This window comes from Chiloscyllium plagiosum, unplaced genomic scaffold, assembly GCF_037043375.1.
Source record: "Chiloscyllium plagiosum isolate Xiang-an unplaced genomic scaffold, Cpla_swu_hap1 HiC_scaffold_27, whole genome shotgun sequence".
Taxonomy (NCBI): domain Eukaryota; kingdom Metazoa; phylum Chordata; class Chondrichthyes; order Orectolobiformes; family Hemiscylliidae; genus Chiloscyllium; species Chiloscyllium plagiosum.
Window position 1 is genome coordinate 32,958,072 of NW_028270165.1, and position 288,358 is coordinate 33,246,429.

The 288,358-nt window shown below is 50.5% G+C and overlaps 4 protein-coding genes and 2 long non-coding RNA genes across 11 annotated transcripts; 4 read left to right on the top strand and 2 right to left on the bottom strand.

Moving 5' to 3' along the window:
* Positions 1–21,057: 21,057 nt before the first annotated feature.
* On the bottom strand, positions 21,058–65,478 carry LOC122543451 (uncharacterized). Of its 4 annotated transcripts, XM_087974342.1 has the most exons (3): positions 65,341–65,478; positions 27,481–27,688; positions 21,058–23,137 (listed from the first exon to the last, which is right to left on the bottom strand). In XM_087974342.1, exon 3 carries the CDS (start codon positions 22,891–22,893, stop codon positions 21,475–21,477), a length of 1,419 nt encoding a protein of 472 aa, XP_087830468.1. In that variant the 5' UTR covers positions 22,894–23,137; positions 27,481–27,688; positions 65,341–65,478; the 3' UTR covers positions 21,058–21,474. The 4 variants fall into 4 exon arrangements, with proteins under 4 accessions (XP_087830468.1, XP_043538088.1, XP_087830467.1 ...); XM_043682153.2 differs by lacking the exon at positions 27,481–27,688 and having other exon boundaries at positions 65,341–65,473; XM_087974341.1 differs by lacking the exon at positions 65,341–65,478 and having other exon boundaries at positions 27,481–28,500.
* Positions 24,140–26,777, top strand: LOC148143538 (uncharacterized). The gene is made up of 3 exons (XR_015751260.1): positions 24,140–24,521; positions 24,732–24,845; positions 26,508–26,777. It is a non-coding gene; the product is annotated as an uncharacterized LOC148143538 (long non-coding RNA).
* Positions 65,479–83,691: 18,213 nt separating the features above from the next.
* LOC122546533 (uncharacterized) lies at positions 83,692–179,671 on the top strand. Of its 2 annotated transcripts, none has more exons than XM_087974350.1 (2): positions 83,692–84,312; positions 176,370–179,671. In XM_087974350.1, exon 2 carries the CDS (start codon positions 176,674–176,676, stop codon positions 177,346–177,348), a length of 675 nt encoding a protein of 224 aa, XP_087830476.1. In that variant the 5' UTR covers positions 83,692–84,312; positions 176,370–176,673; the 3' UTR covers positions 177,349–179,671. The 2 variants fall into 2 exon arrangements, with proteins under 2 accessions (XP_087830476.1, XP_087830477.1); XM_087974351.1 differs by lacking the exon at positions 83,692–84,312 and adding an exon at positions 145,929–146,074.
* Positions 179,672–200,586: 20,915 nt separating this feature from the next.
* LOC122543452 (uncharacterized) lies at positions 200,587–218,363 on the bottom strand. Of its 2 annotated transcripts, XM_087974344.1 has the most exons (3): positions 218,244–218,363; positions 208,654–209,616; positions 200,587–201,750 (listed from the first exon to the last, which is right to left on the bottom strand). In XM_087974344.1, the coding sequence occupies exons 2-3, from the start codon at positions 209,325–209,327 to the stop codon at positions 200,730–200,732; spliced, it is 1,695 nt and encodes a 564-aa protein (XP_087830470.1). In that variant the 5' UTR covers positions 209,328–209,616; positions 218,244–218,363; the 3' UTR covers positions 200,587–200,729. The 2 variants fall into 2 exon arrangements, with proteins under 2 accessions (XP_087830470.1, XP_043538090.2); XM_043682155.2 differs by lacking the exons at positions 208,654–209,616; positions 218,244–218,363 and adding an exon at positions 202,514–202,989 and having other exon boundaries at positions 200,587–202,023.
* A 482-nt stretch (positions 218,364–218,845) lies between these two features.
* Positions 218,846–252,092, top strand: LOC122543456 (uncharacterized). The gene is made up of 7 exons (XR_015751262.1): positions 218,846–218,894; positions 229,565–229,757; positions 232,549–232,659; positions 232,949–233,115; positions 236,577–236,689; positions 245,313–245,418; positions 249,179–252,092. It is a non-coding gene; the product is annotated as an uncharacterized LOC122543456 (long non-coding RNA).
* A 607-nt stretch (positions 252,093–252,699) lies between these two features.
* On the top strand, positions 252,700–264,046 carry LOC148143539 (uncharacterized). Its single transcript, XM_043682166.2, has 2 exons — positions 252,700–252,849; positions 260,716–264,046. The coding sequence occupies exon 2, from the start codon at positions 261,422–261,424 to the stop codon at positions 262,094–262,096; it is 675 nt and encodes a 224-aa protein (XP_043538101.2). The 5' UTR covers positions 252,700–252,849; positions 260,716–261,421; the 3' UTR covers positions 262,097–264,046.
* The last annotated feature ends 24,312 nt before the right edge of the window (positions 264,047–288,358 follow it).

Here is a 288,358-nt window from a genome sequence, read left to right on the forward strand (position 1 = left end):
CCAAGGCTGGAATCAAATCCGGGTCTCTGGCGCTGTGAGGTAGTAGTGCTAACCGCTGAGCCACCGTGCCGCCCTGGTGAGTTGGGTAATGTGGCTGGGTTGGACAGACTGGGTCTGTTTCCACTGGAGCCTCTAAGGGTGAGGAGTGACTCGATGGAGGTCTGCGAGATCGAGAATGGTCTTGACAAAGTGGGCAATGTTTCCCTCTTGTCGCTCAGTCCAGAACGAGGACGTTTTTTTAAATTAGAGAGTCACCCTTTCGGGACAAAAGGGTGAGAAGGGAAGAGAACTCCCTCCGAGGGGTGTGAATCTTTGCACCTCGCTGCCTCAGGAGGTGGTGGAATTATCGAATACATTTAAAGGCGGAGGAGTACACAGTCTTGTTTTGGAGGGGCGGGGGGGGGGTGAACACAGGTTTATCGGGGGGGAATTGGAACGTGGAATTCGAAACGCAGATAGATCAGCCAGAATCTGATCGGATGGCAGAGCCGAATGGTCTACTGATCCTATTTAGTGTGTCTGTGTGAAACAAAATGGTCAGTGAGACCAGTGTCAGTTTGCTGCTGTAATGCACTGCCAGCCTGTTTCATTGGGTCACGGTCTCATCTGGACCAAGAGATTGTGGAGGGGTGTCCCACTCCAGATTCAGGGGCACAAAGACCCACCAGTGCGGTACTGAAGGAGTATTATATCTCCATAAGTGCCGTCTTTAATGTATGACATTATACCAAGACCCGATCCATCGTTCCGGTGGATGTGATTTACCCCACAGCCATTATTTATAAGAGCAATGCCGTGATCTCCACCACCCTGGTAAATATTTATCCCTCAATCACCAACGTGTGCATCTAATCATTGCTGCTTGTTGTGTCTTGCTGTGTACAAATTGGCCGCTGCATTTCTTGCAGTCTGACAGTGACTTTATTTCAAAAGTACCTCATTGTCGTAACACGCTTGGGGGTGTCCCAAGGTCGTGAAAGGTGCTCTGTCAATTCGAAACCCTCTTATTCGGAGTATTTTAACCACGATGAAAAAGCGCTGACGCTTTCTCCAAGTGGGACCTGTCGGTGTTATGAAATGTGGGTGTAGATTAACAAATCTCATGTCTTTGCTCACTGTATGGGAAGGGGATGTGGAATGGACTGATCTGTGTGTGGAGAAGGGTAATAAATAAGTGTGTGTGTGTGTGTGTGTGAGAGAGAGTGTGTGAGAGAGAGAGAGAGGCAGCCTTGTGGCTGACATCAGAACATTGCACAGATATCCTTGTGGTTATGATTAGAGAGGGCCAGATCACAAACATAATGGACAAATTAAACATAAAACTCTCTACTGCAGCCACAGTCTGTTAAAAGTGTCTTCTCGTCCTTGATCTGAATCCACTGAATTATCTGTGTTCTCTCAATGGGTAATTATCCTCTCTCTGTATTATTAACAGCACTCAGAGCTCTGAATCCACTGTATAATCCCTGTTCTCTGCAGGGGGGAGCTATGCTGTCTCTCATTACAGAGCCCAAAGCTCTGAATCCCCTGTATTATCCCCGTTCCCTGGATGGGTAACTGTCCTCTATTATTGTGTTGCTGTTAATAAAGTCAGTAAAAGACAGTCTGTTGTTACAAGTTTGATTGTCTGGTGTGTGAAACCACAAGATTCAACGCTTAGAGTCAAAAAGACGAAGAATGAAACACATCACGGCCCAACTCGATACTCACAGGAGAGAAGTCTGTTATCTAACACCTCGAGAGGACAGAATAGAGGAAGGTCCCTGATTATTTCCACACTCACTGTAGCTTCTTGGACAGCACCTTCCAAAGTCGAGACCTCTACCTACCTGCAAATATAAGAGGCTTCAGACATACGAGAACGTCACGACTTTCAAACCACGTGCCATCCTGACTTGGAAGGCTATCACTGTGACTTCACTGTGCTGCAACTGCTCAGTAGCCCTGTGTGTGTAACTACACCACATGGTGCGCAGCGGTTCAAATGGGTGACTCGTCTCAACACTGCCCTCTTGAGGGCAATGAGGAAGAGGCAACAAAGACTCACATCTCAGGTGCAAGCAGGTATCCACCAACCGAGCAGGTGTATCTTGTCCTCCAACCAATGAGAGTGCAAGTTGGTTGGGCGGGGAGGGGATGTTTAGGGAGCTGGGCCCTGAGGTCCCTCTGTCTGATAATACCTGCATCAACATGAACCTGATTGGTGTCAAATGCCAGGAGGAAACTGGACCTGCTTGTGGATTGAAACCTGTAGTGGTTATAATGCAGCCAGCCAGGTCGACCTCATACAGTATTAGTCTCCTGACTGGGGCTGTTAATCTGGTCCAAACAGGGAGCCCCGCTGACAGATATAAACAGGCTCAGAGGTTCTGTTCACCCTGAGAGCTGACTCTAAGGGAGCTTGATCAATGTCAAGGTCGGTCCACATGTAAGTAAAGGACAACTTGGTCACGGGACTCTGGCCCCCGTGGAGATGTTTCAAATCCCTGCGGGTCTGGATCAAACACTTGCCAGCAAGTGAAGGGTCCGAAAGCCATATGTCCACGCTGGTGACCGGGTCACCATGAACACTGGAGACGCCAGCCAAAAATGTCAGTGGACAATGATAGGTCAAGCAAATGCACAGAACTGAGAGTTCACCAACTTTGGATCCAAGCAAGTTCGATCAGAATGCAGGTACACTACACTCAAACCCAGCAGCCTCAGGATTGAGGCCATGCCACACCTTGAGTTTCGATTGAGTTTTTTCAGTCAGGCACCTTGGACCAAGGTAAAAACAATGACTGCAGATGCTGGAAACCAGATTCTGGATCAGTGGTGCTGGAAGAGCACAGCAATTCAGGCAGCATCCGAGGACAGGCAAAATCGACGTTTCGGGCAAACATTGATGAAGGGCTTTTGCCCGAAACGTCGATTTTGCCTGTCCTCGGATGCTGCCTGAATTGCTGTGTTCTTCCAGCACCACTGATCCAGCACCTTGGACCAAGGGCCAGTCAGGGTTGGATGAGGTCACAGATCACTTGAAGCAGAGGATTAGACCAAGACCCAACTAGTGAAATAAATAACAAGTCAGACGCTTAGCGAGATCTACCCAAATAGTCCAGCTAAGTTCATTTAAATTGAGTTAATTGTATGCACTTTGATACATGTACAATCGATGCAGAGGACATTTGTGCCCAGTTTTAGGGTCACTCTAGATTTTACACAGCCAGCTTGACAGAGCGTGTCTACATTCTCCAAATATGGAGCTTTAAAATGAGAGTGGTCAGTGATAAGTATCAAGGTCGAAGTATGGTAGTCAGTAAAATCCAGTGCAGAAGCATCAAAACTATTGAACAGAACAGTAAATCAACTGTTGAACATTCTCTCCATGACCTGGAGAACAAAGGCTTGGAAGATGATGTCTTTGTCCAGAATGTTCAGTCGAGGGGAATTGTACCTCGGAAAGAAGATGTGAGCCTTGGAGTGGATGCAGAACAGATTCAACAGTATGGAACCAAACGTGTAATGGGTTCAGTTACGGAGATGGTTTGCATAGTCCTGAATTTAATGGGGGCAGTCTAACCAAAAGGTTGCATGCAACTGGGAGTAGGAGTAAGCCTCTTCTGGGCTCCACCACTCCCTCAGATTATTTGACGGGTTCTGATTGTAGCCAGGACTCCACTTTCCTGCGAACCTCAGAAAACTCTCGACTCCCCCCATGACTTCCACCTTGGTCGAAGGGAGCTTATGATGATCAGGGCAGTTTGTAAGGTAGACTAATGGCTTGGGGCATTGACAACAACTTTACAACTGCAGTCTGGTGGTTGAGAGGTCAAAGCAAAGTCAGAAAGTAGATGATCGGTCAGAATCTGAAATTCTAATTCCCCTCAAAGCTACTGAAGCAAGGGATGACAGAACCAAGTCAAGATGATGATGCAGTGATCGAACGTGATGGTGACATTAGCTCCAGGGATGGCATGCTTCCATCTCTTTGTGTTTCCAGTGTCACGAGCAGATATTTTCCTTTAAGATTCCAATTGAAATAGTAAGTATGAAAATGTCCACAGATGTGGCTTATATTTATTTCCAGAAGGTATTTGATAAGTGTTATCCACAAGAGACTATCAGTTTAAATGAAATTAGATTTAAGGAGAAGCTGGATAAGTTCGGATTATTTTCTTTGGAGCAAAACAGGCTGGGGGGACCTGATCGAGATGTATAAGATTATTAGGGCCACGGACAGGATGAATAGAAAGCAGCTTAATTGAAGGAATGACTATCAAAGAGACATAACTGTGGCACAGTGGCTCGGTGCTTAGCACTCATACCTCACAGCATCAGGGACCCGTGTTTGATGCCACCCTTAGGTGACTGTACATAGATTGCTAGTTCTTCCCATGCCTGTGTGGGTTTCCTCTGGGTGCTCCAGTTTCCTCCCACAGTCCAAAGAAGTGCAGGTTAGGTGGTCTGTGTATGTTAGGTTGTTGAGTGTTGTAGAGGTTAGGTGGATTAGCCGTGGGAAGTGCAGGGTGACAGGGATAGTGTAGGGATCTGGGTCTCGGTGTGATGCTCTTCAGAGGGTGGGTATGAGCTGAATGGCCTGCTATAATTTTAAGGTGAAAGGGAGGAGGTTTAGGGAGGGGTTGAGAAAATTATAATCCCCCGAGGAAGTTGGCAATCTGGAATGCACTGCCTGGGAGGTAGGCTGAGGCAGGAATCTCACAAGCTTTAAAAGGTACCTGACTGAGCACTTGAAATGATATAACATTCAAGGCTATGGGAGTAGTGGTGGAGGGTGGTACTAGTGTAGTTTTGGTAGGACAGACAAGGGGGGGCAAAGGGTCTTTTCTGTGCTCTATGACTCAATGATTCTATGACAGCCATAGAACTGAGAGCACGATATTGGTGTACTGGAGATGTAATTGGACTCATAATGCAAAACACCAGGCTAAAAAGGGCAGGAGCACAGATTCAAATCCCACCATGGCAGATGCTGGAACTCAAATTCAAGAAAAATATGGAATAGAAAAGATAGCCTAACAGTGACCATGCAACCACTGTTTGTTACCATTAAAAACCAATCGGGTTCACTCATGCCCTTTAGCGAAGGAAATCTGCTGTCCCTGCCTGGCCTACACGTGACTCTCAGCAATGAGGTTAACTCTTAACTGTCCTGAGCAATTACAGATAGGCAATTAATGCTGCCCCAGTCAACAAAGAAATTCCGTGACTGAATTGCTAAAAACAAATAGCCAGACTGCATTGATTGTGGTTTAGTGCTGGGGCGAGACTATAGTCAGGGAACTTGACTGGAGTCTGAGAATTTACCAGGTCACATACGGGCCTCTCTCCTCCGAACTGTCAACTCGCTGCTGTGTCAGAGGGCTCAGATAGATCAGTGAGCCTTTGCCCACACAAAGAGCATGTGAAGGGCGTCTTCCCCAGTTGCCCCAGGAACTGAGAAAGCTGAATAAATCCCTGCCCACGCAGGAAACAGGTCAACAGTTTCTCAACAATCTGGACAGTCTGATGTTTGAGCAGAGATAATCATCAATCGGTAACAACGATAGAGAGGACATTGCAGCTGGGAGAGCTCACAGAGATATTGGAGGTTTCTAATGCTTGAAGACGTAACACAGATGATGGGCGTTTACGGGGCTAAAAGACATTAGAGAAAGTTTCCTGCCACTCCCCACATGGCCTCCATTGACACACGCTCCTTGACCCACTCCCCACATGGCCTCCACTGACACACGCTCCCTGACCGACTGCCCACATTTCCTCCACTGATACACGTTCACTGAGCCACTGCCCACATTTCCTCGACTGACACACGCTCCCTGACCCACTGCCCACATTTCCTCCACTGACACACGCTCCCTGACCCACTGCCCACATTTCCTCCATTGACACACACTCCCTGACCTACTGCCCACATGGCCTCCACTGACACACGCTCCCTCACCCAGTACGCACATGGCCTCCACAGAAACACGCTCCCTGACCCACTCCCCACATGGCCTCCACTGACACACATTCCCTGACCCACTCCCCACATGCCCTCCACTGACACACATTCCCTGACCCACTCCCCACATGGCCTCCACTGACACACGCTCCCTGTGCCACTCCCCACATGGCTTCCACTGACACACGCTCCCTGACCCACTGCCCACATTTCCTCCACTGACACACGCTCCCTGACCCACTGCCCACATTTCCTCCACTGACACACGCTTCCTGAACCACTGCCTACGTTTCCTCCATTGACACACGCTCCCTGACCCACTCCCCACATGGCCTCCACTGACACACGCTCCCTGACCCACTCCCCACATGGCCTCCACTGACACAGGCTCCCTGACCCACTGCCCACATGGCCTCCACTGACACGCGCTCTCTGACCCACTGCCCACATTGCCTCCACTGACACACGCTCTCAGACCCACTCCCCACATGCCCTCCACTGACACACGCTCCCTGACCCACTCCCCACATGGCCTCCACTGACACACGCTCACTGACCCACGGCGCACATGCCCTCCACTGACACACGCCCCCTGACCCACTCCCCACATGGCCTCCACTGACACACGCTCACTGACCCACGGCGCACATGCCCTCCACTGACACACGCTCCCTGACCCACTCCCCACATGGCCTCCACTGACACACGCTCACTGACCCACGGCGCACATGCCCTCCACTGACACACGCCCCCTGACCCACTCCCCACATGCCCTCCACTGACACACGCTCCCTGACCCACGGCCCATATAGCCTCCACTGACACGCGCTCACTGACCCACTGCCCACATTTCCTCCACTGACACATGCTCCCTGTGCCACTCCCCACATAGCGTCCACTGACACATGCTCCCTGACCCACTGCCCACATGGCCTCCACTGACACACGCTCCCTGACCCACTGCCCACATGGCCTCCACTGACATACGCTCCCTGACCCACTGCCCACATTTCCTCCACTGACACACACTCCCTGAGCCACTGCCCACATTTCCTCCATTGACACACGCTCCCTGACCCAGTCAACACATTTCCTCTATTGACACATGCTCCCTGACCCACTCCCCACAGTTCCTCCACTGACACACGCTCCCTGACCCACTGCCCACATTTCCTCCATTGACACACGCCCCCTCACCCACTCCCCACATTTCCTCCATTGACACACGCTCCCTGACCCAGTCACCACATTTCCTCCACTGACACACGCTCCCTGACCCACTGCCCACAATTCCTCCACTGACACACGCTCCCTGACCCATGCCCACATTTCCATTATTGACAAACGCTCCCTGACCCACTGCCCACATTTCCTCCATTGACACACGCTCCCTGACCCACTGCCCACATTTCCTCCATTGACACACGCTCCCTGACCCACTGCCCACATTTCCTCCATTGACACACGGTCCCTGACCCACTGCCCACATTTCCGCCACTGACACACGCTCCCTGACCCACTGCCCACATTTCCTCCATTGACACACGCTCCCTGACCCACTGCCCACATTTCCTCCATTGACACACGCTCGCTGATCCACTACCCACATTTCCTCCATTGACACATGCTCGCTGACCCACTGCCCACATTTCCTCCATTGACACACGCTCCCTGACCCACTGCCCACATTTCCTCCATTGACACACGCTCCCTGACCCACTGCCCACATTTCCTCTATTGACACACGCTCCCTGACCCACTGCCCACATGGCCTCCACTGACACACCCTCCCTGACCCATGCCCACATTTCCTCTATTGACACACGCTCCCTGACCCACTGCCCACATTTCCTCTATTGACACACGCTCCCTGACCCACTGCCCACATTTCCTCCACTGACACACGCTCCCTGACCCACTGCCCACATTTCCTCCATTGACACACTCTCCCTGACCCACTGTCCACATGGCCTCCACTGACACACGCTCCCTGACCCACTGCCCACATTTCCTCCATTGACACACGCTCCCTGACCCACCGCCCACATTTCCTCCATTGACACACGCTCTCTGACCCAGTCACCACATTTCCTCTATTGACACACGCTCTCTGACCCACTGCCCACATTTCCTCCATTGACACACGCTCCCTGACCCACTGCCCACATTTCCTCCACTGACACACGCTCCCTGACCCACTGCCCACAATTCCTCCATTGACACACGCTCCCTGACCCACTGCCCACATTTCCTCCATTGACACACGCTCCCTGACCCACTCCCCACATTTCCTCCATTGACGCACGCTCCCTGACCCACTGCCCACATTTCCTCCATTGACGCACGCTCCCTGACCCACTGCCCACATTTCCTCCATTGACACACGCTCGCTGATCCACTGCCCACATTTCCTCCATTGACACACGCTCCCTGACACACCGCCCACATTTCCTCCATTGACACACGCTCCCTGACCCACTGCCCACATGGCCTCCACTGACACACGCTCCCTGACCCACTGCCTACATTTCCTCCATTGACACATGCTCCCTGACCCACTGCCCACATTTCCTCCATTGACACACGCTCCCTGACCCACTGCCCACATTTCCTCCACTGACACACGCTCCCTGACCCACTGCCCACATTTCCTCCACTGACACACGCTCCCTGACCCACTGCCCACATTTCCTCCACTGACACACGCTCCCTGACCCACTGCCCACATTTCCTCCATTGACACATGCTCGCTGTGCCACTCCCCACATTTCCTCCATTGACACACGCTCCCTGACCCACTGCCCACATGGCCTCCACTGACACACGCTCCCTGACCCACTGCCCACATGGCCTCCACTGACACACGCTCCCTGACCCACTGCCCACATGGCCTCCACTGACACACGCTCCCTGACCCACTGCCCACATTTCCTCCATTGACACACGCTCCCTGACCCACTGCCCACATTTCCTCCATTGACACACGCTCCCTGACCCACTGCCCACATTTCCTCCATTGACACACGCTCCCTGACCCACTGCCCACGTTTCCTCCACTGACACACGCTCCCTGACCCACTGCCCACATTTCCTCCACTGACACACGCTCCCTGACCCACTGCCCACATTTCCTCCACTGACACACGCTCCCTGACCCACTGCCCACATTTCCTCCATTGACACATGCTCGCTGTGCCACTCCCCACATTTCCTCCATTGACACACGCTCCCTGACCCACTGCCCACATGGCCTCCACTGACACACGCTCTCTGACCCACTGCCCACATGGCCTCCACTGACACACGCTCCCTGACCCACTGCCCACATGGCCTCCACTGACACACGCTCCCTGACCCACTGCCCACATTTCCTCCATTGACACACGCTCCCTGACCCACTGCCCACATTTCCTCCATTGACACACGCTCCCTGATCCACTGCCCACATTTCCTCCATTGACACACGCTCCCTGGCCCACTGCCCACATTTCCTCCATTGACACACGCTCCCTGACCCACTGCCCACATTTCCTCCACTGACACACGTTCCCTGACCCACTGCCCACATTTCCTCCACTGACACACGCTCCCTGACCCACTGCCCACATTTCCTCCATTGACACATGCTCCCTGTGCCACTCCCCACATTTCCTCTATTGACACACGCTCCCTGACCCACTGCCCACATTTCCTCCACTGACACACGCTCCCTGACCCACTGCCCACATTTCCTCCATTGACACACTCTCCCTGACCCACTGTCCACATGGCCTCCACTGACACACGCTCCCTGACCCACTGCCCACATTTCCTCCATTGACACACGCTCCCTGACCCACCGCCCACATTTCCTCCATTGACACACGCTCTCTGACCCAGTCACCACATTTCCTCTATTGACACACGCTCTCTGACCCACTGCCCACATTTCCTCCATTGACACACGCTCCCTGACCCACTGCCCACATTTCCTCCACTGACACACGCTCCCTGACCCACTGCCCACAATTCCTCCATTGACACACGCTCCCTGACCCACTGCCCACATTTCCTCCATTGACACACGCTCCCTGACCCACTCCCCACATTTCCTCCATTGACGCACGCTCCCTGACCCACTGCCCACATTTCCTCCATTGACCCACGCTCCCTGACCCACTGCCCACATTTCCTCCATTGACACACGCTCGCTGATCCACTGCCCACATTTCCTCCATTGACACACGCTCCCTGACACACCGCCCACATTTCCTCCATTGACACACGCTCCCTGACCCACTGCCCACATGGCCTCCACTGACACACGCTCCCTGACCCACTGCCTACAATTCCTCCATTGACACATGCTCCCTGACCCACTGCCCACATTTCCTCCATTGACACACGCTCCCTGACCCACTGCCCACATTTCCTCCACTGACACACGCTCCCTGACCCACTGCCCACATTTCCTCCACTGACACACGCTCCCTGACCCACTGCTCACATTTCCTCCACTGACACACGCTCCCTGACCCACTGCCCACATTTCCTCCATTGACACATGCTCGCTGTGCCACTCCCCACATTTCCTCCATTGACACACGCTCCCTGACCCACTGCCCACATGGCCTCCACTGACACACGCTCCCTGACCCACTGCCCACATGGCCTCCACTGACACACGCTCCCTGACCCACTGCCCACATGGCCTCCACTGACACACGCTCCCTGACCCACTGCCCACATTTCCTCCATTGACACACGCTCCCTGACCCACTGCCCACATTTCCTCCATTGACACACGCTCCCTGACCCACTGCCCACATTTCCTCCATTGACACACGCTCCCTGACCCACTGCCCACGTTTCCTCCACTGACACACGCTCCCTGACCCACTGCCCACATTTCCTCCACTGACACACGCTCCCTGACCCACTGCCCACATTTCCTCCACTGACACACGCTCCCTGACCCACTGCCCACATTTCCTCCATTGACACATGCTCGCTGTGCCACTCCCCACATTTCCTCCATTGACACACGCTCCCTGACCCACTGCCCACATGGCCTCCACTGACACACGCTCCCTGACCCACTGCCCACATGGCCTCCACTGACACACGCTCCCTGACCCACTGCCCACATGGCCTCCACTGACACACGCTCCCTGACCCACTGCCCACATTTCCTCCATTGACACACGCTCCCTGACCCACTGCCCACATTTCCTCCATTGACACACGCTCCCTGACCCACTGCCCACATTTCCTCCATTGACACACGCTCCCTGACCCACTGCCCACGTTTCCTCCACTGACACACGCTCCCTGACCCACTGCCCACATTTCCTCCACTGACACACGCTCCCTGACCCACTGCCCACATTTCCTCCACTGACACACGCTCCCTGACCCACTGCCCACATTTCCTCCATTGACACATGCTCGCTGTGCCACTCCCCACATTTCCTCCATTGACACACGCTCCCTGACCCACTGCCCACATGGCCTCCACTGACACACGCTCCCTGACCCACTGCCCACATTTCCTCCATTGACACACGCTCCCTGACCCACTGCCTACATGGCCTCCACTGACACACGCTCCCTGACCCACTGCCTACATTTCCTCCATTGACACACGCTCCCTGACCCACTGCCCACATTTCCTCCATTGACACACGCTCCCTGACCCACTGCCCACATTTCCTCCATTGACACACGCTCCCTGACCCACTGCCCACATTTCCTCCACTGACACACGCTCCCTGACCCACTGCCCACATTTCCTCCACTGACACACGCTCCCTGACCCACTGCCCACATTTCCTCCACTGACACACGCTCCCTGACCCACTGCCCACATTTCCTCCATTGACACATGCTCGCTGTGCCACTCCCCATATTTCCTCCATTGACACACACTCCCTGACCCACCGCCCACATGGCCTCCACTGACACACGCTCCCTGACCCACTGCCCACATGGCCTCCACTGACACACGCTCCCTGACCCACTGCCTACATTTCCTCCATTGACACACGCTCCCTGACCCACTGCCCACATTTCCTCCATTGACACACGCTCCCTGACCCACTGCCCACATTTCCTCCATTGACACACGCTCCCTGACCCACTGCCCACATTTCCTCCACTGACACACGCTCCCTGACCCACTGCCCACATTTCCTCCACTGACACACGCTCCCTGACCCACTGCCCACATTTCCTCCACTGACACACGCTCCCTGACCCACTGCCCACATTTCCTCCATTGACACATGCTCGCTGTGCCACTCCCCATATTTCCTCCATTGACACACGCTCCCTGACCCACTGCCCACATGGCCTCCACTGACACACGCTCCCTGACCCACTGCCCACATGGCCTCCACTGACACACGCTCCCTGACCCACTGCCCACATTTCCTCCACTGACACACGCTCCCTGACCCACTGCCCACATTTCCTCCACTGACACACGCTCCCTGACCCACTGCCCACATTTCCTCCACTGACACACGCTCCCTGACCCACTGCCCACATTTCCTCCATTGACACATGCTCGCTGTGCCACTCCCCATATTTCCTCCATTGACACACACTCCCTGACCCACCGCCCACATTTCCTCCATTGACACACGCTCCCTGACCCACTGCCCACATGGCCTCCACTGACACACGCTCCCTGACCCACTGCCTACATTTCCTCCATTGACACACGCTCCCTGACCCACTGCCCACATTTCCTCCATTGACACACGCTCCCTGACCCACTGCCCACATTTCCTCCATTGACACACGCTCCCTGACCCACTGCCCACATTTCCTCCACTGACACACGCTCCCTGACCCACTGCCCACATTTCCTCCACTGACACACGCTCCCTGACCCACTGCCCACATTTCCTCCACTGACACACGCTCCCTGACCCACTGCCCACATTTCCTCCATTGACACATGCTCGCTGTGCCACTCCCCATATTTCCTCCATTGACACACGCTCCCTGACCCACTGCCCACATGGCCTCCACTGACACACGCTCCCTGACCCACTGCCCACATGGCCTCCACTGACACACGCTCCCTGACCCACTGCCCACATGGCCTCCACTGACACACGCTCCCTGACCCACTGCCGACATGGCCTCCACTGACACACGCTCCCTGACCCACTGCCCACATTTCCTCCATTGACACACGCTCCCTGACCCATTGCCCACATTTCCTCCATTGACACACGCTCCCTGACCCACTGCCCACATTTCCTCCGTTGACACACGCTCCCTGACCCACTGCCCACCTTTCCTCCATTGACTCACGCTCCCTGACCCACTGCCCACATTTCCTCCACTGACACATGCTCCCTGACCCACTGCCCACATTTCCTCCACTGACACACGCTCCCTGACCCATTGCCCACATTTCCTCCATTGACACATGCTCCCTGTGCCACTCCCCACATTTCCTCCATTGACACACGCTCCCTGACCCACTGCCCACATGGCCTCCACTGACACACGCTCCCTGACCCACTGCCCACATTTCCTCCATTGACACACGCTCCCTGACCCACTGCCCACATGGCCTCCATTGACACACGCTCCCTGACCCACTGCCCACATTTCCTCCACTGACACACGCTCCCTGACCCACTGCCCACATTTCCTCCATTGACACACGCTCCCTGACCCACTGCCCACATTTCCTCCACTGACACACTCTCCCTGACCCACTGCCCACATTTCCTCCACTGACACACGCTCCCTGACCCACTGCCCACATTTCCTCCATTGACACACGCTCCCTGACCCACTGCCCACATTTCCTCTATTGACACACGCTCCCTGACCCACTGCCCACATTTCCTCTATTGACACACGCTCCCTGACCCACTGCCCACATTTCCTCTATTGACACACGCTCCCTGACCCACTGCCCACATTTCCTACATTGACACACGCTCCCTGACCCACTGCCCACATTTCCTCTATTGACACACGCTCCCTGACCCACTGCCCACATTTCCTCTATTGACACACGCTCCCTGACCCACTGCCCACATTTCCTCTATTGACACACGCTCCCTGACCCACTGCCCACATTTCCTCTATTGACACACGCTCCCTGACCCACTGCCCACATTTCCTCTATTGACACACGCTCCCTGACCCACTGCCCACATTTCCTACATTGACACACACTCCCTGACCGACACAACACAGCCCATCCACCAGGGCGTGTCCCGCTCGTTTGGCGTCTGAGGAGGGGAATTGGAAAACGCTCCTCTTCCATTCAGGTGGATGGATTGCCACTGTCTGGTTAGCACTCAGGACCCTGTCCCCACTCGGCATGTGGAATATGTGCACAAACCCATCCCCCGCCCCCTGTACCGGCGCTGACTCTTACCTGGCTCCACTGCACCTGAGGCCATGAACTGCGCATGCGCGTCGGGCTGCACCCGGCGAATGAACGGTGCGGGGCTGGAGGACCGATTGGGGGGAATGGGAGGGGGGCGTGCGGGTGTTGTCCTCCAAACAGTGGGAGTGAATGAGACGGCGCTGGAGGACCAAACTGGTCCTCCAACCAATGGGAGCGAAAGAGACGGACCTGGGGGACCGAACTAGTGATCCAACCAATGGGAGTGAAAGAGAGGGAGCTGGCGGATGTGCTGGTGCTCCAACCAATAGGAGTGAACGACACGGAGCTGGATGACCTAACTGGTCCTCCAACCAATGGGAGTGAAAGAGAGGGAGCTGGATGACCAAAATGGTCCTCCAACCAATGGGAGTGAAAGAGACGGAGCTGGTTGACCAAAATGGTCCTCCAACCAATGGGAGTGAAAGAGACGGAGCTGGAGGACCAAAATGGTCCTCCAACCAATGGGAGTGAAAGATACGGATCTGGATGACCAAAATGGTCCTCCAACCAATGGGAGTGAAAGGGATGGAGCTGGAGGACCGTGCTGGTCCTCCAACCAATGGGAGTGAAAGAGACAGATCTGGATGATCAAAATGGTCCTCCAACCAATGGGAGTGAAAGAGACGGAGCTGGCGGACCGTGCTGGTGCTCCAACCAATAGGAGTGAACGACACGGAGCTGGATGACCTAACTGGTCCTCCAACCAATGGGAGTGAAAGAGAGGGAGCTGGATGACCAAAATGGTCCTCCAACCAATGGGAGTGAAAGAGACGGAGCTGGTTGACCAAAATGGTCCTCCAACCAATGGGAGTGAAAGAGACGGAGCTGGAGGACCAAAATGGTCCTCCAACCAATGGGAGTGAAAGATACGGATCTGGATGACCAAAATGGTCCTCCAACCAATGGGAGTGAAAGGGATGGAGCTGGAGGACCGTGCTGGTCCTCCAACCAATGGGAGTGAAAGAGACAGATCTGGATGATCAAAATGGTCCTCCAACCAATGGGAGTGAAAGAGACGGAGCTGGCGGACCGTGCTGGTGCTCCAACCAATAGGAGTGAAAGAGACAGAGTTGGAGGACCGAAATGGTCCTCCAACCAATGGGAATCAAAGAGACGGATCTGGAGGACCGAAATGATCCTCCAACCAATGGGAACGAACGTGGAGCGGAGCTAATCCCGGAACTCCTTCATTGTCTGAGAGTCTGCTTCATTGAGAGAAAGTGGAAAGCTGTACTTTTGTGTTTCTGGGTTCATCCAGAGGAAACCGTGTAGGGCTGGAGCAAAAATATCGGAAACATCTGTAACTGAGATACATTATTTTATGTCAGATTGGAGGAATTGTCTGATGGAATAGCACAGTGTTCTGTGTTGCTGGAAAAGCACAGCAGGTTAGGCAGCATCCGAGGAGCAGGAAAATCGATGTTTCGGTACGGAGCCCTTCATCAGAAAGGGCTGATGCAGGGCTCCTGCCCGAAACGTCGATTTTCCAGCTTCTCGGGTGCTGCCTGAATTGCTGTGCTTTTCCAGCAACACACTCTCAACTCTGATCTCCAGCATCTGCAGACCTTACTGTCTCCTCCCTGATAGAATAGCACACTCTTGTGATTGTTTCCCTTGTGGAGAATTACTGAATGAGCACAGTATACTGTAGGTACAAAATCAGCGTCTGTGGAGAGAAAGCAGACAGCGGACCCGAAACGTTCACTCTCTTTTCTGTCCACAAGTGCTGCCTGACCTGCTGCGTTTCTCCAGCAGTTTCTGATTTTGTTTCTAATGTGCAGCATCCACAGTTCTTTTTTTTCCCCAAAGTACTGAAGGTGGCCGCTCATGCCTGTGCTGACTCCCCGAAGGATCAGTTCACTTCAGCCCATTCACCTGTCTTGTCCCCCTAACTCTATGCATTGCTCATTTCAGATAATTATTCAATCCCCTCTTGACTGCTGAGGGGTAATCTTATACAGGTTTATAAAATCCATGAGGGGCATGGATAGGATGAATAGCCAAGGTTTTCTTCCTAGGATAGAAGAGTCTCAAACGAGGTGGCATAGGTTTAAGGTGGGAGGAGAAGGATTTAAAAAGAACCTAAGGGTCACGTTTTTCACACAGAGGGTGGAGGAGGCTGGTGCAATTACAACATTTAAAAGGCATCTGGATGGGTTTATGAATAGTACTGATTTAGAGAGATATGGGCCAAATGCTGACAAATGGGTCCAAGTCAGATTGAGAAGTCTGATCATCATGGACGAGATGGACCAAAGGGCGTTCTGTGCTGTATAACTCTGTGACTCCATTTCATTCACTGTTAACAGATTTCAAATCCTTTCAGCTCACTGCATGAAAAAGAGTTTTTCATCATGTTGCCATTTCTTCTTTTGCCAATTACTCTCAATCTGTTCCAAACTGACTCCAACGCTGGGTGGAAAGATGGTGCCGGAGGATCAGCGATGTTCACATTTGTTGGGTCTGGCAGGACGGTGTGGTTCTGAGCTGGCTCAGAGCTTGAACATAGATGGACTGCTCTTTAAGCTGTATTTTTTCATTTTTTTCTTATTCTCAAACTAACAATATGGTGCTGGATTATGGCAACAAATGGAAGTTTTTCACTGTATTTTATTGTATTTCACTATAAAATATACTTATAAATAAAACCATTCATTCATAATTTTTCTCGACCTTTGTACTAATGGGAACAAAATCTCCCCTATCTGTTCCGTCCAGAACCCCCACCATTAATATTAAATGTATTTTGTTTTATTCGTTTCTGGGACATGGGTGTCATTGGCTGCACAACATATTTAGCCTTCATCAAGCTCAATGTTATTGTTTGTAAATAATGGACACCCAGCACCAAATCTTGTGGCATTCCACTCATTACAGCTTGATAAACCAAAAAAAGCTACTCACTGTATCATGTTAGCCAACTAATTCTTTGCCTACACTAATGTGTTAGCCCCCTGCACTGTGTGCTCTTATGTTGTAGCCTTTCATGTAACAGTTTATCAAATGCCTTTCGCGACTCACCGTACACTTCATCTACAGGTTTAACTTTATCCACTTTATTTGCTATTTCCTCAAGAACTCTAATAAACCCCAATTAGTCAAGTATGATTATGATTTGCTAAGTATTCTGCAATTACCTGCTTAATGATGTTAGAATACCAAACTGACAGTTTTCTGCTTTCTATCTCCCTCTTTTCTTGATAAAACATATTACATTTGTCACTTGCCAATCTGCTGAAATCTCTCCTAAATCTAAGTGATTTTATAACATATAACCAATGCCTCTATTATGTTTGCAGTCACTTGCTTAAAGATCCTAGGATGCAGGCCACCTGGTCCTAAGGTCCCCGCACTGGACTCAAAATGCTAACTCTAATTCTTTCACTACAGGTGCTGCCAGACCTGCTGTGCTCTCCAGCATTTCTTTTGTGTTTGGAGCTGCTCCTGGTGACTTGTCAGCATTTACATCTTTCCCAGCACCTTCCTGGTCATGGTGACTACGTTATGTTCTTCTTTCTCTTTCATTTCTTGACACTCAAGTATCTTTGGACAGTTTTTCAAGCCTGCTGCAGTGAAAACAGAAACAAAATACCTGTTTAAAAAAATGTGCTCTGTGCTTGTTCTATATTATCACGTCGCCAGTCTCACTCTCTAGAGAACCAACACTAGCTTCAGTTCCTATTTTCCTACTTCAATGTTTGCAGAAATGCTTATATTATAGCTAGCCAGCCTTCTCTCATACTCTGCTTACTGCCTCTCTCTGTCCTGTCATTCTTCACTGTCTCTTCGAATCTAACCAGTAATCTGTGCAAATTTGTAAAGTGTTTAACACTAGCATAATTTCCTTAGTTAGTCATTCTCAAAAAGATTATTTCTTCTTCTTACTGGGCTAAACATTTGCTAAGCTATGAAATGTCTCCGAAATGCTGTGCTGCCTTACGAAGCCACAGATGGAACGTTTGTCTTATTGAGAGAGATTGAATAGTTTAGGCCTTTTCTCTCTGGGATTTAGAAGAGTGAGAGGTGATTGAGGTATATAAGAAGCCAATTAGCAAAGTAGATATAAAGATGATGTTTCTCATGTGAGACAATCTGGATACAGGATAGTAGACTTAAAACAGAGCCAAGGAGAAATTACATCCCTCAAATGGTGGTCAATCATTTGCCCAGACTATGATGGATGCTGGGACGCTGAATAAATTTAAGGAGGAGATAGGCAAATTTATAATTTGTAATGATTTTAAGGGTTTTGGAGAGCAGGCAGGAAAGTGGAGTTGAGGCTGAGATGAGATCAACCATCATTGTATCATATGGCAGAGCAGGATGGAGCTGCTGAATTGCCCACTTGAGCTCCTACAAGTGACCTCTAGCCTTTATTACCTTATTTCTACCCAAACAGATTCTACATCTTGTTGTTGTGAAATCAGGCCATCTTTTCCTATTACGCTCAATCTTAATTATGAGAGCTATGTCACCAATTTTTCCTAGCTTTTTGGCTTTTCAAAATGTCTCAAAATGCTTCAATATCCAGGTCGTAGCTTTGGTCACCTTGCAACCATGTTCCCACAATAGCCATCAAGTCATACTCATTTATATCCATCTCTGATAACAGTTGCCTTTTCACTATGAATGCTGAATGCATTGCTCAGAGACAGAAAAGTGGGCAGGACTGAGGACATCTTTATGGGACTGCCTTGCATCTCTTCTGTGGGTTTTCATTTTCTGCATTCAGATGTCCCTGGTGAGAAAGCTTAAGGTCCCCTACAACCACTGAACATCAGAGGCAACACATTTGGGAAAGTTAGTATGACAAACAATGTTTCATTTGCAGTTTTAGTGTTATTCATTTTAGATGGAAATGTGTTGCTGGAGAAGCGCAGCAGGTCAGGCAGCATCTAGGGAACAGGAGAATCGACGTTTCGGGCATTAGCCCTTCTTCAGGAATGAGGAAAGTTTGTCCAGCAGGCTAAGATAAAAGATAGGGAGGAGGGACTTGGGGGAGGGGCGTCGGAAATGTGATAGGTGGAAAAAGGTCAAGGTGAGGGTGATAGGACAGATTGGGGTGGGGGCGGAGAGGTCGGGAAGAAGATTGCAGGTTATGGAGGCGGTGCTGAATTTGATGGATTTGACTGAGACAGGCTGGGGGGAGTGGAAATGAGGAAACTGGTGAAATCCGAGTTCATTTTAGTTTATTGAGGAGTCACCATTCAAAGTGGGGGCACTAATACATATTTCTGTTGAAAAGAAACAAAGAGGCAAATGGGAAAGCTGTGTGAAAACAACTTGAACAACAGTAACTGCAAAAGCCCTGAGATGCTCACACCCAAATGACTGTTCCACTGGACCAAGAGCTGGAATGTTTAATTAGGCTAATGACTCTTCTTTAGGCTAGTCCAGAAACAACGGGCCCAAAGGACTATTCTGCATGTTTCCACGATTTCAATGAGGCTAGTGCCTCAGGCAATCAAGCTGACAATAACAGGATTTATTTAGAATGTTTGGAAGTACACTGTATTCGTACACACTTAGAGTCATAAAGTCACAGAGATGTGCTGCACGTAAATAGATCCTTCGGTCCAACCCGTCCATGCCGACCAGATATCCCAACCCAATGTAGGCCCACTTGCCAGCACCTGGCCCATTTCTCTGCAAAGCCTTCCTATTCATATAACCATCCAGATGCCTTTTAAATGTTGCGATTGTACAAGCCTCCTCTCGCAGCTCATTCCATACACGCATCACTCTCTGCGTGAAAATAGTGCCCCTTAGGTCCCTTTTATATCGTTCCCCTCTCACCCTAAACCTATGCCCTCTAGTTCTGGACTCCCCCACCCCAGGGAAAAGACTATGTCAACTTATCCTATCCATGCCCCTCATGTCTCAAGTCTGTTTCAATTGATCAGAGCTAAAGTGGACTGTTCCGACGAAAAAGCTTCGTCCCGGCTCAAAAGATGGGAGTATTTGGGCTCATCTGTTGCCTGCCATCTGTGGTCATGTTCTTTTTTTAGGGGGTGGGGAAGGAAGAGGGCGGTTGTGAAATTATTTCATCTCGGGCTGGGATTATAAAGACGAGCCTATCCAGTTGACACAGCTATGCAGTCTGCAAGATCATTATTGGGTTTGCACTCATATATTGAATTTGTAATTGTCTGGCACTTTGCCCGTGAATACAAAAGGTTTCAGCAACGTTTCAGTGTCAGAAAAAGAACTACTGACACACACTGGTCAGCTCCACAGAATCTCATTAGGTGAGATTCCAGGTGAAAATGTGTAGAACATGCTATCCCAGGGAGCAGTGCAGAGGTTAACAAAGATGGGTTTGAGGAGGAAGGAGGGAGTGAAATGAATAAGAGGATGTAATGATGGATTGAAGTTGGCGGGGGGAGGGTGGAGGTTTTTTTGCAGCATGAACAGGGAATTTTCAAGGATATTGCCAGGGCTGGAGAGTTTTAATGATGAAGAGAGGTTACATAGACGAGAGTTGTTTTCTTTGGAGTCCAGCAGAATGAGAGGGGACATGACTGAGATATATACAATTATGACAGACCTAGACAGGCAGACGAGAAGAAATTTCTTCACTAGGTGGAGGGATCAATGTCTGGGGTACAGATTTAATGTCAGGAAAAGAAGGTTTAGAGGTGATGATTAGGAGATGCCGGTGTTGGACTGGGGTGGACAAAGTTAAAAATCACACAACACCAGGTTATAGTCCAACAGGTTTAATTGGAAGCACTCTAGCTTTCAGAGCGATGCTCTTGTGATTTTCACCCAGAGGTTGGTAGGAATCTTGAACTCAGTGCCTGTAAAGGGTGGGAGAGGCAGAAACATTTGAAGAACTATTTAGATGTACACTTGCAAAGCCAAGGCAGACAAGACGACGGGCCAAGTGCTGAACAAAAGGATCCAAACAGTTAGGCGCTTGCTTTTGACTGGTGCAGACTCGATAGACTGAAGGGCCTTCTTCTGTACTGGAGACCACTTAGGACTCTAATTCAGTTGGGTCAAACCTCCTCTTTCAATGTTTTATATTTGAACTACTTCATTGATTAACAAGCAAGGATCAAATAAAGGAAATCATCAGCACGGCAGTTTAAGCAGCAGCACACGATTTTGAAAGCCTTCACTTCATTCCAGACATTGGTCTGTGCGCAGTGTGAGATGACTGGTGCTTTAGCAGGTTTCTGGCTCTTTTAAAGCTCTTGCCACAGTCAGAGCACTTGAATGGCGTAGTCATGTGAACACGCCGGTGGCTCTGCAGCGTCGATGACTGAGCGAAGCCTTTCCCACACAGGGTGCAAATGAATGGCCTCTCACCCGAGTGAACCCGCTGGTGTGTCACCAACAGCCACTGCCTTTTAAAGCCCTTCCCACAGTCCGGGCATTTGAATGGTCTTTCGGCGGTGTGAACCCGTTGGTGCATCAGCAGGTTAGACGACCGAGCAAACACCTTCCCGCACTCAGAGCAGCTGAACGGCTTCTCCCCAGTGTGGACCCGCTGGTGTGTCCGCAGGTTGGACGACTGCGTGAATCCCTTCCCGCACACAGAGCAGGTGAATGGCCTCTCCCCGGTGTGAACTCGCTGGTGTATCATCAGAGGGGTTGACTGAGCAAAACCCTTCCCACACTCGGGGCATGTGAACGGGCTTTTGCCTGTGTGACTATGTTGGTGCCTTTTCAAACACTTGAAGGTTCTGAACGTCTCCCCACATTCGGAACACTTAAAGGGTCTCTCATCCAGGTGAACTCGCTGGTGTGTTAGCAGAGCGGATGATCGTGTGAACCCCTTCCCGCACACAGAGCAGATGAATGTCTGTTCTCCGGTGTGCTCACGCTGGTGCCCCTTCAACTTCTGGGAGCTATTAAAGCTCATCCCACAGTCAGAGCATCTAAGAGGTCTCTCTTCACTGTGGATTTGCTTATGTTTCACCAGGTGGGTTAGCCGACTGTAGCCCTTCCCACAAATGGAGCAGATGAACGGCTTCTCCCCAGTGTGAACTCTCTGGTGTGCCAGCAGGTTGAAGGACCGAGCGAATGCTTTCCCACACACGGAGCAAGTGAACGGCCTCAGCCCACTGTGCAGGTGCCGGTGTCGCCGCAGCTCCTGGAAGCTTTTAAAACACTTGCCACAGTCAGAACATTGAAATGGCCTCTCCTCTGTGTGAGCCATCTTATGCCTCATCAGATCCCGGGAGCTTTTAAAGGTCTTCCTGCAGTCGGAACACTGAAATGGTCTTTCCTCTGAGTGAACGAGTTGGTGTGCCTGCAAATGGGACAGATAAGCAAATACCTTTCCACATACGGAGCAGGTGAATGGGCTGCTCTTGGTCGGACTGTGCTGATGAACTCCCAAAGATGGCAGGGAACTGCAGCTCTTCCCATCACTTCCAATTTCACTACGGGCCTCTCCATTGTAACAATCCACATGATTCCCTGAGACGGGGATACAGCTGAAGGACAGTCCATATGCAGAGAGCGTCTTTGCCTGGTCCACAATACGATCACTGCTTTCTCCTTCCATCAGCAAGGTCAACAACAGCATTCAAGATCCTGATGAAGCCAGCCGACCTATCCAAGGTGCAGTACGCTTGACGTGTTGGGAGTGAGTGACTTCCTGCCGTTCCCTGTGACGTGACACTGCCCCCCCACCACCACCTTTGGCCTTCCTCACCAACTTGAACTGAAAAAAAAAAAGGCTTCCGGGTCCAGGATAAAAGCAGAGTAACACTGACGACAATGCAAATCCTGAGACTGAAAAGGGAAATGCTGGATGTGAGCAGTGAAATCTGTGGAGACAGGGAGTGACAAAGAAAGAAAACAAAATAGAATTAAAGATAGAGCAGGAGCGATCCTCACCACGGCGAGTTGGGGGGATCAAGGCTGACCAGACCTCCCAGTCACTGCCTATTTTAATTCCCCTTCCACTCCCTTTCCAACATGACCATCCTTGGCCTCCTCCCTTGCCACAATGAACCAAACTGCAAATCGGAGGAACACCACCTCATATTCTGCCTGGGCAGCCTACAGCCCGGAGGACTCAACATTGAGTTTTCCAATTTCAAATAACCTCCCTCCCTCTCCCCTTACTCCCTACCCAGCCCCTCTCCCTCCCTTCCACTCCTCCCAGCCAGTTACCGGACTAATTCCTCCCATTGACCAACCAGGTCGTACCCTCTACCTGTCTTCACCCATCCCCACTTCACCAGCCTGCCCCCGAGACCCCCTTTGTCTGCCACTTCCCCCATACACCCACCCCCAATCCTGAAGAAGGATTACACCCGAAATGTCGACTTCTCCACCTCCTGATGCTGCCTGGCTTGCTGTGTTCTTCCAGCCTCCTGCTTGTCAAGCTTGGGACAAATGGCTTCTGGCCCTACCCAGAGTGCTCAGCGCGCTAGAAACCGCTCTATATCGGTCAGCGCCCAGCGTTGGCGGCGCCGGCAGAAAGCGAGCTCTGTGACGAGCTGGGCGGCGAAAAATAAAATGAATGCATCCAACCCGGAGCACCCGAGAGATCCTGCGCTAATCCCACACCTTCCATAGTCCACAGAGCCTCCACTCCCCTTCCCGCAGCCGCGACCGGGACAGTAATGGCGACCGCGGCGATGATTGACGAGCGCGGCGACCAATAGGAAAGCTTGGAGGTCTCGGGGCACCATGGGTCCTCCAACCAATAGAGAATGCTGGAGGACCTGGCAGCACTGGGTCCTCCAACCAATGGGAAGTCTTGGAGACAGAAGGCGGGTGTTGTGGGTGTATCAGGGACTGAACAGAGAGGCTTGGAACTCTCAGCATTGACTCTGGATCTTGGCTTCAGGTTAAACATAGGTCAGGAAACGTCCTAGTGATTACCACCCCTACCGTCGTCCATTGGCTGATAAGACAGTACTAGGCAAAAGTGAGGAGTGCAGATGCTGGAAATCAGAGTTTAGATCAGAGTGGTGCTGGAAAAGCACGGCAGGTCAGGCAGCATCCGAGGAGCAGGGAAAGTCGACGTTTTGGGCAAAAGCCCTTCATCAGGAATAAGACAGTGCTGTTCCATGTTGAGCACCTCATGGAGGAAGCACTTTTGGTTGGTGAGGTTGCAGATGTGTGTACTCTGGTGTGGGAGATTTCAATATCCATCAGCAAGAGCAGCTGGACGGCAGTACGAGTGGTTCAATCCTGAAGGTAATTTATTTTGATAGGACTTGAATATAAAAGTAGGCATATACTTCTGAGGCGTGAGATAGATAGATTCTTGATTGCCAAAGGGCTCAAAGGTTAAGGGGAAAAGGCAAGAGAATGGGGATGAGAAACGTATCAGCCATGATTGAATAATGGAGCAGACTCAGTGGGCTGAATGGCCTAACTTATGCTGCTATGTCTTATGGTAAATAGATGCCAGGATGGGTCTGCTGCAGGTGATGAAGAAACCAGCTAAAGAGAAAAGCATCCTTGACCTCTTCCTGACCAATCTGCCTAATGCTGATGCATCTGTACATGACAGTATCGGTAAGAGTGACCACTGCACAGTCATTGTGGAGACAAATTCATTGAGAATGCTGTCCTTCGGGTTACATAGGAACAGGAGGAGGCCATTCAGCCCTTCAAGGCTGTTCCACCATTCGGTGAGATCATAGCTCATCTTCAGCCTGACTCCACATATCTGCCTTAACAGGTATAAAATTAACAGCTAATCCAGAACACACTGCCAGTTGTAGAAGAGAGTTCCAAATCACTACCTTCCCCTGTATGAAGAAATGCTTCCTAAAATCTCTGCTGAACAGTCTGCACCTAATTCTCAGACTATGCTCCCTTGTTCTAGAATCCCCAAATAGCAGAAATAGTTTACCTTTATCTAGTTTGTCTTCTCCTGTTCATTTCTTGAAGACTTCAGTCTGATCATCCTTTAACCTTCTGAGTTCTCAAGAAAAATGGCCAACTTTGTGTAATCTCTCATAACTTAACACCGAAAGTCCAGGTGTCATTCTTGTAACCCTACACTGCAGTCCCTCCAAGGCCAGTATATCCTTCCGAAGGTGAGGTTCCCAGGTATGCTCACAGAACTCCAAGTGGGGCCTAACCTGGGATTTGTATAACAGCAGTATAACATCTGGATCCTTGCCCTCCAGGTATATAGAATAGCATTCCATTCACGTTTTTGATTATTTTCTGCACCTGGTCGTGACATTTTGAATCTATGCACCTGAAGCCCTAAGTCTCCTTGGACAACCACACAATTTAACTTCATACCATATAGAAAGCAGAGTCGAGAGCGTGGGGCTGGAAAAGCAGAGCATGTCAGGCAGCATCTGAGGAACAGGAGACTCGACGTTTCGGCCATAAGCCGTTCATCAGGAATATGATTTCTGATGAAGGGCTTATGCCCAAAATGTGGATTCTCCTGCTCCTTGGATGCTGCCTGACCTGCTCTGCTTATCCAGCACCACACTCTCGACTCTGATCTCCAGCATCTGCAGTCCTCACTTTCTCCATATAGAAAGTACCCTGCTCTATCCTTTGTTTGTCCAAAATGAATAACCTCACACTTGCTTACATTGAACTCCATCTGCCACAGTTTTGCCCATTCAGTTATTCTATTAATATCTCTTTTGAAACTTTATGCTATCATCGATACTGTCTACAATGCCACCCAACTATGTGTCTCCAAATAAATTTGGATATTTGACTTTCTGTACCATTATCCAAGTCATTAATAAATAATGTGAATCATTGATCCTTGAGGAACATCACTGGCCACATCTTCCCAATTTGAGTTCCTACCTATTATCCTTACATTCTGTTACTAGTCACTCACCAATTTCCCAGCCATGTCAGTAATTTGCCCTCAATTCCATGCGCTTCTACCTCAGTTTACAGTCTCTCCTGTGTGACTTTATTAAATGCTTTCTGGAAGTCCACGTAAACAACATCTATTAACATTCCTCTGTCCATTACCATTATCATCTCTTCAAAAAAATGCAATGAGGTTTGCAAGGCACAACCAACCGTCCCACTGAGTAACTGAAAATTTTAAAGGTGTTTGGTTACCTCATCCTTGAATATAGATGTTTCATTTATTTCTAATTTCCAGCATTTGCAGTATTTTGTTTTTATTAACAGAGGAAGTAATAATAGAAATAAAGTAACATTTTCTGTCTGCTTTAACTACAGCAGAACAAAAACACCCCACAGAATTGTAGAAAGCCAAGAATGAAAAAGATGAATGGAAACTGCAACAGACACAATCAGAGAACACATCATGGGTATCCCAGTGAACAAAAGGGAGAAACGTCCCTGTGTGGAATCCCAACATCCTAGGGTCTTAAAAAGAAGCACCTTGAACAGTAGTAGATGCATGTTTTGTAATCTTCCAAAATTCCTCAACATCTAGAAAGATCCCAGCAGAATGGAAAATTGCAAATGGAACATCTCTTTTCCTGAAATGAGAAGGACTGAAATCTCGGAACTAAAGGCCAGTCAACTCAACATTTGTCATTGGGAAGTTCTACAGTCCATTTTTAAATAGGTAGTAACAGGACATTTAGAAAATTGTCCAGTCAAGGAGAGTCGACCTGGTTTAGTGAAAAGAAAATTTAGTTTGACAGCTTTATTAAAATTTTTTGAGGATGTAGCCAACATTTTACAATACTGAGACAGAAAGAAAAACAAGTTGTGAGGAGCATACAAGCAGCCTGGAATGTAATATGGATAGGGGTGAGTGTGCACATATTCAGTTGGCCAAAGGCAATGTAGAAAGATGTGAGGTCGTCTGCTTTGGCATGAAGAATAGATAAGCAGAATGTTATTCAAATGGAGGAGAACTGCAGAATGGATGTGTTGAAAAGCAAGCTGGATGTCCTTGTTGGTGAGTTACAAGACAACATGTAGGTCAAATGGATTTGAAAGAAATCTGAAAGAAAACAGAATGTTGACCTTTATTGCAAGAGAGGATGGAGTATAAAAATTCCATCTTGCTATAGCTGTACAGGTTATTGTTTGTTACATTTGGGGACTGTGTCAGGTTTACATCACATTACCTAAGGAAAGGATATACATTTATTGGATGCAGTTCAGAGAAGGCCCATTCTGGATTGAAGGAGTTATCTTTAAATGGAACATTGAACTGTTTAGTCCTATACTTAACTGGAAAGTAACAGTGATCTCACTGAAACATATATTGTTCCGATGGGTACTGAAAGGCTTGTAAGGGAATCTAGAAAATAAAATTCAGCGTTGTTTGAAAATAAAGGTTCCTTTTAAGAGGCATTTCTTCTTGCTCGTGTTTGGAATTCTTTTCTCCAGCGAGTTGTGGTATCTGGGTCATTGAATACAATCAGGGCGAAGTTAAACAACTGTTGATAACAAGGGAGTTAAAGATTATGATAGACAGGCAGACAAGTGTATTTCATAGAATCGTCAAATCCCTAGTGTGGAAACAGGCCATTTGGCCCAACAAGTCAACAACCCTCCGAAGAGTATCCCACCCAGATCCATTCCCCTACCCTATTGCATGCATTTCCCCTGATTAATGCACCTAACCAACATATCCCTGAACACTGTGGGGCAATCTAGCATGGTCAGTTCACCTAACCTGAACATCCCTGAACACTATGGGGCAATTTAGCACGGCCAATCCACCCTAACCAGTATCTTTGGACTGTGGGAGGAAACCAGAGCACCAGGAGGAAACCCATGCGGACACGGGTAGAATGTGCAAACTCCACACAGACGGTCGTCTGAGGGTAAATCTGAGCACCACACATCAACAGTGGGCAGGGGAGAATCATGAGTACACTTTGTGAGAAACCAGCAGTATAAGGATACATGGAAGAGCTGTTCTTCCATCACCATTTAGGGGAGGCAATGACCAAGTGATATTACTATAACTGTCCACATCATGCGATGGTGGAATTTAAGTTCAATAAGACTCTGGAATTAAGACTTTAAATGATAACTATGAATCCATTGTTCATTGGGAAGAAAAGCCCATCTGGTTCATAAGATATAGGAGCAGACCTAGGCCATTTGGCCCATGGGGTGGCATGGTGGCTCAGTGGTTAGCACTGCTGCTTCACAGCACTAGGGTCCCGGGTTTGATTCCTGCCTCGGGTGACTGTCTGTGTGGAGTTTGCACATCCTCCCTGTGTCTGCGTGGGTTTCCTCCGGGTGCTCCGGTTTCCTCCTACAGTCCAAAGATGTGCAGGTCAGGGTGGATTGGCCATGCTAAATTGCCCATAGTGTCAGGTGCATTAGTCAGAGGGAAATGGGTCTGGGTGGGTTACTCTTCAGAGGGACGGTGTGGACTTGTTGGGCCGAAGGGCCTGTTTCCAAACTGTAGGGAATCTAAAGTAAAGAGTCTGATACGCTCCTCACCCCTATTTTCATGCCTTCTCTCCACATTTCCTCAAACTGTTACCAACTAAAAATCCAACTCCTCTTCAAATTTACTCACTGTCCCAGCATCCACTTTACTGTGGGGTCACGAATCCTACAGATTCACAACCCTTTGGGAGAAGTAGTTTTTCCTTAACTCTCTTTTTAAATTTGCTGTCCCTTATCCTGAGGTTATGACCTTTCGTCTAGAATGCTGCACAAGAGGAAGCAACTGCTCCTCATCCTTTTTTCCCGACACCCTTTTATCATCGTGAATACCTCCATTTGATCTCACCTCATTCTTCTAAATTGCAGAGGCTATAGGCCTAAACTGTTCAATCTCTCTGCAGATGCTCATCTCTAGGCTGGTGAGCCTCCTCCGAATATCGTTTAGGAAGTAAGCTGCCATCCGTTACCTGGTCCATCCTTGCCTACCTGTGACTGCAGACCTACACAACATAGTTGACTCTTAACTGTGTGGAGGTCCAGGTGAATCTGTGGCGGATATGGAAGTTTCCTTTGGAGCCTTGGAGGGAGGTGTGGGCACAAGTCTTGCACCTCCTGCGGTTGCAGGGGAAGGTGCCGGGACTGGAGGTTGGGTTGGTGGGGGGGTGTGGATCTGACGAGGGAGTCACGGAGGGAGTGGTCTTATTGCATCCTCTGCACCCGATGTGGCCTCCTCTATATTGGGGAGATAGGCCGGCTACTTGCGGAACGTTTCAGAGAACACCTCTGGGACACCCGGACCGACCAACCCAACCACCCTGTGGCTCAACATTTCAATTCCCCCTCCCACTCCACCAAGGATATGCAGGTCTTTGGACTCCTCCATCGTCAGACCACAGCGAAACGACGGTTGAAGGAAGAATGCCTCATCTTCCGGCTAGGAACCCTCCAACCACAAGGGATGAACTCGGATTTCACCAGTTTCCTCATTTCCCCTCCCCCCACCTTGTCTCAGTCAAATCCATCAAATTCAGCACCGCCTCCCTAACCTGCAATCTTCTTCCCGACCTCTCCGCCCCCACCCCAATCTGTCCTATCACCCTCACCTTGACCTTTTTCCACCTATCACATTTCCGACGCCCCTCCCCCAAGTCCCTCCTCCCTATCTTTTATCTTGCTGGACAAACTTTCCTCATTCCTGAAGAAGGGCTAATGCCCGAAACGTCGATTCTCCTGTTCCCTAGATGCTGCCTGACCTGCTGCGCTTCTCCAGCAACACATTTCCATACCTTTTATCTTAGCCTGCTGGACAAACTTTCCTCATTCCTGAAGAAGGGCTTATGCCCGAAATGTCGATTCTCCTGTTCCCTGGATGCTGCCTGACCTGCTGCGCTTTTCCAGCAACTCATTTTCAGCTCTGATCTGCAGCATCTGCAGACTTCACTTTCTCCTCAAATAATCCATGCAGTCTGTTCTCAACATATGCATTTCAGTAGCAAGTGTTGAAATGTTTGTTCCAGTCCCACAGAGTTTCCTTTGTTTAAAAGTCACAATCAGAAAGATCCAGTTTTTCCTATAGTTTGAAACGAATGACTCAATCGATTAGACTCTCATGATGAGGAGACGCCGGTGTTGGACAGAGTTAAAAATCACACAACACCAGGTTATGTTGCAACAGATTTATGTGGAAACACTAGCTTTCAGAGCGCTGCTTCTTCATCCTGATGGGCAGGATCATAAGACATAGGATTTATAGCAAAAGATCACAGGGTCTTGCAACTAAAACGATAAACTGTGATCTTTTGCTATAAATTCTGCATCTTACTCCACCAGTTACCTGATGAAGGAGCAATGCTCTGAAAGCTAGTGCTTCCAAATAAACCTGTTGCACCATAACCTGGTGTTGTGATTTTGTTTTAAGATTAGACACAGATATGGGGGTGTGGAGTTCTGGGATCAGCCCCACCCCTCATTCACTCCCATTGGTTGGAGGACCACCCCCCTCCGCTCAGTCCTCCAGCCCCACCCACTCACCTCCTATTGACCCAAAGCCGTCAATCAGCGCCTCCCCAAGCCATGATCTGAGCAGGCTCAGACGACCAGGGGGCAAATGAAGGTAGAGGTTAAAAAATATTTGGAAGAAGCCAGAGGAGGAGGTGAAGAGAGGGACTCGCCAGAGGCACAGAGACAGGAAATATTATCCTGGTGGAGGAATGAGGACAGGTTCAGGGAGAGTCTGTCAACTGGAGCAGAAATTGGGCTTGAGTAAGGGAGCGTCTGCAAATGGAATAGGAATGGGTTCAGAAAGCACCAAGGCGAAAGTGAGGACTGCAGATGTTGGCGATCAGAGTCTCGATTAGAGTGGTGCTGGAAAAGCACAGCAGGTCAGGCAGCATCTGAGGAGCAGGGAAATCGACGTTTCGGGCAAAAGCCCTTCGTCAGAAAGCATCTGTCAGCTGAAGGGAAAACGTGGGCCACTTCTCTGAATGGAGGATAAATAATTGAGCTTTCTTTTCCTGTGAATGAAATATGAACAGATTTCAATGAGACTTTGTTCCCCCACCCCGAGCAACTGCTGCAAAATACTGGGGTAGTTCCCCATTGCTCGTTGCCCGATCGGAAATGATCTGCCAGATAAATGGCCTTATGTTGTGGGTTGATGTGTTTGTCAGGGGGTTGCTAACAAAGTGGTAAAAACAATAACTGCAGATGCTGGAAACCAGATTCTGGTTCAGTGGTGCTGGAAGAGCACAGCAATTCAGGCAGCATCTAACAAAGTGTCGAATGCCTGCCGCAATGGGTAGGGAGCCAGTGTCTGAAACTCAGCACCCAGAACCGTTCTTCTGAATGTCAATACCGTTCTGGCAGCGTTTTGGTTTTTTGTTGTAATTCCATTTTACAGGGTGACCCAAGGGAGATTTGCAATCACCACATTCGAAACAAGCATCTCTTCGAGAACATCACATGATTTATCGAGCGCTGGATGTGGAATGGGAAGATTTGGTCTGCACTGTCCTGAAGAAGGGTTACACCTGAAACGTTGACTTCTCCACCTCCTGATGCTGCCTGGCTTGCTGTGTTCTCCCAGCCTCCTGCCTGCCTGCCTGAGGGAAAGGCACACAGACTCAGATGAACAATCCAGTGAATTGACTGTGGAAAGACCTTTTAACTAGTTACACAGACTGGATGAGTGTGTTGCATGAACTGATTGTGGAGAGAGCTTTAACCGGTCACACAACCTGAAGGGACATTGCATCATTCACAGTGAGAAGAAACCAAATGTGGATTTTTCTGTCTGAGAGTGATGGCTAACAAACTAAACCACAGAGTTGTTACAAGTGCGAGTCATGTCTGCACGCGGATTGCACCCCAGAGAGGCACGTAACGCATGGAGAAACCCTGTAAGTGCTCCGACTGTGGGAAGGAATACAATTACCCATCACAGCTGGAAATTCACCGGCGCAGTCACACTGGGGAGAGGCCGTTCGTCTGCTCACATTGCGGCAAGAAATTCCAGCAGTCACCCACCCTGGCCGAGCACCAGTACACCCACACCGGGGCAAGGCCCTTCCCCAGCCCGGTGTGTGGGAAGCGGTTCACCTCGCCCTCCCACCTCACCACCCACAAGCGGGTGCCCACACCGGCGAGCGACCTGTCGTCTGCTCGGTGGGCAGCAAGGGCTTCACGTCATCCTCCAGCCTGCTGCGGCAGGCCTGCGTGTGTTCGTCCCAGCTCACCGTCCACCGACTCGTCCACTCTGACAAGAGGCCCTTTCGACGTTCAGAATGCCAGAAGGGCTTCAAAAGCACGTGGGTCCTGCTGACGGACCAGCGCAGTCACACTGGGGAGAGGCCGGACAACTGCCCCGCGTGCGGGAAGCGATTTGCTTTCTCGTCCCACCTGATCGCACACCGGCGGGTTCACAAGTGACGCCCCGGGATTGTCGGGGTGGGATGGGACTCATCTTTGCAGATTGTATCAGCATCAGCTGTTTCTATGGGGATGGCTCAACCGGATTGCAATGCAGAGTGACACTAACAGAATGGGTTCAATTCCCGCACCGGCTGAGGTTACCATGTCCTTCTCAACCTCTTCCCCCAATCGGTGATGTGGTAGTCCTCAGGTTAATTTCGCCATTAGTCATCTCTCTCTGATGAGAAAGCAACCCTAAAGTCCTCTGGAACTACGCTGACTTTACTTAAAAGTGTGTAGCCACTTTTAATGTGTGCGTTAATCCAAGACTAGGCGGGAAGGTGGATTTCAGGCATCCTCTTAACCTGCAGGATTCTGACAGAGTTAAACATTCAGAGCAATTTTGTAAAGGTGAAGAGTGTTTCACTTGTTAACAGCAGCAGTCACTTGTTTGTTGCTTTGTTCTATGGCTTGAGAATTCACAATGCTCTTTGTTGATGGACACTCGGTCAAAGGCACTATTCAGTACTGAAAATTAATAACCTCAACAGAACCTCAATGTGTCCTCCACGACTTTTCTGTACCCTAAGTTCGAATAGAACGTGAATCTGCAAACCTGAGTGTTTTAAAAAAAAAAAGGCCACCAAACATATTAAACAAAAGATATACATGTGAACAGTTCATGGCACAGTTTCTTTTTAAAGCTGAAAATGTGTTGCTGGAAAAGCGCAGCAGGTCAGGCAGCATCCAAGGAGCAGGAGAATCGATGTTTCGGGCATGAGCCCTTCTTCAGGAATGAGGACAGTATGCCAAGCAGTTTCCTTTTAAGGCTAGATTAGATTCCCCACAGTGTGGAAAGAACAACCCACCCAGACCCACTCCCCTACATTTACCCCTTTGTCTGGTTTGACGTGGGAAAGCCATAATGACATTGACTCATCCTCAAGTCACAGAATCGATATAAACCATAAATGTTTGCAGTCACAATGAGAGTTGAACTGCTCAGAAGAACAGTTAAAAGGCATCTGGATGGGTAAATGAATAAGGAGGGTTGGGAGGGATATGGGTCGGGTGCTGGCAGGTGGGACGAGATTGGATTGGGATAGCTGCATGGCGTGGACAAGTTGGACTGAAGGGTCTGTTTCCGTGCTGTACATCTCTATGACTCTATGAGTCAATTCAAAGTTACAAACATATCAGCTGTCAAACCAATTGTCCACAAAAGTAATCACACGTCAATAACCTTTAACTCTAGTCCTTGTTGTATTTATTGGAAGATAGTGGCTGAGAAGTCAGTCCAAGACCAGAGCAATTCATTCAAGGGAGAGAGAGGTTCATTTTGAAGGGAAGAGAATTTAGTTAGAGAGGGGACATTGAGAAGAAAAAGTGATGACATAAAATAAACTTTAACTTTTTTGGAGTTCATTGGAAAAGTAACAAAGAATGAACGAAAGTAAAGTAGTAGATGTAATATATGGATTGTTTTTAAATATATTAAGTAAGTACCACTACATGATAGACTCATGATTAAGACATGGGGTCAGATGACAAGCAGGAGAATAGATAGCAAGCTGGCTACACTGGAAAATAGAGTGAGAGTCAGGGCAAAGGATATCAACTTGACTGGCGTAGGGTGGCAAGTGGAGATCATCAGGCATCAGCGCTGGGACTACTGTTGTTTACCATTTACTTTGACAACGTGGAGGTGGAAATCAAAAGTACATCTTCAAAACTGGTAGGCGATACAAAATTGGAGGCTCAGCTAACACTGAGGAAGACAGCCATGTAACATAAGGTGTTAATAAAGTGTATGGGCCAGGTTGCGTAAATTGCAAATTAATTTCAAAACGTTTAAGTGTGAAGTGGTGCATTTTGATGGGAAGACCGAGGAAGCTTGATTTCACTCTTTGGACTTTACCTGGGTAAGGTACCTGTCCAAGGAGTGGCCTATGGTTAACCGAAAAGATTGCTTGTGAGCACAGGGATGGGAAGCTTATAGAGTCATAGAGATGTACAGCACGGAAACAGACCCTTCGGTCCAACCCGTTCAGATATCCCAACCCAATCTAGTCCCAGCGACCAGCACCCGGCCCATATCCTTCCAAACCCTTCCTATTCATATACCCATCCAAATGCCTTTTAGATGTTGCAATTGTACCAGCCTCCACCACATCCTCTGGCTGCTCATTCCATACACGTACCACCCTCTGTGTGAAAAAGTTGCCCCTCAGGTCTCTTTTACATCTTTCCCCTCTCACCCTAAACCTATGCCCTCTAGTCACGAACCCAAGGAAAAGACTTTGTCTATTTACCCTATCCGTGCCCCTCAATTTTATAAACCTCTGTAAGGTCACCCCCTCAGCCTCTGACGCTCCAGGGAAAACAGCCCCAGTCGGTTCAGCCTCTCCCTGTAGCTCAGATCCTCCAACCCTGGCAACATCCTTGTAAATCTTTTCTGAACCCTTTCAAGTTTCACAACATGTTTCCGAGAGGAAGGAGACCAGAATTGCACGCAATATTCCAACAGTGGCCTAACCAATGTCCTGTACAGCCGCAACATGACCTTCCAACTCCTGTACTCAATACTCTGACCAATAAAGGAAAGCATACCAAACGCCACCTTCACTATCCTATCTACCTGTGACTCCACTTTCAAGGAGCTATGAACCTGCACTCCAAGGTCTCTTTGTTCAGCAACACTCCCTAGGACCTTACCATTAAGTGTATACATCCTGCTAAGATTTGCTTTCCCAAAATGCAGCACCTCGCATTTATCTGAAATAAACTCCATCTGCCACTTCTCAGCCCATTGGCCCAGATCCTGTTGTAATCTGAGGTAACCCTCTTCGCTGTCCACTACACCTCCAAGTTTGGTGGCATCTGCAAACTTACTAACTGTACCTCTTATGCTCACATCCAAATCATTTATATAAATGACAAAAAGTAGTGGACAAACTGGAAACATATTCCTGGAGACCTTCTGCAAGGTTGCCAATATAGAGGCCTCAAACGACTGCAAGTCCATGATGTAGATACCCGGTAATGATTTGTTGCAGCAGTCAGGGCAAACAAAAGAGTGGGAAACGCAAAGAGAACTTGTTATTCCCACCACAATTACTACAAGACATGGTCAGTAAGATTGAGCAGAGCTTGACAGAAACTTAAGTACAAGACACTGTTAAGGTACAGGTTTGAGATGGCCCAGGGAATCCCTTGTGGACTCAGACCTTTAAGCCTCTCTCTTGGTTTGTCCCGGAAATTGTACTCTTTGGAAGTCTGGAATAAAAACCTCTTACAGACAGTTTAGTATAATTTTAGTCATCCCCTTTATTCACAAATAGCATCACTGTTACAACATAACACTGACACCTATACGCTAAACTAGCAAGGTGCTAATAACCTCGGAGAGTAGGGTACCGGTCCTCAGTGCCCCAGCAGACTACTCCGATGTACTGATACTAAGTGGCTTCTTTTATACAAAGTTTACAAAAACATTGTATGTTCTTAATTAGACAGTGAAGACAATAATTCGTAAGGAAGAAAAGTTAATTGACAGATCTGTGTGCCCTTGACAGATCACTCCTACAGGCCTTGAGCTATCCATCAGGTGGGAAAAACATACCCAGCTTGCTAGCGAGATAAACTCCTGTCATAAAGAGGTCCAGTCTGAGCTAATTGGAGAGTTCATAAAGTAACCTTGCACAGCTCACATGTCTGATATCAGTGTTTTATGAAATGTTTGCCCTCCTTGCACAGAAACCTTTCAACCATAAAATTGTTCAGAATCTCTTCAATGTTAGGTTCAGAATAATTTGAAGCTGGGAGCAGATTCCTGCTTTTTATCTTAAGCACAGAATCATTCTGTACCTGAGGCTGAAGTGTTACTGCGGGGTTGTATTTAAAATGATTAATTCGTCTTGAATTAAACATGCCTTCCTATCAAGTTTGTGATTCAAATTCAAAGAAGACATAAGATCTGGCTGGCTCGAATTAACAGTGGGGCAGTCTTGGTCTGTAAAAACAGCAAGTTAAAGCCTTATCAACATTACCTTTTACGGAGTTTGCATTTCATAACCAGTAATAGCTACTCAAAATCATCAAAAAGTCTCAAAATGCAATTAAATTCAATCCATAGCAGATAAGCACTAAGAGTTAATTTTCTACGGGATTCAACAGCCTCAGCACTAAAATGGTCTCTCTTTCTCTAGGTACTTTTGAACTCTTAAGTCAGCAAAGATTTTTTTTTTCTCTCTCTCTCTCTCTCTCTCTGTGTCTGCCTCGCTTGCAAGGAGTAATAAGAGTCCATTATAGTGAACATGATCCAACCGGTAATTACAAACAGCTTTTGATAGTACCGAGTTTTGTTTCAGGGTCAGATTCTCAAACACTGGCATTAATTTCACAAGGGAACGGCTGTGAATGTTATCACTTGGTGTCCTGTTCACACAGGTTCACCAATGCTGAGGCAAATGTTCTTCATGGTTTTATAGCATCCATTATCACTTGGTGAGCTCAGGTGTCCCAATCTTTAAGTTCCCCCTCTTTTTCTGAGCCTTCCTGCCAGGCTATTTTCTAGTGCAGTAAATGTGTTCTATAATTCAGCATTACATTTTGGTCTGAATGTTTAGAACATAGAACAATACAGCACCGAACAGGCCCTTCGGCCCACGATGTTGTGCCGAACATTTGTCCTAGCTTAAGCACCCATCCATGTACCTATCCAATTGCCGCTTAAAAGGTCACCAAAGATTCTGACTCTACCACTCCCACAGGCAGCGCATTCCATGCCCCCACCACTCTCTGGGTAAAGAACCCACCCCTGACATCTCCCCTATACCTTCCACCCTTCACCTTAAATTTATGTCCCCTTGTAACACTCTGTTGTACCCGGGGAAAAAGTTTCTGACTGTCTACTCTATCTATTCCCCTGATCATCTTATAAACCTCTATCAAGTCACCCCTCATCCTTCGCCGTTCCAATGAGAGAAGGCCTAGCACTCTCAACCTATCCTCGTACGACCTAGTCTCCATTCCAGGCAACATCCTGGTAAATCTTCTCTGCACCCTCTCCAAAGCTTCCACATCTTTCCTAAAGTGAGGCGACCAGAACTGCACACAGTACTCCAAATGTGGCCGAACCAAAGTCCTGTACAGTTGCAACATCACTTCACGACTCTTGAATTCAATCCCTCTGCTAATGAACGCTAATACACCATAGGCCTTCTTACAAGCTCTATCCACCTGAGTGGCAACTTTCAAAGATCTATGAACATAGACCCCAAGATCCCTCTGCTCCTCCACCTTACTAAGAACCCTACCATTAACCCTGTATTCTGCATTCTTATTTGTCCTTCCAAAATGGACAACCTCATACTTGGCAGGGTTGAACTCCATCTGCCACTCCTCAGCCCAGCTCTGCATCATATCCAAGTCCCTTTGCAGCCGACAAGAGCCCTCCTCACTATCCACAACTCCACCAATCTTCGTATCATATAGTGCTGATTTGGGACACAATTCCTGTTTCTTGTTGTCCTGCCCACTTCCTGATTAGATTGGATTAGATTAGACTCACGACAGTGTGGAAACAGGCCCTTTGGCCCAACCAGTCCACACCGACTCTCCGAAGAGTAACCCACCCAGACCCATTTCCCTCTGACTAATGCACCTCACACTACGGGCAATTTTAGCATGGCCAATCCACCCTGACCTGCACATCTTTGGACTGTGGGAGGAAACCGGAGCACCCGGAGGAAACCCACACAGACACGGGGAGAATGTGCAAACTCCACACAGACAGTTGCCGGAGGCTGGAATCGAACCTGGGATCCCAGTGCTGTGAGGCAGCAGAGCTAACCACTGAGCCACCGTGCCATCCTGCTGAGGTTGCTGTTTCTTTAGTACACTATCTCATCTCAAAGGAAAGCAGAGGTGAAGAGAGAGCGACGGAGGAAGGGATGAATATTAATAGATAAAGCAGTTGCAGAGTGAAACTGGAAGAAATTCGGCTGGAGAGTGTCAGATGTGATTCAGCGGTCGCCACTCTTGGCTCCTGAGTCGGGAACTTGCAACCCATTCAATCAGCCCGAGAACAGGTACAGCACCAGGTCATATACAACCTAAAGCATCTTTTAAACTGAAAGTAAAGCTTCTTTTACTCTATTAAACTGAAGTGAATTAAAATTCCCTCAAGATTGTCACCATCAAATACTCTCTGGACAGGGTCAGCACGGAATTAGACAGAGAGTAGATTTCCCTCTACTCTGTTAAACTAAAAGTGAGGTGAAAAGTTTAAGGGGAATACACACAGCAAATACTTTACACAGAGTGTGATGGGTGTCGGGAACGCCTTGCCAGCAAAGGTGGTAGAGGCAGGCACTGGAGATTCGTTTAATATGCGTCTGGACAGATGCATGAGTAGCTGGGGAGCAAAGGGATACAGATCCTTAGGAATTGGGCGACAGGTTTAGACAGTGGATTTAGATCGGCTCAGGCTTGGAGGGCCGAAGGGCCTGTTCCCGGGCTGCAAATTTTCTTTGTAAACACAAAATAAAGTCAGGTCAACATCATCGGCATCAAACACTCCCAGGACAGGGACAGCACGGGGTTATTTGTAAAGTAAAGCTCCTTCTACACGATCCCCATCAAATGTTCCCATGATAGGCACAGCAGGGGGGGCAGATAAAGAGTAAGTTACCACTTAGAAGGGAAATCAGGAGAAACTTCTTCAGCCAGAGAGTGGTGAGTGTGTGGAATTCATTGCCACAGAAGTCTGTGAAGGCCAGTTCACTGAGTATATTTAAAAGAGATACATAGATTCTTGATTGTCAAGGGGATTAAAGGTCACTGGACAAAACAGAAGAATGGGACTGAAAACATTATCAGCCATGATTGAATGGTGGAGCAGCCTCGACGGGTCATGTCGTCTACTTTCTGCTCCTCTATTTTCAGATCTTAATCTCCTCTACACTGTTACAGTCATACAGTCCCTGGACAGGTACAGCACAGGGTCAGAAACAGAGCAATGCTCCTCTACACTGTTCCCATCATACAGTCCCTGGACAGGTACAGCACAGGGTCAGATACAGAGCAACGCTCCTCTACACTGTTCCCATCATACAGTCCCTGGACAGGTACAGCACAGGGTCAGACACAGAGCAATGCTCCTCTACACTGTTCCCATCATACAGTCCCTGGACAGGTACAGCACAGGGTCAGATACAGAGCAACGCTCCTCTACACTGTTCCCATCATACAGTCCCTGGACAGGTACAGCACAGGGTCAGATACAGAGCAAAGCTCCTCTACAATACTCCCACCATATAGTCCCTGGACAGGTACAGCACAGGGTCAGATACAGAGCAATGCTCCTCTACACGGTTCCCATCATACAGTCCCTGGACAGGTACAGCACAGGGTCAGATACAGAGCAATGCTCCTCTACACGGTTCCCATCATACAGTCCCTGGACAGGTACAGCACACGGTCAGATACACAGCATTGCTCCTCTACACTGTTCCCATCATACGGTCCCTGGACAGGTACAGCGCAGGGCCAGATACAGAGCAATGCTCCTCTACACTGTTCCCATCATACAGTCCCTGGACAGGTACAGCACATGGCCAGATACAGAGCAATGCTCCTCTACACTGTTCTCATCATACAGTCCCTGGACAGGTACAGCACAGGGTCAGATACAGAGCAAAGCTCCTCTACAATACTCCCACCATATAGTCCCTGGACAGGTACAGCACAGGGTCAGATACAGAGCAAAGCTCCTCTACACTGTTCTCATCATACAGTCCCTGGACAGGTACAGCACAGAGTCAGATACAGAGCAATGCTCCTCTACACTGTTCCCACCATATAGTCCCTGGACAGGTACAGCACAGGGTCAGACACAGAGCAAAGCTCCTCTACACTGTTCCCATCATACAGTCCCTGGACAGGTACAGCACAGGGCTCGATATAGAGCAAAGCACCTCTACACTGTTAGTCATACAGTCACTGGACAGGTACAGCACAGGGTCAGACACAGAGCAAAGCTCCTCTATACTGTTCCCATCATACAGTCCCTGGACAGGTACAGCACAGGGTCAGACACAGAGCAAAGCTCCTCTACACTGTTCCCATCATACAGTCCCTGGACAGGTACAGCACAGGGTCAGACACAGAGCAATGCTCCTCTGCACTGTTTCCATCATACAGTCCCTGGACAGGTACAGCACAGGGCCAGATACAGAGCAATGCTCCTCTACACTGTTTCCATCATACAGTCCCTGGACAGACACAGCACAGGGTCAGATACAGAGCAATGCTCCTCTACACTGTTCCCATCATACAGTCCCTGGACAGGTACAGCACAGGGTCAGATACAGAGCAATGCTCCTCTACACTGTTACAGTCATACAGTCACTGGACAGGTACAGCACAGGGTCAGATACAGAGCAATGCTCCTCTACACTGTTCTCATCATACAGTCACTGGACAGGTACAGCACAGGGCCAGATACAGAGCAATGCTCCTCTACACTGTTCCCATCATACAGTCCCTGGACAGGTACAGCACAGGGTCAGACACAGAGCAATGCTCCTCTACACTGTTCCCATCATACAGTCCCTGGACAGGTACAGCACAGGGTCAGACACAGAGCAATGCGCCTCTACACTGTTCCCATCATACAGTCACTGGACAGGTACAGCACAGGGTCAGACACAGAGCAATGCTCCTCTACACTGTTCCCATCATACAGTCCCTGGACAGGTACAGCACAGGGTCAGATACAGAGCAAAGCTCCTCTACACTGTTCCCATCATACAGTCCCTGGACAGGTACAGCACAGGGCCAGACACAGAGCAATGCTCCTCTACACTGTTCCAATCATACAGTCCCTGGACAGGTACAGCACAGGGTCAGATACAGAGCAAAGCTCCTCTACACTGTTCCCATCATACAGTCCCTGGACAGGTACAGCACAGGGCCAGATACAGAGCAAAGCTCCTCTACCCTGTTCCCATCATACAGTCCCTGGACAGGTACAGCACAGGGTCAGATACACAGCAATGCTCCTCTACACTGTTCCCATCATACAGTCCCTGGACAGGTACAGCACATGGTCAGACACAGAGCAATGCTCCTCTACACTGTTCCCATCATACAGTCCCTGGACAGGTACAGCAAAGAGTCAGACACAGAGCAATGCTCCTCTACACTGTTCCCATCATACAGTCCCTGGACAGGTACAGCACAGGGTCAGACACAGAGCAATGCTCCTCCACACTGTCCCCATCATACAGTCCATGGACAGGTACAGCACAGGGTCAGATACAGAGCAAAGCTCCTCTACACTGTTCCCATCATACAGTCCCTGGACAGGTACAGCACAGGGTCAGACACAGAGCAATGCTCCTCTACACTGTTCCCATCATATAGTCCCTGGACAGGTACAGCACAGGGTCAGACACAGAGCAATGCTCCTCTACACTGTTCCCATCATACAGTCCCTGGACAGGTACAGCACAGGGTCAGATACAGAGCAAAGCTCCTCTACACTGTTACAGTCATACAGTCCCTGGACAGGTACAGCACAGGGTCAGACACAGAGCAATGCTCCTCTACACTGTTTCCATCATACAGTCACTGGACAGGTACAGCACAGGGTCAGATACAGAGCAATGCTCCTCTACATTGTTACAGTCATACAGTCCCTGGACAGGTACAGCACAGGGTCAGTCACAGAGCAATGCTCCTCTATACTGTTCCCATCATACAGTCCCTGGACAGGTACAGCACAGGGTCAGATACAGAGCAATGCTCCTCTACACTGTTCCCATCATACAGTCCCTGGACAGGTACAGCACAGGGTCAGATACAGAGCAAAGCTCCTCTACACTGTTACAGTCATACAGTCCCTGGACAGGTACAGCACAGGGTCAGATACAGAGCAATGCTCCTCTACACTGTTCCCATCATACAGTCACTGGACAGGTACAGCACAGGGTCAGACACAGAGCAATGCTCCTCTACACTGTTCCCATCATACAGTCCCTGGACAGGTACAGCACAGGGTCAGACACAGAGCAATGCTCCTCTACACTGTTCCCATCATACAGTCCCTGGACAGGTACAGCACAGGGTCAGATACAGAGCAAAGCTCCTCTACAATACTCCCACCATATAGTCCCTGGACAGGTACAGCACAGGGCTCGATATAGAGGAAAGCACCTCTCCACTGTTAGTCATACAGTCCCTGGACAGGTACAGCACAGGGTCAGATACAGAGCAAAGCTCCTCTACACTGTTCCCATCATACAGTCACTGGACAGACACAGCACAGGGTCAGACACAGAGCAATGCTCCTCTACACTGTTCCCATCATACAGTCAATGGACAGGTACAGCACAGGGACAGATACAGAGCAATGCTCCTCTACACTGTTACAGTCATACAGTCACTGGACAGGTACAGCACAGGGTCAGATACAGAGCAATGCTCCTCTACACTGTCCCCATCATACAGTCACTGGACAGGTAGAGCACAGGGTCAGATACAGAGCAATGCTCCTCTACACTGTTCCCATCATACAGTCCATGGACAGGTACAGCACAGGGTCAGACACAGAGCAATGCTCCTCTACACTGTTCCCATCATACAGTCCCTGGACAGGTACAGCACAGGGTCAGACACAGAGCAATGCTCCTCTGCACTGTTCCCATCATACAGTCACTGGACAGGTACAGCACAGGGTCAGACACAGAGCAATGCTCCTCTACACTGTTCCCATCATACAGTCCCTGGACAGGTACAGCACAGGGTCAGATACAGAGCAAAGCTCCTCTACACTGTTCCCATCATACAGTCCCTGGACAGGTACAGCACAGGGCCAGATACAGAGCAAAGCTCCTCTACACTGTTCCCATCATACAGTCCCTGGACAGGTACAGCACAGGGTCAGATACAGAGCAATGCTCCTCTACACTGTTCCCATCATACAGTCCCTGGACAGGTACAGCACAGGGTCAGATACAGAGCAAAGCTCCTCTACACTGTTCCCATCATACAGTCCCTGGACAGGTACAGCACAGGGTCAGATACAGAGCAATGCTCCTCTACACTGTTCCCATCATACAGTCCCTGGACAGGTACAGCACAGTGTCAGATACAGAGCAAAGCTCCTCTATACTGTTACAGTCATACAGTCCCTGGACAGGTACAGCACAGGGTCAGACACAGAGCAATGCTCCTCTACACTGTTCCCATCATACAGTCCCTGGACAGGTACAGCACAGGGTCAGATACAGAGCAATGCTCCTCTACACTGTTCCCATCATACAGTCCCTGGACAGGTACAGCACAGGGTCAGACACAGAGCAATGCTCCTCTACACTGTTCCCATCATACACTCCCTGGACAGGTACAGCACAGGGTCAGACACAGAGCAATGCTCCTCTACACTGTTTCCATCATACAGTCACTGGACAGGTACAGCACAGGGTCAGATACAGAGCAATGCTCCTCTACATTGTTACAGTCATACAGTCCCTGGACAGGTACAGCACAGGGTCAGTCACAGAGCAATGCTCCTCTATACTGTTCCCATCATACAGTCCCTGGACAGGTACAGCACAGGGTCAGATACAGAGCAATGCTCCTCTACACTGTTCCCATCATACAGTCCCTGGACAGGTACAGCACAGGGTCAGATACAGAGCAAAGCTCCTCTACACTGTTACAGTCATACAGTCCCTGGACAGGTACAGCACAGGGTCAGATACAGAGCAATGCTCCTCTACACTGTTTCCATCATACAGTCACTGGACAGGTGCAGCACAGGGTCAGATACAGAGCAAAGCTCCTCTACACTGTTGCAGTCACACAGTCCCTGGACAGGTACAGCACAGGGTCAGATACAGAGCAATGCTCCTCTACACTGTTCCCATCATACAGTCCCTGGACAGGTACAGCACAGGGTCAGATACAGAGCAAAGCTCCTCTACAATACTCCCACCATATAGTCCCTGGACAGGTACAGCACAGGGCTCGATATAGAGGAAAGCACCTCTCCACTGTTAGTCATACAGTCACTGGACAGGTACAGCACAGGGTCAGATACAGAGCAAAGCTCCTCTACACTGTTCCCATCATACAGTCACTGGACAGACACAGCACAGGGTCAGACACAGAGCAATGCTCCTCTACACTGTTCCCATCATACAGTCAATGGACAGGTACAGCACAGGGTCAGATACACAGCAATGCTCCTCTACACTGTTCCCATCATACAGTCCCTGGACAGGTACAGCACAGGGACAGATACAGAGCAATGCTCCTCTACACTGTTACAGTCATACAGTCACTGGACAGGTACAGCACAGGGTCAGATACAGAGCAATGCTCCTCTACACTGTCCCCATCATACAGTCACTGGACAGGTAGAGCACAGGGTCAGATACAGAGCAATGCTCCTCTACACTGTTCCCATCATACAGTCCATGGACAGGTACAGCACAGGGTCAGACACAGAGCAATGCTCCTCTACACTGTTCCCATCATACAGTCCCTGGACAGGTACAGCACAGGGTCAGACACAGAGCAATGCTCCTCTGCACTGTTCCCATCATACAGTCACTGGACAGGTACAGCACAGGGTCAGACACAGAGCAATGCTCCTCTACACTGTTCCCATCATACAGTCCCTGGACAGGTACAGCACAGGGTCAGATACAGAGCAAAGCTCCTCTACACTGTTCCCATCATACAGTCCCTGGACAGGTACAGCACAGGGCCAGATACAGAGCAAAGCTCCTCTACACTGTTCCCATCATACAGTCCCTGGACAGGTACAGCACAGGGTCAGATACAGAGCAATGCTCCTCTACACTGTTCCCATCATACAGTCCCTGGACAGGTACAGCACAGGGTCAGATACAGAGCAAAGCTCCTCTACACTGTTCCCATCATACAGTCCCTGGACAGGTACAGCACAGGGTCAGATACAGAGCAATGCTCCTCTACACTGTTCCCATCATACAGTCCCTGGACAGGTACAGCACAGTGTCAGATACAGAGCAAAGCTCCTCTACACTGTTCCCATCATACAGTCACTGGACAGGTACAGCACAGGGTCAGATACAGAGCAATGCTCCTCTACACTGTTTCCATCATACAGTCACTGGACAGGTACAGCACAGGGTCAGATACAGAGCAATGCTCCTCTACACTGTTTCCATCAGACAGTCACTGGACAGGTACAGCACCGGGTCAGATACAGAGCAATGCTCCTCTACATTGTTACAGGCATACAGTCCCTGGACAGGTACAGCACAGGGTCAGACACAGAGCAATGCTCCTCTACACTGTTCCCATCATACAGTCCCTGGACAGGTACAGCACAGGGTCAGACACAGAGCAATGCTCCTCTACACTGTTCCCATCATACAGTCCCTGGACAGGTACAGCACAGGGTCAGATACAGAGCAATGCTCCTCTACACTGTTCCCATCATACAGTCCCTGGACAGGTACAGCACAGGGTCAGACACAGAGCAATGCTCCTCTACACTGTTCCCATCATACAGTCACTGGACAGGTACAGCACAGGGTCAGATACAGAGCAATGCTCCTCTACACTGTTTCCATCATACAGTCACTGGACAGGTACAGCACAGGGTCAGATACAGAGCAATGCTCCTCTACACTGTTTCCATCAGACAGTCACTGGACAGGTACAGCACCGGGTCAGATACAGAGCAATGCTCCTCTACATTGTTACAGGCATACAGTCCCTGGACAGGTACAGCACAGGGTCAGACACAGAGCAATGCTCCTCTACACTGTTCCCATCATACAGTCCCTGGACCGGTACAGCACAGGGTCAGATACAGAGCAATGCTCCTCTACACTGTTCCTATCATACAGTCCCTGGACAGGTTCAGCACAGGGTCAGACACAGAGCAATGCTCCTCTACACTGTTTCCACCATGCAGTCACTGGACAGGTACAGCACAGGGTCAGATACAGAGCAATGCTCCTCTACACTGTTTCCATCATACAGTCACTGGACAGGTACAGCACAGGGTCAGACACAGAGCAATGCTCTTCTACACTGTTCACATCATACAGTCCCTGGACAGGTACAGCACAGGTTCAGACACAGAGCAATGCTCCTCTACACTGTTCCCATCATACAGTCCCTGGACAGGTACAGCACAGGGTCAGACACAGAGCAATGCTCCTCTACACTGTTTCCATCATACAGTCACTGGACAGGTACAGCACAGGGTCAGATACAGAGCAATGCTCCTCTACACTGTTCCCATCATACAGGCACTGGACAGGTACAGCACAGGGTCAGATACAGAGCAATGCTCCTCTACACTGTTTCCATCATACAGTCCCTGGACAGGTACAGCACAGGGTCAGATACAGAGCAAAGCTCCTCTACACTGTCCCCATCATACAGTCCCTGGACAGGTACAGCACAGGGTCAGATACAGAGCAAAGCTCCTCTACACTGTTCCCATCATACAGTCCCTGGACAGGTACAGCACAGGGTCAGACACAGAGCAATGCTCCTCTACACTGTTCCCATCATACAGTCACTGGACAGGTACAGCACAGGGTCAGACACAGAGCAATGCTCCTCTACACTGTTCCCATCATACAGTCCCTGGACAGGTACAGCACAGGGTCAGACACGGAGCAATGCTCCTCTACACTGTTTCCATCATACAGTCCCTGGACAGGTACAGCACAGGGTCAGATACAGAGCAATGCTCCTCTACACGGTTACAGTCATACAGTCCCTGGACAGGTACAGCACAGGGTCAGATACAGATCAATGCTCCTCTACACTGTTACAGTCATACAGTCCCTGGACAGGTACAGCACAGGGTCAGATACAGAGCAATGCTCCTCTACACTGTTCCCATCATACAGTCCCTGGACAGGTACAGCACAGGGTCAGATACAGAGCAATGCTCCTCTACACTGTTACAGTCATACAGTCCCTGGACAGGTACAGCACAGGGTCAGATACAGAGCAATGCTCCTCTACACTGTTACAGTCATACAGTCCCTGGACAGGTACAGCACAGGGTCAGATACAGAGCAATGCTCCTCCACACTGTTCCCATCATACAGTCCCTGGACAGGTACAGCACAGGGCCAGATACAGAGCAAAGCTCCTCTACACTGTTCCCATCATACAGTCCCTGGACAGGTACAGCACAGGGTCAGATACAGAGCAATGCTCCTCTGCACTGTTCCCATCATACAGTCCCTGGACAGGTACAGCACAGTGTCAGATACAGAGCAAAGCTCCTCTACACTGTTACAGTCATACAGTCCCTGGACAGGTACAGCACAGGGTCAGACACAGAGCAATGCTCCTCTACACTGTTTCCATCATACAGTCACTGGACAGGTACAGCACAGGGTCAGATACAGAGATATGCTCCTCTACACTGTTACAGTCATACAGTCCCTGGACAGGTACAGCACAGGGTCAGATACAGAGCAATGCTCCTCTACACTGTTCCCATCATACAGTCCCTGGACAGGTACAGCACAGGGTCAGATACAGAGCAATGCTCTTTTACACTGTTTCCATCATACATTCCCTGGACAGGTACAGCACAGGGTCAGATACAGAGCAATGCTCTTTTACACTGTTTCCATCGTACATTCCCTGGACAGGTACAGCACAGGGTCAGATACAGAGCAATGCTCCTCTACACTGTCTCCATCATACAATCACTGGACAGGTACAGCACAGGGTCAGACACAGAGCAAAGCTCCTCTACACTGTTACCGTCATACAGTCACTGGACAGGTACAGCACCGGGTCAGACACAGAGCAATGCTCCTCTACACTGTTCCCATCATACAGTCCCTGGACAGGTACAGCACAGGGTCAGATACAGAGCAATGCTCCTCCACACTGTTTCCATCATACAGTCACTGGACAGGTACAGCACAGGGTCAGACACAGAGCAATGCTCCTCTACACTGTTCCCATCATACAGTCCCTGGACAGGTACAGCACAGGGTCAGATACAGAGCAATGCTCCTCTACACTGTTTCCATCATACAGTCACTGGACAGGTACAGCACAGGGTCAGATACAGAGCAATGCTCCTCTACACTGTTCCCATCATACACTCCCTGGACAGGTACAGCACAGGGTCAGATACAGAGCAATGCTCCTCTACACTGTTTCCATCATACAGTCACTGGACAGGTACAGCACAGGGTCAGACACAGAGCAAATCTCCTCTACACTGTTCCCATCATACACTCCCTGGACAGGTACAGCACAGGGTCAGATACAGAGCAATGCTCCTCTACACTGTTCCCATCATACAGTCACTGGACAGGTACAGCACAGGGTCAGATACAGAGCAATGCTCCTCTACACTGTTCCCATCATACAGTCCCTGGACAGGTACAGCACAGGGTCAGATACAGAGCAAAGCTCCTCTACACTGTTCCCATCGTACAGTCCCTGGACAGGTACAGCACAGGGCCAGATACAGAGCAATGCTCCTCTACACTGTTCCTATCATACAGTCCCTGGACAGGTACAGCACAGGGTCAGACACAGAGCAATGCTCCTCTACACTGTTCCCATCATACAGTCCCTGGACAGGTACAGCACAGCGTCAGACACAGAGCAATGCTCCTCTACACTGTTCCCATCATACAGTCCCTGGACAGGTACAGCACAGGGTCAGACACAGAGCAATGCTCCTCTACACTGTTTCCATCATGCGGTCACTGGACAGGTACAGCACAGGGTCAGATACAGAGCAATGCTCCTCTACACTGTTTCCATCATACAGTCACTGGACAGGTACAGCACAGGGCCAGATACAGAGCAATGCTCCTCTACACTGTTCCCATCATACAGTCCCTGGACAGGTACAGCACAGGGTCAGATACAGAGCAAAGCTCCTCTACACTGTTACAGTCATACAGTCCCTGGACAGGTACAGCACAGGGTCAGACACAGAGCAATGCTCCTCTACACTGTTTCCATCATACAGTCACTGGACAGGTACAGCACAGGGTCAGATACAGAGCAATGCTCCTGTACACTGTTACAGTCATACAGTCCCTGGACAGGTACAGCACAGGGTCAGATACAGAGCAATGCTCCTCTACACTGTTCCCATCATACAGTCCCTGGACAGGTACAGCACAGGGTCAGATACAGAGCAATGCTCCTCTACACTGTTCCCATCATACAGTCCCTGGACAGGTACAGCACAGGGTCAGATACAGAGCAATGCTCCTCAACACTGTTCCCATCATACAGTCCCTGGACAGGTACAGCACAGGGCCAGTTACAGAGCAATGCTCCTCGACACTGTTCCCATCATACAGTCCCTGGACAGGTACAGCACAGGGTCAGATACAGAGCAATGCTCCTCTACACTGTTCCCATCATACAGTCCGTGGACAGGTACAGCACAGGGTCAGACACAGAGCAATGCTCCTCTCCACTGTTTCCATCATACAGTCACTGGACAGGTACAGCACAGGGTCAGATACAGAGCAATGCTCCTCTACACTGTTTCCATCATACAGTCACTGGACAGGTACAGCACAGGGTCAGACACAGAGCAATGCTCCTCTACACTGTTCCCATCATACAGTCCCTGGACAGGTACAGCACAGGGTCAGACACACAGCAATGCTCCTCTACACTGTTCCCATCATACAGTCCCTGGACAGGTACAGCACAGGGTCAGACACAGAGCAATGCTCCTCTACAGTGTTTCCATCATACAGTCCCTGGACAGGTACAGCACAGGGTCAGATACAGAGCAATGCTCCTCTACACTGTTTCCATCATACAGTCCCTGGACAGGTACAGCACAGGGTCAGATACAGAGCAATGCTCCTCTACAGTGTTTCCATCATACAGTCCCTGGACAGGTACAGCACAGGGTCAGACACAGAGCAAAGCTCCTCTACACTGTTCCCATCATACACTCCCTGGACAGGTACAGCACAGGGTCAGATACAGAGCAATGCTCCTCTACACTGTTTCCATCATACAGTCACTGGACAGGTACAGCACAGGGTCAGACACAGAGCAAAGCTCCTCTACACTGTTTCCATCATACAGTCACTGGACAGGTACAGCACAGGGTCAGACACAGAGCAATGCTCCTCTACACTGTTCCCATCATACAGTCCCTGGACAGGTACAGCACAGGGTCAGATACAGAGCAATGCTCCTCTACACTGTTTCCATCATACAGTCCCTGGAAAGGTACAGCACAGGGTCAGATACAGAGCAATGCTCCTCTACACTGTTCCCATCATACAGTCACTGGACAGGTACAGCACAGGGTCAGATACAGAGCAATGCACCTCTACACTGTTCCCATCATACAGTCCCTGGACAGGTACAGCACAGGGCCAGATACAGAGCAATGCTCCTCTACACTGTTCCCATCATACAGTCCCTGGACAGGTACAGCACAGGGTCAGATACAGAGCAAAGCTCCTCTACACTGTTACAGTCATACAGTCCCTGGACAGGTACAGCACAGGGTCAGACACAGAGCAATGCTCCTCTACACTGTTTCCATCATACAGTCACTGGACAGGTACAGCACAGGGTCAGATACAGAGCAATGCTCCTGTACACTGTTACAGTCATACAGTCCCTGGACAGGTACAGCACAGGGTCAGATACAGAGCAATGCTCCTCAACACTGTTCCCATCATACAGTCCCTGGACAGGTACAGCACAGGGCCAGTTACAGAGCAATGCTCCTCGACACTGTTCCCATCATACAGTCCCTGGACAGGTACAGCACAGGGTCAGATACAGAGCAATGCTCCTCTACACTGTTACAGTCATACAGTCCCTGGAAAGGTACAGCACAGGGTCAGACACAGAGCAATGCTCCTCTACACTGTTCCCATCATACAGTCACTGGACAGGTACAGCACAGGGTCAGATACAGAGCAAAGCTCCTCTACACTGTTCCCATCATACAGTCCCTGGACAGGTACAGCACAGGGTCAGACACAGAGCAAAGCTCCTCTATATTGTTATAGTCATACAGTCCCTGGACAGGTACAGCACAGGGTCAGATACAGAGCAATGCTCCTCTACAGTGTTTCCATCATACAGTCCCTGGACAGGTACAGCACAGGGTCAGACACAGAGCAAAGCTCCTCTACACTGTTCCCATCATACACTCCCTGGACAGGTACAGCACAGGGTCAGATACAGAGCAATGCTCCTCTACACTGTTCCCATCATACAGTCCCTGGACAGGTACAGCACATGGCCAGATACAGAGCAATGCTCCTCTACACTGTTCCCATCATACAGTCACTGGACAGGTACAGCACAGGGTCAGATACAGAGCAATGCTCCTCTACACTGTTTCCATCATACAGTCCGTGGACAGGTACAGCACAGGGTCAGACACAGAGCAATGCTCCTCTCCACTGTTTCCATCATACAGTCACTGGACAGGTACAGCACAGGGTCAGATACAGAGCAATGCTCCTCTACACTGTTTCCATCATACAGTCACTGGACAGGTACAGCACAGGGTCAGACACAGAGCAATGCTCCTCTACACTGTTCCCATCATACAGTCCCTGGACAGGTACAGCACAGGGTCAGACACAGAGCAATGCTCCTCTACACTGTTCCCATCATACAGTCCCTGGACAGGTACAGCACAGGGTCAGATACAGAGCAATGCTCCTCTACACTGTTTCCATCATACAGTCCCTGGACAGGTACAGCACAGGGTCAGATATAGAGCAAAGCTCCTCTACACTGTTCCCATCATACACTCCCTGGACAGGTACAGCACAGGGTCAGATACAGAGCAATGCTCCTCTACACTGTTTCCATCATACAGTCACTGGACAGGTACAGCACAGGGTCAGACACAGAGCAAAGCTCCTCTACACTGTTTCCATCATACAGTCACTGGACAGGTACAGCACAGGGTCAGACACAGAGCAATGCTCCTCTACACTGTTCCCATCATACAGTCCCTGGACAGGTACAGCACAGGGTCAGATACAGAGCAATGCTCCTCTACACTGTTCCCATCATACACTCCCTGGACAGGTACAGCACAGGGTCAGACACAGAGCAATGCTCCTCTACACTGTTTCCATCATACAGTCACTGGACAGGTACAGCACAGGGTCAGATACAGAGCAATGCTCCTCTACACTGTTACAGTCATACAGTCCCTGGACAGGTACAGCACAGGGTCAGATACAGAGCAATGCTCCTCTACACTGTTACAGTCATACAGTCCCTGGACAGGTACAGCACAGGGTCAGATACAGAGCAATGCTCCTCTACAGTGTTTCCATCATACAGTCCCTGGACAGGTACAGCACAGGGTCAGACACAGAGCAAAGCTCCTCTACACTGTTCCCATCATACACTCCCTGGACAGGTACAGCACAGGGTCAGATACAGAGCAATGCTCCTCTACACTGTTCCCATCATACAGTCCCTGGACAGGTACAGCACAGGGCCAGATACAGAGCAATGCTCCTCTACACTGTTCCCATCATACAGTCCCTGGACAGGTACAGCACAGGGTCAGACACAGAGCAATGCTCCTCTCCACTGTTTCCATCATACAGTCACTGGACAGGTACAGCACAGGGTCAGATACAGAGCAATGCTCCTCTACACTGTTTCCATCATACAGTCCCTGGACAGGTACAGCACAGGGTCAGACACAGAGCAATGCTCCTCTACACTGTTCCCATCATACAGTCCCTGGACAGGTACAGCACAGGGTCAGATACAGAGCAATGCTCCTCTACACTGTTCCCATCATACAGTCCCTGGACAGGTACAGCACAGGGTCAGATACAGAGCAATGCTCCTCTACACTGTTTCCATCATACAGTCCCTGGACAGGTACAGCACAGGGTCAGATACAGAGCAATGCTCCTCTACAGTGTTTCCATCATACAGTCCCTGGACAGGTACAGCACAGGGTCAGATACAGAGCAATGCTCCTCTACACTGTTCCCATCATACAGTCCCTGGACAGGTACAGCACATGGCCAGATACAGAGCAATGCTCCTCTACACTGTTTCCATCATACAGTCACTGGACAGGTACAGCACAGGGTCAGATACAGAGCAATGCTCCTCTACACTGTTTCCATCATACAGTCCGTGGACAGGTACAGCACAGGGTCAGACACAGAGCAATGCTCCTCTCCACTGTTTCCATCATACAGTCACTGGACAGGTACAGCACAGGGTCAGACACAGAGCAATGCTCCTCTACACTGTTCCCATCATACAGTCCCTGGACAGGTACAGCACAGGGTCAGACACACAGCAATGCTCCTCTACACTGTTCCCATCATACAGTCCCTGGACAGGTACAGCACAGGGTCAGACACAGAGCAATGCTCCTCTACACTGTTCCCATCATACAGTCCCTGGACAGGTACAGCACAGGGTCAGATACAGAGCAATGCTCCTCTACACTGTTTCCATCATACAGTCCCTGGACAGGTACAGCACAGGGTCAGATACAGAGCAATGCTCCTCTACAGTGTTTCCATCATACAGTCCCTGGACAGGTACAGCACAGGGTCAGACACAGAGCAAAGCTCCTCTACACTGTTCCCATCATACACTCCCTGGACAGGTACAGCACAGGGTCAGATACAGAGCAATGCTCCTCTACACTGTTTCCATCATACAGTCACTGGACAGGTACAGCACAGGGTCAGACACAGAGCAAAGCTCCTCTACACTGTTTCCATCATACAGTCACTGGACAGGTACAGCACAGGGTCAGATACAGAGCAATGCTCCTCTACACTGTTCCCATCATACACTCCCTGGACAGGTACAGCACAGGGTCAGACACAGAGCAATGCTCCTCTACACTGTTTCCATCATACAGTCACTGGACAGGTACAGCACAGGGTCAGATACAGAGCAATGCTCCTCTACACTGTTACAGTCATACAGTCCCTGGACAGGTACAGCACAGGGTCAGATACAGAGCAATGCTCCTCTACACTGTTACAGTCATACAGTCCCTGGACAGGTACAGCACAGGGTCAGATACAGAGCAATGCTCCTCTCCACTGTTTCCATCATACAGTCACTGGACAGGTACAGCACAGGGTCAGACACACAGCAATGCTCCTCTACACTGTTCCCATCATACAGTCCCTGGACAGGTACAGCACAGGGTCAGATACAGAGCAATGCTCCTCTACACTGTTTCCATCATACAGTCCCTGGACAGGTACAGCACAGGGTCAGATACAGAGCAATGCTCCTCTACAGTGTTTCCATCATACAGTCCCTGGACAGGTACAGCACAGGGTCAGATACAGAGCAATGCTCCTCTACACTGTTCCCATCATACAGTCCCTGGACAGGTACAGCACATGGCCAGATACAGAGCAATGCTCCTCTACACTGTTTCCATCATACAGTCACTGGACAGGTACAGCACAGGGTCAGATACAGAGCAATGCTCCTCTACACTGTTTCCATCATACAGTCCGTGGACAGGTACAGCACAGGGTCAGACACAGAGCAATGCTCCTCTCCACTGTTTCCATCATACAGTCACTGGACAGGTACAGCACAGGGTCAGACACAGAGCAATGCTCCTCTACACTGTTCCCATCATACAGTCCCTGGACAGGTACAGCACAGGGTCAGACACACAGCAATGCTCCTCTACACTGTTCCCATCATACAGTCCCTGGACAGGTACAGCACAGGGTCAGACACAGAGCAATGCTCCTCTACACTGTTCCCATCATACAGTCCCTGGACAGGTACAGCACAGGGTCAGATACAGAGCAATGCTCCTCTACACTGTTCCCATCATACACTCCCTGGACAGGTACAGCACAGGGTCAGACACAGAGCAATGCTCCTCTACACTGTTTCCATCATACAGTCACTGGACAGGTACAGCACAGGGTCAGATACAGAGCAATGCTCCTCTACACTGTTACAGTCATACAGTCCCTGGACAGGTACAGCACAGGGTCAGATACAGAGCAATGCTCCTCTACACTGTTACAGTCATACAGTCCCTGGACAGGTACAGCACAGGGTCAGATACAGAGCAATGCTCCTCTACACTGTTCCCATCATACAGTCACTGGACAGGTACAGCACGGGGTCAGACACAGAGCAATGCTCCTCTACACTGTTCCCATCATACACTCCCTGGACAGGTACAGCACAGGGTCAGACACAGAGCAATGCTCCTCTACACTGTTTCCATCATACAGTCACTGGACAGGTACAGCACAGGGTCAGATACAGAGCAATGCTCCTCTACACTGTTACAGTCATACAGTCCCTGGACAGGTACAGCACAGGGTCAGATACAGAGCAATGCTCCTCTACACTGTTACAGTCATACAGTCCCTGGACAGGTACAGCACAGGGTCAGACACAGAGCAATGCTCCTCTACACTGTTCCCATCATACAGTCCCTGGACAGGTACAGCACAGGGTCAGACACAGAGCAATGCTCCTCTCCACTGTTTCCATCATACAGTCACTGGACAGGTACAGCACAGGGTCAGATACAGAGCAATGCTCCTCTACACTGTTTCCATCATACAGTCACTGGACAGGTACAGCACAGGGTCAGACACAGAGCAATGCTCCTCTACACTGTTCCCATCATACAGTCCCTGGACAGGTACAGCACAGGGTCAGACACACAGCAATGCTCCTCTACACTGTTCCCATCATACAGTCCCTGGACAGGTACAGCACAGGGTCAGACACAGAGCAATGCTCCTCTACACTGTTCCCATCATACAGTCCCTGGACAGGTACAGCACAGGGTCAGATACAGAGCAATGCTCCTCTACACTGTTTCCATCATACAGTCCCTGGACAGGTACAGCACAGGGTCAGATACAGAGCAATGCTCCTCTACAGTGTTTCCATCATACAGTCCCTGGACAGGTACAGCACAGGGTCAGATACAGAGCAATGCTCCTCTACAGTGTTTCCATCATACAGTCCCTGGACAGGTACAGCACAGGGTCAGACACAGAGCAAAGCTCCTCTACACTGTTCCCATCATACACTCCCTGGACAGGTACAGCACAGGGTCAGACACAGAGCAATGCTCCTCTACACTGTTTCCATCATACAGTCACTGGACAGGTACAGCACAGGGTCAGACACAGAGCAATGCTCCTCTACACTGTTCCCATCATACAGTCCCTGGACAGGTACAGCACAGGGTCAGATACAGAGCAATGCTCCTCTACACTGTTCCCATCATACACTCCCTGGACAGGTACAGCACAGGGTCAGACACAGAGCAATGCTCCTCTACACTGTTTCCATCATACAGTCACTGGACAGGTACAGCACAGGGTCAGATACAGAGCAATGCTCCTCTACACTGTTACAGTCATACAGTCCCTGGACAGGTACAGCACAGGGTCAGATACAGAGCAATGCTCCTCTACACTGTTACAGTCATACAGTCCCTGGACAGGTACAGCACAGGGTCAGATACAGAGCAATGCTCCTCTACACTGTTCCCATCATACAGTCACTGGACAGGTACAGCACAGGGTCAGACACAGAGCAATGCTCCTCTACACTGTTCCCATCATACAGTCCCTGGACAGGTACAGCACAGGGTCAGACACAGAGCAATGCTCCTCTACACTGTTTCCATCATACAGTCCCTGGACAGGTACAGCACAGGGTCAGATACAGAGCAATGCTCCTCTACACTGTTTCCATCATACAGTCACTGGACAGGTACAGCACAGGGTCAGACACAGAGCAATGCTCCTCGACACTGTTCCCATCATACAGTCCCTGGACAGGTACAGCACAGGGTCAGACACAGAGCAATGCTCCTCTACACTGTTCCCATCATACAGTCCCTGGACAGGTACAGCACAGGGTCAGACACAGAGCAATGCTCCTCTACACTGTTTCCATCATACAGTCCCTGGAAAGGTACAGCACAGGGTCAGACACAGAGCAATGCTCCTCTACACTGTTACAGTCATACAGTCCCTGGACAGGTACAGCACAGGGTCAGATACAGAGGAATGCTCCTCTACACTGTTCCCATCATACAGTCCCTGGTCAGGTACAGCACAGGGTCAGATACAGAGCAATGCTCCTCTACACTGTTCCCATCATACAGTCCCTGGACAGGTACAGCACAGGGTCAGACACAGAGCAAAGCTCCTCTACACTGTTATAGTCATACAGTCCCTGGACAGGTACAGCACAGGGTCAGATACAGAGCAATGCTCCTCTTCACTGTTTCCATCATACAGTCACTGGACAGGTACAGCACAGGGTCAGATACAGAGCAATGCTCCTCTACACTGTTTCCATCATACAGTCACTGGACAGGTACAGCACCGGGTCAGACACAGAGCAATGCTCCTCTACACTGTTCCCATCATACAGTCCCTGGACAGGTACGGCACAGGGTCAGATACAGAGCAATGCTCCTCTACACTGTTTCCATCATACAGTCACTGGACAGGTACAGCACAGGGTCAGACACAGAGCAATGCTCCTCTATACTGTTCCCATCATACAGTCACTGGACAGGTACAGCACAGGGTCAGATACAGAGCAATGCTCCTCTACAGTGTTTCCATCATACAGTCCCTGGACAGGTACAGCACAGGGTCAGACACAGAGCAAAGCTCCTCTACACTGTTCCCATCATACACTCCCTGGACAGGTACAGCACAGGGTCAGATACAGAGCAATGCTCCTCTACACTGTTCCCATCATACAGTCCCTGGACAGGTACAGCACAGGGCCAGATACAGAGCAATGCTCCTCTACACTGTTCCCATCATACAGTCCCTGGACAGGTACAGCACAGGGTCAGACACAGAGCAATGCTCCTCTCCACTGTTTCCATCATACCGTCACTGGACAGGTACAGCACAGGGTCAGATACAGAGCAATGCTCCTCTACACTGTTTCCATCATACAGTCACTGGACAGGTACAGCACAGGGTCAGACACAGAGCAATGCTCCTCTACACTGTTCCCATCATACAGTCCCTGGACAGGTACAGCACAGGGTCAGACACAGAGCAATGCTCCTCTACACTGTTCCCATCATACACTCCCTGGACAGGTACAGCACAGGGTCAGATACAGAGCAATGCTCCTCTACACTGTTTCCATCATACAGTCACTGGACAGGTACAGCACAGGGTCAGACACAGAGCAAAGCTCCTCTACACTGTTCCCATCATACAGTCCCTGGACAGGTACAGCACAGGGTCAGATAGAGAGCAATGCTCCTCTACACTGTTACAGTCATACAGTCCCTGGACAGGTACAGCACAGGGTCAGATACAGAGCAATGCTCCTCTACACTGTTACAGTCATACAGTCCCTGGACAGGTACAGCACAGGGTCAGACACAGAGCAATGCTCCTCTACACTGTTCCCATCATACAGTCACTGGACAGGTACAGCACAGGGTCAGACACAGAGCAATGCTCCTCTACACTGTTACAGTCATACAGTCCCTGGACAGGTACAGCACAGGGTCAGATACACAGCAATGCTCCTCTACACTGTTCCCATCATACAGTCCCTGGACAGGTACAGCACAGGGTCAGATACAGAGCAATGCTCCTCTACACTGTTCCCATCATACAGTCCCTGGACAGGTACAGCACAGGGTCAGACACAGAGCAATGCTCCTCTACACTGTTCCCATCATACAGTCCCTGGACAGGTACAGCACAGGGTCAGATACACAGCAATGCTCCTCTACACTGTTCCCATCATACAGTCCCTGGACAGGTACAGCACAGGGTCAGATACAGAGCAATGCTCCTCTACACTGTTCCCATCATACAGTCCCTGGACAGGTACAGCACAGGGTCAGACACAGAGCAATGCTCCTCTACACTGTTCCCATCATACAGTCCTTGGACAGGTACAGCACAGGGTCAGATACAGAGCAATGCTCCTCTACACTGTTCCCATCATACAGTCCCTGGACAGGTACAGCACAGGGTCAGACACAGAGCAATGCTCCTCTACACTGTTCACATCATACAGTCACTGGACAGGTACAGCACAGGGTCAGATTCAGAGCAATGCTCCTCTACACTGTTCCCATCATACAGTCCCTGGACAGGTACAGCTCAGGGTCAGATACAGAGCAATGCTCCTCTACACTGTTCCCAACATACAGTCCCTGGACAGGTACAGCACAGGGTCAGACACAGAGCAATGCTCCTCTACACTGTTCCCATCATACAGTCCCTGGACAGGTACAGCACTGGGTCAGACACAGAGCAATGCTCCTCTACACTGTTCCCATCATACAGTCCCTGGACAGGTACAGCACAGGGTCAGACACAGAGCAATGCTCCTCTACACTGTTTCCATCATACAGTCCCTGGACAGGTACAGGACAGGGTCAGACACAGAGCAAAGCTCCTCTACACTGTTCCCATCATACAGTCACTGGACAGGTACAGCGCAGGGCCAGATACAGAGCAATGCTCCTCTACACTGTTACAGTCATACAGTTCCTGGACAGACACAGCACAGGGTCAGATACACAGCAATGCTCCTCTACGCTGTTCCCATCATACAGTCACTGGACAGGTACAGCACAGGGCCAGATACAGAGCAATGCTCCTCTACACTGTTCCCATCATACAGTCCCTGGACAGGTACAGCACAGGGTCAGACACAGAGCAATGCTCCTCTACACTGTTTCCATCATACATTCCTTGGACAGGTACAGCACAGGGTCAGACACAGAGCAATGCTCCTCTACACTGTTCCCATCATACAGTCCCTGGACAGGTACAGCACAGGGTCAGATACAGAGCAATGCTCCTCTACACTGTTACAGTCATACAGTCCCTGGACAGGTACAGCACAGGGTCAGATACACAGCATTGCTCCTCTACACTGTTCCCATCATACAGTCCCTGGACAGGTACAGCGCAGGGCCAGATACAGAGCAATGCTCCTCTACACTGTTCCCATCATACAGTCCCTGGACAGGTACAGCACAGGGTCAGATACAGAGCAAAGCTCCTCTACAGTGTTCCCATCATACAGTCCCTGGACAGGTACAGCACAGGGTCAGACACAGAGCAATGCTCCTCTACACTGTTACAGTCATACAGTCCCTGGACAGGTACAGCACAGGGTCAGATACACAGCATTGCTCCTCTACACTGTTCCCATCATACAGTCCCTGGACAGGTACAGCGCAGGGCCAGATACAGAGCAATGCTCCTCTACACTGTTCCCATCATACAGTCCCTGGACAGGTACAGCACAGGGTCAGATACAGAGCAAAGCTCCTCTACAGTTTTCCCATCATACAGTCCCTGGACAGGTACAGCACAGGGTCAGATACAGAGCAATGCTCCTCTACACTGTTACAGTCATACAGTCCCTGGACAGGTACAGCACAGGGTCAGACACAGAGCAATGCTCCTCTACACTGTTCCCATCATACAGTCCCTGGACAGGTACAGCACAGGGTCAGATACACAGCAATGCTCCTCTACACTGTTCCCATCATACAGTCCCTAGACAGGTACAGCACAGGGCCAGACACAGAGCAATGCTCCTCTACACTGTTCCCATCATACAGTCACTGGACAGGTACAGCACAGGGTCAGATACAGAGCAATGCTCCTCTACACTGTTACAGTCATACAGTCCCTGGACAGGTACAGCACAGGGTCAGATACACAGCAATGCTCCTCTACACTGTTCCCATCATACAGTCCCTGGACAGGTACAGCACAGGGTCAGATACAGAGCAATGCTCCTCTACACTGTTACAGTCATACAGTCCCTGGACAGGTACAGCACAGGGCCAGATATAGCGCAATGCTCCTCTACACTGTAACAGTCATACAGTCCCTGGACAGGTACAGCACAGGGTCAGATACAGAGCAATGCTCCTCTACACTGTTCCCATCATACAGTCCCTGGACAGGTACAGCACAGGGTCAGATACACAGCAATGCTCCTCTACACTGTTCCCATCATACAGTCACTGGACAGGTACAGCACAGGGTCAGACACAGAGCAATGCTCCTCTACACTGTTCCCATCATACAGTCCCTGGACAGGTACAGCACAGGGTCAGATACAGAGCAATGCTCCTCTGCACTGTTCCCATCATACAGTCCCTGGACAGGTACAGCACAGGGTCAGATACAGAGCAATGCTCCTCTTCACTGTTCCCAGCATACAGTCCCTGGACAGGTACAGCACAGGGTCAGACACAGAGCAATGCTCCTCTACACTGTTCCCATCATACAGTCCCTGGAGAGGTACAGCACAGGGTCAGACACAGAGCAATGCTCCTCTGCACTGTTCCCATCATACAGTCCCTGGACAGGTACAGCACAGGGTCAGATACAGAGCAATGCTCCTCTACACTGTTACAGTCATACAGTCCCTGGACAGGTACAGCACAGGGTCAGATACAGAGCAATGCTCCTCTACACTGTTACAGTCATACAGTCACTGGACAGGTACAGCACAGGGTCAGACACAGAGCAATGCTCCTCTACACTGTTCCCATCATACAGTCCCTGGACAGGTACAGCGCAGGGCCAGATACAGAGCAATGCTCCTCTACACTGTTACAGTCATACAGTCCCTGGACAGGTACAGCACAGGGTCAGATACAGAGCAATGCTCCTCTACACTGTTACAGTCATACAGTCACTGGACAGGTACAGCACAGGGTCAGACACAGAGCAATGCTCCTCTACACTGTTCCCATCATACAGTCCCTGGACAGGTACAGCACAGGGTCAGATACAGAGCAATGCTCCTCTACACTGTTCCCATCATACAGTCCCTGGACAGGTACAGCGCAGGGCCAGATACAGAGCAATGCTCCTCTACACTGTTCCCATCATACAGTCCCTGGACAGGTACAGCACAGGGTCAGATACAGAGCAATGCTCCTCTACACTGTTCCCATCATACAGTCCCTGGACAGGTACAGCACAGGGTCAGATACAGAGCAATGCTCCTCTACACTGTTCCCATCATACAGTCCCTGGACAGGTACAGCGCAGGGCCAGATACAGAGCAATGCTCCTCTACACTGTTACAGTCATACAGTCCCTGGACAGGTACAGCACAGGGTCAGATACAGAGCAATGCTCCTCTACACTGTTACAGTCATACAGTCCCTGGACAGGTACAGCACAGGGTCAGACACACAGTAATGCTCCTCTACACTGTTCCCATCATACAGTCCCTGGACAGGTACAGCACAGGGTCAGACACAGAGCAATGCTCCTCTACACTGTTCCCATCATACAGTCCCTGGACAGGTACAGCACAGGGTCAGATACAGAGCAATGCTCCTCTACACTGTTCCCATCATACAGTCACTGGACAGGTACAGCACAGGGTCAGACACAGAGCAATGCTCCTCTACACTGTTCCCATCATACAGTCCCTGGACAGGTACAGCACAGGGTCAGACACACAGCAATGCTCCTCTACACTGTTCCCATCATACAGTCACTGGACAGGTACAGCACAGGGTCAGACACAGAGCAAATCTCCTCTACACTGTTCCCATCATACAGTCACTGGACAGGTACAGCACAGGGTCAGATACAGAGCAATGCTCCTCTACACTGTTACAGTCATACAGTCCCTGGACAGGTACAGCACAGGGTCAGATACAGAGCAATGCTCCTCTACACTGTTCCCATCATACAGTCACTGGACAGGTACAGCACAGGGTCAGACACAGAGCAAAGCTCCTCTACACTGTTCCCATCATACAGTCCCTGGACAGGTACAGCACAGGGTCAGATACAGAGCAAAGCTCCTCTACACTGTTCCCATCATACAGTCCCTGGACAGGTACAGCACAGGGTCAGATACAGAGCAATGCTCCTCTACACTGTTCCCATCATACAGTCCCTGGACAGGTACAGCACAGGGTCAGATACAGAGCAATGCTCCTCTACACTGTTCCCATCATACAGTCCCTGGACAGGTACAGCACAGGGTCAGATACAGAGCAATGCTCCTCTACACTGTTCCCATCATACAGTCCCTGGACAGGTACAGCACAGGGTCAGATTCAGAGCAATGCTCCTCTACACTGTTCCCATCATACAGTCCCTGGACAGGTACAGCACAGGGTCAGATTCAGAGCAATGCTCCTCTACACTGTTACAGTCATACAGTCCCTGGACAGGTACAGCACAGGGTCAGATACAGAGCAATGCTCCTCTACACTGTTCCCATCATACAGTCCCTGGACAGGTACAGCACAGGGTCAGATACAGAGCAAAGCTCCTCTACACTGTTCCCATCATACAGTCCCATTACAGGTACAGCACAGGGTCAGATACAGAGCAATGCTCCTCTACACTGTTCCCATCATACAGTCCCTGGACAGGTACAGCACAGGGTCAGATTCAGAGCAATGCTCCTCTACACTGTTCCCATCATACAGTCCCTGGACAGGTACAGCACAGGGTCAGATTCAGAGCAATGCTCCTCTACACTGTTACAGTCATACAGTCCCTGGACAGGTACAGCACAGGGTCAGATACAGAGCAATGCTCCTCTACACTGTTCCCATCATACAGTCCCTGGACAGGTACAGCACAGGGTCAGACACAGAGCAATGCTCCTCTACACTGAAGGCCGGGGGACTGAGGGGAGCTCGGCGCGCGGGGGGCCGTTAGTGCGCGCGGGGCTGGGAGGGGCGGGGCGGGGCGGGGCGGGGCGGGGCCGGGCCGGGGAATCGGCGCGCGGGGCTGGGAGGGGCGGCGCGGGGCGGGGCCGGGGTATCGGCGCGCGGGGCTGGGAGGGGCGGCGCGGGGCGGGGCCGGGGTATCGGCGCGCGGGGCTGGGAGGGGCGGCGCCGGGCGGGGCCGGGGTATCGGCGCGCGGGGCTGGGAGGGGCGGCGCGGGGCCGGGGTATCGGCGCGCGGGGCTGGGTGGGGCGTGGCCGGGGTATCGGCGCGCGGGGCTGGGCGGCGCGGGGCCGGGGTATCGGCGCGCGGGGCTGGGAGGGGCGGCGCGGGGCGGGGCCGGGGTATCGGCGCGCGGGGCTGGGAGGGGCGGCGCGGGGCGGGGCCGGGGTATCGGCGCGCGGGGCTGGGAGGGGCGGCGCGGGGCGGGGCCGGGGTATCGGCGCGCGGGGCTGGGAGGGGCGGCGCGGGGCCGGGGTATCGGCGCGCGGGGCTGGGCGGCGCGGGGCCGGGGTATCGGCGCGCGGGGCTGGGTGGGGCGTGGCCGGGGTGTCGGCGCGCGTGGCTGGGGGGGCGTGGCCGGGGTATCGGCGCGCGGGGCTGGGTGGGGCGTGGCCGGGGTAACGGCGCGCGGGGCTGGGTGGGGCGTGGCCGGGGTATCGGCGCGCGGGGCTGGGTGGGGCGTGACCGGGGTATCGGCGCGCGGGGCTGGGTGGGGCGTGGCCGGGGTATCGGCGCGCGGGGCTGGGTGGGGCGTGGCCGGCGTATCGGCGCGCGGGGCTGGGTGGGGCGTGGCCGGGGTGTCGGCGCGCGGGGGGCGGCTACGCTGGGAGCATGCGCCGCGTCGCCGGGCATCTGGGGGGAGGAGAGGACGCACATGCGGGTAGGAACGGTGATCGCGGAACGGAAACCCTCGGGATGTTTGGGGGCTCGCCAGCCTTCCAAAGACTTTGTGCGCGGGGCGGAGAACAGATCTCTGTTGTTTTAATATGTACTTATCCCACCTTTTGGGGCGGGAAGAGGCCGACCCGTTGGAGCGGAGCAGCCGCCATTTCCGCGGGTCGGGATCGAAGACCGTTGACCGGTCGCGGCCATCTTAGGAAGGGGGCGCCTGCGCGGCTGTCTCGTGAGGGGCTCCTCGCTGGTAATGGGCGGGGCATGAAGCAGCTGGGCGGGGCCCGCATGGAGTGGGCGGGGCCGGAGTCAGAGCCCTTGCCGCCGGGAGTGGGAGTGGCCGCAGCCGCACGAGGTGGGCGGGGCAGCAGCGTGAGGGGGCGGGGCATCGCCTCTTGCCAGGGGAGGGACTCAGCGAAAATGCTGAATGAATTGAATTCGCTTTAATGTCACATGTGAGCAGTGAAAAGTTTCCAAGTTTGTCCAGGGACGTGTCAGGTTTGTTTTTTTTTTAAATTAGAACTGCTTTTGTTGCTAACTTATGTCTGTTGTCTCTTACCACTTTGAATGCAGTGGCTCTTGAAATTGTTTTCCTGATGTGTGGTGGGTTTGAGTTTACTGGGGCAATGATTACTGTTGAGTACGTTGCAGAATTCTTCAAATTCTGCTTCTGCGTGTGAGAAACAAAACTCACATATTAATAAATTTCAGTCCAAGTGAAATTCTGAAGCAGTGAATTTTATTGATACGTACTTGCAAGAACGGGTGCCCAACGAGTAAGCACCCCGATCTGAGGGTTACATTCTGATTTGTGCTGTTCAGCTGCATCTCTCGGTCCTCCCCTTTCACCCCATAGGCTACGCGCTACAGTAAAAGTAGCCAGTCACAAGCTCTAGCTTCGCTGCACCTTTGTCTCGCTTCTCTCCGCCTCTGTTTACTTCTCCCATTACTCTGAGCCTGTCGCCCCTTACTCTTATTTATCTCGTTCCTTAGATGTGACTATCCTGGCATAGTTTGTTGTCTTCGTGCGATCATCCTGCCAAACTAAATTCCATCCGTTGGCCACATCCCTCCTGAGACTGGCACACTATTCTCCTGTTACTGGTACATCCTGCTACACAGTCGCTCTGCCCTATTAGAGATAATTCTACCTGTTTTTGCTACTTCTGTTTTCCTATGCCTGGTACGTCCCGCTCCACGATTGCTTTGCCGTATTAGTCATAGATAATTCTATCTGTTTTCGCTTCTCACTGTTTAGTATTTGCATGTGCAGCCTAATTTTATAATGCAAGCTTTTGCAGAAGCAACACCGGTTCCCTTATTCTGCACAATTTTAACCCTATACCTTACATGGGGAAGTCCAACAGATGAGCAGAGTAATGTTGTTATGAGATTGCGTCATCTGGTAAAGATAGATTAGTTAGATTCCGTACAGTGTGGAAGCAGGCCCTTCGGCCCAACAAGTCCACACCGACCCTCCAAATAGTAACCTACCCAGACCCGTTTCCATCTGACTAATGCACCTAAGACCATGGGCAATTTAGCGTGGCCAATTCACCCTGACCTGCACATGTTTGGACTGTGGAAGCACCCACCCACGCAGACACGGGGAGAATGTGCAAACTTCACACAGACAGTTGCCCAAGGCTGGAATCGAACCTGGGTCCCTGGCGCTGTGAGGCAGCAGTGCTAACTATTGGGCCACCGTGCTGCCTGACACGGTGACAGAAAATGGAATCCCTGAAACAAAAAGGTTTACAAGTCACCATTTAAGGTGCCATCTTAGGAACAAGGTACCCAGGTGTGGACAGTTCAGTGCAAGTTCTTCGGGGAAAAGATTAAGGCAAATCAAGAAACAAAAAGTCCAGCATTGCAGATCGGAGGAATAAGTTGGAAAATAGGGGAAATAAAAAGTTCAGAACGCCAGTCTTTCCAACCCAGTCCACACTGGCAGCTAGCCTTCAGACCACGCTGGGCTTCAACTAGAGGCCGAGAGACCACACTGGAATCACCTTGAGGTGGAAGTCCACGCTGAGGTTACAACAGGGCAAAAGACTGCTATGGGCCACCAAGAGACCACCATGCTGGGCTGGGAGACCGTCGTGCCAGGACAAAAGGATGCCACACTGTGCTGGGCCAGACCAGAAGGAAACCCGCACAGACCCTGGGAAAATGTGCAAACTGCCCGAAGGTGGAACCTGGGTCCCTGGTGGCATCCGAGGACAGAGGGAAATAAACCACGATACAGTGTTTTGGGTCCAGAGGGACTCTTCTTGAGTAAATTAAGAGGAAAATAGTACAGATCTGGAATTCTGAAACAAACACGGAAAATGCTAGAGAACTCAGCAGGTCTGGCCACATCAGCAGAGGGAGAAGCAGAGTTAATGTTTCAAGTCCAGTGTGATTCTACTCTGGGGGAGGGAGTGGGAATAAAAAGGAAATATTGATGGAAATCTGAAACAGTCACAGAAGATGTTGGAGAAACTCAGCAGGTTTTGTGACATCTGTGGAGAGAAGGAAAGTGACCCAGAGTTGATGTTTTGTGTTTGCTATGATTCTTATTACATTACATTACATTACATTACAGTATGGAAACAGGCCCTTCGGCCCAACAAGTCCACACCGACCCGCCGAAGCGAAACCCACCCATACCCCTACATTTACCCCTTACCTAACACTACGGGCAATTTAGCATGGCCAATTCACCTGAGCTGCACATCTTTGGACTGTGGGAGGAAACCGGAGCACCCGGAGGAAACCCACGCAGACACGGGGAGAACGTGCAAACTCCACACAGTCAGTCGCCTGAGGCGGGAATTGAACCCGGGTCTCAGGCGCTGTGAGGCAGCAGTGCTAACCACTATGCCACCGTGCCGCCCACTGTTGGGGTTGGGGTTGGGGGTGGGGCATGAAAAAATCAAAACACTGTGGATGTCGGAAATCTGAAACAAATGCTGAAAATGGGTCAATGGGTCTGGCAGCATCTGTGGGGAGAGGGGAAAAGCCCCAGAAGCAACGTGTCGACTCTCCTATGACTCTTCCATGATAAATGAAAGCCAAATATTGTGAAGGCTGGCAATCTGAAAGAAGCACAGGGTATACTGCAACAAAATCAGCAACAGCGGGCAACATTCAGCGAGTCAAGCAGCATCTGCGGATAGGGAAACGGAGTTAACGTTTGGAGTCTGGTGTGATTCTCTTTTTAGTGGGGGTAAGAATAAAAGGAAAATACTGTGGGATGCTGGAAATCTGAACCATATGCAGAAAACGCTGGAGAAACTGACTGAGCCTGGCAGCATCTGTGGAAGGAGGGAAGGAGCCCCAGCCCGTAATGTTTTGAATCCAGTATGACTCTGCTTCAATAAATAAAAGCAAAATACTGAAGAAATCTGAAACAAGCATAGTACATAGAAGCTCAGCAGGTCTAGCAACATCTGTGGAGAGAGAAGCAGAATTACCACCTCGAGTCCAGCCTGACTCCTCTTCACTAAATCAAAGGCCAAATGCTGTGATTGCTGGAAATCTGAAATAAACACCGGAAATGCTGGAGTCACACAGCAGGTTCGAGCAACATATGCCAAAAAGGAGAAGCAGTGAATTCAATGCTCACGTTAAACCTAGATAATGATGAAGCAAGCTTCTTTTAGTTCCAGAGAAAAGTCATACTTGACTCTCTCTCCACAAATGGTGAGATAGAATATAGAACATTAGAGCACAGTACAGGCCCTTCGGCCTTCGATGTTGCATCGACCTGTCATACCAATCTGAAGCCCATCTAACCTACACTATTCCATGTACATCCATATGCTTGTCCAATGACGACTTAAAATAGGCGAATCTACTACCGTTGCAGGCAAAGCATTACTACTCTCTGAGTAAAGAAACTACACCTGACATCTGTCCTATATCTATCACCCCTCAATTTAAAGCTATGCCCCCTCGTGCTCACTGTCACCATACTTGGAAAAAGGCTCTCTCTGTCCACACTATCTAACCCTCTGATTATCTTGTATGTCTCTATTAAGTCACCTCTCAACCTTCTTCTCTCCAACAAAAACAGCCTCAAGTCCCTCAGCCTTTCCTCGTAAGACCTTCCCTCCATAACAGGCAACATCCTAGTAAACCTCCTCTGCACCTTTTCCAAAGTTTCCACATCCTTCTTATAATGCGGTGACCAGAACTGTACACAATACTCCAAGTGCGGCTACACCAGAGTTTTGTACAGCTGTAGCATAACCTCATGGCTCCGGAACTCGATCTCTCTATTAAAAAAAGCAAAAACACTGTAAGCCTTCTTAACCCTGTCAACCTGGGTGGCAACTTTCAAGGATCTGTGTACATGGACACAGATCTCTCTGCTCATCTGCACTACCAAGAATCTTACCATCAGTACTTTGCATTCCGGTTACTCTGACCAAAGTAAATCACCTCATACTTGGCTGCATTAAACTCCATTTGCCACCTCTCAGCCCAGCTCTGCAGCTTATCTATGTCTCTCTCTAATTTACAACATCCTTCGTCACTATCCACAACTTCACCGACCTTAGTGTCATCTGCAAATTTACTAACCCATCCTTCTACACCCTCATCCAGGTCGTTTATAAAGATGACAAACAGCAGTGGACCCAAAACCGACTCTTGCGGTACACCACTAGTAATTGGACTCCAGGATGAACATTTCCCATCAACCACCACCCTCTGTCTTCTTTCAGCAAGCCAATTAATGATCCAAACTGCTATATCTCCCACAATCCCATTCCTCCGCATTTTGTACAATAACCTACTGTGGGGAACCTTATCGAACGCCTTGCTGAAATCCATATACAACACAACCACCAGTTTACTCTCATCTACCTGTTTGGTCACCTTCTCAAAGAACACAATAAGGTTTGTGAGGCACGACCTACCCTTCACAAAACCATGCTGACTATCCCTAATCAAATTATTCTTTTCTAGCCGATTATAAATCCTTCTCTTATAACCTTTTCCAACACTTTACCAACAACAGAAGTAAGGCTTACTGGTCTATAATTACCAGGGTTGTCTCTACTCCCCTTCTTGAACAGGGGAATCACATTTGCTATCCTCCAGTCTTCTGGCACTATACCTGTAGACAATGACGATTTAAAGATCAATGGCAAAGGCTCGGTAATCTCCTCCCTGGCTTCCCAGAGGATCCTAGGATAAATCCCACCCGGCCCAGGGGACTTATCTATTTTCATGCTCTGCAGGATTTCTAATACCTCTTCCTTGTGAACCTCAATCCCACCCCCTAGTCTAGTAGCCTGTATCTCAGTATTCTCCTCGACAACATTGTCGTTTTCTAGAGTGAATGCTGTCAGAAAAATATTCATTTAGTGCTTCCCCTGTCTCCTCTGACTCCACACACAACTTCCCACTACTATCCTTGATTGTGCCTAATCTTATTCTCGTCATTCTTTTATCCCTTAAATACCTATAGAAAGCCTTAGGGTTTACCCTGATCCTATCTGCCAACAACTTCTCATGTCTCCTCCTGGCTCTTCTGAGCTCTCTCCTTAGGTCTTTCCTGGCTACCTTGTAACCCTCAAGCGCCCTAACTGAGCCTTCACATCTCATCCTACCACAAGCCTCCTTCTTCCTCTTCACCAGAGATTCCACTTCATTCGTAAAACACGGCTCCCGTGCTCTACAGCTTCCTCCCTGCCTGACAGGTACATACTTATCTAGGACACTCAGGAGCTTTTCCTTGAATAAGCTCCACATTTATAATGTGCCCATCCCCTGCAGTTTCCTTCCCCATCCTGTACTTCCTAAATCTTGCCTAATCACAAGGCAATTGCCTTTCCCCCAGCTATAATTCTTGTCCAGTGGTATGCACCTATCCCTTTCTATCACTAAAGTAAACATAACAGAATTATGATCACTATCACCAAAGTGTTCACCTACTTCCAGGTCTAACACCTAGCCAGGCTCATTACCCAGTACCAAATCTAATGTGGCTTCGCCCCTTGTTGCTTATACACTTAATGGTAGGTCCTAGGAGTGTTGCTGAACAAAGAGGCCTTGGAGTGCAGGTTCATAGCTCCTTGAAAGTGGAATCACAGGTAGATAGGATAGTGTAGAAGGCGTTTGGTATGCTTTCCTTTATTGGTCAGAGTATTGAGTACAGGAGTTGGGAGGTCATGTTGAGGTTGTACAGGACATTGGTTAGGCCACTTTTGGAATATTGCGTGCAATTCTGGTCTCCTTCCTATCGGAAAGATGTTGTGAAACTTGAAAGGGTTCAGAAAATATTTACAAGGATGTTGCCAGGGTTAGAGGATTTGAGCTACGGGGAGAGGCTGACCAGGCTGGGGCTGTTTTCCCTGAAGCGTCGGAGGCTGAGGGGTGACCTTATAGAGGTTTACAAAATCATGAGGGGCATGGATAGGATAAATAGGCAAAGTCTTTTCCCACGGGTGGGGGAGTCCAGAATGAGAGGGCATAGGTTTAGGGTGAGAGAGGAAAGATATAAAAGAGACCTAAGGGGCAACCTTTTCATGCAGAGGGTGGTACGTGTATGGAATGAGCTGCCAGAGGATGTGGTGGAGGCTGGTACAATTGCAACTATTAAAAGGCATTTGGATGGGTTTATGAATAGGAAGGGTTTGGAGGGATATGGGCCGGGTGCTGGCAGGTGGGACTAGATTGGGTTGGGATATCTGGTCGGCATGGACGGTTGGACCAAAGGGTCTGTTTCCATGCTGTACATCTCTATGACCTATTCTTTGGGCCAGTGTTTATTGCCCACACCTAGTTGCCCCTTGAGAAGGTGGTGGTTAGCTGCTGCTTGAATCGCTGCAGTCCATGTGCTGCTGGGAAACCCACAACACTGTTAAGCAGGGAGTTCCAGGGCTTTGACCCAACAACAACGAAAGAATGGTGATTTATTTCCAAGTTAGGATGGTGTATTGGAGGATAATTTACATGGGGTGGTGTACCCATGCATCTGGAGCATCTAAACTGGGTAAACGTCCCAGTTTAGATTAGATTAGATTAGATTACTTACAGTGTGGAAACAGGCCCTTCGGCCCAACGAGTCCACACCGCCCCGCCGAAGCGCAACCCACCCATACCCCTACATTTACCCCTTACCTAACACTACGGGCAATTTAGCATGGCCAATTCACCTGACCTGCACATCTTTGGACTGTTGGAGGAAACCGGAGCACCCGGAGGAAACCCACGCAGACACGGGGAGAACGTGCAAACTCCACACAGTCAGTCGCCTGAGGCGGGTATTGAACCCGGGTCTCTGGCGCTGTGAGGCAGCAGTGCTAAACAGACCCTTTGGTCCAGTTTAGAAGGTGCTGAGACAATAATTTACAGGTTGAGAATCAACCTGCTTGGCCATGTTTAGAACGCACTTTGCCTGCTATTCGCGTCTTGAAATGGAACTCGAACCCGCTGCATCACAAAGCCACCTGCCATCACAGATACTGAAGTGGAAATCTTCTGGCTTCACCTTCAGGATTTTCCGAAAGGAGGGAAGCATTTGCAGGCAAGCCTTGGGTCCACATGTGTGCCATGGTCAGTTGATTCATGACTTAACTGTGAGAGGGAGGAGGGAACCAACCAACAGGGTATAGGGGCAAACATATAAACAAACGGGCAGGAAGGAACAGCTGTGCACATGGGCAAGGTCAGAGAAGAACAGACACAGATGCGCACAGAGAAACACAGATACGCACTCACGGACAAACACTGACATGCATCCAGGAGCTAACAGATTCACAGAGGGATAAATACATGCACGCATAGAGGAGCAAACAGACCACACAGGGACAAACACAGGCACATAATCACGAGCAAACAGACACACCCAGGGACAAACACAGACAAGCGTACAGGAGCAAACAGACACTGGGTAAACACAGATACGTGTACAGGAGCAAACAGATACACAGAGAGATAAGTACAGACATGCATAAAGGAGCAAACAGACACACACACACAGACAAACACAGACACGGATACATGAGCAAACAGACACACAGGGACAAACGCAGACATGCATACAGGAGCAAACAGACGCACACAGGGACAAACACAGACATGCATAAAGGAGCAAACAGATACACACACGGACAAACACAGACACGAATACAGGAACAAACGGCCATAAACACAGACACGCATACAGGAGCAAACAGATACACAGAGGGATAAACACAGACACGAATACAGGAACAAACAGACATAAACACAGACATGCATAGAGGAGCAAACCGACGGATAAACACAGACACACAGAGGGATAAACAGACATGCATACAGACACACACGGACAAACACAGACACCCATACAGGAACAAACAGACACACACGGACAAACACAGACACGCATACAGGAACAAACAGACACACACACGGACAAACACAGACACGCATACAGGAACAAACAGACACACACACGGACAAACACAGACACGCATACAGGAACAAACAGACACACACACGGACAAACACAGACACGCATACAGGAACAAACAGACACACACACGGACAAACACAGACACGAATACAGGAACAAACAGACATAAACACAGACATGCATAGAGGAGCAAACAGACACACACGGACAAACACAGACACGCATACAGGAACAAACAGACACACACACGGACAAACACAGACACGCATACAGGAACAAACAGACATGCATAGAGGAGCAAACAGACACACACACGGACAAACACAGACACGAATACAGGAACAAATAGACATAAACACAGACATGCATAGAGGAGCAAACAGACACACACACGGACAAACACAGACACGAATACAGGAACAAATAGACATAAACACAGACATGCATAGAGGAGCAAACAGACACACACAGGGATAAACACAGACACGAATACAGGAGCAAACAGACACACAGAGGGATAAACACAGACACGCATCCGTAGAACATTACAGCACAGTACAGGCCCTTCGGCCCTCGATGTTGTGCCGACCTGTCATACCAATCTGAAGCCCATCTAACCTACACTATTCCATGTATGCCCATATGTTTGTCTAATGACGACTTAAATGCACTTAAAGTTGGCGAATCTACTACCGTTGCAGTTAAAGCATTCCATACCCTTACTACTCTCTGAGTAAAGAAAGTACCTCTGACATCTGTCTATATCTATCACCCCTCAATTTAAAGCTATGCCCCCTCGTGCTCACTGTCACCATACTTGGAAAAAGGCTCTCCCTGTCCACCCCATCTAACCCTCTGATTATCTTGTGTGTCTCTATAAGTCACCTCTCAACCTTCTTCTCTCCAACAAAAACAGCCTCAAGTCCCTTAGCCTTTCCTCATAAGACCTTCCCTCCATACCTGGCAACATCCTAGTAAATCTCCTCTGCACCCCTTCCACATCCTTCTTATAATGTGGTGACCAGAACTACACAATACTCCAAGTGTGGCCGTACCAGAGTTTTGTACAGCTGTAGCATAACCTCATGGTTCCGGAACTTGATCTCTCTATTAATAAAAGCTAATACACTGTAAGCCTTCTTAACAACCCTGTCAACCTGGGTGGCAACTTTCAAGGATCTGTGTACCTGGACACTGAGATCTCCCTGCTCATCTACACTACCAAGAATCTTACCATTAGCTCAGTACTTTGCAATCTGGTTACTCTGACCAAAGTGAATCACCTCACACTTGTCTGCATAAACTCCATTTGCCACCTTTCAGCCCAACTCTGCAGCTTATCTATGTCTCTCTGTAACCTACAACATCCTTCGTCACTATCCACAACTTCACCGACCTTAGTGTCGTCTGCAAATTTACTAACCCACCCTTCTACGCCCTCATCCAGGTCATTTATAAGATTGATGAACAGCAGTGGACCCAACACCGACCCTTGTGGTACACCACTAGTAACTGGACTCCAGGACGAACATTTCCCATCAACCACCACCCTCTGTCTTCTTTCAGCAAACCAATTACTGATCCAAACTGCTATATTTCCCACAATCCCATTCCTCCGCATTTTGTACAATGGCCTACTGTGGGGAACCTTATCGAACGCTTTGCTGAAATCCATATACACCACACCAACCGGTTTACTCTCATCTACCTGTTTGGTCACCTTCTCAAAGAACTCAATAAGGCTTGTGAGACACGACCTACCCTTCACAAAACCGTGCTGACTATCCCTAATCAAATTATTCTTTTCTAGATGATTATAAATCCTATCTCTTATAACCTTTTCCAACACTTTTCCAACAACAGAAGTAAGGCTCACTGGTCTATAATTACCAGGGTTGTCTCTACTCCCCTTCTTGAACAGGGGAACCACATTTGCTATCCTCCAGTCTTCTGGCACTATTCCTGTAGACAATGACGATTTAAAGATCAATGGCAAAGGCTCGGTAATCTCCTCCCTGGCTTCCCAGAGGATCCTAGGATAAATCCCACCCGGCCCAGGGGACTTACCTATTTTCATGCTCTGCAGGATGTCTAATACCTCTTCCTTGTGAACCTCAATCCCACCTAGTCTAGTAGCCTGTATCTCAGTACTCTCCTCGACAACATTGTCGTTTTCTAGAGTGAATGCTGTCAGAAAAATATTCATTTAGTGCTTCCCCTGTCTCCTCTGACTCCACACACAACTTCCCACTACTATTCTTGATTGGCCCTAATCTTACTCTCGTCATTCTTTTATTCCTTAAATACCTATAGAAAGCCTTAGGGTTTACCCTGATCCTATCTGCCAACAACTTCTCATGTCTCCTCCTGGCTCTTCTGAGCTCTCTCCTTAGGTCTTTCCTGGCTATCTTGTAACCCTCAAGCGCCCTAACTGAGCCTTCACATCTCATCCTAACATAAGCTGCCGCCTTCCTCTTGACCAGAGATTCCACTTCATTCGTAAAACACGGCTCCCGTGCTCTACAGCTTCCTCCCTGCCTGACAGGTACATACTTATCTAGGACACTCAGGAGCTTTTCCTTGAATAAGCTCCACATTTCTAATGTGCCCATCCCCTGCAGTTTCCTTCCCCATCCTACGCTTTCTAAATCTTGCCTAATCGCATCGTAATTGCCTTTCCCCCAGCTATAACTCTTACGGGAGCAAACAGACAACACAGTGGGATAAACACAGATACGCATACAGAAGCAAACACACACCCACAGGAACAAACACAGACACGCATACAGGAGCAAACAGACATGCACAGGGACAAACACAGACACGCATACAGGAGCAAACAGACATGCACAGGGACAAACACAGACACGCATACAGGAGCAAACAGACATGCACAGGGACAAACACAGGCACGCAAACAGGGACACACGGACAAACACAGGCACGCAAACAGGAGCAAACAGACACAGGGATAAACACAGACATGGATACAGGAGCAAACAGACATGCACAGGGACAAACACAGGCACGCAAACAGGGACACACATGGACAAACACAGACAAGCAAACAGGAGCAAACAGACACAGGGATAAACACAGACACGGATACAGGAGCAAACAGACACACGCAGGGATAAACACACATGCATACTGGAGCAAACGAACACAGGGACAAACACAGACACACACAGACAAATGAGTGCTCTTACTGGGACAAACACAGATGTAAATTTATCGTCACACATAAACGCAAAAACCGAGCGACAATCACGCACACGCACACACCCCCCAAATGAGGTGCGCTATTACTGGAACTCCATAACACCTGCAAGCCAATGTCTCTCCAATGCTGATCAAATGTCCTGTTTTGAATGTGAAGGTGAAATGTGTTGGCAGCGGGGTATATAAAGGACGGTGGGGCAGTTTGGCAAGAGCTTTGCATTCTTTTTGGAACGCTGTTTGGAAGAGATGGGGTGTTTGAAGGTCTCAGGCTCAAGTGGTGAAGGCTTCTGTGTGGTGTTGTAAAGAAAACACAAGAATGGACATTGCAAGTGAATGATGACAGTTTTCCCTACGCCCCACAGAACAAGAAACCAGCCCCTTTGACAATGAATGAGCAGGACAGAGCTGCACTGAATGTGCTGGGCTATTGGGCTCATAGTCAGTGTCATAAGATTAGGGCACATATCTTAATAACTTGCAGAGAGAAGCAACCAACTAGTCTTGCTGAATTCTTTGTCTTGGTGTTGACGTGGCATCAATGCCATGGATGGAGTCGGTCGCACTCGATGTTTTTATTCATAAAAGTTATTAATCAAATGTCATTAGGTGCCTGGTCCTTTGGTATTTGAATCGGCATTTGAAGTGAGGAATGGTGAGAATCCTAAACACCAACTGGAACTCATAGTCAGTTGCTCTTTGTTTGTCGAACACATATTCTTTGGGTTTCGAGCTATTCCCTTCCTGTTGCTCGGAGCTATCAGCCGTTCAACCAAAGAATAAGCTGTCTTCCATGGCTACAGCCACTTCCACCAGTGTTTAGATGGCTGTACCATCTCTGATCTTCAGTTTTCTTCTCAAGACAACTGTGTACAGCTGTTTCCATCTGTCTCCATAACTGGATTCTCCTGAAACAGGTCACCAACCTATTGCCAATGGTTTGAAGGGCAGGTTACTTTTCTGTTCTTTTATGAACGTGGCCATCGCTGGCTGGGCCAGCCTTTAATGCCCACACCTAGTTGCCCCTTGAGAAGGTGGTGGTGAGCTGCCTTCTTGAACTGCTGCAGTCCACGTGCTGTTGGGAAACCCACGACGCCGTTAGGCGGGAAGTTACAGGGCTTTGATCCAACGACAATGAAGAAACGGTGATACATTTCCAAGTCAAAAAGTGTGGTGCTGGAAAAGCCGGTCAGGCAGCATCCAAGGAGCGGGAGAGTCCACGCTAAACAACCCCAATCCACTGTGGCCAAACACTTTATCTCCCCCTCCCACTCCGCCAGCATGTAAAAGAGATGCAGGCAGTTGCTTTCTCACGCTGCTCCCTTGCACTGTCGACTGTGTGTTTGAGGGAGTGCCCACTCCAGTGGATGTCTCCCTCCGTAGCACATTCTCGGTGCTTTGGAAGAGAAAGTTCTCTGCGGAGGTCTAGCTTTCTTCAAACTTGCTTACAATGTCTTCAGGAAAATATTTTAAAATACTGAAAGGCTGGTCGGTTTCAAGGACGGATTTTCTTTCTCTTCGTTCTTGGGACTTGGGCATCACTGGCTAGGCCAGGATTTAGTGCCCATTTTTCATTTCCCTTGGGAAAAGTGATGAAGGGCTGCTTCCTTGAATCGCTGCAGTGCCGTTAAGGAGTTCAAGTACTTTGGCTTAGTGCCAAGGCCTTTCATGCTGAAAGAACATTGTTCCAAATCAAGATATTGTGCGGCTTGGAAGGGGAGCTCGCAAGTAGTGGTGTTCACATGTACCTGCTCCCCGTGTCCATTGCTCAGATTGCTCTTCCTCCACAGGAACAGGTTTTGAAGCCTGGAAATTGTTCCAACTCCTGAGCGAGAAGTGTAAAAGCCAGTGGCTGGTGAGGGCGAGGAAGAATAAGGGGAAGAAGTTTAGTGAAAGAAAGGGGAAAAGGAGGTGACTGGCCTTTGCCGCTTTGGAGATTGTCGCCCCAAGATTTGACCTTGCTTGGAGTCCTGAAGCTGGGAAACCGTGTTCTAGGTGTGCAGAGGTCTTGGCTTTGGAAGCCCCACTTGGTGTTGCCTAGGTGAGCTGCTGAACCACATTCTGTAGACGGTACGCGCCCTTGCCCCATGTGAGTCGGCAGTGAAGTGAAGGAATTTTGAAGGTGGGAGAATGTGGTGCCAATCCAAGTGGCCAGTTTTGTCTGGGATACTGTGGAGATTCCTGTGTGTTGTCAGAGCTGCATCCATCCGGGAAACTGGAGAGCACTCCATCACTTTGTACCTTGTAGATCTTGGCCAGGCCTTGGGGTGACAGGAGTTGAGTTACAAGCAGCAGAATTCCCAGCCTCTGACCTGACGTTGTAGCCACAATATTAATATGGCTGGTCAAATGGTGATCTTCTAATGTTGTTGGTGAGAGATGTTGATGATGGCAGTGATACTGAGCACCACTGGAATGTGTTTAGACTTGCTATTCTTACAGTAGGCAGTCAAGATTAGAGTGGTGCTGGAAAAGCACAGCAGGCCAGGCAGCATCCGAAGAGCAGGAAAAATTGAACTTTCAGGCAAAAGCCCTTCATCAGGATTTTTCCTGCTCCGTGGATGCTACCTGGTCTGCTGTGCTTTTCCAGCACCGCACTAATCGTTGTATTTAGCTGGCGAATCCAGTTCACTTTCTGGTCAGTGGGGAATTCATGGGCAAAATGCAATAGAACGTAAGGGGAGGGAGCTTAGATGTTTTTTTTTCTTGGTGGTGTCAACTTTTAGCCCTTGTGTAGCTTAAACCTTACTTACCAGCTCAAGCTTGAGTGGTGTCCATGTGTTGCTGTACATGTTCACGGACTGCTTCAATATCTGAGGAAACAGAGGAGATTTTGTCCAGGTCTTGCTGCATATGGTCACAGACTGCTTCATATATTTTTTTAAATTTCATCTGTGGGATGCGAGTGTCTTGCTGGCCAGGATTTATTGCCCAGCCCTATTTGCCATTGAGAAGGTTGGGGAGTGAGCTGCCTTCTTGAACTGCTGCAGTCCACCTGCTGTGGGTTGATCCACAATGTCATTCGGGAGGGAATTTCAGGATTTTGACCCAGCGACTGTGAAGGAATGGGTGATATATTTCCAAGTTGGGATGGTGAGTGGCTTGGAGGGGAACTTGCAGGGGATGGTGCTCCCATATCCTTCTAGATGGACGGGGTTGGGGGTTTGGAAGGTGCTGTCTGAGGATCTTTGGTGAATTTCTGCAAATTACACATTGCTGCTACTGAGCATCGGTGGTGGAGGGAGTGGATGCTTGTGGATGTGGTGCCAATCATACAGGGGGCTGGTTTGTCCCAGATGGTGTCAAGTTTCTTGAGTGTCCCTGGGGCTGCACTCATCCAGGCAAGTGGGGAGTATTCCATCACACTCCTGACTTGTGCCTTGTAGATGATGGACAGGCTGTGCATAGTCAGGTGAGTTATGCAGTGCAGTATTATTAGCCTCTGACTTGCTGTTATAGCCACTGAGTTGTTGTGACGAGTCCAGTTGAGACTATATAGTCAGTAGTAAACCCCAGGAAGTTGATGAGGACTATTCAGTGATGGTAACACCGTTGAATGTCAAGAGGAACTAATTAGAGACAATTAGTGATATTCATTGCCTGGCATGTGTGTCACACGAATGTTTCTTGCCACTTCTCAGCCCAGGCCTGGATATTTTCCAGAATGTGTTGCATTTGAAGATGAACCACTTCAGCATCTGAGGAGTCGCAAATGGTGCTGAACATTGTGCAGTCATCGGCGAACATCCCCACTTCTGACCTTATGATGGAGCAAAGGTCATTGATGAAGAAGCTGAAGATGGTTGGGCCTAGGACACTACCCTGAGGAACTCCTGCAGTGATGTCCTGGAGCTGAGATGACTGACCTCCAACAACCACAATCGCCTTCCTACGTGCTAGCTCCTATGTATGACTCCAACCAGCAGAGAGTTTGCCCCCGATACCTATTGACTCCTAGTTTTGCTCAGGCCTCTTTGATGCCACACTCGTCTGAATGCAGCCTTGATGTCAAAGGTAGTCACTCTCCCCTCCCCTCTCAAATGCAGCTCTTTTGTCCATGTTTGAACCAAGGCTGTGATGAGATCAGGAGCAGAGTAGCCCTGGGGGAACCCAAACTAGACATCACTGAGCAGGTTATTGCTGAGTGGGTGCTGCTTGGTTGCATTGTTGACCCCTTTCATTAGTTTACTGATGATCTAGAATGGACTAATAGGGCAGTAATTGGTTGGATTGCATTTGTCCTGCTTTTTATGCAGAAGATGTACCTCAGCAATTTTCCACATTGTCGGGCAGATGCCAGTTTTGTAACTGCTCACCAGGGGACCAGCAAGTTCTGGCGCACAAGTTTTCAGTACTATTGCTGGAATGTTGTCAGGGCCCATAGCCTTTCCAATATGCAGTGTCTCCAACTGTTTCTTGGTATCATGTGGAGTGAATCAAGTTGGCTAAAGGCTGGTATCTTAACGTTGAAGACCACTGGAGGAGACCGAGATAGTTCATCCATTTGGCACCTCTGGCTGAAGATTGCTGTGAATACTACAGCCTTATCTTTTGCACTGATGTGCTGGGCTCTTCCATCATTGAAGATGGGGATATTTATGAAGCCTCCTCCTCCAGTGAGCTGCTTAATTGTCCTCCACCATTCACAACTGGATGTGGAAGGACTGCAGAGCTTCAATCTCATCCGTTGGTTGTGGAATCGCTTAGCTCGGTCAACCACTTGCTGCTTATTCTGTTTTAGCACGCATGTAATGTTGTTTGGTAGCTTCAACCAGGTTGTTACCTCATTTTCAGGTATGCCTCGGTGCTCCTGGCATGCCCTCCTGCACTGTTCACTGAACCAAGATTGAACCCTTGGCTTGATGGTAACCCTTGGCTTGATGGTTCATCCCGGATGAACTCGGATTTCACCAGTTTCCTCATTTCCCCTCCCCCCAGCCTGTCTCAGTCAAATCCATCAAATTCAGCACCGCCTCCCTAACCTGCAATCTTCTTCCCGACCTCTCCGCCCCCACCCCAATCTGACCTATCACCCTCACCTTGACCTTTTTCCACCTATCACATTTCCGACGCCCCTCCCCCAAGTCCCTCCTCCCTATCTTTTATCTTAGCCTGCTGGACAAACTTTCCTCATTCTAGATCTGTTTGAAGTCTGTCCCGTTTAGCACAGTGATAGTGCCAGACAACACAATGGAGGCTATTCTCAACGTGAAGATGGAACTTCGCCTCCACAAGGACTCTGCAGTGGTCACTCTTAGCGATACTGCCAAAACAAAAGTTGCATCTGCTGCCGGTAGGTTGGTAAGGATAAGGTTTTGCGCTGTTGTTCGCTCCCTCACCATCTGCTGCCAACCCAGTCTGCCCTTTAGGTCCTGACCAGCTTGTTCAGTGGCACTGCTGCCCAGCCACTCTTGGTGGTGGTCTTTGAAATTCCCCACCTAGAGTACATTTCATGCCCTTGCCATCCTCGGTGCTTCCTCTAAGGGTTGTTCAAGGTGGAGGAGTACCATTTTATCAGCCGAAGGAGGACAGTACGTGGTAATCTGCAGGAGGCTTCCTTGGGCGTGTTTAACCTGAAGTCACGAGACTTCATGTGGAGCGGAGTCAATGTTGAGTCATCCCAGGGCTACTCCCACAACTGTATCCGCCTCCTCTGCTAGGTCTGTCGCTGCCGGTGAGACAGGCCATATCGGAGGATGATGATGGTGGTGTCTGGGACATTATCTGTAAGGTATGATTCCGTGAGCATGACTGTGTCAGGCTGTTGCTGACTAGTCTGTGAGACAGCCCTTCCAATGTTGGCACGAGCTCCCTGACCTTAGTGAGGAGGACTTTGCAGGGTCGACTGTTTCTGCCATTGTCTTTTCTGGTGCCATGGTCGATGTCAGGTGATCCATCCTGTTTCATTTCTTTGAGACTTTCTGGGAATTGGTACAACTGACTGGCTTGCTAGGCCATTTCAGAGGGCAACTGAGAGTCAACTGCATTGCTGTGGTTCTGGAGCTGCTTGTCAGCCAGACCAGGTAAGGATGGCAGATTTCCTTCCCTGAAGGACATCGGTAAACCAGATGGATTTTTCAAACAATCTGCAATAATTTCATGGTCACCAGTACATTCTTATTCCAGATTTTCATTGAATTTGAATTCCACCATCTGCCATGTGGTGGGATTCGAACCAGAGTATTAGCTGAGTTTTTTGATTAATAGTCTCTTGAAAATGCCACTAGGTTATCATTTCCTCAATACCCAGGAGACAGGTGACCATTGTAGGCACAAAGGGAGGTATTGGAGCAGTGACAGGGCTGGGCTGGGCCTCAGGATACAAACCAAAACTGTGTTAGGAGTTGCTCCCCACGGACAGGCCGAGTTACTCAGACAACCCTCTGTCTGCCATCCTGGGAGTGGCTGGCAAGGCGCTACAGGGAACAGGCTGCCTTGGGGAGGGAACAGGGTGGGCAGAGCTTGGGGCTCCCACTGGCCAGGAGAGGAAACGATTGACCCCCCGTTGCCTCTGTCTTGATCTGCCAGAAGGGGCTGGAGAACTGAACCCGACCAGAGCGGAGGGAGGGAGAAAACTGGGAAGGGAGGAAAGGGGTGATGGAGACAGTGCATTTCAGCCCAGGGAGGACGTGAGCGTATGTGTGTATGTGAGAGGCAGGGATTTACAGCTTTTGGGGAGTGCTGAAGTCCACAGAAATGAGAATTGTCTGTTCTGATTTCTGTCCAGGACTGACACTGATGACTTTTTGTATTCTCCTTCTGCAGGATATTCAAAGGGGAAGATCTTCAGGCAGAATTCCACAGCATCATGTCAAGACCTGGGAGACGCTCAGCACAGCCTCTGAATAATGTTACCTGGTCAGTCTGCTTCAGAAGATTTTAAACTTTGGTGTGACTGGAGGAAGCATCAAGACATGCACCAAAGTGAGAGTGTTCCAGTGAACTAACTGTAGAAAGAGCTTTAACCAATTACACAGCTTGAAGAGAACAACGCACCGTCCATAGTGGGGAGAAAAGTGCACGTGGAAGAGGCTTCAGCTAACTGCCAACCTGGAGGGATGCAAGGACGTGAGCATCACAGAGAGAGACCGTGTAGATGTTCTTATTGTGGGAAGGGATTCAATTCTCCCTCCCAGCTGGAAACCCACCTCCACAGTCACACAGTTGACAGACCTTTCCGGTATGACGAGAGCTTGAAGAGCCCACGGGGTCTGCTGACATGCCAGGGCAGCCACACCGGGGAGCGTCCGTTCACCTGTTCCCCCTGTGTGCCAAGAGCTTTGTTCGGCCACTTCACCTGCTGAGGCACCAGCAAGTTCACACACGACTGGGCCTTCGCTGTTATCGCTGCTGCTAATCACGTTCCTGACCGAACCACCACTCGTTTCAATGCTTCAAGTTTGCTGCTGAGGGATGTTACTGATTTAAATTACTGGACCCGCAATTGACTACTCTGGATAAATTTCAAGTGAGTCAGCTTTAATTTAAACACATTTTCTGTCTTTTCCACCCAAGTCTAGATTAGAGTGATGCTGGAAAAGCATAGCAGGTTAGGGTGCATCCGAGAAGCAGGAAAATCGACGTTTCGGGCAAAAGCCCTTCATCAGGAATAGGGTTTCCTGCTCATCAGATGCTGCCTGATCTGCTGTGCTTTTCCAGCACCACTCGAATCCAGACTCTGGTTTCCAGCATCTGCGGTCCTTGTTTTTACCTTTTCCACCCAAGTGTTGACCATCGCTTGGCTGGAGCTCAGGAAGGACAGTCTGGGGGTGGGGGAGGGGTGGGAGGATCACAAAGCAGGAACACATATTCAGCCTTGGGAGTGGTCCTCCAGGGCACTGTGGTCTTTCTCACCTCTCTTCACTGGCAGCACAATCCCGTGAGGGTTAATCCTAAGGTGTGTAAGAAACATGTCCACACCACGCTCTCCCATGGGTCAGAGCTCCCAGAAAGGGTCTAAAAGGATATAGGATGTTGGTGAGGCCTCCTCTAGAGTACTGTGTGCAATTCTGGTCACCCTCTTATAGGAAGGATATTATTAAACTGGAGAGGGTTCAGAAGAGATTTACTAGGACATTGTCGAGAATGGAGGGTTTGAGATAAAAAAAAATGTAGGCTGAAAAGGCTGGGACTTCTTTCACCCCTGCCCTTGAAGATTGTAGGCTTAAGGAATAGGCCTTCTAGGAGTGTAGTAGCTTGAGGGGTGACCCTATTGAGGTTTATAAAACCATGAGGGCCATAGGTAAGGTGAATGACTAGGGTCTTTTCCCAGGGGTGGGGGAGTTCAAAACCAGTGGGCACATTTTTAAGGTGAGAGGAAAAAGATTTGAAAAGGGCAAGAGAGTGGTTCACGTGTGGAATGAACTGCTAAAGCAAGTGGTGAATGCAGGTTCAGTTAGTCCATTTAAAAGACATTTGGATAAGTTCGTGAATAGCAAAGGTTTGGAAGGATAGGGACCTAGCTCAGGCAGATGGGACTAGTTTACTTTGGGAACATGGTCGACGTGGACTTGGTGGACCAAAGGCTCTGTTTTCATGCCGACTGACTCGATAACACAAACCCCTTTACAAGCAGATTTCGAGACTGTAAGAACAATGGTGAATGCTGGAAATGTGCTGTTAAATCAGAGATTGGTCTCAAACTGGGATCTGTTCCTGATGAAAGTGAGATGGCAGGTTTAAGTGTCCGGTCTAAAATTAACCTTGTAATTATCCTGTGGAGGTTTGGCATGCTTTGCGATTCTCCTGAGTCTACCGTCTTAAGACAGACACTTGAAAAAAAGGCCAATGAATCTTTTGAAGTTCACTTTAAAGTAGGAGATGGGCAAGCTTGCTTGAGCCTGTTAACTGCTGGGACAATTGGTCTCTGGATAGAGAGGCACCTGCAATGTCTTTGAATTTTGAATTCCCTACGTGTGTGTGTGTATATGAATTGTTGTATGTGTAACAGTACTATGGTTCCTAACAACACACAGCCCAAAGCTCCCAACAGTCCCTCTGGGACAACCCCTGCCATTGAAGATTGTCGGCCTGAGGAGTCGGCCCTCCAGGAGTGGACTGTCGGAAGGCTGGGTTTTGGGGAATGATGAGATTTTGTGTGGAACAAAGACGTCTTATGGGCGTGTATGTTTAATATCAGCAGCCTTTGTGTCAACGACTCCTCTCCACTGAACAATCAGCTCACAATCACATCAGACTGGCAAATTATCCCCTTCGCAGAGTTAGCAGAGCCAAGAATTCTGCTTCAAACCTGTTCACCATCCATTGGGATTACCTCCCTCCATAAAATACCATCGCCTCTCCCCAACTTTACCCCATATTCCTCAGGATAACAAAAATCTCTTTCTGTCAGTGTTAAAACACAGAATTGATCACCAATGAACTTGTCTTTGTAGAAGAGAGTTCCAAAGCCTAACCACTCTCTGGGTATGGAAGTCTCTCCTCTTTTCACTCCAGAAAAGTCTGGCTGTAATCCTCAGGCTGTGCCCCATCATCGCGGAGATCCTTCGGCCAGTGGGCACAACGTTGCCTGTTGGAACGGCTCCTCTTGTGGGCGGCACAGTGGCACAGTGGTTAGCACTGCTGCCTCACAGCGCCTGAGACCCGGGTTCAATTCCTGCCTCAGGCGACTGACTGTGTGGAGTTTGCACATTCTCCCCGTGTCTGCGTGGGTTTCCTCCGGGTGCCCCGGTTTCCTCCCACAGTCCAAAGATGTGCAGGTCAGGTGAATTGGCCATGCTAAATTGCCCTTGGTGTTAGGTAATGGGTAAATGTAGGGGCATGGGTGGGTTGCACTTCGGCGGGTCGGTGTGGACTTGTTGGGCCGAAGGGCCTGTTTCCACACTGTACTGTAATGTAATAATGTAATGTAATCTCTTCATGTCCGAATAAGGAAGTGGGATTGGCCATTCGGTCCCTCACACCTGCTCTGACCTTCAATGCGGGCATAGCTGATCATATTGTAACCTCAAATCCATCTTCCCACTTCCCCTTTCCACACCCTTTCTCATCAAGAATGTATCTGCCTCTGCCTTAAACTTTTCAAGACTCTGCTTCCACTGGAAGAGAGTTCCAAATAACCTTGTGAGAAGAAATTTCAACTTATCTCTGTTTTAACTGGGAATCCCCTGATTTTTAAACAGTGCTCCCGAGTTCTAGCTTCTCCCAGGAGTGAAAACATCCCCTCCACGTCTACCCCGTCAAAGACTCCTCAGGATCCTCTATGTTTCAAGAAGTTTCAAAGCTGCTCTTACTGTTTGAAACTCGAACTGACACAAGCTTAGCCTGTCAAACCTTTCCTCAGAAGACTACCTGGCGAAAGTGAGGACTGCAGATGCTGGACAGTCAGAGTCAAGAGTGTGGTGCTGGAAAAGCATAGCAGGTCTGGCAGCATCCGAGGAGCAGGAAAATCGACATTTCGGGCAAAAGCCCTACATCAGGAATGAGGCCCTTGTAGAGAGAGGAGGAGAACGTCTTCAAGATACTTGTAGAGAGAGGAGGAGAGCTTGTTCTTGCAGAGAGAGGAGGAGGCCTCATTCCTGAAGAAGGGCTTTTGCCCGAACCGTCGACTCTCCTGCTCTTCGGATGCTGCCTAACCTGCTGTGCTTTTCCAACACCACATTCCCGACTCATAAGACAATCTGGCCATTCCAGGTCTTAGGTCTGGTAAGAAGAAAGTGAGGTCTGCAGATGCTGGAGATCAGAGCTGAAAATGTGTTGCTGGAAAAGCGCAGCAGGTCAGGCAGCATCCAGGGAACAGGAGAATCGACGTTTCGGGCATAAGCCCTTCTTCAGGAATCCTGAAGAATCTTCAGAATCTTCAGAATCTTCCTGAAGAAGGGCTTATGCCCGAAACGTCGATTCTCCTGTTCCCTGGATGCTGCCTGACCTGCTGCACTTTTCCAGCAACACATTTTCAGCTTAGCTCTGGTAAAGCCTCTGTGACCCGAATCCAACATATTTCCATCCATCCTGGAATAAGGTGACCAGTAATGTGCACGGCTGTGCACATGTGGTCTCACCACTGCCCACTAACCTCATTTCACAGATTTTGATGAATTCACGCTTTTCTAAATTCCTGGAAATGCACCACTGATTTCTGTAACGTCTCCTGGTACTTTCATCCCTGATGTTCAGGTATCATTCCAATAAATACGCTGCACCCCCACCCCTCCCTGTGCGAGTATTGCCTGGACGACCTTGACATGAGAGGCTTTGGATAATGTTGATGTTGGAGTGAATGCTTCCCTGGTAAAAGGGCAGGAACTGGTGCATTTTACGTTTGACCGATGCCGATGTAATCTCAGTTGCCAATTTGAAAGAGTCTCGCATCAACTCGTGCCTCCCAAGCTTCATGGGGCTCACAGATGTCATAACAATGTTAGAAAAATAGGATCAGAAGTGCGTCAAACCTACCCTGCCATTCAGCAAGATCACGGCTGATCTGTCCCAGGCCTCAACTCCCCTTTCATGCAAACTCCTCATCGCCCTCAACTTCTCATAAATCCGTAAGATACAGGAGCAAAATTACGCCATTCAGCCCATCGAGTCTGCTCCACCATTCAATCATGTCTGTTATAATCCCTCACATTCCCACCCCTGCTCCCATTTATCTCTCAGCTCCCCCACCCCCACCTCCCACCTCCTGATGAAGGGCTTATGCTCGAAACATTGATTTGTCCTGCTCCTCGGATGCTGCCTGACCTGCTGTGCTTTTTCCAGCACCTCACCCTCGACTCTGATCTCCAGAATCTGCAGTCCTCACTTTCTCCCTGATATGCACCTCACCCCCATTTTTCTGCCTTCTCTCATATCCCTTCCCACCATTACCAGTCAAAAATCCGTATAACTCCTCCTCAAATTTCCTCACTGTCCCAGCATCCACCGCACGTTGGGGGAGTGAATTCCCCTCTGGTAGAAGTTGTTTCTCCTCAATTCTGATATAAGTTCATAAAATGTAGGAGCAGTATTCTCAATACTTTAAAAATGGTCAGTAAGTTTGCAGATAACACCAAGCTTGGTGGTACAGTGGACAGTGAAGAAGGTTAATTGGGAATGCAGTGAGAACTTGACCAACTCAGCCAGTGGGCAGAGGAATGGCAGATGGAGTTTAATTTAGATAAATACAAGGTGTTGCATCAAACCAGGGCAGGACGTACACAATGGAAGGGCCCTGCAGAGTGTTATAGAACAAAGAGATGTCAGGGCACAGGGTTCATAGCTTCTTGAAAGTGGAGTCTCGGTAGACCGGATGCAGAAGAAGGCTTGCTTTCATCAGTCAGAATATTGAGTATAGGATTGGCACAAATTGTTGAAACTGTATAAGGTGTTGGTGAGGCCTCATTTGGAGCACAGTGTGCTATCCTGATCATCATACTATAGAGAGGATGTTATTAAACTAGAAACAGTGTAGAAAAGATTCACCAGGATGCTACTTGGACTGGAAGGTTTGAGTTATAAGGAGAGGTTGAATAGTCTGGGATGTTTTCTCCCGGAGCGTTGGAGGCTGAAGAATAACCTTACAGAGGTCTATAAAACCATGAGTGGCACAGATGAGGTAGATAGCCAACAGCTTTTCCCCATGGTAGGGGAGTCTAAAACGAGAGGGCATAGGTTGAAGGTGAGAGAGGAGAGGTACAAAAGAGGTACAAAGAGAGAGCAATGTTTTTCACGCAGAGAGGGTGGTGAGTGTCTGGAACGGGCTGCCAGAGTTAGTGGTGGAAGCGAGTACAATTGTGTCATTTGAGAAACATTTAGACAGGTACGTGGGAGTGGTAGGTATGGAGGGATATGGACCAGATGCAGGCAAATGGAATTAGATAAATTGGGCAACAGAGCCTGTTTTCATGCTGTGGACCTCTCTGACTCGAAACACCTAAACCGCTCCTCTTGAAACTGCCTCCATAACACTCTGGGGTAGAGCAGTTCAGACCTTCACCCTCTGGGAGAAAAGAACTCCATCACATCTCAGGTTTAAATTAATGCAGCCCTATTCTGGAACTATGTCCCCGAGTTTGCGACTCACCCCACATGTCAACTGACAAGGCCATCAGAATATTGTATGTTTCAACAATATCGCCCCTCATTCCTCAAAACGGTAATGAATAAAGGCCTAAGCTGTTCAGCCATTCTTGATAAATCAACCCCTCCACCTCAAAGCAACAGCTCAAATGGCCTGTGTTATCAGGTACAATGTGATGGTGTGATTATTCCAAAGACGTACAATCCTGGACAGGTGAAGCACGACAAAGTGATCTTTGACTTCCAGCTTGAGAATGTGTATAAGGTATGAGCAGGAAGGGAGAGAGTTAAGTTTAGGTTTGCCTAACACAGGATCAGCTAGCATGACTTTAACCAGATAAGAACCCACAGGAAACACTAAGGTGCTGGAGGCAAAGGCAGTGGTTTAACGAGGTGAGGGACATCCATTGTGTAATGCCAGATGTCTAAACAGAGTCATCGAATCATAGAGATGTACAGCACGGAAACAGACCCTTCGGTCCAACCTGTCCATGCCGACCAGATATCCCAATCCAATCTAGTCCCACCTGCCAGCACCCGGCCCATAATCCCTCCAAACCCTTCCTATTCATATACCCATCCAAATGCCTTTTAAATGCTGTCATTGTACCAGCCTCCACCACTTCCTCTGGCAGCTCATTCTATACATGCACCACCCTCTGTACGAAAACATTGCCCCTTAGGTCTCTTTTATATCTTTCCCCTCTCACTCTCAACCTATGCCCTCTAGTTCTGGACTCCCCGACCCCAGGGAAAAGACTTTGTCTATTTATCCTATCCATGCCCCTCATAATTTTGTCGGTCACCCCTCAGCCTCCGACGCTCCAGGGAAAACAGCCCCAGTCTGTTCAGTCTCTCCTTATAGCTCAAATCCTCCAACCCTGGCAACATCCTTGTAAACCTTTCCTGAACCCTTTCGAGTTTCACAACATTTTTCTGATAAGAAGGAGTCCAGAATTGCACGCAATATTGCAACAGTGACCTAACCAATGTCCTGTACAGCCGCAACATGACCTCCCAACTCCTGTTCTCAATACTCTGACCAATAAAAGGAAGCATACCAAACGCCTTCTTCACTATCCTATCTACCTGCGACTCCACTTTCAAGGAGCTATGAACCTGCACTCCAAGGTCTCTTTGTTTAGCAACACTCCCTAGGACCTTACCTGCTAAGATTTGCTTTCCAAAAATGCAGCATCTCACATTTATCTAAATTAAACTCCATCTGCCACTCCTCAGCCCATTTGCCCATCTGATCAAGATCCTCTTGTAATCTGAGGTTACCCTCTTCATTGTCCACCACACCTCCAATTCTGGTGTCTTCTGCAAACTTATTAACCATACCTCTTGTGCTTGCATCCAAATCATTTATCAAAAGGAAAACAAGTAGAGGACCCAGCACCGACCCTTGTGGCACTCCACTGGTCACAGGCCTCCGGTCTGAAAAACAACCCTCCCACCACCACCCTCTGTCTTCTATCTTTGAGCCAGTTCTGTATCCAAATGGCTAGCTCTCCCTGTATTCCGTGAGATCTAAACTTGCTAATCAGTCTCCCATGGGGAACCTTGTCGAACGCCTTACTGAAGTCCATATAGATCACATCTACTGCTCTGCCCTCGTCAATTCTCTTTGTTATTTCTTCAAAAAACTCAATCGAGTTTGTGAGACATGATTTCCCACGCAATCTTTACTGTTGATGCTCACTGATTGTAACGGTCACCCAATCAATATAAATGTTGCCTTGTTTGGAGGGAGCTCCCTGAAAGTGACGAAATAATTCCTCAAAAATCTGCTGTTTGAAAGAAGATCAGGAACTCGAGCGTACATGGGCGATCGTGCTCTGGCCATGGCTGGGAATAATGGTAAATACGGTAGAGCCACACTGTGTCTCTGAGTGTTTGCTTCAAGAGATGCAGGAAAACGGAAACAGGATGACAAGCTGACTGGTGAAGAGATGCAAATATTGATGGAATACATGAAATCTGCTGATATACAACTCTGGACGAGTTTATTGATAACCCAATATCCATTCCATGATGAATATTAATCAGATCTGCAAGTAATGGGATGTCTCAATGGTGCAACGTTCCTAACTGGATACATTCAGAGCAAAAACGGAAATATCCTGGAGAAAATATGTTCACAGAAATACAGTAAAATCTGCATATTGTTAGAAAGAAATTCATTCACCTCATGCTAAGGGCATGAAACCTACTGGATAATGTTATGTGAAGATGATGTTCAGTGTATGGATCTGGGCATTACCATGTGAAACGTAATACACGAGTGGTGTTATTGTTAAGTAGACTCAGTAATCATAAAGTGTTGTTCATGCTGGTTTCAATGGGTGAACCATCGCCTTGATGGGGAGTGTCAAATCTACAATGATCAGAAGTCAATTCAGTCTGAGAGGCATGGCAGATTGGTGTCAGTGACTGTGGGGCTGGTTTATATCAGACAGGAGAGGATTGGTGTCAGTGACTGTGGGGCTGGTTTATATCAGACAGGAGGGGATTGGTGTCAGTGACTGTGGGGCTGGTTTATAACAGATGGGAGGGGATTGGTGTTAGTGACTGTGGGAGCTGGTTTATATCAGACAGGGGGAGATTGGTGTCAGTGACTGTGGGGCTGGTTTATATCAGACAGGAGGGGATTGGTGTCAGTGACTGTGGGCCTGGTTTATATCAGACAGGAGGGGATTGGTGTCAGTGACTGTGAGACTGGTTTAAATCAGACAGGAGGGGATTGGTGTCAGTGACTGTGGGGCTGGTTTATATCAGACAGGAGGGGATTGGTGTCAGTGACTGTGGGGCTGGTTTATATCAGACAGGAGAGGATTGGTGTCAGTGACTGTGGGGCTGGTTTATATCAGACAGGAGGGGAATGGCGTCAGTGACTGTGGGGCTGGTGTATATCAGACAGGAGGGGATTGGTGTCAGTGACTGTGGGCTGGTTTATATCAGAGAGGAGGGGATTGGTGTCAGTGTCTGTGGGGCTGGTTTATATCAGACAGGAGGGGATTGGTGTCAGTGACTGTGAGACTGGTTTAAATAAGACAAGTGGGGATTGTTGTCAGTGACTGTGGGACTGGTTGATATCAGACAGGAGGGGATTGGTGTCAGTGACTGTGGGTATGGTTTATATCAGACAGGGGGGGATTGGTGTCAGTGACTGTGGGGCTGGTTTGTATCAGACAGGAGGGGATTGGTGTCAGTGACTGTGGGGCTGGTTTATATCAGACTGCGGGAGATTGGTGTCAGTGACTGTGGGGCTGGTTTATATCAGACAGGAGGGGATTGGTGTCAGTGACTGTGGGGCTGGTTTATATCAGACAGGAGGGGATTGGTGTCAGTGTCTGTGGGGCTGGTTTATATCAGACAGGAGGGGATTGGTGTCAGTGACTGTGGGACTGGTTTATATCAGACAGGAGGGGATTGGTGTCAGTGACTGTGGGGCTGGTTTATATCAGACAGGAGGGGATTGGTGTTAGTGACTGTGGAGCTGGTTTATATCAGACAGGAGGGGATTGGTGTCAGTGACTGTGGGACTGGTTTATATCAGACAGGGGGAGATTGGTGTCAGTGACTGTGGGCCTGGTTTATATCAGACAGGAGGGGATTGGTGTCAGTGACTGTGGGCCTGGTTTATATCAGACAGGAGGGGATTGGTGTCAGTGACTGTGAGACTGGTTTAAATCAGACAGGAGGGGATTGGTGTCACTGACTGTGGGGCTGGTTTATATCAGACAGGAGGGGATTGGTGTCAGTGACTGTGGGACTGGTTTATATCAGACAGGAGGGGATTGGTGTCAGTGACTGTGGGGCTGGTTTATATCAGATAGGAGGGGATTGGTGTCAGTGACTGTGGGGCTGGTTTATATCAGACAGGAGGGGATTGGCGTCAGTGACTGTGGGGCTGGTGTATATCAGACAGGAGGGGATTGGTGTCAGTGACTGTGGGCTGGTTTATATCAGAGAGGAGGGGATTGGTGTCAGTGTCTGTGGGGCTGGTTTATATCAGACAGGAGGGGATTGGTGTCAGTGACTGTGAGACTGGTTTAAATAAGACAAGTGGGGATTGTTGTCAGTGACTGTGGTGCTGGTTTATATCAGACAGGAGGGGATTGGTGTCAGTGACTGTGGGGCTGGTTTATATCAGACAGGAGGGGATTGGTGTCACCGACAGTGGGGCTGGTTTATATCAGACAGGGGGACATTGGTGTCAGTGACTGTGGGGCTGGTTTATATCAGACAGCGGGAGATTGGTGTCAGTGACTGTGGGACTGGTTTATATCAGACAGGAGGGGATTGGCGTCAGTGACTGTGGTGCTGGTTTATATCAGACAGGAGGGGATTGTTGTCAGTGACTGTGGGGCTGGTTTGTATAAGACAGGAGGGGATTGGTGTCAGTGACTGTGGGGCTGGTTTATATCAGACAGGAGGGGATTGGTGTCAGTGACTATGGGGCTGGTTTATATCAGACAGGAGGGGATTGGTGTCAGTGACTGTGGGGCTGGTTATATCAGACAGGAGGGGATTGGTGACAGTGACTGTGGGGCTGGTTTATTTCAGACAAGAGGGGATTGGTATCAGTGACTGTGGGACTGGTCTATATCTGACAGGAGGGGATTAGTGTCAGTGACTGTGGGGCTGGGTTATATCAGACAGGAGGGGATTGGTGTCAGGGACTGTGGGCCTAGTTTATATCAGACAGGAGGGGATTGGTGTCAGTGACTGTGGGGCTGGTATATATCAGACAGGAGGGGATTGGTGTTAGTGACTGTGGGGCTGGTTTATATCAGACAGGAAGGGATTGGTGTCACTGACTGTGGGGCTGGTTTATATCAGACAGGAGGGAATTGGTGTCAGGGACTGTGGGACTGGTTTGTATAAGACAGGAGGGGATTGGTGTCAGTGACTGTGGGGCTGGTTTATATCAGACAGGAGGGGATTGGTGTCAGTGACTATGGGGCTGGTTTATATCAGACAGGAGCGGATTGGTGTCAGTGACTGTGGGGCTGGTTTATATCAGACAGGAGGGAATTGGTGTCAGTGACTGTGGGACTGGTTTATATCAGACAGGAGGGGATTGGTGTTAGTGACTGTGGAACTGGTTTATATCAGACAGGAGGGGATTGGTGTCAGGGACTGTGGGCCTAGTTTATATCAGACAGGAGGGGATTGGTGTCAGTGACTGTGGGGCTGGTATATATCAGACAGGAGGGGATTGGTGTTAGTGACTGTGGGGCTGGTTTATATCAGACAGGAAGGGATTGGTGTCACTGATTGTGGGGCTGGTTTATATCAGACAGGAGGGAATTGGTGTCAGGGACTGTGGGACTGGTTTATATCAGACACGAGGGGATTGGTGTCAGTGACTGTGGGACTGGTTTATCTCAGACAGGAGGAGATTGGTGTCAGTGACTGTGGGGCAGGTTTACATCAGACAGGAGGGGATTGGTGTCAGTGACTGTGGGGCTGGTTTATATCAGACAGGAGGGGATTGGTGTCAGTGACTGTGGGGCTGGTTTATATCAGACAGGAGGGGATTGGTGTCAGTGACTGTGGGCCTAGTTTATATCAGACAGGAGGGGATTGGTGTCAGTGACTGTGGGGCTGGTATATATCAGACAGGAGGAGATTGGTGTTAGTGACTGTGGGGCTGGTTTATATCAGACAGGAAGGGATTGGTGTCACTGACTGTGGGGCTGGTTTATATCAGACAGGAGGGAATTGGTGTCAGGGACTGTGGGACTGGTTTATATCAGACAGGAGGGGATTGGTGTCAGTGACTGTGGGGCTGGTTTATATCAGACAGGTGGAGATTGGTGTCAGTGACTGTGGGGCAGGTTTACATCAGACAGGAGGGGATTGGCGTCAGTAACTGTGGGGCTGGTTTATATCAGACAGGAGGGGATTGGTGTCAGTGACTGTGGGGCTGGTTTATATCAGACAGGAGGGAATTGGTGTCAGGGACTGTGGGACTGGTCTATATCTGACAGGAGGGGATTAGTGTCAGTGACTGTGGGGCTGGGTTATATCAGACAGGAGGGGATTGGTGTCAGGGACTGTGGGCCTAGTTTATATCAGACAGGAGGGGATTGGTGTCAGTGACTGTGGGGCTGGTATATATCAGACAGGAGGGGATTGGTGTTAGTGACTGTGGGGCTGGTTTATATCAGACAGGAAGGGATTGGTGTCACTGACTGTGGGGCTGGTTTATATCAGACAGGAGGGAATTGGTGTCAGGGACTGTGGGACTGGTTTGTATAAGACAGGAGGGGATTGGTGTCAGTGACTGTGGGGCTGGTTTATATCAGACAGGAGGGGATTGGTGTCAGTGACTATGGGGCTGGTTTATATCAGACAGGAGCGGATTGGTGTCAGTGACTGTGGTGCTGGTTTATATCAGACAGGAGGGAATTGGTGTCAGGGACTGTGGGACTGGTTTATATCAGACAGGAGGGGATTGGTGACAGTGACTGTGGGACTGGTTTATATCAGACACGAGGGGATTGGTGTCAGTGACTGTGGGACTGGTTTATATCAGACAGGAGGAGATTGGTGTCAGTGACTGTGGGGCAGGTTTACATCAGACAGGAGGGGATTGGTGTCAGTGACTGTGGGGCTGGTTTATATCAGACAGGAGGGGATTGGTGTCAGTGACTGTGGGGCTGGTTTATATCAGACAGGAGGGAATTGGTGTCAGGGACTGTGGGACTGGTTTATATCAGACAGGAGGGGATTGGTGTCAGTGACTGTGGGACTGGTTTATCTCAGACACGAGGGGATTGGTGACAGTGACTGTGGGACTGGTTTATATCAGACACGAGGGGATTGGTGTCAGTGACTGTGGGACTGGTTTATATCAGACAGGAGGGAATTGGTGTCAGGGACTGTGGGACTGGTTTATATCAGACAGGAGGGGATTGGTGTCAGTGACTGTGGGGCTGGTTTATATCAGACAGGAGGGGATTGGTGTCAGTGACTGTGGGACTGGTTTATATCAGACAGGGGGATATTGGTGTCAGTGACTGTGGGGCAGGTTTACATCAGACAGGAGGGGATTGGTGTCAGTGACTGTGGGGCAGGTTTACATCAGACAGGAGGGGATTGGTGTCAGTGACTGTGGGGCAGGTTTACATCAGACAGGAGGGGATTGGTGTCAGTGACTGTGGGGCTGGTTTATATCAGACAGGAGGGGATTGTTGTCAGTGACTGTGGGGCTGGTTTATATCAGACAGGAGGGGATTGGTGTCAGTGACTGTGGGGCTGGGTTTTATCAGACAGGAGGGGATTGATGTCAGTGACTGTGGGGCTGGTTTATATCAGACAGGAGGGGATTGGTGTCAGTGACTGTGGGACTGGTTTATATCAGACAGGAGGGGATTGGTGTCAGTGACTGTGGGGCTGGTTTATATCAGACAGGAGGGGATTGGTGTCAGTGACTGTGGGCTGGTTTATATCAGACAGGAGGGGATTGGTGTCAGTGACTGTGGGGCTGGTTTATATCAGACAGGAGGGGATTCCTGTCACTGACTGTGGGGCTGGTTTATATCAGACAGGAGGGGATTGGTGTCAGTGTCTGTACGGCTGGTATATATCAGACAGGAGGGGATTGGTGTCAGTGACTGTGGGGCTGGTTTATATCAGATAGGAGGGGATTGGTGTCAGTGACTGTGGGGCTGGTTTATATCAGACAGGAGGGGATTGGTGTCAGTGACTGTGGGGCTGGTTTATATCAGACAGGAGGGGAGTGGTGTCAGTGACTGTGGGGCTGGTTTATATTAGACAGGAGGGGATTGGTGTTAGTGACTGTGTGGCTGGTTTATATCAGACAGGAGGGGATTGGTGTCAGTGACTGTGGGGCTGGTTTATATCAGACAGGAGGGGATTGGTGTCATTAATTTTGGGGTGGTTTATATCAGACAGGAGGGGATTGGTGTTAGTGACTGTGGGGCTGGTTTATATCAGACAAGAGGGGACTGCTGTCAGTGACTGTGGGGCTGGTTTATATCAGACAGGAGGGGATTGGTGTCAGTGACTGTGGGGCTGGGTTATATCAGACAGGAGGGGATTGGTGTCAGGGACTGTGGGACTGGTTTATATCAGACAGGAGGGGATTGGTGTCAGTGACTGTGGAACTGCTTTATATCAGACAGGAGGAGATTGGTGTCAGTGACTGTGGGACTGGTTTATATCAGACAGGAGGGGATTGGTGTCAGTGACTGTGGGGCTGGTTTATATCAGACAGGAGGGGATTGGCGTCAGTGACTGTGGGCTGGTTCATATCAGACAGGAGGGGATTGGTGTCAGTGACTGTGGGGCTGGTTTATATCAGACAGGAGGGGATTGGTGTCAGTGACTGTGGGGCTGGTTTATATCAGGCAGGAGGGGATTCCTGTCACTGACTGTGGGGCTGGTTTATATCAGACAGGAGGGGATAGGTGTCAGTGTCTGTAGGGCTGGTATATATCAGACAGGAGGGGATTGGTGTCAGTGACTGTGGGGCTGGTTTATATCAGACAGGAGAGGATTGGTGTCACTGACTGTGGGGCTGGTTTATATCAGACTGGAGGGAATTGGTGTCAGGGACTGTGGGACTGGTTTATATCAGATAGGAGGGGATTGGTGTTAGTGACTGTGGGGCTGGTTTATATCAGACAGGAGGGGATTGGTGTCAGTGACTGTGGGGCTGGTTTATATCAGACAGGAGGGAATTGGTGTCAGTGACTGTGGGACTGGTTTATATCAGACAGGAGGGGATTGGTGTTCGTGACTGTGGGACTGGTTTATATCAGACAGTCACTGACACCAATCCCCTCCTGTCTGATATAAACCAGCCCCACAGTCACTGACAACAATCCCCTCCTGTCTGATATAAATCAGTCTCACAGTCCCTGACACCAATCCCCTCCTGTCTGATATAAACGAGTCCCACAGTCACTGACACCAATTCCCTCCTGTCTGATATAAACCAGCCCAATGGTGTCAGTGACTGTGGGGCTGGTTTATATCAGACAACGGGAGATTGGTGTCAGTGACTGTGGGACTGGTTTATATCAGACAACGGGAGATTGGTGTCAGTGACTGTGGGGCTGGTTTATATCAGACAGGAAGGGATTGGCGTCAGTGACTGTGGTGCTGGTTTATATCAGACAGGAGGGGATTGGTGTCAGTGACTGTGGGGCTGGTTTATATCAGACAGGAGGGAATTGGTGTCAGTGACTGTGGGGCTGGTATATATCAGACAGGAGGGAATTGGTGACAGTGTCTGTGGGACTGGTTTATATCAGACAAGAGGGGATTGTTGTTAGTGACTGTGGGACTGGTTTATATCAGACAACGGGAGATTGGTGTCAGTGACTGTGGGACTGTTTTATATCAGACAACGGGAGATTGGTGTCAGTGACTGTGGGGCTGGTTTATATCAGACAGGAGGGGATTGGCGTCAGTGACTGTGGTGCTGGTTTATATCAGACAGGAGGGGATTGTTGTCAGTGACTGTGGGGCTGGTTTATATAAGACAGGAGGGGATTGGTGGTAGTGACTGTGGAACTGGTTTATATCAGACAGGAGGGAATTGGTGTCAGTGACTGTGGGTATGGTTTATATCAGACTGGAGGGGATTGGTGTCAGTGACTGTGGGGCTGGGTTATATCAGACAGGGGGGGGATTGGTGTCAGTGACTGTGGGACTGGTTTATATCAGACAGGAGGGGATTGGTGTCAGTGACTGTGGGGCTGGGTTATATCAGACAGGAGGGGATTGGTGTCAGTGACTGTGGGCTGGTTTATATCAGACAGGAGGGGATTGGTGTCAGTGACTGTGGGGCTGGTTTATATCAGACAGGAGGGGATTCCTGTCACTGACTGTGGGGCTGGTTTATATCAGACAGGAGGGGATTGGTGTCAGTGTCTGTACGGCTGGTATATATCAGACAGGAGGGGATTGGTGTCAGTGACTGTGGGGCTGGTTTATATCAGACAGGAGGGGATTGGTGTCAGTGACTGTGGGGCTGGTTTATATCAGACAGGAGGGGATTGGTGTCAGTGACTGTGGGGCTGGTTTATATCAGACAGGAGGGGAGTGGTGTCAGTGACTGTGGGGCTGGTTTATATTAGACAGGAGGGGATTGGTGTTAGTGACTGTGTGGCTGGTTTATATCAGACAGGAGGGGATTGGTGTCAGTGACTGTGGGGCTGGTTTATATCAGACAGGAGGGGATTGGTGTCATTAATTTTGGGGTGGTTTATATCAGACAGGAGGGGATTGGTGTTAGTGACTGTGGGGCTGGTTTATATCAGACAAGAGGGGACTGCTGTCAGTGACTGTGGGGCTGGTTTATATCAGACAGGAGGGGATTGGTGTCAGTGACTGTGGGGCTGGGTTATATCAGACAGGAGGGGATTGGTGTCAGGGACTGTGGGACTGGTTTATATCAGACAGGAGGGGATTGGTGTCAGTGACTGTGGAACTGCTTTATATCAGACAGGAGGAGATTGGTGTCAGTGACTGTGGGACTGGTTTATATCAGACAGGAGGGGATTGGTGTCAGTGACTGTGGGGCTGGTTTATATCAGACAGGAGGGGATTGGCGTCAGTGACTGTGGGCTGGTTCATATCAGACAGGAGGGGATTGGTGTCAGTGACTGTGGGGCTGGTTTATATCAGACAGGAGGGGATTGGTGTCAGTGACTGTGGGGCTGGTTTATATCAGGCAGGAGGGGATTCCTGTCACTGACTGTGGGGCTGGTTTATATCAGACAGGAGGGGATAGGTGTCAGTGTCTGTAGGGCTGGTATATATCAGACAGGAGGGGATTGGTGTCAGTGACTGTGGGGCTGGTTTATATCAGACAGGAGAGGATTGGTGTCACTGACTGTGGGGCTGGTTTATATCAGACTGGAGGGAATTGGTGTCAGGGACTGTGGGACTGGTTTATATCAGATAGGAGGGGATTGGTGTTAGTGACTGTGGGGCTGGTTTATATCAGACAGGAGGGGATTGGTGTCAGTGACTGTGGGGCTGGTTTATATCAGACAGGAGGGAATTGGTGTCAGTGACTGTGGGACTGGTTTATATCAGACAGGAGGGGATTGGTGTTCGTGACTGTGGGACTGGTTTATATCAGACAGTCACTGACACCAATCCCCTCCTGTCTGATATAAACCAGCCCCACAGTCACTGACAACAATCCCCTCCTGTCTGATATAAATCAGTCTCACAGTCCCTGACACCAATCCCCTCCTGTCTGATATAAACGAGTCCCACAGTCACTGACACCAATTCCCTCCTGTCTGATATAAACCAGCCCAATGGTGTCAGTGACTGTGGGGCTGGTTTATATCAGACAACGGGAGATTGGTGTCAGTGACTGTGGGACTGGTTTATATCAGACAACGGGAGATTGGTGTCAGTGACTGTGGGGCTGGTTTATATCAGACAGGAAGGGATTGGCGTCAGTGACTGTGGTGCTGGTTTATATCAGACAGGAGGGGATTGGTGTCAGTGACTGTGGGGCTGGTTTATATCAGACAGGAGGGAATTGGTGTCAGTGACTGTGGGGCTGGTATATATCAGACAGGAGGGAATTGGTGACAGTGTCTGTGGGACTGGTTTATATCAGACAAGAGGGGATTGTTGTTAGTGACTGTGGGACTGGTTTATATCAGACAACGGGAGATTGGTGTCAGTGACTGTGGGACTGTTTTATATCAGACAACGGGAGATTGGTGTCAGTGACTGTGGGGCTGGTTTATATCAGACAGGAGGGGATTGGCGTCAGTGACTGTGGTGCTGGTTTATATCAGACAGGAGGGGATTGTTGTCAGTGACTGTGGGGCTGGTTTATATAAGACAGGAGGGGATTGGTGGTAGTGACTGTGGAACTGGTTTATATCAGACAGGAGGGAATTGGTGTCAGTGACTGTGGGTATGGTTTATATCAGACTGGAGGGGATTGGTGTCAGTGACTGTGGGGCTGGGTTATATCAGACAGGGGGGGGATTGGTGTCAGTGACTGTGGGACTGGTTTATATCAGACAGGAGGGGATTGGTGTCAGTGACTGTGGGGCTGGGTTATATCAGACAGGAGGGGATTGATGTCAGTGACTGTGGGGCTGGGTTATATCAGACAGGAGGAGATTGGTGTCAGTGACTGTGGGACTGGTTTATATCAGACAGGAGGGGATTGGTGTCAGTGACTGTGGGGCTGGTTTATATCAGACAGGAGGGGATTGGTGTCAGTGACTGTGGGCTGGTTTATATCAGACAGGAGGGGATTGGTGTCAGTGACTGTGGGGCTGTTTTATATCAGACAGGAGGGGATTGGTGTCAGTGACTGTGGGGCTGGTTTATATCAGACAGGAGGGGATTGGTGTCAGTCACTGTTGGACTGGTTTATATCAGACAGGAGGGGATTGCTGTCAGTGACTGTGGGGCTGGTTTATATCAGACAGGAGGGGATTGGTGTCAGTGTTTGTAGGGCTGGTATATATCAGACAGGAGGGGATTGGTGTCAGTGACTGTGGGGCTGGTTTATATCAGACAGGAGGGGATTGGTGTCAGTGACTGTGGGGCTGGTTTATATCAGACAGGAGGGGATTGGTGTCAGTGACTGTGGGGCTGGTTTATATCAGACAGGAGGGGATTGGTGTCAGTGACTGTGGGGCTGGTTTATATTAGACAGGAGGGGATTGGTGTTAGTGACTGTGTGGCTGGTTTATATCAGACAGGAGGGGATTGGTGTCAGTGACTGTGGGGCTGGTTTATATCAAACAGGAGGGGATTGGTGTCATTAATTTTGGGGTGGTTTATATCAGACAGGAGGGGATTGGTGTTCGTGACTGTGGGGCTGGTTTATATCAGACAGGAGGGGACTGCTGTCACTGACTGTGGGGCTGGTTTATATCAGACAGGAGGGGATTGGTGTCAGTGACTGTTGGACTGGTTTATATCAGACAGGAGGGTATTGCTGTCAATGACTGTGCCGCTGGTTTATATAAGACAGGAGGGGATTGGTGTCAGTGACTGTGCGACTGGTTTATATCAGACAGGAGGGGATTGGTGTCAGTGACTGTGGGCCTAGTTTATATCAGACAGGAGGGGATTGGTGTCAGTGACTGTGGGGCTGGTTTATATCAGACAGGAGGGAATTGGTGTCAGTGACTGTGGGGCTGGTTTATATCAGACAGGAAGGGATTGGCGTCAGTGACTGTAGGGCTGGTTTATATCAGACAGGAGGGAATTGGTGTCAGTGACTGTGGGGCTGGTTTATATCAGACAGGAGGGAATTGGTGTCAGTGACTGTGGGGCTGGTTTATATCAGACAGGGGGAGATTGGTGTCAGTGATTGTGTGGCTGGTTTATATCAGACAGGGGGAGATTGGTGTCAGTGACTGTGGGACTCGTTTATATCAGACAGGGGGAGATTGGTGTCAGTGACTGTGGGGCTGGTTTATATCAGACAGGACGGAATTGGTGTCAGTGACTGTAGGGCTGGTTTATATCAGACAGGGAGAGATTGGTGTCACTGACTGTGGGGCTTGTTAGTATCAGACAGGAGGGGATTGGCGTCAGTGACTGTGGGGCTGGTTTATATCAGACAGGAGGGAATTGGTGTCAGTGACTGTGGGGCTGGTTTATATCCGACAGGGGGACATTGGTGTCAGTGACTGTGGGGCTGGTTTATATCAGACAGGAGGGGATTGGCGTCAGTGACTGTGGGGCTGGTTTATATCAGACAGGAGGCGATTGGTGTCAGTGAATGTGGGGCTGATTTATATCAGACAGGAGGGGATTGGTGTCAGTGACTCTGGGACTGGTTTATATCAGACATGTGCGAATTGGTGTCAGTGAATGTGGGGCTGGTTTATATCAGACAGGAGGGGATTGGTGTCAGTGACTGTGGGCCTAGTTTATATCAGACAGGAGGGGATTGGTGTCAGTATCTGTGGGACTGGTTTGTATCAGACAGGAGGGATTTGGTGTCAGGGACTGTGGGGCTGGTTTATATCAGACAGGAGGGGATTGGTGTCAGTGACTGTGGGACTGGTTTATATCAGACAGGAGGGGATTGGTGTCAGTGACTGTGGGCCTAGTTTATATCAGACAGGAGGGAATTGGTGTCAGTGACTGTGGGGCTGGTTTATATCAGACAGGAGGGAATTGGTGTCAGTGACTGTAGGGCTGGTTTATATCAGACAGGGAGAGATTGGTGTCACTGACTGTGGGGCTTGTTTATATCAGACAGGACGGAATTGGTGTCAGTGACTGTGGGACTGGTTTATATCAGACAGGAGGGAATTGGTGTCAGTGACTGTGGGGCTGGTTTATATCAGACAGGACGGAATTGTTGTCAGTGACTGTGGGACTGGTTTATATCAGACAGGACGGAATTGGTGTCAGTGACTGTGGGGCTGGTTTATATCAGACAGGAGGGGATTGGTGTCAGTGACTGTGGGACTGGTTTATATCAGACAGGAGGGGATTGGTGTCAGTGACTGTGGGCCTAGTTTATATCAGACAGGAGGGAATTGGTGTCAGTGACTGTGGGGCTGGTTTATATCAGACAGGAGGGAATTGGTGTCAGTGACTGTGGGGCTGGTTTATATCAGACAGGGGGAGATTGGTGTCAGTGATTGTGTGGCTGGTTTATATCAGACAGGGGGAGATTGGTGTCAGTGACTGTGGGGCTGTTTTATATCAGACAGGACGGAATTGGTGTCAGTGACTGTGCGGCTGGTTTATATCAGACAGGAGGGAATTGGTGTCAGTGACTGTAGGGCTGGTTTTTTATCAGACAGGGAGAGATTGGTGTCACTGACTGTGGGGCTGGTTTATATCAGACAGGAGGGGATTGGTGTCAGTGACTGTGGGGCTGGTTTATATCAGACAGGAAGGGATTGGTGTCAGTGTCTGTCGGGCTGGTTTATATCAGACAGGAGGGGATTGGTGTCAGTGACTGTGGGGCTGGTTTATATCAGACAGGAGGGGATTGGTGTCAGTGACTGTGGGGCTGGTTTATATCAGACAGGAGGGGATTGGTGTCAGTGACTGTGGGACTGGTTTATATCAGACAGGAGGGGATTGGTGTCAGTGACTGTGGGGCTGGTTTATATCAGACAGGAGGGGATTGGTGTCAGTGACTGTGGGGCTGGTTTATATCAGACAGGAGGGGATTGGTGTCAGTGACTGTGGGACTGGTTTATATCAGACAGGAGGGGATTGGTGTCAGTGACTGTGGGGCTGGTTTATATCAGACAGGAGGGGATTGGTGTTAGTGACTGTGTGGCTGGTTTATATCAGACAGGAGGGGATTGGTGTCAGTGACTGTGGGACTGGTTTATATCAGACAGGAGGGGATTGGTGTCATTAATTTTGGGGTGGTTTATACCAGACAGGAGGGGATTGGTGTTAGTGACTGTGGGGCTGGTTTATATCAGACAGGAGGGGATTGCTGTCAGTGACTGTGGGACTGGTTTATATCAGACAGGAGGGGATTGGTGTCAGTGACTGTTGGACTGGTTTATATCAGACAGGAGGGGATTGCTGTCAGTGACTGTGGGGCTGGTTTATATCAGACAGGAAGGGATTGGCGTCAGTGACTGTGGTGCTGGTTTATATCAGACAGGAGGGGATTGTTGTCAGTGACTGTGGGGCTGGTTTATATAAGACAGGAGGGGATTGGTGGTAGTGACTGTGGAACTGGTTTATATCAGACAGGAGGGAATTGGTGTCAGTGACTGTGGGGCTGGTATATATCAGACAGGAGGGAATTGGTGTCAGGGACTGTGGGACTGGTTTATATCAGACAGGAGGGGATTGTTGTTAGTGACTGTGGGGCTGGTTTATATCAGACTGGAGGGGATTGGTGTCAGTGACTGTGGGGCTGGGTTATATCAGACAGGAGGGGATTGATGTCAGTGACTGTGGGGCTGGGTTACATCAGACAGGAGGAGATTGGTGTCAGTGACTGTGGGACTGGTTTATATCAGACAGGAGGGGATTGGTGTCAGTGACTGTGGGGCTGGTTTATATCAGACAGGAGGGGATTGGTGTCAGTGACTGTGGGCTGGTTTATATCAGACAGGAGGGGATTGGTGTCAGTGACTGTGGGGCTGGTTTATATCAGACAGGAGGGGATTGGTGTCAGTGACTGTGGGGCTGGTTTATATCAGACAGGAGGGGATTGGTGTCAGTCACTGTTGGACTGGTTTATATCAGACAGGAGGGGATTGCTGTCAGTGACTGTGGGGCTGGTTTATATCAGACAGGAGGGGATTGGTGTCAGTGTTTGTAGGGCTGGTATATATCAGACAGGAGGGGATTGGTGTCAGTGACTGTGGGGCTGGTTTATATCAGACAGGAGGGGATTGGTGTCAGTGACTGTGGGGCTGGTTTATATCAGACAGGAGGGGATTGGTGTCAGTGACTGTGGGGCTGGTTTATATCAGACAGGAGGGGATTGGTGTCAGTGACTGTGGGGCTGGTTTATATTAGACAGGAGGGAATTGGTGTTAGTGACTGTGTGGCTGGTTTATATCAGACAGGAGGGGATTGGTGTCAGTGACTGTGGGGCTGGTTTATATCAAACAGGAGGGGATTGGTGTCATTAATTTTGGGGTGGTTTATATCAGACAGGAGGGGATTGGTGTTCGTGACTGTGGGGCTGGTTTATATCAGACAGGAGGGGACTGCTGTCACTGACTGTGGGGCTGGTTTATATCAGACAGGAGGGGATTGGTGTCAGTGACTGTTGGACTGGTTTATATCAGACAGGAGGGTATTGCTGTCAATGACTGTGCCGCTGGTTTATATAAGACAGGAGGGGATTGGTGTCAGTGACTGTGGGACTGGTTTATATCAGACAGGAGGGGATTGGTGTCAGTGACTGTGGGCCTAGTTTATATCAGACAGGAGGGGATTGGTGTCAGTGACTGTGGGGCTGGTTTATATCAGACCGGAGGGAATTGGTGTCAGTGACTGTGGGGCTGGTTTATATCAGACAGGAGGGAATTGGTGTCAGTGACTGTGGGGCTGGTTTATATCAGACAGGGGGAGATTGGTGTCAGTGATTGTGTGGCTGGTTTATATCAGACAGGGGGAGATTGGTGTCAGTGACTGTGGGGCTCGTTTATATCAGACAGGGGGAGATTGGTGTCAGTGACTGTGGGGCTGGTTTATATCAGACAGGACGGAATTGGTGTCAGTGACTGTGAGGCTGGTATATATCGGACAGGAGGGGATTGGTGTCAGTGACTGTGCGGCTGGTTTATATCAGACAGGAGGGAATTGGTGTCAGTGACTGTAGGGCTGGTTTATATCAGACAGGAGGGTATTGCTGTCAATGACTGTGCCGCTGGTTTATATAAGACAGGAGGGGATTGGTGTCAGTGACTGTGGGACTGGTTTATATCAGACAGGAGGGGATTGGTGTCAGTGACTGTGGGCCTAGTTTATATCAGACAGGAGGGGATTGGTGTCACTGACTGTGGGGCTTGTTAGTATCAGACAGGAGGGGATTGGCGTCAGTGACTGTGGGGCTGGTTTATATCAGACAGGAGGGGATTGGTGTCAGTGACTGTGGGGCTGGTTTATATCAGACAGGAGGGGATTGGTGTTAGTGACTGTGTGGCTGGTTTATATCAGACAGGAGGGGATTGGTGTCAGTGACTGTGGGACTGGTTTATATCAGACAGGAGGGGATTGGTGTCATTAATTTTGGGGTGGTTTATATCAGACAGGAGGGGATTGGTGTTAGTGACTGTGGGGCTGGTTTATATCAGACAGGAGGGGATTGCTGTCAGTGACTGTGGGACTGGTTTATATCAGACAGGAGGGGATTGGTGTCAGTGACTGTGGGGCTGGTTTATATCAGACAGGAGGGGATTGGTGTCAGTGACTGTGGGACTGGTTTATATCAGACAGGAGGGGATTGGCGTCAGTGACTGTGGGGCTGGTTTATATCAGACAGGAGGCGATTGGTGTCAGTGAATGTGGGGCTGATTTATATCAGACAGGAGGGGATTGGTGTCAGTGACTCTGGGACTGGTTTATATCAGACATGTGCGAATTGGTGTCAGTGAATGTGGGGCTGGTTTATATCAGACAGGAGGGGATTGGTGTCAGTGACTGTGGGCCTAGTTTATATCAGACAGGAGGGGATTGGTGTCAGTACCTGTGGGACTGGTTTGTATCAGACAGGAGGGATTTGGTGTCAGGGACTGTGGGGCTGGTTTATATCAGACAGGAGGGGATTGGTGTCAGTGACTGTGGGACTGGTTTATATCAGACAGGAGGGGATTGGTGTCAGTGACTGTGGGCCTAGTTTATATCAGACAGGAGGGAATTGGTGTCAGTGACTGTGGGGCTGGTTTATATCAGACAGGAGGGAATTGGTGTCAGTGACTGTGGGGCTGGTTTATATCAGACAGGACGGAATTGTTGTCAGTGACTGTGGGGCTTGTTTATATCAGACAGGACGGAATTGGTGTCAGTGACTGTGGGACTGGTTTATATCAGACAGGGAGAGATTGGTGTCACTGACTGTGGGGCTTGTTTATATCAGACAGGACGGAATTGGTGTCAGTGACTGTGGGACTGGTTTATATCAGACAGGAGGGAATTGGTGTCAGTGACTGTGGGGCTGGTTTATATCAGACAGGACGGAATTGTTGTCAGTGACTGTGGGACTGGTTTATATCAGACAGGACGGAATTGGTGTCAGTGACTGTGGGGCTGGTTTATATCAGACAGGAGGGGATTGGTGTCAGTGACTGTGGGACTGGTTTATATCAGACAGGAGGGGATTGGTGTCAGTGACTGTGGGCCTAGTTTATATCAGACAGGAGGGAATTGGTGTCAGTGACTGTGGGGCTGGTTTATATCAGACAGGAGGGAATTGGTGTCAGTGACTGTGGGGCTGGTTTATATCAGACAGGAGGGGATTGGTGTTAGTGACTGTGTGGCTGGTTTATATCAGACAGGGAGAGATTGGTGTCACTGACTGTGGGGCTGGTCTATATCAGACAGGAGGGGATTGGTGTCAGTGACTGTGGGGCTGGTTTATATCAGACAGGAGGGGATTGGTGTCAGTGACTGTGGGGCTGGTTTATATCAGACAGGAGGGGATTGGTGTCAGTGACTGGGACTGGTTTATATCAGACAGGAAGGGATTGGTGTCAGTGTCTGTCGGGCTGGTTTATGTCAGACAGGAGGGGATTGGTGTCAGTGACTGTGGGGCTGGTTTATATCAGACAGGAGGGGATTGGTGTCAGTGACTGTGGGACTGGTTTATATCAGACAGGAGGGGATTGGTGTCAGTGACTGTGGGACTGGTTTATATCAGACAGGAGGGGATTGGTGTCAGTGACTGTGGGGCTGGTTTATATCAGACAGGAGGGGATTGGTGTCAGTGACTGTGGGGCTGGTTTATATCAGACAGGAGGGAATTGGTGTCAGTGACTGTGGGACTGGTTTATATCAGACAGGAGGGGATTGGTGTCAGTGACTGTGGGGCTGGTTTATATCAGACAGGAGGGGATTGGTGTTAGTGACTGTGTGGCTGGTTTATATCAGACAGGAGGGGATTGGTGTCAGTGACTGTGGGACTGGTTTATATCAGACAGGAGGGGATTGGTGTCATTAATTTTGGGGTGGTTTATATCAGACAGGAGGGGATTGGTGTTAGTGACTGTGGGGCTGGTTTATATCAGACAGGAGGGGATTGCTGTCAGTGACTGTGGGGCTGGTTTATATCAGACAGGAGGGAATTGATGTCAGTGACTGTGGGGCTGGTTTATATCAGACAGGAGGGAATTGGTGTCAGTGACTGTGGGGCTGGTTTATATCAGACAGGGGGAGATTGGTGTCAGTGATTGTGTGGCTGGTTTATATCAGACAGGGGGAGATTGGTGTCAGTGACTGTGGGGCCGGTTTATATCAGACAGGGGGAGATTGGTGTCAGTGACTGTGAGGCTGGTATATATCGGACAGGAGGGGATTGGTGTCAGTGACTGGGGCTGGTTTATATCAGACAGGAGGGAATTGGTGTCAGTGACTGTAGGGCTGGTTTATATCAGACAGGGAGAGATTGGTGTCACTGACTGTGGGGCTTGTTTATATCAGACAGGAGGGGATTGGCGTCAGTGACTGTGGGGCTGGTTTATATCAGACAGGAGGGAATTGGTTTCAGTGACTGTGGGGCTGGTTTATATCCGACAGGAGGGGATTGGCGTCAGTGACTGTGGGGCTGGTTTATATCAGACAGGAGGCGATTGGTGTCAGTGAATGTGGGGCTGGTTTATATCAGACAGGAGGGTTTGCTGTCAGTGACTGTGGGACTGGTTTATATCAGACATGAGCGAATTGGTGTCAGTGAATGTGGGGCTGGTTTATATCAGACAGGAGGGGATTGGTGTCAGTGACTGTGGGGCTGGTTTATATCAGACAGGAGGGGATTGGTGTCAGTGACTGTGGGACTGGTTTATATCAGACAGGAGGGGATTGGTGTCAGTGACTGTGGGGCTGGTTTATATCAGACAGGAGGGGATTGGTGTCATTAATTTTGGGGTGGTTTATATCAGACAGGAGGGGATTGGTGTTAGTGACTGTGGGGCTGGTTTATATCAGACAGGAGGGGACTGCTGTCACTGACTGTGGGGCTGGTTTATATCAGACAGGAGGGGATTGGTGTCAGTGACTGTTGGACTGGTTTATATCAGACAGGAGGGTATTGCTGTCAATGACTGTGCCGCTGGTTTATATAAGACAGGAGGGGATTGGTGTCAGTGACTGTGGGACTGGTTTATATCAGACAGGAGGGGATTGGTGTCAGTGACTGTGGGCCTAGTTTATATCAGACAGGAGGGAATTGGTGTCAGTGACTGTGGGGCTGGTTTATATCAGACAGGAGGGAATTGGTGTCAGTGACTGTAGGGCTGGTTTATATCAGACAGGGAGAGATTGGTGTCACTGACTGTGGGGCTTGTTTATATCAGACAGGACGGAATTGGTGTCAGTGACTGTGGGACTGGTTTATATCAGACAGGAGGGAATTGGTGTCAGTGACTGTGGGGCTGGTTTATATCAGACAGGACGGAATTGTTGTCAGTGACTGTGGGACTGGTTTATATCAGACAGGACAGAATTGGTGTCAGTGACTGTGGGGCTGGTTTATATCAGACAGGAGGGGATTGGTGTCAGTGACTGTGGGACTGGTTTATATCAGACAGGAGGGGATTGGTGTCAGTGACTGTGGGCCTAGTTTATATCAGACAGGAGGGAATTGGTGTCAGTGACTGTGTGGCTGGTTTATATCAGACAGGAGGGAATTGGTGTCAGTGACTGTGGGGCTGGTTTAAATCAGACAGGGGGAGATTGGTGTCAGTGATTGTGTGGCTGGTTTATATCAGACAGGGGGAGATTAGTGTCAGTGACTGTGGGGCTGGTTTATATCAGACAGGGGGAGATTGGTGTCAGTGACTGTGGGGCTAGTTTATATCAGACAGGACGGAATTGGTGTCAGTGACTGTGAGGCTGGTATATATCGGACAGGAGGGGATTGGTGTCAGTGACTGTGCGGCTGGTTTATATCAGACAGGAGGGAATTGGTGTCAGTGACTGTAGGGCTGGTTTTTTATCAGACAGGGAGAGATTGGTGTCACTGACTGTGGGGCTTGTTTGTATCAGACAGGAGGGGATTGGCGTCAGTGACTGTGGGGCTGGTTTATATCAGACAGGAGGGAATTGGTGTCAGTGACTGTGGGGCTGGTTTATATCCGACAGGACGGAATTGGTGTCAGTGACTGTGGGACTGGTTTATATCAGACAGGAGGGGATTGGTGTCAGTGACTGTGGGGCTGGTTTATATCCGACAGGACGGAATTGGTGTCAGTGACTGTGGGACTGGTTTATATCAGACAGGAGGGGATTGGCGTCAGTGACTGTGGGGCTGGTTTATATCAGACAGGACGGAATTGGTGTCAGTGACTGTGGGGCTGGTTTATATCCGACAGGACGGAATTGGTGTCACTGACTGTGGGACTGGTTTATATCAGACAGGAGGGGATTGGTGTCAGTGACTGTGGGACTGGTTTATATCAGACATGTGCGAATTGGTGTCAGTGAATGTGGGGCTGGTTTATATCAGACAGGAGGGGATTGGTGTCAGTGACTGTGGGCCTAGTTTATATCAGACAGGAGGGGATTGGTGTCAGTAACTGTGGGACTGGTTTATATCAGACAGGAGGGATTTGGTGTCAGGGACTGTGGGGCCGGTTTATATCAGACAGGAGGGGATTGGTGTCAGTGACTGTGGGGCTGGTTTATATCAGACAGGAGGGGATTGGTGTCAGTGACTGTGGGCCTAGTTTATATCAGACAGGAGGGGATTGGTGTCAGTGACTGTGGGGCTGGTTTATATCAGACAGGAAGGGATTGGTGTCAGTGTCTGTCGGGCTGGTTTATATCAGACAGGAGGGGATTGGTGTCAGTGACTGTGGGGCTGGTTTATATCAGACAGGAGGGAATTGGTGTCAGTGACTGTGGGGCTGGTTTATATCAGACAGGAGGGGATTGGTGTCATTAATTTTGGGGTGGTTTATATCAGACAGGAGGGGATTGGTGTTAGTGACTGTGGGGCTGGTTTATATCAGACAGGAGGGGATTGCTGTCACTGACTGTGGGGCTGGTTTATATCAGACAGGAGGGGATTGGTGTCAGTGACTGTTGGACTGGTTTATATCAGACAGGAGGGTATTGCTGTCAGTGACTGTGGCGCTGGTTTATATAAGACAGGAGGGGATTGGTGTCAGTGACTGGTTTATATCAGACAGGAGGGGATTGGTGTCAGTGACTGTGGGCCTAGTTTATATCAGACAGGAGGGGATTGGTGTCAGTGACTATGGGGCTGGTTTATATCAGACAGGAGGGAATTGGTGTCAGTGACTGTGGGGCTGGTTAATATCAGACAGGCGGGAATTGGTGTCAGTGACTGTGGGGCTGGTTTATATCAGACAGGAGGGAATTGGTGTCAGTGACTGTGGGGCTGGTTTATATCAGACAGGGGGAGATTGGTGTCAGTGATTGTGTGGCTGGTTTATATCAGACAGGGGGAGATTGGTGTCAGTGACTGTGGGGCTGGTTTATATCAGACAGGGGGAGATTGGTGTCAGTGACTGTGAGGCTGGTATATATCGGACAGGAGGGGATTGGTGTCAGTGACTGTGGGGCTGGTTTATATCAGACAGGAGGGAATTGGTGTCAGTGACTGTAGGGCTGGTTTATATCAGACAGGGAGAGATTGGTGTCACTGACTGTGGGGCTTGTTTATATCAGACAGGAGGGGATTGGCGTCAGTGACTGTGGGGCTGGTTTATATCAGACAGGAGGGAATTGGTTTCAGTGACTGTGGGGCTGGTTTATATCAGACAGGAGGGGATTGGCGTCAGTGACTGAGGGGCTGGTTTATATCAGACAGGAGGGGATTGGTGTCAGTGACTGTGGGACTGGTTTATATCAGACAGGAGGGGATTGGTGTCAGTGACTGTGGGGCTGGTTTATATCAGACAGGAGGGGATTGGTGTCAGTGACTGTGGGGCTGGTTTATATCAGACAGGAGGGGATTGGTGTCAGTGACTGTGGGGCTGGTTTATATCAGACAGGAGGGGATTTGTGTCAGTGACTGTGGGGCTGGTTTATATCAGACAGGAGGGGATTGGTGTCAGTGACTGTGGGGCTGGTTTATATCAGACAGGAGGGGATTGGTGTCAGTGACTGTGGGGCTGGTTTATATCAGACAGGAGGGGATTGGTGTCAGTGACTGTGGGGCTGGTTTATATCAGACAGGAGGGGATTGGTGTCAGTGACTGTGGGACTGGTTTATATCAGACAGGAGGGGATTGGTGTCAGTGACTGTGGGACTGGTTTATATCAGACAGGAGGGGATTGGTGTCAGTGACTGTGGGGCTGGTTTATATTAGACAGGAGGGGATTGGTGTTAGTGACTGTGTGGCTGGTTTATGTCAGACAGGAGGGGATTGGTGTCAGTGACTGTGGGTATGGTTTATATCAGACAGGCGGGGATTGGTGTCAGTGACAGTGGGACTGGTTTATATCAGACAGGAGGGGATTGGTGTCAGTGACTGTGGGGCTGGTTTATATCAGATAGGAGGGGATTGGTGTCAGTGACTGTGGGTATGGTTTATATCAGACAGGCGGGGATTGGTGTCAGTGACTGTGGGACTGGTTTATATCAGACAGCAGGGGATTGGTGTCAGTGACTGTGGGGCTGGTTTATATCAGACAGGAGGGGATTGGTGTCAGTGACTGTGGGGCTGGTTTATATCAGACAGGAGGGGATTGGTGTCAGTGACTATGGGAGTGGTTTATATCAGACAGGGGAGGTTAACGCATACTTGTATTATCGCTGGAGTGTTCATATATAGGTCCAGTTACTGTTCTGGGCATGTGTCAGTCGACTCGAATCATTAACTCCCACAGATGCTTCCCGAAGTGCTAAACCATGCCAGAAATTTCTGTCTTTGTTCTTCTTGTTAATGCGCTGCAGTCCTGCGTTCAAATACTTCCATGACAGGTTTTCGTAGTGCAATTTAATAAAAATTTGAATTCAGAATATAATGATGACCATGTCTGTCAGAAAAAAACTCATCTGACTCACTGATGTGTTTTCGGGAAGGAAATCTGCCATTCTGACCTAGTCTTACCTCCATCTCAGTCCAGATCCCGATCAATGTGGTTGATTCTTAAGTACATCCTGAGCAATTAGGGATGGCCCGTAAATTCTGGCCTGGCTGATGGTTCCCAAGTCCTGGGACCGAATGAAAAAGGAGATTTTGGCGTCAATGAGTGTGCAGCTGGTTTTTATTTGACAGGGCTGGTTATTCTACATCTAATCAAGCTGTATCCCTCCTGAAGCTGTGTTTTGTGGTCTGTCGAAGTTCTTAACCTCAATTACTTGAGGGGTTGGTGGCACGGTGGCTCAGTGGTTCACACTGTTGCTTCACAGCACCAGAGGCTTGAGTTCACTTCCCACACAGTGCAACTGTCTGTGTGGAGTTTGCACATTTTCTCCCCTGTGTCTGCGTGGGATTCCTCCGGGTGCTCCGGTTTCCTCACACAGTCCGGAGATGTGCAGGTCAGGTGAATTGGCCATGCTAAATTGCCCGTAGTGTTAGGTGCATTAGTCAGGGGTAAATATAGTGTAGGGGGAATGGGTCTGGGTGGGTTACTCTTCAGAGGGTCGGTGTGGACTTGTTGCGCCGAACGGCCTGTTTCCACACTGTAGAGAATCTCATCTAATCTACTTAATATTAAAAGTTGCCCATTTAGAACATAAATCATAGAACAGTACAGCACAGAACAGGCCCTTCGGCCCACGATGTTGTGCCGACCATTGATCCTCATGTGAGGTAAACCTAATGTATGAACTCTCAAATTTCTGTGACCATATGCATGTCCAGCAGTCTCTTAAATATCCCCAATGACCTCGCTTCCACAACTGCTGCTGGCAACGCATTCCATGCTCTCACAACTCTCTGTGTAAAGAACCTACCTCTGACATTCCCTCTATACTTTCCGCCAACCAGCTTAAAACTATGACCCCTCGTGTTAACAATTTCTGCCCTGGGAAAAGGTTTCTGGCTCTCAATTCTATCTATGTCTCTCATTATCTTGTACACCTCAATTAGGTCCCCTCTCTTCCTTCTTTTTTCCAATGAGAAAAGTCCGAGCTCACTCAATCTCTCTTCATAAGATAAGCCCTCCATTCCAGGCAGCATCCTGGTAAACCTCCTCTGAACCCTCTCCAAAGCATCCACATCTTTCCTATAATAGGGCGACCAGAACTGGACACAGTATTCCAAGTTTGGTCTAACCAAAGTTTTATAGAGCTGCAACAAGATCTCACGACTCTTAAACTCAATCCCACTGTTCATGAAAGCCAAAACACCATATGCTTTCCTAGCAACCCTGTCCACCTGGGTGGCAACTTTAAGGGATCTATGTACCTGCACACCAAGATCCCTCTGTTCCTCCACACTGCCAAGAATCCTGTCTTTAATCCTGTACTCAACTTTCAAGTTCGACCTTCCAAAATGCATCACCTTGCATTTATCCAGGTTGAACTCCATCTGCCACCTCTCAGCCCATCTCTGCATCCTGTCAATGTCACACTGCAGCCTACATCAGTCCTCTATACTGCCAACGACACCTCTAACCTTTGTGTCGTCTGCAAACTTGCTAACCCATCCTTCAATCTCCTCATCCAGGTCATTAATAAAAATTACAAAGAGTAGAGGCCCAAGAACAGAGCCCTGTGGAACACCACTCACCACTGACTTCCAGGCAGAATATTTTCCTTCCACTACCACTCGCTGTCTTCTGTCGACCAGCCAAATCTGTATCCATATAGCTAAATTTCCCTGTATCCCATTCCCCCTGACCTTCTGAACGAGCCTATCATGGGGCACCTTATCAAATGCCTTACTGAAGTCCATATACACAACATCCACCGCTCGACTCTCATCAACTTGTCTCGTAACATCCTCAAAGAACTCAATAAGATTTGTGAGGCATGACCTGCCCCTCACAAAGCTGTGCTGACTGCCTTTAATCAAGCCATGCTGTTCCAGATGGTCATAAATCCTATCCCTCAGAATCCTTTCTAACACCTTGCAGACAACAGACGTGAGACTTACTGGTCTGTAATTGCCGGGGATTTCCCTTTTTCCTTTCTTGAAGAGAGGAATTACATTTGCCTCCCTCCAGTCCTCCGGTACGACTCTGGTGGAGAGCGAGGATGCAAAGATCTCCGCAAGCGGCGAAACAATCACATTTCTCGTTTCCCAAAGCAGCCGAGGACAAATCTGGTCCGGGCCTGGCGACTTGTCAATCTTAATATTTGTCAAAATTTTCAACACATCAGATTCCTCAATCTCTATCTGTTCCAGCATGCTTATCTGCTCCTCAATGGTTTCATTCACTACAAGGTCCTTTTTTTTTTTAGTAAAGACAGAAGCAAAAAACTCATTTAGGGCTTCCCCTACCTCCTCAGACTCTATACACAAGTTCCCTATGCTATCCCTGATCGGCCCTACTCTTTCTTTGATCATTCTCTTATTCCTCACATACGTGTAAAATGCTTCTGGATTCTCCCTAATCCTGGCCCCCTCCTCAGACCATTTTTGAGCTCCTTCCTCACCTGCCTGTAATCCTCTAGAGCTGAGCAAGACCCTTGCTTGCTCCACCTTACGTAAGCTGCCTTCTTTCTTTTGATGAGAAGCTCCTCCACTCTAGTCATCCAAGGTTCCTTTATCTTACCCCTTCTTGCCTGTCTCAGAGGAACACATTTGTGCATCACTCGCAACAACTGTTCCTTAAACAGTCTCCACATGTCTATAGTACCCTTTCCATGGAACAATTGCTCCCAGTCCATGCTTCCCAACACACGTCTGATAATATCATAGTTTCCTTTTCCCCAATAAATATCCTCCCATTGTGCCTGCTTCTCTCCTTCTCCATAGCTATGTAGCCATTTTTGTGAGGAATTTCTCAGCTCGTTCATTAAGTGTGTTAAGAAACAGAAGTTTTGATGTGTGAGTTAACTAAATAAAGTTCACAACCATGAAACTTGATGCTAGTTCCCTGATACCAGCGGATGAACAGGCTGTTGGATTGCAAAATGTGTCGCTTTCCTGAAGGCAGCATCCTGCTCTCTCCTGCTTCATCCTGAAGCCTATGGGAATCTGTCCCTGGCTCTTCTCTCAATCTCTTCTGAGCCATCTGAAGGAAACCTGAAGAGTGAGAGTCTTTGGAGTTCCTTGGTGGAGATGGGGGCAAAGTCCTTATGTGTATTTGATTTGATTTGATTTGATTTATTTATTATTGTCACATGCACCGAAAAACAGTGAAAACTATTACGTCTGAGATAGATTCTTGATCAATTGGGGAATCATGGGATACAGGGAAAGGAAAGAAAGTGGACGTCAGATTTTTAGGTTCTTTTTCTTGAGATTCCTACACACTTGATGCAACTGCAAAATGCCAACTTCTGTGAGCAACAACCAAATGTTATTCAGCCAACACAGTCCAAACTTTCTGGAAGAACTTTTAACACACACTTCGCAGGCCTTGTGGAGTCGTGTCAAAGATCTCCCTGAACAAAGGAGACAGTCCTTCCTTTATACAGTACAAGGGTTTCACCTTGCAGTCAGTAACACCCTTCCTGATGAAGGGCTTTTGCCTGAAACGTCGATTTTCCTGCTCCTCAGATGCTGCCTGACCTGCTGTGCTTTTCCAGCCCCACTCTAATCTAGACTCTAATCTCCAGCATCTGCAGTCCTCACTTTTGCCTAGTAACATCCACAAGACAGCCCTTCGCTATTCCCCCACAGTCACATGCCACTCCAGATCCAATGCACTGATCACATCATTTCCAGGAACAATGTAATGCAAACAATAGACAATAGGTGCAGGAGTAGGCCATTCTGCCCTTCGATCCTGCACCACCATTCAATATGACCATGGCTGATCATCCTTAATCAGTATCCTGTTCCTGCCTTATCTCCATAACCCTTGATTCCACTATCCTTGAGAGCTCTATCCAACTCTTTCTTAAATGAATCCAGAGATTGGGCCTCCACTGCCCTCTGAGGCAGAGCATTCCACATACCCACCACTCTCTGGGTGAAGAAGTTTCTCCTCATCTCTGTCCTAAATGGCCTACCCCTTATTTTTAAGCTGCGTCCTCTGGTTCAGGACTCACCCATCAACGGAAACATGTTTCCTGCCTCCAGAGTGTGCAATCCTTTAATAATCTTATTCGTCTCAATCAGATCTCCTCTCAGTCTTCTAAACTCAAGGATATACAAGCCCAGTCGCTTCAATCTTTCAACATAAGATAGTCCTGCCATTCAAGGAATTGACCTCGTGAACCTACGCTGCACTCCCTCAATAGGCAGAATGTCTTTCCTCAAATTTGGAGACCAGAACTGCATACAGTATTCCAGGTGCGGTCTCACCAGGGCTCTGTACAGCTGCAGAAGAACCTCTTTGCTTCTATACTCAATCCCTCTTGTTATGAAGGCCAGCATGCTATTAGCCTTCTTCACTACCTGCTGTACCTGCATGCTTACCTTCATTGACTGGTGTACAAGAACACCCAGATCTCTCTGTACTGCCCCTTTACATAAATTGATTCCAATTAGGTAATAATCTGCCTTCCTGTTCTTGCCACCAAAGTGGATGACCATACATTTATCCACATTAAACTGCATCTGCCATGCATCTGCCCACTCACCTAACCTGTCCAGGTCACCCTGTAATCTCCTAACATACTCATCACATTTCACCCTGCCACCCAGCTTAGCCGAGATGGCCAGATCTGTTGTGAATCGTGTTTTTAACGTCAGGATATGGTCAGAATTTTAATTGCAGAGTTCTTCTTGATTTCTGAATCGGGGGGTGAAGGTGTCAATTTGTTTACTCTGAATAATTAGGAAATGGCCATGCAAATGGCAGTGAATGGTAAGGGATGGGAATGTGAATTCCTTACATCCTACCTGGAAGACAGAGCCATCCCAGCCTAAGACAGAGGCATACCACCCTACCCTCAGGACATCTAGTTTCCTGCAGGTCGGCAGAGCAAATTAACCCTTTAATAGCTTACGATCAGCCATGATCCTACTGATTGGCAGAGCAGGCTGGAGTGGCTCAACAGCTTGCTCCTGCATCTGTTGCTTATGGTTTTACCGTTGTGAATCTGTGGAATTCTTTACCGCAGAGGGCTGTCAGGTTGGGGTCAGAAAGTACGTTCCATGCTGGGATCGACAGATTCTTAACTCCGAAAGGAATCAAGAGTTTTACAAGAAAGGTAGAGATGAGGATGATCAGATCAGCTACGATCTCACTGAATAGCCTACTTCTCCTCCTATCATTTACAGTTGGATGGTCTCACAGAAATCGAGTCTGCATTTTCTTTGTACCTGGATGCATCTGACAGTTAAATTGGAGATTTTGCGTCCTTTTGTAAAATATTTTAACTTTTCTCATGGCTGGGGAAATAGTGGCACTCGATTTTCAACACATTCCTCCAATAAGCTTCTGAACTTTTGAGGTATTGTTGTCACATGAACCTAAGTAGAGTGAAAAGTTTTGTTCAGTGAGCAGTACAGGCAGATCACAACAACCAAGGACATACAGACCCTAGGGTACTTAGTCAGAGTCAAAACGCGTGGTGCTGGCAAAGCACAGCCGATCAGGCAGCATCTGAGGAGCAGGAGAGTCAATGTTTTGAGCATAAGTTCTTCATCAGGAAAGTAGGGGAGGCCCAAGAGGGCTGAGAGATAAATGGGAGTGGGCTGGAGGAAGGTAGCAAGGAATACAATTAGTAGATGGAGGTGGGGGGAGTGATGGTGAGAGGTTGGAGAGGTGGGTGGAGTTGATAGGTGGGAAGGAAGACGGACAGGTAGGATAGTTCAAGAGGGCAGTGCTGATTTCGAGGGTTGGATCTGGGATAAGGTGGAGGGAGGGGAGATGAGGAAACTGGTGAAATTAGACAGAGCAAAGCATACAATGTTACACAGGAGGTGATTTTTTACAGAGTTAGAAATAAGGTTTAATGCATGGAACAGTTATCTGAAACGTGAGAATAGGAACTGCTGTAGAGAGCTCGCAAAGGGTTACCCAGTGTCTATGCCATCTTGAACCCAAGTCGTGGCAACACTCCTTTGAAGTGCCTCAAGAGGTTTCATTATTTTGACAAAAGTATCATCACTGAGGACCAAGTGTGTCAGGAGCTAAGATGCACACACTGCTTGCTTAATGTAAAGGTTCTTGCGGCATCCATTCTTCCCAAGCTGGGTTCCCCTTGGGTCACCCTGGCGATCAGAAATGACAAGATCACAAAAGAAGATAGCGCTGCGTCAGGGGCCAGACTGCGTTTCCACGTTCCACAACCTCGCCAAGTTGAGACCACCTCCGTAGAAAGGACAAGTCGAAAGGTGAAGATCACAGGAGGGTAGCGAGTGGGCTTTGGAACTTCAACATGCCACCCGGCTCTTCAAGTTTGAAAGAAAAGGGAAGGCCTGCATTTATAAAGCGCTTTCCAGGGCCAAAGCCAACCCAATAGCACCTCAGGTGCAATAAAGTTGTTTTGCACAACGTTCACTGTTAGCGTGTATGAAATGTGGCAGTGGGTCTGCACACAGCAAGCTTTCAGAAATACAACAACCTGTTTATGAGCGGACAGGTTGGAGGCAGCAGGCCGTTCAGCCCCACCAGAGATTGCCCCGTCATCTGATGAGATCGTGGCTGAATTGATAATGGCCTCAACTCCACCCTCTTTCCTGCCCAACTCCTACCTGCTGCTTTTCACTCCTTGTCAGTCAGGGAGTTGTCTCAACCATGAAAGAAAAGGTATTCAATGATCTCACTTTCAGGGCTGCCCAGGGAAGAGAGTTCCTCAGATTAACAACCCTCTGGCAGGTTAAATTTCTCCTCAGCTCTGCCTTAAAGGGGACATTCCTTATTTTCAAAGCGTGATGTTTTAGTTCTCACCTCAAATGCAAGGGAAAACATCTTTCAGCATCTATTCGGTCAAGTCCCTGCAGGATCTGTGATGTTTCATTAAGATCAGCATGCCTTCTAAACACCAAGGGATTCAGGCCCTTGACTTATCATGAACGTGTGCCCTTACGCTTTCTCCATTTTGCTTGTAATGCACTAATACATACTTCAGTCACCTGGTTTGGAAATGCTGTGACACCTCTGGGCCAGGTGGAATTTGAACCTGGAACGTCCGGCCTGGAATTAGGGACCCAACCGCTGCACCACAACACCCGTCTAATGTGTCTACAGTTTATCCTTTCTTGAATAAGGGATCAGTATTGAGGTATGAGGAACAGTCATGATTCCAGTCCTGATCCCCTCCCCCATCTCTTTCTTCAGACACCTGTATCATTGCTGCCTCCTGCTTTCGCTGTGAACTGGAAAAAGGAATTTATTTCACTGCTAATTTTCACCTCCACCCATTCCACCTCCAATCGTCCCTGTCCCTTGGCTCCATTTCTGGAGAGTCACATGGACGTGAAAACCCAGAGGCTCTCACAGCCAGCTTGAATCCACTTCCATGCCCCTTGCTTCCCATTATGACATGGCGGTGAACCCCTCTGTTAATTAAACCAAACACCAGAAACGCTCACCTCATTGCTTATTCTGTTACAATATGAGTGACTGAGAACTCGCAAATTCCACTATTTAGTGAAAATAACATCAATTTATTTTCTCACTTTTTATAACTTTAAACAACTATTCCCAATTCTAAGCCCCTCTTTCCCTTAACTGCTTATTATCTGCCTCCATCTCTATAACAATATGCTGTTCCAATAAGACACTTATTGAAATTACATCAACTTAATTTCAAAACCACACAGCCACTGTCGTCTTCTGTCTTCCCTCTTCCAGCTGAGGATCTCCCTGAGTCATCAGCTTTCTTTTTACTGCGAGTATCTTTCATATGAAAAGGTCCCTTTGATAGAGAGGGTTTCCTCATTTCTTGGGGAGCAAGATGTTAGCTCTTCCTGCATTGCTGTCTTGATAGCATTTGTTCTCTTATCAATTATGAAAATGTCCGCATTTTTATCCCCACAACTTCAGATTGTCTCATTGGTTTGATATTGGCAAAACAAGAGAGCAGTTCATAGTTAACATTGTGGCCTGGAGTCACATGCAGGCCAGCCACTTATGGCAGAGATCTTTCCCCGAAGGTAATTAGTGAGCACGGGTGGATTTTGACAAGAATCAAGGTAGCTTCAAGGTTATTATCACTGTGATTGTGTTTTTGGGCCTTGAATTATCAATTCTTCATCCCTGCACAGTGGTATTCAAAGACATTAGCCTTAACCTTTGGGTTATTAGTCACAATGACATTGTCACGACACGGTGACATGGTGACTCAGTGGTTAGGGTCAAAAGGTGTGGTGCTGGAAAAGCACAGACAGTCAGGCAGCATCCAAGGTACAGGAGAGTCTCGGCCTGACTGGCTGTGTTTTTCCAGCACCACACTTTTTCACTCTGATCTCCAACATCTGCAGTCCTGACTTTCTCCCGGCTCAGTGGTTAGCACTGCTGCCTCATAGCGCCAGGGACTTGGGTTTGATTACAGCTATCTAATGACTATCTGTACGGAGTTTGCACATTCTCCCTGCGTCTACGTGGGTGTTATGCGGTTTCCTCACACAGTTCAAAGATGTGCAGGTTAGGTGGATTGGCTGTGGTAAATCGTCCATTGTGTCCAGGGATATGCAGGCCAGGCTGATTAGCCATGGGAAATACAGGATTACAGGGATAGGGTAGGAATGAGATGATTTTCGGAGGGTCGATGCAGACTTGATGGGCCAAATGACCTGCTTCCACACTGTAGGGATTCTATCACCCCCCCAGCAGGCAATGCTACCTTCCAAAATGGCACTTCCAATATGTCTTCATCTTTCTTCACTGGGGATTCAGACCCATCACAGAAACCTCCACTGGGCTCACTACATCTTGTGTATTCCTGCAACCACCTCTTCCTCTCTCGTCCAGAATCATGGGTTCCATTTATCCTTACTTTCCACCCCACCCACCTCCATATGCAGCAGATTGTCCTCCATCTAATACATCACCTCCAGTTTGATGTGAAACAAATTAGAAAATAGGAAGAGGAGTAGGCCGTTCGGCCCTAAATTGCCGGCTCTGCCATTCAGTATGATCATGGCTGAAAATCCAATTCAGTTCGCTGTTCCTGCTTTCTCCCCCTACCCTTTGATCCCTTTAGCCCTAAGGGGCAGCACAGTGGCTCAGTGGTGAGCACTGCTGCCTCACAGCACCAGGGTCCCAGGTTCAATTCCAGGACCAGTTCCACCACAGAACACACCAGATGGCCTCCTTCTTTAGAGACCGCAATTTCCCTTCCCACGTGGTTAAAGATGCCCTCAAACGCATCTCGTCCACATCCCGCACCTCCGCCCTCAGACCACACCCCTCCAACCGTAACAAGGACAGAACGCCCCTGGTGCTCACCTTCCACCCTACCAACCTTCACATAAACCAAATCATCCGCCGACATTTCCACCACCTCCAAAAAGACCCCACCACCAGGGATATATTTCCCTCCCCACCCCCTTCCACCTTCCGCAAAGACCGTTCCCTCCGTGACTATCTGGTCAGGTCCACGCGCCCCCTACAACCCACCCTCCCATCCTGGCACTATCCCCTGCCACCGCAGGAACTGTAAAACCTGCGCCCACACCTCCTCCCTCACCTCTATCCAAGGCCCTAAAGGAGCCTTCCACATCCATCAAAGTTTTACTTGCACATCCACCAATATCATTTATTGTATCCGTTGCTCCCGAAGCGGTCTCCTGTACATTGGGGAGACTGGATGCCTTCCAGCAGAGCGCTTTAGGGAACATCTCCGGGACACCCGCACCAATCAACCAAACCGCCCTGTGGCCCAACATTTCACTCTGCCGAGGACATGGAGGTCCTGGGCCTCCTTCACCGCCGCTCCCTCACCATCAGACGCCTGGAGGAAGAACGCCTCATCTTCCGCCTCGGAACACTTCAACCCCAGGGCATCAATGTGGACTTCAACAGTTTCCTAATTTCCCCTTTCCCCACCTCACCCTAGTTCCAAACTTCCCGCTCAGCACTGTCCCCATTACTTGTCCGGACTTGTCCTACCTGCCTATCTCCTTTCCCACCTATCCACTCCACCCTCTCATCCCTGACCTATCACCTTCATCCCCTCCCCCACTCACCTATTGTACTCTATGCTACTTTCTCCCCACCCCCACCCTCCTCTAGCTTATCTCTCCACGCTTCAGGCTCTCTGCCTTTATTCCTGATGAAGGGCTTTTGCCCGAAACGTCAATTTCGAAGCTCCTTGGATGCTGCCTGAACTGCTGTGCTCTTCCAGCACCACTAATCCAGAATCTGGTTTCCAGCATCTGCACTCATTGTTTTTACCCTGGGTGAAGACACTTCTCCCCATCTCAGTCCTCATCCTCAGACGGTGGCCCCTGGTTCCGGACTCCACAGTCATCAGGAACATCCTGCTTTGACCCTGTCTAATCCTGTCAGAATTTTATCGATTTCGATGAAATCATTCCCATTCTTGTGAATTCTCGTGAACATAGTCCAAACCAATCCAGTCTCACTTCGGTCCTGCAGTCTCAGAAATCAGTCTGGTAAATGTTTGTTGTGCTCCCTCCATCACCAGAACCTTCTTCCTCAGATAAGGAGACCACAACTGCGGCCCGTCCTCACCCAGTGATGTGGTCTCACCAAAGCCCTGTACAATAGCAATAGGACAACCCTGTTCCTCTCGCTGAAAAGGCCAACATAACATTTGCCTCCTCCACTGCCCGCTCTGTCTGCATGTTTACGTTCACAACAAGGGCACACCCAGGTCTTGTTGCACCTCCCCCTTCCAGCCTCGGGCAACTGTCTGTGTGGAGTTTGCACATTCTCCCAGTGTCTGCCTGGGTTTCCTCCCACAGTCCAAGATGTGAAGGTCAGGTGAATTGGCTACACTAAATTGCCCATTGTGTTGGGTACATTAGTCAGAGAGAAATAGGTCTGGGTGGGTTACTCTTCGGAGGGTCGATGTGGACTTGTTGGGCCGAAGGGCCTGTTTCCACACTGTAGGGAGTCTAATCTAATCTTTCCCAATCTACTGCCATTCGGAGAGGAAGCTGCCTTCCTGATTTCCCAACCAAACCTCGCATTCCCGCTCATTATAATTCATCTGCCACGCGTTTGCCCACTCACACTGGAGCATCGCTGCACCCCCGCCTCACAGTTCACCCAGCCTTTCCTGGTCTGAAGATAGTCTCCCTGCTATAGGAAACATGTTGTGAAACTTGAAAGGGTTACATTGTTTTTACTTACATTCATGATAATCAGAGGGTTAGATAGGCTGGACAGTGAGAGCCTTTTTCCTCAGATGGTGATGGCTGGCATGAGGGGGTATAGCTTTAAATTGAGGGGTGATAGATATAGGACAGATGTCAGAGGTAGCTTCTTTAATCAGAGAGTAGTAGGGGTGTGGAACACACTACCTGCTGCAGGAGTAGACTCTATTGCTGGAACAGCACAGCAGGTCAGGCAGCATCCAGGGAACAGGAGATTCGACGTTTCGGGCACAGGCCCTTCTTCATGAATTCTCCTGTTCCCTGGATGCTGCCTGACCTGCTGTGCTGTTCCAGCAATAAAGTTTCAACTTTGATCTCCAGCATCTGCAGACCTCACTTTCTCCCCGCAGGAGTAGACTCGCCAACTTTTAAGGGCATTGAAATGGTCATTGGAAAGGCATATGGATGAAAATGAAATAGTGTAGGTTAGATAAGCTTCACATTGGTTCCTCAGGTCAGCACAACATCAAGGGCCAAAGGGCCTGTACTGCGCTGGAATGTTCTATGTTCTAAAAGATTTACAAGGATGTTTCCGGGGTTGGAGGGCTTGAAGGTATAGGTGAGGCTGAACAGGCTGGGGCTGTCGTAGGCTGAGGGGTGACTTCATAGAAGTTTATAAAATCATGAGGTGCATGGATAGCCGAGGATTTTTTCCCAAGGTGGGGAAGTTCAAAACTAGAGGGCATAGGTTTAAGGTGAGAGGGGAAAGATTTGAAAGGGATCTAAGGGGCAAATCTTTCACACAGAGGGTGGTGTGTGTGTGTGGAATGAGCTGCTAGAGGAAGTGGTGGAGGCTGGTATAATTGCAACATTTAAAAGGGTATCTGTATAGGAGGGATAGGGCCACATGCTGGCAAATGGGACTAGATTAATTTAGGATATCGGGTCGACATAGACGATTTGGACCAAAGGATTTCTTTCCATGCTGTCCAACTCCATGACTGTTGCCCTCTACAGTGTGGCAAAGTGAAGGGGTTAACTACTTCACTACTGTCAGAGTAAAAGGGGTTGGGGGTGCGGTTTGAAGATACGCCGTAGAACAAAACAACCCTTATTTGTTATCTGATTTATAATTAACCGGCTGGGTCTTTCACGGCAAATATCAAACGTTGAAAATTTACAAAACAACCCCCCCCCCCCCAACACACACACACACAGCGTGGCGGTTTTAGACAGCAACTGGGCGGTTCCACAACGCAGCCTTCCTCATTCTGTGTCAAAGAGTCACAGAGGTGAAATCTCAAATTACAGCTCAATCGGGCGGTTCCCCGATCAGAGACAGAATCAAACTGGGTTTAAATTCGGAATCCGGGGACAGGAAAGAGAGTGGGGAAATCTTCAAAGGAGCTGGAACTTTCACAAACACATACGGTGCAGCTGTTAACATCCGCCCTGTGCACCGCCCACACTGAACCCTGTTCCCAAAAGCTTTCCCTTTTGCAAAACAACCGAATGCTGCAGGATCTCAGCCTCCGTGCAGAGCGGGGGAATCGTGGTGTTTTTGGAGTGGTGGGGCTGGGGGAAAGAAAGGGAGTGAGACAGAGATGCCCAGAGAGAGAGAGAGAGAAATTATCTGAAGCAGACAAAAGGATATTGGCTGAGAGAGAGAGAGGTAAATGCTGAATTGGTGCTAGTGAAGTTTTGATCATGATCCCTGAGTGTGTGGGGGTGGGGCAGCGAACATGGAGGAAGGTGTTCAAGCTTTGAAGCTCCATGAAAATGACTTGGAGGTGCCGGTGTTGGACTGGGGTGGACAAATTTAAAAGTCACACCAGGTTATAGTCCAACGGGTTTATTTATCTGATCCTTCATCAGGTGGTTGTGGAGTATAAGATCATAAGCCACAGAATTTATAGCGAAAGTTTACAGTGTGATGTGACTGAAATTATAGATTGGAAAAGACCTGGATTGTTTCTTAAGTTTCTCATCTTTTAGAATGAACACGTTGGTTTCAGTTCTTTCATAGGTAAATCGGAGAACTTATTTTAAAGTTACATTCTCAAGTGAATTTTAACAATAGGTGTCATGTTGCCTCAGATAATGCACTGAAGGTGTGACATGGCACATGTGAGTCTGTCTGTGCCCCAATGGTCAGACTGATTCTAATCCAAAAAACAGATTGACAGAATCTGACATGGATTCAAGCAGTTTTGAAGAAAATAAAATGTGATTACTGACTCCAGACCCACTCCTGTCCTTTGGGGAGGGACGTACACTGACCGCCTGTCTACACGTGACTCCAGGCCCACTACTGTCCCTTGGGGAGGGACATACACTGACCACCTGTCTACACGTGACTCCAGGCCCACTCCTGTCCTTTGGGGAGAGACGTACACTGACCACCTGTCTACACGTGACTCCAGACCCACTCCTGTCCTTTGGGGAGGGACGTACACTGACCGCCTGTCTACACGTGACTCCAGGCCCACTCCTGCCCTTTGGGAGGGACGTACACTGACAGCCTGTCTACACGTGACTCCAGGCCCACGACAATGTCCTTAAGTCTCAACTGCTCTGCAAAAGAACCCAGCAACCCACCCCGATTAGAGGCAGCTCGAAACGTGCGTCGAATGGCCTCTGAGAAGTCTTTCCATTGCCCATCCCGGTTTCATTGGGACTGTGTAACCAGAGAGAGGCAGTTCCCTTGCTCTGGCCGAGGGAACGGTTTTGCCCTTTCGTCAGACCCCCGGGGGCTTTACAGAATCCCCACAGAATGGAAGCAGGCCGCTCGGCTCATCGAGTGCACAGCGACCCTTCAAAGAGCATTCCACCCAGACCCATTTCCCTACCCTATCACTGTAATTGTTTGACCAGCTTTTCATTCGAATTTCACCATGGTAGGATTCATACAACCCCAAGTGTGGAAAGAGGCCATTCGGCCCATCAAGTTCCCGCCCTCACTCTCCAGTACTTTCCAGACCTAGCACCCAATCCAATCCCTGTATACACCATGGCCAATCCACCCTAGCCTGCACATCCCTGTGCACGAAGGGTAATTTAGCACGGCCAATCCACCCTACCCTGCACATCCCTGTGCACTACGGGTAATTTAGCACGGCCAATCTACCCTAACCTGCACATCCCTGTGCACTATGGGTAATTTAGCACGGCCAATCCACCCTAACCTGCACATCCCTGTGCACGAAGGGTAATTTAGCACGGCCAATCCACCCTAACCTGCACATCCCTGGGCACTATGGGTAATTTAGCACGGCCAATCCACCCTAACCTGCGCATCCCTGTGCATTGTGGGTAATTTAGCACGGCCAATCCACCCTAACCTGCACATCCCTGTGCATTGTGGGTAATTTAGCACGGCCAATCCACTCTAACCTGCACATCCCTGGGCACTGTGGGTAATTTAGCACGGCCAATCCACCCTAACCTGCGCATCACTGTGCACTATGGGTAATTTAGCACGGCCAATCCACCCTAACCTGCGCATCACTGTGCACTATGGGTAATTTAGCACGGCCAATCCACCCTAACCTGCGCATCACTGTGCACTATGGGTAATTTAGCACGGCCAATCCACCCTAACCTGCACATCACTGTGCACTATGGGTAATTTAGCACGGCCAATCCACCCTAACCTGCACCGATCTTTGAGCTGTTCTTTCGACTCTTTGATCTTAATTACCCTAGACTCATTGCTCAGGTATTAATTGACGCTTGGTTTTGTCCTTTGTGGTTCTTACTTATTATAGAATCCCCACAGTGTGGAAACAGCCCATTCGGCCTATCAAGTCCACGCCGACCCTCCAAAGAGCATCCCACCTCCCCTCCCCCTTCTCTGTTCCTATAACCCTGCATTTGCCCTGGCCAATCCAGAAAGCCTGTACATTGCTGGACACGACAACACGGCCAATTTCCCCCCCCCCCCCCCCCCCATCCTAACCCGCACGTCTTTGGACTGTGGGAGGAAACCGGACCACCCGGGGGAAACCCACGCAGACACGGGGAGAATGTTCAAATTCCACACAAACAGTTGCCCCGAGGGTGGAATCGAACTGGGGTCCCTGGCGCCATGAGACAGCAGCACTGAGCTGCCACTGCTGTATTGCGAGAAGCCATTCAGTTGCTCTCTGTCTGTAGGCGCGGGTTCGTACCAACCCATTGAGCACCCAAAGGCAAAAGCAGTGGCACAGTGACAGTTTCATTGGGCAGGTCGCCACAATCCTGCTCACGTTGGGGAATGAGGCTTCCAAAGTGGCTTTGCCCTGTGGTCACGGCCAGATGGCTAAGGGTGTGGAAGTCCATGATGGGAAATATAAGTATGTAACTGCAAGGTAAGAGGGAGTGCATTGCATGAAATCTCGGCTGGGATGATGGGTTAGTGTAAGGCCTAATTTGTGCGCTCGAGTCCGCCTTGCATAACTGCGGCCCATCATGGCGAGAAAAGGGGAAGGAAGATGACCACAGCACTACGTGATGAACTACAGCAATCCAGAAAACAATTGTGGTAGAGTCAGATTGGTTAAGGGGATTTCATGTAGGTTTAGTGTGATTGGTTATGCTAATGTAACGGGGATAGGGTGTGGCTTTTAGCAAAACATAAACAATAGAGTACTCTCACCGCTCAGAGACCATCAGGGATAACCTCTCTGGTGGTCACAGCTTTTGTTTGCAAATAAAGGCTTCTCATCTTTGAGGAATTCTCTGTGTCTCCTAATCAGTGCGGTTAACCACGACAGGGTTGCCTTGCACAGGTTCAAACCCTGCCAACGCAAAGGGTGGCGCAGTGACTCATAGAACCAGGGACCCTGGAATCAGGTTCCATCCCACCCTCGGGCAACCATCTGCGTGGAGTTCGCCCATTCTCCCCATGTCTACATAGGTTTCCTGCCACAGTGCGCAGGTTAGAGTGGTTTGGCCGTGCTGAAATTGTCCATAGTATCCAGGGATGTGTAGGCTAGGTGGATAATCCATGGTGTATACAAGGACTGGGTTGGGTGTTAGCTCTGGATAGTTCTTCAGAGTATCAGTGTGGACTTGATGGGCCAAATGGCCTCTTTTCCCACTGTGGGGATTCCACAAATCCTACCATGGCCAACGTTTTGAATTCAAGAATGAAAAGCTCGTCAAACAATTGTTGTAAAAAAAACACTACCTAATGTCCTTTAGGGAAGGAAATCTGCTGTCCTTACCTGGTCTGGCCAACACATGACTCCAGACCCACAGCAATGTAGCTGACTCTTAACTGTCCTCTGGACAATTCAGAATGCGCAATAAATGCTGGGCTGAGCCAATCATACTCACACCCAATAATCCAAAAAATACTAACAGCACATACTGGGCCAAAGGCAGTAGACGAGGCTCGATCACAGAGCAGCCATGATCTCGCCGAATGGTGGAACAGGCTCAAGGGGCTGAATGGCATACCCGTGTTCCTATGGGCGAGGCTGCTTTAAAAAAGCAGAGCAAATCAGCGGAAACGCCAGCGGGTTCGCACTGTGGAGGGCTCAGAGACTCAGTGTGCAGGAATTGAACTACTCTTCGCTCAGACAGCAATTCACCAGAACACAAGACCCTCCACCCACCATGGGCAAGACTAACCTCATCTGCAAGGTTTCATGCAAAGATTGCATGCAACACCAAACAGGCAGCTAACCAGCGAGCAGCAAACACCAACTAGCCACGACCAGTTGTCCCTAGTAGCCATCCACACAGATGACAGGGACCACAAATTTGACTGGGACAACACGATCACAGGACAAGCTAAACAGAGGACAGCCAGAGAATTTTTAGCAGCATGGCCCTCATCCACAGACTCTGTCAACAAGCACCTTGACCTAGAGCCAATATACCGGTCACTACAACGAACAACCAAACCAACAACTGGAAGTTAGCAGGAACGGAACCAAATAAATTCCAGAAGACACAGTACAGCAGCGCTTCACAGGAGGTTCCAAAGCACTGAAGATTCCACCAAAGCAGGAGACAGAAACATCAGCAAATCAACTTCCCAGCTCGGCAAACATAGCCACAACTGCGGCAACCAGCACCCGAGCTCCAAATCTTTCTGTGTGGGAGAATTTGACTAGAGTTGACACAAACGCGTGTGGAAGCCATTTTTGTCAGAAAGCAATGTTTGCAGTAAGATGTAGTCTGCTAGCATAGTGCTGTTCGAGCTCCGGCTGAGGAAGCCTGTTTTGCTAGCCTGACCTTGCAGCTGCAGGCATGCCTCTGCTCCTCTGGCCCCTTAGACATTTCTGCTTCATAGAATGATATCTTGTTTCTCTGTGTCCCTTATCAGTTGTTTTTGCCTCACTAAACCTGATAACGTTCAGTTTTGTAGACATTAAGAAATGTAGGTCTGGACAATGTGTGTGGGCCTTACGACTTGCCCCTAGGTTGCGGAATGAATGGGCAGTGGGCTTGTGTTATACTATGTAACTTGTAACATTCTGTATTCCATTGGACTTCTTTGAAAGAACGGATATTCCCCATGGTCGTGAATAAAAGCTAGTGAATCGCTCAAGGTCTCCTTTCCTGACTACTTGTTTTGGCATAAGATTTACTCTCACCCACAATTGGCGTAGTCAGCAGGATCTCTACTTTTCGAACCTCCCCAACATTACACAAGCCTTACATTACTCAGTCATCCTACCCTCTAATAGACCAGTGTGTTGACACAGTGGGGGAGTGGCCACTTCGGAAAAGTAGGACCAGTCTTAAACCAGGAATCAAGCGGGCTAAAAGGGGTCATGAAATAGCTTTAGCGAGCAGAATTAAGGAAAATCCCAAAGCATTTTATTCTTATATAAGAAGCAAGCAGGTAACTAGAGAAAGGATTGGTCCACTAAAGGATAAGGAAGGAAGGCTGTGTGCTGAACCTGAGAGAATGGGTGAGATTCTGAATGATTACTTTGCATCAGTGTTCATTGAGGAGAGGAACATGATGAATGTTGAGATTAGAGATAGAAGTTTAATTAGTCTGGATCACGTTGGCATAAGTAGGGAATATGTGTTGGGTACGCTAGAGGTTATTAAGGTGGACAAATCCCCAGGACCAGATGAGATCTATCCCAGGTTGCTGAGGAAGGCAAGAGAGGAAAAAGCTGGGGCCCTGACAGATATCTTGGTGGTATCCTTAAATACAGATGAGGTGCCGGAGGACTGGAAGATTGCTCATGTTGTCCCCCTGTACAAGAAGGGGTAGTAGGGATATTCCAGGTAACTACAGACCAGTGAGCCTGACATCAGTGGTGGGGAAGTTGCTGGAAAGGGTACTGAGAGATAGGATCTATTTATATTTAGAAAAGAATGAGCTTATCAGTGATAGGCAACATGGTTTTGTAAGATCATGCCTTACCAGCTTCATAGAGTTCTTCAAGGAAGTGACCAAATTGTTAGATGAAGGAAGGGCTGTTGATGCCATATACATGAACTTTAGTGAGGCGTTTGATAAGGCTCCCCATGGTAGACTAATGGAGAAAGTGATGTCACATGGTGTGCAGGGGTGTTCTAGCTAGGTGGATAAAAAACTGGTTGAGCAACAGGAGACAGAGAGTAGTAGTTGAAGGGAGTTCCTCGAAATGGAGAAAGGTGACCAGTGGTGTTCCACAGGGGTCCGTGCTGGGGCCACTGTTGTTTGTAATATATATAAATGATCTGGAAGAGGGCACTGTTGGTATGATCAGCAAGTTTGCAGATGACACAAAGATTGGTGGAGTAGCAGAAAGCATAAGGGACTGTCAGAGAATACAGGAGGATATAGATAGACTGTAGAGTTGGGCAGAAAAATGGCAGATGGAGTTCAATCCAGACAAATGTGAGGTGATGCATTTAGGCAAGTCGAATTCTAGAGCAAATTATACAATGAATGGAAGAGCCTTGGGAAAAGTTGATGAGCAGAGAGATCTGGGAGTTCAGGTCCATTGTCCCCTGAAGGTTGCTGCACAGGTGGATAGAGTGGTCAAGGAGGCATATAGTATGCTTGCCTTCATTGGTGTGGGTACTGAGTATAAGAGCTGGCAAGTCATGTTAAAATTGTACAAGACATTGGTTCGGCCGCATTTAGAATACTGTGTACAGTTCTGGTCGCCACATTACCAAAAGGATGTGGACGCTTTGGAGAGGGTGCAGAGAAGGTTTACGAGGATGTTGCCTGGTATGGAAGGTAATAGCTATGAAAAGAGGTTGAGTAGGTTAGGTTTATTTTCACTAGAAAAAAGGAGATTGAGGGGGGCCGTGATTGAGGTTTACAAAATCATGAAGGGTATAGACAGGGTGGATAGAGACAAGCTTTTTCCCAGGGTGAAGGATTCAATAAGGAGAGGTCGTGCTTTCAAGGTGAGAGGTGGAAAGTTTAAGGGGGTCACACGCGGCAAGTACTTCACACAGAGGGTGGTGGGCGTTTGGAACGCGTTGCCAGCAGAGGTGGTAGAGGCAGGCACGGTAGGTTCATTTAAGATGTGTCTGGACAGATGGCATGAGTAGGTGGGGAGCAGAGGGATACAGAAGCTTAGGAATTGATCAACAAGTTTAGACAGTACATTTGGATCGGCTCAGGATTAAAGGGCTGAAGGGCCTATTTCTGGGCTGTAAATTCTCTTTGTTCTTTGTCTGTTTGTTCCCATTCGACTCTTGTGGATTGGCTGCAGCTTCTAGCTTGTTGACAGACCAGCCAGTTTACAAGTGAGGATAGGGGCTGGACTATTGGGATCTCTTCTAGGGTAGAAGTGACCTGTACAACAAGGATGGAGGTTGCACCTGAATTGGAAGAGGACCAATATCCTGCTGGGGAAATTTGCTAGTGCAACCTAGGAGGCTTTAAACTAATAAAATCGGGGGGCAACGGAGTGATCCCAAAGAGACAGTGAGAAAAGAGATGGCTCTGAGGCCGGTACTGTCGATAAGGGAAGCATGTTAACTAGTCAAGGCAGGCAGGACTAAGGCAGAGATCACAGTAAGACTGATAAATTAAGCTGCATTTATTTCAATGTAAGAGGCCTGACAGGTAAGGCAGATGAATCATAGAATTTCTATAGTGTGGAAACAGGCTCTTCAACCCAGCAAGTCCACACTGACCCTCTGAAGAGTAACCCACCCAGGTCCATTCTCCTACCCTATTACTCGACATTGACCCCTGACTAATGCACATCCCTGAATGTTATGAGCAATTTAGTACGGCCAATTCACCTGGCCTGCACAGCTTTGGACTGTGGGAGGAAACCGGAGCACCCAGAGGAAACTCTTGCTGACACAGGGGGACTGTGCAAACTCCACGCAGACAGTTGCCTGAGACTGGAATCAACCCAGGTACCTGGCACTGTGAGGCAGCAGTGCTAATCACTGAGCCACCATGCCACCCTAGAAACTTAAGGCATGGTTGGGAACATGGGACTGGGATATCTTAGGAGTTACAGAAATGTGGCTGAGAAAAGGACAGGGCTGCGGTATAGATACTATAGAAAGGACAGAAAGGGGGGCAAGACGGGAGGGGAGAGGGCGTTTTTGATAAGTGATAACATTATGGCTGTATTTAGGGAGGATATTCCTGGGAGAGCATCCAGTGAAGTTATCAGGGAGGAGCTAAGAAACAAGAAAGGGACGATCACCTTATTGGTATTGTAGTATAGGCCCCCCAATATTCAACACGATTTGAGAAGCAAATTTATAAGGAGATTGCACAGATCTGTAAGAATGATAGGGTTGCAATGGAAGAGAATTTTAATTTTCCAAGCATAGACTAGGATTGCAACAGTGTTAAGAACAAAGAAAATTCCTGCACAGGAACAGGCCCATTGGCCCTCCAAGGCTGCGCCAATCCAGATCCTCTATCTAAACCTGCCGCCTATTTTCTAAGGATCTGTATCCCTCTGCTCCCTGCCCTTTCATGTATCTGTCGAGATACATCTTAAATGACACTATGGTTCCCGCCTCTACCACCTCTGCTGGCAACACATTCCAGGTACCCGGCACCCTCTGCGTAAAGAACTTTCTATATATATCTCCCTTAAACCTTTCCCCTCTCACTTTGAACTCGTGACTCCTAGTAATTGAGTCCCTCACTCTGGGAGAAGGTTTCTTGCTATCCACCCTGTCTATCCCTCTCATGGTTTTGTTGGCCTCAAATCAGGTCCCCCCACAACCTCCGTCTTTCCAATGAAAATAATCCTGATCTGTTCAAACTCTCTTCATTGTTAGCATCCTCCATCCCAGGTAACATCCTGGTGAACCTCCTCTGCACCCTCTCCAAACGTTTGGTAATGTAGCAACCAGAACTGTACGAGGTATTCCAAATGTGGCCGAAACAAAGTCTTATATAACTGTAACATGACCTGCCAACTCTTGTACTCAATATTCTGTCCGATGAAGGAAAGCATGCCATATGCCTTCTTGACCACTCTACTGATCTGCATTGCCATCTTCAGGGAACAATGGGCCTGAACACACAGATCTCTCTCTACATCAGTTTTCCCCAGGACTTTTCCATTTACTGTATAGTTTGCTCTTGAATTGGATCTTCCAAAATGCACCACCTCACATTTGTCTAGATTGAACTCCATCTGCCATTTCTCTGCCCAACTCTCCAGTCTATCTATATTCGGCTGTATTCTCTGACAGTCCCCTTCACTATCTGCTACTCCACCAATCTTAGTGTCAACTGCAAACTTGCTAATGAGGCAACCTACAACTTCCTCCAAATCATTTACGTATATCACGAACAATAGTGCTCCCAGCACGGAGCCCTGTGGAACACCACTGGTCACAGTCTCAGTTTTGAGAAGCTCCCTCCTAATACTACTCTCTGTCTCCTGTTTCCCAACCAGTTCTCTATCCATCCAGCTCGAACACCCTGGACCCCATGTGATTTCACCTTTTCCATCAGCCTACCTTGGGGAACCTTGTCAAATGCCTAAGTAAAGTCCATGTCTATGACATCTGCAGCCCTTCCCTCATCAAACAATTTTGTCACTTCCTCGTAGAAGTTGCTAAGACATGACCTTCCCTGAACAAAACCATGCTGCCTATCACTCATAAGCTCATTTTCTTCCAAATGTAAATAGATCTTATCCCTCAGTATCTTCTCCAGCAGCTTCTCTACCACTGACATCCAGCTCACAGGTCTGTAATTACCTGGATTATCCCTGCGACCCTTCTGAAACAAGGGGAAAACATTAGCAATTCTCCAGTCCTCTGGGACCTCACCTGTGTTCAAGGAAGCTGCAAAGATATCTGTTAAGGCCCAAGCTATTTCCTCTCTTGCTTCCCTCAGTAACCTGGGATAGATCCCATCAGGACCTGGGGATTTTGTCCACCTTAATGCCTTTTTAGAATACACAACACTTCCTCCTCCTTATGCCGACTTGCCCTGGAGTATTCAAAGATCTATCCCTTAACTCAACATCCACCATGTCCCTCTCCTCGGTGAATACTGACACAAAGTACTCATTAAAAATCTTGCCCATTTTCTCTGACTCCACACACATCTTTCCTCCTTTGTCCTTGAGTGAGCCCACCCTTTCTCTAGTTACCCTCTTGCTCATTATACATGAATAAAAGGCTCTGGGGTTGTCATTAACCTTGCTCGCTAAGGATATCTCATGGCCCCTTTTAACCCTCTTAATTCCTCATTTCAGATTGGTCCTACATTCCCGATATTCTTCTAAAGCTTTGTCTGTCTTCAGTCGCCTAGACCTTATGTAGCTTCCTTTTTCCTCTCAGCAAGTCTCACAATTCCACCTGTCATCCATGGTTCCCTAATCTTGCTAATTCTATCCCTCATTTTCACAGAGACATCTCTCTCCTGAACTCGAATCAACCTCTCTTTAAAAGCCTCCCACATATCGAATATGGATTTCCCTTCAAAAAGCTGCCCCCAATCCACACTTCCCCAGCTCCTGCTGAATTTGGGTTTAGTTGGCCTTCCCCCAATGTAGCACTCTTCCTTTCGGACCACTCTAGTCTTTGTCCATGAGTATTCTAAACCTTACGGAATTGTGATCCCTATCCCCAACGTAATCCCCTACTGAAACTTCAACCACCTGGCTGGGTTCATTCCCCAACACCAGGTCCAATATGGCCCCTTCCCGAGTTGAACTATTTACATACTGCTCTAGAAAGCCCTCCGGGATTTTCCTTACAAATTCTGTTCCTCTAACAGTAAGTGAATCCCAGTCAATGTTGGGAAAATTAAAATCTCCTATCACCACCACCTATCCTACATCTTTACATGATCTGTTTACATATTTGTACCTCTATCTCCCACTCACTGTTGGGAGGCCTGTAGTACAGCCCCAACATTGTTACTGCCCCCTTCCTATTTCTGAGCTCTGCCCATATTGCCTCGCTGCTCGAGTCCTTCATATTGCCCTCCTTCAGCACAGCTGTGATAGCTTCTCTGACCATTAATGCAACTCCTCCACCTCTTTTACCTCCCTCTCTATCCCACCTGAAGCATCGATATCCTGGGATATTTAGTTGCCAATCTTGCTCTTCCCTCAACCAAGTCTCAGTATTAGCAATAACATCATACTCCCAGGTACTACTCCAAGCCCTAAGTTCATCTGCCTTACCTACTACACTTATTGTATTAAAACAAATGCACCTCAGACCACCTGTCCCTTTGCGTTCATCATCTGTTCCCTGTGACTCTTCCCCTTTGTCACGCTGACTTTATTATCTAGCTCCTTACAGGTTTTAGTTACTACCTCCTTCCTGACCACGAACCTCCTCATTTGCTTCCCATCCCCCGCCACATTAGTTTAAACCCTCCCCAGCAGCGTTAGCAAAAGCACCCCCAAGGATATTGGTTCCAGTCTGGCCCGGTGTAGCTCGTCTGATCTATAATAGTCCCACCACCCCCAGAACCGGTCCCAATGTCCCAGAAATCTGAACCCCTCTGTCCTGCACCATCTCTCAAGCCTGCTTATTCTTTTATTCCTGCTCTGACTAGGCACTGGTAGCAATCCTAAGATTAAGGATTCGGATGGAAAGGGTGTGTACAAGCAAATTTTCAGATTCAACGTTGGATATGCCTCCAGGAGACGGTCCAAACTTTGACCTCTTGGGAGGTAAGACACGGTAACTGATTGACATGTTAGTGGGGGTGCACTTTGGGACCAGTGATCACAATTCTATTAGATTTAACATAGTGACGGAAAATCATAGAATCCCTACAGCATGGAAGGTGGCCACTTCGCCTATCAAGTCCATACCGACCCTCCAAAGAGCATCCACCCAGACTCAACCCCATAACCTTGTATTTCCCATGGCTAATCCACCTAGCCTATACACTCCTGGGCACTATGGGTAATTTAGCACGGCCAATCCACCCTAACCTGCACACCCCTGGGCAATGTGAGTAACTTAGCAAGACCAATCCACCCTAACGGCACATCTTTGGACTGGGGTCGGGGAGGAAACCAGATTACTGGAAGAAAGCCCACACAGACACAGGGAGAATGTGCAAACTCCACACAGACAGTCACCCAAAGGTGAAATCGAACCCAGGGTCCCTAGCGCTGGGAGGCAGCAGTGCTAATCACTGAGCCACCATGCTGCCCTGCTAGAAAGGATAGACCAGATCTGAAAAGTAAAGTTATAAATCAGAGTGAGGCCAATTTTGATAGTGTTAGGCAGGAACCTTCAGAAGTTGAATGGGGATGCTGTTTGCAGGATAACATTTACACTGTTCAAAGAACAAAGAAAATTTACAGCCCAGGAACAGGCCCTTCGGCCTTCCAAGCCTGAGCCGATCCAAATGTACTGTCTAAACCTGTCGGTCAATTTCTAAGCATCTGTATCCCTTTGCTCCCCACTTACTCATGAATCTAACCAGATGCATCTTAAATGAATCTACCATGCCTGCCTCTACCACCTTTGCTGGCAATGCGTTCCAAACGCCCACCACCCTCTGTGTGAAGTACTTACCGCGTGTGACCCCCTTAAACTTTCCACCTCTCACCTTGAAAGCACGACCTCTCATTATAGAATCCTTCACCCTGGGAAAAAGCTTGTCTCTATCCACCCTGTCTATACCCTTCATGATTTTGTAAACCTCAATCAGGTCCCCCCTCAATCTCTTTTTTTCTCGTGAAAATAAACCTAACCTACTCAACCTCTCTTCGTTGCTCGCACCTTCCATACCAGGCAACATCCTCGTAAACCTTCTCCCACCCTCTCTAAAGCATCCACATCCTTTTGATAATGTGGCGACCGGAACTGTACACAGGATTCTAAATGCAGCCAAACCAATGTCTTGTACAATATTAACATGACCTGCCAGCTCTTATAATCAATACCCCGTCCGATGAAGGCAAGCATACTATATGCCGCCTTGACCACTCTGTGCAGTCAACTTCAGGGTACAGTGGCCCTGCACTCCCAGATCTCTCTGCTCATCAGCTTTTCCCAAGGCTCTTCCATTCATTGTATAATTCGGTCTAGAATTAGACTTGCCTAAATGCATCACCCAAGGAGCAGGAGAATCGAAGTTTTGGGCATGAGCCCTTCTTCAGGAGCTCATGCCCGAAACGTCGATTTTCCTGCTCCTTGGATGCTGCCTGACCTGCTGCGCTTTTCCAGCAACACATTTTCAGCTCTGATCTCCAGCATCTGCAGTCCTCACTTTCTCCTAAATGCATCACCTCACATTTGTTTGGATTGAACTCCATCTGCCACTTCTCCGCCCAACTCTCCAGTCTATCTATATTGTCCTGTATTCTCTGACAGTCCCTTATGCTTTCTGCTATTTCACCAATCTTCGTGTCATCTGCAAACTTGCTGATCATACCAACAGTGCCCTTTTCCAGATCATTTATATATATTACAATCAACAGTGGCCCCAGCACTGACCCCTGTGGAGCACCACTGGTCACCTTTCTCCATTTCGAGAAACTCCCTTCAACTCCTTCTCTCTGTCTCCTGTTGCTCAACCAGTTCTTTATCCACCTAGCTAGAATACCCTGCACACCATGTGACTTCACTTTCTCCATTAGTCTACCATGGGGAACCTTATCAAACGTCTTACTAAAGTTCATGTATATGGCATCAACAGCCCTTCCTTCATCTATCAACTTGGTCGCTTCCTCGAAGAGCTCTATCAAGTTGGCAAGGCATGATCTCCCCCACACAAACCATGTTGCCTGTCACCGATAAGGGCTAGTTGGAAAGTGGGAGGCCTTCAAAAATGAAATAACAAGAGTTCAGAGACAGTATGTTCCTGTTAGTGCAAAGGGCAAGGCTGGTAGGTGTAGGGAATGCTGAATGACTAGAGAAATTGAGACTCTGGTCAGAAAATAGGAAGCGTGTCAGGCTTGGAATCAAGTTAATTCCTAGAGGAGAATAAGTGCAGTAGGAATATATTTAAGAGGGAAAACAAGAGGGTCAAAAGGGTACATAAGATAGCTTTGGCAAATAGAGTTAAGGAATATCTAAACAGATTTTACAAATACATTAAGAGCAGAAGGTGTAACTGTGGAGATAATAGAGTCATAGAGATGTACAGCATGGAAACAGACCCTTCGGTCCAACCCATCCATGCGACCAGATATCCCAACCCAATCTAGTCCCACCTGCCAGCACCCGGCCCATATCCCTCCAAACCCTTCCTATTCATATACCCATCCAAATGCCTCTTAAATGTTGCAATTGTACCAGCCTCCACCACTTCCTGTGGCAGCTCATTCCATACACGCACCACACTTTGTGTGAAAAGGATGCCCCGTAGGTCTCTTTTATATCTTTCCCCCCTCACCCTAAACGTATGCCCTCGAACTCTAGACTCCCCGACCCCAGGGAAAAGACTTTGTCTATTTATCCTGTCCATGCCCCTCATGATTTTATAAACCTCTATAAGGTCACCCCTCAGCCTCTGACCCTGGCAACATCCTTGTAAATCCTTTCTGAACCCTTTCAAGTTTCACAACATCTTTCCAATAGGAAGGAGACCAGAATTGCACGCAATTTTCCAACAGTGGCCTTACCAATGTCCTGTACAGCCGCAACATGACCTCCCAACTCCTGTACTCAGTACTCTGACCAATAAAGGAAAGCATACCAAATGCCGCTTTCACTATCCTATCTACCTGCGACTCCACTTTCAAGGAGCTATGAACCTGCACTCCAAGGTCTCTTTGTTCAGCAACACTCCCTCGGACCTTACCATTAAGTGTATAAGTCCTACTAACATTTGTTTTCCCAAAATGCAGCACCTCACATTTATCTGAATTAAACTCCACCTGCCACTTCTCAGCCCATTAGCCCATCTGATCAAGATCCCATTGTAATCTGAGGTAACCTTCATCGCTGTCCACTCCACCTCCAATTTTGGTGTCATCTGCAAACTTACCAACTATACTTATGCTCGCATCCAAATCATTTATGTAAATGACAAAAAGTAGAGGGCCCAGCACCGATCCTTGTGGCACTCCACTGGTCACAGGCCTCCAGTCTGAAAAACAACCCTCCACCACCACCCTCTGTCTTCTACCTTTAAGCCAGTTCTGTATCCAAATGGCTAGTTCTCTCTGTATTCCATGAGATCTAACCTTGCTAATCAATCTCCCATGGGGAACCTTGTAGAATGCCTTACTGAAGTCCATATAGATCACATCCACTGCTCTGCCCTCATCAATCCTCTTTGTTACTTCCTCAAAAAACTCAATCAAGTTTGTGAGACATGATTTCCCACGCACAAAGCCATGCTATCCCTAATCAGCCCTTGCCTTTCCAAATATATGTACATCCTGTCCGTCAGGATTCCCTCCAATAACTTGCCCACCACTGACGTCAGGCTCACTGGTCTATAGTTCCCTGGCTTGTCCTTACCACCCTTCTTAAACAGTGGCACCACGTTTGCCAACCTCCAGTCTTCCGGCACCTCACCTGTGACTATCGATGATACAAATATCTCAGCAAGGGGCCCAGCAATCACTTCCCTAGTTTCCCATAGATAGCGGCCCTTAAAGATCAATGAGGGTGCCTCTGTGTGGAACCACAAGAGATGGATGAGATACCAAATGGACATTTCATTTCCCTGTATTTACAGTGAAGAAAAGATGTGCAGCGAAGGAATTCAGGGGAGTAAATAGTGATGTCTTGAGAAGTATCTATCTTGCAGAAGAGGAGGCGCTGGAAGTCTTAAAATGCACAAATGTAGCGAAGTCCCAGATACCTGATCAGGTGTTTTCCAGAACTTTGTGGGAAGCTGGGGAGGAGATTGCTCGGGCCCCTTGCTGAGATATTTGTATCATCAACAGCCACGGGTGAGGTATCAGAAGTCTGGAGGATCGTTAATGTGGTGCCACTATTTAAGAAAGGTGGTAAGGAAAAGCCAGAGAACTGCAGACTGGTGAGCCTGACGTCAGGTGGCGGATAAGTTACTGGAGGGCAGTCTGCGGGACAGGATTTACATGTATTTCAAAAGGCAAGAACTGATTAAGAATAGTCAACATGGCTTTGTGCATGGGAGATCGTGTCCCACCAAGGTGATTGAGTTTTTTGAAGAGGTGACAAAGAAGATTGATGAAGGCAGAGCAATAGACATTGTCTATACAGACTTCAGCAAGGCCTTTGACAAGATTCCACATAGTAGACTGGTTAGCAAGGTGCGATCACATGGGGTCCAAGGAGAGCTAGCCAACTGGATACAAATTTGGCTTGAAGACAGAAGACAGAGGGTGGTGGTGGAGGGTTCTTTTTCAGACTGGAGGCCTGTGACCAACGGTGTGCCGCAAGGATCAGTGCTGGGTCCACTGCTTTTCTTCATTTATATAAACGCTTTGGATATGAAGACAGGCGATATAGTTAGTAAGTTTGCAGATGACACCAAAATTGGAGGTGTAGTGGACAGCGAAGAAGGTTAGCTCAGATTACAACAGGATCTCAATCAGATGGGCCAATGGACTGAGGAGTGGGAGATGGAATTTAATTTAGATAAATGTGAGGTGCTGCATTTTGGAAAAGCAAATCAGGGAAGGATTTGTACAGTTAATGGTAAGGTCCTAGGGAATGTTGCTGAACAATGAGATCTTGGAGTGAAGGTTCATCTCTTTGAAAGTGGAGTTGAAGGTAAACAGGGTGGTGAAGGTGTTTGGCACGCTTGCCATCATTGGTCACTGCATTAACCTGGGGCATCATGTTGCGGATGTACAGGACAGTGGTGAGAAGACATTTAGAATGCTGTATACAGTTCTGGTCTCCCTGCTATAGGAAGGATGTTGTGAAACATGAAAGGGTTCAGAAAAGATTTACAAGTATGTTGCCAGGGTTGGAGAATTTGAGCTACAGGGAGACACTGAACAGGCTGGGACTGTTTTCCATGGAGCGTCGGAGGCTGAGGGGTCACCTTATAGAGGTTTGTAAAATCATGAGGGGCATGGATAGGATAAATAGGCAAAGTCTTTTCCCTGGGGTGGGGGAGTCCAGAACTAGAGGGCATAGGTTTAGGGTGAGAGGGGAAAGATATAAAAGAGACCTAAGGGGCAACTTTTTCACGCAGAGGGTGGTGCGTGTATGGAATGAGCTGCCAGAGAAAGTGGTGGAGGCTGGTACAATTGCAACATTTAAAAGGCATTTTGATGGGTATATGAATAGGAAGGGTTTGGAGGGACGTGAGCTGGGTGCTGGTAGGTGGGAGTAGATTGGGTTGGGATTGGCATGGACAAGTTGGACCAAAGGATCTGTTTATGTGCTATACATCTCTATGACTCTATGACTCCAAATAGGACTAGATTAGATTCGGATATCTAGTTGGCATAGATGGGTTGGACCAAAGGGTCTGTTTCCGTGATATCTGACTCTATGACTTTGATATGAAGCAAATTTATTAGCTTAATCTACTTAATATATATTGGAGATATATGCAAACTAGTGAGTGGAGTGGTAGGATTAAGAACGATACCTTCAAACCAGACCATTACAGGCTAATCATTACGGACTAATGGGACTTGACAGTGAGCAATTGGAGCAAGTGGAAAAGCATGTCGAAAGCAGGCCTAATGCAAAATCAGGCAGCTTTCATTGGGAGGTAACGTTGTGACACTAAACTGTCTGTGAGAACTGTCATGTCGGGCCCCTGCAAGGTGAAGTCCGAGGGCAGGTAACACATGCATTCAGTTGATAACAAGTCTCACTGTCTTCTTATAATCGCAAATCCCAGCCCGAGGTGAAGTTCACTGAATGGAGCATAGTCCCTGACGTTAGGACTATTCTGCATCTCAGATTACATGCTGCGTCTCCACGTTGTAGTACTTTCAGTACTTTTCCAGACATTCTGTTCCGCAGAAAACAAGTTTAAAACATCTCCAGATGACTCCATGTTAACTCAACAGAAGAATGATTCGGAGATGCCAGTGTTGGACTGGGGTGTACAGCGTTAAAAATCACACAACACCAGGTTATAGTCCAACAAGTTTAATTGGAAGCACACTACCTTTCGGAGCGACGCTCCTTCATCAGGTGATAGCGTCGCTCCGAAAGCTAGTGTGCTTCCAATTAAACCTGTTGGACTATAACCTGGTGTTGTGTGATTTTCAACAGAAGAATGGTTCCCACAGGCGATCAAGGTTTAGCGGTTATCCCACAGCCAAAACAAATGTTTTTTTTCATACCAGGCCTAGTTCATGTGGTTTTCCACTTGATTTAATGCTCATTGACATGAGTACCTATTACCCTCTCTGCAAAACTTGTTTCACACACCTAAAACTTATCGACTCACAGAGATGTACAGCATGGATACGGACCCTACAGTCCAACACGTCTGTGCTGACCATATGTCCAAAATTAATCCAGTCCCATTTGCCAGCACTTGGCCCATATCTGTCCAAACCTTTCCTGTTCCTGTACCCATCCAGATGCCTTTTAAATGGTGTAACTGTACCAGTCTCCACCACTTCCTCCAGCAGCTCATCCCATACTCTGTGTGAAAATGATGCCCCTTAGGTCCCTTTTAAATCTTTCGCCCTAAACTAATACACTCCAGTTCACCACAGGGAAAAGTCCTTGTCTTTTATCCTATCCATGCCACTCAAGATTTTGTAAACCTCTATAGGGCCGGTCGGGCAGCACCCGCGGAGCAGCAGAGTCAATGTTTCAGGTAAGAGCCCTTGATCAGCGCTTGCAGCAACACACTCTCCACTCTGGTTCTGCAGCCTGTCAATCACAGAGGACAGCGACGCGCATGCGCGGTACGGAGCGGCTGGGGTGAGAGATGCGAAAAGAGCATGCGCGACCTGAAGATCGGGAGAGGCGGAGCTCTGCTGCAGAGGAGGAGGGTAGGACAAGGTGGGTGCAAATGTATTAATACTCGCGGCTGGGAAACAGTCAAACACATGGTGGGGGGGGGCAAAAGGGAAAGAAAAAATGCAATGAGAGAAGACAAAGGTTCGGCACGCTGTCCGTCCACCAAAAAAAACCCGGGTCCGCCGAGGCAGGGCTGCGCATGCGCGTGCTGAGATTGTGGGGCGAGGAGGAACAGTTTCCAGGGAACACTGGCAGCAGCAGGTTCAGGTGTGAGCGGGAGGGATTTCAGGGGGACACCGGGAGGACAGCTGGGGCAGAGGATGGGAGTGACGTCATAAAGGCACTAACACAGGGCCCTGGGGGGGGAGAGAGAGAGAGAGAGGGGGGGGTTACTGAGTGACAGTGTGTGGGAGCTGGATTAACATCAGTACAGACACAGTCAGTAACACAGGGCACTGAGGGGAGAGAGAGGGGTTACTGAGTGACAGTGTGTGGGAGCTGGATTAACATCAGTACAGACACAGTCAGTAACACAGGGCACTGAGGGGAGAGAGAGGGGTTACTGAGTGACAGTGTGTGGGAGCTGGATTAACATCAGTACAGACACAGTCAGTAACACAGGGCACTGAGGGGAGAGAGAGGGGTTACTGAGTGACAGTGTGTGGGAGCTGGATTAACATCAGTACAGACACAGTCAGTAACACAGGGCACTGAGGGGAGAGAGAGGGGTTACTGAGTGACAGTGTGTGGGAGCTGGATTAACATCAGTACAGACACAGTCAGTAACACAGGGCACTGAGGGGAGAGAGATCGAGGGGTTACTGAGTGACAGTGTGTGGGAGCTGGATTAACATCAGTACAGACACAGTCAGTAACACAGGGCACTGAGGGGAGAGAGAGAGGGGTTACTGAGTGACAGTGTGTGGGAGCTGGATTAACATCAGTACAGACACAGTCAGTAACACAGGGCACTGAGGGGAGAGAGATCGAGGGGTTACTGAGTGACAGTGTGTGGGAGCTGGATTAACATCAGTACAGACACAGTCAGTAACACAGGGCGCTGAGGGGAGAGAGAGAGAGGGGTTACTGAGTGACAGTGTGTGGGAGCTGGATTAACATCAGTACAGACACAGTCAGTAACACAGGGCACTGAGGGGAGAGAGAGTGGTTACTGAGTGACAGTGTGTGGGAGCTGGATTAACATCAGTACAGACACAGTCAGTAACACAGGGCACTGAGGGGAGAGAGAGAGGGGTTACTGAGTGACAGTGTGTGGGAGCTGGATTAACATCAGTACAGACACAGTCAGTAACACAGGGCACTGAGGGGGAGAGGGGTTACTGAGTGACAGTGTGTGGGAGCTGGATTAACATCAGTACAGACACAGTCAGTAACACAGGGCACTGAGGGGGAGAGGGGTTACTGAGTGACAGTGTGTGGGAGCTGGATTAACATCAGTACAGACACAGTCAGTAACACAGGGCACTGGGGGGAGAGAGAGGGGTTACTGAGTGACAGTGTGTGGGAGCTGGATTAACATCAGTACAGACACAGTCAGTAACACAGGGCACTGGGGGGAGAGAGAGGGGTTACTGAGTGACAGTGTGTGGGAGCTGGATTAACATCAGTACAGACACAGTCAGTAACACAGGGCACTGAGGGGAGAGAGATCGTGGGGTTACTGAGTGACAGTGTGTGGGAGCTGGATTAACATCAGTACAGACACAGTCAGTAACACAGGGCGCTGAGGGGAGAGAGGGGTTACTGAGTGACAGTGTGTGGGAGCTGGATTAACATCAGTACAGACACAGTCAGTAACACAGGGCACTGAGGGGAGAGAGGGGTTACTGAGTGACAGTGTGTGGGAGCTGGATTAACATCAGTACAGACACAGTCAGTAACACAGGGCACTGAGGGGAGAGAGAGAGGGGTTACTGAGTGACAGTGTGAGAGAGCTGGATTAACATCAGTACAGACACAGTCAGTAACACAGGGCACTGAGGGGAAAGAGGGGTTACTGAGTGACAGTGTGTGGGAGCTGGATTAACATCAGTACAGACACAGTCAGTAACACAGGGCACTGAGGGGAGAGAGAGAGGGGTTACTGAGTGACAGTGTGAGAGAGCTGGATTAACATCAGTACAGACACAGTCAGTAACACAGGGCACTGAGGGGAGAGAGGGGTTACTGAGTGACAGTGTGTGGGAGCTGGATTAACATCAGTACAGACACAGTCAGTAACACAGGGCGCTGAGGGGAGAGAGGGGTTACTGAGTGACAGTGTGTGGGAGCTGGATTAACATCAGTACAGACACAGTCAGTAACACAGGGCACTGAGGGGAGAGAGGGGTTACTGAGTGACAGTGTGTGGGAGCTGGATTAACATCAGTACAGACACAGTCAGTAACACAGGGCACTGAGGGGAGAGAGAGAGGGGTTACTGAGTGACAGTGTGAGAGAGCTGGATTAACATCAGTACAGACACAGTCAGTAACACAGGGCACTGAGGGGGGAGAGGGGTTACTGAGTGACAGTGTGAGGGAGCTGGATTAACATCAGTACAGACACAGTCAGTAACACAGGGCACTGAGGGGAGAGAGGGGTTACTGAGTGACAGTGTGTGGGAGCTGGATTAACATCAGTACAGACACAGTCAGTAACACAGGGCACTGAGGGGAGAGAGAGAGGGGTTACTGAGTGACAGTGTGAGAGAGCTGGATTAACATCAGTACAGACACAGTCAGTAACACAGGGCACTGAGGGGGGAGAGGGGTTACTGAGTGACAGTGTGAGGGAGCTGGATTTAACATCAGTACAGACACAGTCAGTAACACAGGGCGCTGAGGGGAGAGAGAGAGGGGTTACTGAGTGACAGTGTGTGGGAGCTGGATTAACATCAGTACAGACACAGTCAGTAACACAGGGCACTGAGGGGAGAGAGAGAGAGAGGGGTTACTGAGTGACAGTGTGTGGGAGCTGGATTAACATCAGTACAGACACAGTCAGTAACACAGGGCACTGAGGGGAGAGAGAGGGGATACTGAGTGACAGTGTGTGGGAGCTGGATTAACATCAGTACAGACACAGTCAGTAACACAGGGCACTGAGGGGGGAGAGAGAGATCGAGGGGTTACTGAGTGACAGTGTGTGGGAGCTGGATTAACATCAGTACAGACACAGTCAGTAACAGGGCACTGAGGGGAGAGAGAGGGGATACTGAGTGACAGTGTGTGGGAGCTGGATTAACATCAGTACAGACACAGTCAGTAACACAGGGCACTGAGGGGGGAGAGAGAGATCGAGGGGTTACTGAGTGACAGTGTGTGGGAGCTGGATTAACATCAGCACAGACACAGTCAGTAACACAGGGCACTGAGGGGAGAGAGAGAGAGGTTACTGAGTGACAGTGTGTGGGAGCTGGATTAACATCAGTACAGACACAGTCAGAAACACAGGGCGCTGAGGGGAGAGAGAGAGGGGTTACTGAGTGACAGTGTGTGGGAGCTGGATTAACATCAGTACAGACACAGTCAGTAACACAGGGCACTGAGGGGAGAGAGAGAGGGGTTACTGAGTGACAGTGTGTGGGAGCTGGATTAACATCAGTACAGACACAGTCAGTAACACAGGGCACTGAGGGGAGAGAGAGAGGGGTTACTGAGTGACAGTGTGAGGGAACTGGATTAACATCAGTACAGACACAGTCAGTAACACAGGGCACTGAGGGGAGAGAGAGAGGGGTTACTGAGTGATAGTGTGTGGGAGCTGGATTAACATCAGTACAGACACAGTCAGTAACACAGGGCACTGAGGGGAGAGAGAGAGGGGTTACTGAGTGACTGTGTGTGGGAGCTGGATTAACATCAGTACAGACACAGTCAGTAACACAGGGCACTGAGGGGAGAGAGAGAGGGGTTACTGAGTGACAGTGTGTTGGAGCTGGATTAACATCAGTACAGACACAGTCAGTAACGCAGGGCACTGGGGGGGAGAGGGGTTACTGAGTGACAGTGTGTGGGAGCTGGATTAACATCAGTACAGACACAGTCAGTAACACAGTGCACTGAGGGGAGAGAGAGAGGGGTTACTGAGTGACAGTGTGTGGGAGCTGGATTAACATCAGTACAGACACAGTCAGTAACACAGGGCACTGAGGGGATTAAAGAGAGGGGTTACTGAGTGACAGTGTGTGGGAGCTGGATTAAAATCAGTACAGACACAGTCAGTAACACAGGGCACTGAGGGGAGAGAGAGAGGGGTTACTGAGTGACAGTGTGGGAGCTGGATTAACATCAGTACAGACACAGTCAGTAACACAGGGCACTGGGGGGGGAGAGGGGTTACTGAGTGACAGTGTGTGGGAGCTGGATTAACATCAGTACAGACACAGTCATTAACACAGGGCACTGAGGGGAGAGAGAGAGGGGTTACTGAGTGACAGTGTGTTGGAGCTGGATTAACATCAGTACAGACACAGTCAGTAACACAGGGCACTGAGGGGAGAGAGGGGTTACTGAGTGACAGTGTGAGGGAGCTGGATTAACATCAGTACAGACACAGTCAGTAACACAGGGCACTGAGGGGAGAGAGAGAGAGGGGTTACTGAGTGTCAGTGTGTGGGAGCTGGATTAACATCAGTACAGACACAGTCAGTAACACAGGGCACTGGGGGGATAGAGGGGTTACTGAGTGACAGTGTGAGAGAGCTGGATTAACATCAGTACAGACACAGTCAGTAACACAGGGCACTGAGGTGAGAGAGGGGCTACTGAGTGACAGTGTGTGGGAGCTGGATTAACATCAGTACAGACACAGGAACACAGGGCACTGAGGGGAGAGAGAGAGGGGTTACTGAGTGACAGTGTGTGGGAGCTGGATTAACATCAGTACAGACACAGTCAGTAACACAGGGCACTGAGGGGAGAGAGGGGTTACTGAGTGACAGTGTGAGGGAGCTGGATTAACATCAGTACAGACACAGTCAGTAACACAGGGCACTGAGGGGAGAGAGAGAGAGGGGTTACTGAGTGACAGTGTGTGGGAGCTGGATTAACATCAGTACAGACACAGTCAGTAACACAGGGCACTGGGGGGATAGAGGGGTTACTGAGTGACAGTGTGAGAGAGCTGGATTAACATCAGTACAGACACAGTCAGTAACACAGGGCACTGAGGTGAGAGAGGGGCTACTGAGTGACAGTGTGTGGGAGCTGGATTAACATCAGTACAGACACAGGAACACAGGGCACTGAGGGGAGAGAGAGAGGGGTTACTGAGTGACAGTGTGTGGGAGCTGGATTAACATCAGTACAGACACAGTCAGTAACACAGGGCACTGGGGGGAGAGAGGGGTTACTGAGTGACAGTGTGTGGGAGCTGGATTAACATCAGTACAGACACAGTCAGTAACACAGGGCACTGAGGGGAGAGAGGGGTGACTGAGTGACAGTGTGTGGGAGCTGGATTAACATCAGTACAGACACAGTCAGTAACACAGGGCACTGGGGGGAGAGAGAGAGAGGGGTTACTGAGTGACTGTGTGTGGGAGCTGGATCACCACTCCCTCCGCGACTCCCTTGTCAGATCACCACTCCCTCCACGACTCCCTTGTCAGATCACCACTCCCTCCGCGACTCCCTTCTCAGATCACCACTCCCTCCGCGACTCCCTTGTCAGATCACCACTCCCTCCGCGACTCCCTTGTCAGATCACCACTCCCTCCGCGACTCCCTTGTCAGATCACCACTCCCTCCGCGACTCCCTTGTCAGATCACCACTCCCTCCGCGACTCCCTTGTCAGATCACCACTCCCTCCGCGACTCCCTTGTCAGATCCATACCCCCCACCAACCCAACCTCCATTCCCGGCACCTTCCCTTGCAACCGCAGGATGTGCAACACTTGCGCCCACACCTCCCCCCTCACTTCTCTCCAAGGCCCCAAAGGAAACTTCCATATCCGCCACAGATTCACCTGCACCTCCACCCACATCATCTACTGCATCCGCTGCAGCCGGTGTGGCCTCCTCTATTTTGGGGAGACAGGCCGCCTACTTGCGGAGCGATTCAGAGAGCACCTCTGGGCCACCCGGACGAACCAACCCAATCACCCTGTAGCACAGCATTTCAACTCCCCCTCCCACTCCACCAAGGATATGCAGGTCATTGGACTCATCCACCGCCAAACCACAACAACGCGACGGTCGGAGGAGGAGCGTCTTATCTTCCGACTGGGAACCCTCCAACCACAGGGGATGAACTTGGACTTCACCAGTTTCTTCATCCCCCCTCCCCCCACCTTGTCTCAGCCGAATCCCTCCAGCCCGGCACCGCCTTCCTGACCTGCAGTCTTCTTCTTGACCTCTCCGCCTCCACCCTACTCCGACCTATCACCCTCACCTTGACCTCTTTCCACCTATCACATTTCCAACGCCCCTCCTCCAAGTCCCTCCTCCCTACCTTTTATCTTCTCCTGCTGAACACTCTCTGCTCATTCCTGAAGAAGGGCATGTGCCCGAAACGTCGAATCTTCTGTTCCCTAGATGCTGCCTGACCTGCTGTGCTGTTCCAGCAATAAAGTTTCAGCTAACATCAGTACAGACACAGTCAGTAACACAGGGCACTGAGGGGAGAGAGAGAGGGGTTGCTGAGTGACAGTGTGTGGGAGCTGGAATAACATCAGCACAGACACAGTCAGTAACACAGGGCACTGAGGGGAGAGAGGGGTTACTGAGTGACAGTGTGAGGGAGCTGGATCAACATCAGTACAGACACAGTCAGTAACACAGGGCACTGAGGGGAGAGAGAGAGGGGTTACTGAGTGACAGTGTGTGGGAGCTGGATTAACATCAGTACAGACACAGTCAGTAACACGGCACTGAGGGGAGAGAGAGAGTGGTTACTGAGTGACAGTGTGTGGGAGCTGGATTAATATCAGTACAGACACAGTCAGTAACACAGGGCACTGAGGGGAGAGAGAGAGAGGGTTTACTGAGTGACAGTGTGTGGGAGCTGGATTAACATCAGTACAGACACAGTCAGTAACACAGGGCACTGAGGGGAGAGAGAGAGGGGTTACTGAGTGACAGTGTGTGGGAGCTGGGTTAACATCAGTACAGACACAGTCAGTAACACAGGGCACTGGGGGGGAGAGAGAGAGGGGTTACTGAGTGACAGTGTGTGGGAGCTGGATTAACATCAGTACAGACACAGTCAGTAACACAGGGCACTGAGGGGAGAGAGAGAGGGGTTACTGAGTGACAGTGTGAGGGAGCTGGTTTAACATCAGTACAGACACAGTAACACAGGGCACTGAGGGGAGAGAGGGGTTACTGAGTGACAGTGTGAGGGAGCTGGATTAACATCAGTACAGACACAGTCAGTAACACAGGGCACTAGGGGAGAGAGAGAGGGTTTACTGAGTGACAGTGTGTGGGAGCTGGATTAACATCAGTACAGACACAGTCAGTAACACAGGGCACTGAGGGGAGAGAGAGAGTGGTTACTGAGTGACAGTGTGTGGGAGCTGGATTAACATCAGTACAGACACAGTCAGTAACACAGGGCACTGAGGGGAGAGAGATCGAGGGGTTACTGAGTGACAGTGTGTGGGAGCTGGATTAACATCAGTACAGACACAGTCAGTAACACAGGGCACTGAGGGGATAGAGGGGTTACTGAGTGACAGTGTGTGGGAGCTGGAATAACATCAGTACAGACACAGTCAGTAACACAGGGCACTGAGGTGAGAGAGGGGTTACTGAGTGACAGTGTGTGGGAGCTGGATTAACATCAGTACAGACACAGTAACACAGGGCACTGAGGGGAGAGAGAGAGGGGTTACTGAGTGACAATGTGAGGGAGCTGGATTAACATCAGTAGAGAAACAGTCAGTAACACAGGGCGCTGGGGGGAGAGAGGCGTTACTGAGTGACAGTGTGTGGGAGCTGGATTAACATCAGTACAGACACAGTCAGTAACACAGGGCACTGAGGGGAGAGAGAGAGGGGTTACTGAGTGACAGTGTGTGGGAGCTGGAATAACATCAGTACAGACACAGTCAGTAACACAGGGCACTGGGGGGAGAGAGGGGTTACTGAGTGACAGTGTGTGGGAGCTGGATTAACATGAGTACAGACACAGTAACACAGGGCACTGAGGGGAGAGAGAGAGGGGTTACTGAGTGACAGTGTGTGGGAGCTGGATTAACATCAGTACAGACACAGTCAGTAACACAGGGCACTGGGTGGGAGAGGGGTTACTGAGTGACAGTGTGTGGGAGCTGGATTAACATCAGTACAGACACAGTCAGTATCACAGGGCACTGAGGGGAGAGAGGGGTTACTGAGTGACAGTGTGTGGGAGCTGGATTAACATCAGTACAGATACAGTCAGTAACACAGGGCACTGAGGTGAGAGAGGGGTTACTGAGTGACAGTGTGTGGGAGCTGGATTAACATCAGTACAGACACAGTCAGTAACACAGGGCACTGAGGGGAGAGAGGTGTTACTGAGTGACAGTGTGTGGGAGCTGGATTAACATCAGTACAGACACAGTCAGTAACACAGGGCACTGAGGGGAGAGAGGGGTTACTGAGTGACAGTGTGAGGGAGCTGGATCAACATCAGTACAGACACAGTCAGTAACACAGGGCACTGAGGGGAGAGAGAGAGGGGTTACTGAGTGACAGTGTGTGGGAGCTGGATTAACATCAGTACAGACACAGTCAGTAACACGGCACTGAGGGGAGAGAGAGAGTGGTTACTGAGTGACAGTGTGTGGGAGCTGGATTAACATCAGTACAGACACAGTCAGTAACACAGGGCACTGAGGGGAGAGAGATCGTGGGGTTACTGAGTGACAGTGTGTGGGAGCTGGATTAACATCAGTACAGACACAGTCAGTAACACAGGGCACTGAGGGGAGAGAGGGGTTACTGAGTGACAGTGTGTGAGAGCTGGATTAATATCAGTACAGACACAGTCAGTAACACAGGGCACTGGAGGGGAGAGAGAGAGGGGTTACTGAGTGACAGTGTGTGGGAGCTGGATTAACATCAGTACAGACACAGTCAGTAACACAGGGCACTGAGGGGAGAGAGAGAGAGGGTTTACTGAGTGACAGTGTGTGGGAGCTGGATTAACATCAGTACAGACACAGTCAGTAACACTGGGCTCTGAGGGGAGAGAGAGAGAGGTTACTGAGTGACAGTGTGTGGGAGCTGGATTAACATCAGTACAGACACAGTCAGTAACACAGGGCACTGAGGGGAGAGAGAGAGGGGTTACTGAGTGACAGTGTGTGGGAGCTGGATTAACATCAGTACAGACACAGTCAGTAACACAGGGCACTGAGGGGAGAGAGAGAGGGGTTACTGAGTGACAGTGTGTGGGAGCTGGGTTAACATCAGTACAGACACAGTCAGTAACACAGGGCACTGGGGGGGAGAGAGAGAGGGGTTACTGAGTGACAGTGTGTGGGAGCTGGATTAACATCAGTACAGACACAGTCAGTAACACAGGGCACTGAGGGGAGAGAGAGAGGGGTTACTGAGTGACAGTGTTAGGGAGCTGGTTTAACATCAGTACAGACACAGTAACACAGGGCACTGAGGGGAGAGAGGGGTTACTGAGTGACAGTGTGAGGGAGCTGGATTAACATCAGTACAGACACAGTCAGTAACACAGGGCACTGAGGGGAGAGAGAGAGGGGTTACTGAGTGACAGTGTGTGGGAGCTGGATTAACATCAGTACAGACACAGTCAGTAACACAGGGCACTGAGGGGAGAGAGAGAGTGGTTACTGAGTGACAGTGTGTGGGAGCTGGATTAACATCAGTACAGACACAGTCAGTAACACAGGGCACTGAGGGGAGAGAGATCGAGGGGTTACTGAGTGACAGTGTGTGGGAGCTGGATTAACATCAGTACAGACACAGTCAGTAACACAGGGCACTGAGGGGATAGAGGGGTTACTGAGTGACAGTGTGTGGGAGCTGGAATAACATCAGTACAGACACAGTAACACAGGGCACTGAGGTGAGAGAGGGGTTACTGAGTGACAGTGTGTGGGAGCTGGATTAACATCAGTACAGACACAGTAACACAGGGCACTGAGGGGAGAGAGAGAGGGGTTACTGAGTGACAATGTGAGGGAGCTGGATTAACATCAGTAGAGAAACAGTCAGTAACACAGGGCGCTGGGGGGAGAGAGGCGTTACTGAGTGACAGTGTGTGGGAGCTGGATTAACATCAGTACAGACACAGTCAGTAACACAGGGCACTGAGGGGAGAGAGAGAGGGGTTACTGAGTGACAGTGTGTGGGAGCTGGAATAACATCAGTACAGACACAGTCAGTAACACAGGGCACTGGGGGGAGAGAGGGGTTACTGAGTGACAGTGTGTGGGAGCTGGATTAACATGAGTACAGACACAGTAACACAGGGCACTGAGGGGAGAGAGAGAGGGGTTACTGAGTGACAGTGTGTGGGAGCTGGATTAACATCAGTACAGACACAGTCAGTAACACAGGGCACTGGGTGGGAGAGGGGTTACTGAGTGACAGTGTGTGGGAGCTGGATTAACATCAGTACAGACACAGTCAGTATCACAGGGCACTGAGGGGAGAGAGGGGTTACTGAGTGACAGTGTGTGGGAGCTGGATTAACATCAGTACAGATACAGTCAGTAACACAGGGCACTGAGGTGAGAGAGGGGTTACTGAGTGACAGTGTGTGGGAGCTGGATTAACATCAGTACAGACACAGTAACACAGGGCACTGAAGGGAGAGAGAGAGGGGTTACTGAGTGACAATGTGAGGGAGCTGGATTAACATCAGTAGAGACACAGTCAGTAACACAGGGCGCTGGGGGGAGAGAGGCGTTACTGAGTGACAGTGTGTGGGAGCTGGATTAACATCAGTACAGACACAGTCAGTAACACAGGGCCCTGGGGGGGAGAGAGAGAGGGGTTACTGAGTGACAGTGTGTGGGAGCTGGATTAACATCAGTACAGACACAGTCAGTAACACAGGGCACTGAGGGGAGAGAGATCCTGCGGTTACTGAGTGACAGTGTGTGGGAGCTGGATTAACATCAGTACAGACACAGTCAGTAACACAGGGCACTGAGGGGATAGAGGGGTTACGGAGTGACAGTGTGTGAGAGCTGGATTAATATCAGTACAGACACAGTCAGTAACACAGGGCACTGAGGGGAGAGAGAGAGAGGGTTTACTGAGTGATAGTGTGTGGGAGCTGGATTAACATCAGTACAGACACAGTCAGTAACACTGGGCTCTGAGGGGAGAGAGAGAGAGGGGTTACTGAGTGACAGTGTGTGGGAGCTGGGTTAACATCAGTACAGACACAGTCAGTAACACAGGGCACTGAGGGGGAGAGAGAGAGGGGTTACTGAGTGACAGTGTGTGGGAGCTGGATTAACATCAGTACAGACACAGTCAGTAACACAGGGCACTGAGGGGAGAGAGAGAGGGGTTACTGAGTGACAGTGTGTGGGAGCTGGATTAACATCAGTACAGACACAGTCAGTAACACTGGGCTCTGAGGGGAGAGAGAGAGAGGGGTTACTGAGTGACAGTGTGTGGGAGCTGGATTAACATCAGTACAGACACAGTCAGTAACACAGGGCACTGAGGGGAGAGAGGGGTTACTGAGTGACAGTGCGAGGGAGCTGGATTAACATCAGTACAGACACAGTCAGTAACACAGGGCACTGAGGGGAGAGAGGGGTTACTGAGTGACAGTGTGTGGGAGCTGGATCACCACTCCCTCCGCGACTCCCTTGTCAGATCACCACTCCCTCCGCGACTCCCTTGTCAGATCACCACTCCCTCCGCGACTCCCTTGTCAGATCACCACTCCCTCCGCGACTCCCTTGTCAGATCACCACTCCCTCCGCGACTCCCTTGTCAGATCCATACCCCCCACCAACCCAACCTCCACTCCCGGCACCTTCCCTTGCAACCGCAGGATGTGCAACACTTGCGCCCACACCTCCCCCCTCACTTCTCTCCAAGGCCCCAAAGGAAACTTCCATATCCGCCACAGATTCACCTGCACCTCCACCCACATCATCTACTGCATCCGCTGCAGCCGGTGTGGCCTCCTCTATTTTGGGGAGACAGGCCGCCTACTTGCGGAGCGATTCAGAGAGCACCTCTGGGCCACCCGGACGAACCAACCCAACCACCCTGTGGCACAGCATTTCAACTCCCCCTCCCACTCCACCGAGGATATGCAGGTCATTGGACTCATCCACCGCCAAACCACAACAACGCGACGGTCGGAGGAGGAGCGTCTTATCTTCCGACTGGGAACCCTCCAACCACAGGGGATGAACTTGGACTTCACCAGTTTCTTCATCCCCCCTCCCCCCACCTTGTCTCAGCCGAATCCCTCCAGCCCGGCACCGCCTTCCTGACCTGCAGTCTTCTTCTTGACCTCTCCGCCTCCACCCTACTCCGACCTATCACCCTCACCTTGACCTCTTTCCACCTATCACATTTCCAACGCCCCTCCTCCAAGTCCCTCCTCCCTACCTTTTATCTTCTCCTGCTGAACACTCTCTGCTCATTCCTGAAGAAGGGCATGTGCCCGAAACGTCGAATCTTCTGTTCCCTAGATGCTGCCTGACCTGCTGTGCTGTTCCAGCAATAAAGTTTCAGCTAACATCAGTACAGACACAGTCAGTAACACAGGGCACTGAGGGGAGAGAGAGAGGGGTTGCTGAGTGACAGTGTGTGGGAGCTGGAATAACATCAGTACAGACACAGTCAGTAACACAGGGCGCTGGGGGGAGAGAGAGAGGGGTTACTGAGTGACAGTGTGTGGGAGCTGGAATAACATCAGTACAGACACAGTCAGTAACACAGGGCGCTGGGGGGCGAGAGGGGTTACTGAGTGACAGTGTGTGGGAGCTGGAATAACATCAGTACAGACACAGTCAGTAACACAGTGCGCTGGGGGGAGAGCGGTTACTGAGTGACAGTGTGAGGGAGCTGGATTAACATCAGTACAGACACAGTCAGTAACACAGGGTGCTGGGTGGGGGAGAGGGGTTACTGAGTGACAGTGTGAGGGAGCTGGATTAACATCAGTACAGACCCAGTCAGTAACACAGGGCACTGAGGGGAGAGAGAGAGGGGTTACTGAGTGACAGTGTGAGGGAGCTGGTTTAACATCAGTACAGACACAGTCAGTAACACAGGGCACTGAGGGGAGAGAGGGGTTACTGAGTGACAGTGTGAGGGAGCTGGATTAACATCAGTACAGACACAGTCAGTAACACAGGGCACTGAGGGGAGAGAGAGAGGGGTTACTGAGTGACAGTGTGAGGGAGCTGGTTTAACATCAGTACAGACACAGTCAGTAACACAGGGCACTGAGGGGAGAGAGGGGTTACTGAGTGACAGTGTGAGGGAGCTGGATCAACATCAGTACAGACACAGTCAGTAACACAGGGCACTGAGGGGAGAGAGAGAGGGGTTACTGAGTGACAGTGTGTGGGAGCTGGATTAACATCAGTACAGACACAGTCAGTAACACGGCACTGAGGGGAGAGAGAGAGTGGTTACTGAGTGACAGTGTGTGGGAGCTGGATTAACATCAGTACAGACACAGTCAGTAACACAGGGCACTGAGGGGAGAGAGATCGTGGGGTTACTGAGTGACAGTGTGTGGGAGCTGGATTAACATCAGTACAGACGCAGTCAGTAACACAGGGCACTGAGGGGATAGAGGGGTTACTGAGTGACAGTGTGTGAGAGCTGGATTAATATCAGTACAGACACAGTCAGTAACACAGGGCACTGGAGGGGAGAGAGAGAGGGGTTACTGAGTGACAGTGTGTGGGAGCTGGATTAACATCAGTACAGACACAGTCAGTAACACAGGGCACTGAGGGGAGAGAGAGAGAGGGTTTACTGAGTGACAGTGTGTGGGAGCTGGATTAACATCAGTACAGACACAGTCAGTAACACTGGGCTCTGAGGGGAGAGAGAGAGAGGTTACTGAGTGACAGTGTGTGGGAGCTGGATTAACATCAGTACAGACACAGTCAGTAACACAGGGCACTGAGGGGAGAGAGAGAGGGGTTACTGAGTGACAGTGTGTGGGAGCTGGATTAACATCAGTACAGACACAGTCAGTAACACAGGGCACTGAGGGGAGAGAGAGAGGGGTTACTGAGTGACAGTGTGTGGGAGCTGGGTTAACATCAGTACAGACACAGTCAGTAACACAGGGCACTGGGGGGGGAGAGAGAGAGGGGTTACTGAGTGACTGTGTGGGAGCTGGATTAACATCAGTACAGACACAGTCAGTAACACAGGGCACTGAGGGGAGAGAGAGAGGGGTTACTGAGTGACAGTGTGAGGGAGCTGGTTTAACATCAGTACAGACACAGTCAGTAACACAGGGCACTGAGGGGAGAGAGAGAGGGGTTACTGAGTGACAGTGTGAGGGAGCTGGTTTAACATCAGTACAGACACAGTAACACAGGGCACTGAGGGGAGAGAGTGGTTACTGAGTGACAGTGTGAGGGAGCTGGAGAAACATCAGTACAGACACAGTCAGTAACACAGGGCACTGAGGGGAGAGAGAGAGGGGTTACTGAGTGACAGTGTGTGGGAGCTGGATTAACATCAGTACAGACACAGTCAGTAACACAGGGCACTGAGGGGAGAGAGAGAGTGGTTACTGAGTGACAGTGTGTGGGAGCTGGATTAACATCAGTACAGACACAGTCAGTAACACAGGGCACTGAGGGGAGAGAGATCGAGGGGTTACTGAGTGACAGTGTGTGGGAGCTGGATTAACATCAGTACAGACACAGTCAGTAACACAGGGCACTGAGGGGATAGAGGGGTTACTGAGTGACAGTGTGAGAGCGCTGGATTAACATCAGTACAGACACAGTCAGTAACACAGGGCACTGAGGGGAGAGAGAGAGGGGTTACTGAGTGACAGTGTGTGGGAGCTGGATTAACATCAGTACAGACACAGTCAGTAACACAGGGCACTGGGGGGAGAGAGGGGTTACTGAGTGACAGTGTGTGGGAGCTGGATTAACATCAGTACAGACACAGTCAGTAACACAGGGCACTGAGGGGAGAGAGGGGTTACTGAGTGACAGTGTGAGAGAGCTGGATTAACATCAGTACAGACACAGTCAGTAACACAGGGCACTGAGGGGAGAGAGGGGTTACTGAGTGACAGTTGTTGGGAGCTGGATTAACATCAGTACAGATACAGTCAGTAACACAGGGCGCTGAGGTGAGAGAGGGGTTACTGAGTGACAGTGTGTGGGAGCTGGATTAACATCAGAACAGACACAGTCAGTAACACAGGGCACTGGGGGGGAGAGAGAGAGGGGTTACTGAGTGACAGTGTGTGAGAGCTGGATTAACATCAGTACAGACACAGTCAGTAACACAGGGCACTGAGGTGAGAGAGGGGTTACTGAGTGACAGTGTGTGGGAGCTGGATTAACATCAGTACAGACACAGTCAGTAACACAGGGCACTGGGTGGGAGAGGGGTTACTGAGTGACAGTGTGTGCGAGCTGGATTAACATCAGTACAGACACAGTCAGTAACACAGGGCGCTGGGGGGAGAGAGGCGTTACTGAGTGACAGTGTGTGGGAGCTGGATTAACATCAGTACAGACACAGTCAGTAACACAGGGCACTGAGGGGAGAGAGAGAGGGGTTACTGAGTGACAGTGTGTGGGAGCTGGATTAACATCAGTACAGACACAGTCAGTAACACAGGGCCCTGGGGGGGAGAGAGAGAGGGGTTACTGAGTGACAGTGTGTGGGAGCTGGATTAACATCAGTACAGACACAGTCAGTAACACAGGGCACTGAGGGGAGAGTAATCCTGCGGTTACTGAGTGACAGTGTGTGGGAGCTGGATTAACATCAGTACAGACACAGTCAGTAACACAGGGCACTGAGGGGATAGAGGGGTTACGGAGTGACAGTGTGTGAGAGCTGGATTAATATCAGTACAGACACAGTCAGTAACACAGGGCACTGGGGGGGAAGAGAGAGAGGGGTTACTGAGTGACAGTGTGTGGGAGCTGGATTAACATCAGTACAGACACAGTCAGTAACACAGGGCACTGAGGGGAGAGAGAGAGAGGGTTTACTGAGTGACAGTGTGTGGGAGCTGGATTAACATCAGTACAGACACAGTCAGTAACACTGGGCTCTGAGGGGAGAGAGAGAGAGGGGTTACTGAGTGACAGTGTGTGGGAGCTGGGTTAACATCAGTACAGACACAGTCAGTAACACAGGGCACTGAGGGGGAGAGAGAGAGGGGTTACTGAGTGACAGTGTGAGGGAGCTGGTTTAACATCAGTACAGACAGAGTAACACAGGGCACTGAGGGGAGAGAGGGGTTACTGAGTGACAGTGTGAGGGAGCTGGATTAACATCAGTACAGACACAGTCAGTAACACTGGGCTCTGAGGGGAGAGAGAGAGAGGGGTTACTGAGTGACAGTGTGTGGGAGCTGGGTTAACATCAGTACAGACACAGTCAGTAACACAGGGCACTGAGGAGGAGAGAGAGAGGGGTTACTGAGTGACAGTGTGTGGGAGCTGGATTAACATCAGTACAGACACAGTCAGTAACACAGGGCACTGAGGGGAGAGAGAGAGGGGTTACTGAGTGACAGTGTGAGGGAGCTGGTTTAACATCAGTACAGACACAGTAACACAGGGCACTGAGGGGGAGAGGGGTTACTGAGTGACAGTGTGAGGGAGCTGGATTAACATCAGTACAGACACAGTCAGTAACACAGGGCACTGAGGGGAGAGAGAGAGGGGTTACTGAGTGACAGTGTGTGGGAGCTGGATTAACATCAGTACAGACACAGTCAGTAACACAGGGCACTGAGGGGAGAGAGAGAGTGGTTACTGAGTGACAGTGTGTGGGAGCTGGATTAACATCAGTACAGACACAGTCAGTAACACAGGGCACTGAGGGGATAGAGGGGTTACTGAGTGACAGTGTGAGAGAGCTGGATTAACATCAGTACAGACACAGTCAGTAACACAGGGCACTGAGGGGAGAGAGAGAGGGGTTACTGAGTGACTGTGTGTGGGAGCTGGATTAACATCAGTACAGACACAGTCAGTAACACAGGGCACTGGGGGGAGAGAGGGGTTACTGAGTGACAGTGTGTGGGAGCTGGATTAACATCAGTACAGACACTGTCAGTAACACAGGGCACTGAGGGGAGAGAGGGGTTACTGAGTGACAGTGTGAGAGAGCTGGATTAACATCAGTACAGACACAGTCAGTAACACAGGGCACTGAGGGGAGAGAGGGGTTACTGAGTGACAGTGTGTGGGAGCTGGATTAACATCAGTACAGATACAGTCAGTAACACAGGGCGCTGAGGTGAGAGAGGGGTTACTGAGTGACAGTGTGTGGGAGCTGGATTAACATCAGAACAGACACAGTCAGTAACACAGGGCACTGGGGGGGAGAGAGAGAGGGGTTACTGAGTGACAGTGTGTGAGAGCTGGATTAACATCAGTACAGACACAGTCAGTAACACAGGGCACTGAGGGGAGAGAGGGGTTACTGAGTGACAGTGTGTGGGAGCTGGATTAACATCACTACAGGCACAGTAACACAGGGCACTGAGGGGAGAGAGAGAGGGGTTACTGAGTGACAATGTGAGGGAGCTGGATTAACATCAGTAGAGACACAGTCAGTAACACAGGGCGCTGGGGGGAGAGAGGCGTTACTGAGTGACAGTGTGTGGGAGCTGGATTAACATCAGTACAGACACAGTCAGTAACACAGGGCACTGAGGGGAGAGAGAGAGGGGTTACTGAGTGACAGTGTGTGGGAGCTGGATTAACATCAGTACAGACACAGTCAGTAACACAGGGCACTGAAGGGAGAGAGAGAGGGGTTACTGAGTGACAGTGTGAGGGAGCTGGTTTAACATCAGTGCAGACACAGTAACACAGGGCACTGAGGGGAGAGAGGGGTTACTGAGTGACAGTGTGAGGGAGCTGGATTAACATCAGTACAGACACAGTCAGTAACACAGGGCACTGAGGGGAGAGAGAGAGGGGTTACTGAGTGACAGTGTGTGGGAGCTGGATTAACATCAGTACAGACACAGTCAGTAACACAGGGCACTGAGGGGAGAGAGAGAGTGGTTACTGAGTGACAGTGTGTGGGAGCTGGATTAACATCAGTACAGACACAGTCAGTAATACAGGGCACTGAGGGGAGAGAGATCGAGGGGTTACTGAGTGACAGTGTGTGGGAGCTGGAATAACATCAGTACAGACACAGTCAGTAACACAGGGCACTGGGGGGAGAGAGGGGTTACTGAGTGACAGTGTGTGGGAGCTGGATTAACCTGAGTACAGACACAGTAACACAGGGCACTGAGGGGAGAGAGAGAGGGGTTACTGAGTGACAGTGTGTGGGAGCTGGATTAACATCAGTACAGACACAGTAACACAGGGCACTGAGGGGAGAGAGAGAGGGGTTACTGAGTGACAATGTGAGGGAGCTGGATTAACATCAGTAGAGACACAGTCAGTAACACAGGGCGCTGGGGGGAGAGAGGCGTTACTGAGTGACAGTGTGTGGGAGCTGGATTAACATCAGTACAGACACAGTCAGTAACACAGGGCACTGAGGGGAGAGAGAGAGGGGTTTCTGAGTGACAGTGTGTGGGAGCTGGATTAACATCAGTACAGACACAGTCAGTAACACAGGGCACTGAGGGGAGAGAGAGAGAGGGGTTACTGAGTGACTGTGTGTGGGAGCTGGATTAACATCAGTACAGACACAGTCAGTAACACAGGGCACTGGGGGGAGAGGGGTTACTGAGTGACAGTGTGTGGGAGCTGGATTAACATCAGTACAGACACAGTCAGTAACACAGGGCACTGAGGGGATAGAGGGGTTACTGAGTGACAGTGTGTGGGAGCTGGATTAACATCAGTACAGACACAGTCAGTAACACAGGGCACTGGCGGGAGAGAGGGGTTACTCAGTGACAGTGTGTGGGAGCTGGATTAACATCAGTACAGACACAGTCAGTAACACAGGGCACTGAGGGGAGAGAGGGGTTACTGAGTGACAGTGTGAGAGAGCTGGATTAACATCAGTACAGACACAGTCAGTAACACAGGGCACTGAGGGGAGAGAGAGAGGGGTTACTGAGTGACAGTGTGTGGGAGCTGGATTAACATCAGTACAGACACAGTCAGTAACACAGGGCACTGAGGGGAGAGAGGGGTTACTGAGTGACAGTGTGAGAGAGCTGGATTAACATCAGTACAGACACAGTCAGTAACACAGGGCACTGAGGGGAGAGAGGGGTTACTGAGTGACAGTGTGTGGGAGCTGGATTAACATCAGTACAGATACAGTCAGTAACACAGGGCGCTGAGGTGAGAGAGGGGTTACTGAGTGACAGTGTGTGGGAGCTGGATTAACATCAGAACAGACACAGTCAGTAACACAGGGCACTGGGGGAGAGAGAGAGAGGGGTTACTGAGTGACAGTGTGTGAGAGCTGGATTAACATCAGTACAGACACAGTCAGTAACACAGGGCACTGAGGTGAGAGAGGGGTTACTGAGTGACAGTGTGTGGGAGCTGGAGTAACATCAGTACAGACACAGTAACACAGGGCACTGAGGGGAGAGAGAGAGGGGTTACTGAGTGACAATGTGAGGGAGCTGGATTAACATCAGTAGAGACACAGTCAGTAACACAGGGCGCTGGGGGGAGAGAGGCGTTACTGAGTGTCAGTGTGTGGGAGCTGGATTAACATCAGTACAGACACAGTCAGTAACACAGGGCACTGAGGGGAGAGAGAGAGGGGTTACTGAGTGACAGTGTGTGGGAGCTGGATTAACATCAGTACAGACACAGTCAGTAACACAGGGCACTGAGGGGAGAGAGAGAGGGGTTACTGAGTGACAGTGTGAGGGAGCTGGTTTAACATCAGTACAGACACAGTCAGTAACACAGGGCACTGAGGGGAGAGAGAGAGGGGTTACTGAGTGACAGTGTGTGGGAGCTGGATTAACATCAGTACAGACACAGTCAGTAACACAGGGCACTGAGGGGAGAGAGAGAGTGGTTACTGAGTGACAGTGTGTGGGAGCTGGATTAACATCAGTACAGACACAGTCAGTAACACAGGGCACTGAGGGGAGAGAGATCGAGGGGTTACTGAGTGACAGTGTGTGGGAGCTGGAATAACATCAGTACAGACACAGTCAGTAACACAGGGCACTGGGGGGAGAGAGGGGTTACTGAGTGACAGTGTGTGGGAGCTGGATTAACATGAGTACAGACACAGTAACACAGGGCACTGAGGGGAGAGAGAGAGGGGTTACTGAGTGACAGTGTGAGGGAGCTGGATTAACATCAGTACAGACACAGTCAGTAACACAGGGCACTGGGGGGGAGAGGGGTTACTGAGTGACAGTGTGTGGGAGCTGGATTAACATCAGTACAGACACTGTCAGTATCACAGGGCACTGAGGGGAGAGAGGGGTTACTGAGTGACAGTGTGTGGGAGCTGGATTAACATCAGTACAGATACAGTCAGTAACACAGGGCACTGAGGTGAGAGAGGGGTTACTGAGTGACAGTGTGTGGGAGCTGGATTAACATCAGTACAGACACAGTAACACAGGGCACTGAGGGGAGAGAGAGATGGGTTACTGAGTGACAATGTGAGGGAGCTGGATTAACATCAGTAGAGACACAGTCAGTAACGCAGGGCGCTGGGGGGAGAGAGGCGTTACTGAGTGACAGTGTGTGGGAGCTGGATTAACATCAGTACAGACACAGTCAGTAACACAGGGCACTGAGGGGAGAGAGAGAGGGGTTACTGAGTGACAGTGTGTGGGAGCTGGATTAACATCAGTACAGACACAGTCAGTAACACAGGGCACTGAGGGGAGAGAGAGAGGGGTTACTGAGTGACTGTGTGTGGGAGCTGGATTAACATCAGTACAGACACAGTCAGTAACACAGGGCACTGGGGGGAGAGGGGTTACTGAGTGACAGTGTGTGGGAGCTGGATTAACATCAGTACAGACACAGTCAGTAACACAGGGCACTGGGGGGAGAGGGGTTACTGAGTGACAGTGTGTGGGAGCTGGATTAACATCAGTACAGACACAGTCAGTAACACAGGGCACTGAGGGGAGAGAGAGAGGGGTTACTGAGTGACAGTGTGTGGGAGCTGGATTAACATCAGTACAGACACAGTCAGTAACACAGGGCACTGGGGGGAGAGGGGTTACTGAGTGACAGTGTGTGGGAGCTGGATTAACATCAGTACAGACACAGTCAGTAACACAGGGCACTGAGGGGAGAGAGAGAGGGGTTACTGAGTGACAGTGTGTGGGAGCTGGATTAACATCAGTACAGACACAGTCAGTAACACAGGGCACTGAGGGGAGAGAGAGAGGGGTTACTGAGTGACAGTGTGAGGGAGCTGGATTAACATCAGTACAGACACAGTCAGTAACACAGGGCACTGGGGGGAGAGGGGTTACTGAGTGACAGTGTGTGGGAGCTGGATTAACATCAGTACAGACACAGTCAGTAACACAGGGCACTGAGGGGAGAGAGAGAGAGGGGTTACTGAGTGACTGTGTGTGGGAGCTGGATTAACATCAGTACAGACACAGTCAGTAACACAGGGCACTGGGGGGAGAGGGGTTACTGAGTGACAGTGTGTGGGAGCTGGATTAACATCAGAACAGACACAGTCAGTAACACAGGGCACTGGGGGAGAGAGAGAGAGGGGTTACTGAGTGACAGTGTGTGAGAGCTGGATTAACATCAGTACAGACACAGTCAGTAACACAGTGCACTGAGGTGAGAGAGGGGTTACTGAGTGACAGTGTGTGGGAGCTGGATTAACATCAGTACAGACACAGTAACACAGGGCACTGAGGGGAGAGAGAGAGGGGTTACTGAGTGACAATGTGAGGGAGCTGGATTAACATCAGTAGAGACACAGTCAGTAACACAGGGCGCTGGGGGGAGAGAGGCGTTACTGAGTGTCAGTGTGTGGGAGCTGGATTAATATCAGTACAGACACAGTCAGTAACACAGGGCACTGAGGGGAGAGAGAGAGGGGTTACTGAGTGACAGTGTGTGGGAGCTGGATTAACATCAGTACAGACACAGTCAGTAACACAGGGCACTGAGGGGAGAGAGAGAGGGGTTACTGAGTGACAGTGTGAGGGAGCTGGTTTAACATCAGTACAGACACAGTAACACAGGGCACTGAGGGGAGAGAGGGGTTACTGAGTGACAGTGTGAGGGAGCTGGATTAACATCAGTACAGACACAGTCAGTAACACAGGGCACTGAGGGGAGAGAGAGAGGGGTTACTGAGTGACAGTGTGTGGGAGCTGGATTAACATCAGTACAGACACAGTCAGTAACACAGGGCACTGAGGGGAGAGAGATCGAGGGGTTACTGAGTGACAGTGTGTGGGAGCTGGAATAACATCAGTACAGACACAGTCAGTAACACAGGGCACTGAGGGGAGAGAGGGGTTACTGAGTGACAGTGTGTGGGAGCTGGATTAACATCAGTACAGATACAGTCAGTAACACAGGGCACTGAGGTGAGAGAGGGGTTACTGAGTGACAGTGTGTGGGAGCTGGATTAACATCAGTACAGACACAGTAACACAGGGCACTGAGGGGAGAGAGAGAGGGGTTACTGAGTGACAATGTGAGGGAGCTGGATTAACATCAGTAGAGACACAGTCAGTAACACAGGGCGCTGGGGGGAGAGAGGCGTTACTGAGTGACAGTGTGTGGGAGCTGGATTAACATCAGTACAGACACAGTCAGTAACACAGGGCACTGAGGGGAGAGAGAGAGGGGTTACTGAGTGACAGTGTGTGGGAGCTGGATTAACATCAGTACAGACACAGTCAGTAACACAGGGCACTGAGGGGAGAGAGAGAGGGGTTACTGAGTGACTGTGTGTGGGAGCTGGATTAACATCAGTACAGACACAGTCAGTAACACAGGGCACTGGGGGGAGAGGGGTTACTGAGTGACAGTGTGTGGGAGCTGGATTAACATCAGTACAGACACAGTCAGTAACACAGGGCACTGGGGGGAGAGGGGTTACTGAGTGACAGTGTGTGGGAGCTGGATTAACATCAGTACAGACACAGTCAGTAACACAGGGCACTGAGGGGAGAGAGAGAGGGGTTACTGAGTGACAGTGTGTGGGAGCTGGATTAACATCAGTACAGACACAGTCAGTAACACAGGGCACTGGGGGGAGAGGGGTTACTGAGTGACAGTGTGTGGGAGCTGGATTAACATCAGTACAGACACAGTCAGTAACACAGGGCACTGAGGGGAGAGAGAGAGGGGTTACTGAGTGACAGTGTGTGGGAGCTGGATTAACATCAGTACAGACACAGTCAGTAACACAGGGCACTGAGGGGAGAGAGAGAGGGGTTACTGAATGACAGTGTGAGGGAGCTGGATTAACATCAGTACAGACACAGTCAGTAACACAGGGCACTGGGGGGAGAGGGGTTACTGAGTGACAGTGTGTGGGAGCTGGATTAACATCAGTACAGACACAGTCAGTAACACAGGGCACTGAGGGGAGAGAGAGATGGGTTACTGAGTGACAGTGTGTGGGAGCTGGATTAACATCAGTACAGACACAGTCAGTAACACAGGGCACTGAGGGGATAGAGGGGTTACTGAGTGACAGTGTGTGGGAGCTGGATTAACATCAGTACAGACACAGTCAGTAACACAGGGCACTGAGGGGAGAGAGGGGTTACTGAGTGACAGTGGGAGGGAGCTGGATTAACATCAGTACAGACACAGTCAGTAACACAGGGCACTGAGGGGAGAGAGGGGTTACTGAGTGACAGTGTGTGGGAGCTGGATCACCACTCCCTCCGCGACTCCCTTGTCAGATCACCACTCCCTCCGCGACTCCCTTGTCAGATCACCACTCCCTCCGCGACTCCCTTGTCAGATCACCACTCCCTCCGCGACTCCCTTGTCAGATCCATACCCCCCACCAACCCAACCTCCACTCCCGGCACCTTCCCTTGCAACCGCAGGATGTGCAACACTTGCGCCCACACCTCCCCCCTCACTTCTCTCCAAGGCCCCAAAGGAAACTTCCATATCCGCCACAGATTCACCTGCACCTCCACCCACATTATCTACTGCATCCGCTGCAGCCGGTGTGGCCTCCTCTATATTGGGGAGACAGGCCGCCTACTTGCGGAGCGATTCAGAGAGCACCTCTGGGCCACCCGGACGAACCAACCCAATCACCCTGTAGCACAGCATTTCAACTCCCCCTCCCACTCCACCGAGGATATGCAGGTCATTGGACTCATCCACCGCCAAACCACAACAACGCGACGGTCGGAGGAGGAGCGTCTTATCTTCCGACTGGGAACCCTCCAACCACAGGGGATGAACTTGGACTTCACCAGTTTCTTCATCCCCCCTCCCCCCACCTTGTCTCAGCCGAATCCCTCCAGCCCGGCACCGCCTTCCTGACCTGCAGTCTTCTTCTTGACCTCTCCGCCTCCACCCTACTCCGACCTATCACCCTCACCTTGACCTCTTTCCACCTATCACATTTCCAACGCCCCTCCTCCAAGTCCCTCCTCCCTACCTTTTATCTTCTCCTGCTGAACACTCTCTGCTCATTCCTGAAGAAGGGCATGTGCCCGAAACGTCGAATCTTCTGTTCCCTAGATGCTGCCTGACCTGCTGTGCTGTTCCAGCAATAAGGTTTCAGCTAACATCAGTACAGACACAGTCAGTAACACAGGGCACTGAGGGGAGAGAGAGAGGGGTTGCTGAGTGACAGTGTGTGGGAGCTGGAATAACATCAGTACAGACACAGTCAGTAACACAGGGCGCTGGGGGGAGAGAGAGAGGGGTTACTGAGTGACAGTGTGTGGGAGCTGGAATAACATCAGTACAGACACAGTCAGTAACACAGGGCGCTGGGGGGCGAGAGGGGTTACTGAGTGACAGTGTGTGGGAGCTGGAATAACATCAGTACAGACACAGTCAGTAACACAGGGCGCTGGGGGGAGAGCGGTTACTGAGTGACAGTGTGAGGGAGCTGGATTAACATCAGTACAGACACAGTCAGTAACACAGGGTGCTGGGTGGGGGAGAGGGGTTACTGAGTGACAGTGTGAGGGAGCTGGATTAACATCAGTACAGACACAGTCAGTAACACAGGGCGCTGGGGAGTGGGGAGGGATTACTGAGTGACAGTGTGTGGGAGCTGGATTAACATCAGTACAGACACAGTCAGTAACACAGGGCACTGGGGGGAGAGATGGGTTACTGAGTGACAGTGTGTGGGAGCTGTATTAACATCAGTAGGGATACAGTTAGTAACACAGGGCGCTGGGGGGGGAGAGGGGTTACTGAGTGACAGTGTGTGGGAGCTGGATTAACATCATCAGTACAGATACAGTCAGTAAGACAGGGCACTGGGGGGGAGTGAGATTACTGAGTGACAGTGTGAGGGAGCTGGATTAACATCAGTACAGACACAGTCAGTAACACAGGGCACTGAGGGGAGAGAGAGGGGTTACTGAGTGACAGTGTGAGGGAACTGGATTAACATCAGTACAGACACAGTCAGTAACACAGGACCCTGGGAGGGGAGGGAGCTGGATTAACATCAGTACAGACACAGTCAGTAACACAAGGCACTGGGGGAGAGAGGGGTTACTGAGTGACAGTGTGAGGGAACTGGATTAACATCAGTACAGACACAGTCAGTAACACAGGACCCTGGGAGGGGAGGGAGCTGGATTAACATCAGTACAGACACAGTCAGTAACACAAGGCACTGGGGGAGAGAGGGGTTACTGAGTGACAGTGTGAGGGAACTGGATTAACATCAGTACAGACACAGTCAGTAACACAGGACCCTGGGAGGGGAGGGAGCTGGATTAACATCAGTACAGATACAGTCAGTAACACAGGGTGCTGGGGGGCAGAGGGGTTACTGAGTGACAGTGTGAGGGAGCAGGATTAACATCAGTACAGATACAGTCAGTAACACAGGACCCTGGGAGGAGAGGGAGCTGGATTAACATCAGTACAGATACAGTCAGTAACACAGGGTGCTGGGGGGCAGAGGGGTTACTGAGTGACAGTGTGAGGGAGCAGGATTAACATCAGTACAGATACAGTCAGTAACACGGGGCACTGAGGGGAGAGAGGGGGGTTACTGAGTGACAGTGTGAGGGAGCTGGATTAACATCAGTACAGACAGTCAGTAACACAGGGCACTGAGGGGAGAGAGAGGGGTTACTGAGTGACAGTGTGAGGGAGCTGGATTAACATCAGTACAGATACAGTCAGTAACACAGGATGCGGGGGGCGGAGGGGTTACTGAGTAACAGTGTGAGGGAGCTGGATTAACATCAGTACAGACACAGTCAGTAACACAGGGCACTGAGGGGAGAGAGAGGGGTTACTGAGTGACAGCTTGAGGGAGCTGGATTAACATCAGTAGAGATACAGCCAGTAACGCAGCGGGCTGGTGTGGGGAGGGGTTCCTGAGTGACAGTCTGAGGGATGGGATTAGCAACAGTCGAGATAATTCAGTAACACAGGGCTCTCGGGGAGTGAGGTTACTGAGTGACAGTGTGAGGGAGCTGGATTAACATCAGTACAGACACAGTCAGTAACACAGGGCTTCGGGGGGGGGAGGGGGGTAGAGTGGTTACTGAGTGACAGTGTGTGGGAGCTGGATTAACATCAGTATAGACAGTCAGTAACACAGGGTGCTGGGGAGGGGAGAGGGGTTACTGAGTGACAGTGTGTGGGAGCTGGATTAACATCAGTATAGACAGTCAGTAACACAGGGTGCTGGGGAGGGGAGAGGGGTTACTGAGTGACAGCGTGAGTGCGCTGGATTAACATCAGTACAGATACAGTCAGTAACACAGGGCGCTGGTGGGGGAGAGGGGATACAGAGTGACAGTGTGAGGGAGCTGGATTAACATCAGGAGAGATGCAGACAGAAACTCCGGCCTCTCGGTGGGGAAGGGAAGGGTTACTGAGTGACAGTGTGAGGGAGCTGGATTAACATCAGTAGAGATACAGCCAGTAACACAGGGTGCTGGGGGGAGAGGGGTTACTGAGTGACAGTGTGAGGGAGCTGGATTAACATCAGTACAGATACCGTCAGTAACACACGGCTCTCGGGGAGAGAGGTTACTGAGTGACAGTGTGAGCAAGCGGGATTAGCATCAGTAGAGACACAGTCAGTAACACTGGGCTTTGGGGGGGAGAGGGGTTACTGAGTGACAGTGTGAGGGAGCTCGCTTAACATCAGTACAGATACAGTCAGTAACACAGGGCTCTGGTTGGCAGAGGGGTTACTGAGTGACAGTGTGATGGCACTGGTTTAACATCAGGAGAGATACATTTAGTAACACAGGGCACGGGGGGTGGGGGGGGGGAGAGGGTTACTGAGTGACTGTGAGAGAGCTGGATTAACCTCAGTACGGATACAGTCAGTAACACAGGGCACTGAGGGGAGAGAGAGAGGGGTTACTGAGTGACAGTGTGTGGGAGCTGGATTAACATCAGTACAGACACAGTCAGTAACACAGGGCGCTGGGGAGGGGGGAGAGAGGTTACTGAGTGACAGCGTGAGGGAGCTGGATTAACATCAGTACAGATACAGTCAGTAACACAGGGCGCTGGGGAGGGGGGAGAGAGGTTACTGAGTGACAGCGTGAGGGAGCTGGATTAACCTCAGTACGGATACAGTCAGTAACACAGGGCGCTGGGGACGGGGGAGAGAGGTTACTGAGTGACAGCGTGAGGAAGCTGGATTAACATCAGTACAGACACAGTCAGTAACACAGGGCACTGAGGGGAGAGAGAGAGGGGTTACTGAGTGACAGTGTGAGAGAGCTGGATTAACATCAGTACAGACACAGTCAGTAACACAGGGCACTGAGGGGAGAGAGAGAGGGGTTACTGAGTGACAGTGTGTGGGAGCTGGATTAACATCAGTACAGATACAGTCAGTAACACAGGGCACTGAGGGGAGAGAGAGAGGGGTTACTGAGTGACAGTGTGTGGGAGCTGGATTAACATCAGTACAGACACAGTCATTAACACAGGGCGCTGGGGGGGAGAGGGGTTACTGAATGACAGTGTGAGGGAGCTGGATTAACATCAGTACAGACACAGTCAGTAACACAGGGCACTGAGGGGAGAAAGAGAGAGGGGTTACTGAGTGACAGTGTGTGGGAGCTGGATTAACATCGGTACAGACACAGTCAGTAACACAGGGCACTGAGGGGAGAGAGAGAGGGGTTACTGAGTGACAGTGTGTGGGAGCTGGATTAACATCAGTACAGAAACAGTCAGTAACACAGGGCACTGGGGGGGAGAGGGGTTACTGAATGACAGTGTGAGGGAGCTGGATTAACATCAGTACACTTACAGTCAGTTACTCAGGCCTCTTGGGGGGCAGGGAGTGGAATGGGGCTTACTAATGGGGAGTGTGACGGAGCTGGATTAACATCACAGAAGAAAAACAACTTACATCCCCGGAACAGGTCCTTCGGCCCTCCAATCCTGAGCCGATGCAAATGTACTTTCTAAACCTGATGCCCAGTTCCTAAACATCTGTATCCCTCTGCTCCCCACCTACTCATGCATCTGTTCAGACGCATCTTAAATGAATCTACCGTGCCTGCCTCTACCACCTCTGCTGGCAATGCATTCCAAACGCCCACCACCCTCTGTGTGAAGTACTTGCCGCGTGTCTCCCCCTTAAACTTTTCACCTCTCACCTTGAACGCGTGACCTCTGATTATTGAATCCCACACCCTGGGAAAATGCTTATGTCTATCTACCCTGTCCATACCCTTCATGATTTTGTAAACCTCAATCAGGTCCCCCCTCTATCTCCTTTTTTCTAGTGAAAACAATCCTAACCTATTCAACCTCTCTTCATAGCTCACACCTTCCATACCAGGCAACATCCTCGTAAACCTTCTCTGCACCCTCTCCAACGCATCCACATCCTTTTGGTAATGTGGCGACCAGAACTGTACACAGTATTCTAAATGCGGCCGAACCAATGTCTTGTACAATTTTAACATGACCTGCCAGCTCTTATACTCAGTACCCAGACCAATGAAGGCAAGCATACTATATGCCTCCTTGACCAGTCTATCCACTTGTGCAGCAACCTTCAGGGGACAATGGACCTGAACTCCCAGATCTCTCTGCTCATCAACTTTTCCCAAGGCTCTTCCATTTACAGTATAGTTCACTCTAGAATTAGACTTCCCAAAATGCATCACCTCACATTTGCCTGGATTGAATTCCATCTGCGACTTCTCTGCCCAACTCTCCAGTCTATCTCTATCCTCCATGTCTAATGGTCTTGCTTTCTTCCTTGCTTCGTGTGCATAATGCAATTGATGGACCCAAAACGGCCTTTGTACCTCCGAGTTGGTGACTCTGTGGTTATTACCTCTGCCTCACAGCACCACGGAGCCGGGTTCAATTCCACCCTTGAAGCGACTGTCTGTGTGGAGTTTGGACATTTTTCCCCCTTGTGTCTGTGAGGGTTTCCACCGGGTGCTCCAGTTTCCTCAACCCCTCCCCCCGGTCCAGATATGTTTAGGTTAGGTGGATTGGCCATGTTAAATTACCCATGGTGCCCAGGGATGTGCAGGTTAGGGTTGATTGGCCATGTTAAATTACCCATGGTGCCCAGGGATGTGCAGGTTAGGGTGGATTGGCCATGCTCAATTACCCATAGTGCCCAGGGCTGTGCAGGCTGGGTGGGTTAGCCCAGGGAAGTGCAGGGTTATAGGGATAGGGCTGGGCAGTTAGGTCTGGGATGCTGCTCGGAGGATTGGTGTACACCGGTTAGGCCGAATGGCCTGCTTCCACACTACGGGGATTCTGCTCTTGCTCCTTGCTACAACAAAGAAGGGTTCTGCCAGAGTGGACCAGCTGAACCCATTTCCTCCCACCGAGCCAGAGTTAGCAGGAGAAAGGGGGGACGGTTTGGGGGGGTGGATTGTGGCGAGGCGAGTCTGGGTGAGTGTGACGGAACGGAGAGTGGGACTCGGGACTCTGCTTTCGGCACAACAGACTAGGGGTGGGGGATTGGTGGGGGAGGTGTCTGGTCGACTGGAACTCAGAACAAAATGTCTGCCGTTGTCCATTCTGAGTTTCCATCCTGTGCTTTGTTTTTCTGTCGACTCCTTTCCCAGGGCTTTCGATGAGGAGAGACACTTGAGGAGAGACATCTCAAAGCAGACGCCCACCTCAGACTCTGACTGGCCATCGAGTGGATTCGCCCACGCCTGCCCACCCTTGCCCGTTGAGAGAAATGAGCGCCTGTGGAAGGGTAGACGGGACTGAGCGAGCGTACCCAAGTGAGAGCGCTCGACAGAGTTGACTGCGGATGAGGGCTTCCCCTCTCCGTGACGTGGACTGAGCGAGCGTTCGCCGGGAGACGGTGTCGCTGGCCCGGTTTGTGGTTGAGGCGGTGACTGGCCCGGTCCTGAAGGCCCCATGGAGAAACCGTGGAAGTGTGGCGACTGCGGGAAGGGCTTCGACTACCCCTACCAGCTGGAGGCTCACCGGCGCGGTCACACCGGGGAGCGGCCGTTCACCTGCTCCGCCTGTGGCAAGGGCTTCACCCAGTCCTCCCACCTACTGACCCACCGGCGGGTCCACACCGGAGAGCGGCCCTTCGGCTGCCCCGAGTGCGGCAAGGCCTTCACCCACTCGTCCCCGCTACGCACCCACCGCCTCATCCACACGGGCGAGCGGCCTTTCAAGTGCGCCGAGTGCGGGGACAGTTTCAAGAGCTCGGCGGAGCTGCTGAGGCACCGGCGGGTGCACACGGGCGAGAGGCCCTTCGCCTGCCCCGAGTGCGGCAAGGCCTTCACCCAGTCGTCAGACCTGCTGACCCACCGGCGGGTGCACACCGGCGAGCGGCCCTTCTCCTGCCCCGAGTGCGGCAAGGCCTTCACCCTGGCGGGGAACCTGGCAAGGCACCGGCGGGTCCACACCGGGGAGCGGCCCTTCGCCTGCTCCGAGTGCGGCAAGGCCTTCAGCCAGCGCTCCAGCCTGCTGGCCCACCGGCGGCTCCACACCGGCGAGCGGCCCTTCGCCTGCCCTGTCTGCAGCAAGGCCTTCGCCCAGTCGTCCAACCTGCTGATCCACCAGCGGGTTCACAACTGACCGCAGGGTTCGGGTGGTGGGGAGCAGGAGTTCGGCTCATGGCGCCGGGGACCCATGACTGACTGACTGTGCGTTCCCCTCCTCCACCCCACTCAGTGGGTGTTCTCCGGTTTCCTCCCGCAGTTCCAAAGATGTACAGGTTGCGGTCGATTGGCCATGCTAAATTACCCATAGTGCCCTGGGATGTGCAGGTTAGGGTGGATTGGCCGTGCTAAATTACCCATAGTGCACAGGGATGTGCAGGTTAGGGTGGATTGGCCGTGCTAAATTACCCATAGTGCCCTGGGATGTGCAGGTTAGGGTGGATTGGCCGTGCTAAATTACCCATAGTGCACAGGGATGTGCAGGTTAGGGTGGATTGGCCGTGCTAAATTACCCATAGTGCCCTGGGATGTGCAGGTTAGGGTGGATTGGCCGTGCTAAATTACCCATAGTGCCCTGGGATGTGCAGGTTAGGGTGGATTGGCCGTGCTAAATTACCCATAGTGCACAGGGATGTGCAGGTTAGGGTGGATTGGGCATGCTAAATTACCCATAGTGCCCTGGGATGTGCAGGTTAGGGTGGATTGGGCATGCTAAATTACCCATAGTGCCCTGGGATGTGCAGGTTAGGGTGGATTGGCCGTGCTAAATTACCCATAGTGCCCTGGGATGTGCAGGTTAGGGTGGATTGGCCGTGCTAAATTACCCATAGTGCCCTGGGATGTGCAGGTTAGGGTGGATTGGGCATGCTAAATTACCCATAGTGCCCTGGGATGTGCAGGTTAGGGTGGATTGGCCGTGCTAAATTACCCATAGTGCCCTGGGATGTGCAGGTTAGGGTGGATTGGCCATGGGGAATTCAGGGTTACAGGGCTAGGATAGGATAGGAGGCTGGGCCTAGGGGCATGATGTTGTTCAGAGGGTAGGTGTGGACTGGTTGGGCCGAATGGCCTGCTTTCACACTCTAGGGGTCCTATGAATCTCTAGTTCGAGTCCACTTGGAGTACTGTGAGCAGATTGTGGTTTTTTTAAAATTCATTCAGGGGACGAGGGCATCACTGGCCAGGTCCAACATTTATTGCCCCATCCCTAATTGCCTGGGGTCAGGTCAGAGTCAACCACATTGCTGTAGGTCTGGAGTCACATATAGGCTAGAATAGGTAAGGACAGTAGTTTCCTTCTGCAAAGGGATATGAGTGAACCAGATGGGTTTTTCCGACAATGTTTTATCATTCGACTCTGAAATTCCAGAGTTTCATTGAATTTAGATTCCACCATCTACTGTGGCTGGATTCGACCCCACGACCACAGAACCCTCTGGGGTGACTGGATTAATAGTCCCATGGAAGTACCACAAAGCTATCCCTACCTAGCCCTGCCCCAGATCTGGGCACCACACCTGAGGAAGGTTATCTTGGCCTTGAAAGGAGTACACTGTAAGTTTACAAGAACAACGCCTGGACTTTAGATGGAGGGATATTAGACAAGTTAGGCTCGTTTTCTCCAGAATTTCAAAGCTTAAGGGCCATTCGGATCAAAAGCTTCGAGATATTAACAGGAAAGGGCAGGGTGGATAAAGATAGACAATGACCTCTGGTTGGAGATTTCAGATCTGAGGAAGTAGTCTACAAAGTAGGGCGGCACGGTGGCACAGTGGTTAGCACTGCTGCATCACAGCGCCAGAGACCCGGGTTCAATTCCCACCTCAGGCGACTGACTGTGTGGAGTTTGCACGTTCTCCCCGTGTCTGTGTGGGTTTCCTCCGGGTGCTCCGGTTTCCTCCCACAGTCCAAAGATGTGCAGGGTCAGGTGAATTGGCCATGCTAAATTGCCCATAGTGTTAGGTAAGGGGTAAATGTAGGGGCATGGGTGGGTTGCGCTTCGGCGGGTTGGTGTGGACTTGTTGGGCCGAAGGGCCTGTTTCCACACTGTAATGTAATGTAAAATTAGGGCCAGACCATGCAGGAGCGATGCTAGGCAGTGCTTCCAAGCACACACGAGTGGTAGTGGTTTGAAATCCTACACCACAAATGGCAGTGAGTGCTGGATCGGTTGTTAGTTTGAAATCCGAAGCAGATTTATTTTTCTGTTAAGCCAAGGTGTTGAGGGCTGTGGGTCAGACATTGGCCATGAGTCCATTGAAATGGCCTCCCTCTGTTCCCTTGTTCCCAAGCCAGCAGAGTTTGATTGGAACAGCAAGCAAGTAGGGACTCTCAGTTCCTCCAGTCGCAGACTCCGTCTCCTCCTCCCTCGCTGCCCCTCCAGTCGCAGACTCCGTCTCCTCCTCCCTCGCTGTTCCTCCAGTCGCAGACTCCGTCTCCTCCTCCCTCGCTGTTCCTCCAGTCGCAGACTCCGTCTCCTCCTCCCTCGCTGCCCCTCCAGTCGCAGACTCCGTCTCCTCCTCCCTCGCTGTTCCTCCAGTCGCAGACTCCGTCTCCTCCTCCCTCGCTGCCCCTCCAGTCGCCGACTCCGTCTCCTCCTCCCTCGCTGCCCCTCCAATCGCCGACTCCGTCTCCTCCTCCCTCGCTGCCCCTCCAGTCGCCGACTCCGTCTCCTCCTCCTTCGCTGCCCCTCCAGTCGCAGACTCCGTCTCCTCCTCCCTTGCTGCCCCTCCAGTCGCAGACTCCGTCTCCTCCTCCCTCGCTGCCCCTCCAGTCGCAGACTCCGTCTCCTCCTCCCTCGCTGTTCCTCCAGTCGCAGACTCCGTCTCCTCCTCCCTCGCTGCCCCTCCAGTCGCAGACTCCGTCTCCTCCTCCCTCGCTGCCCCTCCAGTCGCAGACTCCGTCTCCTCCTCCCTCGCTGCCCCTCCAGTCGCCGACTCCGTCTCCTCCTCCCTCGCTGCCCCTCCAGTCGCAGACTCCGTCTCCTCCTCCCTCGCTGTTCCTCCAGTCGCAGACTCCGTCTCCTCCTCCCTCGCTGCCCCTCCAGTCGCAGACTCCGTCTCCTCCTCCCTCGCTGCCCCTCCAGTCGCCGACTCCGTCTCCTCCTCCCTCGCTGCCCCTCCAGTCGCAGACTCCGTCTCCTCCTCCCTCGCTGTTCCTCCAGTCGCCGACTCCGTCTCCTCCTCCCTCGCTGTTCCTCCAGTCGCCGACTCCGTCTCCTCCTCCCTCGCTGCCCCTCCAGTCGCCGACTCCGTCTCCTCCTCCCTCGCTGCCCCTCCAGTCGCCGACTCCGTCTCCTCCTCCCTCGCTGCCCCTCCAGTCGCAGACTCCGTCTCCTCCTCCCTCGCTGCCCCTCCAGTCGCCGACTCCGTCTCCTCCTCCCTCGCTGCCCCTCCAGTCGCCGACTCCGTCTCCTCCTCCCTCGCTGCCCCTCCAGTCGCCGACTCCGTCTCCTCATCCCTCGCTGCCCCTCCAGTCGCAGACTCCGTCTCCTCCTCCCTCGCTGTTCCTCCAGTCGCAGACTCCGTCTCCTCCTCCCTTGCTGTTCCTCCAGTCGCCGACTCCGTCTCCTCCTCCCTCGCTGTTCCTCCAGTCGCAGACTCCGTCTCCTCCTCCCTCGCTGCCCCTCCAGTCGCCGACTCGTCTCCTCCTCCCTCGCTGCCCCTCCAGTCGCCGACTCCGTCTCCTCCTCCCTCGCTGCCCCTCCAGTCGCCGACTCCGTCTCCTCCTCCCTCGCTGCCCCTCCAGTCGCAGACTCCGTCTCCTCCTCCCTCGCTGTTCCTCCAGTCGCAGACTCCGTCTCCTCCTCCCTCGCTGCCCCTCCAGTCGCAGACTCCGTCTCCTCCTCCCTCGCTGCCCCTCCAGTCGCAGACTCCGTCTCCTCCTCCCTCGCTGCCCCTCCAGTCGCCGACTCCGTCTCCTCCTCCCTCGCTGCCCCTCCAGTCGCCGACTCCGTCTCCTCCTCCCTCGCTGCCCCTCCAGTCGCAGACTCCGTCTCCTCCTCCCTCGCTGCCCCTCCAGTCGCCGACTCCGTCTCCTCCTCCTTCGCTGCCCCTCCAGTCGCCGACTCCGTCTCCTCCTCCCTCGCTGCCCCTCCAATCGCCGACTCCGTCTCCTCCTCCCTCGCTGCCCCTCCAGTCGCAGACTCCGTCTCCTCCTCCCTCGCTGCCCCTCCAGTCGCCGACTCCGTCTCCTCCTCCCTCGCTGCCCCTCCAGTCGCAGACTCCGTCTCCTCCTCCCTCGCTGCCCCTCCAGTCGCAGACTCCGTCTCCTCCTCCCTCGCTGTTCCTCCAGTCGCCGACTCCGTCTCCTCCTCCCTCGCTGCCCCTCCAGTCGCCGACTCCGTCTCCTCCTCCCTCGCTGCCCCTCCAGTCGCAGACTCCGTCTCCTCCTCCCTCGCTGCCCCTCCAGTCGCAGACTCCGTCTCCTCCTCCCTCGCTGCCCCTCCAGTCGCCGACTCCGTCTCCTCCTCCTTCGCTGCCCCTCCAGTCGCCGACTCCGTCTCCTCCTCCCTCGCTGTTCCTCCAGTCGCCGACTCCGTCTCCTCCTCCCTCGCTGCCCCTCCAGTCGCAGATTCCGTCTCCTCCTCCCTCGCTGTTCCTCCAGTCGCAGACTCCGTCTCCTCCTCCCTCGCTGTTCCTCCAGTCGCAGACTCCGTCTCCTCCTCCCTCGCTGTTCCTCCAGTCGCCGACTCCGTCTCCTCCTCCCTCGCTGCCCCTCCAGTCGCCGACTCCGTCTCCTCCTCCCTCGCTGTTCCTCCAGTCGCAGACTCCGTCTCCTCCTCCCTCGCTGTTCCTCCAGTCGCAGACTCCGTCTCCTCCTCCCTCGCTGCCCCTCCAGTCGCCGACTCCGTCTCCTCCTCCCTCGCTGTTCCTCCAGTCGCAGACTCCGTCTCCTCCTCCCTCGCTGTTCCTCCAGTCGCAGACTCCGTCTCCTCCTCCCTCGCTGCCCCTCCAGTCGCCGACTCCGTCTCCTCCTCCCTCGCTGTTCCTCCAGTCGCAGACTCCCTCTCTTCCTCCCTCGCTGCCCCTCCAGTCGCCGACTCCGTCTCCTCCTCCCTTGCTGCCCCTCCAGTCGCCGACTCCGTCTCCTCCTCCCTCGCTGCCCCTCCAGTCGCCGACTCCGTCTCCTCCTCCCTTGCTGCCCCTCCAGTCGCCGACTCCGTCTCCTCCTCCCTCGCTGCCCCTCCAGTCGCAGACTCCGTCTCCTCCTCCCTCGCTGTTCCTCCAGTCGCAGACTCCGTCTCCTCCTCCCTCGCTGCCCCTCCAGTCGCAGACTCCGTCTCCTCCTCCCTCGCTGCCCCTCCAGTCGCAGACTCCGTCTCCTCCTCCCTCGCTGTTCCTCCAGTCGCAGACTCCCTCTCTTCCTCCCTTGCTGCCCCTCCAGTTGCAGATTTAAGTGATCTACATGATTTGGAGATGCCGGTGTTGGACTGGGGTGTACAAAGTTAAAAATCACACAACACCAAGTTATAGTCCAACAGGTTTAATTGGAAGCACTAGCTTTCAGAGTGCAGCTTCTTCGTCGGGTGGTTGTGGACTACCCGATGAATGAGCGACACTCCGAAAGCTAGTGTTTCCAATTAAACCTGTTGGACTACAACCTGGTGTTGTGTGATTTTTAACTTAAGTGATCTGAAACTACTGAGGTGTGTGTGATCCAAGGATCTCTGGTGTGAATACTATCCACACTGAGGTGTGTTGGGTACTGCGCCAGATGTGTTTTGGGTACAATAGAAAAGTTATTTCTCTTCAGTTAACAGAGGAGGGTTTTGCGATTACAGGGTGCTACTTTTTTTGTCAAGAGTTTTAAAATTTTTAGGTTTGGCTGAGGGGTGACCTTACAGAGGTTTACAAAATTATGAGGGACATGGATAGGATAAATAGACAAAGTCTTTTCCCTGGAGTAGGGGAGTGCAGAACTAGAGGGCATAGGTTTAGGGTGAGAGGGGAAAGATACAAAAGAGACCTAAGGGACAACTTTTTCACACAGACGGGGTACAGGCTGGTACAATTACAACATTTAAGAGGCATCTGGATGGGTATATGAATAGGAAGGGTTTGGAGGGATATGGGGCTGGCTGCTGGCAGGTGGGACTAGTTTGGGTTGGGATATCTGGTCGGCATGGACGGGTTGGACCGAAGGGACTGTTTCCGTGCAGTACATCTCTCTGACTCTATTTTGGGGTTTGGCTTTTTTGCCAGACAGACACTGAACTAACATAGCAAGGACGTGTCCAGCGCAAAAACCCATCATGAGACCCTTGAATTTGCCTCTCTGCGCAGATCTCTCTGAAAGTTCCCAGATAAAATTTAAGTCAGTAATTACTCAGGAAAAGTGAGGTTGTTAAAATAATGAGGCTGGGTCCTGAGTAACTGTTAAACCAAGACCACACTTAGCCCACACAGTCCCAACTCATCCCACACAGTCCCAACTCATCCTGACTAGCCCACGCCTCCCCCATCCCCATAAATGCACCCCTCAAGAACTCAACACTCCTGCCCCTCACTAGGATCCGATATCCACACAGTGGTGTACTAGTTAGCACCGCTGCATCACAGTGTCAGGGACCCGGGTTCGATTCCAGCCTCGTTGCGATTGTCTGTGTGGAGTTTGCACATTCTCCCCCACTGTGTCTGCATGGGATTCCTCAGTTGCTCCAGTTTCACGGAATCCCTATAGTATGGAAACAGGCCCTCGACCCAACAAGTCCACACCGACCCTCTGAAGAGTAACCCACCCAGACCCATTCCCTCATCCCTATTACTCTAGATTTACCCCTGACCACCTAACCTACACATCCCTGGGCACTATGGGTAATTTAACAGGGCCAATCCACCCTAACCTGGACATTTTTGGATTGTGGGAGGAAACCGGAGCACCAAAGGAAACCCACGCAGACACAGGGAAAATGTGCAAACTCCTCACAGACAGTCCCCCGAGGCTGGAATCGAACCCGGGTCCCTGGAGCTGTGAGGCTGTGGTGTTATCCACTGAGCCACTGTGTGGATATCAGATCCTCGCGAGGGGCAGACATGTTGAGTTCTTAAGGGGTGAGTTTCCTCCTGCAGTCCAAAGATGCGCAGGTTTGGGTGGATTGGCCATGCTAAATTACCCATAGTGCCCAGGGATGTGCAGTTTAGGGTGGATTGGCCATGCTAAATTACCCATAGTGCCCAGGGATGTGCAGTTTAGGGTGGATTGGCCATGCTAAATTACCCATAGTATCATGGGATGTGCAGGCTGGGTGGGTTAGCCATGGGGAATGCAAAGTTACAGGGGTATGGTTAGGGAGTTGGGTTTGGGCTGGATGCTCACCAGAGGATTGGTGTGGACTCAAATGGGTGGAATAGCCAGCTTCCACACTGCCTCAGACCCAGCGGTCCATATCCTGGACCTGAGTCTCTCCCCCCTCCCCATGCACCCCTCGGCTGGATGGAGTGTTCCCCTCTGTTCCCCACTCTCCACCATCTAACCTTGGGCCCATTCCCCTCACCGGGCCCGACCCAGCCCATGGTCCTTTGGACCTGACCTTCACCCCCCACACCCACTTTATTTCTCCAGCTCAACCTGAATATGCACCTCAACCCCTCCCTCATCCCCACCCTGGCACCTTACCAACTTGGCATCCGATCCCTTCTGCAGTCCAAGCACCCAGCGGGCACCGTGGCCTCTCCCCACCTGCCCCCTCCTCCCCCGCCCCCCCCCCGCCCCCCACCCAAGTCCCTCTTTCCCCGGGTGCCGCGCTCACCTCAGAAACGTAGCCTCTCGGCAGCAGTCTGAGGAGGTGAACGTGTACACTGGCGAACATGGTAGCTGACTGCTGTGGGAATAGGGCGAACGCTTTGCTTTTCTCTCGCTGCTCTGCACGATGAGAGAACTCCGCATCCCTGAGCCGCATCTCTGTCACGGAGCTCCCTTCTCTGGTTGAGTCAGAAAACATGCTGGGGGATTGCACTCTGCACCAGATGGCCGCTCCAAGGAAAGCCCGGCCCCGTTGAATTGTCTCAGCAAGTGGGTCGGTCCGCTTCGTTCGTTCTTGTCGTCGCGTGTCGAGGAACATCCGTTCACTCAGGGAAGCGAAGTCTACAGTGGCGTGCGCCGAGGAAGAGGCCGGTCCGTGAAAACGCAAGTGGATGGAAATGCGACCTGTCAAGCCAGGGATCGCCAGTCCCTTCTGATGCAACGCAACAGTTCCCTTTCCTTGCCGTCCCGCGTTGTAAGAAAATCACAGCCATTTGGGACTAGTATCGTGTTGCAGCCACTGCAGATCAGTAAAGTTTGCGTTCTGCAAAGAAATTCTTCAATCGCCATTTGTGATGAAGGAACGCGTCTTAGAGCACAACCAACAGGACTTCAGAGAAATCATAGAATCCCTACAGTGTGGAAACAGGCCATTCGGCCCAACAAGTCCACACCGACCTTCGGAAGAGTGACTCACCCAGACCCATTCTCCTAACTTATTACTCTCATTTTACCCCTGACTAATGTACCTAACCCACTGAACACTATGGGCAATTTAGCATGGCCAATTCACCCTAACTTGCACATCTTTGGACTGTGGGACAAAGCCAGAGCACCCAGAGGAAACCCACACAGAGAGAATGTGCAAACTCCACACCAGACAGCTGGAATCGATCCTGGGTTCCTGGTACTGTGAGACAGCAGTGCTAACCACTGAGCCACTAGTATCGACTGCAGAGAGAAAGCTCATCGATTTTCATTTGTGTTTTGCACTTATGGTGGTAATGGATGTGATATATTAAGACTCCGTACATGAGTACTTGCGACTTTGTATTTTAATGGAGACTCGCCTTTCAATTAAAAATCTGATCCATAGTCTTAACTTGAACCTGAATTGCATGTGTAAGAGTCGCTGAGACATCAAGGCCACACTTGACCCAGTGTGGCATCAAAGAGTCAAAACAGAACTTAATGAGAATGGGCCTACTCTCCGTTGAGAGATGGTTGTGGTGGTTGGAGGTCAGTCATCTCAGCTCCAAGACATCTCTGCAGGGGTTCCTCAGGGTAGGGTCCTAGCTCTAACCATCTTCAGTTGCTTTATCAAAATGACCTTTCAGAAGCTCGTAAGATATAGGAGCAGAATTAGGCTATTCGGCCCAGCGAGTCTGCTCCACCATTCAATCGTGGCTGATCTGCTCCTCACCCCAATTTTCCTGCCTTCTCCCCATAACCCTTCACCCCATCACCAATTCAAAATCTGTCTAACTCCTCCTTAAATTTACTCTCTGTCCCAGCATCCACCGCACTCTGGAGTAGCGAATCCTACAGATTCATAACCCTTCGGGAGAAGCAGTTTCTCCTCACTTCTGTTTTAAATTTGCTAGCCCTTTTCTTAAAATTATGACCTGTCGTCCCATAATGCCCCACAAGAGGAAGTATCCAATCCACGTCTATTTGATCCACACCTTTTATCATCAAATACCCCAATTTGATTTCCCCTCATTCCTCTAAATTCCAGGGTGTATATGCCAAAACCATTCAATCTCTCCTCATATGACAAAGCCCACATAGAATTGTAGAATCTCTTCAGTGTGGAAACAGGCCCTTTGACCCAACAAGTCCACACCGACCCTCTGAAGAGTAACCCACCCCAACCTATTCCTCTTCCCCTATTATTCCACATTTACCCCTGACTAATGCACCTAACCTGCACATCCCTGAACACTATGGGCAATATGGCATGACCAATTCACCTAACCCACTCGTGAACATCCGCTGAACTGCCTCCAATGTCACTACATCTTTCCTGAAATAAGGGGACCAAAGTCTGCGCCCAATCCTCGAAGTGCGGCCTCAGCAATGCCATGTATAGTTGCAGCAACACTTCCTTACCTTCATATTCTATTCCTTTAGCTATAAAAGCTGGCATTGCATTCATTTTCTTTATTACCTGTTGTACCTGCATGCTAGTTTTCTGTGACTCATGAATGAGGATACCCAGATCCCTCTGCACCAGAGCACCCCAAAGTCTCTCCCCATTTAGATAATAGGTCACCTTCCTGTTTTTTCAACCTAAATGCATGACCTCACACTTATCCACCTTAAACTCCATCTGCCACATTTGGGCCCACTCTCCTAACCTATCTAGATTTGTAAGGTTCTTATTTCCTCATTGCAGTTTACCGTCCCACCTATTTTTCTGTCATCTGCAAATTTGGCTATAGAGCCTTCTATCCCTGTATCCAATTCGTTAATGTAGATTGTAAATAGTGGGGCCCAAGGACTGAACCTTGTGGCAAGCCACTAGTTACATCTTGCCATCCAGGAAAAAAAAATCCTGACTCTCTCTTCTGTCCATCAGCCAGTCATCTATCCAAGATCATAAGTTACCCCTAATCCCATATGATCCAATCTTGTGAATGAATCTTTTGTGTGGCACCTCATCAAATGTCTTCTGGAAGTCCTCATATATTACATCTATAAGATACCCATTATCTACTTTGCTCATTGCGCCTTTGAAGGACGCTAACAAGTTAGTCAAACAATGATTTGCCCTTCATCAAACCATAGTGACTCTGATGGATAGAGTTTTGACTTTCTAAATGCTGCTTCCTTGATAAGTGATTCTAACATTTTCTCAACAGTAGATGTTAAACTAACTGGTCTGTAATTTCCCACATTTTGCCACCCTCCCTTTTTGGATAAGAACGTTACGTTAGCCATTTTCCAATCCACTGGAACCTTCTCTGTATCCAGGGAATTTTGGAATATTGTAACCAATGGATATCCGCTGCCACTTCCTTTAGTGTCCTGGGATGTAGGCAATCAGACCCAGGGGACTTGTCTGCCCTAAATCCTAATAGTTTGCTTTTCCCTGTGGACGTTGATTATTTAGGTTCTACCCTTTGTATAGCCTCTGACTTGCCCGTTCCAACAGGAATGGTACCACTGTAAAAACTGAGGCAAAGTATTGATTTAACATCTTTGCCATTGCAGTATACCCCACTATCAACTCTCTGGTGTTGTCTCCCAAAAGACCAACATTCACCTTAACTACCCTCTTCCCTTTTCGATATCCTTCCACCATATGGTCAAAAGTGGGGGGATGGTCATCAACAACTGTGTGTTGTCCAGCTCCATTCGCGACTCCACAGATCTTGAAGCCATCTATGTTCAAGTGCAGCAAGACCTGGATGGTTTTCCTACAGTGCTGGGGCAGTCCTCCAGATGGCCGAGCCAGCAGGAGATTACCTCGGACCAGATTGGCATGGTTGTGGGTGGCATGGTGGCTCAGTGGTTAGCACTGCTGCCTCCCGGCAAACTCCACGCAGTTGCCCCAAGGGCGGAACCAAGACCAGGTCCCTGGTGTCAACTTGTAAATAAATTGTTTTGTTTAAAACTAAGTGGTTTGACCAGCTGCATCTCTCCTCTGACCAGTGGAGTACCAAAGGATTGGTGCTTGGTCCGCTGCTTTTCATCATTTATATAAATGGTTTGGTTGTGAGCATAAGAGGTACAGTTAGTAACTTTGCAGATGACGCCAAAATTGGAGGTGTAGTTACCTCAGATTACAACAGGATCTGGACCAGATAGGCTGAGAAGTGGCAGATGGAGTTTAATTCAGATAAATGCAAGGTGCTGCATTTTGGGAAAGCAAATCTTAGCAGGACTTATACACTTAAGGGTAAGGTCCTAGGGAGTGTTGCTGAACAAAGAGACCTTGGAATGCAGGTTCACAGCTCCTTGCAAGTAAAGTTGCAGGTAGATAGGATAGTGAAGAAGACGTTTGGTATGCTTTCCTTTATTGGTCAGAGTATTGAGTACAGGAGTTGGGAGATCATGTTGTGGCTATACAAGACATTGAACAGACCACTTTTGGAATATTGCGTGCAATTCTAGTCTCCTTCCTATTGGAAAGATGTTGTGAAACTTGAAAGGGTTCAGAAAAGATTTACAAGGATGTTGCCAGGGTTGGAGGATTTGAGCTACAGGGAGAGGCTGAATAGGCTGGGGCTGTTTTCCCTGGACCATCGTAGGCTGAGGGGTGACCTTATAGAGGTTCATAAAATCATGAGGGGCATGGATAAGGTAAATAGACAAAGTCTTTTCCCTAGTGTGGGGGAGTCCAGAACTAGAGGGCATAGGTTTAGGGAGAGAGGGAAAAGATATAAGAGACCCAAGGGGAAACTTTTTCATGCAGAGGGTGGTACGTGTTTGGAATGAGCTGCTAGAGGAAGTGGTGGAGGCTGGTACAATTGCAACATTTAAAAGGCATCTGGATGGGTGTATTGTTACAACATGGCAGTAAACTCTCCTGTTTAATTTAAAACCAGCAACACAAAAAAGATTTATCCCGTGCAGTAATCCGTAAAAAAATGAGTGGTCAAGAACTGTGTAAAGTAAAAATTAACAACTTTATTTCTTAAAGTATAACAGAGAATAATTAACTAATCACTATTTACAAATTCTTTCTCTAATCTATCTTTTACCTTCCCTTCTATCATACTAGTTCGATAAAACTCTCAATTAAGATTTACAAAACAACACTTCTTATCTCAAAACCAGGCAGCTGTAGTTTCTTGTCTTCGGATCTTCCTGCATCTTCTTTTCTCCTTGTTAGGAATTTCTGCATTACAGGCTTCTAATCTTTTAAGAGAGATATTTTTTCAAGCAGTCTGTTACATGCTAGGACTTGGCAGTTCTCCTCCCAACTGTTCAATTTTCCCCTGGTCTTATATCCCCAGAGCATCGGATTGCGCCATTGACTTTTAAGATTGTCAGTATACTCAATTCAAACCGGATTGGAAATTGGTATTTTTTGGAGGGTATATTAAACTGATTGGCTGAATTTGAATTTGTTTTTTTCTCCAGGCAACGAGCTAATCGAGTGTTATATACATTGTTGCCTGATAAAGAACACTTGGTGTTGTGTCTGGTAATTCTGCTGCTTTTAATTCTCTTAAAAGGTACATCCACATCTTCATAACAATATGAATAGGAAGGGTTCAGAGTGATATGGGCTGGGTGCTGGCAAACGGGACTAGATTGGGTTGGGATATCTGGTCGGCATGGATGAGTTGGACCGAAGGATCTGTTTCCGTGCTGTACATCTCTTTGACTCAATAACTGAAATAGAGTGTATCTTCATTCCGTGGGCACCCACCATGAGTCCTGAGTCGGCTCACCACCTGCACCGCCATCCCTCCTCCACTGAACCCACCAACATAGCAGCTGCTACTATTATGGCAGGGCGGTGAAATCCTCTGTTAATTAAACCTAACACCCAGAAACGCTCATCTCACCCTAAAATCTGTTAAAATATGAGTGTCAGAGAACTCCCAAATTCTACTATGTAAAGAAAATAATATTGATCTATTGAACACCCCCGCTTCTCTTAACAGCCTATTAACCGCCTCCAACTCTCTAACAATATGCTGTTCCGATAAGATACTTAATAAAATTACATCAAGTTAATTTCAAAACCTGTCATCTTCTGTGACTTCGCTCTACCAGCTGCTAAATTCCCTGGGTTGTCTCCCTTTTTACTGTATGTTTCATATGAGAAGGTACCTTTGATAGAGAATGTTTCCTAATTCCGAAAGTCTGTCTCAATGGCAGTTGCTCTCTCTCCAGTCCGCATTTTTATATCCCCAACATCAGATTGTCTCATTGGTTTGATGTTGGCAAAACAATAATTTCAAACTCGATTGGGTTTTAGTATCCTGGGATAATTTCAACTGATTGGTTTCAATTCGACCAAAACTCAGGTATCCATTTCACATCCAAATGTTACATATTTTCAATTTTCCAGTACACTCTGGGACTTCCATCTAGACACATAGAGGTATCTCCCACTATCTGAAAGTAGAGCGTTCCTATGAAATGGTGTAAAGCGAAGAAGCATTAATGTATACCGGAAAAATGTTGCCTTTTCTCATAAAAGCAAAAATCCTCTTTGGATTTCTTTTGGTTAGCAGAAAAGGTACTAATGTAGGTCTTTCGTAAAAGCAAAGTGGTGTAAGGTGAACTTTCGAAATGTGAGGGATACCTGTATATAGGTGTGTGTAAGTTCTCAGTTCAGAACAGCATTCGCTCTCTCTTAAAGGTACAATACACGACTTCAGTCTTGTAACACCACTCTTTGCGTACCATAACCTTGCCGCTGTGCCAATGTTGCCACTGAGTTCCCAGGCTGAACCCACTCTCGCCCTGCAACCAGGAGTCCCAGGCTTTCTGCCGTTACTGTTTCGCCGATAACCAGGAGTCTCCACTCCAGGTGCAGCACGCTGCAGCCGTGGCCTTGCCAAGGCCAGGAGTGGCCACTTACAGGGCACACTACAACCAGGAGTCCCTGATTGCGGGCACAACACACTTCAGCCATGGCCTTGCCAGCAACCAGGAGTCCCCGGCTCCATGGCCAGGCCAGGAGCACCAGCACGCGAAGGGTCTGCTGCTGACTCCTCCGATCACTGGGAGGAGCTACGCCTGCAGACCACTCTGCACACAGTCTGTTCTCATCTGCCGTGCCAAATACTGCTGACTCACTCACCAAAGGACGGGAAAACAAAATAACAAAACCACCAAAGAAAAAGAGCAGAAGTGAAAAGAAAGCAGATGAGCCCCAGGCAAGAGCTCTAGTACTCCAACGCCATCTTAATCATGGAATCCCAACAGTGTGGAAACAGGCCCTTCAGTCCAACAGAGCTAGACCGACTCTCTGAAGACTAACCCACCCAGACCCATTCCCCTAACCTATTACTTTACATTTACCCCTGACTAATGCACCACACCTACACATCCCTGGGCACTGTGGCTAATTGAGCATGACTAATTCACCCTAATCTGCACATCCCTGGGCACTATGGGTAATTTAGCATAGCCAATTCACCCTAACCTGCACAACCTTGGGCACTATGGGTAATTTAGCATGGCCAATTCACCCTAATCTGCACCTCCCTGGGCACTATGGGTAATTTAGCATGGCCAATTCACCCTAAGCTGCACATCCTGGGTACTATGGGTAATTTAGCATGACCAATTCACCCTAACCTGCACATCCCTGGACACTATGGGTAATTTAGCATGGCCAATTCACGCTAACCTGCACATCCCTGGGCACTATGGGAAATTTAGCATAGCCAATCCACCCTAACCTGCATATCCCTGGGCACTATGGGTAATTTAGCATGGCCAATTCACCTAATCTGCATATCCCTGGGTACTATGGGTAATTTAGCATGGCTAATTCACCTAATCTGCATATCCCTGGGCACTATGGGTAATATAGCATAGCTAATTCACCTAATCTGCACATCCCTGGGTACTATGGGTAATTTAGCATAGCCAATTCACCTAATCTGCACATCCATGGACACTCTGGGAAATTTAGCATGGCCAATCCACCCTAACCTGCATATCCCTGGACACTATGGGTAATTTAGCATGGGCTATCCACCCTAACCTGCACATCTTTGGATTGTGGCAGAAAACGAAAGCACCCGGATGAGACCCACGTAGACACGGGGAGAATGTGCAAACACCACATGGACAGTCACCTAAGTCTAGAATTGAACCCAGGTCCCTGGCGCTGTGAGGCAGCAGTGCTAACCACTGAGCCACCCTGCCACCCGCACAGAGATTCTCTTGGAGCTTTGGAGAAAGGTACAACACGGATGGATTCTGGGGTCCTTCTGCATGAATTACTAAAGCCAGCTTTCAAATTTGGCAGGCAACAAGAAATGGATCACTGTGTCTTATTTCAAAGGGAACGGAGTATACAAAATAGTGAGGATTTGCTAAAACTACACAAGACATTAATGCATTTTGATAACAGGTAAAATAGATGAACTTAGAGTCTGGATTAATTCATGATACTGTTGTGATCACAAAGACATGGTTGTTATGAAGGTGTAGAAGTGTACTGTACCTTTAAGAGAGTGAAGGACTTGGAGAGGCACACAGAGAGATGGAGAATTTACAATGTAACATGTGGTCCAGCAGCTGGAGTAGATGGTTGCCTGGATACAAAAACAAATTCACATGCAGCCAATCAGTTTAAATTATGTCCAAAAAACACCCAACTCCAATCTAGTTTAAATTGCGTATATTGACAACCTTAAAACCATTGACACAATCTGATGCTTTGGGATGTAAGAAATGGGAAAACGTGAACAGTAGAGAAAGAACTGCCAAGCCTTCAATATCTGCAGTCTGCCTGGAAAATTAGCTCTCTTACAGGTACCTTTATCTATGAATGACCGGTGAAAGAGAAATCCTAAGCAGAAGAAAATCTACAGAGGAAGATTCGACAGCTGGTTGGTTTTGAAATTTGTATTTTTCGTAAATCTTAATCGGGCGTTTTATTGGACTAGTATTATAGCAGGGAAAGTAAAAGATAGGTTAGAGGAAGGAGTTGTAAATAGTTGTTCGTTAACTATTCTCTGTTACACTTTAAGAAATAAAGTTGTTAATTTTTACTTGAAATAGTTCTTGGCCTCTCAAATTTTCACAGATTACTGCATGGGATAAATCTTTTCTGTGTTGCTGGATTAAATTAAACAGGAGAGTTTAGATTAGATTAGATTCCCTGCAGTGTGGAAACAGGCCCTTCAACCCAACCAGTCCACACCAACCCCCTGAAGAGTAACCCACCCAGACCCATTTCCCTCTGACTAATTCACCTCATACTATGGGCAGTTTAGCATGGCCAATTCACCTAACCTGCACATCTTTGGACTGTGGAAGAAAACCGGAGCACCCGGAGGAAACCCACACTGACACCCCGAGTTGTAACATAGTTGAAAGAGTGTCAGAATTGGCAGCTTAATGTTGCAGGATATTGACATGTGAGACAAGACAGAGGAAGCAGCAGAAGAGGTGAGGGAGTTGCCTTACTAGTGAGGGAGCATGTCACAGCTGTGTTGAGGGAGCGCACTTCTGGAGGGATTTTGCATTATGGGTAGAGCTCAGGAATAGGAAGGGTCCAACGCTGGGATTGGACTGCAGACCTCCCACCTGCCAGCGGGAGATAGAAGAAGGGAGATGTCTTCAGCCTCTGGAAAAATGGGGCTGTTGTGGTGAGTGATTTTAACCTCCCCCATAGTGACCGGGAATCCCTTAGTGCCGGGATTTTGGATGGAGAGAAATGTGACAGGAGTGTGCTGGAGAGCTTTTTGAACCAGTGTACAGATGAGGGAGGTGGCACATACTGGAAAATAAGCCCGGCCAGCTGATGAAAGTTTCAGTGGGGCAGCATTTTGGGAATAGTGACCATAATTCCGTAAGTGTTTGGATACTTTTTGGATGGGAGTATGGGAGGTATGGTTAGCAAATTTGCAGATGACACCAAAATTAATGGTGTAGTGGACAGCGAAGATACCTCAGATTACAACAGGATCTTGATCAGATGGGCTGAGGAGTGGCAGATGCAGTTTGATTAGATAAATGTGAGATTTATTGGTGGTTATTTAGAAACAAAGTGGATATTAATCAGTAAACGTATATATTTACTGGGGCGGCACTACTGCCTCACAGCGCCAGGGACCCGGGTTCAATTCCAGTCATCTGTGTGGACTGTCTGTGTGGAGTTTGCACATTCTCCCCATGTCTGCGTGGGTCTCTTTCGGGTGCTCCAGTTTCCTCCCACAGTCCAAAGATGTGCAGGTCAGGTGAGTTGGCCATGCTAAATTGCTCATAGTGTTTGGGGTGTGTAGATTAGGTGCATTAGTCAGGGTGAAATATAGGATAATAGTGTAGGGGAATGGGTCTGGGTGGGTTACTGACTGGAGGGTTGGTGTGGAGTTGTTGGGCTGAATGGCCTGTTTCTACATTGTAGGGAATTCTATGATTGATGTTAAGCAGTAAATATATATTTAATAGTATATGTGTTGGAAACACATGCAAACTAATGAGCACATCTGTTAGTTGAAACTACATAATCTACTTTAGATATACTCGAAACATATGCAAGCCAATTAGCGAAACTACTTTAGACATGTCCAACATATCTAACAATGAGCCTTCTGCCCATCTGAGACACTGCTTCACAATGGCTGGTCTGAAGAACTTAACCGACTGTGACCGCACTCTGAGGTGGAGTCTAACCAGTGTCCTGCTATTAATATTATCCTGTGCTTTCAGCACTTTTCCAGACATTCCATTGTATGAAACACCATCCTCTAGGCGTCATATGGTTGCCCATGACAACCATCTTGCACTTACCCAGTAATTACCCACTTGTCTTCAATCACCCATTCTCATGTTCAGCTAACTCGTAATGACCCGGTTTGAAGATATCAGGTTTAATCCTGATTTTGAGGATCCGGTGTTGGGCTGGGGTGGGCACTAGCTTTCGAAGTGCTGCTCCTTCATCAGGTGGTTGTGGAATATAAGATTGTAGGACACAGAAGTTTTAGCAAAAGTTTACAACGTGGTGTAACTGAAAGTATATATTGAGATTTGAGGTTGAATGCAAGATGTTGAATCAGTGATGGACAAGATAGATTATGATTATTATATTAATTCAGTTATACCGCTTTTGCTATAAATTCTGTGTCCTACAATATTATACTCCACAACCATCTGATAAAGGAGCGGTGCTCCGAAAGCTAGTGTGCTTCTAAATAAGCCTGTTGGACTATAACCTGGTGTTGTGTGATTTTTAATCCTACCACTACACCTACATAGTTACGCATGACAACAGTAAGTTAATGTATTATCTGTAATTCTAATACATAATTCTTGGATGGTGATGGCCAGCGTGAGGGGACACAGCTTTAAATCGAAGGGTGATAGATATAGGACAGATGTCAGAGGTAGTTTCTTTACTCAGAGAGTAGTAGGGGTGTGGAACACACTGCCTGCAACAGCAGTAGACTCGCCAACCTTAAGAGCATTTAAATGGTCATTGGATAAACATATGGATGTAAATGGAATAGTGTAGGTTAGATGGGCTTCACATTGGTTCCACAGGTCGGCACAACATCGAGGGCCAAAGGGCCTGTACTGCGCTGGAATGTTCCACGTTCTATGGTTCCAGCACATCTTTCCAGAGCTACATTTCACTCTTGCACCTTTTGCACGTCACCCTGCAAACATTTGCTTCACAAATACTTATCTCATTCCCTTCTGAAGGTTGTGGGGCGACTCTTCCTCCAATCTCTCAGGTAGTACATTCCATGTCCGAACCTCTCATTGCATTAACAAAAAAGGTCTTTCCTAGTGTTGCTTTTGCCTCTGTGCACTGCTGAAAAAAAAAACCTGTTTTGTTGAAACTCATGACCATGCTGTCACTTTAGATTAAGATTAGATTCCCCACAGTATGGAAATAGGCCCTTTGGCCCAACCAGTCCACACCGACCCTCTGAAGAGTAACCCACCCAGACCCATTTCCCCTCTGACTAATGCACCTAACACTTTGAGCAATTTAGCACGGCCAATTCACCCTAACCTGCACATCTTTGGACCGTGGGAGGAAACCACAGCAAACCCACACGGGCACGGGGAGAATTTGCAAACACTACACAAACAGTCGCCCGAGGCTGGCATCAAACCCGGCTCTGTGAGGCAGCAGAGCTAACTACTGAGCCACTGTGCCGTTCTTGGGTTTTTTAAATAATGTCACGGGAGTGGCCAGTTCAGGTTTTTTCTCATTTGGTTTAGCTGTGGCAATCACAAGATGCTGGAGTCCAGAAAGGTTGCAAGCTTCAGCAACTGACTTTCTCTCTGAAATCTCTTTGGATGTTGTTCCCTTCTGCCTGTCCGAACCTGTGTTTGAATTTCCCTTTTTACCCAGGGGTGTACTTATGGGATGTTACTGGATTGGAACAGCTCCTTAGTTAAGTTGCTGTATCGGGTTTTCTAATACTTACATTTATTCTAAATTTCATTTTCTTTTGTTCGTGTTTCAATTGTAGTGTTTAAATAAATTCCTTTTTGCTTAAAGCCGAGTGGTTTGACCAGCGGTATCACACCTGGAATATCCACTTCACATCTGCCTTTACAATAAGAGAAAGTTAGGGTCTGGGCTACCTGAACACATTTTTTGGGAGTCTGGCCCAGGCCAGAACAAACGTTTCACCTTGCACTCGTCAGCACATTCACAAGGATGTCAAGTGTGAAGGAAGCAACAGCTTATCGAGTATTAGTGTAAAATGTGGGTGTCAAGTGGACTCTGTTTGGCAGAAGCATTGCCTTGATAGCGAACTGTCAGTCATCATCTAACTGGTGTATTCCCCATAGCAACCACTCTACCAGAGCTCACTCGCCAACCAATCAACAATATCTACTCGTACAGTGTCAAATATTGTTCTCCTTTGCATTGGTGTGAACGTCCTTACATCTGGAGCAAAAAATCTTTGACAGAAATGGTGTCCTTTTCAGCAACATTCTCAAGTTCTGCACTACCAAGTGACTATTTGCTTCTTTTGTTAATCGCCTTAAGTTGGTGTCTTTGAGTTCCTGATCCTTTCACCCATCATTCTCCTGAGATGTTCTGTCCCCTCTTATTGTGGTTTTGAACAACTCTATCAGATCTCTCAATCGTCTCTCTCCAGTCATTCACGTTTATGCACTTAGCTTCCTCATGCCGAAGATCATTCTCTCGAATCTTTGCCGCACCCCTTCCAATGCCCTCACATCTTTCCTAAAGGCGCTCCTCAGATTTGAGGCACAGAGAGTCAAAGAGCATGGAAACAGAACCCTTCGGTCCAACCCGTCCATGCCGACCAGATATCCCAACCCAATCTAGTCCCACCTGCCAGCACCCGGCCCATATCCCTCCAAACCCTTCCTATTCATATCCCCATCCAAATGCCTCTTAAATGTTGCAACTGTACCAGCCTCCACCACTTCCTCTGGCAGCTCATTCCATACACGTACCACCCTCTGTGTGAAAAAGTTGCCCCTTAGGTCTCTTGTATATCTTTCCCCTCTCACCCTAACCTATGCCCTCTAGTTCTGGACTCCCCAACCCCAGGGAAAAGACTTTGCCTGTTTACCCTATCCATGCCCCTCATGATTTTGTAAACCTCTATAAGGTCACCCCTCAGCCTCCGACGCTCCATGTCTTTTAAACATTGTAACGGTGCTCACAGAAACGACTTCCTCTGGAAGTTCATTCCACACAAGAACCACTCTCTGTGTAAAAACATTGGCCCCATGTCCTTTTTTAAACCTTGCTCCTCTCAGCCTAAAAATATGCCCCTCTTAGTCTTGAAATACCCTACTCTAGGGAAAAGACAGCTGACATTCACCTCATCCATACCCCTCGTGATTTCAGAGACTTCTATAACCCCTGAACTTCCTACACTCCAGGGAAGACAGTCCCCTTCACCATAACTCAAACCCTCCACAAGGGGAGTCAATGGCCTGGCTGGATGATTAATCCAGAGACCAGGCAATGTTCTGGGGAGCCGGGTTTGAATCTCTCCATGGCACATGGTGGAATTTGAATTTAATAAAAATCTGGAATGAAAAGTCTCACGATGACCGTGAATCCATTGTCGATCGTTGGAAAAGCCCATCTAAGGAGATCTGCCACCCTCATCGAGTCTGGGCCTGCGTGTGATTCCAGACCCACAGCAATGTGGTTGACTCTTAACGGCCCTCTGGGTAATTCGGGATTGTGGGAAGATTAGATTAGATTCCCCACAGTGTGGAAACAGGCCCTTCAGCCCAACTAGTCCACACCGACCCTCCAAAGAGTAACCCACCCAGACCCATTTCCCACTGACTAATGCACCTAACACTACGGGCAATTTAGCATGGCCAATTCACCCAAACCTGCACATCTTTGGACTGTGGGAGGAAACTGGAGCACCCGGAGGAAACCCACACAGACAGTCGCTCAAGGCTGGAATCGAACCCGGGTCCCTGGCGCTGTGAGGCAGCAGTGCTAACCACTGAGCCACCGTGCCACCCATGGGGCAATAAATGCTGGGCCTGGCTAGCCAGGCCCTCATCCTGTGAATGAATTCTTTAAAAAATTCCCAGCAACATCCTGGTGAGTCTCTTTTTTTTGAACCCTCTCCAGTTTAATAATCTCCTGGGTGACCCAAACTAGACTGTCCTCAGCAACGTCCTGTATGACCTCAACATGACGTCCCAACTCCTGTTCTCAAAAGTTTGAGCAATGAAGGCAAGCCACATTAAATGCCTTCTTAACCACCCTGCCCACCTATGACGGAAATTCCAAAGAATTATGTACCTGAACCCCGAGGTCTCTCTCTGTTCTACAACACTACATTTGGAACATTGCGTACAAATATGGTTGCCACATTACCAAAAGGATATGGATGCTTTGGAGAGGGTGCAGAGGACGTTCACCTGGTATGGAGGGTGCTAGCTATGAAGAGAGGTTGAATAGATCAGGATTATTTTCATTGGAGGTTGATGGGGGAACCTGATGGAGGCCTACAAAAGCATGACAGGTACAGATAGGGTGGATAGCAAGAAGCTTTTTCCCCCAGAGTGAGGGGCTCGATTACTAGGGGTCACAAGTTCAAGGTGAGAGGGGAAAAGGTTAAGGGAGATAAGCGTGGAAAGTTCTTTACACAGAGGGTGATGGGTACCTGGAACACATTGCCCCAGTGGAGGTGGTAGAGGCGAGCACGATAGTGTCATTTAAGATGTATCTAGACAGATACAGTAATGGGCAGGGAGCAGACCCTTAGAAAATAGATGACAGATTTAGATAGAGGATCTGGATCGGCGCAGGCTTGGAGGGCCGAAGGGCCTGTTCCTGTGCTGGAATATTCTTTGTTCTTTGTACCCAAAGCCCTACTTTTAATTGTGTAAGTCTCCCTAGCAAAATACAACACCTCGCATTTATCCAAATTAAACTCCATCTGCCATTTGGACACAATGATACTGAAGCAAAGATTCACCATAACTGCCTCTACTTTTGTGCTCTATGCCTCCAGTAATCAAGTCAATGAATAAAAGCAAATTACTGCGGATGCTGGAATCTGAAACCAAAAGAGAAAATGCTGGAAAATCACAGCAGGTCTGGCTGCATCTGTAAGGAGAGAAAAGGGCTGACGTTTTGAGTCTAACTGACCCTTTATCAGCTTTGACAAAGGGTCAGTTCGACTCGAAACATCAGCTCTTTTCTCTCCTTACAGATGCAGCCAGACCTGCTGTGATTTTCCAGCATTTTCTCTTTTGGTAACAAGTCAATGACCCCAGCAGATTTTACAACGACCTTAAAAGATGCACTGTCGTGCTCATGAGTCATACTGAGCTCTTGGCTTAACTTCAGACACAAGGAGTTGGCACAGAAATGATAAAGTATATTTAACACATCCTGAATTTTTAATCTCCAGCTCACTTATTCTCGTCAGTGGAAACAAAATCCCCAGCAATCAGAATGAACATGGTTCAGTCCTGAATGTCAGCAACATCAGAATCTAATCCTTGAAGCTCTTGTGAACTCGCTGCCCAAATCTCTTGGTGCTGCGGAAGCAGCCGTAATGCCCTCTCCCCCTCGCAAATTTGCCGCTGGCCCGTCAGTCCCATTGGGGGCGCCACCCCAAGTCAGTCTGCTTGCAGGGGTCTCTAGTCGGGGTGACCGCTCTGGTGCCTGAGGAGGTTGGAGGAAGAGGTGAACCCCTTCCCACACAGGGTGCAGGTGAAGGGCTTCTCCCCGGTGTGCACGAGGCGGTGTTTGCGCAGGGTGGACGAATCGCTGAATCCGTTCCCGCACACGGTGCAGGCGAACGGCCTCTCCCCGGTGTGGGTGCGCCTGTGGGTCAGCAGGCTGGATAACTGAGTGAAGCCCTTCCCGCAGTCAGAGCAGGTGAACGGCCTCTCCCCGGTGTGGGTGCGGCCGTGCGTCAGCAGGTTGGAGAACTGGCTGAAGGCCTTGCCGCACTCGGAGCAGGTGAACGGCCTCTCCCCGGTGTGACTGCGCTGGTGCTTCAGGAGGTGGGAGGAGTGAGTGAAGCCCCTGCCGCACTCCGCGCAGGTGAACGGCCTCTCCCCGTAATGAACCTGCCAGTGGTTCTGGAGGGCAGCCGAGTCGTCGAATCCCTCCCCGCACATGGAGCAGATGAAGGGCCTCTCCCCGGTGTGAAGTCGCTGGTGGGTGAGCAGGTTGGATGACTGACTGAAGGCCTTCCCGCACACGGGGCAGGTGAACGGCTTCTCCCCGGTGTGGACCCGCTGGTGGGCCAGCAGGTTCGCTGACTGCGCGAAGCCCTTCCCGCACTCGGAGCAGATGAACGGCCTCTCGCCGGTGTGGACTCGCTGGTGGGTCAGCAGGCTGGACGAATCACCGAAGCCCTTTCCGCACTCACAGCAGGTGAACGGCCTCTCCCCGGTGTGAGTACGCCAGTGCCTCTGTAGGTTAGATGAATCTGTGAATCCTTTCCCGCATTCCGAGCAGATGAATGGTCTCTCGCCGGTGTGGACTCGCTGGTGCGTCTGCAGGCTGGACGAATCATTGAACCCTTTCCCACACTCGCAGCAGGTGAATGGTCTCTCCCCGGTGTGACTGCGTCGATGAGATTCCAGTTGGGATGGATAATTAAACCCCTTCCCACAGTCCACACATTTCCATGGCTTCTCCATGGGCGGCCTTATGTCTGCTTAATCCAATTAAAGTCTCATCCACACTCAGAACACGTGGCCCGTTTGTTCCCGTTGTGATGCGTTTTCATAGAATGCTAAAGTTTTCCAGCCAGTGAACTGGAACACTCTCACTCGTGTGTACACCTTTCTGCTTTCCCGGTCACGTTGACGTTTAACACCGTTTTGCAGAGACGAACATTCCACAATCAAAGGCTGATGACATTCAGGTCCCGGCTGAATCGAGCGATGCACCAGGTTCTCTCCCTGCCTCCGGCGGTACCTTGTGAAAGGAGTTTGCAAACATCAGGATTGGAGGCACGGGATTCAAACTCAATATTCTAACTCCTACGCAACACTCCCTCAGAACTCCAACCAGCCGCGTGAATTTGGATGCGGTCCTGCCCTTGGCCTCCTTCCTCAGGACCCGACCCTACTCTGAAACCTCACTTCTCCCTGGGCACATCTTCTGCCCCCTCCCTTCTCCTACCTTCCCCCCACCTCCTTGGACAACCTGCTGCGCATCCCAATTGGAGACTTCCTTCCATGCTCCACAGCCCCCTCTGTGCTCAGCTTGCAGCGTCCCATCACCCCACCAGCTTTGGTGAAACATCTGGACCCAGCAGCAGTGGGGAAAGCAGGGTTACGGCCACTCCTCGCTGCTCAGCCCCATCAATTAGCTGTGACTTGACCGCAAAGATCGAAATCCACGGTGCAAGTCTCAATTTTGTTAAGCCGCAAAATTCTGAAACAAAAAGTAATCTACGTCTTACTTGCTTCATGTCCCTTGGCCAGTGAGATTAAAACACAGCCCAAGCCCAGCTGCAAGGTCTGCTCATGGAAGTTCCTGGGACAATGAAGACACAAGGACAACAACAACAACCCTGCAAGGTTCCAACCATCAGTGCTAGTCCCACCCCTCCCGCCAGAGAGGAATCCCTGATTGGTTGGAGGACCCCTGGGTCCTCCAAGGCGGGTCCTGCTCTCTATTGGCTCCTGGCGCCGTCACCCATCGGTGGGTCGGCGCTGACCCTTCCGGCCACGCCCCTTCCGGTTCAGTCGATCGGCCGGTCGGGGCAGGACAGAGCCGCTGGAGGAGGAGGAGGGTAGGACGACGCTGAAAACCGCTCAGCGGGTTAGCGGACATCTCTTGGGGGAAAGGCAGAAAGGGAGCAACTCCTTCAATGGAAAGGGCGGTCGTTGACTTGCTCTTTGCAACGGACGGTCAGGTCGCGGTACCATGGGAACCGGCCGCCATCTTGCGGGCCGCGGGCGCGCATGCGTCGCAGCCGCATCTCCGCGGCAATGGGTGGGGCTTCGAGGACAATGGGTGGGTGGGCGGGGCTTCGAGGACAATGGGTGGGTGGGCGGGGCTTCGAGGACAGTGGGTGGGCGGGGCTTCGAGGACGGTGGGTGGGCGGGGCTTCGAGGACGGTGGGTGGGCGGGGCCTCAGGGTCGGCTGGTCCCAGAGCCCTGGAGGGAGTATCTTTGTCCCAACAAGCGGGTTGAGATGGGGACAGCCTTTCTCCACCCATTGCAGAACAACAAGCATTACACTGGGGGGGACGGAACCTACCCCTGCCAACGACCATTTGCTGAGGGTGACCCTGGCCGTTCAGCCCCTCTGCTCTCCCACTCCCCATTCCCTTGCTACCTCTGGTCTAGTGGGAAACAGCACATCCACTCGCAAGGCAGTTATTCTGCACCTCAACACACACGCTATTTTCCTCTGCAGCTACCTTTCCCACTTGTATTGAAGTCTCTGCCATTAAAATTTTAAAAATCACACAACACCAGGTTATAGTCCAACAGGTTGAATTGGAAGCATTGGTTTCAGAGCACTGATCCCTCATCAGGTGCTTGTGAAGGAGCGTCGCTCCGAAAGCTAGTGTACTTCCAATTCAACCTGTTGGACTATAACCTGGTGTTGTGTGATTTTTAACTTTGTACACCCCAGTCCAACACCGGCATCTCCTAATCATGGCCATTAAAAGTTACAGTGCGCTGACAACCCCTGGTGTCCAACATGCTCCATGGCAAATGCCTGGTCTGTGCTGTGGCTGTGTCCACAGAACTATGTGATATTTCAGGCAGGTGCACTCCCACCAATCATCTTTATCAATAGTGGTTACTGCTACCACACAGGGAAATAGGTACTCATTCATGAGGCTTGGTCTGATAGAGCAGAATAGGTTTATTACCAAGTACATAATAATAAACTACATCTGAATTTCACAATAGTCTCTCATGAGTTTAGTTCAGACTTAGGAGTGACTACACAACACTTAGACACTGGTTAGCACCGTCCATGAACGGTGAGTTCGATTCCAGGCGACTGGCTGCGTGGAGTTTACGCATTCTCCCCATCTGCAGGAGTTTCCTCCGGGTGCTCCAGTTTCCTTCCACAGTCCAGAGGTGTTCAGATTAGGTAGATTGGCCATACTGAATTGCCCAGGAATGTGCAAGTTAGGTGGATTAGCCATCGGAATGCAGGGTTACCAGGATAGGGTAGGGGAATGGGTCTGGGTGGGATGCTCGAGAGCAGGGGTTGTGTAGACTCTATGGGTGAAATCGCTTACCTCCACACTAAGTCATAGAGATGTACAGCATGGAAACAGACCCTTCGGTCCAACCTGTCCATGCCGACCAGATATCCCAACCCAATCTAGTCCCACCTGCCAGTACCCAGCCATATCCTCCAAACCCTTCCTATTCATATACCCATCCAGTGGATTCTATGAAATCCTAGAAATGGTCTGATGAACCTTTGTTGCACTCTCTCCATGGTGAAGTGATACTGGTGGATACAGTAGGTCTGCTGTATAATAATGGAGTGCATGGTGGCTGGCAGGGTGTCTTGATGTATATTGCTGGCTTAAGGACTGTAGGGCTGCTCTGTCTTTAGAGGTGTCACCACACCTCAGCTGAGAAGGCAGAACTTTCAGGGTTACCTCAGCCGGTGTGGAAATTGTATCTAGTTTATCAGCATTGCAAATGTAATTTGTTCTTGTATTTTAACTAGAGTGCATGAATAAAGTGTGTTTTGCTTCAAATCTGGTAGCTTGACCGATCAAATTACATCTGGAATACCGCACTACATTCTTACGTTTTGAAGCAAGAAAAAGCTACGGTCCAAACTATCTTCTGAACATTTTGAGGAGGTCTGGTCTGATCTGTAAGTCACCATCAAACAGCCAACACAACGATCGGAACTCCTGGTCAAGGCTATAGATTTTTAGGTTTTATTGTCACATGTACTCAACTGCAGGAGTACAGTAAAAAACAGATGATCTTGCCACGCACTGTGCCATTTTAGGTAAACAAAGGTACTAGGTACAAAAACGCAAGTACAAGCTCATAAAAGAAACAAAGTTTTAAAAAGTTGAGCATTACTTTCGTAGATTAAATAGAAAAATAAAATTAACGCCCTTCCTAATATATACTAGAAAAATAAAGGAAGTGAAAGGTTCAACAGTGTTTGAGTCCTCTGCTTAGCTCGCTCTCTGGGATACCTCCACTGTCTATTCTTGACACCGATCCTGCAGAGGGCGGGGTGGGGGTGGGGGTGGGGGTGGGGGTGGGGGGGGCCCTCCCTCACTGCTCACTCCTCCTCTGTTGCACCACAATGCTATTGTAGTTACCACTGCTTCCCAGTCCCCTCCTGCTGCCTCCAGATACCACCACGCCAGCCGGGCCGAGAGGACGCCTCGCCGGATACCGTGCTTGAGGCTGGAAGTGAAGAAAAGAAATACCAAGAGAAAGAAACAGACAGAGCAGGTTAGCTGCAGCTGAAGTCTCCGACTCTGCTGCCACCTTGGTCACAGGGATCTATCCCCCTGACTGTACTAATCCCATAATACAGGGAGTTAAAAACAGCAAGTACTGGAGAACCTCAGCAGGTCTGGCAGCTTCTGTGAAGACAGAATCAGAGTAAAAACTTCCAAACTCAGTATGACTCTATTACACTATGGCAATGAGGAATTGTGATGAATTAGCACGCTTCAAACTGAAGATTTAATCAGTGGAAAGTTATAGGACATTCTGGTGGTTCCAAATTACGAACATAAAATGTAGTAAAGGTAAAGTTGATTTTTTTCTTGCAAATTGCTTTCAGTCACAAGTCCTCGGATTAAAGACAAAGGTTGTAGTGCCCATTATGATAATGTCATGGAATGGTTACACATTTGGTCCATTGTGTCCACGCTGGCCCTCCAAAGAGGGAAATCAACTTGTTCAACCTGTTTGCCATTTCTCCACAGCCCAATATATTTCTGCTTTTCAGATAACGATCCAGTTCTCTCTTGAACGCCTCTATCAAATCTATCTCCACCGGACTCTCAGGTGGTGTGTTCCAGATCCTCAACTCGTGTGTTGTAAAACTATTCCCTTTCTCTTGTCACTTTTCTATCTATCGTTTTAAAGTCTGCATCCCGTGATTCTTCATCCGTCTGACAAGAGGAGCAGTTTCTGACTACCCACCTATTCAGAGACCCTTGAACACCCCTTATTTAAAACCTCCTTTAATCTCTTTCTCTTCAGGACCAACAGCATCAACTTCCTCAATTTATCCATGTTTCTGGAATTCCCCATCCCTTTCTTTTGAATCTTTTCCATGCCTCTCCAATGCTTTCACATCCTTCCTAAAGTGTTGACCCCAAAACAGAACACAGTACTACAGCTAAGAGAAACTGAGATTGACAAATGTTCGCCAGAACTCCCTTTGTGCTCTATGCTACCATTACTAAAACCAATGATCCCACAAACTTCTGTAATAGTCTGAAAGGTGCACTATCAAGGGCACTCGGTCATTACAGAAGTTCTTATCTGAGAAACAAGCCTATATTGGTCAGAGCAATGAGTATAGGAGTTAGGATGTCATGTTGCAGCTGTACAGGACATGGGTTAGGCCATAGCGAATCTTGAGAAGATTTGTAGCTCAGGTTGAGGTTTTGTCACCCTACTAGGTAACATCTATATGTTTGGGTTTCTTTGGGTTGGTGATGTCATTTCCTGGTGATGTCATCATCAAACCCAAACATATAAATAGAAAGCAGGAATTTTCAGCAGAGCTCCACCCGGAGGCCCACTGAAGATGTCACCTAGTAGGGTGACAAAACATCTGGAAGTGAACCTTCCAGCTCAGCCAGCAAACCTACATCCAAAATTGGTTTGGCCACTTTTGGAATGCTGCGTTCAAATTCTGGTTTCCCTGCAAGAGGACAGATGTTGTTAAACTTGAAATGGTGCAGAAAAGATTTACAAGGATGTTTGAGCTAAAGGGAGAGGCTGAATAGGCTGGTGCTGTTTTCCCTGGAAAGTCGGAGGCTTGAGGGGGTGACCTTTATAGAGGTTATAAAATCATGAGTATGGATAAGGTGAATAGCTGGAGTCTTTTCCCAGAGTAGGGAAGTCCAAAACTAAAGGGCATAGGTTTAGGGTGAGGGGGGGCCAAAGATTGAAAAACGACCTAAAGGGACAACATTTTCGTGCAGAGGGTGGTGTGTGAATGGAACAAGCCGCCAGAGGAAGTGGTGAAGGCTGGTACAATTGCAGCATTTAAAAAGTATCCGATGGGTACATGAATAGAAAGGGTACAGAGGGATGTGAACCCAAATGGTGCGAAATGGGTCACGAGATTAATTTCGGGTGTCTGGTCAGAATAGATGAGTTGGACCATGCTGTACAACTCCATGACTGTAATAAAGATCTTCTGCACTGATTACATTTAAAATGTACAACTTAAAAGCTGGAGTAGGCGATTCGGCCTCTTGAGCCTGCTCCACCAATCGATAACATCACAGTTGATTATACTGCGGCCTCAGCTCCTCTTTGGTTCTGCTGTGTATACTAACGCTTCCCAGTGTGGGGGTCAGGACCTAAGTGGGTTCGCAAGCTAAATGTCTTTTAAACATTGTAACGACCCACATCCACCACTTCCTCTGGAAGGTCATTCCATACATGAACCACACTCTCTGTAAAAGAAGTTGCCCTTCTTTGGGGCGGCACGGTGGCACAGTGGTTAGCACTGCTGCCTCACAGCGCCAGAGACCCGGGTTCAATTCCCGCCTCAGGCGACTGACTGTGTGGAGTTTGCACATTCTCCCCGTGTCTGTGTGGGTTTCCTCCGGGTGCTCCGGTTTCCTCCCACAGTCACAAAGATGTGCAGGTCAGGTGAATTGGCCATGCTAAATTGTCTGCAGTGTTAGGGAAGGGGTAAATGTAGGGGTATGGGTGGGTTGCGCTTCGGCGGGTTGGTGTGGACTTGTTGGGCCGAAGGGCCTGTTTCCATACTGTAATGTAATCTAATCTAATTCATGTCTTTTTTAAAAATTTGCTCCTCTCACCTCAAATAAAAAAGACTCCTAGTCTTGAAATCCCCCACTCTAGGGCAAAAACACCCTCCATTCACCTTATCTCTGTCCCTCATGATTTTATAAACCTCTACAAGGTTACCTTTCAACCTCCTATAGTCAAGTGAAAGACGTCCCAGCCTGTCCATCCTCTCCTTATAACTCAAGCCCTCCATTCCTGGCAATATACTGGTAAAACTCTTCAGAACCCCCTCTCCAGCTGAACAGCATCCTTCCTATAACAGGGCACCCAGAACTGGACACAGTCCACACTGTACAATCTCAACTTGACATCCCAACCCCTATACTCAAAGGTCTGAGCAACGAAGGCGAGGTTGAGTGAGCTGATCATTTAAACACAACTGATCCATCTCACACATCCCAAACTTTAAGGGATATGTTTAGGGATGAGCAATAAATGCTGGCCAGCCAGCAATGCCCACATCCCAAGAAAATTAAAAGCACTACCTCAGTCAATGGACTCATTAACGTCCACACAGCAGACGCCAACCATCATAAATGAAGGTTTTTGAACAGCAAACTCCAGTCCTGGCACCATCACTTGTGAACTCGCTGGTGCATCTGCAGGGTGGATGACCGGGTGAATCTCTTCTCGCACACCGAGCAGGCGAACGGTTTCTCACCAGTGTGGCCCCGCTGGTGTGTCAAGAGGTGCGTGGACTGAGTGAACCCCTTCCCGCACTCGGGGCAGGTGAACGGCCTCTCCCCGGTGTGAACACGGCGGTGCTTCCTCAGGGTGGATGCGTCACCGAAGCCCTTCCCGCACTCGGAGCAGGCGAACGGCCTCTCCCCGGTGTGAACCCGCTGGTGTGTCAGCAGGGACGACGAATCACCGAAGCCCTTCCCGCAGTCAGAGCAGACGAACGGCCTCTCCGCGGCGTGGCTTCGCCGCTGGTGCGTCAAGAGGTTAGAGGAATCAATGAACCCCTTCCCACACTCGGTGCAGGTGAATGGTCTCTCCCCGGTGTGGACACGCTGGTGCTTGCGCAGACTGGACGAATCACTGAATGCCTTCCCGCAGTCTGAGCAGACAAACGGCCTCTCCCCGGTGTGAAGCCGCTGGTGTGTCTGAAGATTGCAGGCAGCAGCAAATCCCTTCCCACACTCAAAGCAGGTGAACGGCCTCTCCCCGGTGTGACTGCGCCGATGGATTTCCAGCAGAGATGGCTGCTTGAATCTTTTCCCACAGTCCCCACATTTCCATGGTTTCTTCATTGTTCTGCTCTCCTCTTATTTCTCCAAGTCTGACCATTGGTTGTATGATCGTTCACAAACAGTTTCTCCCCACTGTAAATGACGTGATGCCTTTTAACTGGTTAAGGCTCTTCCCACAGTCAGTTCACTTGTATATCTCACTAGGGTGTGTTCACAAGTGATTGTTTCCAGTCACACCGATGTTGAAAATATTTTTCCATCTCCCTTTAAAAGTGCAGTGATAGTCAGGTCCTGATGAGTCGAGTGTCTGTTATCGAGACGATTTGCGTTTCCCGTCTGCAAATTTGCCCTGCAAAAGGAAGTTACAAAAGTCACGACAGGACTGAACTTCACAACAAACAACTCCAGCTTCTATACCGGAAACTAAAAAATACTAGTGACCACAGCAGGTCCTCAGAAGATTCATCTCGGCTTGAAATGTTAGCTTGCTTTCTGTCCACGGACGGTGCCTGGCCCACTGAGATCTCCAGCATGAAGTCTTGTTTTCAGTATGAATTCCAGCATCTGCTGCAACTTTCTCCTCCAGTTTCCAGGCGGTTGGAGCAATCGCTCCCCTGTTTATGAGCAGCTGTGAGCCCCAATTTAAGAGTGTGTCATTACCCAGACACCTTCAACAATCCTCCACTTCATTACCATCCTGCACTACGCCCTCTTTAGAATCCCGTCCGAATTTAACCAGCTGCTGGACACAAGTTCTTCCCTTTTCCCCCAACCCCCCTTCCCCCCCCAACCTTGTCCCCCTCCCCCCCCCTTTTCCCCCTTCCCCCCTCCCCCTTGTCCCCCTTCCCCCCGATCCCCTTCCCCCTTGTCCCCCTTCCTCCCTCCCCCTCCCCCTTGTCCCCCTCCCCCTCCCCTTTGTCCCCCTCCCCCTTGTCCCCCTCCCCCCTCACCCCCCGTTGTCCCCCCTCACCGCCCCCTTGTCCCCCTTCCCCCACCCCCCTTGTCCCCCTTACCCCCTTCCTTATCCCCCTTTGCCACCCCCTTGTCCCCCTTCCCCCTCCCCCTTGTCCCCCTCCCCCCCTTCTGCTTGTCCCCCTTCCCCCCTCACCCGCCCCTTGTCCCCCCTCCCCCCTTCCCTCTCCCCCCTTGTCCCGCTCCCCCCCTTCCCCCCTTGTCCCCCTCCCCCCTTTCCCCCCTTGTACCCCTTCCCCCCTCGTCCCCCTCCCCCCTTTCCCCCCTTGTACCCCTTCCCCCCTCCCCCCCCTTGTCCCCCTCCCCCTTGTCCCCCCTCCCCCTTCCCCCCCCCCTTTTCCCCCTCCCCTCCGTCCCCCTCCCCCTCCCTCCCCTTGTCCCCCCTCCCCCTCCCTCCCCTTGTCCCCCCTCCCCATCCCTCCCCTTGTCCCCCCTCCCCCCCTTGTCCCCCTCCCCCCTTTTCCCCCCTCCCCCCCATCCCCCCTTGTCCCCCTTCCCCCTCCCCCCCCTTGTCCCCCTTCCCCCTCCCCCCCTTGTCCTCCTTCCCCCTTGTCCTCCTTCCCCCTCTCCCCCTTCCCCCTTGTCCCCCTTCCCCCTTCCCCCTCCCCCTTGTCCCCCTCCCCCCTCTCCCCCTTGTCCCCCTTCTCCCCCTCCCCCTTGTCCCCCTCCCTCTCCCCCTTGTCCCCCTCCCTCTCCCCCTTGTCCCCCTCCCCCTTGTCCCCCTTCCCCCTCCCCCTTGTCCCCCCTCCCCCCCTTGTTCCCCTCCCCCCCTTGTCCCCCTCCCCCCTTTTCCCCCCTCCCCCCCATCCCCCTCTCCCCATCCCCCCTTGTCCCCCTCCCCCCCTTCCCCCTCCCCCCTCCCCCCCTTCCCCCTCCCCCCCTTCCCCCTCTCCCCCTTCCCCCTCTCCCTCTTGTCCTCCTTCCCCCTCTCCCCCTTCCCCCTTGTCCCCCTTCCCCCTCGTCCCCCTTCCCCCTCTCCCCCTCCCCCTTGTCCCCCTTCCCCTTGTCCCCCTTCTCCCTCTCCCCCTTGTCCCCCTTCTCCCTCTCGCCCTTGTCCCCCTTCTCCCCCTCCCCCTTGTCCCCCTCCCTCTCCCCCTTGTCCCCCTCCCCCTTGTCCCCCTTCCCCTTGTCCCCCTTGTCCCCCTCCCCCTTGTCCCCCTCCCCCCTCTCCCCCTTCCCCCTCCCCCCCTTGTCCCGCTCCCCCCCTTCCCCCCTTGTCCCCCTCCCCCCTTTCCCCCCTTGTCCCCCTTCCCCCTCCCCCCCTTGTCCCCCTCCCCCTTGTCCCCCCTCCCCCTTGTCCCCCCTCCCCCTCGTCTCCCCTCCCCCTCCCCCCCCTTTTCCCCCTCCCCTCCGTCCCCCTCCCCCTCCCTCCCCTTGTCCCCCCTCCCCCCCTTGTCCCCCTCCCCCCATCCCCCCTTGTCCCCCTTCCCCCCCCCCCTTCACCCCTTCCCCCTCCCCCCCTTGTCCCCCTCTCCCCCTTGTCCTCCTTCCCCTTGTCCTCCTTCCCCCTCTCCCCTTTCCCCCTTGTCCCCCTTCCCCCTCGTCCCCCTTCCCCCTCGTCCCCCTTCCCCCTCTCCCCCTTGTCCCCCTTCCCCTTGTCCCCCTTCCCCCTCCCCCTTGTCGCCCTTCCCCCTCCCCCTTGTCCCCCTCCCCCCTCTCCCCCTCCCCCTTGTCCCCCTCCCTCTTGTCCCCCTCCCTCTCCCCCTTGTCCCCCTCCTCCCTCTCCCCCTTGTCCCCCTCCCCCCTCTCCCCCTTCCCCCTCCCCCTTGTCCCCCTCCCCCCTCTCCCCCTTGTCGCCCTTCCCCCTCCCCCTTCTCCCCCTCCCCCTTGTCCCCCTCCCTCTTGTCCCCCTCCCTCTCCCCCTTGTCCCCCTCCCCCCTCGTCCCCCTTCCCCCTCCCCCTTGTCCCCCTCCCCCTTGTCCCCCTTCTCCCTCTCCCCCTTGTCCCCCTCCCTCTCCCCCTTGTCCCCCTCCCCCTTGTCCCCCTCCCCCTTGTCCCCCTTCCCCCTCTCCCTTGTCCCCCTTCCCCCTCTCCCTCCCCCTTGTCCACCTCCCCCTTCCCCCCTTGTCCCCCTCCCCCCTCCCCTTGTCCCCCTCCCCCCTCCCCCTTACGCCCTCCCCCTTCCCCCTTGTCCCCCTCCCCCTTGTCCCCCTTCCCCTTCCCCCTTGTCCCCCTTACCCCCCCCTTGTCTCCCTTCCCCCTCCCCCACCCGTTGACCCCCCTCACTCCTTGTCCCCCTTCCCCCCCCTTGTCCCCCTTCCCCCCTTGTCCCCCCCTTTTCCCCCTCCCCCCCTTTGTCCCCCTTCCCCCCTTGTCCCCCTTCCCCCTCATCCCCCCCCCTTGTCCCCCCTCCCCCTTGTCCCCCTTCCCCCTCATCCCCCCCCCTTGATCCCCCTTGTCCCCCCTCCCCCTTGTCCCCCTTCCCCCCTTGTCCCCCCTACCCCCCCACTTGTCCCCCTTCCCCCCTTGTCCCCCCCTTTTCCCCCTCCCCCCCGCTTTGTCCCCCTTGTCCCCCTTCCCCCTCATCCCCCCCCCCTTGATCCCCCTTCCCCCCTTGTCCCCCCTCCCCCTTGTCCCCCTTCCCCCCTTGTCCCCCCTCCCCCTTGTCCCCCTACCCCCCCACTTGTCCCCCTTCCCCCCTTGTCCCCCCCTTTTCCCCCTCACCCCCCTTTGTCCCCCTTGTCCCCCTTCCCCCTCATCCCCCCCCTTGATCCCCCTTCCCCCCTTGTCCCCCCTCCCCCATTGTCCCCCTCCCCCCCTTGTCCTCCCCCCCCCCCCCTCTTGCCCCACCCCCCTGTCCCCCCACCCCCCACTTGTCCCCCTTCCCCCCTTGTCCCCCTTCGCCCCCCCCCGTCCCCCGGTCCCCTTCCCCAACCCTCCCCCCTTGTCCCCCTTCCCCCCCTTGTCCCCCTCCCCCCCCCTTGTCCCCCTCCACCCCCTTGTCCCGCTTCCCCCCCCTGTCCCTCTTCCTCCCCCCCTTGTCCCCCTTGTCCCCCTTCGCCCCCCCCCATCCCCACCCCCCTTGCCCCCCTCCCCCTTCACCCTCCACCCTTGTCACCCTCCCCCCTTGTCCCCCTCCCCCCTTGTCCCCCTTCCCCCCTCACCCCCCTCCCCCCCTCACCCCCCCTCCCCCCCTCACCCCCTTGTCCCCCCTCCCCCCTCACCCCCCTTCCACCTTGTCCCCCTTCCCCCCTGGTCCCCCTTCCCCCCTCCCCCCCTGGTGTCCCCCCCCCCCCCCGTCCCCCCCCCCCCCCCCGTCCCCCTTCCCTCCCCTTGTCCCCCCTCCCTCCCCTTGTCCCCCCTCCCTCCCCTTGTCCCCCTTCCCCCCTCCCCCTTGTCCCCCTTCCCCCCTCCCCCTTGTCCCCATTCCCCCCTCCCCCTTGTCCCCATTCCCCCCTCCCCTTCCCCCCTCCCCTTGTCCCCATTCCCCCCTCCCCCTTGTCCCCATTCCCCCCTCCCCCTTGTCCTCCCTCCCCCTTGTCCCCATTCCCCCCTCCCCCTTGTCCCCATTCCCCCCTCCCCCTTGTCCTCCCTCCCCCTTGTCCCCATTCCCCCTGTCCCCCTTGTCCCCATTCCCCCTTGTCCCCATTACCCCGTGCCCCCTCCCCCCCCTTGTCCCACTTCCCCCCTCCCCCCCTTGTCCCCCTCCCCCCCTTGTCCCCATTCCCCCTGTCCCCCTTGTCCCCATTCCCCCGTGCCCCCTCCCCCCCTTGACCCCTTCCCCCCTTGTCCCCCTCCCCCCCTTGTCCCCCTTCCCCCCTTGTCCCCCTCCCCCCCTTGTCCCCCTCCCCCCCTTGTCCCCCTCCCCCCCTTGTCCCCCTTCCCCCCTTGTCCCCCTCCCCCTTGTCCCCCTCCCCCTTGTCCCCATTCCCCCTCCCCCCCCTTCCCCCCTCCCCTTGTCCCCCTTGTCCCCCTTCCCGCCTCCCCCTTGTCCCCATTGCCCCCTCCCCCTTGTCCCCCTTCCCCCCTTGTCCCCCTTCCCGCCTCCCCCTTGTCCCCATTGCCCCCTCCCCCTTGTCCCCCTGTCCCCCTTCCCCCCTTGTCCCCCTTCCCGCCTCCCCCTTGTCCCCATTGCCCCCTCCCCCTTGTCCTCATTCCCCCCTGTCCCCATTACCCCCTCCCCTCTGTCCCCCCTTCCCCCGTCCCCTTGTCCCCCTTCCCCCTGTCCCCCGTTCCCCTTGTCCCCCTTCCCCCCTCCCCTTGTCCCCCTTCCCCCCTCCCCTTCCCCCCTTGTCCCCCTTCCCCCCTTGTCCCCCTTCCCCCCTCCCACTTGTCCCCCTTCCCCCCTCCCCCCTCCCACTTGTCCCCCTTCCCGCCTCCCCCTTGATCCCATTGCCCCCTCCCCCCTGTTCCCATTCCCCCCTCCCCCCTGTTTCCCCTTGTCCCCCCTGTTCCCCCTTGTCCCCCCTTCCCCCTTGTCCCCCCTCATCCCCCCTCGTCCCCCTTTCCCCCCCTGTCGCCCCTCCCCCCCTTGTCCCCTCCCCCCCCCACCCCTTGTCCCCCCTTCCCCCCCGTCCCCCCTCCCCCCCTTGTCCCCCGTTCCCCCCCCCCCTTGTCCCCCGTTCCCCCCCCCCCTTGTCCCCCGTTCCCCCCCTTGTCCCCCCTTCCCCCCCTTCCCCCCCCCCCCTCCCCACCCCCTCCCCCCACTCCCACCCACCCCCCTTATCCCCCCCCTCCCCCCACCCCCCTTATCCCCCCCCCTCCCCCCCACCCCCTTATCCCCCCTACCCCCTTATCCCCCCTCCTCCCCCCCCCCCCTTGTTCCCCCCCTCCCCCCCTTGTCCCCCCCTCCCCCCCCACCCCCCTTGTCCCCCTCTCCCCCCCACCCCCCTTGTCCCCCTCTCCCCCCCACCCCCCTTGTTCCCCCTCTCCCCCCCACCCCCCTTGTTCCCCCTTGTCCCCCTCTCCCCCCTTGTCCCCCCACTCCCCTTGTCCCCCCACCCCCCTTGTTCCCCCTTGTCCCCCCACCCCCCTTGTTCCCCCTTGTCCCCCCCTCCCCCCTTGTCCCCCCACCCCCCTTGTCCCTCCCTCCCCCCCACCCCCCTTGTCCCCCCTCCCCCCCCACCCCCCTTGACCCCCACCCCCCTTGTCCCCCCCTCCCCCCCACCCCCCTTGTGTCCCCCCCACCCCCCTTGTGTCCCCCCCCCCTTGTCCCCCTTGTCCCCCTTCCCCCCCCCTTGTCCCGCTTCCCCCCCCTTGTGTCCCCCCCCCCTTGTCCCCCCCCCCCTGTCCCCCCCTTGTCCCCCTCCTTGTCCCCCTTCCCCCCCCTTGTCCCGCTTCCCCCCCCTTGTCCCCCTTCCCCCCCTGTCCCCCTCCCCTTCCCCCCCCCCCTTGTCCCCCTTCCCCCCCCTTGTCCCCCTCCCCTTCCCCCCCCCCCTTGTCCCCCTTCCCCCCCCTTGTCCCCCTTCCTTGTCCCCCTTCGCCCCCCCCATCCCCACCCACCTTGCCCCTTCCCCCCCCTTCCCACCTGTCCCCCTTCTCCCCCCCTTCCCCCCTGTCCCTCTTCCTCCCCCCCTTCGCCCCCCCCATCCCCACCCCCCTTGCCCCCCTCCCCCTCCACCCTTGTCCCCCTCCACCCTTGTCCCCCTCCCCCTTGTCCCCCTCACCCCCCTCCCCCCCTCACCCCCCCCTACCCCCCCCTCTCCCTCCCCCCTCACCCCCTTTGTCCCCCCTCCCCCCTCTTGTCCCCCCTCCCCCCTCACCCCCCTTGTCCCCCCTCCCACCTTGTCCCCCTTCCCCCCTGTCCCCCTCCCACCCTTGTCCCCCTCCCCCCCTTGTCCCCCTTCCCCCCTGGTCCCCCTCCCCCCCCCTTGTCCCCCTTCCCCCCTGGTCCCCCTCCCCCCCCCTTGTCCCCCTTCCCCCCTCCCCCTTGTCCCCCTTCCCCCCTCCCCCTTGTCCCCCTTCCCCCCTCCCCCTTGTCCCCCTTCCCCCCTCCCCCTTGTCCCCCTTCCCCCCTCCCCCTTGTCCCCCTTCCCCCCTCCCCCTTGTCCCCCTTCCCCCCTCCCCCTTGTCCCCCTTCCCCCCTCCCCCTTGTCCCCCTTCCCCCCTCTCCCTTGTCCCCCTTCCCCCCTCCCCCTTGTCCCCATTCCCCTTGTCCCCCCTCCCCCTTGTCCCCCCTCCCCCTTGTCCCCATTCCCCCTTGTCCCCGTTACCCCGTGCCCCCTCCCCCCCCTTGTCCCCCTCCCCCCCCTTGTCCCCCTCCCCCCCTCCCCCCCTTGTCCCCATTCCCCCCTTGTCCCCCTCCCCCCCTTGTCCCCCTCCCCCCCCTTGTCCCCCTCCCCCTTGTCCCCATTCCCCCCTCCCCACTCCCCTTGTCCCCCTTCCCCCCTTGTCCCCCTTCCCGCCTCCCCCTTGTCCCCATTGCCCCCTCCCCCTTGTCCCCCTTCCCCCCTTGTCCCCCTTCCCGCCTCCCCCTTGTCCCCATTGCCCCCTCCCCCTTGTCCCCCTGTCCCCCTTCCCCCCTTGTCCCCCTTCCCGCCTCCCCCTTGTCCCCATTGCCCCCTCCCCCCTGTCCTCATTCCCCCCTCCCCCCTGTCCCCATTCCCCCCTCCCCCCCTGTCCCCATTCCCCCCTCCCCCCCTGTCCCCATTCCCCCCTTGTCCCCCTTCCCGCCTCCCCCTTGTCCCCATTGCCCCCTCCCCCTTGTCCTCATGCCGCCCTCCCCCCTGTCCCCATTCCCCCCTCCCCCCCTGTCCCCATTCCCCCCTCCCCCCCTGTCCCCATTCCCCCCTCCCCCCCCTTCCCCCTGTCCCCCTTCCCCCCTCCCCCCCTGTCCCCATTCCCCCCTCCCCCCCCTTCCCCCTGTCCCCCTTCCCCCGTCCCCCGTTCCCCTTGTCCCCCTTCCCCTTGTCCCCCTTCCCCTCTCCCCCCTCCCCTTCCCCCCTTGTCCCCCTTCCCCCCTCCCATTTGTCCCCCTTGTCCCCATTGCCCCCTCCCCCCTGTTCCCATTGCCCCCTCCCCCCTGTTTCCCCTTGTCCTCCCTTCCCCCTTGTCCCCCCTCGTCCCCCCTCATCCCCCTTTCCCCCCCCCTATCCCCCTTTCCCCCCCCCTGTCGCCCCTCCCCCCCCCTGTCGCCCCTCCCCCCTTGTCCCCTTCCCCCCCGTCCCCTTCCCCCCCTTGTCCCCCCTTCCCCCCTCCCCCCCCTGTCCCCCCTCCCCCCCCCCCCGTCCCCCCTCCCCCCTTTGTCCCCTTCCCCCCCCTTCCGTCCCCCCTTCCCCCCCCCTCCCCCCACCCCCTTATCCCCCCCCTCCCCCCCCCACATCCCCCCCTCCCCCCCTGTTCCCCCCCCACCCCCCATGTTCCCCCCCCACCTTCCCCCCCACCCCCCTTGTTCCCCCCCCACCTCCCCCCCCACCCCCCTTGTTCCCCCCCCCACCTCCCCCCCACCCCCCTTGTTCCCCCCCCCACCTCCCCCCCACCCCCCTTGTTCCCCCCCCACCCCCCTTGTTCCCACCCCCCTTGTTCCCCCTTCCCCCCCCGTTCCCCCCCTTGTCCCCCCCACGCCCCTTGTTCCCCCCCCTTGTCCCCCCCCACCCCCCTCTCTTGTCCCCCCCCACCCCCCTCCCTTGTCCCCCCCACCCCCCTTGTTCCCCCCCACCCCCCCTTGTCCCCCCCACCCCCCCCTTGTCCCCCCCACCCCCCCCTTGTTCCCCCCCACCCCCCTTGTCCCCCCCCTCCCCCCACCCCCCTTGTTCCCCCCCACCCCCCTTGTCCCCCCCCCTCCCCCCTTGTCCCCCCCCCCACCCCCCTTGTCCCCTCCCCCCCTGTCCCCCTCCTTGTCCTCCCCCCTTGTCCCCCTCCCCCCTTGTCCCCCCTAAAACAAAAATCTTTCCTTAAAGTTCTGAAAATAATAATGGTCCTCCTGTATTGCTCCTCATTTTGCTCACTCAGTGCAACAAAAGGTTTGACCCAGGTCACAAATTGCAAAACACAATTTTCTGGGGGGGGGGGGGGGGGATAAAATGCATCGTATTAATAATTGTTCCAGCCCCAATCAAATCTAACCTCCTCAGCGTGGAAGGTCCTGCACAACACAGCACCCCATTCTCCTTGGAGAGTGGACAGGGTTGTTCTCTGTTCTATGTTAACGTTTTGAGTTTCTCCAGCATCCACAGTTCTTTGTTTGATCCAGCTTGGCGCTGGATGCCCTGAACCCCACCTTCTCTGATTGGATGGAGGGAGACTATCGGCCCTGTAGCACCGCCCATTGGCGGGCAGTCCCGTCAATCATTGTCGGAGGGCGCGACAACTCCTGGGCGGCGGGAAGGCGGGGTTCCAGCCTCTGCGCTGTGTGATTGGTCGGAGTGAAACAAGCGCGCCCACCTGCGATTGGCCGATTTATCCGTCTATAATCCGTTGGGCATCTGTTATTGGTTGGAGGACCGTGTGTCCGCCCCGATTGTCCTGACTATCTTTAACGTCATCACAGCCCTGTCACGTGCAGCCCGGTGGAATGAAGGGGCGGGCATTGGCGTGACGACACATCCGCTTCCTGTTCGGGCCAGCTCTGCCGTTAATCGTACCGCTTCGTCGCCTGGCCGTCACGCTTGTTTGTCCCAGTGTTTGTGGAGGAGTGGAGGAGGGGTGGGGTGGGATTTCCGAAGAAAGGAATACGCAGCAACCGGGACGACACGACAGGAGCTTCTCCGATTCCAAGTACAGATCCAGCTCTCGCTTTATCGACGCGCGGTGAGGCTGGCGGCTCGCGTTGCTACAGCAACCGGCCGCCATCTTGCGGGCCGCGTGGGTGATGTGTGGGCGCATGCGCCAGCCCCGGCATCATCTCGTTCCAGGGACAATGGGTGGGCGGGGCTTCATGGTCTGCTGGTGGAGCTTTGGTCCCAGAGTCCCCCAGGAGGGAGCATCTCTGTTTTAAGGGCAGTGGAGGTGCTAGTGTTGGACTGGGGTGGGGGCAAAGTTAGAAATCACACAGCATCAGGTTATAGTCCAACAGGTTTATTGGGAGTACTGGATTTCGGAGCGCTGCTCCTTCATCAGCTGGGGCAAGGTCATACAACACACAGAATTTTTAGCAAAAGATCACAGTGTCTTGCAACTGAAACCATATACTGGACAGATTGCTGTTAAGTCTTTCATCTTTTTAGAATGGGTTGCAGGTTTCGGTTCATTAATACGTAAATCCCAGAACTACTTTTAATGCATTCTGGGAGAAAGTGAGGGCTGCGGATGCCGGAGATCAGAGCTGAAAATGTGTTGCTGGAAAAGCGCAGCGGGTCAGGCAGCATCCGAGGAGCAGGAGAATCGACGTTTCGGGCATGAGCCCTTCTTCAGGAATGAGGAGGGTGTGCCAAGCAGGCTAAGATGAAAGGAGCGACTTGGGGCAGGGGCGTTGGGAATGCGATAGGTGGAAGGAGATTAAGGTGAGGGTGATAGGCCCGAGTGGAGGTGAGGGCAGAGAGGTTGGGAAGAAGATTGCAGGTTAAGAAGGTGGTGCTGAGTTCGAGGGTTGCGACTGAGAAGGTGGGGGGAGGGGAAATGAGGAAACTGGAGAAATCAGAGTTCATCCCTTGTGGTTGGAGGGTTCCTAGGCAGAAGATGAGGCGCTCTTCCTCCAACTGTCGTGTTGCTATGGTCTGGCGATGGAGGAGTCCAAGGACCTACATGTCCTTGGTGGAGTGGGAGGGGGAATTGAAGTGTTGAGCCACGGGATGGTTGGGTTGGTTGGTCCGGGTGTCCCAGAGGTGTTCTCTGAAACGTTCCACAAGTAGGCGGCCTGTCTCCCCAATATAGAGGAGGCCACATCGGGTGCAGCGGATGCAGTAAATGATGTATGTGGAGGTGCAGGTGAATTTTCCACCACAAATTCATCTGCTATAGTTAAAGTACAACAAAACAAAGAAGGAATTGGAATAACTTACCTTTATTGGAAACAAATGCTAATTAACTGTTCTAATATAGTAACAGCCTATAAACCCTTGGATAAAGGCAAATCCAGAAAATAGATTATCTCACCTGCAACTCCTGTAGCAGGCAGAGAGCCCCCTCCCCCCAAGCTTTTGGCTGTCACCAAGAGAGAGAACAAAAAAGCTTTCACTCCTTCAAGACCTTAACAGCAACTGCTGAAAGTTAGACTAAAGAACCTGCTTCAGTGGGAGTTGAGGCTGCTTCTATTGTTCCAACTTCTTAATAAAAACCAAAGCCGCACAAGCTGTTTACAGAAGTCGGTCTGGGAGACTGCTCTTCACCTCTGCCTGAAAACCTCTCTTCAAAAACAACATGACAAACTAACCTCTTAAAGCCACAGCGTCAACACATCAGTTGCCCTCCATCCTTGATGATACAGTCCAACAATTTCCCCACCACAGATGTTCAGGCCCACAGATCGAAAAATTTCATTTGGGGGTGGTCACTTGCTAGCCACATGGACGTGGACAGGAACAGTCGTGCTCAGCTGCCAATGTACAAGAGTCATTGGGTCAAAAATTGAGGGAAAAAAACCGAATGATGCCGATTCTCATTCCCCACCACGAGTCCTTTGTTCACTGTGGCCAACGGAGCTCTCACTGTACCTCTCACATAAGCCAGTGCGAACTGATGATGAATAAGTTAGCACTTTTCAAGGTGGAGGTTTTAACAAGTGGTACATTTGAGACCACAGATGGGAAACTTTGGACCTAAAGGTGAATATAGGATAGATAGAGTCATGGAGTTGTACAGCACGGAAACAGAATCTTCGGTCCAACTCATCCATGCTGACCAGATATCCTAAATTATTGAATGAATTCCTTGACAGCGGGCCTGGTAGATGGATTCTATAGATGGGAGATTGGCCTTTGTGATTGTCCGGGCCAAGTTCACCACTCTCTGTAACCGTCTCTGATCTTGAGTGGTACAGTTGCCATACCAGGTAGTGATACATCCAGACAGAATGCTCTCGATGGCGCATCTATAAAAGTTGGTAAGGATATTCGCCACCGTGCCAAATTTCCTCAGGTGCCTGAGGAAGAAGAGACATTGTTGGGCCTTTGTATCCAGTACGTCCACATGAAGAGTCCAAGAAAGCTTGTTGTGGACGACCACTCCCAGGAGCTTGACACTGTCCACTTGTTCCACCTCTGTGCTGTTAGTGTGTGGGGGGCATGAGTAACATGCCGCCGAAAGTCAATAATGAGTTCCTTGGTTTTGCCGGCATTAAGAACGAGGTTGTTCTCAGTGCACCATTTTTCCAGGTTTTCCACCTCCCGTCTGTAGTCTGTTTCGTCGCCATCTGAGATTCAACCGGCTATGGTGATGTCACCGACGGTATTAGTCTGGTTATACGCAGTAGGGGGCTGAGTACGCACCCCTGAGGGGCTCCAGTGTTGAGTGTTAATGAGGATGGAATATTGTCCCCAGTCTTTACTGATTATGGCCTGTGGATCAGGAAACTGAGGATCCAGTTGCAGAGAGTGGGGCTTTGTCCAAGATCACTGAGTTTAGTAATCAGTGTTGAGGAGACAATAGTGTTGAAGGCTGAACTGTCGTCAATGGGGAGGATTCTTGCATAGCTGTTCTTGGTGTCAAGGTGTTCTAGGGAGGAGGGAAGGGCAAGTGATATGGCATCTGACATGGATCTGTTAGTCCGATAGGCAAATTGGAATGGGTCAAGAGCAGTGGGGAGGCTGGAGTTGATTAATGCCATGACCATCCTTTCAAAGCACTTCTTAACCACAGAAGTTAGGGCCACTGGGTGGTAGTCATTGAGACAAGCTGCATGGGCCTTCTTAGGCACAGGGCTGATGTTGGCCCAATTTGCCAGCACCTGGCCCATATCCCTCTAAATGCTTCCTATTCATATCCCTATCCAGATGCCACTTCATCTGGCAGCTCATTCCAAACATGCACCACCCTCTGCCTGAAAAAGTTGCCCCTTAGGTCCCTTTTAAATCTTGGCCCTCTCACCCTAAACCTATGCCCTCTAGTTCTGGGCTCTCACACCCCAGGGAAAAGACCTTGTCTGTCCATCCTATCCATGCCCCTCGTGATTTTACAAACCTCTTTTGGGTCACCCCTCAGCCTCTGATGATCCTCTCCCTATATCTCAAACCCTCCAACCCCCAGCAACATCCTTGTAAATCCTTTCTGCACCCTTTCATGTTTAACAACATCTTTCCTATAGCAGGGAGACCAGAACTGAATGCATTATTCCAAAAGTGGCCTCTCAGCTGCAACATGACCTCCCAACACCTATACTCGGTGCACTGACCAATACAGGCAAGCGTCCCAATGCCACCTTCACACCCTGTCTAACTGCAACTCCACGTTCAAGGGAGTATGAACCTGTACCGCAAAATCTAAAGTTTGTTTTTGCAAAATGAATTAATTACCAGTGTCTGAATTAAGAACAAAGATCACTGTTCTTTTTAAGTTCATCCATGGGATGTGGGTGCCGCGCATTGGGCCAGTACTTATTACCCAAAGAGCAGTTAAGAGTCAACCACATCACTGTGGATCTGGAATCACAGCTAGGCCAGTCAGGGTAAGGACAGTCAATCTACTCCCCAAAAGGACATCACTGAACCAGATGTGTCTTTATGATAATCAGCAGTGGTTACATGGAATCATACACCAATCAGTCCACGCCAACAATGTACCCAAACTATGGGTGGCACAGTGGTTAGCACTGCTGCCTCACAGCGCCGGAGACCCGGGTTCAATTCCAGCCTCGGGCAACCGTCTGTGTGGAGTTTGCACATTCTCCCCGTGTCTGCGTGGGTTCCCTCCGGGTGCTCCGGTTTCCTCCCAAAAATGTGCAGCTTAGGTGAGTTGGCCATGCTAAACTGCCCGTAGTGTTAGATGTAGGGGAATGGGTCTGGGTGGGTTGCTCTTCAGACGGTCGGTGTGGGCTTGTTTCCACACTAAGCTGTCTAATCTAATAAACTAGTCCCTTTTAAGGTTAACATGCAGGTTCAGTTGGCAGTTAGGACTGCAAATGCAGTGTTACCGTAGATTTCAAGATGGCTAGAATATAGCAGCAAGAATGTACAGCCTCAGCAAGTACAAGGCTCTGGTCAGATCTCATTTGGTAAAATTGTGAGCAGTTTTGGACCTGGTGTCGAAGGGAGGATGGGTTAACATTGGAAGATGTCCAGAGGAGGTTTACAAGAATGATCTTGGGAATGAAGGGCTCCTCCATATGAGGAGCAGTTGAGGACTCTGGGTCTGTACTTGCTGGAGTTGAGAAGGATGAGAGGCCTGGATGGAGTGGGCACGAAGAATGTGAATCCACTCTTAGGAGAGACCAAGAACTGGAGTTGGCCACAACCTCGGAGCGAAGGGACAACCCTTTAAAACTCTGATACGGAAGAATTTCTTCAGCCAGAGGGTGGTGACTCTGTAGAACTCGTTGCTGGAGAGGGCTGTGGAGGCCAACTCTTTGAGGGCATTTAAGACAGATACATAGGTTCTTGATTTGTAAGGAGATTAAGGGTTACACTGAGAAGACGGGAGAATAGAGTTGAGAAACAAATCAGTCATGATTGAATGGTGGAGCAGGCTCTTTGGGCAGAATAGCCTAATTCTACAACTCTCTCTTATGGTCTTAATAGGCTTGCTTTTTAGTTCCCGGATTTTATTGAATTCAGATTTCACCATCTGCCAGGATTTGTTTCCACAGAACATTAAAATAATACAAAACTGCAGGTTCTGAAGATCTAAAACGAAAAACACAAATTGCTGGAAAAATTCGGTAGGTTTGGCAGCATCTATTGAGACAAAGGCAGGAGTGGGTACTGCAGATGCTGGAGATTAGAGTGGGGATGGAAAAGCACGGCAGGTCAGGCAGCATCCGAGGAGCAGCAAAATTGATGTTTCGGACAAAAGCCCTTCATCAGGAAGCCTGACCTGCTGTGCTTTTCCAGCACCACTCTAATCTTGACTCTATTGAGACAAAGCAAAGTTAACTGCTTTCTCTCCACAGATTCTGCCACACCTGCTGAATTTCTCAGGCAGTTTCTAAGTTGTCCACAGAACAATTAGCCCGGGGTTCATCATTATTAGTCCAGTGACAGTTCAAAGGTGACAGTGCTGAGCTGATTGTGAACACACAGAATGTTGTAAATATGCTTAACTGGGTCAAGTTTACACTGGATGTTAAATGCACTGAGCATCAGCAGCCCACATACATGTCCGTGTTCATTTTGGTTGACACTACTTCATGGGAAAAGGTCACTGCTAAATGGACCTGTTCAAGGTCAAAGGGACCTTTTCACGCTTAACTGGACCAGTTCAAGGTTAATGACATCTTCTCCCTAATTGCCTTTGAACTTGCTTGGCCATTTCAGAGAGCAGTTCGGAGTCCAGCGGTGATTGAGAATCTGGGGTCACATGTAGGCCACCAGGGGTAAGGATGACAGATTTCCTTTCCCAAAAGGACAGTCAACAGCAATTATATGGTTGCCTTGATGCTAACCTTTTGTTCCAGATGTAGGCTGAATTCCAATTTCACCATCATGGGATGTGAACCCAGAACAGTAACCTGGGCTCCCGGAGAACTAGAGTCATAGAGATGCACAGCACGGAAATAGAACCTTCGGTTCAACTCGTTCATGCCGACCAGATATCCCAAATTAATCCCATCCCATTTGCCAGCACCCGGCCCATATCCCTCCCAACCCTTCCTAGTCATATACCCATCCAGATGCCTCTTTAATGGTGTATTTGTACCTGTCTCCACCACTTCCTCTGGCAGCTCACTGCATACACACTCTACCCTCTGCATGAAAACATTGTCCCTTTTAAATCATGCTCCTCTCACCTGAAACCTATGCCCCCTAGTTTTGGACTCCCCCACACCCTGCGGGGAAAAAGACCTTGTCTGTTCACCCTATCTATGCCCCTCATGATTTTATAAACCTCAGGCTCCGACGCTGCAAAGAAAATAATTCTAGTCTATTCAGCCTTCTCCCTATAGCTCAAACCCTACAACCCTGGCAACATCCTTGTAAATCTTTTATAAACCCTTTCAAGTTTCACAATATCGTGCCAATAGCGGAATAACCTAGTCACTCAACCATTATGTCATCACCCGTCATCCTAAGATTGTACTAGCAAATGTTTGGCCCATTGTATTCATTGCTGGCGCTCCTGGAGCAACCCTACTCCCCTGCCTTGAGCTCATGGGTCCTGCGCATGTATCTTCTTCAGATACCTCTCCAGTCCTCTTGGGAAAGCCATGGTTGTATTGCCCTCGAACACCCTCCCTGACCGTGCATTCCATTCCCGGCTATCTCTCACGCCGCCTCCTTTTGTCAATCACCTCGGAGCATTACCCTCAGCTTCCTGATGGTCTCCACTGCTGGGAGCAGTTTCTCTCCGTCTGCTTCGTCCAGACCTCCTTAACCAAATCTTCTCCAAGGCGATCCCCACCAGCTTCTCCAATCCATCCGCATATCTGAAGTTCCTCGTCCCTGAGTTCCCATGATTCGTTTTCTGGACCTGGTGCGCCCAGGAGTGGCAGATGGAGCTTAATTTACACCGATTTAAGGTGTTATGCTGTTGCTAAGGCAAACCAGGGGAGGACTTGTACAGTTAATGGTAGGTCTCGAGGGAGTGTTGCTGAACAAAGAGACCTGGGGTTCAGGTACTTCATTCTTTGAAATCTGCACAACAGGGAGATAGAGTGGTTAAGAAGGCATTTATCATGCCTGCCATCATTGCTCAGGCCATTGAGTATAGAAGTTGGGATGTCATGTTGCACTTGTGCAGGATGTTGGTGAGGCCACCTTTGGAGTGCTGTGTACAGTTCTGGTCACGCTGTTCGAGGAAGGATATTATTAAATTGGAGAGGGTTCAGAAATTATTAACCAGGATGTTGCCGGGACTGGAGGGTTTGAACTATAGGGAGAGGCTGAGTAAGCTAAGGCCTTTTGCCCCTGGAGGATCGGAGGCAAGGGGTGACCTCATAGAGGTTTATAAAAATCATGGAGGGCATGGATAGGGTGAACAGACAAGGTCTTTTTCCCAGGATAGGGGAGTCCAAAATTCGAGGGCATAGTTTTAGGGTGAGAGGGGAAAGATTTGAAAAGGACTTGAAGGGTACCTTTTTCCACTGAGGTTGGTGTGTGTATGGTATGAGCAAGTGGTTGGAAGCTGGTACAATTACAAGGCATGTGGATGGGTGTATGAATAGGAATGGTTTAGAGGGATATGGGTCAAATGTTGGCAAATGGTAGCTGGTCAGATTGGAATGTCTGGTTAGCACAAACCGATTGGACCGAAGGGTCTGTATCCCTGCTGTGTCTCTCTATGGACACTCTCTACTGCCTTCATATCTTTATGAAACTGTAGCACCTGCATTTGGACAGAACATGCCCAGCTGACAGGAAGCCACAACATTGCAAAGGTTCAGAGTGATTCCCTTGATTTTCTGTTTGTCGTCTCTGTTAATAAAGCCAAGGATTCCACAAGATTTCTAACAGCCTGAAAAGGTGCACGAAAGAGCTAGTCAGGCACGTGCAAAGCTCTCGACTAACCTGAGAGACAAGAAGGATTTGGCACATACATCGTCAAACACAGTTGATTTATTTAACAGAGCCAGATTATTGATTTCCAGGTCACTTATTGAGCTCATTAACAGAAGCAGAGTCAGAGCCAGCTATCAGAATGAGGCAGGGTTCTGCTCTGGATGTGACGAATGGACTCAACAACAGCATGATGCAGATCCTGTTCTTGTGAACCCGCTGGTGTGTGCATGGAGCAGCGAACTGACTGAGCACTTCCCACAATGGGAGCAGGGGAACAGCTTCTGTCTGAGTGTAATCCCGTGGCACAGCAGGTTGAACAACTGTTGAAATCTCGTCACACAGCGAGAGAACCTGAATGACAACCTCCTCAGTGTGAAGTCAGAGAATCCTAGAATCCCTATAGGGTGGAAACCGGCCTTTTGGCCCAGCGACTCCACACTGACCACCTCCCCCACACCATATCCCTATGACTATATATTTCCCATGGCTAATCCAGCTAGCCTGCATATCCCTGGACATTACGGGCAATTTAGCACCAGTAATCCACCTAAGCTGCACATCTTTGGACTGTGGGAGGAAGCTATAGGAAATCCACGCAGATATGGGCAGAATGTGCAAACTCCACACAGTCACCCGAGGCTGGAATCGAACCCGGGTCCCTGGCACGGTGAGCCACCATGCTGCCCAGCTCTTTCAACCTTTAAAAGTTACCACTCGTACATCAGATCGTTAGAAGCAAGGGTTCTCTCATTGGTGTGGTGGTTTTGGTTTGTCAGGAGGTTGGATGAGCAGGTTCTGATGGATCGAGTCAGTCAAATGTTTGTTTCAGCTTACCACCTGAAATTCTCCCCCTCTCTGACCCTGTTTTAAAAAAAACAAGTTGAGTTCCTGCAGAAGTTTCCCCCAACCCTTATGAACCCACTCTGACAACCTCCCTCCTCATTGAGGGTGTTGCCTTGCCCCATTCCTCAGGAGTCTGAAGGATGTTGTGAAACTTGAATGGCTTCAGAAAAACATGTTGCCAGGGTTGGAGGGTTTGAGCTGTGGGGAGAGGCTGAATACACTGGGGGCTAAATTCCCTGGAGCGTCGGGGACTGAGGGGTGACCTCATGGAGGTTTATAAAATCATGAGGGGCATGGATAAAGTAAACAGACAAAGTCTTTTCCCTGGGGTGGGGGGAGTCCAGAACTAGAGGGCATAGGTTTGGGGTGAGAGGGGAAAGATATAAAAGAGACCTGGGGGCAGCTTTTTCACACAGAGGGTGGTACGTGTATGGAATGAGTTGCCAGAGGAAGTGGTGGAGGCTGGTACAATGACAACATTTAAATGGCACCTGGATGGGTATATGAATAGGAAGGGTTTAGAGGGATATGGGCCAAATGCTGGCAAATGGGATTGGATTAATTTCGGATATCTGGTCAGCATGGACCGAAGAGACTGTTTCTGTGCTGTACATCTCTATGACTGGCCCCCTCATCACTGGATGTGCCATCCTCCCCCAACCAACCAATTCGTGAGGTTTGCTTGATTTTAAATCAGCCACATCCCATCCAACCCAAACTATCTTCACCCTTGGTCCATCACAGAATCGATGCATTTTCCACCACCCTCTTTGCCTGGACATCCCACCATAAATAAACCCCTTGCAGTTGTTCCCGCCTCTTCTGGTTCAGTCATTGCGGCTGTGGGGGACCTGGGTCGCATGCACCTCCGCCAGTATTCCAGGGACAATTGGTGGGCTGGGCTTCAGGGTCAGCTGTCCTCCAATGCTGGTGCCAGAGCCCAGGAAGGAACATCTTTATGTCAACCTGGGTTCACTTTCACACACACGCGGGCACACACACACACCCCAGTTTTCTCATTCTTTTCATTCCATACTGTGCCAAAAGCGATGGCAATGAAGTGACAATTTAATGGGACAGCAAACCCTGGCCATTCAAATGCCATTTGCTGCATGTGAACCAGGCCATAGATTTTAGATTGAGATTTTATTCTCACGTGTACACAAGAGCAGAAGTATGGGAGTGCATTGAAAAGTGTACAGTGTCGCCACACATGGTGCTATCTCAGGTATCTAATGCTTAGGTACAAGGTACTAAGAAACAAGAGTTAACAAGTTAAGCATTGCTTTTCAGAATAATAGATAAGTAAAGAAATAGGTAATGGTTTGCATTAAAGTCTTTCCTAGTTAAAACTAGGAAAATAAAGGAATGAATTAAAAAGTTCAACAAGCACATGGAGGGGAAACCATTAAGGCCCTCTCTTGTCCTCTTAGTGGGATCAGGACTGGCCTGTGCTTTAACTGCATTCGTCATTCCCCATTGCACCCTATCTTAACTATGCGATGTCCTTTTACAGAAAGTAAAGGGTGCAGAAAAGACTTACAAGGATGTTGCCAAGAATCCGGGGTTTGAGCTATAGAGAGGCTGAGAAGGCTGGGGTTAATTTCCCTGGAGCGCTGGAAGCTTAGAGGTGACCTTATGTATAAAATCACGAGAGGCATAAATAGCATGAATAGCAAAGGTCTTTTCCCCAGAGTAGGTCTGTCCAAAACTAGAAGGCATAAGTTTAAGGTGAGAGGGGAAAACATATAAAAGGGAACAATGGGGCAACTTTTTCACGCAGAGGATGGTGCGTGTATGGAATGAATTGTCAGAGGAAGTGGTGGAGTCTGGTGCAATTACAATATTTAAAAGGTATCTGGATGGGAAGGCGTGAATTGGAAGAGTTTAGAGGGATATGGGCCAAGGTGCTGGCAAATGGAACTCAATTAATTTAGGATATCTGGTTGGCATGGACGAGTTGGACTGAGATTCCATGCCGTACAACTCTAACTGCCTATTGTATGTATCTGTGTCAAGGAGCAGAGTGAGGAATGTACTGAATTGGAAATGAGGAGTGCCTCCCAGGGTTCAAGACCAAAGTTGGGAACTGCTGACCCTGAAGCCCCGCCCATCAATCAACATGGTGGGGCATGTGTCCTGACTGAAGCCTCTGGCCTACATGATGGTGACCTGTTCCTATGGCAATGGTGTGGTTTATTGAGAAGAAAGAGTAATGTTTATCACCTACATTTTTTTCCCAGTTGTGATCCTGTGGTTGTACTATTTGCTGGTTACTCCTGATTGTGCTACAGGTTATGCCAACTACCAATTTAAGATTGTCACTTGGGCTGGCAATTTGGCACACTTGCATGTGTTAATCCGCAGGACCCTGTTCTCAACAGGCAGAAACAGCGCTTACACACACTGCACCTGTTTCAACAGGACAAAGTCTGTATATAAGCCATTCCCTGGTTTATTCCACAGCGCAATGTCATGACTAATCACACGCAACCTGCCTGGTTTAAATCTAAACAAAACTCAGCAATTAACTACCAGTCATCCACACATATCAGTGGTGATACTGCTACCATCCTGAATTTACAGGAAATGTCGTTCGGTAGAGGGAATGCTGGGTGACTAGAGAAATTGAGGGTTTGGTTAAGAAAAGGAAGGAAGCATATGTCAGGTATAGACAGGATAGATCAAGTGAAGAGTATAAAGGCAGTAGGAGTATACTTAAGAGGGAAATCAGGAGGGCAACAAAGGGGACGTGAGATAGCTCTTGGAAAAAAAGGGATGAGGAAAATCCAAAGGGGTTTTGCAAATATACTAAAGACAAGAGGGTAACTCTGGAGAGAATCAGGCCCCTCAAAGATCAGCAAGGCGCCCTTTGTGTGGAGCTGCAGGAGATGGGGCAGATACAAAACAAGTAATTTGCATCAGTGTTTACTGTGGAGAAGAACATGTAAGATATAAAATGCAGCGAAATAGATAGTGACATCTTGAAACATGTCTAAATGACAGAGGAGGAAGTGCTGGATGTCTTGAAAGTGGATAAATCCCCACAACCTGATCAGGTGTACCCTAGAACTCTGTGGGAAGCTAGGGAAGTGATTGCTGGGCCTCTTGCTGAGATATTTGTATGATTGATAGTCACAGGCGAGGTGCCGGAAGACTGGAGGTTGGCTAACGTGGTGCCACTGTTTAAGAAGGGTGTAAGGACAAGCCAGGGAACTATAGACCAGTGAGCCTGACATCGGTGGTGGGCAAGTTGGTGGTGGGCAAGTTGTTGGAGGGAATCCTGAGGGACAGGGTGTACATGTATTTGGAAAGGCAAGGGCTGTTTAGGGATAGTCAACGTGGTTTGAGCATGGGAATTCATGTCTCACAAACTTGATTGAATTTTTTTGAAGAAGTAACAAAGAGGATTGATTAGGGCAGAGGGGTAGACATGATCTATATCGACTTCAGTAAGGCATTCTATAAGGTACCCCATGGGAGACTGATTAGAAAGGTTAGATTTGGATACAGAACCGGCTCAAAGGTAGAAGACAGAGGGTGATGGTGGAGGGTTGTTTTTCAGACTGGAGGCCTGTGACCAGTGGAGTGCTGGGTCTACTACTTTTTATCATTTATATAAATGATTTGGATGTGAGCATGAGAGGTATAGTTAGTAAGTTTGCAGATGACACCAAAATTGGAGGTGTAGTGGACAGCAAAGAAGGTTACTTCGGATTACAAGGTGATCTTGATCAGATGGGCTAGTGGGCTCAGGCGTGACAGATGGAGTTTAATTCCGATAAACTTGAGATGTTGCATTTTGGGAAAGTAAAGCTTACCAGGACTTATATACTTAATGGTAAGATCCTAGGGAGTGTTGCTGAACAAAGAGGCCTTGGAGTGCAGGTTCATAGCTCCTTGAAAGTGGAGTCACAGGTAGATAGGATAGTGAAGATGGCGTTTGGTATGCTTTCCTTTATTGGTCAGAGTATTGAGTACAGGAGTTGGGAGGTCATGTTGCGGCTGTACAGGACATTGGTTAGGCTATTTTTGGAATATTGCGTGCAATTCTGGTATCCTTTCTATCAGAAGGATGTTGTGAAACTTGAAAGGGTTCAGAAAAGATTTACAAGGATGTTGCCAGGGTTGGAGGATCTGAGCTACAGGGAGAGGCTGAACAGGCTGGGGCTGTTTTCCCTGGAGCGTTGGAGGCTAAGGGGTGACCTTATAGAGGTTTACAAAATCATGAGGGGCATGGATAGGGTAAATAGGCATAGTCTTTTCCCTGGGGTAGGGGAGTCCAGAACTAGAGGGCATAGGTTTAGGGTGAGCAGGGAAAGATATAAAAGAGATCGAAGGGACTACTTTTTTTACGCAGAGGGTGGTACATGTATGGAATGAAATGCCAGAGGAAGTGGTGGAGGCTGGTACAATTGCAACATTTAGGAGGCAGGGTATACGAAGGGTTTGGAGGGATATGGGCCGGGTGCTGGCAGGTGGGACTAGATTGGATTGGGATATCTGGTCGGCATGGATGAGTTGGACTGAAGGGTCTGTTTCCGTGCTGTACATCTCTATGACTCTAATCGGCAGTGCTTACTCGTTAGCATCGTGATTAGTGTCTTCACCTAGCTTCCGGGTTCAGTGGTTAGTACTGCTGCCTCTCAGTGCCTCAGGCGACTGTCTGTGTGGAGTTTTGCACTCTCTCCCCTGATGTATGCGTGGGTTTCCTCTGGGTGCTCCAATTTCCTCCCACAGTCCAAAGATTAGGGTGAATTGACCATGCTAAATTGCCCATAGTGTTCTGGGATGTGCGGGCTCGGTGCATTTGTCAGGGATAAATGTAGAGTAATAGGGTAGGGGAATGGGTCTGGGTGGGTTACTGTTCGGAGGGTGGTGTGGACTTGTTCGGCCAAAGGGCCTGTTTCCGCACTGTAGGGATTCTATGATAATCAGCATGATATTTTAACACTGTGTGCAATACGTTTTTTTTCTCTCGTTTTCATTGGTATTTCTAATAGAGACTTCGAAAATAAGAACAGGAAAAGGGTTTCCAGCCTGCTCTGAGTTATGGACCAGACCAGACCCCCTCAACATATGTGAAGTTAAACTAACGTTTTCCCATTTTGAAGGTAAATGTAAGGTGTTGCATTCCAGATGCAATTCGATTGGTCAAGCTACTCAACGCTGACCAAAACACAATTATTCAAACACTACAATTAAAATACAATGAAAGATAAAAGAAAAGAATTGCCTTAGCTGTAATGCCACCGGAAGTGCTTCACAAAAGGATAGGTACAGTAACTGTTCCTATTTAACTGTTTCAGTATAGTAACATCCCATAAACAGGAAGGGTTTTTTGGCCCGAAATGTCGATTTTCCTGCTCCTCGAATGCTGCCTGACCTGCTGTGCTTATCCAGCATCACTCTAATCGACACCTTGGCAAAAGGCAAATTCAGAAAACAGATTGTCTCACTTGCAACTCCAGCAGCCCAGGAGAAAAAGCACCATGGGAAAACTCCTGGAGAGTGTAGCAGCGAGAGACGTACTGCAGCAACTGCGACAGAAAACCTAAGAAACTAAAATTGTGAGTTCTCCGAGAGCTTGACCATACCCATTCAGACTACTTCTATTCAGAGAGTCAGGCCCTAGGGCCCAGACTGGTCCACGCTGACCTAAATGTCCATCGAAAAACTACCCCGATTTCCCTGCACGTGGCCCATATCCTTCTAAACCTTTCCTATTCATGCATTTGTCCAAATGCCTTTTAAATATCGTTCATGTGCCGGCCTCAACAACTTCTGCTGGCAGCTCATTCCATATGTGTCCCACCCACTGTGTAAAAAAAGTTGCCCTTCAGGTTCCCTTTTATCTTTCCCCTCTAACTTTAAACTGGTGCCTTTGAGTCTGCGATTACCCTGCGGTAAAAGACTGAGTGCACTCACCCTATCCATGCCCCTCATGATTTTATGCACCTTTATAAGGTCCCCCCCTCAGTCTCCTACACTCTAAAGAGAAAAGTCCTCGCTTGTCCAACCTCACCCTATGACTCAGACCATCGAGCCCTGGCAACATCCTTGGAAATTTCTTCTGGACTCTTTCCAGTTTAATAATATCCCTCCTATAACAAGGTGACCGAAACCAAACACAATACTCGAAGTGCAGCTTCACCAATGTCCTGTATAACTGCAACATAACTTCCCAACTTCTATACTCAGTGCCCTGACTGATGATGGTCAGTGGGCCTAAAGCCTTCACTGCCCTGTCTACCTGTGTCTCCACTTTCAGAGAATGCTGCTCCTGAACGCCAAGGTCCCTCTGTTCCACTACACCCCTTAAGGCCCCACCATTCACCATGAAACTCCTCCCTTGATTTGACTTTTCAAAATGCAAGACCTCACATCTACCATTCAATGTGACCATGGCTGACAATTCAACTCAGTACCCTTTTGATTGTTTTCACCCCATACTCCTTGATCCTTTTAGCCCCAAGGTCTATATCTAACGCCTTCTTGAAGACATACAATGTTTTGGCCTTAACTGTTTTCTGAGGCATAGAAACCTATGGCCTCACCCAGTCTCCAGGTGAAGAAATCTCTCCTCATCACAGTCCCAAATGACCTACCTAACGTCCTTCAACTGGTTCTGGCCATCCCAGTCATCCAGAACATCCTGCAATTACTGTGTCACGTTAGAATTGTAGAGGTTTCTGAGACCCCCCCCCCCCCCCATTCTACTTAACTCCAGAGCATGCAGTCTTAACCAGTCCAGTCTCTCTTCGAACATCTGTGCTGCCATCCCAGGAATCAGTCTTTTTCTTGTCCTTGCATAAGATGAAAACCTTCAACAATATGTTACTTTTTTTCCCACAATACTGACAACATCGATATATTATGTGGCCACAGTGGTGTATCAGGAGCATCTCAGAGATTCTGGTTGGCAAAGCACTCTGGGTTGGTTGTGTGCCCATTAACAAGGAGTTAACTATATAAAATGAGCTTGTTGAACTTTGGCAGAAAGAATAGAAACTCAGTATGCTACTTGAAGGGAGAGATTTGCAGTATACTGTGGTACAACAGGATCTGGGCATCCTGGTTCATGAATCACGAAAGGTTAGCGCGCAGGTGTAATAAGTGATAAGGATAGCAAACAGGATTTTGGCATTTATTGCAAGGGCAGTGGAACATGGCGATAAAGAAGTTTCATTGCAGCTGTCAAGGACATTGGTGAGATCACGTAGATTCATACATCGTGGAAAACAGACCCTTTGGTCCAACACATCCTTGCTGAGTAAGTTTCCCAAGCTAACCTCGTCCTTGCCTGCATTTGGCATATATCCCTCTAAATCTTTCCTATTCACGTACCTGTCTTCAAAATGCTGCAGCTGTATCTGCATTTTCGAGAGCATGGTGAAACTTTCTGGTTTCTTAACTGCAACTTTTAAACCCGGGTAAGTGTTATGGCGCAGAGGTGGAATCCCTCTGCTAATTAAAACTAAAGCACCCAGAAAAGCTAGCCTCCCCTCACAATCTGCTAAAAGCGTGACTGAATGAAAGAAAACCCCTGATTTCCGCTCCTTAAAGAAAAAAAAATAACAATTTATTTTCCTAGCTCTAACGGTGAACACTAAATAAAAACTATTAACAAACCCGAGCCCCCTTTTTCTTAACCAATCACTATCTGACCCCAACTCTATTAGAATGCTGCTCCAGTAACACAATGACCAAACATTAAATAAATTTAATCTCTCAAAGTCCATACCATTTCTTATGCTGTGTCTTCCTTCCTTCTGTCTGATTCTGCTGTCTTGGCTTTCCGGGCTGTCGTCTTTTTACTGCGAGTATTTTCAGCGATAAATTGCTTTGGTTTCTTTGAGATCGTTGAGAGCCCTTTCAGATGACATGTATTCTCATGTTCAGTGGGTAGTTAGTTCTGACCAATTTTCAAAATGCCCTTTTTAACACCCCAACGACTTGTACCCTCCCATTGTATTGGCAACATTGGACCAATCGAATTCAAATCCAATTGATATTTGGTAAGGGCACAATTTGAATGAATTGCTTCAATTCAAATCCACTTGCCTTAACATCAAAACACAACCCCATGCTGAAGGTCACATATTATCAATTCTCAGCATTCTCTCTGCACCTTTCAGCTTGTCACAGATAAATGCGCTGCTGCAACCTCTCAGCTCCAAAAAGGCACCTCTCTCTCTTAAAGTGACGATACACTCTTTCGACTTCATCACATAAGCATAATGCTGAATACGGGAAGGAGAGAAAAGTACAAGTTGTTTGGCTACATCTTGCCTTTGCGTTTCTGGAATAGCGCACACAACTTTGGTTTGCTTATTTGGGAAAAAAAGATATAATTGCATTCAAAGCAGGTTCACTGGACTAATTTCTGAGATGAAGGGGTCATTTGATGAGGAAAGGTTGGACAGGTTGTGCCTTTAACTATTGAAGTTCAGAAGAACGAGAGCTAATCCTGTTTGAAACATATATGACCCTGAGCAGACCCGATAGGTTGGATTCAGCGAGGACATTACCCCTTGTAGAGTCTGTGGTCATACAGCATGGAAACAAACCCATTAGTCCAACCCGACAAAGTTTCCCAAACTAAACTAGTCCCACCTGCCTGCTCCTGTCCCATATCCCTCCAAAACTTTCCTATTGATGCATCTATCTAAATGTCTTTTAAATGTTGTAACTGTACCTGCATTTACCACTTCCTCTGGCAGTTCATTCCACACAGAAAGCATGTGAAAAAGTTGCCCCTCTGACCCTTTCAAATCTTTCTCCTCTCACTTTAATAAGATGCCCCTTGTTTTTAATTCCCCTAACTCAGGGAGAAAAAAATCCCTGCGATTCACCTTATCTCTGCCCCTCGTGATTTTATAAAGCTCTATAAGGTCACCCCCCCCCGCCCCAACCTCCTACGTTCCAGTTAAAAAAGTCCCAAGTCTCTCCTCACAACTTAAAGTCCCACAACATCATGATAAATCTTTTCTGAACCTTCTCCAATTTAACAATATCCTTCCTATAACAGGGTGACTGGAACTGGACACAGTACTCCAGAAGAAGCCCTCACCAATGCAGGAATTCACTGGAAGGAAACTGGTTGCAGCTAAGTCAGCCTGAGCAAGAAACTTTACTGTGGAGGTAATGGTGAATCTTCACTGGGTTTGGTGTTTGGAAGGAGACTTACAATAGCAGAGCGACCAGAACTGTACATAGTATTCCAAAAGTGGCCTCCCCAACATCCTGTATAACCTCAACAAGACATCCTAACTCCTATAGGAGAAAGTGAGGACTGCAGATGCTGGAGATCAGAGCTGAAAATGTGTTGCTGGAAAAGAGCACCTGCTGCGCTTTTCCAGCAACACAGTCCTAACTCCCTATACTCAATGGTCTAAGCAATGAAGGTGAGTGTGCCTTCTTAACCACCCTGTCTACCTGTGACACAATTTTCAAAAGTACTATGTACCTGACTCCATTGGTCTCTCTGTTCAACAACACTACTCAGGACCCTACCATTAATTGTACAAGTCCTTCCCCAGTTTGTTTTCCCAAAATGCAGTACCTCACATTTATCCAAATTAAACTCCATATGCCACTCCTCAGCCCACTGCCATTTGATCAAGATCCCTTTGAGAACTTGCTCCACTGTCAACTACACCACCAATCTTGGTGTCATCTGCAGACTTACTAACCATGGGGCAGTGTGGTGGCTCAGTGGTTAGCACTGCTGCCTCACAGTGCCAGGGACCCAGGTTTGATTCCTGACTTGGGTGACTGTGTGGAGTTTGCACATTCTCCCCTGTGTCTGCGTGGGCTTCCTCCGGGTGCTCCGGTTTCCTCCCACAGTCCAAAGAAGTGCAGGTTCGGTTGGATTGGCCATGCTAAATTGCCCGTAGTCGGGGGTGAATATGGGAATGGGTCTGGGTGGGTTACTGTTCGGAGGGTCAGTGTGGACTTGTCGGGCCGAAGGACCTGTTTCCATACTGTAGGGAATCTAATCTAATCTTAAAAACAAATGTCTCCTCAATTCTCATCCAAATCATTTATTTCCCTGACAAACTAAAGCGGACCCAGCCGCGATCCCTTTGGAACATCACTGGTCACAGGCTTCCAGTTCTAAAAATAAGGCTCGATCACACTCTGTCTCCTACCGTCAAGCCAATTTTGTATCCAATTGTTAAGCTCTCCCTGAAACCCATGTGATCTAACTTTCGTAATGTGTCCACAATGCAGAATGTTGTTAAACATGAAAACAACATCTACCATTCTGCTCTTATTAATCTTTTGGCTTAAGTCCTCAAAAAAAACTCAGTCAAGTTTGTGCGACACTATTTCCCACACACAAAGTCATGCTGACTGTCCCTAATCAGATCTTGCCTCTTAAAATCATGTAAATCCTATCTCTCAATCCCCACCATCAACTTACTCCCACCAACTGATGTCAGACAGGTCTGTAATTCTCAGTTTTAGAATATAGAACATTAGAGCACAGTACAGGCCCTTCGGCCTTCGATGTTGCACCGACCTGTCATACCAATCTGAAGCCCATCTAACCTACACTATTCCATGTACATCCATATGCTTGTCCAATGACGACTTAAAGTAGGCGAATCTACTACCGTTGCAGGCAAAGCATTACTACTCTCTGAGTAAAGAAACTACACCTGACATCTGTCCTATATCTATCACCCCTCAATTTAAAGCTATGCCCCTCGTGCTCACCGTCACCATACTTGGAAAAAGGCTCTCTCTGTCCACCCTATCTAACCCACTGATTATCTTATATGTCTCTATTAAGTCACCTCTCAACCTTCTTCTCTCCAACAAAAACAGCCTCAAGTCCCTCAGCCTTTCCCCGTAAGACCTTCCCTCCATAACAGGCAACATCCTAGTAAACCTCCTCTGCACCTTTTCCAAAGCTTCCACATCCTCCTTATAATGCGGTGACCAGAACTGTACACAATACTCCAAGTGCGGCTGCACCAGAGTTTTGTACAGCTGCAGCATAACCTCATGGTTCTGGAACTCGATCTCTCTATTAATAAAAGCTAAAACACTGTAAGCCTTTACAACCCTGTCAACCTGGGTGGCAACTTTCAAGGATCTGTGTACCTGGACACCAAGATCTCCCTGCTCATCTTCACTACCAAGAATCTTACCATTAGCTCAGTACTTTGCAATCCGGTTACTCTGACCAAAGTGAATCACCTCACACTTGTCCGCATTAAACTCCATTTGCCACCTCTCAGCCCAGCTCTGCAGCTTATCTATGTCTCTCTGTAACTTACAACATCCTTCGTCACTATCCACAACTCCACCGACCTTAGTGTTGTCTGCAAATTTACTAACCCATCCTTCTACACCCTCATCCAGGTCGTTTATAAAAATGACAAACAGCAGTGGACCCAACACCGACCCTTGCGGTACACCACTAGTAACTGGACTCCAGGACGAACATTTCCCATCAACCACCACCCTCTGTCTTCTTTCAGCAAACCAATTACTGATCCAAACTGCTATATCTCCCACAATCCCATTCCTCCGCATTTTGTACAATAGCCTACTGTGGGGAACCTTATCGAACGCTTTGCTGAAATCCATGTACACTACAACCACCAGTTTACTCTCATCTACCTGTTTGGTCACCTTCTCAAAGAACTCAATAAGGTTTGTGAGGCACGACTTACCTTTCACAAAACCGTGCTGACTATCCCTAATCAAATTATTCTTTTCTAGATGATTATAAATCCTATCTCTTATAACCTTTTCCAACACTTTACCAACAACAGAAGTAAGGCTTACTGGTCTATAATTACCAGGGTTGTCTCTACTCCCCTTCTTGAACAGGGGAACCACATTTGCTATCCTCCAGTCTTCTGGCACTATTCCTGTAGACAATGACAATTTAAAAATCAATGTCAAAGGCTCGGCAATCTCCTCCCTGGCTTCCCAGAGGATCCTAGGATAAATCCCATCTGGCCCAGGGGACTTATCTATTTTCATGCTCTGCAGGATGTCTAATACCTCTTCCTTGTGAACCTCAATCCCACCTAGTCTAGTAGCCTGTATCTCAGTACTCTCCTCGACAACATTGTCATTTTCTAGAGTGAATACAGATGAAAAATATTCATTTAGTGCTTCCCCTATCTCCTCTGACTCCACACACAACTTCCCACTACTATCCTTGATTGTGCCTAATCTTACTCGCGTCATTCTTTTATCCCTTAAATACCTACAGAAATCCTTAGGGTTTACCCTGATCCTATCCGCCAACAACTTCTCATGTCTCCTCCTGGCTCTTCTGAGCTCTCTCTTTAGGTCTTTCCTGGCTACCTTGTAACCCTCAAGCGCCCTAACTGAGCCTTCACATCTCATCCTATCACAAGTCTCCTTCTTCCTCTTCACCAGAGATTCCACTTCATTCGTAAACCACGGCTCCCGTGCTCTACAGCTTCCTCCCTGCCTGACAGGTACATACTTATCTAGGACACTCGGGAGCTTTTCCTTGAATAAGCTCCACATTTCTAATGTGCCCATCCCCTGCAGTTTCCTTCCCCATCCTGTACTTCCTAAATCTTGCCTAATCACATCGTATTTGCCTTTCCCCCAGCTATAATTCTTGTCCAGTGGTATACACCTACCCCTTTCTATCACTAAAGTAAACATAACAGAATTGTGATCGCTATCACCAAAGTGTTCACCAATTTCCAAGTCTAACACCTGGCCGGGCTCATTACCCAGTGTACCCAATCTAATGTGGCTTCGCCCCTTGTCAGCCTGTCTACATATTGTGTCAGGAAGCCCTCCTGCACACACTGGACAAAAATTGATCCATCTATTATACTCATACTATAGTGTTCCCAGTCAATATTTATTCTTTACAACCTTTCTTAAATAAAGGCACAACATTAGCCACCCTCCAGTCCTCCAGCACCTCCCCCCTGTCAGTAGCTAATACAAATTATCTCTGCTAGTGAGAGATATTTATCTATTTCTGCTTCCCTAAGTTTCCTTGACGTCCTAGGAAAAACTTGATCCTGGAGATAAATTTCCAGGACAATTTATCCACTTTTATGAGTTTTTTTAACGACCTCCAGCACCTTCTGCAGTGTACTGTTTTCAAGACATCAATATTTATTTCCAGAAGTTCCCTAGCCTCCATTTCTTTCTCCACAGTAAACATTGACGTGAATTATTTGTTTAGTATCTCTGCCATCTCCTGTGATTCTACACATTGATGTCCTCACTAATTTTTAAGGTGCCCTTTTCTCTTCCGAGTCACTCTTTTGCTACTGATGTACTTGTATGACCATAAAACACAGGAGCAGAAATTAGGCCATTCAGCCCATCGAATCTGCTCTGCCATTTAATCATGGCTGATAAGTTTCTCAATCCCCTTCCTCCGCTTTCTCCCTGTAACCCTTGATACACAAGAACCTATCTATCTCGGTCTTAAATATCCTCAGTGCCCTGGCCTCCACAGCCTTCCGTGGCAATTAATTCCATAGATTCACCACTCTCTGTCTGAAGAAGTTTCCCCCATCTCCATTCTAAAAGGCCTTCCCTTTATTCTAAGGCTTCACCCTCGGGTCCTGGTCTCCCCTACTAATGGAAACATCTTCTCAACATCTACGCTGTCCAGGCCATTTGAGTATTCTGTATGTTTCAATTAGATCCCCCCTCATCCATCTAAACTTCATCAAGTCTAGACCCAGAGTCCTCAAATGTTCCTCATATGTTAAGCTGTTTTTTTTCCTGGATCCATTCTCATGAACTTTCTCTGAACACACTCCAGGGCCAGTCCATCCTTCCTGAGATATGGGGCCCAAAACTGCACACACTACTCCAAATGTGGCCTGACCAGAGCATTATTGAGCCTCAGAAGGACATCCCTGCTTTTATATTCAAGTCCTCTCAAAATAAATCCCATCATTGTATTTGCCTTCCTAACTATTGACTCAACCTGCAAGTTTACCTTGAGAGAATCCTGGACTCGAACACCAAAGTCTCTTTGCATTTCAGATTTCTACATTTTCTCCCCATTTAGAATATGGTCCACGCCTCTATTCTTCCTAACGAAATGCATCACTTCACACTTTCCCACATTGTACTCCATCTGCCACTTCTTTGCGCACTTCCCTAACCTGTCCAAATCCTTCTGCAGCCTCCCTGCCTCCTCAATGCTACCTGCCCCTCAACATATCTTTGTATCATCTGCAAACTTAGCCCGAATGCCCTCAGTTCCTTCATCTGGATTGTTAATGTATAGAGTGAAAAATTGTGGCCCTAACACTGAGCCTTGCGGAACACCACTTGTGACCAGCTGCCGTCCTCTGAAGGACCGTTTCCTCCCCACTCTCTGCCTTCTGCCAGACAGCCAAGCTTCTATCCATGCTAGCACCTTGCCTCTGACACCTTCTCTTACTCAGCAGCCTCCTGTGCAGCACCTTGTCAAAGGCCTTCTTGAAGTCCAGGTAGATAACATCCATTGTTATCTTGTTCTAACCTACTCGTTACTTCCTCAAAGAATTCTAGCAGCTTTGTCAGGCATGACCTCCCCTTGATGAATCCATGCCCTATTTTGCTATACACTTCCAAGTATTCAGAAATCTCATCCTCCACAATGTAGAATATCTTTGGATTATCCTTAACTTCATCTGCCAAAGCTATTTCATATCCCATTTTTGGCCTCTTGATATCCCTCTTAAGAATGACACTAGTCCCCTTTATAGTCTTTTGGAGATTCACTTGATCCCAGTTGTCTATACCTAATATACAAACTCCCTATTCTTCACCAGAGCCCCTATATCTTTATTCATTCTTTGTTCCTGACTCTTACCTTCACACTCTAACAGGAATGTAATGCCTTTAAACTTTCTTTGTCTCACCTTTGAAAGCCTCCCACTTGGCAGTCGTCCCTTTACCTGCAAACAGTCTACTCCGATCAACTTTTGAAAGTTCCTCCAGGGAAAACAGCCCCAGCCTGTTCAGCCTCACCCTATAAGTCAAATCCTCTGACCCTGGCAACATCCTTGTAAATATTTTCTGAAACCTTTCAAGTTTCACAACGTCCTTCCGATAGGAAGGAGACCAGAATTGCAAGCAATACTCCAAAAGTAGCCTAACCAATGTCCTGTACAGATTAGAGTGGTGCTGGAAAAGCACAGCAGGTCAGGCAGCATCTGAGGAGCAGGAAAATTGACATTTTGGGCAAAAGCCCTTCATCAGGAAGAATGATGACTGTGCTTTTCCCACACCACTCCACTGTTGACTCTCCTCTCCAGCATCTGCAGAACCCACTTTCGCCCAATGCTCTGTACGACCGCAACATGACCTCCCGACTCCTGTACTTAATACTCTGACCAATAAAGGAAAGCATACCAAACGCCTTCTTCACTATCCTATCTACCTGTGACTCCACTTTCAAGGAGCTATGAACCTGCACACCAAGGTCTCTTTGTTCAGCAACTCTCCCTGGGACCTTACCATTAGGGTTGTAACCAGCGGAGTGCCACAAGGATTGGTGCTGGATCCACTACTTTTTGTCATTTATGTACAGTTAGTAAGTTTGCTGATGACACCAAAATTGAAGGTGTAGTGGATAGCGAAGAGGGTTACCTCAGATTACAAGGGGATCTTGATCAGATGGACCAATGGGCTGAGAAGTGGCAGATGCAGTTTCATTTAGCTAAATATGAGGTGCTGCATCTTCAGAAAGCAAATCTGAAGAAACTGGAGCACCAGGTGGAAACTCATTCAGACTCGGGAGAAAGTGCAAACTCCACTTGGATAGTCGCCTGAGGCTGGAATCGAACCCAGATCCCTGGAATGGTAAGACTCCCATGCTAACCAATGAGCCACTGTGCTGCCATTACTTAGTGCCATTAATAAAAAAAAAGTTGGCTTTGGCAAGGTGCAGAAAAGATTTTCAAGGATGTTGCCAGGGTTGGAGGGTTTGAGCTAAAGGGAGAGGCTGAACAGGCTGGGGCTGTTTTTCCCTGAAATGTCAGAGGCTGAGGGATGACCTGATAGAGGTTTATAAAATCACGAGGGGCATGAATAGGGTGAATAGCCACTGTCTTTTTCCCAGGCTGGGGGAGCCTAAAGCTGCAGCACCTAAGTTGAGGATGAAAGGGAAAGGAAAATTAGAATTAGCTTTATTGTCACACGTACTCGCACGAGTTTAAAAGTTGCCACTTACGGCACCCAAGTGCAGATTCTTCAGTACAAATTCTTAAGAAAAAATTTTAGACAAATAAAGAAATAAAAAGTCTAACATTATAGACTAAATTAAAATATAAAGATATTAAAAGATCAGAACAGCATTCCTTCAAACCCAGTCCACCCCATGTGATTCCAGATGGTGCTGGGATTCACCACTCTGGAATCACCTCGAGGCTGGGGGGCTCATGCTGACTGCACGCCAGGCTGCCAGAACTAGAGGGCTTAGGTTTAAGGTGAACGGGGAAAGGTTTAAAAGGGACCTGAGGATCAACTTTTTCACACAGAGGGTGGTGCGTGTTTGGATTGAGCTGCCAGAGGAGGTGGTACGATTAGAACATTTTAAAAGGTATCTTGATGGGTATGGGCCAAATGCTGGCAAATGGGACTAGATTAATTGAGGATATCTGGTCAGCACAAATGAGTTAGACCAAAAGGTCTAACTCGTCCATGCTGACCCACTATGCCGGCCTGTTGAGCATGCGGTGGTGCTCTTGAACCACTGCACTGCTACCACTGTCCCCTTCAATTTGGTGGAGGGACACCCCACACAGTGTCCTGCTAGGGAGGGAGTCCAAGGATTTTGACCCCTGCAATACTGAAGGAATGGCTCACATCAAGTTTGGGATTGGGATGGTTGGTGGGAGCTGCTTTGAGACAGATGGTGTCAATTTTCTTGAGTGTTGTTGGAGCTGCACCCATCCACGCAAGTGGGGAGTATTCCATCGCACTCCTGAATTGTAGTTTGTCCATGATGAGACAGGCTACTGGGGGAAGAGTCAGGAGGTGAGCTACTTGCTGAAGGATTCCCAGCCTCTGACCTGCTCTTGCAGCCTTAATATTTACTCTGAAATCCTTCCCCACACCCTCCTTGAGACCCTATCCAGCCCTGAGGCCCCATCTAGGTGTGTGTTCTTCCCTCTATTTGGGGACCTGCTCAATCCCTTCCAGGTGGGGACATTGCTCACCATTTCTTTCCAACACCACAGACATGAAGGTGTGTGCTCCCATTCTCCAACACCATCGTTACTTCAAACGGCTACACATCAAAGTCAGCAGAGGAGCCCTCACTTAACTGAGCATGGTAGCTCAGTAGTTAGTACTGCTGCCTTACGGCACTAGGGACCCGGGTTCAATTCCAGCCTCGAGCGACTATCTGTGTGGATTTTGCGTGTTATCCCTCCAGCTGCTCTGGTTTCCTCCCACAGTCCAAAGACATGCATGTTAGGTGGATAGGCCATTCTAAAATTGCCCAGTATGTCCAAGGATACGTAGGCTAGCTTTTATATGCCCTCTCCCTCTGCCCATGGAGTCTGATTTAATATCACAATCACACTCAAATACCTCACCTTCTATATTACATTAGAACTAGAAACAGGAGGAGACCATTCAGCCCCTCAAGCTCCGCCATTTGATTCAATCACAACTGACCTCCCCTCAGACTCAATGCCATGTTCCTGTCTGCTCTCCTTAACCCTAAAAATCTGTCAATACCGTGGTAACTTGGCAACAAAACTGTTTTTATTCTGTTTCTTTAACACAGTATTACCTGGATGATTCCTCCTCTTCTGGAGTCTCTGTATTTCAGTTCAGATGAATAAAATCATTCAACAGCCTGTGGGATTGTGTTCAAATAACGACCAAAATTGGTGAGTGGTAAAATTGATCTCTTTATTCAGAAACTGCAAGTAGCACAAGTTTGAAGTGGCAATAAATCCTCAAATGCAGTTCTTACACTTCCCTTTTCATACACAGTTGTTATAAGCATTAAAATTCCATTACTATGGTGTTACATTGTTTTAACTGCAGTACACAAAGGTTTAAGGGGCTTCTGTCCTGGGAGTCAGGAGATGGGTTAAAACATTTCAATGAGGGGTACGTCAGGTTCGAAGAGATCGATTGCATTAGGGGACTCTCCGGTCTGAAGTACAGACAGACGTTTCTGTGGCCAGCAGCGATAAATCAGAATGGTATGATGCTTTTCCAGTGCCAGGATCAAGGATATCTCCGAGAGGGTGCAGAATGCTCTCACTGGGGAGAGGGGCCAGCAGGAGGTCATTGTCCACATTGGAATCAACGACATAGGAAGGGAAAAGGTTGAGAGTCTAAAGGTAGATTACAGAGAGTTAGACAGGAATTTTAAAAGGAGGTCCTCGAGAGTAGTAATATCTGGATTACTCCCAGTGCTACGAGCTAGCGAGGGCAGGAATAGGAGGATAGAGCAGATGAATGCATGGCTGAGGAGCTGGTGTATGGGAGAAGGATTCACATTTTTGGATCATTGGAATCTCTTTTGGGGTAGAAGTGACCTGTACAAGAAGGATGGATTGCACCTGAATTGGAAAGTGACGAATATACTAGCAGGGAAATTTGCTGGAGCTGCTTGGAAGGATTTAAACTAGTAAGGTGGGGGAGTGGGACCCAGGGAGATAGTGAGGAAAGAGATCAATCTGAGACTGGTACAGTTGAGAACAGAAGTGAGTCAAACAGTCAGGGCAGGCAGGAACAAAGCAGAGAACAAGGTAGGACTGATAAATTTAAACTGCATTTATTTCAATGCAAGGGGCCCAACAGGGAAGGCAGATGAACTCAGGGCATGGTTAGTAACATGCAATGTTAGTAACATGGTTAGTAACTGTGATATCATAGCAATTACAGAAACACGGCTCAGGGATGGGCAGGACTGGCAGCTTAATGTTCCAGGATACAAATGCTACAGGAAGGACAGAAAGGGAGGCAAGAGAGGAGGGGGAGTGGCATTTTTGATAAAGGATAGCATTACAGCTGTGCTGAGGGAGGATATTCCCGGAAATACATCTGGTGAAGTTATTTGGGTGGAACTGAGAAGTAAGAAAGCTGATCACCTTATTGGGATTGTATTATAGACCCCCTAATAGTCAGAGGGAAATTAAGAAACAAATTTGTAAGGCAATCTCAGCTATCTGTAAGAATAATAGGGTAGTTATGGTAGGGGACTTTAACTTTCCAAACATAGACTGGGACTGCCATGCTGTTAAAGGTTTAGATGGAGAGGAATTTAAGTGTGTACAAGACAATTTTCTGATTCAATATGTGGATGTACCTACTAGAGAATGTGCAAAACTTGACCTACTCTTGGGAAATAAGGCAGGGCAGGTGACTAAGGTGTCAGTGGGGGGAGCACTTTGGGGCCAGCGACCATAATTCTATTAGATTTAAAATAGTGATGGATAAGGATAGACCAGATCTAAAAATTGAAGTTCTAAATTGGAGAAAGGCCAATTTTGAAGGTATTATGTAAGAACTTTCAAAAGCTGATTGGGAGCAGATGTGGAAAAGGACATGGAAGATACAGACTGTAAGGAAATAGATGGTGACATCTCGCAAAATGTCCATATTACAGAGGAGGAAGTGCTGGATGTCTTGAAACATATAAAAGTGGATATATCCCCAGGACCTGATTGGGTGTACCCTAGAACTCTGTGGGAAGCTAAAGTAGTGATTGCTGGGCCTCTTGCTGAGATATTTTTATCATCGATAGTCACAGGTGAGGTGCCGGAAGACTGGAGGTTGGCAAACATGGTGCCACTGTTTAAGAAGGGTGGTAAGGACAAGCCAGTGAACTATAGACCAGTGAGCCTGACATCGGTCGTGGGCAAGTTGTTGGAGAGAATCCTGAGGGACAGGATGTAGGGGTATTTGGAAAGGCAAGGTTTGATTTGGGATAGTCAACATGGCTTTGTGCGTGGGAAATCATGTCTCACAAACTTGATTGAGTTTGTGAAGAAGTAACGAAGAGGATTGATGAGGGCAGAGCGGTAGATGTGATCTATATGAACTTCAGTAATGCTTTTGACAAGGTTCCCCATGAGAGACTGATTAGCAAGGTTAGATCTCATGGAATACAGGGAGAACTAGCCATTTGTATACAGAACTGGCTCAAAGATAGAAGACAGAGGGTGGTGGGTGGAGGGTTGTTTTTCAGACTGGAGGCCTGTGACCAGTGGAGTGCCACAAGGATCGATGCTGGGTCCACTACTTTTAATCGTTTATATAAATGATTTGGATGTAAGCATAAGAGGTACAGTTAGTAATTTACAGATGACACCAAAATTGGAGGTGTAGTGGACAGCGAAGAGGGTTACCTCAGATTACAACACAATTTGATCAGATAGGCTAGTGGGCTGAGAAGTGGCAGATGGAGTTTAATTCAGATAAATGCGAGGTGCTGCATTTTGGGAAAGCAAATCTTAGCAGGACTTATACACTTAATGGTAAGATCCTAGGGAGTGTTGCTGAACAAAGAGACCCTGGAGTGCAGGTTCATAGCTCCTTGAAAGTAGAGTCACAGGTAGATAGGATAGTGAAGAAGGCGTTTGGTATGCTTTCCTTTATTGGTCAGAGTACTGAGTACAGGAGTTGGGAGGTCATGTTGCGGCTGTACAGGACATTGGTGAGGCCACTTTTGGAATATTGCATGCAATTCTGGTCTCCTTCCTATCGGAAAGATGTTGTGAAACTTGAAAGGGTTCAGAAAAGATTGACAAGGATGTTGCCAGGGTTGGAGGATTTGAGCTACAGGGAGAGGCTGAACAGGCTGGAGCTGGAGCGTCGGAGGCTGAGGGGTGACCTTATAGAGGTTTACAAAATTATGAGGGGCATGGATAGGATAAATAGACAAAGTCTTTTCCCTGGGGTCGGGGAGTCCAGAACTAGAGGGCATAGGTTTAGGGTGAGAGGGGAAAGATATAATAGAGACCTAAGGAGCAGCTTTTTCACACAGAGGATTGTGCATGTGTGGAATGAGCTTTCAGAGGATGTGGTGGAGGCTGGTACAATTTGCAACATTTAAGTGGCATTTGGATGGGTATATGAATAGGAAGGGTTTGGAGGGATATGGGCCGGGTGCTGGCAGGTGGGACTAGTTTGGGTTGGGAACCTGGTCGGCATGGACGGGTTGGACCGAAGGGTCTGTTTCCATGCTGTACATCTCTGTCTCTGTGACTGTATGTGTTTAATGCTGGGTGCTACTCCTGGTCAGATTATAAGTGTCTGTCTGGTCTGTTTTCATCATTAAGAGGTGTCAGTCCTATTGTCTTTTAAGTTGGGAAATGTTAGTAAAAAATGGAAAGTCAACATGCTCTAAATAAGTTAGAAATTGTATCTGCACTTAATAAAAAAAATAAAGGATGTTTTACTGATTACTGCAGCTGGATTGTGAGATTTGTTTACTATTTGACCGTGTGAGTTTCATTCATGCAACTTCACATAAGTGGTGTTTTGTCTGTTAGTTTCTTAAAGAGATAATGGCCCAGTTAAAAGATAGCTAACAAGTACATTCTAACTGGGGACAATGTTTGATATTCTGCATCCTGTTCAGGTCCGAGAGATGATTGGTAAGGGCTGACTAATACCCTAATCTTTTGTTAGACTTGGAACCAAAGCACCCGGAGAAAACCACGGGGAGGCACTGAGAATGTGCAAACTCCACACGGACAGTCGCCTGTGACTGGAATCAAACGAGGGTCCCTGACGCTGTGAGCCAGTGTGCCACCCTGTCGGGCATATGGTGGTGAGCTGCCTTCTACAACCACTGCACTCACCCCCACTCCAATTTTATGTCTGGACACCCCAAAGTGTTCTGCTAGAGAGGCAGTCCCAGGATTCTGACCCCAGCAACACTGAAGGAATGGCTCATTTCATTCCCAACTGGGATGCCATGTCTGTGTGTTGGGGGGCTCAGAGGGGAACTTGCAGGAGATGGTGTTCCCCCTTGCATCTGCTGCCCCTCATCCTTCCAAGATGGTAAGGGTAGCAGGTACTGTGGTAGGAACTTTGGAGAATTGCTGCTGGAGTTTTTGCAGATGCCAAATGCTGCTGCCACTGTGTGTCAGTGGTAGAGGGACTGAGTGTTGTGTGCTAATCAAGTTTGGGATGGGGGGGTGGTCTGCACTGACAAAGATGGTGTCGAGCTGTTGTTGGAGCTGCACCCATCCAAGCGATTGGGGAGTATTCCATCACACTGCTGAATTCTAGTTTAATGCTGAGACCAGTTACTAGGGGAGAGTCAGGAGGTGAGCTACTTGCTGCAGGATTCCCAGCCTCTGACCTGCTCTTGTAGCCATAGTATTTACTCTGAAATCCTTCCCCACACCCTCCTTGAGACCCTATCCAGCCCTGAGGCCCTCTCTGGGTGTGTGTTCTTGCCTCTATTTGGGGACCTGCTCAATCCTTTCCAGGTGAGGACATTGCTCACCATTTCTTTCCTGATGCACATTTCCAACACCACAGACATGAAGGTGTGCGCTCCCATTCTCCAACACCATCTTTACTTCAAACGGCTACACATCAAAGTCAGCAGACAATAAGGCCTTACCACTGAGCTACCATGCTCAGTTGTCAGCACTGACTGCTGCCTCACGGCACCAAGGACCTGGGTTTGATTCCAGCCTTGAGCAACTGTGTAGATTCCCACCAGCTGCTCTGGTTTTCTCCCACAGTTCACAGATGTGCAGGTCAGGTGGCTTGGCCATTCTAAAAGTGCACGTTATGTAGAAGGGTGTGAAGGCTTAGTGGTTTAGCCATGGGAAATGCAGGGTTATAGGGATGGGGTGCTCTTCAGAGGGGCTGTATGGACTTGATAGGCCAAATGCCCTCCTTCCACACTGTATAGATTTAAGGATTTGATTTACTCCCTGTCATGCATATGAGGTTCAGAGAAACCTGTTGCCTTATGTGCTGTTACAGGTAGATCATACTTTAAACAGGGTAAGAATGGGCATCAGGAAACAGTGTTACAGCCGCCGAGAAGGTGCAGTGAGAGAGATCAACATTAACGTTACAGAGGTCCGTTCAAAACTCTGATAAACGGGGGGGAAAAGCTGCTCTTGAATCTTGTAGATGGTTTGGTTCAAATCACAATTGAGATTCTCCAAATAGTTTGCATTTTGCTTGCAGACAACTGGTTAAACTCAGATGCAGCCCATTTCTGGTGTTGGCTCCCCACTGAATCTAGAGATTCTCGTGTGTAAGGCAGTCATCCCTCTGACTCTTCCACACAGCTCTGATACTCAGGCCCTGTACATATGCTACCTTAAAATATGAAATATTCAAGGCAGTGATCAATTCTGCTCTTGGGTGACTGCCTGTATGGAATTTGCACATTCTCCGCCCCCATGTCTGTGTGGGGTTTCCTCTGGGTGCTCCAGTTTCCACTCTCAATCCAAAGATTGGGGAATCAACGATTGAAAGCCTCCATTTTAAATCTCCATCTCGCAATAATAATTTGTCTGACGAGTTTAAAATGGAAGTCAGTGACCATGAGATTGAAATAAAGAATGTGAGACTCTTGGCATAACTTTGTAGGTCTGCTTTCCCAGACAAAGCAAAGGAATACAATACTGATAAATGTTTAGCTTTATCTGCTTTGACGCAAAAAGATGAAGAAACATTTTAAAACAATAGCCTTGTCTTTGATCTGTGAGAACAAGACTAAAATATATTAATCATCTAATTTTAATTATGGGACTATTAATTAGAGGTGGAAACATTATATTGTGGGAAATGAAAAAACATAAAATTGTTATGCACATAAGGGCTATAAAATATGCTGCTAAAAATCCGAGATCTCTCTTTAACCCAAACAGGGATATCTTGATTGAAACTCTGGACTATAGACTATTGATCTCTAGCTGGCTTAATCGAAATAAAAATTTTAATATTAAAACTTACTTTATGTGCTCCGAGATTTTCTTTGAGTTAACAGTGCAGTTTAGGGTGAATTGGCCATGTGCTCAGAGGTGTGTTGGTCAGGGGTAAATGCAGAGAAACAGGGCAGGTGAACGAGTTTGGGTGGGATACTCTTCATAGGGTCAGTTTCGACTTGTTGGGTCAAATGTGGCTGGTTTGGAACTGGGGTGAGGTGGGGGAAGGGGAAATGAGGAAACTGGTGAAGTCCACATTGATGCCCTGGGGTTGAAGTGTTCTGAGGCGGAAGATGAGGCGTTCTTTCTCCAGGTGTCGGGTGGTGAGGAAGCGATGGTGAAGGAGGCCCAGGACCTCCATGGGAGGGGGGTTGAAATGTTAGGCCACAGACTGGTGTGGTAGATTGGTGTGGGTGTCCCAGAGATGTTCACTAAAGCGCTCTGTTAGGAGGCATCCAGTCTCCCCAGTGTAAGAGATTGCATCGGGAGCAATGGATGCAATAAGTGATATTGGTGGATGTGCAGGTAAAATTTTGATGGATGTGGAAGGCTCTTTTGGGGCCTTGGACGGAGGTGAGGGAGGAGGTGCGGGCGCAGGTTTTGCAATTCCTGCAGTGACAGGGGAAGGTGCCAGGATGGGAGGGTGGCATAGACCTGACCAGGTAGTCACTGAGGGAATGGTCTTTGTGGAAGGGGGTGGGGAGGGAAATATATCCCTGGTGGTGGGGTCCGTTTGGAGGTGACGGAAATGTCGGCGGATGATTTGGTTTATGCGAAGGTTTCCAGCTCGGCACTGTCCCCATGACCTGCCCCACTGCCTATCTTCCTTTCCACCTATCCACTCCACCCTCCCCTCTGACCTATCACCTCTATCCCCACCCCCATTCACCCATTGTACTCTATACTACCTTCACCACTTCCCCCTCTCATTTATCTCTCCACCGTGCAGGTACCCTGCTTCTATTCCTTTTGCCCGAAACGTCAATTTTCCTGCTCCACGGATGCAGCCTGACCTGCTGTGCTTTTCCAGCCCCGCTCTCATCCAGATCCTGTTGGGTCAAATGGCTTGTTCCCAGACTGTGGGGATGCTATGATACAACAACAACCCTGAGTCTTTCCGGCCGCTGTCCCGCCCCCCGGAGGACGCTCCCTGATTGGTCGCAGCTCCCATTGTGACAGGCGGGACGGTACCCGGGTGTCCCATTGGCGCAGGCGGCTGTCACTCTCCAGCCCCCGCCCCCGCCCACAGCGGGTGGAGTCCCCGCCTCTTCCGGCCGCCTCGCGGAGCCGGCGACGGTTTGGAGAGACGCAGAGGGACCGGCGGGGAAAACGGAAATTAAAAACAAAAACCCCGGCGGGTCAGCGGACGTCTGTGGGAGGGAGGGGAGCTCCTCCGAGGTAAACGGCAATGGGTGGCTTTTCCTTCCGCGACGCGAACGATGCGAAAAAAGAAATCGGCCCCGTTGCCGTGGCAACCGGCCGCCATCTTGCGGCCCGAGCGCGATCCTGTCCTCCTCCTCCTCCTCCTCTTCGGAAAACCTCTCTGTCCGTCTGTGGTCTGTGTGTTGAGACGAGGGCGGCCCCTCCCCCGCGGCCTCTGAGCGCCGAAAGCTGACCGTGACAGGCGTCTCTCGCCGCCGGCGGGGGCCCGGGGAGCGAGATGGCGGCGCAGGCGCGCGCTGGTCCAGGGGGCCGCCCGCAAGATGGCGGCGGGTTGCCGGGGTAACGCGGCCGGCGGCCGGCGCTGGGCACGTGACCGAGCCGGCGTCTGCGCAGTCGTGCACCCCACCCCACCCCTGCCCCAGCCGTTGGCTCGTGGTTTGACCAGGCGGAAGTGAGCGCTGCAGAGGCTGCAGGTCAGGGTCCAGAGTGTGGGGCTGGCTCCTGGCTCCCCGACTGCTGGAAGTAAGATCATTCATCACAAAACGCCCAACTCTTCCTTGGGATCTTCATGATGTGGAGGTGCCAGCATTTTGCAAAGTAAAAAGATCATCCAACCCCAGGTTACAGTCCGACAGGCTTATTTGGAAGCACTAGCTTTCAGAGCGCTGCTGCTTCCATCAAGTGGTTTAGATTAGATTACTTTACAGTGTGGAAACAGGCCCTTCAGCCCAACAAGTCCACACCGACCCGCCGAAGCGCAACCCACCCATACCCCTACATTTACCCCTTTACCTAACACTACGGGCAATTTAGCATGGCCAATTCACCTGACCTGCACATCTTTGGACTGTGGGAGGAAACCGGAGCACCCGGAGGAAACCCACGCAGACACGGGGAGAACGTGCAAACTCCACACAGTCAGTGGCCTGAGTCAGGAATTGAACCCGGGTCTCTGGCGCTGTGAGGCAGCTGTGCAAACCACTGTGCTGCCGTTGTGGAGGTTAAGATCATAAGACGCAGAACTTATAGCAGAAGATTACAGGGTCATGCAGTGGTATACAGAAGAACCTCGGTTATCTGAGCAAGATTGCGAGGTCCTAATGCTTGGCTCGCATTCAATTATCCCATCAAAATGCTCCCCACCCATGTCGCCTGGATAGTCAAGGTTTCTCTGTATTGACCAAACCTGGATTGTGAAGTCTTTCATCTTTTAGAATGGTTTTCAAGTTTTGTTTCATTCATGTGTAAATTCCAGAACTTCTTTTACGACACATTCCCGACATAACTTAAGGTTTTATAACAAAAGGTGACATCTCATCTCAGACAATGCATTAAATGCTGTCTGTCTGTGTGGAGTTTGCACATTCTCCCCATGTTTGCTTGGGTTTCCTCCGGGTGCTCCGGTTTCCTCCCACAATCCAAAGATGAGCAGGTTAGGATAAATTGTCCATAGTGTTAGGTGCATTAGTCAGGGGTAAATAGAGGTTTGGGGAATGGGTCTGGGTGGGTTACTCTTTGGAGGGTCGGTTATAGACCTGTTGGGCTGAAGGGCCTGTTTCCATACTGTAGAAAATCTCATCTAATCTCTAAAGGTGTGAGGTGAGAGTCTGTCTTTGTCCTAGTCTTGAGTCAGACTATTCTGTTTCCAAAGTGGAATTTATAAAATATTACATGTAATAATTGAGTGCAAGCTGTGCATTTATTGAGCAAAATTGAATGTGTTGTCAAATATAATTCTACAGATACAAATTCACCCCATAAACTTATATGCATGTGTGTCCATGAGACTGTGAGTGTGCGTGAGAGAGTGTGTGTTTGAGTGAGTGAAAGCTTGGTAAAGTGTGACTGTGATGAAGTTTATGTCTGAGAGTGTGGGTGCTGCAAATTTTAGGGAGAGTTTATGTGTTACTGAGGATTATATCTACAATAAATGCCGTTGGTTGCGGATCCTATCAGATCGAATGGATCAAGGGGATGTGATGGATGGCAGTTATATGAAGGGGGAAATTTGCAGATACAGGCACATAGATGGGTTAACTCCAGGATAGGTAAGGGAGATAGGCAGTTAGTACATGAGTCTTCTGTGGCTGTTTTGGAAAATGTAGGGGGTGATGCATTCTCAGGGGAACGTAGCACAAACAGCCAACTTTCTGGTATTGAGAGTGGCTTTAAGCAATGAGGGGTACATCGGGTTCCAAAAGATCACATTAGGGGATAGAAAGGGGGGGCAAGAGAGGAGGCGGAGTGGCATTTGTGTAGCTGCGGAAACTGGCACCACCCCCCATCTTTTCCTCCGCTACATCGATGATTGTATTGGCGCTACCTCGTGCTCCCACGAGGAGGTTGAACAGTTCATCCACTTTACTAACACCTTCCACCCCGAACTCAAATTTACCTGGACCATCTCAGACTCCTCCCTCCCCTTCCTAATCCTCTCCATTTCTATTTCGGGCAACTGACTCAACACAGACATTTAGTACAAACCGACCGACTCCCACAGCTACCTAGATTACACCACCTCCCACCCTGCCCCCTGTAAAAACGCCATTCCGTATTCCCAATTCCTTCGTCTCCGCCACATCTGCTCCCAGGAGGACCAGTTCCATTGCTGAACAACCCAAATGGCCTCCTTCTTCAAAGACCGCAATTTCCCCTCCGACGTGGTTGGCGATGCTCTCCACCACATCTCCTCCACTTCCCACACCTCCAACCGACACCAGGACAGAACCCCACTGGTCCTCACCTTCCACCCCACCAACCTCCGGATCCTTTGTCATTTCCACCACCTCCAAACAGACCCCACCACCAGGGATATATTTCCCCCCCCACCCCTATCAGCGTTCCGGAGAGACCACTCCCTCCGCGACTCCCTCGTCAGGTCCACACACCCCACCAATCCCCCTTGTGCCTCCCCCCTCACCTCCCTCCAAGGCCCCAATGGATCCTTCCATATCCATCGCATATTCACCTGCACCTCCACACACGTCACTTCCTGTATCCGTTGCTTCCGATGTGGTCTCCTCCACATTGGGGAGACAGGCTGCCTACTTGCGGAACGTTTCAGGGAACGCCTCTGGGACACCCGCACCAACCAACCCAACCTCCCTGTGGCTGAACACTTTAACTCCCCCTCCCACTCCGTCAAGGACATGCAGGTCCTCGGCCGCCTCCATCGCCAGACCCTGACCACACAACGCTGGGAGGAAGAGCGTCTCATCTTCCACCTAGGAACCTCCAACCACACGGGATGAACGTAGATTTCTCCAGCTTCCTCATTTCCCCTCCCCCCACCTTATCTCAGTCCCAACCCCTGGATTCAGCACCACCTTCCTAACCTGCAATTTTCTTCCCGACCTCTCCGCCCCCACCCCCACTCCGGCCTATCACCCTCACCCTCACCTCCTTCCACCTATCGTATTCCCAGCGCCCCTCCTCCCTACCCTTTATCTCAGCCCGCTTGGCACACCAGCCTTATTCCTGAAGAAGGGCTTATGCCCGAAACGTCGATTCTCCTGCTCCTCGGATGCTGCCTGGCCTGCTGTGTTTTTCCAGCACCATATTTTTCAACTCCGAGATGGGCAGGGCTGGCAGCTTAATGTTCCAGGATACAAATGCTACAGGAAGGATAGCAAGGGAGGCAAGAGAGGAGGGGGGAGTGGCATTTTTGATAAGGGATAGCATTGCAGCTGTACTGAGGGAGGATATTCCCGGAAATACATCCGGTGAAGTTATTTGGGTGGAACTGAGAAATAAGAAAGATGATCACCTTATTGGGATTGTATTATAGATTCCCCTAATAGTCAGAGGGAAATTGAGAAACAAATTTGTAAGGCAATCTCATCTATCTGTAAGAATGATAGGGTGGTTATGGTAGGGGATTTTAACTTTCCAAACATAGACTGGGACTGTCATGCTGTTAAGGGTTTAGACGGAGAGGAATTTAAGTGTGTACAAGACAATTTTCTGATTCAGTATGTGGATGTACCTACTAGAGAAGGTGCAAAACTTGACCTACTCTTGGGAAATAGGGCAGGGCAGGTGACTGAGGTGTCAGTGGGGAGCACTATGGGGCCAACGACCATAATTCTATTCGTTTTAATATAGTGATGGATAAGGATAGACCAGATCTAAAAGTTGAAGTTCTAAATTGGAGGAAGGCCAATTTTGACGATTTTAGGCAAGAACTTTCAAAAGCTGATTGGAGGCAGATGTTCGCAGGTAAAGGGACGGATGGAAAATGGGAAGCCTTCAGAAATGAGATAACAAGAATCCAGAGAAAGTATATTGCTGTCAGGGTGAAAGGGAAGGCTGGTAGGTATAGGGAATGCTGGATGACTAAAGAAATTGATGGTTTGGTTAAGAAAAAGAAGGAAGCCTAAGTCAGGTATTGATACAATAGATCGAATGAATACTTAGAAGATTAAAAAGGCAGTAGGAGTATACTTAAGAGGGAAATCAGGAGGGCAAAAAGGGAACATGAGATAGCTTTGGCAAATAGAGTTAAGGAGAATGCAAAGAGTTTTTACAAATACATTAAAGGCAAATGGGTAACGAGGGAGAGAAAAGATCCCCTCCAATATCAGCAGGGCGGCGGTTGTGAGGAGCTGGGGGAGGTACTAAGCGAGTATTTTGCATCAGTATTTACTGTAGAAAAGGACATGGAAGATATAGAATGTAGGCAAATAGATGGTGACATCTTGAAAAATGTCCACATTACAGAGGAGGTGGTGTTGGATGTCTTGTAACGCATAAAAGTGGATAAATCCCCATGATCTGATCAGGTGTACCTGAGAACTCTGTGGGAAGCTAGAAAAGTGATTGCTGGGCCTCTTGCTGAGATATTTGTATCATCGATAGTCACAGGTGAGGTGCCGGAAGACTGGAGGTTGGTAAATGTGGTGGTAAGGACAAGCCAGGGCACTCTACACCAGTTAGCCTGACATCGGTGGTGGACAAGTTGTTGGAGGGAATCCTGAGGGACAGGATGTACATGTATTTGGAAAGGCATGGACTGATTCGGGATAGTCATCATGGTTTTGTGCATGGAAATCATGTCTCACAAACTCGATTGAGTTTTTTGAGGAAGTAACAAAAGAGGATAGGTGAGGGCAGCAGTAGATGTGATCTATATGAACTTCAGTAAGGCATTTGACAAGGTTCCCCATTGGAGACTGGTTAGCAACGTTAGATCTCATGGAATACAAGGAGAACTAGCCATTTGGATTCAGAACTGGCTCAAGGGTAGAAGACAGGGTGGTGGTGGAGGGTTGTTTTTCAGACTGGAGGCCTGTGACCAGTGGAGTTCCACAAGGATCGTTGCTGGGTCCACTACTTTTCATCATTTATATAAATGATTTGGATGTCAACATAAGGGTACAGTTAGTAAGTTTGTAGATGACACCAAAATTGGAGGTGTAGTGGACAGCGAAGAGGGTTACCTCAGATTACAACAGGGTCTGGGCCAATGGGCTGAGGAGTGGCAGATGGAGTTTAATTTAGATAAATGCGATGTGCTGCATTTTGGGAAAGCAAATCTTAGAGTTGGACAGAAGGGTCTGTTTCTGTGCTGTACATCTCTATGACTGTATGATTGTCTGTGTGGAGTTTCCACATTCACCCAGCGTCTACGAGCGTTTCCTCCCAGTATTCCGATTTTCTCCCACAAGTTGAGTTGGCCATGCTAAATTGTCCAGTGTTCAGGGATGTGTAGGTTAGCTGCATTAGTCAGGGGTAAATGTTGGGAATAGGTGTGGGTGGATTACTCTTCGGAGGGTGGTATGGACTTGTTGGGCCGAGCGGCCTGTTTCCACAAAGTAGGGATTCTATTCTATTCAGCCTCTCCCTGTAACTTAAAACCTCCGAACCTGGCAATATCCTTGTGAACTCCCCCCTTTCAAGTTTCACACCATCCTTCCTGTAGGAGGGAGACCAGAATTGCACATGATATTCTAAAAGTGGCCCGAACCAATATCCTGCACAGCCACAACATGACCTCCCAACTCCTACAGTCGATGCTCTGAGCAATAGAGGAAAGTGTACCATATGCCTTTGTCACTATCGGTTAACTCTGACTTCTCTGTACAGATGCTGACAGACCTGCAAGTATCTGTATGGAGGAGCAGAGTGAGAAGATGCCCAATTGAAGGTGAGGAAGCTCCCTCCTGGGCTCTGGGACCAAGCTTGGGATCAGGTGACCCTAAAGCCCCGCCCACCGATTGTGCTGGTGGCACATGCGTCTTGGCTGGCCCCCCCTCCAGCCCACAAGATGGCGACCAGTTCCTATGGTAATGTGGCGGTTTGATGAGAAGGGAAAAACTCACTTTCATTGGTCACATTTAAGAAGCCATTCCCTTTCCCCCTGCTCCCCTAAGATATCTGTTGACCTCCCGAGAAATTTCCAGCCTTCCCCTCCAACTCCTCGGCCTCTGAGTACTTCCCTCTGGCTCCTTGTCCCACCACTGCCACCGAAACCGGAAGAGGTGGCACCAGCACCCCAGATGATGGGCAGGTCTGCGAGCCAGTAGGAATCGGGATTGTACTCTGAGGCCCTAGCGGTCCTCCAACCATTCTGTGAGCTTCCTCTGGTGCAATCTCCCACCCCTCCCTCCCCTGGAAAGGTGCAAACCTGCCTCTTAGCCCAGAGACACCCACAAGTGCAGCAAGCCAGGCAGCTTCAGGAGTGGACTTGAGAGAGCAGGGTAGAGTTTTTGCCGAATCCTAGATGGGAGGAGGTGTAGTCCAGGTAGTTGTGGGAGTCTGTGGGTTTGTAGTAAACGACCATCTGGAGACTGTCACCAGAGATGGAAATGGAGAGATCACGAATGGGGAGGAAGGTGTCCGAGATGGACCAAGTGAATTTGAGGGCAGGTTGGAAGTTGTGGGTGATGTTGATAAACTGCTCCAGTTCAGCCTGGGTGCAGGACACTGCACCGATGCTAACATTGATGTATTGGTGGAAGTGTTGGGGCACGGTGCCTATGTAGGTACTGAAGAGGGTCTGTTTGATATTGCCAGGCATAGCTGGGGCCCAGCCAGGTGCTAATGGCCACCCAAGGACAGGCAGGGTTGGTGCAGCAATTGGGATGCATTGTGGTTTCATTTGCTTCAGGAGAATGAGATGCAAACCTCTGAGTTATTTCCAACTGGTTATTTTTGGATAGAAATTGTGGAGATAGCTGTTGATGATCTGGATCGTCATTTACCGTGAATGGTGTGAGGATCAGTGTTGGGAATGCCATTAGCCATCTAAAACAAAGAACTGGGAATCTGAAGCAAAAGCATAAATTACTGGAGAATCTCCGCAGGTCTGGAGCAGTGGTGGAGAGAAACGTTAAAGTTCGCAGTCCAGTGATACTTCTTCAGAATTCTGTTCTCCTGAGTCTCTGCGGCATTTTCTATCATTAGCTATGTAGTGGACAGTACTGGCATATTTTTTATGTTTCAGCAAAGATGGTTAGGATGGGCACGCTCTTGAGAGATCATGGGTGCTATTAGGGCAGCATGGTGAATGATCTGGATTGACACGTGATTAGCAAAGGATATGGGCCAAATGCTGGCAAGTGGGACTCGATTAGGTTAGGATATCTGGTCCGAAGGATCTGTGTTCATGCTGTGTCTTGCTGTGACTGTACGAATGACTTAAGATTGTCCTGAATGGAAGTTTGAGATGGCCAGTCTTCTCAAAGAAGAGGAAGAACATGCCACCAGTAAGAAGGTCACACTGGTGCTGTGATCCCCCAGGAGGGGTGGAGGACAGGGTCCTCAGCACAGGGAGAAACTATTCAAAGTTCTCAGGATAAAAGAGTTGGGGGGAAAGTTGTGTAGATGTCAATCAGTTGTGAACTTCGATCCAATACTCTCAGTTGTGAACTGTTTTTGCAGGGTTTCAATAGGAGACATCAAGGCCACTCGGTTTGTCAGGACCTGGTTACCGTCAACCTTGAAAGGTGAAAGGAGAAATATTATTCACTGGGCAAAGATTTCAAACATTAGTTTGGCTGGAAAAGCATCGAGACAGGCGCTCACCCAAGTGGAGAGTGTTCCAGTGAACTGACTGTGGAAAGATCTTCAACCAGTTACACAGACTTGTTCATTCATTCGTTGGATGTGGGGGATTGCTGGCTAAGCTGGGGTTTCTTACCCATCCCTAATTGTCGAAAGGACTGTTAAGGATCATTCGCACTGCCATGGGTCTGTAGTCACAAGTAGGCCAGAGGAGATGTCAATGGCAGATTGTTGCCCTGAAGGACATTAAAGAACTCAGTGAAATGCTACAACCATCACAGTCACCATTACACCAGTTTTATTTTCCAGTTTCCAGATTTTCATTGAATATAGTGTCACTGTTTGCCATGGTGGGATTTGAATCTGCGTCCTCAGAGCACTAAGCTGGGCTTCTGGGTTACCACTGCCTCCCCTGAGTAAGAGTGTGCCAGTGAACTGACTGTGGAAAGAACTTTCTCCAGTTACATAGACTAAACAAAAAAATCTTACCATCCACTGCAAGAAGAGAATATCCATGTTTTCTGAGGGTGGAGGAAGCTTCTACTGATTGTTGAAACTGGAGAAACAAAAGGATACTTGTGCCATGAAGAAACTGCGGAGATGTGGGGACTGTGGGAAAGGGTTCCATTGCTCATCGCAGCTAGAGATTCATCGGCGCACTCACACCGGGGAGAAGCCATTCATCTGCCACGTGTGTGGGAAGGGATTCAGTGATCCCTCTAACTTGCTGACACACCAGCGAGTGCACACCGGGGAAAGGCCGTTCATCTGCTCTGACTGTGGGAAGGGATTCACTCAGTCGTCCAACTTGATGACACACCGGCGAGTGCACACCAGGGAGAGGCCGTTCACCTGCTCCGTGTGTGGGAAGGGGTTCACTCAGTTGACCAGCCTGCTGAAGCATCGTGGAGGTCATACCAATGAGAGATCTTTCAAGTGCTCTGACTGTGGCGACGGCTTTAAAAACTCTAAGGACCTGAGGGCCCACCAGCGAATTCACACCGAGGAGAGACGGTTCATCTGCTCTCACTGTGCAAAGAGGTTCAGAACGTCGTTCAACCTGCTGACCCACCAACGCGTTCACACCGGGGAGAGGCCGTTCACCTGCTCCGAGTGTGGGAAGGGATTCAGTCAGTCACAACACCTACGGAGACACCAGCTAGTACACACCGGCGAGAAGCCATTCCTCTGCTGCGAGTGCAGAAAGGGATTCACTCGGCTGTCCACCCTGTTGACACACCAGCAAATTCACAAGTGACCGCTGGGGATGGATTCTGTCATTGCGACTGTACAGTCAGTTACGTCAGACTGAACGCTGTTCATTCCGAAAGTTCGAGTCTGTTTCTCCTGATGTTCATGTGCTCGGAGGTGGAAGTTAATATTCTGTTTCTGTTAATTGAATCAGAGGCACTGAAACTCCCTGGGGAGGCAATGGTTTGGCCATGTTATCGTGGACTGTTGACCCAGGTAAAGTTCCGGGCACCTGGGTTCAACAGATGGTGGATTCAATGCGTATCAACGAATCGGACCTGAGTCCCTGGAGCTGTGAAGCAGCAGTGCTAACCACTGAGCCACCATACCAATGTTCCTTTACTGTCCCTGGGCCAGAATTCTGGAGCTCCCTCCAGAATGGAATTGTTTCTGCCTACCGCTCGCTACCACCTTCTCGAGGGCAACTAGGGATGGCTAATAAATACTGGCCCAGCCAGCGACACTCGTACCCACTGCATGAATAAACAAATGCAAGAGTTGACTGCCTTTGCCTTTGACATCAAGGCTACAGACTAGTCAGTATGAGAAGCAATGGTCAGCGTCAGGACCCTGTGTTTGATTTCACCCTTGGTTGACTGACTTCTCCCCACGTCAATGTGGGGATGCTCTGGTTTCCTCCAACAGTCCAAAGATGTGAACGGTAGTGTGGATTGGCCGTGCTAAATTGCCCGTAGTGTCCAAGGGTATGCTGAGGGTGGCACGGTTAGCACTGCTGCCTCCCAACCCCTCAATAATTTCAGAGTTCCACGTTAGTCATGGATTTATCTGCCCTGGCCTGTGAAATATCCAAACTCTTGACCGTTTTCAGGGAAGGCAATGGCCTAGTGGTATTATCGCTGGACTGTTAAGCCAGAGACCCAAGTAATGTTCTGGGGTCCCGGGTTTGTATCCCACCACGGCAGATGGTGTCATTTGAACACAGTAAAGTCTGGAATTAAGAATCCATTGTTGATTGTTGGCAACGCCCATCTGGTTCACTAATGTCCTTTAGGCAAGGAAACTGTCATCCTTACCCAGTCTGGACTACCCATGACTCCAGACCCACAGCACCGTGGTTGACTCTTAACTGCCTCTGGGCAATTAGAGATAGGGCAATAAATGCTGTCCCAGCCAGCGCTGACCTCATCCTGTAAGTGAATAAATGAATTTTAAAAACATTTTTGGCTCGACTCTTGACTTAAATGAACTGTTTCCGGTTCTGGTCAAGGGGAAAGGGGAAACAATCTCTCAGCACCCACCTGGTTGAGTCCCGTCAGGATCTTTTGTGTGTCTCAATAAGTGCTGCTGAACTCTAAAGGAGACAGGCCCATCCTATCCAACCCTTCCTCATAAGACCCACTGCCCCTTCCTACCCATCCTCGGTATCTCAAATTGAAATAGGGACCAAAAGTGTATATTGTACGCCACATGTGGCCTGTGACGATACGATGGCTTTATCAAGTGTACTTCTGTCCTGTTTTGTCTTTAATGAAGAAAGGTTGAGACGAGGGGTGACAATCAATGTACACGGAGCTAATAAACAGTTTGAGAGGCCTTGGGTGTTTCTGAAAATGTTCAATCAATAGAAGCAGTCTAAATGGGTGGGGTCAAGCTCCCACAGAACCAGAATGTTTAGTGTTAGTTTTTCGGTACCCATTGCTGGGGTCTTGAAGTTGCAGTACATCTCTCCCTGCTACTCACACTCACTCTCTGTGAATCTTCTTGATGTTTTATTTCCTTCTGCACTCGAGAGTTGCAAATGAGACAATCTATTTTACTGAATTTGCCTCTGCCAAGAGTGTGGTTATGGGATGTTACTATACTGGAACAGTTGCTGTTTAGTAGTTGAATAATTTATGATTCTGTTACATTTTCCAATGGGAGTTAAGTTATCACTATTTCTTTCTTTTGTTGTATTTTAACTATAGTGTTTTGAATAAAATGTGTTTTGCTTCAAGACTGGTAGTTTGCTCAATCAAATTGCAGCTGGAATGCATCTGGTAAAGCTCCCAAACAGGGCTACTTACAGGCCAAACAACATAAGGAGTGATTGAAGGACTAAGTGATCCCACAGCCAATGGATCACCTCTAACCTCTGCAGTCCTGACACTTTTCTTTAAGCTTGATGGACCGCTTGGCTTTGACTCGGGCACCAGAAAAGATAATGGCAGAAACAGCCCTGTTGACCCTGGAAGACAGGGAATCTCTCCCAGCTGCTATCCTCTCTCTCTCCCTCTCTTGCTCTCTCACTCTCAGAATTGTATTTTTGCTGTTCTTTCCCCCTGGATTGGAGAACTACACGTTAGACAATCTGCTTTCTGAACTTACCTTTTTGCCATGGTGTGTCTGTGGGATGTTACAATATTGGAACAGTTACTGTTCAGTAGTAGAATAATCTATTATTCTGTTAAGTTTTCCGGTAGGGTTAAATTATTCCATGTTCCTCTTCCTTTTGGTGTATTTTAACTGGAGGGTTTGAATAAGTTGTGTTTTGCTCCACGTCGAGTAGTTTGAGGAATCGCATTGCAACTGGGACCCAGCACCTCGCATGTACCTTTAAAGTAAGAAAACGTTAGTGCCCAGGGTGCCTTGTGAATATATTTTGAGGGGGTCTGGTCTGGTCTGAAGCATCATCCTCCACATCACGACCCTGCATTATAACCTGGTCGTTTTTTTGCTTTCAATTTTGAAATCTCACTGAGGGGTGAGGATCCGTATGGAGCCTCCGAGGTTTGGAGCAGAAGTCTGTACGTAGCAGGAAGGAGTGACAATACTCAGGAATGTCTTAAAACAACTAGTTGGTTGAATAGAAACAAATCGGAGCAGGACTTCTACACTCAATGGCAAGGTCCTGGGAAGTGAAGAAATGTCAGGTGCTGCATTTTGGGAAAGCAAATCTTAGCAGGACTGAGACACTTAATGGTAAGGACCGAGGGAGTGTTGCTGAACAAAGAGACCTTGGAGTGCAGGTTCATAGCTCCTTGAAAGTGGAGTCTCCGGTAGATAGGATAGTGAAGGAGGCGTTTGGGATGCTTTCCTTTATTGGTCAGAGTATTGAGTACAGGAGTTGGGAGGTCATGTTGCGGCTGTATAGGATGTTGGTTAGTCCACTTTTGGAATATTGAGTGCAATTCTGGTCTCCCTCCTGTAGGAAGGATGTTGTGAAACTTGTAAGGGTTCAGAAAAGATTTACAAGGATGTTGCCAGGGTTGGTGGATTTGACTTACAGGGTGAGGCTGAATAGAGCATTGTGTTCAATTTTGGTTGGTATGGATGGATTGGGCCAAAGGGCTTGTTTCTGCAGTCTATGACTCAATCCAGGCAGAACTGATACTGTTACTGGACTAGTAATTTGGAATCACAGGCTCATGTTCTGGGGGCATGGGTTTGATCCCATGGGTGATGTTTGAATTTGATTTTTTTTTTAAAAACTGGAATTAAAAGATAGCGTGATGATAACCATTTATATGATTGCAAGTCACCATGTGGGTGCTTTTGGGAAGGAAATCTGCTGTCTGACCTTCGTATGGCTCCAGAGCCACAGTAATGTGGTTAATTCTTGAAGATTAAATCTAATGGGCGGAACGGTGGCACAGTGGTTAGCACTGCTGCCTCACAGCGCCAGGGACCCAGGTTCAATTCCTGCCTCAGGCAACTGACTGTGTGGAGTTTGCACATTCTCCCCGTGTCCAAAAATGTTGTAAAGGCCATGCTAAATTGCCCGCACCCTTAAGTGAAGGGGTAAATGTGGGGAATGGGTCTGGGTGGGTTGCGCTTCGGCGGGTCGGTGTGGACTTGTTGGGCCAAAGGGCCTATTTCCACTACTGTAAGTAATCTAATCTAATTCCACTCCCGGAGCCGGGGAACTGTCTCTCCCTGGTGTTGTGACTGAATGAATTCTCCTAACTCCCAGATCAAGCGAAAGGGCTGTTCCCAGTATGTTCATGAATGATCTTTAGGGAAGGAAATTAGATTAGATTAGATTAGATTACTTACAGTGTGGAAACAGGCCCTTCGGCCCAACAAGTCCACACCGCACCGCCGAAGCGCAACCCACCCATACCCCTACATTTACCCCTTACCTAACACTACGGGCAATTTATCATGGCCAATTCACCTGACCTGCACATCTTTGGACTGTGGGAGGAAACCGGAGCACCCGGAGGAAACCCACACAGACACGGGGAGAACGTGCAAACTCCACACAGTCAGTCGCCTGAGGCAGGAATTGAACCCGGGTCTCTGGCGCTGTGAGGCAGCAGTGCTAACCACTGTGCCACCGTGCCGCCCACTAATCTGCCGTCCTTAACCGGTCTGGCTGATATGTGACTCCAGATCCACAGCAAAGTGGCTGACTCTCAATTGTCCTCTGGGCAGATTAGGGATGGGCAATAAACACTGCCCAGACACGTTCATATCCTATGACTGAATAATAAAGCTTCCCAGTGTTGTGACTGAGTGAGTGCCTCCACTCAGGGTAAACAAGGTCTGAGTGGTGTTGTCACCGGACTGTTAATCCAGGGACACGGGTAATGTTCTGGTTCAAGTCTTGCCATGGCAGGTGGTGGAATTTTAAAAAGTCTGGAATTAATGATGACCATGAAACCATTGTCGATTGTTGGAAAAACCTATCCGGTTCACTGATGGCCATTTCCTTCCCGAAAGGACATCATTACCTGGTCTGGACTACATGTGACTCCAGAGCCACAGCAATGTGGCTGACTCTTACCTGCCCTCTGGGTAATTAGGGATCTGGCCAGCCACGCTGTCATCCTGTGCATGAAGTAAAAGGAAACACCCAGAGCGTGAGCAGTGTAGAATGCCAATCGTCCCCTCGCACAGTGGGAGAACAGCAAGCACCCCCGGAGACTGCAAGTGTCTGGTCACTCGGTGCAAGAGACAGGGTCCGGTCAGTGAGGGAGGGACTGGGAGGTCCGGTCAGTCAGTGAGTGTGGGAGGGAGGATCCGGTCAGTGAGGGAGAGACTGGGAGGGTCCGGTCAGTGAGGGAGGGACTGGGAGGGTCCGGTCTGTGAGGGAGGGACTGGGAGGGTCCGGTCTGGGAGGGTCCGGTCTGTGAGGGAGGGACTGGGAGGGTCCAGTCTGTGAGGGAGGGACTGGGAGGGTCCGGTCAGTGAGGGAGGGACTGGGAGGGTCCGGTCAGTGAGGGAGGGACTGGGAGGGTCCGGTCAGTGAGGGAGGGACTGGGAGGGTCCGGTCTGTGAGGGAGGGACTGGGAGGGTCCAGTCTGTGAGGGAGGGACTGGGAGGGTCCGGTCTGTGAGGGAGGGACTGGGAGGATCCGGTCAGTGAGGGAGGGACTGGGAGGGTCCGGTCAGTGTGGGAGGGTCCGGTCAGTGAGGGAGGGACTGGGAGGGTCCGGTCAGTGAGTGTGGGAGGGAGGGTCCGGTCAGTGAGGGAGGGACTGGGAGGTCCGGTCAGTGAGGGAGGGACTGGGAGGTCCGGTCAGTGAGTGAGTGTGGGAGGGAGGGTCCGGTCAGTGAGGGAGGGACTGGGAGGGTCCAGTCAGTGAGGGAGGGACTGGGAGGGTCCGGTCAGTGAGGGAGGGACTGGGAGGGTCCAGTCAGTGAGTGTGGGAGGGAGAGTCCGGTCAGTGAGGGAGGGACTGTGAGGGTCCGGTCAGTGAGGGAGGGACTGGGAGGGTCCGGTCAGTGAGCGAGGGACTGAGGGGGTCCGGACAGTGAGTGTGGCAGGGAGGGTCCGGTCAGTGAGCGAGGGACTGAGAGGGTCCGGACAGTGAGTGTGGCAGGGAGGGTCCGGTCAGTGAGAGAGGGACTGGGACAATCCGGTCAGTGAGAGAGGGACTGGGACGTCCGGTCAGTGAGGGAGGGACTGAGAGGGTCCGGTCAGTGAGGCAGAGATTGGGAGGGTCCGGTCAGTGAGGTAGGGAGGGTCCAGTCAGTGAGGGTGGGACTGGGAGGGTCCGGTCAGTGAGGGAGGTTCCGGTCAGTGAGGGAGGTACTGGTCAGTGAGGGAGAGAATGGGAGGGTCCAGTCAGTGAGGTAGGGACTGGGAGGGTCCAGTCTGTGAGTGTGGGAGGAACCAGTCAATTTGGGAGGGTCCAGTCAGTGAGTGCGGGAGGGAGGGTCCGGTCAGTGAGTTAGGGCCTGGGAGGGTCCAGTCAGTGAGGGAGGGTCCAGTCAGTGAGGGAGGGACGGAGGGTCCGGTCAGTGAGTTAGGGACTGGGAGGGTCCAGTCAGTGAGGAAGGGAGTGTCCGGTCAGTGATGGAGGGTCCAGTCAGTTTGGGAGGGACTGGGAGGGTCCAGTCGGTGAGTGAGGGAGGGAGGGTACAGTCAGTGAGTGAGGGAGGCAGGGTCTGTTCAGTGAGGGAGGGTCCAGTCGTTGAGTGTGGGAGGGAGGATCCGGTCAGTGAGGGAGGGTGGGTCCGGTCAGTGAGGGAAGGACTGGTCAATGATGGAGGGACTGGGAGGTTCCAGTCAGTGAGGGAGGGTCCGGTCAGTGAGAGAGGGAGGAAGGGTCCAGTCAGTGAGTGTGGGAGGGAGGGTCCAGTCAGTGAGGGAGGGACTGGGAGGGTCCGGTCAGTGAGAGAGGGAGGGGTGGTCAGTGAGGGAGGGACTGGGAGGGTCCGGGCAGGGAGGGAGGGAGGGTCCGGTCAGTGAGCAAGGGACTGGGAGAGTCCAGTCAGTGAGGGAGGGACTGGGAGGGTCTGGTCAGTGAGCGAGGGACTGGGAGGGTCCGGTCAGTGAGCGAGGGACTGGGAGGGTCCAGTCAGTAAGGAAGGGACTGGGAGGGTCCGGTCAGTGAGGGAGGGACTGGGAGGGTCCAGTCAGTAAGGAAGGGACTGGGAGGGTCCGGTCAGTGAGGGAGGGACTGGGAGGGTCCAGTCAGTGAGCGAGGGACTGGGAGGGTCCGGTCAGTGAAGGTGGGTCTGGGAGGGTCCCGTCAGTGAGGGAGGGAATGGGAGGGTCCAGTCAGTGAGAGAATGATTGGGAGGATCTGGTCAGTAAAGGAGTGAGGGTCCGGTCAGTGAGAGAGGGAGGGTCCGGTCAGTGAGTGTGGGACTGGGAGGGTCTGGTCATTGAGGGAGGGACTGGGAGGGTCCAGTCAGTGAAAGAGGGACTGGGAGGGTCTGGTCAGTGAGCGAGGGACTGGGAGGGAGGGTCCAGTCATTGAGGGAGGGACTGGGAGGGTCTGGTCAGTGAGGGAGGGACTTGGAGGGTCTGGTCAGTGAGAGAGGGAGGGCCCGGTCAGTGAGGGAGGGACTGGAAGGGTCCAGTTAGTGAGGGAGGGACTGGGAGGGTCCGGTCAGTGAGGGACGGACTGGGAGGGTCCAGTCAGTGAGGGAGGGACTGGGAGGGTCCGGTCAGTGAGGGACGGACTGGGCGGGTCCAGTCAGTGAGGGAGGGACTGGGAGGGTCCGGTCAGTGAGGGAGGGACTGGCAGGGTCCGGTCAGTGAGGGAGGGACTTGGAGGGTCTGGTCAGTGTGAGAGGGAGGGTCCGGTCAGTGAGGGACAGACTGAGAGGGTCCGGTCAGTGAGGGAGGGAGGGTCCAGTCAGTGAGGTAGGGACTGGGAAGGTCCGGTCAGTGAGGTAGGGACTGGGAAGGTCCGGTCAGTGAAGGTGGGTCTGGGAGGGTCCCGTCAGTGAGGGATGGACTGGGAGGGTCCAGTCAGTGAGAGAATGATTGGGAGGATCTGGTCAGTAAAGGAGTGAGGGTCCGGTCAGTGAGAGAGGGAGGGTACGGTCAGTGAGTGTGGGACTGGGAGGGTCTGGTCATTGAGGGAGGGTCCGGTCAGTGAGGGAGGGACTGGGAGGGTCCGGTCAGTGAGGGAGGGACTGGGAGGGTCCAGTCAGTGAGGGAGGGACTGGGAGGGTCCGGTCAGTGAGCGAGGGACTGGGAGGGAGGGTCCGGTCAGTGAGGGAGGGACTGGGAGTGTCCGGTCAGTGAGTGTGGGAGGGAGGGTCCAGTCAATGAGGGTGGGACTGGGAGGGTCCAGTCAGTGAGGGAGGGACTGGGAGGGTCCAGTCAGTGAGGGAGGGACTGGGAGGGTCCAGTCAGTGAGGGAGGGAGGGTCCGGTCCGTGAGAGAAGGAGGGAGGGTCCAGTCAGTGTGGGAGGGACTGGGAGGGTCCGGTCAGTGAGGGACAGACTGGGCGGGTCCAGTCAGTGAGGGAGGGACTGGGAGGGTCCGGTCAGTGAGTGTGGGAGGGAGGGTCCGGTCAGTGAGGGAGGGACTGGGAGGGTCCGGGCGGGCAGTGAGTGGGGGAGGGTCCGGTCAGTGAGCAAGGGACTGGGAGGGTCCAGTCAGTGAGGGAGGGTCCGGTCAGCGAGCGAGGGACTGGGAGGGTCCGGTCAGTGAGAGAGGAAGGGGTGGTCAGTGAGGGAGGGACTGGGAGGGTCCGGGCAGTGAGGGAGGGAGGGTCCGGTCAGTGAGCAAGGGACTGGGAGGGTCCGGTCAGTGAGGGAGGGACTGGGAGGGTCTGGTCATTGAGGGAGGGACTGGAAGGGTCCGGTCAGTGAGTGAGGGACTGGGAGGGTCCGGTCATTGAGGGAGGGTCCGGTCAGTGAGGGAGGGACTGGGAGGGTCTGGTCAGTGAGGGAGGGACTGGGAGGGTCCGGTCAGTGAGGGAGGGACTGGGAGGGTCCGGTCAGTGAAGGTGGGTCTGGGAGGGTCCCGTCAGTGAGGGAGGGACTGGGAGGGTCCAGTCAGTGAGAGAATGATTGGGAGGATCTGGTCAGTAAAGGAGTGAGGGTCCGGTCAGTGAGAGAGGGAGGGTCCGGTCAGTGAGTGTGGGACTGGGAGGGTCTGGTCATTGAGGGAGGGACTGGGAGGGTCCAGTCAGTGAGGGAGGGACTGGGAGGGTCCGGTCAGTGAGCGAGGGACTGGGAGGGAGGGTCCAGTCATTGAGGGAGGGACTGGGAGGGTCTGGTCAGTGAGGGAGGGACTTGGAGGGTCTGGTCAGTGAGAGAGGGAGGGTCCGGTCAGTGAGGGAGGGACTGGGAGGGTCCAGTTAGTGAGTGAGGGACTGGCAGGGTCTGGTCAGTGAGGGAGGGAGGGTCCAGTCAGTGAGGGACAGACTGAGAGGGTCCGGTCAGTGAGTGAGGGAGGGAGGGTCCAGTCAGTGAGGGAGGGACTGTGAGGGTCCGGTCAGTGAGGTAGGGACTGGGCGGGTCCGGTCAGTGAGGGACGGACTGGGCGGGTCCAGTCAGTGAGGGACGGACTGGGCGGGTCCAGTCAGTGAGGGACGGACTGGGCGGGTCCAGTCAGTGAGGGACGGACTGGGCAGGTCCGGTCAGTGAGGGAGGGACTGGGAGGGTCCGGTCAGTGAGGGACGGACTGGGCAGGTCCGGTCAGTGAGGGAGGGACTGGCAGGGTCCGGTCAGTGAGGGAGGGACTTGGAGGGTCTGGTCAGTGTGAGAGGGAGGGTCCGGTCAGTGAGGGAGGGACTGGGAGGGTCCAGTTAGTGAGTGAGGGATTGGCAGGGTCTGGTCAGTGAGGGAGGGAGGGTCCAGTCAGTGAGGGACAGACTGAGAGGGTCCGGTCAGTGAGTGAGGGAGGGAGGGTCCAGTCAGTGAGGGAGGGACTGGGAGGGTTCGGTCAGTGAGGTAGGGACTGGGAGGGTCCGGTCAGTGAAGGTGGGTCTGGGAGGGTCCCGTCAGTGAGGGAGGGACAGGGAGGGAGGGTCCAGTCAGTGAGGGAGGGACTGGGAGGGTCCAGTCAGTGAGAGAATGATTGGGAGGATCTGGTCAGTAAAGGAGTGAGGGTCCGGTCAGTGAGAGAGGGAGGGTCCGGTCAGTGAGTGTGGGACTGTGAGGGTCTGGTCATTGAGGGAGGGTCCGGTCAGTGAGGGAGGGACTGGGAGGGTCCAGTCAGTGAGGGAGGGACTGGGAGGGTCTGGTCAGTGAGCGAGGGACTGGGAGGGAGGGTCCAGTCAGTGAGGGAGGGACTGGGAGGGTCCGGTCAGTGAGTGTGGGAGGGAGGGTCCAGTCAATGAGGGTGGGACTGGGAGGGTCCAGTCAGTGTGGGAGGGAGGGTCCGGTCCGTGAGAGAAGGAGGGAGGGTCCAGTCAGTGTGGGAGGGACTGGGAGGGTCCGGTCAGTGAGGGACAGACTGGGCGGGTCCAGTCAGTGAGGGAGGGACTGGGATGGTCCGGTCAGTGAGTGTGGGAGGGAGGGTCCAGTCAGTGAGGGAGGGACTGGGAGGGTCCGGTCAGTGAGGTAGGGACTGGGAGGGTCCGGTCAGTGAGTGTGGGAGGGAGGGTCCAGTCAGTGAGGGAGGGAGTGGGAGGGTCCAGTCAGTGAGGGAGGGACTGGAGGGTCCAGTCAGTGAGTGTGGGAGGGAGGGAGGGTCCGGTCAGTGAGAGAAGGAGGCAGGGTCCAGTCAGTGTGGGTGGGACTGGGAGGGTCAGGGCAGTGAGGGAGGGACTGGGAGGGTCCGGCAGTGAGGGAGGGAGGGTCCTGTCAGTGAGAGGGGGACTGGGAGGGTCCGGTCAGTGAGTGAGGGAGGGTCCGGTCAGTGAGGGAGGGACTGGGAGGGTCTGGTCAGTGAATGAGGGAGGGAGGGTCCAGTCAGTGAGGGAGGGACAGGGAGGGAGGGTCCAGTCAGTGAGGGAGGGACTGGGAGGGTCCGGTCAGTGAGGGAGGGACTGGCAGGGTCCGGTCAGTGAGGGAGGGACTTGGAGGGTCTGGTCAGTGTGAGAGGGAGGGTCCGGTCAGTGAGGGACAGACTGAGAGGGTCCGGTCAGTGAGTGAGGGAGGGAGGGTCCAGTCAGTGAGGTAGGGACTGGGAAGGTCCGGTCAGTGAGGTAGGGACTGGGAAGGTCCGGTCAGTGAAGGTGGGTCTGGGAGGGTCCCGTCAGTGAGGGATGGACTGGGAGGGTCCAGTCAGTGAGAGAATGATTGGGAGGATCTGGTCAGTAAAGGAGTGAGGGTCCGGTCAGTGAGAGAGGGAGGGTACGGTCAGTGAGTGTGGGACTGGGAGGGTCTGGTCATTGAGGGAGGGTCCGGTCAGTGAGGGAGGGACTGGGAGGGTCCAGTCAGTGAGGGAGGGACTGGGAGGGTCCGGTCAGTGAGCGAGGGACTGGGAGGGAGGGTCCGGTCAGTGAGGGAGGGACTGGGAGTGTCCGGTCAGTGAGTGTGGGAGGGAGGGTCCAGTCAATGAGGGTGGGACTGGGAGGGTCCAGTCAGTGAGGGAGGGACTGGGAGGGTCCAGTCAGTGAGGGAGGGACTGGGAGGGTCCAGTCAGTGAGGGAGGGAGGGTCCGGTCCGTGAGAGAAGGAGGGAGGGTCCAGTCAGTGTGGGAGGGACTGGGAGGGTCCGGTCAGTGAGGGACAGACTGGGCGGGTCCAGTCAGTGAGGGAGGGACTGGGAGGGTCCGGTCAGTGAGTGTGGGAGGGAGGGTCCGGTCAGTGAGGGAGGGACTGGGAGGGTCCGGGCGGGCAGTGAGTGGGGGAGGGTCCGGTCAGTGAGCAAGGGACTGGGAGGGTCCAGTCAGTGAGGGAGGGTCCGGTCAGCGAGCGAGGGACTGGGAGGGTCCGGTCAGTGAGAGAGGAAGGGGTGGTCAGTGAGGGAGGGACTGGGAGGGTCCGGGCAGTGAGGGAGGGAGGGTCCGGTCAGTGAGCAAGGGACTGGGAGGGTCCGGTCAGTGAGGGAGGGACTGGGAGGGTCTGGTCATTGAGGGAGGGACTGGAAGGGTCCGGTCAGTGAGTGAGGGACTGGGAGGGTCCGGTCATTGAGGGAGGGTCCGGTCAGTGAGGGAGGGACTGGGAGGGTCCAGTCAGTGAGGGAGGGACTGGGAGGGTCCGGTCAGTGAGCGAGGGACTGGGAGGGAGGGTCCAGTCATTGAGGGAGGGACTGGGAGGGTCTGGTCAGTGAGGGAGGGACTGGGAGGGTCCGGTCAGTGAGGGAGGGACTGGGAGGGTCCGGTCAGTGAAGGTGGGTCTGGGAGGGTCCCGTCAGTGAGGGAGGGACTGGGAGGGTCCAGTCAGTGAGAGAATGATTGGGAGGATCTGGTCAGTAAAGGAGTGAGGGTCCGGTCAGTGAGAGAGGGAGGGTCCGGTCAGTGAGTGTGGGACTGGGAGGGTCTGGTCATTGAGGGAGGGTCCGGTCAGTGAGGGAGGGACTGGGAGGGTCCAGTCAGTGAGGGAGGGACTGGGAGGGTCCGGTCAGTGAGCGAGGGACTGGGAGGGAGGGTCCAGTCATTGAGGGAGGGACTGGGAGGGTCTGGTCAGTGAGGGAGGGACTTGGAGGGTCTGGTCAGTGAGAGAGGGAGGGTCCGGTCAGTGAGGGAGGGACTGGGAGGGTCCAGTTAGTGAGTGAGGGACTGGCAGGGTCTGGTCAGTGAGGGAGGGAGGGTCCAGTCAGTGAGGGACAGACTGAGAGGGTCCGGTCAGTGAGTGAGGGAGGGAGGGTCCAGTCAGTGAGGGAGGGACTGTGAGGGTCCGGTCAGTGAGGTAGGGACTGGGCGGGTCCGGTCAGTGAGGGACGGACTGGGCGGGTCCAGTCAGTGAGGGACGGACTGGGCGGGTCCAGTCAGTGAGGGACGGACTGGGCGGGTCCAGTCAGTGAGGGACGGACTGGGCAGGTCCGGTCAGTGAGGGAGGGACTGGGAGGGTCCGGTCAGTGAGGGACGGACTGGGCAGGTCCGGTCAGTGAGGGAGGGACTGGCAGGGTCCGGTCAGTGAGGGAGGGACTTGGAGGGTCTGGTCAGTGTGAGAGGGAGGGTCCGGTCAGTGAGGGAGGGACTGGGAGGGTCCAGTTAGTGAGTGAGGGACTGGCAGGGTCTGGTCAGTGAGGGAGGGAGGGTCCAGTCAGTGAGGGACAGACTGAGAGGGTCCGGTCAGTGAGTGAGGGAGGGAGGGTCCAGTCAGTGAGGGAGGGACTGGGAGGGTCCGGTCAGTGAGGTAGGGACTGGGAGGGTCCGGTCAGTGAAGGTGGGTCTGGGAGGGTCCCGTCAGTGAGGGAGGGACTGGGAGGGTCCAGTCAGTGAGAGAATGATTGGGAGGATCTGGTCAGTAAAGGAGTGAGGGTCCGGTCAGTGAGAGAGGGAGGGTCCGGTCAGTGAGTGTGGGACTGTGAGGGTCTGGTCATTGAGGGAGGGTCCGGTCAGTGAGGGAGGGACTGGGAGGGTCCAGTCAGTGAGGGAGGGACTGGGAGGGTCCGGTCAGTGAGCGAGGGACTGGGAGGGAGGGTCCAGTCAGTGAGGGAGGGACTGGGAGGGTCCGGTCAGTGAGTGTGGGAGGGAGGGTCCAGTCAATGAGGGTGGGACTGGGAGGGTCCAGTCAGTGTGGGAGGGAGGGTCCGGTCCGTGAGAGAAGGAGGGAGGGTCCAGTCAGTGTGGGAGGGACTGGGAGGGTCCGGTCAGTGAGGGACAGACTGGGCGGGTCCAGTCAGTGAGGGAGGGACTGGGATGGTCCGGTCAGTGAGTGTGGGAGGGAGGGTCCAGTCAGTGAGGGAGGGACTGGGAGGGTCCGGTCAGTGAGGTAGGGACTGGGAGGGTCCGGTCAGTGAGTGTGGGAGGGAGGGAGGGTCCGGTCAGTGAGAGAAGGAGGCAGGGTCCAGTCAGTGTGGGTGGGACTGGGAGGGTCAGGGCAGTGAGGGAGGGACTGGGAGGGTCCGGCAGTGAGGGAGGGAGGGTCCTGTCAGTGAGAGGGGGACTGGGAGGGTCCGGTCAGTGAGTGAGGGAGGGTCCGGTCAGTGAGGGAGGGACTGGGAGGGTCTGGTCAGTGAATGAGGGAGGGAGGGTCCAGTCAGTGAGGGAGGGACAGGGAGGGAGGGTCCAGTCAGTGAGGGAGGGACTGGGAGGGTCCAGTCAGTGAGGGAGGGACTGGGAGGGTCAAGGCAGTGAGGGAGGGACTGGGAGCGTACAGTCAGTGAGGGAGGGTTCGGTCAGTGGGAGAGGGACTGGTAGGTTCCGTTCAGTGAGGGAGGGACTGTGAGGGTCCAGTCAGTGAGGGAGGGAGGGTCCGGTCAGTGAGGGACAGACTGGGAGGGTCCGGTCAGTGAAGGAGGGACTGGGAGGGTCCGGTCAGTGAGGGAGGGACTGGGAGGGTCCGGTCAGTGAGTGTGGGAGGGAGGGTCCAGTCAATGAGGGAGGGACTGGGAGGGTCCAATCAGTGTGGGAGGGACTGGGAGGGTCTGGTCAGTGAGTGTGGGAGGGAGGGTCCAGTCAGTGAGAGAAGGAGGGAGGGTCCAGTCAGTGTGGGAGGGACTGGGAGGGTCCGGTCAGTGAGGGACAGACTGGGCGGGTCCAGTCAGTGAGGGAGGGACTGGGAGGGTCTGGTCAGTGAGTGTGGGAGGGAGAGTCCAGTCAGTGAGGGAGGGACTGGGAGGGTCCGGTCAGTGAGGTAGGGACTGGGAGGGTCCGGTCAGTGAGTGTGGGAGGGAGGGTCCAGTAAGTGAGGGAGGGACTGGGAGGGTCCAGTCAGTGAGTGTGGGAGGGAGGGTCCGGTCAGTGAGAGAAGGAGGCAGGGTCCAGTCAGTGTGGGTGGGACTGGGAGGGTCAGGGCAGTGAGGGAGGGACTGGGAGGGTACAGTCAGTGAGGGAGGGTTCGGTCAGTGAGAGAGGGACTGGTAGGTTCCGTTCAGTGAGGGAGGGACTGTGAGGGTCCAGTCAGTGAGGGAGGGAGGGTCCGGTCAGTGAGGGAGGGTTTGGGAGGGTTCGGTCAGTGAGGGAGGGAGGGAGGGTCGAGTCAGTGAGCGATGGACTGGGAGGGTCCGGTCAGTGAGGGAAGGAGGGTCCAGTCAGTGAGGGACAGACTGGGAGGGTCCGGTCAGTGAGGGAGGGAGGGAGGGTCCAGTCAGTGAGGGAGGGAGGGAGGGTCCAGTCAGTGAGGGAGGGACTGGGAGGGTCCCATCCATGAGGGAGGGACTGGCAGGGTGCGGTCAGTGAGGGAGGGAGGGTCCAGTCAGTGAAGGAGGAGCTGGGAGTGTCCAGTCAGTGAGGGAGGGACTGGGAGGATCTGGTCAGTAAAGGAGTGAGGGTCCGGTCAGTGAGAGGAGGACTGAGAGGGTCCGGTCAGTGAGGGAGTGATGGAGGGACTGGGAGGGTCCGGTCAGTGAGTGAGGGAGGGTCCTGTCAGTGAGGGCGGGAGGGTCCGGTCAGTGAGTGAGGGCGGGTCCTGTTAGTGAGGAAGGGCAGGTGGGTCCAGTCAGTGAGGGACGGACTGGGAGGGTCCGGTCAGTGAGTGTGGGAGGGTCCGGTCAGTGAATGTGGTTGGGAGGGTCTGGTGAGTGAGGGTGGGAGGATCCGGTGAGTGAGTGAGCGAGGGAGGGACTGGGAGGGTCCGGTCAGTGAGGGAGGGACTGGGAGGGTCCGGTCAGTGAGGGAGGGAGGGTCCAGTCAGTGAGGGAAGGACTGCAAGGGTCCGGTCAGTGAGAGAGGGAGGGAGGGTCCAGTCAGTGAGAGAGGGAGGGAGGGTCCAGTCAGTGATAGAGGGACTGGGAGGACCAGTCAGTGAGGGAGGGAGGGTCCGTTCAGTAGGGAGGGACTGGGAGGATCCAGTCAGTGAGGGAGGGAGGGTCCAGTCAGTGAGGGAGGGTCTGGTAGGGTCCAGTCAGTGAGGGAGGGACTGGGAGGGTCCAGTCAGTGAGGAAGGGACTGGGAGGGTCCGGTCAGTGAGGGAGGAACTGGGAGGGTCCGGTCAGTGAGCGAGGGACTGGGAGGGTCCAGTCAGTGAGGGAGGGAGGGTCCGGTCAGTGAGGGAGGGACTGGGAGGGTCCGGTCAGTGAGGGATGGACTGGGAGGGTCCAGTCAGTGAGGGAGGGACTGGGAGGGTCCAGTCAGTGAGGGAGGGACTGGGAGGGTCTGGTCAGTGAGGGAGAAACTGGGAGGGTCCGGTCAGTGAGCGAGGGACTGGGAGGGTCCGGTCAGTGAGCGAGGGACTGGGAGGGTCCGGTCAGTGAGGGAGTGACTAGGAGGGTCTGGTCAGTGAGGGAGGGACTGGGAGGGTCCAGTCAGTGAGGGAGGGACTGGGAGGGTCCAGTCAGTGAGGGACAGACTGGGAGGGTCCGGTCAGTGAGGGACAGACTGGGAGGGTCCGGTCAGTGAGGGAGGGACTGGGGGGTCCGGTCAGTGAGAGAGGGAGGGAGAGACCGGTCAGTGAGGGAGGGACTGGGAGGGTCTGGTCAGTGAGAGAAGGAGGGAGGGTCCAGTCAGTGTGGGAGGGACTGGGAGGGTACGGGCAGTGATGGAGCGAGGGTCCGGTCAGTGAGGGAGGGACTGGGAGGGTCTGGTCAGTGAATGAGGGAGGGAGGGTCCAGTCAGTGAGGGAGGGACAGGGAGGGAGGGTCCAGTCAGTGAGGGAGGGACTGGGAGGGTCCAGTCAGTGAGGGAGGGACTGGGAGGGTCCAGTCAGTGAGGGAGGGACTGGGAGGGTCCAGTCAGTGAGGGAGGGACTGGGAGGGTCCAGTCAGTGAGGGAGGGACTGGGAGGGTCCAGTCAGTGAGAGAATGACTGGGAGGATCTGGTCAGTAAAGGAGTGAGGGTCCGGTCAGTGAGTGTGGGAGGGTCCGGTCAGTGAGGGAGGGACTGGGAGGGTCCGGTCAGTGAGGGAAGGACTGGGAGGGTCCGGTCAGTGAGGGAGGGACTGGGAGGGTCCGGCAGTGAGGGAGGGAGGGTCCTGTCAGTGAGAGGGGGACTGGGAGGGTCCGGTCAGTGAGTGAGGGAGGGTCCGGTCAGAGAGTGTGGGAGTGAGGGTCTGGTGAGTGAGGGTGGGAGGGTCCGGTCTGGGAGGGAGGCTGGGAGTGTCCGGTCTGGGAGGGAGGGAGGGAGGGGCGGTCCGGTCAGTGAGAGAGGGAGGGAGGGTCCAGTCAGTGAGGGAAGGAGGGAGGGTCCAGTCAGTGTGGGAGGGACTGGGAGGGTCCGGGCAATGAGTGAGGGACTGGGAGGGTCCGGTCAGTGAGTGAGGGAGGATCCGGTCAGAGAGGGTGGGAGTGTCCGGTCTGGGAGGGAGGGAGGGAGGGGCGGTCCGGTCAGTGAGGGAGGGAGGGAGGGAGGGTCCAGTCAGTGAGGGAGGGACTGGGAGAGTCCGGTCAGTGAGGGAGGGACTGGGAGGGTCCAGTCAGTGTGGGAGGGACTGGGAGGGTCCGGGCAGTGAGGGAGGGAAGGTCCAGTCAGTGATCGAGGGACTGGGAGGGTACAGTCAGTGAGGGAGGGTCCGGTCAGTGAGAGAGGGAGGGTCCAGTCAGTGAGGGAGGGACTGGGAGGGTCCGGTCAGTGAGGGAGGGAGGGTCCAGTCAGTGAGGGAGGGACTGGGAGAGTCCGGTCAGTGAGAGAGGGAGGGAGGGTCCAGTCAGTGATAGAGGGACTGGGAGGGTCCGGGCAGTGAGGGAGGGAAGGTCCAGTCAGTGATCGAGGGACTGGGAGGGTACAGTCAGTGAGGGAGGGTCCGGTCAGTGAGAGAGGGAGGGTCCAGTCAGTGAGGGAGGGACTGGGAGGGTCCGGTCAGTGAGGGAGGGAGGGTCCAGTCAGTGAGGGAGGGACTGGGAGAGTCCGGTCAGTGAGAGAGGGAGGGAGGGTCCAGTCAGTGATAGAGGGACTGGGAGGGTCCCGTCAGTGAGGGAGGGACTGGGAGGGTCCCGTCAGTGAGGGAGGGACTGGGAGGGTCCCGTCAGTGAGGGAGGGACTGGCAGGGTCCGGTCAGTGAGGGCGGGAGGGTCTAGTCAGTGAAGGAGGAGCTGGGAGGGTCCAGTCAGTGAGGGAGGGACTGGGAGGGTCCGGTCAGTGAGGGAGGGACTGGGAGGGTCCAGTCAGTGAGGGAGGGACTGGGAGGGTCTGGTCAGTAAAGGAGTGAGGGTCCGGTCAGTGAGGGAGGGACTGGGAGGGTCTGGTCAGTAAAGGAGTGAGGGTCCGGTCAGTGAGAGGAGGGCGGGAGGGTCCGGTCAGTGAGTGAGGGCGGGTCCAGTCAGTGAGTGAGGGCGGGTCCTGTCAGTGAGGGAGGGCAGGTGGGACCAGTCAGTGAGTGTGGTTGGGAGGGTCTGGTGAGTGAGGGTGGGAGGATCTGGTGAGTGAGGGAGGGAGGGAGGGTCCGGTCTGGGAGGGAGGGAGGGAGGGAGGGAGAGGCGGTCTGGTCAGTGAGGGTGGGACGGTCCGGTGAGTGAGGGAGGGACTGGGAGGGTCCGGTCAGGGAGGGAGGGACTGGGAGGGTCCGGTCAGTGAGGGTGGTAGGGTCCGGTCAGGGAGGGTCCGGTCAGTGAGGGTGGGAGGGTCCGGTGAGTGAGGGAGGGACTGGGAGGTTCCGGTGAGGGAGGGAGGGTCCGGTCCGTGAGGGTGGGAGAGTCCGGTGAGTCAGGGAGGGAGGGTCCGGTGAGTGAGTGAGGGAGGGTTCAGTCAGTGAGTGAGTGAGGCATTGGAAGGGTCTGATCAGTGAGTGAGGGCCTGGGAGGATCCAGTCAGTGTTGGAGGTATGGTCCACTCGGAGGGAGGGAGGGACTGGGAGGGTCCGGTCAGTGAGGGAGGAAGCATCCGGTTAGTGAGGGAGGGTGGATCCAGTTAGTGAGGGAGGGAGGGAGGGTCCGGTTAGTGAGGGAGGGAGGGAGGGTCCGGTCAGTGAGGGAGGGTGGGTCTGTTCAGGGAGGGAGGGTCCGGTCAGGGAGAGAGGGAGGATCCGATGAGTGAGTGAGGGAGGGAGGGTCCGGTCAGTGAGTGAGGGAGGCAATGGACAGGTCAGGGACGTTCCGGTCAGTGAGTGAGGGACTGGGAGGAAACAGCCCTCAAATCCCTCAGCCTTTCCTCATAAGATCTTCCCTCCATATCAGGCAACATCCTAGTAAATCTCCTCTGAGCCCTTTCCAAATGCTTCAACATCCTTCCTATAATGCAGCGACCAGAACTATATGCAATATTCCAAGTGCGGCCGCACTAGAGTTTTGTATGGCTACAACATAACCTCATGGCTCTAAAACTTAAAAGCTAACACACCATATGCCTTCTTAACAACCCTATTAACCTGGGTGGCAACTTTCAGGAGCTATGCGCATGGACACCGAGATCTCTCTGCTCATCCACACAACCAAGAATCTTACCATTAGCCCAATACTCTTTATTCCTGTTACTCCTTCCAAAGTGAATCACCTCACGCTTTTCTGCATTAAACTCAATTTTCCACCTCTCAGCCCAGCCCTGCAGCTTATCTATGTCCATTTGTAACCTGCAACATCCTTCAGCACTGTCCACGACTCCACCGACTTTAGTGTCATCCGCAAATGTACTACCCGATCCTTCGACGCCCTCATCCAGGTCGTTTATAAAAATGACAAACACCAGTGGCCCTAAATCAGATCCTTGCAGTATCCCACTAGTAAGTGAAGTCCAGGATGAATATTTCCCACCAACCACCACCCTCTGTCTTCTTTCAGCTCACCAATTTCTGATCCAAACCGCTAAATCGTCCTCAATCCCATGTCTCTGTATTTTCTGCAAAAGTTTCCCGTGGGGAACCTTATCAAACACTTTACTGAAATCTATTTACACCACTTCAACTGCTTTACTCTCATGCATCTGTTTTGTCACCTTCTCAAAGAACTCAACTGTGAGGCATAGCCTACCCTTCACAAAACCGTGTTGACTATCCCAAATCCAACATGGTCTGTTCAGGGAGGGAGGGTCCGGTCAGGGAGAGAGGGAGGATCCGATGAGTGAGTGAGGGAGGGAGGGTCCGGTGATGACCCTTTCTCGATGATTATAAATCCTATCTCTTATAATTCTGCCATTCACTGGGATGTACAACAGCATGGAAAACGACCCTTGGGTCCAACTTGTCCATGCCGGCCAGATATCCTATCCTAATCTAGTCCCATTTGCCAGCACTTGGCCCATATCCCTCCAAACCCTTCCTAATCATATACCCATCCAGATGCCTTTTAAATGCTGTAATTGTACCTTGATGCAGCTGGAAAAGATTTGGGACTGCATTTCTTGTCTCTAATTAGCTGTTGTTTAATGAGCTGCATTTAATAGGCCAAATACTTCTTGCAACTCTTAAGATATAACATGGAAACTAAAACACTAACATGTCCTCTGATCCGTTGAAGATACATCGAGGGATATGTTCTTGAGAATAGGTTGGGAGGTAAAAAGCAGAACTGGGGCATCAGACATTTCAGGAAAGATAATGCAAAATTAAGTTTCAAAATGATGAACAAGGACTGTACATTCAAAAATATGCCATTTATTTTCATCAAACAAAATTTGTCAATGAGACATCAGATCCTAGATCTGAGAATTAATTAAAGGCAAAAAAATTGAGGTGTATAAGATCCTGAATAATCTCCACAAGCTGGTTATGAAAAAAGATGTTGAGTTTTCTGGGTCAGTTTCGAACCGTGATCATGGATGATTTAACCATCAGACATCAGGGCACAATTCGGCAATTTGGCCTATCAGGTCTACACCAACATGGCAGATATTTTCTCAGAGTTGGGAGCGTGGTGCTGGAAAAAAGCACAGTTGGTCAGGCAGCATCCGAGGAGCAAGTTTCCTGATGAAGGGCTTCCGCCCGAAACGTCGATTCTCCTGATCCTCGGATGCTGCCTGACCTGCTGTGCTTTTCCAGCACCACACTCTCGATTCTGGTCTCCAGCATCTGCAGTCCTCACTCTCTCCCTGATATTTTCTCAGGTGTACTCTCCTGCCTTCTCCCTGTAACCCTTGATCTCTAAAAACCTATCTATCTGTCCGAAAGACACACAATGACTTGACCTCCACAACCTTCTGCAGCAATGAGTTCCACAGATTCACCACCCTCTAGCTGAAGAAATTCCTCCTAATCTCAATTCTAAAGGATGCAACTTCACTCTTAGGCTGTGCCCTTGGGTCAGAGTCTCTCCAACGAGTGAAAACATTTTCTCTACATGCACTGTATCTAGGCCTCTCGGTATTCAGTAAGTTTCGGTGTGATTCCGCCCTCACCCTTCTAAACTCTCATTGAGAACAGTCCCTGAGTCCTCAACTGTTTCTCATATGATAAACCCTTTATCCCCAAGATCATCCTTGTGAACCTCCTCTGGACCTCCTCCAAGGCCTTCCTTACAGACAGGGTGCCAAACCGCTCGCAATATTCCAAGTACCGTCTGACGAGAGTTTTATACAGGTATCCCCTGCTTTTCGAAAGTTCGCTTTACGCTACTTTGTTTTTACGCAAGACCTACATTAGTACCTGTTTCCGCTAACTGAAAGAAATCCAAAGAGGATTTTCGCTTTTACGAAGAAAGGTGAAACTTTTCCCATATAAATCAATGCTTCTTTGCTTTACGCCATTTCAGCTTACCAAAGGTTTCATAGGAACGCTCTACTTTCGGATAGCGGGGGGGGGCACCTATACAGCCTCAGCAATATATCCCTGCTGTTGTATTCTAGTCCTCTTGACAAGAATGCTAACAATACAATTTCCTTCCTAACTGCCAGCTGAACCTGCATACTAACCTTAAGAGAATCCCGTATTGGGACTCCCAAGTACTTCATTCTTCAGATTTCAAAAGCCTTTTCCAAATTGGAAATTAGTCTCTACCTTTATTCCTACCAAATTGCCTCATCTCTCACGTTCTCACATTGTATGATGTCTGCCATTTCTTTGCCTACTCTGCTAGCCTGTCCAAAGTCTTCCCACTCCCCAGTTGCTCAACACTAGCTGTCCCTCCACTATCTTTGTGTGGGCTGCAAGCATGGCAACTCAGCCCTGAGTTCCTTTGTCTTGATCATTACTATATAACATGAATAGTTGTAGATTACATTAGATTCCCTACAGTGTGGAAACAGACCCTTCGGCCCAACAAGTCCATACCGACCCTCCTAAATGCAACCCACCCATGACTAATCCATCTAACACTATGGGCAATTTAGCGTGGCCAATTCACCTAACCTGCACATCTTTCGACTGTGGGAGAAAACCGGAGCACCTGGAGGAAACCCACGCAGTTACGGGGAGAATGTGCAAGTCCCAACACTCGCCAGTGAGGAACTCCAATAGCATTATCATCCTCAACTCCACCTCCCTGCCTTTTTTCAATAACCCTTGATTCCCGAATGGATTAAAAACTGCCAGTGTGTGGAACCTTGAATATATTGAACAACCCAGCCTTTACAGCCCTCTGGGGTAAAGAATTCCATAGATTCACTATCCTGTGAGAGAAGACATTCCTCCTCTTCCCTGTCACAACGGGCGACCCCCTTATTCTGAAATGGTGCCCTCTGGTCCTAGACTCTCCCACAAGGGAAACACCCTCTCTGCGTCCATCCTGTCCAGCCCCCTAAGATTTTAAATTAAACAAAGGAAGGCTGTTGCTGATCTGAAACAAACAAAACCAGAAATTGCTGAAGAAACTCTCTGGTCTGGTAGCATCTGTGGAGAGAATTCAGAGTTAACATTTCAAGTTCTGTGACTGAAGAGGGGTCCAGTACTAAGTACTTCTCCCCCATAATGCCAGTGTGCCATGAAATGAAATCCAGTCCTCCTCCACCAATCTTTAAGCCATACATTTAACTCCTTCATTCCATTCACCAATCCCAGTTTGGGGGTAGTAATCCTGGGATTACCACATCGGAGGTACTGCATTTTAGTTTCGCTTCTCACTGTTCAAAATCTTTCAGCAGAACCTCCTCTCCAGTGCGACTGCCAGTGGGGCCAATCAATGGGATCTCAGGGTCAGCCTGGTTTGGTCCCAGTGCCCAGGAGGGGCCATCCTTGTTCCCATAACCAATGAGTAATGTGATATCTAGATTTCAGTGCCGTTGTGTTGCTGGGTATGGAGGCCGCAGGCCCCAACATTGAGTGAAGCATGTGCCTCCTGCTATCCACAGTGGACAGTGTTCTCCCAACACACCAGTGTTTCCAAATCTCCACATCCAACATTAGAAATTTTGCTGTCGAACAACATCTGTTCAAGAATCCCAACTGTGGTATGAATTACTCCCGGAACCAATTTAGGATTATCAGTGAAGCTTGCCATGTGTGTTAACCACTACATACATTCAGACACACAGGAGTGTATCTTTGTTGGTTGGAATAAGGAATATATCCGGACTTTGTACCTTTCCCACTCAGAAAAGGGCTATGGAGACAGACAGTCCCCACTACGTCCCCATAATAACGTCCTGACCAATCACAATGCACTTTTCTGGCAAATTGTACTCCAGTACTGTACGAGGTTTATGCGTTCAGTAAGACCGACAGTTAACAGTTCCTGTTGTAACTCCAGGTCAACTACGGTCTAATCTATTAGCATCCCCCTCTCATGCAGTACAACTACCTGTTCCTCTCTCTAAACTGGCTTTCTTGCATTTCAGTCCTGACACGTGCAAAATGAAAAGCTTCAGCCTCATGTCTCTTTTGCGCAGTGTTTTACTTAAAATGCAGTTCCCCTGAATTAATGTTGAGGCTGAACCAGGCCTTCACAAACATCGCGAGAAATACAAGTAGGAACTGGCCATTTGGCCAATCGAGTCTGTTGGCCATTCAATGGCTAAGTAAGTAGTGGCCTTATTCCTGCCCAGGGGGACCTGAAATTGTATACATCAACTGTAGTCTCACCAGTACTGTGTGTTATTGAAGGAAGATTAGTTTGTCCTTTACTCAAGCATTACTGACATACCATTTGCCTTCCTAATTGCTTGCTGCATTTACAAGCCAGCTTTCAGTGACTTAAGAACAAGGTCACCTCGGTCCCTTGGGACATCAATACTTTTCAATCTTTCACTGTTTGAAAAATACCCTGCATTGCTGTTTAGAGTCATAGAGATGTACAGCATGGAAACAGACCCTTCAGACCCATGCCGACCAGATATCCCAACCCAATCTAGTCCCATCTGTCAGCACCCGGCCCATATCCCTCCAATCCCTTCCTATTCATATACCCATCCAAATGCCTCTTAAATGTTGCAATTGTACCAGCCTCCACCACTTCCTCTGGCAGCTCATTCCATACCCGTACCACCCTCTGCGTGAAAAAGTTGCCCCTTAGGCCCCTTTTATATCTTTCCCCTCTCACCCTAAACCTATGCCCTCTACTTCTGGAACCCCCCACCCCAGGGAAAAGACTTTGTCTATTTACCCTATCCATGCCCCTCATAATTTTGTAAACCTCTGTAAGGTCACCCCTCAGTGGGCAGCACGGTGGCACAGTGGTTAGCACTGTTGCCTCACAGCGCCAGAGACCCGGGTTCAATTCCCACCTCAGGCGACTGTCTGTGTGGAGTTTGCACGTTCTCCCCGTGTCTGCGTGGGTTTCCTCCGGGTGCTCCGGTTTCCTCTCACAGTCCAAAGATGTGCAGGGTCAGGTGAATTGGCCATGCTAAATTGCCCGTAGTGTTGGGTAAGGGGTAAATGTAGGGGTATGGGTGGGTTTCGCTTCGGCGGGTCGGTGTGGACTTGTTGGGCCGAAGGGCCTGTTTCCACACTGTAATCTAATCTAATCTAATCCGCCTCCGACGCTCAAAGTGGATAATCTCACACTTATCCACATTACAATCCACTCATTCAGCCTGTCTTAATCCCCTTGAATCATCCTTCACCAAGAGTTGGTGGGAATGAGGGGTTTTTTTAATCGTCTGCAAATTTTGCAGTTTCACAAATGGATCTCACATTCGAATCATTGAGTACATCGTGAACAGCTGGGGCCCAAGCAGTGATCCTTCTGATCCCAGCCTCATATAGACCCATTTATTCCAGCTCTCAGTTTTTCAGTTGTTATTCAATACTCGATCCACACCAGTACACTACACCCAACATTTTGTAATTTTTTTTTTTACATAATATCCCATGTCAAACCTAATCTGAAAATCCAAATACATCACATCTACTGGTTCCTGACAAGTGGGAGGCCCTCAAAGTCAGATAACAAGAGTTCCGAGGCAATATGTTCCTGTTAGTGTGAAAGGCAAGGCTTGTAAGATTAGCGAAAAACGGATGAATTTAGATATTGGGGCTCTAGTCAAGAATATAGAAGAATCAGAATACAGACCGACTGGGATCAACAGAATCTCTTGAAGAGTATAACGAGTAGAGGGACATTCTTAAGGAGGAAATCAGGAAGGCAAAGAGGGAATATGAGATAACCTTGGCAGATAAGGTTGAAGATAATTCTACTAATATGTTCTGAGCAAGCAAGCAACGAAAAAGAGAGCAGGACCCCTTAACGATTAACCAGGTCATCTTTGTGTTGAATGTCAGGAGGTGGTTCAGATATTAAATGGATACTTTGCATCAGTTTTTACTGTTGAGAAAGAAATGGAGGCTCGAGAACTCAGGGAAATGTCGAAAGATAGTGCACATTACAGAAGAGGAAGTGCTGGAGATCTTAGAAAATGTAATGGTCAATAAATCTCCAGGACCTGATCAAGTGTATCTCAGGAAAGTTAGGGAGGAAACTGCTGGACCCTAGCAGAAATATCTGCATCACCTATCAAGATGGAAGGCTGGAGGGTGGCTAAGGTTGTGCTATTGTTTAAGAAAGGCTGGGAGGAGAAGCCTGAAAACTGTAGGCCTGTGAATCTGACATCGATGGTGGGGGAAGTTGTTGGAGGTGACTGCGGAAGATAGGATTTACAACTGGGAGATGGGGTATTTGGAGAGGGAAGGATTGATTAGGGATAGTCCGTATGTTTTTGTGAGAGGAAAGTCATGTCTCACAAACTTGATTGAGTTTTTTAATGAATTAGCCATAAAGATTGATGAGGGCAGAGCGATAGATAGACGTTGTTATTTGGACTTCAGTAAAGCTTTTGGCAAGGTTCTGCATGGTAGACTAATGAGTAAAGTTAGATCACATGGGATTCAGGGTGAGCTTATCAATTGGATGCAGGACAGAAGGTGCTGGCCGAGGGTTGTTTCGGAGTGCAATGGGCTTCTGGACAAACTGCTCCTATTCGTCTAGAACTCGACACTGCCATGCTTTCACCATGATGTTTTGCTGTCCGGTGGCGGAGATCCCCAGGAGAGGGCCCACCCCCCCCCCGGGAATCTCAGCACGTTACCGGGTGCCAGACCAAATGCACGTCCTGCAGCCTGGACTTACACGTCGAGCGCCTTTGTCTGCAGCCCCTCTTTAGATTGTTTTTGAAGGGGCTGCTGTTAAAAGTTTGGTTGCACTACAGCCCTGTACTCCAGATCGAGGGTCGCCTACTGTGGGGAGAGCTACAAGCCTTCTCGTGGCTTTGCTCCCGGGCCTGGGAAAGATGGTCCAGGCAGCGGGCCAGAGAGGGGGCTCGTTGTTCCTGATTTTCCGCCCCTCTTTCGCGATTCCATCCACACTCGGGTGTCCCTGGAGAGGGAGCAGGGTGCGCTCACTGGCACAGT

Excerpts from the sequence above, each read along its gene's own strand:
- LOC148143539 (XM_043682166.2), top strand. The coding sequence starts at position 261,422 with ATGAAGAAACTGCGGAGATGTGGGGACTGTGGGAAAGGGTTCCATTGC.
- LOC122543452 (XM_087974344.1), bottom strand. The coding sequence starts at position 209,327 with ATGAAGAAACCATGGAAATGTGGGGACTGTGGGAAAAGATTCAAGCAG. Across the intron at positions 201,751-208,653 it reads ATGCACCAGCGAGTTCACAA|GCCGCCCATGGAGAAGCCAT; the intron begins GTGATGGTGCCA and ends AGCAGACATAAG.
- LOC122543451 (XM_087974342.1), bottom strand. The coding sequence starts at position 22,893 with ATGCTGTTGTTGACCTTGCTGATGGAAGGAGAAAGCAGTGATCGTATT.
- LOC122546533 (XM_087974350.1), top strand. The coding sequence starts at position 176,674 with ATGGAGAAACCGTGGAAGTGTGGCGACTGCGGGAAGGGCTTCGACTAC.